At 42.6% G+C, this 237,803-nt stretch overlaps 1 protein-coding gene and 1 long non-coding RNA gene across 5 annotated transcripts; one reads left to right on the forward strand and one right to left on the reverse strand.

Annotated features, from left to right (window-relative positions):
- Nucleotides 1-761: 761 nt before the first annotated feature.
- PDE4B (phosphodiesterase 4B) lies at nucleotides 762-194,260 on the reverse strand. Of its 2 annotated transcripts, XM_075097340.1 has the most exons (16): nucleotides 194,155-194,260; nucleotides 191,614-191,849; nucleotides 62,109-62,303; nucleotides 60,025-60,061; nucleotides 59,860-59,930; nucleotides 55,888-55,937; nucleotides 28,101-28,213; nucleotides 12,636-12,729; nucleotides 9,382-9,560; nucleotides 8,693-8,791; nucleotides 8,390-8,554; nucleotides 7,891-7,990; nucleotides 7,046-7,200; nucleotides 6,827-6,949; nucleotides 5,621-5,803; nucleotides 762-2,829 (listed from the first exon to the last, which is right to left on the reverse strand). In XM_075097340.1, exons 1-16 carry the CDS (start codon nucleotides 194,194-194,196, stop codon nucleotides 2,464-2,466), a joined length of 2,208 nt encoding a protein of 735 aa, XP_074953441.1. In that variant the 5' UTR covers nucleotides 194,197-194,260; the 3' UTR covers nucleotides 762-2,463. The 2 variants fall into 2 exon arrangements, with proteins under 2 accessions (XP_074953441.1, XP_074953439.1); XM_075097338.1 differs by lacking the exons at nucleotides 28,101-28,213; nucleotides 55,888-55,937; nucleotides 59,860-59,930; ... (2 more) ...; nucleotides 191,614-191,849; nucleotides 194,155-194,260 and adding an exon at nucleotides 25,586-25,739.
- LOC142059070 (uncharacterized) lies at nucleotides 25,981-27,709 on the forward strand. 3 transcript variants are annotated; one of them, XR_012661191.1, is made up of 3 exons: nucleotides 25,981-26,187; nucleotides 26,321-27,026; nucleotides 27,493-27,709. It is a non-coding gene; the product is annotated as an uncharacterized LOC142059070 (long non-coding RNA). The 3 variants fall into 3 exon arrangements; XR_012661192.1 differs by having other exon boundaries at nucleotides 25,981-27,026; nucleotides 27,476-27,709; XR_012661190.1 differs by having other exon boundaries at nucleotides 25,981-27,026.
- Nucleotides 194,261-237,803: the final 43,543 nt, after the last annotated feature.

Here is a 237,803-nt window from a genome sequence, read left to right on the forward strand (position 1 = left end):
CCAGTGTTAATGTCAGCTTCCAAGTGCAGGGTCAGCTGAGGTTGAAGCCCCTTCCACGTGGACAGGAGGTGTTTTCATGACAGTGGGTTGGTAATCGCTGCTCCTATGAAGTGCAGCATGGGAAGGCAGACACGGGATGGGGGATCTGTGCTTTCCCGCCACTTCATTTTGGAGCCATGGGGTCTGGGAGACCCACGCGGTGCCACGGCAGCAGCTCCTCCGGCATCACCTGCAGTGAGGGTGGCCCAGGGGGAGACCCCAGTGGTGCAGCGTCCCCGCCGTCCCCTTGCCCCCCCACTGCCTGCCGGCAGGATGTTTTTTTACTGGAAAGTCAGTTGTTTTGGGTCAGGCCGGGACATGAAAGCATCCCGCGAGCTGGCCCCAGTGCCGCCCGCGCCAGGCAAAGGCTGCGCTGCCGGCTGCGGCCATCGCCTTCCTGTCTGCACCGCCTTCCTGTCGCCGCTGCCACCGGCACCAGCCCTGCTCCGCCGCCGGCTGCCGCTCAGGAAGGCAAAGGTCTTGCAGCCGGCATGATGGAGAGGGTGGCCGTGCCCTCTGGCCACAGAAACCCTTATCTTCCTGTTCGTAAGAGAAGGGCTCCACGTGTCCACTGGGTTTCGGCCACAGGAGGGTTCAGTTTTACTGTACCCCTGGTGCCAGCCGTGTCCCAGCCGAGCACAGCGAGTGCAGGTGCCTTTGCTTGCAGCTGAGATACTGCCCACACCAACCTGTTAAAAAAAAGCAGCACGAAGCGCCGCAGGCAGGGTCATGCTTTCATTTATTCACTTCATATAAAAATCTCTTAAGAATGCATCTGAACACAATATATAATACTATAACATACATTGTGTGAAACTTTTGGAAACAATAAAATAACCACCTGGAACAATGCAGTGTTCAACAGACATACAAACCCATTGATCATGCACAACTGTGCTATTTTCATTAACTAGTTAGTCACAAGTTGGACCAAAAGCTTGAAACATATTTTACAAACTGAGATTGACACTGCTCACAATGCCGGACAAGCTTTGTCAGAAGAAGTTTCACAGCACAATTATTACATCAGTTCACATTTTTGTAATAGAAATTCACATTGGGTTGTTCAGAAATTGGAACGTGACATTTAAAAGCCGGCCCATTCGCGGGGGTTTCTTTTTTCGGTCCCCCCCCCCCTAAGTTTTCAGCACTCCCAACTGCTCGCCCGCTGCCCTGGGGTCCGGTCCGTCCCCCCCAGCTTGCCACGAAGACGAACCCCCTGCAGGCGGCTGCCACCTGAATGCCCTTCCTGGGTTGTGTCTGTCTCTTCAGCTATGTTCAGGTTCTTGTATTTTATGCAATACAAAAGGTTAGAAGAAAAGAAGGCAACTCTTATTCCGAGTTTTCTACACAGCTAACATTGCCGCCGACAGGCAATGTTAATTCATATAAATTAATAACTTACAAAACATTACAGTATATACATTATGTAATAAATACACTGTTATAAACAGTAATGGAGGTGTTAGAGCTCAAGGCAGTGCAGGAGGAGGACGGTGGACCTAAACCTAGGAAATGTGAACGACAGGCGCGAGAAACACAAATATCTGAGCGTGCAACTTCCACTGAGCCACGGAGCTGCCGAGGGGGAACGCACGTCACACGCTGCCTTATCACACTTACTTATATATGTACTGCGCTGTGCCATGGAAAAAAACTACCCTCTATCCTGCGCACAACAAAAATAAAACCCTGTTGAGGAAAAAATACTGTTATTCCTAGCAAGCGAACAGAGATGGTGCACGAAGGCATGAAGTGACTTTAAATGGGTCACCTGGGGTATTAAGAAGACGATTAAAGGTGCAGTAATGCAAAACAGAGGGTTTCCCTTCTATTTAGTCTGTAAAAGTGATTAACTGCAATAAAGTGACAGGTATTGCCCACGAAAAAAGGAAGACTGCTTCTTGTAACAGGAAGAATCAAAAAAGTATCTGGCAATTTTGAAACACTTTGTGTCACTTTTTATACTAAACTCCATGTATTTAATTAATAGACTCTTGAAAAGACATGAAAGTGTTTACAAAGAAGGCACACAGGTCTGCAGACAGGTGGTCAGGTGGATAGGTTTTATATGGAGAGTTATTAATCAGTAGTTTCTAGCAGTCTAACTGGTATAAATTCCAAAACTAACAGTATAAAATCTCTCAGTTGTGTGTCATTTACTCTTCAGTCACGACCCAAGCCAGCTCCAGGACAACACGATGCTCTTAGCTGACAAGGCTTAAACCACAATGTAAATCACCTGTTAATTTCCTGAGCAATCATTCACTACATGATCTTTAACCCTGACTCCAATCTCAAGTAGCTGGGAAGATCTTTCAGCCAATGTTAGACACAGGCCTCAGACCCAGGCTGCAAGCTAGTCCGTGAGACTGCTTGCATGCTCATTACGTGTTTAAAATCCACTCACACAGGTACGGCACATTATGTGTCGACAGGAGACGTATCTTCTGTCACAATTTCTATGTTCGCCTCCCTCTGTGAATCCTCTTCCCCTGGGCTGGCCACGCAGAGTGTCTTTGTATTGCTGAAGTAGCCAGTGCTCTCACCATCCTTCTCTGGTCCATCTGAATCCTCCTCCTCCAACGTCAGTTCAAACTGGAACTTCTCCATCAGGCTCTGACAGTCCCTGCCCCGCTCCTCAAGCGGAGGAGACGGGCTCTGAGGTATCATGCTCTGGTACCAGTTCCTGTTGTCCTCCAGCGTGTCCAGGATGTCCTGGGCATCGGGCTGCACCAGGTCAGCCCACGTCTCCCAGAGTGGATGGACAATGTAGTCAATGAATCCCACCTGCGAAACACAGGAGCATACACGCTTAGGGGAAGGGAATGGTGGAGAGCAGATGGGTGTCTAAAAAGCTCAAATGCTGTTAACGCATGATTTTTTACAAGCAAAATATCCACCTCAGAGCAAGCCCCCAAACCAGCACTGTCTACTTGCAGACATAACCATCTGATACTCAAAGCTGCACCCACAACGCCTAGGACTAGGTTGACATCTTGTCCAAAAACAAACCTTGGATGAAAGTTTAACTAAAAGCAGGAGCCACCTGGAAACAAAGCCATGCAGCTGCCAATCCCATCCTTGGCTGCATCCGTGATTTTAAATATCCTTGTAGATGTCTGCTCCTGACTAGCAGCTTGATCCCTGCCCTGCAGAAGGCGGGGTACGCCATCACTCTGAAGACAGAACATCCCACTGAGGGACGCCTCTTACCAGCTGTTAGTGCAGAGAGACATTTTAGCCGATCATTGCCTCTACCCTAAGCAATGAGGAAGTTTGCTCTGTCTCAGATGGGATTCCCTGACGACGGCGGACAAGGCTGGTGCATTTATGGCAATGCTGCCATTACCCCAGGGTATGCACGTGGCTGGCAGCTGTGAAAACGCAGGGCGAGCCGTCCTGATGCCAAATGTCACTGCTTTTATGGACTGAAGTTTGACCTTTAGGTGTATTTTACTATGGTGTGTAGTTTGTACCTATTCTGAACTGTTTCGTGGTCCTGTGTCTTTAAACACTTCAACATTTCTCTTCTACTCTGCCAAAGCAGCCGCTGTGTTTCTCTGTGAAGCAGGCCCTGGTAGAGATTTCCTTTCCTTTCATTTTGTTTTGGAAAGAGCGCAGAAAGCAGGGCAGCTCATCCCAAGAAGTACTGCTCCCGCACAAAGGCGGAGAGACTGCTGTTGCCCGACTCCCATGGAGTGACGTGCCAGCGGTGGAAACAGTGAGCGTTGTGGCTGAGTCTGTCGGTCCTTCCGCCGGTTGGCGCGTAAGGTCTGAGCTAAATCATTTTTCAATTGTCTGACTAAGAGGACGTACGTCCAGGATGGAGAAAACTGAATGGCCATAAAGAGGATTGAAATTCTTCCGTCTTGGCAGATTGTGTCACTTCTCTCCTCGCTCTACTGGACAACACTTCTGTGCAGCAGGAAAATGGCTCTCAAAGGGGCCAGACTCAACGTGCAGATGTTTGCTTTGGAAATCACACATGCCTCCTTCAGACACAACAGGATGTCAATAGAACCATTAACATTCAATTGTAGCATACTGTTGAGGCAGCTTAAACAAAAAGGTGATGAAAATTTCCTGCAGCACATGTTCCGGAGCACTTTTAAAGTGAAAAAAAATTTCTGTATGGCTAGCTGATGGCTTCGCCACCACCCAAAACGCTCAAGGGCTACAGAGCACCAATGGCTAGGGATCTGTCACTTCGTAGCCAGGTCATTGTTTCTTTAAAGAAACATCCTGAATCATGGAATAGCTGGCCAGGTGGCTGAGCACTGATCTTAAAATATTTTGGCGCAAAAAGGTACCATCTAGACCTTTGAAATACTTGCATACTATTTTCCCAGCAGTTCTCTTTGTTTCACTCCAGAACGGACATGCCACCTCCCTGTCTCCTTTGTCACTAGTTGGGATTTCCATGGTAGTGATTTTGTGCAATTCCTGTTCTTTTTACATAGAAAAAATGCCATTTTGAAACCTCTGTGAAGTGCATATGTGAAGCAAAAAATTAATTGGAGCTCACATGCGGAGCACATCAGCATTTTCTGGCCAAGCCTGGCCGAAGGAGTCATTTCTTGTTAGGTTAACAAATAAGACAGATTTTTCCAACAAAATCACCATGCGGTTGAGTGAATAATTTTGAAACCACTTGGCTTAGCCCTAGAGGACATTTGGAAATAATTATCATCAATTTTGTTACTTATTCAAGCTGAAAAACCTTGATGATGACTTGCTTGAGTCATTTAAAAACAACAACCAAGACACCATTATATAAAGATTGGAATATGTTTAGGCAAACATAAATTACCGGCTTCATTACAGACTAACCGGGTGAAATTTTATGGCCTGTGCTACACAGGTCAGGACAAAATCTGACCTTGAAACTGTTTAATCTATGATTCAGAACTGGGGATGAGCCAGTTAATCTCAAAAAACAAGACATATCCAGCTCCTTTTAAGGTTTGTATTGACATAAATGAATATTTCTTTGACTTTGCCTGGCACACAGCAGCTCCATCAGACCTCTAACTTAAGCGGCCAGATCATGCACTGCAAAACTGTTCTGCACGAGGCTGAATAACGACTGACATCCAGACTTTTGCAGTGTCCTGAAGCAGATCTCAGCTGGGAGAAGCTCCTAACCCTGCAGTACAATGGGGTTGGCATTGCTATAAATGTCTAACACGGCGTACAATGTCAGTAGGTTTAGGAAGTGCTAATTAAGGAGGCTGGGGGCGTGAAGGCAGAAGAGACCTGGCAGAAGGGGAGATCAGAATTACACTTTCAAGCCTGGGGAACAAAAGGAAACCAACTCACTCAGGAGACTGGGACGCAAACAGGGCAAGATGAACATGCATTTGGAAATGAGGAGATGCCAAGGGGTACATAAAGGAGTCTGAACAGCCTTGCCAGTCTATATGAGCTTCAGGCACAGCTGGATGTCAGGGTCAATCAGAACCAACCCTCTGAACAGTTGGCTGTTTGCCTAATTGTGCTAGAGAAAGCAGATGAATTTTGTCTATGCTTTTAAAATACAAGCTTAGGCAGTACAAAAATGCAGCTCATGGCCAATTACCTGTGATTTTTCCACTGACGCTGTGTGTTTGTCACACATTGGACTAATTTCCATTCCTCTTTCTCGCTCTTTGTCTCCCTGCTGGAAGAACTCCTCCATGATCCTGTCCGTCCACTGCCGGTACAGTTCCAGAGACTTTGTGGGATTACTCAAGTCCGCACAATGTACCATATTTCGGAGAACCTGCAATTACATTAATCAGAAAACTCATAAAATCAAATGGAAAAAGGACGGTTTCAAGCTGTATCTGCTTGCTTAATTCAGAACATTTAACCACAAGGCTCTTCGATTATGCAACAGCGTATAAAAATACTAACATTGTAACATCTCTGCACATAAGACTAGCTGCTATGGTCCGCTTCAAAAGTAAAACATGCTGTATGTTTTTCAGACAACTTGATGCTTACACAGGGTGCAGTTGTGGCCATGTTCATTACATCATATAGGTTTGGTTTTGAATGCAGGTGCTTTCCACCATTCAAAATTTATTTCCATGCTCTCAGGTGATTAAATGCTCCTACTTTATTAAATGAGTAATATCCCTTCCAAGCACACAAAAAATGTGCCTGAGTAACTGTGGCCACAAGGATTTAGACAGCAACCAAGTGACCTGTTTTAACATCAGCAGTCTTAAGTAAAAATGTAAGAAGAGTGTCCCTATGAATCTGTTCTTAAGAAGTTGGCCATCAAAATGGAGGGAATATCAGGATGTATCTTGTCCTACTAACTACGTAACTCTCTTCCAGTACTGCTTTGTCGTTTCAGTAAATCAAGGATTAGAAAATATAGGGAACAGACTGTACATCACTAATTTCACCCCAGTGTGAGAGTTGCTTTAGGTATGGAGTTACAAATTAAATTCTTGCAATCTCGCAGTGCTATAGCCATCTTGCTATAATGCTATAATAAATAGGAGAAAGCAGCAAGGAAATTCAGCAGCCCTCAAAAGCTCAGCTGTACAGATTAACTTCAGAAGAATGTGCATGTTTGCAGTTCCATGCTCTGAGTGTTGAAAACATAATCCCCTTTACCTAAAAGGTATGGGACCACCTTGTACCTCTTTGTGGTGCAGAAGAAAATGATTGCTGAAAATGTAGGTCAGTAGCTTCTATATATGGTCCATTTAAAAGCCACAGTAAGAACAGGAGCATGGTCTCTTCAATCCTGAACAAAATACTCAAAATCCAGGAAATCTGGCGGACGTACCTGTATTCTGTCTGTGTAGTTGTCCAGAAGGAGGACTCCTGAACTGGTGACTTTCTTAGTTTCCACCATAGTCTTCAGATCAGCTAACAGACTCATATGCTTGGACATATCTGTCGCCAATACCTTTACAGAAGTGAAAACACAATCTCAGTATGGGCAACCATACAAAGAAGCCAGTTTTTTGTTGCAGAAGAGGAGCAGGATGTGCATAGCTCATACCATGTCGATCACCATCTTCCTGAGCGTCTGACGCTGTTTCTTGGTCAGGTTCTGGAAGATGTCACAATGCTCCTCTTGAAGCAGTTTGAAACCCACAGCGAGATGGTGGTTCTCCAAGACGGATTCATCGTTGTACATCAGGGCTAGTTCAGAATCTAGCAAAGCAACATAAATATGTCACTGCAGCATGTGAAATGTGTAATTTCAAACAGCAAACGCTTGTCCTGGGTACTGAAATGTTTATCTGTATGCAATAAATCAGGAAAAGTTTTATTTTTTTGCTTCATGTGTGCCAAGAGCATGCAGTTTTCTAATCTGAGCACACATGTATATAACACAAACAGCCCTTTGCTCAGTTCTAATGAACAAAATAGTACTCGGTTGACTTAGTTACAGGCTTCAGAATCACTGACAACCGAAAGCGTGGACCCTACAAAAGCACTTTCCAAAAAAGAACAATACCCATGTTTTGGAATCAAGATACATGCTTAGCCTGTTGAAACACAATATGAACCACAATATTTAGCTTTATCGTTGTCAATAGCAATAGCATAATTTATCTTATATTAATGATAAAATTTGCACTCAGGACTGGAAGAATTATTATGTGTTAGCAAGTAGTAATATTCACAAGATTCAAGGGCACTGGCAAATTGCACTACAACAGCTTCCTTCTTTAGGAATTTAATTTTTAATTACTGCTTTATTTCAAAGCATATAACTAGTTTACTGCGCAATATTTTGAGAAAGCAATGCAGTTTGAAAGTCTTAATTTGTGACCTTGTTGTAATGGAAAATGCATTTCCATTAGTTTCCATTATTATTGTATTTGAAACAAAACTCACTTGTATTAATAAGAAATTGATTGGAGACCCCGGGGTGATCCACATCATGAATTGCAGCTGCAAAAATCGCAGCAAGGATTTCCAAATCAGTGAAGACAGCCTAGGAAGGAAAAAAGGAATTTGTCAAAGAAGTCCTGATGTTTTTTTTTCTCAACAGTTTGGGAGGCTGATTTAGAGAAACAATTTGTGCTCTTTAAATTAGTTTTCTGACTCAGAAGAAAGGTCTACAAGCAGCATGTGCTCTTTAAGATGAAACAGAGATTACAGGCAAAGCTGCTGCTGAAATTTCTTAATGGTGACTCCCCTGGCAGTAAACTGAGCCCTCCGAAGAGCAGGCAGCACATTGCTTTTTGCAAGTCTGAGTACTACTGGTGATTGACTCAGCTGAAGGTTTTCTCCTGTGTTCACACAGGCAATGTGGTGCTTTTTAGCCTCCATCCCACCTTTAAACATGAGGACTGCCCAGCACAAAGCACTTAGCTCAAACTAGGTAACTCACATCCAGTGCAGGGGTAGAGAGCAGAACATGCGTGGACTGGGCAACATCAGCAGCATGGAGGCTGTTGTGGTAAGCTACGTCCGAATGGTAGTGGTCTTCTAGCGTCATCATGTACGTTACAAAAGTGTCTGATGAGATCTTGAATGTTTTTAGTAGATCTCGCTCCTGTGTAATAAACGGTACAAGCATACATGCATATATCAAATAAGGATGCCATACTGCAGAAGGCAACAAAACAGAGAGCAATTAGAAGTTAAAATAGTGTGGTAGAAGAAGAGCAAATTTGATCAGAAAATCACGAACCTGAAATATAGCGTACATAATGCAGGTGAGCGGCCTGTTGTGGGAATACCTTGCAACATTAAATATGTTGAGACCCCACTTATTCAGATCTTCCAGTTCCTTTTGAAAGGACAGAAAGACAATGGTTACAATATTTTTCAAGACAATTCTGCATTTATCACTTGCACCACATCTTTTTCATTTTCCAAAAGTTTTTAAAGTATGCAAATTCAATCTTCATTATGGTAATTATGTAAGCGCATGAACACGTGTACTTAATAAAGGACACGAACACGGACTAACTGTGAAGGGCTGATGCCAAAGCACTTGTACAAGGAGATGACATTTCTCTGTGTGGCAGGGGAATTATCTGTGATGTGTTTCCAGGTAGCAGGAAGAAATGCCCTGATGGAAACAAAGGCCCCACAGACAGCTTGCTGGACATAGCGTTGTTATATGTTCCTGTGCTTGAGAACTGCTCTCCTCAGTCTTCAACACATTTTAAAAATTATTTTAGGGACATTTTCAAGGAATTTATGAATATAGAATATGCTGTTAGGGCCTGGTACCATTAACTACAGCATTTTTAATGGCCACATCACTTTGGGGGTACCAATTCCTGTTTTACAAGTGGGGCAGTTGGTCCGGCCGGTCCATCCCCAGCTTCCAGATCATAACGATTCTCCCAGAACTGCAAGAATCTGTCATACCTTGGCCAGATGGTCTTCCTTTTCTGTTTTCACACCAAATCGTGAAATGCTGGTGTTATTTAAGCTTGAACTATGCATTAATTTTTTCACTCCACTGATCTGTGTCATGAGCTGCTGTTTTTTCTTCTTCTCTCTGTCTTTCTGAGTGGGAGAAGGAATCTCCACATCATTCTGCTTGTCTGTAACAAATAAAGGTGAAATGACTCAACACCATTTGCAGTGTGAGCACCCATCACACCCCCCAAAATCAACCCTACTGATTAAGTGGCTCTGTACACCAGTTCAAACCCATATGTTTCTCCTGGGGACCTTGTTTAATTTTGGGACCAAACTGAACAAAATCAAAGCAAAACATTCATATAACCTCTGTTTGCCCTCTGCAAGACTGAACCTTCCCACTGAGCCCTGCTGGAACATAAGTGCCAGGCTGCTTTCATCGTAGCCATTTTCAAGCTGCATCATACGGGGACACAGCACATGCCCAGGAGCTAGCTCCCCATGCCTGAAGGGCACCAGGTTCTGCTTATGGCTAGATCTCAATTTTTACTACCTATATTCAGGAACATATGTATTCAAACAACATTTTTTTTCTCAATATAGTACATAAGGACATGTTTTCACATTCACTCTATTGACCCTTATTAGGGCCAAACCCATCTCTATACCCCCTGCTCTTAAACACCAACCCAATAATGAATTGGTGTTGCTGATTTATTAAAGGTTGCCCTTTACAAATGCATATAGAATAACATACAATGCACAGGCCATATTGCTCAGAGATAGTGACAGTATTAGTGCACATTAAGTAGGCACCTAGCTGGGCACAAACTTGGCAGTGGAGATGTGTTTAATAAATAAACCTATCCACGTTTACTACTTACTACCTTTACAACTGATTTATCTGCTGCATTAAAATGGAGCTACAGTGGCTCATTACTTCCATACTAACAATTTTTTTAATGAACTTTTAGAAAAGGTTACTATAATGTCTTTGCACCTTCGCATCTCTGAGGAGCTGTGGAGGGACTAGGCATCTAGGCATTAGTTACTTTTGCCTTGGCTTAATTAAAAATCTCTAAATGAGAACTACCAGTGTGTCTGCAACACTGCAATTAAGGAAGAAGCCATTATTCACAGCAACAGCCAAGCTGACATCAATGGGTGTTTCCCTGGTGTACTTTTGCTGAACAACAGAAGGACTTTCCTCTCTAATCTCCTTAGCAATGACTTACATTAAGGGAACATAAAATGGACATTCTTGAATAGAAATAGCTATAATTTGTTAAAGCATGTCCCCATGGTGACAGCAGCAGCAACACCCCTCACCCCTTAGGAAAGGGCATGTGCTGAAAAGCCATCATGATCTCCCTGTTCCAGTGATGTGGCCAATGATAAAGCCACCATTTTTCATCTTTGTCCTTCGTATGGATCTAAAGCTGGCATGCTTGCTCTCACTGACCAAATGGTGACTCCAGAACTAACCCCTCTGCAGAAGACATCACTTCTTGGTGCCTTCCTCAGTGCATTTAACAAAGTCAAGAGAATGAATGAAGTAATGTGATCTGGTTTTAATATTTACAAGTTATCCCCATCTAACAAAGACTGTTTGGAGATAAATCAATGTCCTATCCATGTATTTATTTTTTGTTTGTTTGTTCAACTTCCTCAGTTGTAGACTCCTGTTGATTTTGTGTGTTCATTTAATTTTAAACCAAATTTTAGCAGGGGGGAAATGTAACAGCATGACTTCCTAAAAAAGCTTTAAGATCCTTTTAAAAGCTTTACTAATTTATTTTTAATATGAGCAATCAAGTTGCAGTTTGGCCCAATCTGGAATGCCTGCACCACTTGGCATTAACACGGTCCTAAGTGATTGAGTGGCCCTCATACTGCCACAAAGCCACTACAGAATATGAAAGAAGAAGCAGAATAGGAATGAACAAGACCATTGTCAAGACCTGCAAAGGGAAACGCAGTTACCTGACCCAGCCTGAATACGGGGAATAATACAGACCCATTAGCACCAGCAGTGCCTTCAGCTAATTAGAGCTTGCTGAGATACAGACTCCACTAACTTGAGTGTATGTGTGGTTTATTAGTTTTATATTAGGTCCACAGTATCAAGCCACATCGGGTATTTCTGCGGCAGCACATCCTGCTCCAGACATATATGCCTACTGGGAAGAGCTGATAAACAACAAACTCCCTGAAAATGCCACGGTGGTCATGATCCCTGGCGCTCTGTGTACGCTCCAGGCTCTCCAGCTGAAGAGGTGGCCTGCTGGCTGGCAGCTAGGCAGTCTTGCTTGTATTCCCTGTATTAATTCATGTTCTGGATGTCATGATTAAGCTGAGTGATAAGACAGGGCCAATGGATTCCCACAAAGCAGCTACAGGCTTACATGGATTATTAATGATGTGATGTGTCCTAAATGCACGCAGTAGTTCCAGTTGCAACCGGCGATTGAAATCACTTTAAAATCCCTTAATGGAAATAATTGTTTGTCATACAGTGAATGTGTTCTGGGCTAATCTTAACCACTAGGCATGTGTCCCCCACGAGCTCCGGCATCCCACATACACTCAGAATTTTAAGTTGTTGGACTCAGAGATGTGTATATGAGGGTCCTGTGCTCAGCTTTATTTTATATGCAAATGGTCACAAATTCTAAGCTGCTTGAAAACACAGAAAATTTTATTTTTCATAACAGATATATTCCATAAACACAGAGGATTAATTCATGTCAGTAGTCCTATGAGCTCCAGCAAAACTAATGAAATGCAAAAGATTCTCTTTATTCCTTATTATGACTTCCAGTGCAAAACAAGCAAAGTAATATATAAAACGTCTGGGCTGAACCTACTTGTCTGAACCCCTGTTTCTGAAGGGTGAAGATGCAGCTGTAAGAGGCAGTAGTTGCAAAGATGGGCAAAATGCAGTTGGGCTTGTGTGACTTTGTCCTTTCCATAAGGTCAACACAAAAATCAAATATTGCATAATGCAGCTACCAATAACTTAATTCAATGTGAACAGAAAAACCTCCTGATTTGCGGAAGGAATTCTTCTGTGGATAGACTTATTCAAACACTGTGTTATTTTCCTCCCCATACCCATTTCAAAGGTGAAAAATCAAAACATTTAGATAATGCTCTGTCCCAAAGGAAAACTCGGCACAAGCATTGACTGGTGGGTCTTAGGCTGCCATTAATTGTTATCTTTGAGTCACCCGAAAGCTTGGGATGCAATGCCTTACCCAGGAAAGTGTTGGAAATGTACTCGGACACCTGGTTGCCAGAGCGGCTCATCTCGGAGAGGTGTGTCAGCTCCCGGTTCAGCATCCTCTTGAACTGGGAGGGGAAGAGCACATACACAAAGACTGCATTTTTCTGGATGCTTTTCCAAATTAATAGAGCTCTAACTGTTTCACAAGCAAGTCCACAAACAAGATGTTAAAAGCAAAATTCTGGAGATATTTGGAACAGAGTCAGTGACATATGGTTTCATTTAGATACTGTTCAGCATCATCATGACTAGATATTTCTTTTCAGTACACTAAACTACAAAATTAATTTCCTCTAAAGATGCATATTAGATTTTACTGTAACAAATGAGAAGATAATGTTTCAGGTGATCTCTCTGAAAGATCAAATTCTTGTATTGGTTTTAAATTCTACACCCTATAACCTTCTTTTGTTCTCAAGTTTATAAGTTTGCTCCATTTTGAATTATGCAAGTAAAAGACAATTGCGTATGTTCAGAACAGAACAGAGGAGAAATATGTCATAAATCTGAAGATCTGCTTGGATCGTTACGGTAAATGTAGATTCAATCATTTGTTCACCCAGATATAGATGCTATGATCCTCCTAATTTTCTAGTCACACATTTTCATTGTTGCATCATTTTACCCCACAACAGTGTATTCCCAAAGGGGGAAAAAAATTTATATACATGTACGCTGCATGCACAGTACACACACGGTTATCTTTTGCCATATAGTACACATAAATAACCATTTTAAAAGCATGTTTTCCTTATAGAGGTTTTATCCATGCAATACAGAACAAAAACCCAGTCATTTATAATCCTTCAGGATTTAAACCCACCTTAATATAACCCCAAGATACAGATAACAAATAGTTTGCTTCAGGCATTTTGGAAAACTCCACACCACCGTCCACAAATCCTCACGGAGAAATCGCCAGTCAGACGGGAGAGCTCCTTGGGCACGCGGACACCCCCCTTCCCCATTCAATAAAAAAATAAATCAGCGTTCATCAAAGCCCGAGATCCCCCAAAGCCCGGCAGTTGCTAATCCCAGACAAAGCCATGCTTGGCACAGCATCTTTGCAGAGGGCTGAACGTGGGTGTATTTGCTCGCAGGAGAGAATAATGAAATCAGGGACTGCACGAAGAAACGAGAACTAATCCAAATGTATTCAGCTGGATGGCTGGAAGCACTTATGAATTATGAATCGTCCTGGTTGCTTAGTTGGCTGAAGGGGGTCCCCACTCCACATTAGCCTTGCTCAGCTGAACTGGATGACAAAAAAATGATGCTGGTTGCTGGGGGGTTGCCAGCTTTAGTAACACAGCCATCTTTTTATGAGGAAGATTAAAATGGAGGAAGCTCTGTGCATATTTAAGTAAGTCAAAAGTAGGCAGTAGTCTCTTCTCCATTTCTGCTTTTTTTAAAATCCCCTTTATTACAGAGACCGAGGATTTTCAAAGCAAGTATTCACATACAGATTTTTAAAAGCATAGTTCTTCACATTTTCAGTGTGATCATGAATTTTTTTCCCCTACATGCTAAAGGCCGAAATGTAGCAATGTAGGAAAATGTACCTTTACAAACTGGAAACATTTTTCAAGGAAAAGGTATAAACTAGCAATAACCTTAAATCTGTAATGTCAGTCTGCAATCACAATATAAGATTTTAATAACTTCTTTCTTACAACAATATATTCACAATCCAAATTTCAAGGTTTAATCATTAATTTTTATTTTAAAATGAAATGCAATCACTTTATTAGGAAGCTGTAGCTGTCCTTTTAGCGTCAAATCAAAAGCAAAGCACATTGTACTGTGCATGCGATACAGATCACAGCAAGGAACCACAGCTGATGGGCAGCAGCACTCATATTCCTTGTGGATGTCCTTGGTGATTGCTGGCTGTAATACACCGCACAAGGGCGGCCAGGATTCCTAAAATAAAAGTGCAATCTTTGGTCTAAAATTATTTTCTCTCTCCGCCTGCCTTGATTAAACACTATCAGCCTCACTTGGCACGATGTCACATGGCTTCCTCGCGTGCTGCGGGATACGCAGGGCAGGGTGGGCAGCCTGTGCTGCATCGCACCCCTGGCCCCCGCTGCAAGTGCTGACAGGCAGGGAGATGCAGAGGCTGCACACCGCCCTTGCAGAGCCCACGCAGAGCTCGCAGCATCCTGCTTGCCCAGACTGCCAGACCAGCCCTGGGAACCATGAAAATCACACCTCACTGGCCAAGCACGGCTCCAGCTGCTGCTCAGCACCATCCAGATAGGACTCTCACTCAGCCTTTCAGCCATAAGAACCACACAGAGCAAATGAAGTTATGAACCCACCTTCTTCTCTCCTTGAATTCATTATTATCAAGAAGTGGAAAGCTGATGTCACCTCCCTTTTACCACATGGCTATCTGCTCGGACTCTGCCACCACCATCTCTGCTGCCTTCCCTTGCAGCAACCTGCTTTGCCCTGCCAGTGTGAATGTCACAGAGCGAGGCCTCACTTTCCGGGTTATTCAACCAGATTAAATACTGTCTGATGGGATACAGGCAGGAGCAGGATGTGAAGAATGCCATCTCATGGGATATGGGCAGCAGCGGGATGTGAAGAATGCCGGCTGCCCAGAAGGGCATCCCACAGCACCAGGGCACAGGCAAGGGCTTCAGCTCATGGGGTCTCCACTAAACTTCATGCCAACCAAGAGGGACAAAAGCCTCTTTGAAACTCCTATGAGAAACCTTAGTGATGGAGAATGAGTGGCAGCAAGAATGAAAACCAAGTAAGAGAAAGCCCGTGGGAGGAGAAGAGAGCTCTGGCCCCATCATTCCTCACAGTGACGTATTTTTGCCAGTCACAAGCACCAGCCACCAACACACGAGCACTCCCACAGACTTACAGTGAAGCACATGCTGAAACATTTCTCTGGATTGAGGCCTTTATCTTTACAAGGAAAACACCATAATCAGATGATCACACAAACAACTTTTAAGCAATGTTGAATCAGTTGGATTTTCTATGGAATCACCCCTTTCAGACAAGTAATCTCAAGTGGTGGACAAACATTTGAAAAAATTGCCTTTACCTCACAACCGGCTGCATAAAGTGCAAAGGGCAGCTGCTACCTTTTCACAGAGGCACAAAGCAATTAAATGGCCTCCACAAGGCTGCCCAAGCCATCTGCAGCAGAGATGAGGACAGATAAAAGACCTTGGGATTCTTATATCTGATCTTTAACCAGAAATCTGTCCCCTTCATCTCCTCCAACAGCCTTAACCTCACTCACTTTTCCAGGCTTTTAATCAGCAACGTTTTATAAATGCAGGCGGCAGTTATTATAGCACTGCTGAAAGGACTGTTGGTGCCAAACCCAGCCGAGACACCCACAGTGCTATGAGGATACCCACATACTTTGCAAAGTTTATTGCAATTTACCATCTGAATGATGCTGGCACCTAAGCAGGATTTACTTAATAACACGATACTCTTTTAAAAACAACACAGTTCAACATGGACTGAGGCATGCTGACGGTGCACTCAGTAATCACAATGTCTTCACTGCTCGTGGTGGGTATTTGGGATTTTTCCTGAGCTTCCCTTGATGTCAGGATGCTCTGGAGTGACATTGCTTCCTCTGAACTGCTTTGCCTTTTGCCTGCAGCGCCTGCGGGGAGAAAGCATGTTGCTGCCTCTCTGCACAGATCAATGACTGATGTCATGTGCAAACCTCTGTAACGATCCCTTCGTTAAATCGATTTGACAGCAAAGGGTAAAACAAACAGATTGCATGCTAGCAATGAGAAATACCAACTGCTCTGCCATAAAGCAAACAGAAGTGTTGCTGCCTTAAAGAGCTCGTGCATGACAGCAGCATGGCCCTCACCTCGGCAATTACGATAATGCCTATCAGCAACACGTGGATGTGTGCTGTTATTTTCATAATTAATAATAAACTTGGTGCCTTTTACAAAGGACATAAGCACTGATAACCTCGCTGTACAGACGGGAACTGAGGCACAAATAAGAACATGTGTGCACACACACGAGGATGTACACGGGAGGGGATGCCCACCCTGACTCAAGTGGGTTTTCCCTTAAAAAGCAGCAAAATCAGGAAACAGGCTTGGGGCTCCCTTGCCTCTATCCCAAGCTCCAATCACAGGACCATGCAATTAACACATTCAACTGATGAAAAGAAAGCAGATAATGTAAATAAGATGAAGCCCCAACTAAAATCTTTAACAACCAAATACACATGGCGGTACAGCTGACCTTCCCAGCAAGTCACAGAGGTCTAAAACCACCTGGAGGTTTGTGTGAGAAAAAGCCATCGCATTGCATAGAGTTTTCCTGTTTTGCATGTTCTGAAGTAACTGCAGAATTCATCTGAACCAAATTAAGTCTCCCAGAAATTGAATCATTCTTTGATTACCAGCAGTGACCCTTTTTCACATATTCTCTGGTAGAGGGAATCACAGCTTCTTTCCAGCTTTCCAGTTGTGCGCGCGTGCGGTAATTTCCTTGATTACCATTTGGAAAGTTCACTCACAGTTCCCCTCTCGGCTGCCCACACCACACCCTTGCTGCTCACGTTTTCTCGGCACTGGCAGCTGCAGCGTGGGGCTGAGCGCTGTCCCCAGCACAAGGCTCTGCAAGGACACAGCCATGGGGACTTCTGTGGGCACGTGGGAGGGTGGTGGGTGGCATCAGCACCAACTGCATGGCACCTCCTTCAACCACTCAACAGCTGGGTCTTCACCCCATCCAAACCAAATGCTCTGCAGGCAAAGTTTGCTTGCCTTCATTTTTGTGCAGCGGAAGAAAATTTGGCCTCGTTTATGATAGGATTTGCCAGGTTTAGGAGTTCAAGCATGCTGGGAGCATACTGGCTCTGGGGCCACCATGTGCAAATACGATGTGGAATCCAGGGCAGCATCCAGCCACCTCCCTGGTGCTTCAGCATGAAAAATCCCACCTCTTTATGAAAGAAACAACTCTCTCCCTTTTCTAGGAAGGTTAGGGAGAGCCACACAGAGGCACACACAGTTCTTGGCCTTTCCAGCCCCACGCCAGCTCCAGCAATAGTTCTGTTGTTATTCCTGTTCCTATTCTCCTTTGGAGTATTGGCATCAGAGGTGTTCCTGGTGCTTTGCACGGAGAATAAAGACAGGAGGATGTATCTGCTGCTGATGTAAATCCTTTGAAGTCGATTTATACCATCTGGGGTTCCCTGAGGCCAAGAGTCCTTATGCAAAGAGGCTGCTTAAAAAAGTTTTAGTCATTTGCAGGAGCTGAGGGCAATTTCAAGATAAAAGAGCTGCTAAGATGCTGCCGGGCTCCAGCCCGGGAGTACCTAGGGAGACTGGGGTCCCACCCTGCACTTTGATGAAGGAATCTCCGCGCAGATCTCCAGCGTGTAAAAATATTTATAAACTCTTTTCCTGGTGACCCACCCTCCTGATGCAAACATTAGATCCCTCACTCTTCCACTGCTCCTAGAAATCCTTAGAACAAAAGGATTTGTGGCACGAGGGTTACTTTTGCCTTTGATTTCCATGCAAAGGCGGCTGGGCTGAACCCTTCTCAGCTTAATTGCCCAGGTAAATCACTTCAGTTTCAGAGGTACAATTAAACTTTGGTGTAACTCCATTCATTTCAACAGCTGTTCTCCTGGGAATAATTGGACGCCCAGCACTGGGAGCTGGGAAGAGCTGACACTCACCTGCTCGTGTGACGGAACGGAAACGAGAGTCCAGCCGGAAATTATTTACATGCAGGAGGGAAATTACTCATCTGTGTATAAGGCAACCAGGTCAAACAGTAAACGTGTGATGATTTTGTCTGGACCTCTGGATGCTTGAAGGGAATGGATGTGACACTCGTGCTACTGCAGACTTTTTAAAAAATCAGATTAATCTCATTGCCTGTGTTTGAGAAGCTAGAAAAAATACTTGTAAATACCTACCTCTCCCTTCCTGACACAGATAACTTGTTCCTGTGTTGCACAGAGACACCTAACCCTTAGGCAAACAAAACTCCCAGAGTTAAGATTTTGCCTGAGCAGAGGCAGACTGAGGCTCACAGGGTGCGAATCTGACTGCCCCAGGACAGTGGTGGGTACCAAACCTGGGCACCCCCCTGCTCACTCCTGAACTCCTGAGACAGGCAGGGAAGCAGATCTCTGGCACATGAGCACTCTCTGAAGGTTAATTTTTCATTACTCTGTTTTATGCCCAAAGTAGATTTGGAAAACCTGCTGATTTTGCAGGGCCGGGGAATTTAATTTGTTGATTTGTTTTAAGTTTACAGGTCAAAAGAATGAAAATTCTTTGATTTATAGGAGCAGTAACCAGATCCTTCATCTGTGCTTTCCTGATGTTACATCACTTACAGAAAGGACTGTGTCAAACAAATTTGCAGCTGTCCTTGTTACTTCATAATTTCTATTGATTTTCCTTTTGAAGCACCAACATGAAGGATGATGGGAAGGTGCATTTAAATGTTTAAAGAAAAAAATGAGCCCATTTCACACTAATCAGTACTAAAGAAGAAATTTTTCAGACATATTTCAGTGCCTGGAGAAAAGTGGAATGGTTGCAGTCAACTATCAGTCATTAAAAAAATCAAATGCTTTTGCAACTCTTTCTAGTTCTTGTTTCCTAAAACAATATAGTTTTTAATGTGCTAGAAACAATTTTTAATGAGATACAAAGTACTATTTGGGTTTTGTTTTTTTTTTTTTTTGTTTTCCCTTCAGCTTATTTTTTAAACCAAAAAGTAAACACACGGTTATGAAATCTCCAATTTCACATCAAAGGAGAGTTGATTTATATATATGTTCAAAGGAAAGACTTTAAAGGAGTAACATCATGACCAACTTGTTGGCCTTATGTTATTAGAATAATTTAAAAATCCACAATGTAAATGTTGATAAATAAATAGCATGCTGCCATAAATCAGCATGTGGCTGCTCATGAAAGCAATAACATGTATCTGATGTAGACAGACCAATATTCAGATTTTACCGGTAAAGTTTAGCATTTCTGAAAGCAGCAGAACCTCCCTTGGGTGGGAGGTATTTACGCAACATAGGGCTTGAAAAGTGATGAAGTGGAACCGGAAGCAGGAGTGTTATCACGGGTACATTTCCAACTCATTTCCAGACAAATGAGACTTGAAATATGCAAATTGCATTAAAACGCCGGAAAGGAAAACTCCCGATAGGATCCTGCCCAAGGAAAGCACTGTGAACTAGCACTGCTTAGAAACATACTGAATTTCCTTATTTAAAAGCAGGCTTGGGGCATGTTACTCACTTGCTGGGAACTGCTAAGGCAGAAGAAAAAGCCCCTTCACCCAATGCTGGGGATTTGGTAAGGTCATGTAGAAACCACCTCGTTTACTTTCCTGAAAATGAATGTGTCATGTGTTTATAAGGTGTGCCACCTGAGTTTTTGTTGGCAAGAAAATGCCTGTATACCCTGCAGAGCCAAATCTGCTTACCACCTCCTTGATTGGGGCAGTCCTCCAGCATCTATTGCCGATGAATTCAAGGCTTGGTGTACCCAATACCATTGTGTTTGGTACCCAACAGCCCTTGGTTCAGACTGACATTTGTTTGGATTGACATAAAATACCAGGACTGAGAGAGTTTAAGATTTCATGCTGCGTGGTGTGACAAAGCACATATGGTGTGTCTCCTGGGGCAGAAAAACTGCGGCAGCAGGGTATGGCCCAAGTCTGCAGCTTGATCTGAAGCTTTTGGTTCCTTTGGAAGAAGCTCAGGTCAGTTTCTGCTTCATCCAAAATGCTCTTCCTATACTTAAGAATAGGTGTCTTCTAGCCAATTAATACATGCAGCTATATCTGGAGTCTACATGTCAGTTTATTGTATTTTGTATTAATTTCCTCACCAGTAAGCAGCAAAAAACACCTGGCACCAAAACCCTTCACCTGTTAAAATGGCACACTGCAAGAGCTCTCAATCAGACAGAAGCTCAGCAGCAGCAGTCCCCAAGGAACTGCTCTCTCTCCATCATTGAAAGGTACATTTTTTTAACATATTTTAACACATGGCACTGGAGGAGAAAAGACCACAAAAACGGCAAGCTACAGGCAAGGGGTAACTCTAACACCAGTGCTCCCAGAGCAGCTGTGTGCAGTGCAGTGAGCATTCATACCAGTTTTTCACCCCAGCGCTGCTTTTATTCTTCACTTGAACAAGAGGCGCGTCAATCAAACCAGAAACAAGCAAAAACACTTGTTCTGCAAAATCGCTTTTATAGAGTTTTACCAGGTGGAAAAATGTTTGTCATGTTAACTGCAAAAGGAATATCAGGAAGAAGAGAGACGATGAGTACCAGCCCAAGCTGAAGGCTAGGAAGCAACAGCAAAATTAAAACCTACAGCAGCTTGTTTGTTGACATAAAGTTGATTAAAGAAAGACCTGATGCAGCTGACAACATCTGTGGCCTCGAGAGCATATAGTGCTCCAGAAGGCTGCAGATCTCAGACCAAAATCTTCTGTCAGTCACACCCATGCAAACCACGCTGATGAAGCCTCGAGTGCCAAAGGAAGCCAAACAGCTACGTAAAGAGAGTCCACAAACCAGAGAGCCTCCCCAGCCGCTCGTCCCTGCCAGGGCTGGCAGGGAGCAGGCAGAGGCATCCCTGCCTCTGTGGGGTTTGGGGGTGAAATGTAAGGATATGCTGGACATTTGGCTGAAATATGCCTGGATTATATTCTCAATCTTCAGGAAAAAAAAATAACCAACAACAACTGGGACGAAAGAGCATTTGTCATTTAACAAGAGAGCAATGCAGTTAAACATGGGATTTTGTTAATCGTATGAAGGAGCAATTTAAATTTAATTTAAATTTGAGTCAGGCTCTGCAGTCATCATTTAGGCAAATCCAGCTGGGGTTTTACCTGAGTAGGAGAACAGGGTTTGGAAAATTCAAATAACTTCGTTCCCTGAGATGACTTTTCCAAGATGCCGGTAATTAGAAAAACTCTGGCAACTTTTAATCAACAGAAGCCTGTTTGCTTCAGAAAATACAGGATAAAGCGTTAAGTCCTGTGTGAAAAAGTCAGTGTAGCTCTACAATACAGTAGAAAAAAAATGTGGCTGTTGGTCCTGCCAAAATGAAAATGAGCCTGATGCAAGCACCAAAACAATATGGAATACACTACTTAATGTAAAAATATTTAAATGAAAAATCCTTCTTACATAGAGATAGGCAAATGATCTGCAGAAGGGTTTTTATGTAGCTTTTGCCCAGCTGTGCTAAACCAGCGGCAAGGTGAGGCACCACTTGTTTGTTTGCTTTAAACACAGAGCGAAGGCTTTAATCAGAGGAATCTCTCCCTCTATGAGCTCTGATGGATAAGCCTTCAAACCAATACATCTCCACAACATGTTCTGGCTTTGATAACACAACATCTTTCAATTAAGTTTCACTTAGTGCAAATATTTTTATCACCAGCTGCCCCACCAAAAGCAGTTGCTCTGCAGCTGGGTTAAAAACAAGGAGTTTGGACCCGGGCTGTGGAAACTGGCCTAGTCCACAAAATCAGGGTCAGGATTAGGATTGCATTAAATTCTTCTTTGAAATCCTTCACAGCCCACTCCCATCCTAAGTGATACTTCTCCTCTGAGATTTCATGTGTCTCCAGTATCCTCACTTCACTTCCAGAGAGGTCACTGCTCCGAACAGTTAGTCACTCTAGTCCTGCCCTCAAATCATGATTCATTTTGAACCTGCCTTTGAGCTATTATTTATTTAAGCCCCACCCTAATGTGCTATAACGTAGAAGTCTGAGAATGCAGAACTTTTAAAGCCCATCACATCCAAGTATAAGCAGAAATGTTTAAAGGACATGCTAGAAGGTCCTGGGCACTGTCGTGTCTCGGGGGATGGCAGCTCTCCGGAAAGATGGATTTGAAGCAAAATTCAAACCCCAAAGTCTTAATCTCTGCTGTGGCTGTCTAGATGTGCACCAGCAGCACGTATGGTGTGTGGCCGTGGGATCGCCCTCGTACAGGCTTTTCCCACCTGTTTACCACAACAGTCTCAGAGAATGAGAAAGCATCGACCACTCAAGGTCACTTTGCTCTAAGAGGATATCTTAAATGGTGGCACTGCTCCTGCTGGCACACCGGCACTTTTCACAGACAATGGTGCACCCTTCCAATATTTCTTTTTTTTAATATTTGAATCAGTTTAACTAAGATACCTGGAAACTGGCAGTCCAGAGGGCTTGCAAGATCAAACTATTAGATTGTTAAATAAGCCCACATATGGCCCCACTATTCCACTCCACTCTTATGACACATTTGATATAGTCAGAATGATTTATTCTAGTGGCGAAAGAGCAAGGGAGGAAGAATAGGATGGATACAGAGACAGCTACCCTCAAAGTCCATTTATGATGGTGATGAGAAATGATACACAGGACATGGCTTGGACCCAGCTCTCCATGTCCTGAACATCTATGTGGAGCTTTCAGGGGTTTCGCTGTCTGGGGCAGAGCCACTGTCCAGAGCTGGCTCCTCCCTACCCAGCAGGCGTCACTAGAACCTCATGTTCACTACTCTCAGGTACCCCTGTTAAAAAACCTGGGTCCCACACCATGCGCAGCTTTGCCTTAAAAAATATGGTGCCCTGTCCTCTAGTGCAAGGACATCCTCAACACAAATAAAATGCCATCAGATAAAACAAAGATGGAGTGAATATTCCCAACCTATAAACATCTCCTACTGCAGTGTTCATCAAGCACTATGATCATTTAGTGTCCTGCTCTGCAGAGAGCAGCTGTACATCTAAGAAACAGTCAACTGCTGTGGAGCCTGCAACCGTGTGTGTCAGGGCTCTGCAGGGACCAGCTCTGCAGGGGCAGCCGCGGAGCAGTTCCAGGGGCTGCTGTGACCAGCCCGCTGCGCTCTGGAGAGCTCTCCCAGGCGCTTAGTCGTGGATCCCTGTTTCCGTAACACGAGTCCCTGGGCGAGGGGAATACCGGCGTGCGGCTGGGGAACCGCGTGCGGAGCTCAGTGATTCATCCTGGCTTGTAAAAACAGGAGACGTGGAAGTCTCTTTGTTTCGCTGGCTGCTGCACAAGTGAACAAGCCTCTCTTTGTGCGGCGCTCAGCTATTTTAAAGCATATTAAACAAAGGAAGTTAAAGCAAAAGCAAGCGAAAGACTAAACAGCTCGGCACCACTTAAGGGAAACATCACGTACGAAGAGGACAAGATTCAGGGCTGATGGACTGGCAGAAGACAGGCGAGTGAGCGTGGAGGCTGTGCAGCCCGGCACATACGCTGCTGGCACTTGGCCCTACGCCGTGCTCGACCTCCACCATGGACCTCAGGAGTTTACATTAGGGTCCAGATGTTTATTTAGCCACTGTCTCCTGAAAGCTAGGTGCGGCCTTGCTCCTCTTTTCTGACCAAAATGCCCTTTGAAATACAAGCAAAATTAAAACAGTTATGTTTATCTTAGTGGCTTCTGGCTCACAAGCAACCAAGATAGGAGTGCAGAGTCCTGCCGTGCTGCTGCCCCGAGCTGCTGGCTGTAAACAGCTTTGGGTGGCAAGATTTGAGTCACATTATTCAGCACTTGGTAGTAACAGAGACACCTTTAAGAGTTGAAATAAGAGAGTTTAAGGATTTACTCTGCAGAATTTGTAGCTGCACTGGCAGCAATGGCAGGGAAGGATCCCCCAGGGAACAGTCCAGGGACAGAAGCGGGTTTCGAAAGTTGCAGGAGCACAAAGCAGGCACCCTGATGACAACACCTCTGTCTACTCAAAATTAGAATATCCCCACAGACCACAAATTACGTTATCTGTCCATTTAATTACTCAATGGACTGAGAAAAGCTCTAAATAAGACTGGTCTAATTTAAGGAGATGGAAAGTTGCTGCTTAGGACCATTCAGACGTACCCATTTTACGCATGATCTGGGCTGTATCCTGCACCGACAGGCAGGTAGCTCTTGAGAAAGAATACATTTTCTCCATCCCTCATTTCTATGATATTATGGCCCCATAAAAACTTGGAGCTGGCAAGACCAGCGTTTCAGCTGGGAAAAATACTTGCTCCTTTTTATGATTTGGGGGATGCACTGAGCACGTCCTCCCCCAGATCCCAAATGCTATATTAGGTAATAGAGCTGACATGGTCCTGTGCTTCTGTCTGCAGGACAAGCGAGGCTGCAGAGAGCTGCCTAATGCCAAACGCAACACTACAGGGTGGCCAAGAGAGAAAATACCCCCTTTTTATCAGCAGGCCCATGACTCACAAATCCTTCTGAGGCACAGCAGTTGCCTGAGCTGGAAGCTGGACAGGGTGACAAATGCAGGAAAAAAAGAATATATATGTTACAATAATGTAAATATGTGTGGTCTGCTTCTGCAGGCAGCACTGAGCGCCTACAGAGCTTTACAGGTAATTCTGTTTCATCGCAAAGCTCCAGTGCCATACTCTGCTCACAGCAAAAGATGAGTGTAATGTCAGGAAAATAAATTCCCTTCATGTTGCTTTCATTCCCTGCAACCAGGTAGTTTTCCAGGTAGCTTTTTCTGTAATTTAGAAAGTTGAGGGCACCATTGCACAGTCAGTGCACAGTTTAGCAGAAACTGGCAGCTGGAGCAGCAAGGGGCACAGGCTGGTTTGCAGGTCAGGCACTGCTCTGGTAATGCGTCAGGACTCACGGACACTGACGACCGCACACCCGGGGAACGGAGTTCCCCTCTTTGCCAGTTTTATGTCCGATCCCTGCACATAGGACTGTAGGGTCCCACTGTGCAAGCAGCAGTGCTCCCTTGGTTCACAGTGATGTCAGTGCAATCAGGCTCGTTAGCTCACAGTAAGATTAGCCACTCATTTCCTCACTTCTCCTGTAATTAACTCACATCTTAAAAAAGTATACGCACATGTTTTAACTGATGTTTTCCAAAAACCATCAGCTTATAGTCAGGATGCTGTCCTGCATGGCGTTTCCCCCCAGCGTTCCTTTCTGGCGCAGGACTTCGGAGAATCACCCTGTGAACACGTATGCCGAGATCCTCCCTCTCTGCCTGCTGTTGTTGCAACTCTGGATTTTCTAAACTACGTCTGTCAGGAAGGAGACAGGAAATTCGAGTCACACTTGCAACAGCTGTGCCATGCCTACTATCAGTCTCAAATGACGTAGTTTGGCTTGGGTGGCGCAGGGCCAGGAACTCGGTGAGAGCGGAGGTCAGGAAGATAGGTCACTGTTTATACTGCTCTTGCACTTGGGAGCATGCTGAGTCTATTTGCTTTCTTCCTATCTATACTGTTTCTCTTTCCGTTTTTCTTTAATAATGTGGATCCCAAGCATCCTGTTTTCAAAACATCTGACTGTTTTGCTATTTACCGGTGACAAATCTAAATGCCCTTGGCTGAAGCAGGCAGTCGAGCTGGACACTTGGCAAACGGGAAAAGCTGACCAATTAAGGGCCCCTGCAGCCCCCTCCTGAAGATGCACCTTTCCGACCCAACGGCTTCTCGCACTGTAAGATCACTCTGCAGATTGTACAGCTGCCACCAAAACCCAAAAACCACAAACCCGCAAACTAATTTGTGTCAATATTTACTGCTGATGAGGAAAGCGAGGTGTGAGGCCATTTTATGCTTTTCTTTTACAGCTGAAAATGATACTGGAAGTTGACCAAAAAGTGCAGACATTTCAGAAACTGGTTATGAAAGAACAAAGTTTCGTGAACCTTTTGCTCGACCCAGCTGCAAGCCATTTGCACACAGAGGGATCACAACTTTTAATTGCTACAATAAGGGATTTAGTTAGTCTTTCACCTTCAAGAGTCCAGATATGGCACTTGGCAAAAAAAAAAATAATCTCAAAATGAAGGGCATCAGCGTCCACATTGGAGGTGCAGCCTTCTTTGCAGCCTAAACCCTTCTCAACTTTCACCCTGGCTTCCCCCAGGACGAACTCAAAAAAACCCGATATTCCTTTCTTGAAAGCTCGGTCTGTAAAAATTTTATTGCTTCCTTTGCCCCTGCACGTCGTGGTAATCACTAGAAGAGGAGGAAGCTGAAATAACACGGGGTTTCTTCGCTCAACTTTTCCCATAAAATCAGTTTGTGATCCCGCGTTTCTGATTTCATTAATTTCCAAATTAGGAAAATAAACCAAAAACATCGGGTTCGTGCAGTACAACTCTGAACTGGGTTTAACCGTGGCAACAGGTCAAAGGCAAGGCTGCAGCGGGCACAGCCCCCATCCCAACGACCGAGCAAGCTCCGTCTGGGACTGTGTGACCTGCTCCATCGGACAACGCACGGCTTCAAACACGGCGCGAACGCCTGGGCGCAGACACCGCTCTTGAGAAGGCAAGGCGCGGGGATGGGGAGCAGCAGGGCTGCCCCGGCGCGGATGGGGAGCAGCAGGGCTGCCCCGGAGGTGCGAAGGCTCCGCTGGCAGCCAAGCGCTGCCCCGGGCAGCGGCTGGGATCAGAGCGGGGAGGTGGCTCCGGCCCCGGGGGAGGGAGCGCCTCCCATCCAGCAGCAGCCACCCCGGCAAATTAAGGGCTGACTTGGGGAGATGCTGAAGCGAAAATCGGCTGATGCTTTGGCTCGGCAGGACGGAGCTGGGGAGCCCGGCTCCAGCACGGGGAGGCGGGGGCAGGAACGTCAACTTGCAGAAGTTGCACAAAGGCGTTCAGACCCCGCATTTCGCGTTCTTTCCTCTCTGCTGTTTCTCAGTATACTCTCGGGACTCTCCGCTCTCCCTCCTGCTTCTCTGACTTTTAGGACAGAGTACTTTTCTTACTTTATTTTAGCACTTTACTCCTCGCAGAAAAACCTGAAGCTCCCCTTTCGTTCACGGCGCGTTAGAAACTGAAGGTCCCGGGAGGCGGGCGAGCAGCTCCTCTCGGAGCTCATTCCCTCTGCACGATCTTTAACTTCGCACCCTCATCATGTGCTGGCAAGCGATGCCGAGCCAGCCCACCACATTAAAAACGAAATTAAACGCTTACCGAAAGACAAAACAGCAATAAAATAATGTACCACAATGTTTAGAGTTTGCCATTATTACGGACAGACAACAATGAAGATAATTGGCTTTTTAAGCGATAATTTGTTAAATGCGGGCGTTTTCACAGTGTTCCTGGTAAGTTCGGTTCCGAAGGGACCGGGGCTAATTGAAACCTCTTTTACTGCTCAGCAATGAGCCAGGCGAGAAGGATCGCTCTCCCCGCGCCGTCCCGCCGTGCCACCGCCAGTGTTTTCTGGCCGTGCCAGTGCGGGGGAAACCCGCACCTCCTTCCCCAGGAGTAACCTGGAGTTGCTGTCGTGCAGAGGCGCAGACGGGCCGGGTATCGCGCTGCCGTGCCCCGCGCCGCTCCGCATCCAACCCCGCTCCCCGTCCACCCCCGCTCCGCATCCCCCCGTCGCCCGGCTTACCTTGTTGGATGCCATCTCGCTGACAGAGCGGTAGGTCTGGATGGTCTCCAGCTGATCCAGGCACCAGTCGAGCTCCTCCAGCGTCTCCATGGCCAACTTCTGGTAGGGCTCCTCTGCGAAGAGGCAGACGGACATATAGTCGGGCTGGCGCGACGGCAGCCTCTCCATGGCGGGGCCGCCCGAGCCGCCGCCAGCGCCGCCGGAGGTGCCGCACCGCTCCCTCATCATGCGGCCGCCGCTGCGCTCCCTTCGCCGCTGGCGAGTAAATCCCCGCCTGCTGGCACCCGGCACAGCCCCGGCCCCGGCCGCCCGCCCCGGCCCGCCCCGGCCCGCCCCGGCCCCGCAGCCCGCCCTGCCCCCGCAGGACGGGGAACCGGGCGCCCCCCGGGCAGGGCCGGGCTGGGCTGGGCTGCGGCTCTGGGAGCGCCGGCCCCCCGCGGCTGCTGCGGGGGCCCGGCCGCCCCCGCCGCTCGGCGGGGATGCTGGTGCGGTGCCAGTCCAGCTCCCCGCCCGGCCGGGCCCCGCAGCCCTGCCGGAGCCTGCTCCCCTGGCCTGGTCCCCAGCCCCAGCAGCCCTGCTCCCCAACCCCGCCAGCCCTGCTCTGTAATCCTGCGTGGTCCTGCTCTCTGCTGACTCCTGTTTCCCAACCCCACCAGCTCCTGCTCCTTGCCAGCCCCTGCTCCCCAACCCCACCATTACCACTCCCCAGCTTCACCTGGCCCTGCTCTCCAACCTCACCAGCGCAGCTCCCCAATCCCACCAGTCCCACTCCCCAACTTCACCTGCCCCTGCTCCCCAACACCATCAGCTCTGTTCCCTCACCCAGCCACCCCTGCTCCCCGTCACCCCGGCTCCCCACTCCTGCTGGCCTTTGCTCCCCACCAGCCTTGACCATCAACTCCACCAGTCCTGCAGCCCGCTGGTCCTGCTCCCCAGTGCCATCCGCTGTGCTCCCCAGCAGGCCCTGCATCCCAGCCTTGCCAGCCCTATTCCCCAACCCCGCCAACCCTGCTCCCTGCTCCCACCAAGCTCTGCTCCTTGACCCTGACAGCAGGACAATGGGCTCCCGAGTGGCTCTTGGTGTAGAAGTTAAGGTTTACATAAGCGGATACACTGAATCATAAAATCTCCCCATGAATGTAACTGCTTTTTATAATACCAGTGACATATGCTTATCCCATAAATCTGTCAAAATTAATGGATTCAGCATTTTTAATGGCACTGGCTGAGCAGGTAACAGTGACATCAGAAGTCAGGATTGCTATGATATAGACTCAGCAAAGTATCTGCTGTATACCACATACCCTGCATGCACATATGCCCCATACATGTGGATGCCACTGCCCTCCCCACCAAAAGCTTGCTGGGACTGCACGGGGTGTGCTCCCCGCAGGGCTGCTGCCCTCTGCGGCCCACCATGTCCTTGGGGGAAGGAGCTGCACCTTGAGCCAGTATCTGCTAAGTACGGTATAGAGGCCGTTTGTTCAACATTTGAAGTTACATGGCAGAAAATAAATGCTGCCAAAGAGTAATTCAGCAATGAACTTGCAGGGAGCACTTGGCACAGACACATTTTAAAGATTCCGTAAATCTGAATATTTGTGGCATTGAAAGTTAATGTTTTCTTCTTTGCTCACAGAGCTCCAAACATGGCAAGTAATCTCATTCTTACATACTTCTGTGATACATATATCAAATAGCAGGTGGAAATAGCCAAAACACACAGAACTTGGGCCTATTTTCCTTTCTAACATGCATATTCTCTATCAACTACTTTATCATGTGAATTTCTTGACCTGGAAAGGCTCAAATTCCTTGTAATAGAAAATGTTTGTATTGATAAGGCTCACACAGGCTAAATCATGGGTTTAGGAATTGGAAAAAAATAATCTCAGACAAATGAAAGAGGAGCTGACCATATGTTTAAATAATGAACTGTACTGTGTTATGGTAATTGTGTTCTCCTGCTCCGAGGCTTCTCAGTAAGCCGGATCATGGCATGCAACCACAGCATGAGCTACATGTGCATTCCTGGAGCAGAAGGAATAGGCTCACCGTGGCACTAGACCCTAATTTAAGCCGTTTGGGGATTTCCAGCCTTGCCCAGGGTCAGGGTTGCAGGACCTGCTGCCCCTATCGCTTCACTTCAAGTCTTCACCTCCAGAACTACCATCAGGCTAATGCAAGACCGAGAACAGAAATCTACACCTGTTATGGAAGGGCCTCCTTTCCCCAGAGCCAAGGAAGGGTCCGCACGACTCCCTTACTTTGTAATCTGAGTTCTGTGTAATAAAAGGGTGAAAAAAAACCCCAAACCATCAAGGAACGATATTAGGTATTACAGAGAACAATTTGAATTATGAAAAAAGGAAACTTCAGGGCTTAGGTATAGAGTGAAAGGGATTGGTACTAGGCTACTGCCAGCTCCAAATTATTAACATTTTTATATTTCATTTTTAGAAGATGAGACAAAAATACAATGACTGTTTTATACATTCTGAATGCTTTTTAGAAGTTTTAGCCCAGTAGATCTGGGCAGTTGCGCAAAATGACCCTTCCTTCCCTCCCAGTGGTGTTTTGCAGCGTGTGAGCTGCCTTTCTGCTTCATTTCAGTGAGGCTACCCGGAGGAAGCTTGTGAACAGTGGGGATCCCTTCAGGCTGAAGCGTGGTTTACTCATGTTAAAATATGAGAATTACCACTTACTTAGGCCTTTTCAACAAAAGCATTTAGAAGACAATAGATTAACGATTTAAATGCAGATGTTTGAAAACTGCCACTTACAATATCTCTAGGCATTTCAATGGCAAAGATATAGTAAAGTGATAGTAAACAGTTCTTGCTAAGTATCCTTTTAAGGAAAAAAAAAGTGAGATCTGCTACTGTTCAAAAGCTGTCTAGTGCCCAGTCTAGAAGTGTATTTCCATATAAAAGCACTATTAATGTTTCTTTCAGAATTTATTTTTCCCAACAGGACAGCCTGCATCTTTCCCCTGGCCTGCCCACAGCTCCATCTGTGTCTTTGGACCCAGGGAAAGATACATCGTCTGCATCCTTGGGCAGCTCTTCTTAAACTCTGAAGTGTCTTTTGGTTTTGACTAATCTAAATATTTTTCCACTCAAATGAGTCTTGTGAAGTGAGGGCCTGATGGCGTGCCTCCCTCCAGGCATCTGCACATCTCTCAGCTTCTCCACCCTCCCTGCCCTTCTTTCTCGGTCATTTCTGAATCTGCTGGTGAGTTTTAGTGCAATTTGCTCAGCCAGTAAGTACGTCAAAGATACTACATTCATACGAGGTTCAGGAAATTAGACAGACAAGTAGAAGAAAAGACACTGTCCTTCTTGACAGAAGACAGACAGCCCAAGCTCAGCCCTTCTTAGAAAGTTGGTAATTGTCTCCTAAGCCACTTTTTAAGTGACCCAGTCTAAGACCAATCAACCTGGAAACCCCAGTTCGTATCAAACCAGCCCTCCTTGGGAACGTGCAACTCTGCTAACTCCCTGTTTGCTAACTTGTGACTATTTACAAATAAATTGTCAAGCACTGGCTATGATTCCACAGATAAAGCTAACTTTGCACCAGGTGTTCTTGAAAAACAGCATGTGAAATTAAAATACATACTCCAAGTCCCTAATGAAACGTAGGATACACAGCTATCCACAAATAAGAGTCAGATTAAAGCCAATTAGAAGTTGCTCTTCTACAAATGTAATAACTGTCTGTGCAAATGATCTTAAAAGGGAATAACACAGATTTTCTGACTTTCTGAATCATTAGTATTCATGGATATATACCACATTAATTGCATACGAATATTTTAAAATTAACAGTACATTTTGATATTGATGAGGGAAAACGTACTTTATAGTAGAACCCAACACAGACCTCCAGGGAAGGAGCAGCCTCTCCCTTCCTGACACGCTGTGCCACCTTCCACCCTGCCCAGTGGTCCTGCAGCATCAGCCCCTGGGATGGCACAGCCAGGGCTGTGTTTGATATAGCACAATATTGGAGAGTACAATGCACTCTGGATAGCCTGTGATGCTTCGGTGCCAGCGCTGCTTGCAGCAGCAGCATTTGCTTCTGCAGAGGTGGCAGTGTGGGGCACAGGACGGGGCTGGAAGCGATGGTAGGGTTAAAATGCAAATGAAAGTATGGAGGAACCCTACAAAAGCAGGGGTAGAAGAAAAAGAATTCTTAGAGGAGAAACACAAAGTGCATCGGGATTCTCTTGCTGCGTGGCATCTAGTGTCACATCACTCCAGGGATTCAAATAAACAGTAAACAGAAGTTTAGATGCTACATGACATGTTCTTTCCCTGAAGCCAAGGTGAGTGTCCCACAGACGTCAGGAGCGCAACACCCTCTGCCAGAAACACTCTTAAACCTTCTCACTCACAGACTTTGATAACCTTCCTGGTATAGCTCATGCACATGGTCACTTACGGAAGCAGTCCTACAATTTCTGGATATGGTCTCCTGGAATACTATATGACGTGCCTTCAACTGTATTATGTTTCAGTTTATATTTGGGTGTTGCATAACCAAGCCCTTACCCGTAAAATTATAACTGGCATTTCCGTCATTTTTGCTAGTGCCCTATGTGAAATCATTTCTGAGACAGAATAAAGAACTAATTAACAAAAGGAGTTCGTTTCAGTTTTCATATATTAAATGGTGTTTGTGCACGACTTTCAATCCCGATGGCAATTTAGCAGGAACTGAGGTGACATTTTGTCACAAGACCTGATTTGCTGCCAGTCCATCAGAGCACAGACTGGCCAAGCCTTCAGAAGCAGCACACCATTTAATATTTTTCCATTGGCCTTTAAAACACTTTAACATGCTTAAATGCAATTCATTTATGTGCCAGTATTTTGCAACAACAACATCTTTGGTACCTTTTGCAACCTATTTCTTCTTCATGTCTGTAAGATGATGGAACATAGGGCAGCTCTCACTAGAGAAGTGACTTAGCAGCCCGTTTTTAGAACTTTTTCCCATTTACTGATTTAGCCATGCTATTGTTTTCTCACAGAGCAAGCAATGAGAGCTGCTAATGAATATGGACTTGAGGTTTTTTCTTCTTGAAATCTTGAAAAGTGAAAGGTTTTGGAGATCATCCTCCTTCCTGGGAGTAGTTCAGCATAAGAACAAATAAGCACTTCGTCAGAAGGCCTATGATGTGTTGCAGGTGAGAATGGGACTTAATATGATGAACTCTTGCCCAACACTCCCCCAGCAGCCCCATCTGCACCATCCTTCTCTGCAGCACAGAGCTACAGCCCCTTGCCCATTGCACAGCTGTGTGTGTAAGCCCCCGCAACCGCCCTTGCCGCTGGCCAGGATATCTCTGAGCACGAAGCCAATGTTATCTGCAGTTGCAGCCGCACAGCCTGGTTCCTCTCTTAACCCACAAACTCACTGTGCCCCATCCTGTTATCCAAACACACCAAGCCCCCTGAGGCAGCAAGGCGGGATGGTGGGGCAGAGACCCTAGTCCCCAGCCTGCAGGAGTGAATGGTAGCTTTGTCCTTGACTTACGCAGGAGATAAACCAAGTTAGGAAACATTTTGAAACTACATCCAAATACCAGAATTCAAAGTGAGTTTTCCTCTATCCTTATTCCCTCACAGTTCTCTCTTGTCACCCTACTCCTTTTTAAATAAACACATTAAGACATAGCATGTCTTGCTTCTGGCCAAAATACCAGCTCACAAACAGGTGAGTTTAAAAAGTTGGAGAGGAGTTGCAGTTCTGCTTTTTGCTCAGCAGAACATTGCAGGTGCCAAATAACTAAGTTTTCCATGATCTAGCAGGCTAATATTACTAACGGATTTCTATCTTGTGAACAGATTGACTGATTTGGCAGGCAAGAAATGACGAATGCAAATATTTGCAGACATCTTTACAAACTCAGCTCTCCTCAGCTCTTAAAGATCAAATTATGGACCAATTGTACTGATAAAAGACTTAATTCCTAATTCCACAAAGAAAAGAAATAGTTACTTTAATGGATTGTAACTTCATGCGTAAACCTTAGGCACGTAGAATTTAAGACTCAACCCCCACCGAATAGTCTCTATCAAAAAGGGCTGCTTTCTGTGCCAAAAAAATTAAAAGAGAAACTCTTACAATGAAGGGTAAAAAACAAGGCGTTGCAGCTTATAGCAGTCTTCCCAGCTTTAATGCAGTGTATCCTATTCCACATGCAAAGGCACTTGTTTACAGCGCCAGTAAGACATCTTCTGGGTTATTTACTTTTAATTGTATCCTGGCTGCAATAAATTGGAGCTATTTATAATTATAAACTTCTTTAACATTTGAGGCCGACCTTCCCAGAAGCACTCTGCACTCAGCTCCAGCCTGCCTTCATAGCAGCAACTCATCTGAGACGTGAAGGACAGCCACTGAGGTCACCAAAGTCCCCATTTTCCAGTGATTCCAGTTGATGTAATAAAAAATATTATCACTCTATCTTACCCTTATCTCAGCAATAATACAGACTCAGGATCAAGTTTGTTCATTTAAAAGTAAAATTAATCAGAGCTGTTGCTCACTTGTGCCTTGGAAAAGCTTTAATACTGGATCTGTTCCCAAATCTGGTACGTACAACGTGGCAATAGGCAGGCACTGAAATGTTCCCTGAATGTTTAACAAACCGATAAAATTCAACAAAACCTGAAGCAGACAAACACTCATAAGAAACAAAAGATTAAAATACAAATATTACAACAGAAAATGCTTCCTAACTCCTGCTAGTAACTCAGGAAACAAACAGTCAATAATCAGTAGATTTGGTGAACTGAGCTCCACTATGGCTCTTAGGTGAGCTGGGGCTTTTGAAGTCCTCATGTCCTTGTATGGGAACATGTAAATGTTTATCCTGGTGCATGAAACCGCTTGCAGGCACTGAAAACTCTGCTTTAGGAAATGTTTGAAAGCACACTCCCAGGCTCCTAGCTTGTAGAAATGCTTGAAAATAACATTAAGGGTGTAATTTTAAAACATACATACTTCTCAGTGTGAATCCATAGGACACAACGCTGGTCCAGAGGTTTGAGGCACATTTGAATGTTTTGTTTATTTACAAATACTTAAAATAATTTATAAAGTAAAAAAAAGAGGAACCACATTCAGATATGGAAATTTCTTTAAAATCATATCTTTGTCGCTTAGAATTAATGAGAGGACTTTATGACAACCCATGTTTAATTATATATAGCATATATTATATATTATTGTAATTGTTGTCATTATTACAGATGACAAAAAAGATTAAGAAGAGAAGGGAAGAAAAGATTAAGAAGGGAGATTCTCTAGTTAATCATGTGAATGACATATTATTTTGTGAGCAGTATAGATATAATTAATGTTTACTGAAGGTTTCATTTATATTTCTTAGTCCTTGACTACTAATGACTAAGCTTATATCTAAGCAAGCTGGCAGAAGTCCTTTCGGTGGGATCCTCACATATGATCTGATCCACAAAAGACTGATCCATCAGCTGAACTCATCTGTGCTTCAGCTGAGACCCATTTGATTTTAAGTCCTGATAAAGGTTAGAGGAGAAGAAAAGAAAGGAGGAGAAGAAAAGGAAAAGGAAACAGAAACAGGAAAGGAAAAGGAAAAGGAGGAAAAGAAGGGAAAAAAGGGAGGGTGGCCTGCGTGATTTAACAAGGTACTCATGTGGTGATGGCTTAGATAAATGTCACATGGATCCAGATCACCAAAGGTGCTCCCTCAGGTTCCCTTCAACAGAAGAATATGGCTATTTTAACTTCAGAAAGCAAGATTCATTATATGCCCTGCAATAATTACCTGCCAGTGTCTAGCATCACTCTAAAACCCGGGAGCATGGAGCATGTTCAGTAAAACAGGTTTATCAACAACCAACATGCCAAAACTTGATAGAACAGGGACTTGTGCAGGCTGTCAGCCATTTACCCTTTGCCTCCCCTAATGTATCTGTGGTTGCTTACAGATTGTGCGGACATGTTTACACATTTATCCCTGACAATGCCGAGTGAATAACTGACACCAAATAATTTATTTGTTTAATGTATCCTGTTAGTGCATTCATGACTACCCATGAGCAGAGAGCTATTTCCTTGAATTAAGCAATTGTTCTAACAGATCCGACAAATATATTTGAGAAAATTGTTCTGTATATGGGTTTGAAAATTCACAGGAAACAAAATCAATGGCACAGATCAAAACTGCAGTGATTCATTTAAAATCCACAATGAAAATGTCCAAATGTGATAGCACCATCTTACAAACTGCAGGCACTGAAAAAAACCCTGCATTCTGTAATTACAAGTTTCTTTTACAGATGCCCTGTGTGTTTTTCAACATCCAGGGAGACTATGGACCAGATTTTCAACTTTTTCTCAAGCACAAAAGCTAGAAATGTACCTAAAAGAAGGCATTATTCAAAAGCAAGATGTACCCAGCAGAACTACCCAATGCCACACGTGCCGGCAACGCTGCCAGCGCATGAACATGTTCCCTCTTGTAGGTTTATGGACACTTGTGCACTCCCAGTCCTCTGGACTGCAGGGCTGGAATTATAGAGTAATCTAAAATCATGGGAAGGACAGACTATTGACATGAACTTCCCCCCCTCCCCAACATTTCATTGTATGCAGTGAAACTAATTATATCTTTTGCAAAGATAAGTGCAGATGTGCTAAGAAAGGCATAAAGCCCCAGCACCTGTGGAACAGGTGGAGCCAGTATGTTCTTGAGCAACTCCCTGAACAAATGGATGATCCTGCCTTTCTCCCCCCTCCCGATTGTATTTTTGGGACTCCAGTTTGACCAGTAACTCTAGCTGCCCCCTCTCACATTTCTCACACCTGCAGCTATACTGCAGTCTCCCTCTGGCACGCAAGGGAGGTGGCAATAAGAGAGAAGGGCTCTTCATTTGCTCCCCAGAACAGTGCAGCCATGCTGATAACCAGGAGAGATGTGGAGAAGGGCCAGTGGGTGCCGGAGCTAAGCTGGAGACAGGCGGGCTGCAGGCGGCGTGGGCACGGGCACTGCATGCAAATGAACGGAGAGCAGCATGTCTCAAAGTAACACTTTTAGAAAAAAGCTATTTTAGAAACATGGGCTTTTCTGTTACCCAGCGCTAATACATGAGATGTAGTATGAGAGGCCAGGGTAGCAAAACCCCTGCAAAGAGAGACGACGGGATTAACTGGAGGAGATCCAGCTGCGGGGGAATGCAGGCAAAATCTTAACACAGGCTCAAAAGCAGCAGAAACAATGGAGTCTGTATTCAGAGATGATAGAGGAAGATAGAGACAAAAAAGTGAAGTGAAAGCTTTCTACTGCTAATTGCGAAAAATGCCAGGAAATGAGTGAGATGCTGCTGCCAGGAATAATGCTTCTGATACTGAAATTGTTGATGAAAGTATTTGACATGCGCTACAACCTCAGGCAAAATAAGGCCAAGATTTGGGGGGGCATTTTTTTTTGTTTTGTGTTGTTTTGTTTTTTTCAAAGCAACAAGGAGCAGAAGAAATGAACTCTTCTGTTACCCTACTGAGGAGTCTGGCATTATAAGTTCACTAATTAAAGACAGGTCCTTTCTGGGACACACCATTTCAGCTGCTCAGAAAGGCTGCTGGGAAAACTCAGCCCCTAGAAAAACGGCTTCAAAATTGCTGAAGACGCCAAGGCAGTGATTAAAAGAGCACCCGCCAAGAACGTCAGAGACGCATCCAGGCTCAAACTGGAGGACTCCAGGGAGCAAGCGGAGATGCCTCACCAAGCAAAGACACAGGGACCGCAGAAAGCAATATGAAAGGGAGAAAGAAAAACCTCCTGCCTGTAGGGAACGACACAAGCCCAAACCGCTTCACGTCCCCTTGCTGCAGCCATCCCAAGAAGGAAGAAGCCACAGCTCATTTAACCACTGAAGCAGAGGTTTCCAGTGACGGGAGGAATGCCTACAGGGTGACTCGGCCACGACGCGAAGCACAGGAGACGTCTGCTAGTCACTCGACTGCCATAGTAGCAGCGATGTTTCTGAGTCAACAGCCAACGCACTCGCTGCCTGATCACTGAGCCAGCTGCAATGTAATTTGAGCAACACCGATAAGCAGTAATATTAGCCTGGAGAAATGTCACTGGGCGGGGGGAGGGGGTACTGGGGGGGCTGGGTGTTCATCTGAGCTATCTTTAGCTGTCTAAAAGTTAATCACCTAAGCTCCCTACACAGGCAGTGGAAAGTGGCTGGGACCTCCAAGGGGTGATCCTGGTCTATTCTCAGCATTACTGATGCGATGGGCTGAATCACCCTCTGGAGGTGCCTGTCCTTCTCCATTAACTGCAGAAGGCACCTCTCTACTGCACAGTTGCAGAAACTGGCTGGAAGGGACGCCTGGAGGTCGTCTGCTCTAGCCTCCCATTCGGAGCAGGACTATCCCCAGCTAATCAACAACATCAGCCTGATGCTCAAGTAGCTGTAGGGCACTGACAGACACCCCACACCCTTCCTGTCATCAGCCACCAACTGGACACGCAGCCTTCATCACCACCCTTAGAGCCTGGTAGTCCAGCAATATCCAGCCCTGTCAACAGTCCGTTTGTCCAGCCAATACCACCTCAGCCTCCACGTGGAAATGCTGTGAGAAACAGTGCCAAAGTGCTCACTGCAGCTGGGTATACCCACCCACAGCAGCCAGGCCACCCCCCTAGTCCTTGGAGAGGAGGTTGGGACTTTGAAGCACAATTCGCCCTTGGCAAATCTGTGTCTAACATTCCCGATTTACTTTCTTGTCCTTCGTGTGTTTGGAAACAGTCTCCAGTGGACACCCTCAGTGACATCTCCAGTGACCAAGAAGAGTCTGACTAGTCCATAATTCCCCATGTCCCTTTCACCTTTCTCAAAGATGGACCTTTTTCCTGTTGTCACAGACCTTCCCAAGCACCACATTTTTTTGTGAAGGACACACAGTGACCTTACAGTCACATCATCCAGCTTTTTCAGCTTGAACCCTGTCTAATGCCACAGACTTGAACACATCCACCTCCTCTAGGTTGCCCCTAACCCACAGCTCCCTCATGGCTCTCCATCCGTCTCCTTTCCAAGCAGGCTGGTGGGCACTGGGGCCTGGGCACAAGGCTCTGTCTGTGAAAACTGAGACACAAAAGGCACTGAGTACTTCAGCCTTTCATGTACCAGGCTACGTCACTAGGCTGTTTCCCCCGTAGATTAACATCTTTTCTGAACTTTCTTCCCCTATTCCATACCCACATTGGAGTCCTCTCACTATCCACAGCTCTATCAGCCTTTGGTCTGTCCAACTTCAACCTCACAAACAGTGCTTTTACATCCGTCCCTTGTTACCAGTCCTTTTCATTCTTCACCTGCTTTTTTTTGTACTTTGACTTGCTGAGAAGCTCCTTGCTTGACCAAGTTGGCTTCTGCTGAAATTCCTGATCTTCCTGCACAACAGGATGGTTTGCTCCCATATTTGCAATACGTTTTCTTCAAAAACCAGCCACTACTTCTACTTAATTGGTCTATAATTTTTAGGTGGCTGAAGTTATGTGAAATTGATCTTATGACAATGACAGAGCCTTGAGACCAAGCAATAAATGGAAGCCCTGAGCAGCAAAACAGAAGAGTTTTTGTAGAGCCCTGGTGCTGGGCGGCCTGTCCCTGCCAGCCTTGCTTTCCTGATTCCTGCAACCTATCCCAAGATGAGTGGCAGGAGATCAGTCATGGGGGATCAGCCACTGTTTTGAGGCAAAAATGAAACATTTCAAGGAAACTCATACCAAGAAGTCAGCCTGGAGCAAGAGCCAAGCCCTGATGAAGCCAGTTAAGTCAGAACTGGACAAACCTGCAAAAGTCCTGATTATACCCACCAGTACTGGTGTGCAGTCTGGTTGGGGTGGATCATCAGCCAGGTCATGTGAATCAGGTCACGGAGGACCTACACAGGCTGGCAACTCACTCAACAGACCACTGACTGTTAGCAGTAACTAGGCAATTGCTTACCAATTAGTCTAGAGTAGGATGATTGCAGTTTATTATCATGGGAGCTGAAGAAGTCACTCAGTTTTGCCAGGCTTTGTGGCAATAACTGCGGGTGCCCTCAAGGAGTACTTATCATTAAAATTAGTTCTCTAATATCAGAGTCCAGTGGCCCCTGCGTTGGGCAGCAGGGTACTGAGAGTACCAAGAGCATCGCTCCTTCTAGGAGAGGATGATGATATGGAAGAGGCAACCAACGGCTGAGACATCCACCTGGGATAATCTCAGCAGTTCAGCCTGGTGTGCTTGGCTGAGCACCAGAAGCTGAAGCTCTGAACTGAAGGAGGAGTCAGTTGGGGGGTACAGATGTAGTTTTTCAGGGACCGCTGATGGAAGAGCCTGTGATATCCCCACAGACTCCTTAAAAACAGACTGCAAAAGAATGAGGAAAATGGGGAGAGGATGCTACTCAAGTATTGCCTTACAAAGAACTGGATTTAACAAAGAGAAGAACCAGAGCTTCAGTGGGCATTGCAGCAGAGTGTAGAAGATGTCTCATCATGAATCTTCATTCCCACAGAATAACTAATACTAGCGTCTCTCTTCAGCTGAGATGAAGCACTGGAAATCACTGGGAAAGGACTAGCTAATAAAAAGTCAAAAAGTGAATTAAACTAAAAAAGTACTCATATTTATTTTGTGTGTTTACGTGTGTCAGATATGCATGTGCTCTAAAACAGCTGCGTAAACCTCAACTTTAAAAATGCTACAGTATAAAGATTAACGATCAAGATTCCCAAAGCTAAGTTAACACTGCACCTTTTGCATGACAATGAGGTGCAAAAATGAGGTGTAAACACCAAGAGCACCTTAAGGTGGCTAAGAGAAGCCTATGAAGCTTCCCAGAGAGGTAATTTCTGATCTGAAGATAAGCCTAAAGGTTTAATCTGAAATGCTAACGAGTGAGGAAAACTGGAGAAGTTCTGAAGAAGGATTTAGATTGGAGATACCATCTTATCATAGGGTGGGATGGAGTGCTTTACCACGAGGCAGTCCCTGTTTCTACTGTGTCTGTCCCCACCCACAGCAGCCACACAGAGCGAGCAATACAGAGTAGCTGCCACAAATCAGAAGGGTAAGTGACAGTGCTTTTATGGTGCCAAATGGAAGTAACAAAATGCAGGAAGCATCTTGTCAGATGTCACTTAGCAGTGATATCACAGGGGAATCTGGGAACGGGATTTGCCTGCATAGTAGGAATTCCTCAGTCCACAAGAGGGAGAAGCAGAAATGGCAAGAGGGGCAGAATCTAATCTTGGCCTGTCGAATGAACGGGAAAGATTGCTCAGTTCCAACTTTATCTCAGGGAGCAAACACACGGTTTGGCACATTATCATTTTACTGACCAGGCTTGATTCCTGGAGGATTCCTGCCTTAATCACAAGACAGGAGGAAAAATACAATGCAAGAGAGTACCTCTTCTACACAGGGTCTAACAAAACAAGCGCAAAAGACTGACGGTGCACTTAAAACAGAAAGCTGCAAGGACAATGCTGAAAATGATTTTTCAGATGATGTTTGTAAGGAAATAAACACATACATCAAACATATTTCTGAAGACAGATCACAATTACCAAGGTCATTACAAATGTTTAAATTAACTGAATCCCTATCACACCTTTACTCAACACGCTCCTCAAAGTGCAGCGAAAGCAGCCCAGAGAGCTGCAGGCTGGGGATGGAAATGACCATCGGTTTCAATGGGCTGCTGAAGGAAGCCTCCAGCCCAGACCTAGAGCTGAGCACGGGGGCTGAAATACCAATTCCTACTTTCTGTAAATCATGGGGTGCCCAGAATGTGTTTTTCTTTCTCTAAACAAGGAAAGGCTGGATCGCAGTAAGATGAAGATTTTATTGTGTGAGTAGAAATGTTTTCTTCCTGAGCACATGGTCTGCATGTGAATGCATAAGTGTGAGAAAGACTCCAAAAAAATCAGGATATGATTATGAGATTACCTAGCTACCCACTTAGGATTTACCCGTGCTGGGCAATGTATTATTTCATTTGATACATGTGGGCTGGCTTGGAGAGGGCTGGTAAGCTTACACGTGCAGGGAAACCAACTTGGATCCTGGAAGCAACATCGTTGTGCTAACAAGGCACTCCACCTAAACTAATTAGACCTGCCTTTCATCAGGCTTAATTAGGTGGGGCACCATCCTGTGCTGTTGTGGCGAGACGGCTTCCGGTTCTGGAGCTGGCTCATCCACAGCCAGTCTGAGGCCTTCTGCACTTCGCTACCTGGTGCCATGCACCGACGACATGTGCATTGGGGCTAGGGCTCTCACCTGAGTCGGCCCACAGCTGAGCCCAGAGGCAGTGCCTCTCCTGAGCTGTTTTTCTGTGCACGTATCTGTGCAAAACCGTGTGCCTGCACCCCTGCTGCTGCATGAGCCGACTTTCACAACAGGCCTAAGACAAGGAAGGAACTATCTAGACAGACCACAGCAACAATTTTAATTCAACAAAGGGAAAAAAAAAAGCCAAAACAGATGAAAGATTTAAGGGACTAACTGTACTCTGTTTCACTAAGAGTTTTGCAAACCACAAACAAAAATGTCTGCATTTGGATCTGCCATAGAATTCAGATATTACTCTCATCCACATACCCATGTGTAGCCATTAAGTCAGTTTTTGAATCAGGTTAACCTGGAGATAATAAAATTTATGGTCTAAATATTCTGTCAAGAGTGAAAGTTCTTTGACTGTGGTGAAACAAATACTGGAGTAGGAAATGGAAGAGGAACCTCAGGAATGAATCCTGGAAGTACAAAGCACAGTGCCAATCTACCTGAAAAGTTCCACTTGGCCACTGGCATTAGATGTAAAGACAAAGTTTATTAGCAATCCTTAGCTCTTCATGAGGAAGATTATGCAGAAATTTTAAATGACGGTCAGAATAAGGGCTCCCCATGTTACTATAGCAATGTAGAACAGGCTATTGATAAAATGTTAGGCCTGTTTAAATCAGTTTCCTGGGCTCCTGAAAAGGTTACAGTTTAACACAGAATTGTCCTCCATTTCCTCTCCATTTAATTTCCTTAAGGTCTTCAATATCAACATTAAGAATGTAGCTCCTGGAAGCACCCCAACCATAATTCACAGGAATTCTTTAAGACACATATCAACCTTAGTGTCCATATGCCTTGCTCTCGGCCTTGGAAAGACTGGGCATACAGTCATCCCTTATGTTTTGAGCCACCACGCCAGCCATTTAAATGATATTAATTATAAAATATAATTAAATGGGCTTTTTTTCATGGCTAAATGTAATTTCTTGGAAGCATTGTCCTTTGGGATGGAAGCTTAAAAAACTGATTTAGTTTGGAATTTTAATCTGTTTTCCTACAATAGATATTTTACATACCCAAAGGGTAATAAAGTCACCCTCACCGATTTAACTTATTTGAACTTTCTGGCCTTATTTAGCCTTTCAAAATAAATGAATATGACTGTCATCCTACAGCTGAAACCCAGAGATATTGCTACTCCGCATTGAGCAGAGCCACTCAAGTATGCAGCAGGTTGCAAAAAATGACCTGTTTTGACATATTTGGTTTTCAAGTGATACTCTGAGTAAGCCCTATCGACTGATCTGTAATTGTACCAAACGACACTGTGGGAAGTCAGAGTATTGCTCACTGCAGCTCGTGGGTCGGTCATGGAGCAGAATCAGCAGAAATAGCTTGAACAATCTGAAAGCACACGCAATTTAAAAAGTTGTTTCTTAATCCACAATCTTCCAGCTTTTGAAAATGCAGAACGTTTTGCACGTCAAGCTATGTGTCCATCAGATAGCTCTCTGGTGGCACCCTGAGACGTAGGCATTCACTTTTTGCATGTCCACACACTGTAACTCTGAACATTCGGAGTGAGCCTCAAGTCACAAAATTAAAAATCTTCAGACCTGCAGTAGCTGACAACAGAGCTAAAATATTCACTGTGCTAATAATCTGTATTAATCTACCCTAGCGAACAATTTCAGCTGTTTGTAGCAGTGACTCAGTGTTCTGTATGTTTACTAAACTGCACGTACAGCCCTTTAGAATAATCTGTTTAAAATCACAGAGTAAGTCCCACGGGTAAAAGGGTGGGGAGGAAGAGGGAGATGTCAGTATCCTACAAACCAGCATCATTTGTTTTGACAGCTTTTACTATTCCGTATTAATCCTTTCACGTGGTGATCTCCACTGTGCCTCTGTGTCACCTTCAAACTGAGGCCATCACACCCTGGTTGCCAGCTTTTTAAAACATGTATTTGGGACACAGGTCAGAACAGGACCATATTTTCCCCAACACTGCGAGGGACACAGCCTCAGATTCATTACGTGGTTATCCATGATCAGAAATAGACCATACAGAATGCCAGATCGTAATTTATTTATGTTTTTGTCTTATAACTGGATCGTTTTAGCCAGAAGGTGATTAAACCCAGAGGTCTGTGTCCTGTATGACTACTTTCCTCAAATCTGGGGTCTCAGTCCTGACCCAAATCAGGCTGTTTACACTAGAGCTAAGCAATCAGAGAGATGCTTTGAAGGGGCAGATGGAGGATGAACTCCAACCCAGCAATGACAGGCAGGCTTGGAAGTGTAAGCACTTGTCAAATCGCTACAGCCAGCACAGGTAAGAACAGCCTTTCACTTTCAAAATACATTTAACTAAGACTCTCAAAATAGATTTATTTAGGCGCATCAAACCAAGTTCAAGGAAACCAAATGTCAGCTATACCAAAGGCACCCTTATTAACAATCTCAGGTAAAGTATCAGATTAAATGGACATGGAAATGGAAATGTTGCCCACTGAAGGTCAAATATGCATTGGCCTCCTGCAGATTATTCCAGTGGTTACTTTTTATGCAGTAAGTTTTATGGTATGTGGCACCTTTCAGAATTTCTCTGATTTAGCAGCATAATAGAGGCACCTCATGTTAGTCTTGGCCAAGGTGTCTGCATTGTCATTCTCTGAAGTAATTAATTCTGTGAAGTAAGTAATTCTGTGAATTAAGTAATTAATTCAGTGAAATTCATACAATTTCTGTAAAACACCTGATTTTAAGCTGCACAAGACTTTCCATTTAGGGCAATTTACAATAAGAGACATTCTAGCAGCACGCTAAATTGACCACATTTGGATGTGTTACAAAGGCAGGCTCAAAACGAGCAGCTGCTGCTGAAAAATGTGGTGTGAGCATCATCTCTTCTTGTGTTTCATTTTTTTGTTCCTGATCTATAAAGTGTGAGTAACAGATATTTGGCTTTTACCTGGGTAGTATGTTCCCACTGTAAATGGATGGAAATATTTAAAAGCTTCATGCAAGAGTTGAAACCCAGGAAGCTGCAAACAGTTTGTGACATTTCAGTAACAGGAATTTCAGGAAATACACTGCCCAAAGAACTTGAATTAAGATGAAGGCCCAGCATACACGTTTGACTAGGCTCTGGATGTGGACCATGTCCCATAAAATATTACTGCTAAAACAGAAAATACTCTAGTTAGACTGGAAACTTGTATCTGGATTTCTCTTCTTCAAGAAGGGTCTTTCGGAAGAAAGAGAGGAAAACATTTCACAAGTGTCAAATGCTAGCAAGATCTATTATTGACAAACACTGTATTTGTGTTTGCTAATGCATCGCCAACTTGTGAATGTTTACCTCTTTGAATTTTTGCTAACAGGATTGGCCCCATACTGCGCTCAGCTCATCACATGACAGTCCCCACAGAGCAGACAGTTATACCATGTCCTCCTGGGCTTTCCCAGACCAGCATGAGCACTCACAGTGCAGATCCAAATGTCCTGCACTCGAGTCAGTAACAGCAGGGCCACAACTTCTTATAAAACTCAGAGAGGGAAGGAGGCAAGGAGGGAGGGAAGGGGAGCAGGAACACAGGCTGGCTTTGCCTCTTCTCAGAATAGCAGGCTGTTTTTCCAGAGAACGCAATGATTGCTATAATGGTGTCCTGCTTTTGTCAACCTAATCCACAGTATTTAAAGAAAAATACATTGTTTGTAAAATGTGACATTTTAGAATCATTTTGATATTAAGTACTAAGTTGTAAAACCTCCCTAAGCACAAGCTTGCAGCACGAAAGGCCAAACTAGATTCAACCCATTTTAAACAAAAACATCGGGTGGCTGGATTGTGGTCTAAGGGCCTTGGCAAGCTGGATCCAAAGCCTTGCTCTATGTGCCTGGAACCTGGAGTCTTCTACACACACTGCAAAAATGTCTGCTGAAGAATTTTTTAAGAGTGTGGAGGTGTTGTAGAGGAGTTTTCATATGCACAGATGTTTAATTTCCTCTTGGAAAGGTATATTTATGACAGCAGGATATTTATACTAGAATATCTACATTAAAAAGCATAGCTCTTTTAAAATTAAATCTAACTGTGTATTTAGTACTGAATAATGGCCACTGGTCAGGGCTGCTAGTAAACAACAAAACACCATGTCTACCCTTGGGTCAAATCCTACTCCTCTTCCAGTTGATGAAAGTCTGTTTGCCACTGGCCTTTGACAGGCACAGCGCTGAATATAAAATCAAAAGACATTAATTGTCAAATCAACACCCTGCTAGATTTTGGGGTTGTTTTTTGTTTGTTTGTTTGCAGGGTTTTTTTTACATTCTGAATCCCTAAAATGATTAAGTTCCTGAATGCACAACAAAGTCAATCAATAATACCTTTAGACATGAAAATATATTCTACAGGGACTGACGTATTTAGCTTTTTTAAAGTCTACTGCTTAAAAATTTAAATCTTTGTAAGCATACATAGTTTTCCAGTGAACTGAATTAACTTAGGGAACCTGGCATATTTTATTAATAACCATAAATAATTAACAGTTATTTTCTTTCTGTCAAGAAGTATTGCAATTATACAACACTTAAGGCTGTCATTTACAGACACTTCTTACAAAGAAAACAATATTACAATAAAATGTTTCATTAACTATTAGCGTAACATTCTTTACCGGTTGCACGATGACATTATGCTTACATTAATAAGCATACCATGCTTAACTATATAAATCTTTTTTAGTCAACCAGAAGATGAAAAGATACTGATAATAAACCCAGAGCATTTCTGGGTGATTTGAACATTGAAAACAGTCCATACGTTCATTGTTCTGTATCACCGTTTATGAAATGGTGAGTCTAAGCCATATCTCAGAATGGATGCAATTCTGTAACTGAATAGAGGGAAAAGTGTGTTAGCAATCCTTTACTCCCTCTTTTAATGCTACCTGGATTATACATTCATTTTAAAATCTCTTAAAGTTCTAATCTTTATATTTGTTATCCTATAACTGTAGAGTTAATGTTGGTGGGCAAAATGTTTACCCTACAGAGGACAATGGGTGAATTAAAATTCTGCCCATCAAGGCCAGCCCTTTACCCTCTGTATACGCTCTACAAACCAAAATCAAACACTGCTCCCTCCACAACTAACAAATATGAAACAGTCAGCGGGAGTTCCTGCCCAACTACGGACTGAACGATTTGGCCACTGACAATCAAAACACAAAGTTAGAAGTACTTACTTTTTAAAACACAACAAGAAAGCAACTTACACTTGGAATCAGATCCTGCAGGAGGACAAAGTTTTGAACATTGGGACTGTCCAAGGACAGGCTGATGGCTCTGGGATTTGTGCGGTGCATTACCCTGGGAATGTCTCCACACAGATACTCAGATGCAGCCCCTCACACTCCCATGGCCAGCTGTGTCCGGGACACAATGCTGCAGCAGTGAGCTCAACCTTGGGGGAGGAAGGAGAAACTTATATATAGCTGCTGTGGGGATGAGCTGATGGGTGCTTTCAGGAGTCCATTTCAGCTCCCACTGGCTGGAAAATGCTGATGACATGGAAGTTGAAGGGGCTCAAATCAGTGGGACAATGAAGAGCCCTATTCATCACTAAGGCATGCACAAACTGTGCCCCGCAACCTAGAAAAAAATAACTTGGCCTGCCAGAAGTTTGGTTTGGGTGCTTTTCTTTGTTTTGGTTTGTGTTTTTTTTTTCTCAGATCGAGTACACATTTCTCAAACTCATATGGAACTGATTCAGTACACTGAAGACTGCAATGTCAAAATCTTACCCACAGCAACTATTATCATTCTATGCAGAAAACAAAAGAAACACAGATTTTATCAACTCTGATATTAGCAATGGTAAAGACTTATTGTCTTCACAGAGGCCTTAAGCAATCCAATACGAATGACAGCTGAGTAAAGCAATATAGGGCTTCCAGGCCTTGACCTGTGCTTAAAGAACAGAGTGAATATGGGGACACAATGAGAGCATGCCACTAGGAAGATCTCTTCTTTGCCACCTTGGGCTCTCGGTTGCCTGGATCATTCAGAAAGAAATCACCCATCAGAGAGAACTCCTTTTAATAACCTGTGACTGGTTTTATGGGTTTATCCTACATAGCCAAGTGTGGTATCATCAGTGAAACGACAACCTCAACAAAAAAACCCAGTGGTTTGGCTCCTCAACTGTTCTTCAAAAACGCACTGCTGCTGATCGTTACAACATACCTGCTTATCTTGGCAAAGGAAAGGTACTGCCTCCACCTGGATGAGGATGCCGTCTATATATATCCTTAGGTTTTCAGCTCGCAGTCCCTTTGGAGCCTCTGTCTGATGGCCAGAGCCAGTCCTGACACTGGGCAAGGAGAACTGCACAACCCGGAGCTACCTTTAGCAACTGGGCAGCTCCGGGAGGTAGGTATCTCCCCAGCCATGGTAATGAAAGGATGTCTCGGCCAGCCCAGAAGAGCCCAGCCTGCCTCAGAAATACAGCAGGATGGTGTGAATGCAGGCAGGGAGTCCCGCTGGCATCTCGGGCCGCTCGCCCCACGGCCACAGATGGCAGCTGGGCCCCAGGGAGTGACAGGCTCCTGATGGCAGCAGCACGTGTAGCATCTTCATGTGACATCCACAGGTGGGGTGGAAGGGAAAACAGTTTTTATCCGTTGCTATGGAGTCATGATTAGCTTGTATGTCTTCAGAGCCTGCCGAGGAGAAATGAAGGCTATTTTCTTATATAGATGTCATGAAATCAATCCCTGCAGAATTTCTGGAGTCAAAGGCTAAACAGGTTTGCCTGAATACCTTCTGTTACTTGATACATAAATGAATCTAGCTGGGAGACCTAAAATGAGTGTCATTTTTCAGCTGGAGCTAATCGCAAAAAATCACTCTTTAGTCTCATTTGGAGTTGTTTATGCGCACAATAACATAACAAAAGTGTGTTAAATAAAATGCAGCAATTATCTTTGCAGAAAATGAGTCTTAGAAAATTAAGAGAAAAAACCCTCCCTTACTGCAAAGCATAGTGACTTCAGAAGAAACTTTTCCCTTATTCTCTCCAAATGCTAAAAGAAAACCTGATGTTCTTCTTTTAAAATGTGTCTGCCTCTAGGTCTTTGGCACAGGTTTACTGATGGGAGGGCCGGCAATCTATTTAATGACTGCATTGACGTCAATAGCATAACTGAAATACTTACTAAGATGCATGAGTCCAACTTTCAGGGGGTGTGTGTTTGCAGGCAGGCGCAACACACGAAACGGACTCCCTGCGGGAATGAACTACCCCAAAAAGAGCAAGAAATGGCCTCTGGACATACCCAGCATGGTCTGGAACTTGGTCAGCTACGCTTGCTTTTTCCACAGGTAGCTTTTAAAGTTCACTTTGAAACACACTTTTAATTTCTCAAGCAGTAAGAGTCAATTCACTTAATTTTACTCAGTCACCTCATTAAGCAGATATCTGATTTCTTTTACAGTTTTGCTTAGTTTCTAAATAATCTGCAACATTATAGCACTGCATCCTTTACAAATAATATTTGTAGGTAATAATATTTATAGGTAAGTCTTCAGCACCACTGAATTTACTGTGCACAATCAGTTACTTTTTAGGTCAGCTATTTGGTTGTATGTGGCTCCTCTTGCACACTTGTTAAAACCCTAAGCCACCACAACTATTTGACTTGTACAATCTGTCTCAAAATCAAAAGGTCAGATCTTCAGCCAAACTCACAGCAGATTTTCAGAATGAATCCTCTATTTCGTATATGCCCAGAGCTACTCTCTGCACGCCAAGCAGAGGAAGTATGGTGCAAGAGCACTAGCTCCACGCTAATTACTTGGGATTTACAGATATTTGTAAGCAAGAACTGACTTTGATGCACTGGGCTTGTTAACTCATACGAAAAGTTGTGCCTCTCATTAGCACAAGCACCAGCATTACCCAGTCTTTTGTTTATGCTTTATACAAATGTTCGTGCACAAGTCTGTGTACATCTTACACCCACATAAAAAATGAAAGAGTACAAGTTCTGAGTTCGTGTAAAGGCATGTGAGAAGTGCAGACAAACGTGCAGGTGTACAGGAAAGCAGAGGCTAAGGCACAAGCAAGAAAAATACCAGTCTTTCACTCCCATCCCCAGAGAGGAATTTTAACAAAGCTTTAATCCCATGAGCCCTGAAAAGCCTGTGTGTGACATATCCCAAAGCACTACACCCCCCCAAGCCTTGTGTTGCAAAGCAAATCAGCTATATTATATTGCTAGGTATATAATTAATTGTGAGGACATACTATAATTATTCAGTGCTGAAAGTATCCAAGGGGCACTTGGTTGCCTGCTCTTCAGAAAAGTTTCTGCAAACGTCTCACAGCTCCAGGAAGCACACAACGCTGTTTGACCCTAACGGTGTGCTTTGCTCCTGCCAGCCATCAGTAACATTTAAATGCAACGACCTATCAAACGAACCACTATGGGAAAATATGCTCCATGTAGGTATCGATCTTTTGGCAGAAACGTGCCACCTCTTCCCTGTCCCCGTCCTCATCTGGAAAAGGCTTCTCACTCCCTGTTGCATCACAACCAGTACAGCGCCTTCTCCACAACCTCTGCGATGGGGTGGGGTTCATTCACGGCAGTGCCCACAGGTAGCGCACAGGCTTTTTCTCATGCACTGCAAAGGCCAGGCGATGGCATGAAAAGCCTAGCTAGTTCAGACAAACATGAAGACTAGGTACAAGACCATTGTCATGCAGTGAGAGTGAGGCCTTGATATTGGGAATCTAAGCAAACAGCACTGATCCTGTGCTGAGCTCAGAGAAAGGCTAGGACAATATGAAAAAGTCCTGGGAAAAATACAAAGGAAGCAAAACAGGTGGAGAAAAGTTTGTACCAAAATGGGTGGAAGAATGAGAGGCTTAGACTGAATGTGGCAGTCAGTGAAAGATGATTTAAATCAGCAGGAATTAGGGCCATTGAAGTAAGTAAAAAAGGAGAAAGGAACAAAACTAAGTAGGAACAGCCAGACTTGTTCCTAGTTAAAGATTTTAATAGCTGAATCAACTGGGTAGGATCTAAAGACTTCTCACTGATGCCAGGCAGGAGAGAGCTGAATCGAGAAGAGAAGGCACTTCACTGAGCCCAAGGTAGCACAAAGGTCAATGAAAAGAACTGTGGCAGAGGTGTACTTAAAAAACAAAAAAAAGGAGAATAGGAGAAAGAAACAGTACAGGTACTTGTGCAACAATGTGTTTATATCATTGTTTCTGTAACTCCAGGGAAGGTAGTTGGGTAGCACCCGTTTATAATGCTGGCCCTGCGCAAATGCACTCTGTAATGCTACACACTGCTTAGGAACCTCATGGTCTGAAGGATTCCCACTATTCTTCCCAGCTGTGAAGTACATGAGCTAATTAAGGATTTATGTACTTTTTGCTACGGCTTCATATTTCCATGTTATGGTTTCTCAGTTAATTAATAAAAGCAATTTTGTTCGTTCCTGTGATCTGCAGCTGTAACAAAATAACAGGAAAAGTCTGCCAGATTTACTTAAGCTGATACTAAGGACAAAACACAGGATGTTCAATACATATTCCTCTTCCTTTTATGGCTCTGGTTATAAGGTTAAGAAAGCTCTGAAATTTACAGTGACATCAGTATCAACTTCAAAAGTACTTTGTCCCATGAAAAACCCAGCCAGAATTTTTCATGCTTTCACGAAAATGAAAGCAAAAAAGAAAGAATTTCATCATTTCAACACAGCTCATTCATTTCACCATGGGCCTGGGTCCTTGGTGATGCAACTCCTTGGGAGTACACTAGCAACAGATTTGGCTCCTCTGTTTGAAACAACTGACAAATCCTGTAATTTTCTAGCTGGAGTAAACAGCTGGCATGTATTACTTCCAGTGCAAATGCTGAATGTAATTTGTCTCCCTCCAGGGTAATTTTATTAATGTACGCTAGTTTGCTTTAAACCCTGAGTTCTGTACTTTTCATAACAGGATATAAATCACTCTACTAATGACAAATAAAAGCAGGCATATACGAGGTGCTCATAGTGATGTCGATTGTAGTAAATCTATGAATCAATGTGTGACATGGGAGAGCTAAAATAAAATTCCGAGCTTTGTAGACTAACCAATCTAGAGAATATAAACACATTTCATTTCAAAACACATTCTTTTATCTAGAGGGATGTAAAGCAGCCTAGTCCCAATGCAAACATTACTGTTTCCTTCTACAAAACTTTCAGGAAAAACACTCTGCATCCTTTCAGGCACAGGAGCTGTTGGCACCTAACTGGAAGTGTTCTGATAGGAAAATCTCTCCTTCCTTTTGTAATTTCCAAATCAGAAGCCATCTAGGGGAAAAAAGCTGCAAACACGGAAGGAAAATCCCCTCAAGATCTTTGTTCTTGCTGCATTTAAATGGAAACTTCCTTAGAAAGTAAATGGCCGTCATTATTTTCTGCTATACTGAAATGAATTACAGTATGTAACAATGGCTATAAATAGGTAAAGGAAGGCAATCGCTAAACTGATTGAGGCAACCTCTGTAGAGAATGACTACAGCCTCCATGAGAAGCAAGCGGGGCTCTACAGGAACCTGGAGCACACTCTGGGCAGCAAAGTGGGGACACCAAATGCGACAAGTAAATAAGGTCAGACATTCTGAGTGGTACTTGCTTACATGCTACAATAGCACAAAATAAGAAAATAAATAACTGCAGGATAGAGTAACACTGGCATTCCTCACTACACCTCTATTTTCAAGTGAGCATGGGGAGAACATGAGCTGAGGGTACACAACCTATCACAGAAGTGAGTAGGTGGGTGTCTGGATGCTGGCCTCACCTGAGAAGAGCGCATCCCCTCTCTCAGCTACGACACTAAGCCTTGTCAACTACCTGGCTATTTGTGAGTGTGGCAGCTCGACTAGGCTGTTTTTCAGAGTCTTCCTTCAATGTGTCCGAGCTGCTGTCCCTTCTCAGCAAGCGCACTCCTGATGCCCTCAGCCAGGGGTGTGACAGTGAGGCAGATACAATGTCTTAGGCTGGCCAGGAAGGGGTTGCTTCAGCCTAGAGACTAGGTCCTGTGAGAGCTGGTAAAATTAATCAACAAAAATAATCTGAAACTGAATTTAAGAACCCCAGGCTTTTTCATTAACAATGTCAACACTGGCTTCTTTCATGTAGGAAATTACACAATTTCCTATCAATCTCATAAATATTTCTTATTCTTACCTACAAACTGTCACAATTCACTTAAGTTGTAAAGATACAACTTACATTTTTTGTTTCATTTGAAGACTTCACCTCAAGTCAGTTAAGTTACATGGTTAAGGACTCATTTACTTGAGGGGCCTCAAATCCAGCCTATACTTCCCTACTTTTTACAAATTCCACAAGCTGCTGAGCTGTAGTTTTCTTCCACAGTCCTTTTGTTACCAAATAAAAACCTGCATACTGAAAACGCATCCAGCATGGCTCATTTCTGCATCTGGACATTTTAGTTTTTCACATCTCAGGTAAGATGCTAGTATAATTTATTTTAGATATATCCACTTACCCACATATAATTGCTAGCACTGAAACATTAAAAACCATGAGTCAGGATCACAAGGTTAAAAATGCCAAAAGTTGGATTCTTCTCAGTTACTTTCTCTTTTTGGGCTTTGCGGGGTAACACAAAACTTGATCTACAATTATGTGTATCAGTCACTTCAATCAAAAAGGAAGCTGAAATTTTCATGTATTCCCAGCATTAGAAGCTTGGGTTAGCTAAAAAGTAACAAATACCCTACGGCTCATGTTGGCAATACTGTAGAAAAATATCCACGAAGTGTTAAAGAGCTGAAAGCAATTGTTTCCACAGAAAGTATTAAGAAAATTAAGCTAAAAATTCCTGGAAGGGAATTCTCTCCTCGTTATTAGATCCTGTGGCCTATATAAACAGATCTATGGAAAGCTTCTGAAAGTTTCCGTGATTTTTTTTTCACACAGGCTACAAAATCAAAGTCTTGCTAGAACAGACATTTAAATAAAGTGACGAGTTGCATTCCTGCTAGCCCTGACTCGACACTGTTCACAGAGAGGGAGTGCGGGAGGCATTTAAGATCGTGATGTCCAATTTTCTTTCTGCATCAGAGGTTTCCATGTCCCATTAACAAGTTTTGAGAAACCTAATCTGGAAGTCTCCAGGACTATACATGTCCCCAGACACTAAATAATACACAGCATGAAAGGAAATTATACTTACCCAGGTTTCACACACTGTAAAAATTAAGCTTTATTAGTCTCTTTAAGCACATAATTATTGGAAAGGCTGAGAGTAAACCCTACAAATGGGCACTCCTCCAAATCTTATCTCCTTCTCTGTGGGAGTAACCTTTAAATTAGAGCAAGAAGGGCCAGCTGTGCTCTTGAGAGGGGTCCCACAAGCCCTCAGCACTGCCTGGCTAAATCCAGGTGTAAAAACAAAGAAACTTGTCATGAGCAAGTTGCCTCTGCTTCCCATCCTCAGTGCTTCATCCTACCTGAGCAGCCCCCTGCTCCCACCACGACTGCTCCCTGCCTCCGCTTGCTGGGCTCACACTGCTGCCTACCCCACCTTGCTTTGGCACCCAGGCAGACACTGCTCCCCCTCGGTGGTCCTTTGCTCGCCTGGGCCCTAATGCAAGCTGTACACAGTGTGCTGACTGGTGCCCTCCATCCAGCGGCTTTGCTCAGTGTTATTCTCCTCCATGACTGTAGTCAAACCTACTTCTGTTTGCTGTGGTCTCTGACCCAAGACAGGGGTGAGGACAAAGGTGACTGATACCATGTGCGGGGGAGGAGCAGACAGGAAAGAAGATGTGATTAACCACACTCACTGACTTCGGCTCTCGTTCGATTGCTAAATGTAGATTTCAAAAGACTGCATGCAAACAACGAGACAAAAAAATGCTGTACCAGGGCAGCCTAGTAAAAGCAGAAGAAATTTCACCTGACAAAGGTTTTTGAGATTGCAATTTTTTACACAGATCACATGGAAACAAACTGAAATAAACAGGATGAAAAAAAATTCAGCTGTGTCTGAGCCTGTTCAAGGCTTGTAGGCTAGGGCTTGTCCAGGCCTGTGCAGCACAGGGACTCAGAAGAAGAGCAGTCACTGTGGCCATGACTATCAAACCAAAATCATGTTCGACCTTTATGCTAACATACAAGGATAAACCCCAAACCCAAACTATTAAAATAACAATATTTTGGTCCTGATGGTTCTTTTGTATTGGTTTTGCACAAGTAACTCAGAAGAGGCTCTATGAGCCCAGAATTGTACCAGGAGGAAGGGGCAGAGAAGCAGCTGTTAACAAAATGATGTGCAATAAGCCTTCATCTGTATTTGACCTTGCAGGTGATTATCAAAGTCACACACATACCTTGCAGGTTAACTCTGGAGACCGGTGGCTGACTTGATGCTGGAGATCTCCTAAGAGGGATAAAGAATACTCTATAAATAGGTATTATTTTATCATTTCAAACCCTGCTGGCAGTTCAAACTGCCAAATCCCACAGTTAAAAGTCCCTTTTCGTACTCATAAAGAAGCTGAAAACACTTTAAAATGATCTGGCAGTTAATGAGCAATATCAATAGATCTGTTAGGAAAACCCAAAGATGTATGCCCCCTGGCTAGGCACAAACACATGCTGGAAAGAAGGTATACCAGGAAAGATGTGCCATCATCCCACACTGCCTTTGCAACTTTCTGCTCAAAATATGCCTGGAAGTCAGCAAGGGCTGGTGTCTGTGGCTGAAAGGGTCAGTGGGTCCCCCAGAACCAAGGCCTTCTCCTGAAAAGCTTTTCCCTACAAGGTCTAGACTACACCTTGAAGTAATGTCAAATGCTATACCAGCATGCAGGCTGCAAGGCAGTGCAGTAGGTAAGGTGAGAAATGTACGGCTTTAAATGCTACAGTTAACAGTTTGAATTGCACCAGGAAGCAAGTAAGAAGACGCTGCAGCCATGTTTCAGTATAAGAACAGAAACAGCTGAAGGAAGTTTTTTGACTAGGAGCAACAATTTCATCAGAAAAGCCTGAATTTCAGAAGGACCAAAAGCTATTTGAAAAATTCGTTCAAGTAAGGCAAACAGGGTCTGACTGGAAAAAGGGTGCAGTATTTCTCCACGTCAAAATATTTCATTGTGAGATTTGCCAAATAAAACTGTTAATTTTTCAAGTTGAAACCATAATTTACTTGGGAAAAAGAGACTTCTCTTTTAAAGAAGTTAAAAAGAGTTGACACCAAAATCAAGTTCCTTCATTTTGGATTGAATGCGGTATTTCAGGCTGACCAAAACCGACACTTTGGGCTTGTGCTTCCCTAAGAAGTTTCTGATACATTTTAACTGAAGCCAGATTTCCCCACACTCTCTTTTAGCCAACCTCCTAACCCCAATTTTTTGAGTCAGCCACTGAACTGAAACAGCCATTATTTGCCAGCTCTCCTTTGAAGCTAAAATCAAAGCAAGTGAGCAGCTCAATTCTGCTGCAATTGTAGCTCCAGGGGGTTCTTCAGAAGAGCTCCAGGAAGGCCTTGCTAACCAGGTAAGATCTGCGTTAGAGTAATGCAGCTACAGCCCTGCTCCAAACTCTCAGCCCCAGACTCCCAATCCGCTGGCAGTGCATGGGCTGCTGGGGCTCTAAAGCCTGCTCCTGAGCAGCAGGCTCCCCTGGGCGCAGCAGCCGCTTGCCAGCTGGGATTTCAAAGACTCAGCTTTTCTGGAGGGAGCTGTGGGACCCAGAATCTTCGAAGGGTTCAGCACAGGGCACACATGCTGGATGCTGACTTCTCTGAAAATCTGCCCTGACCTGCCTCTGCTGAGCCTTTGAAAAGCCAAATCTTGAAATCTCTGAAAAACAGAAACTCCTCAATAGGGCCACCATGCTGCAGCTGCAGCACTTCCAGTATCTGGGGAAACATGCTCCAGGTATCTCCAAACCCTGCACTGAGTTGGACAGACATGTCAGGGGAGGTATGAACCAGTATTCAGCAGGGTATTCCCCAATGCAGAGCCTGAAAAGGGAACAGCACTGCTCCTGGCATCCTTGAATTGCGTCCTGGCCATGCCCATCCTGGTTTCTACGGCAACCAGGGCACAGGCAACAGAGGCCCAGAGATCTGGGTTTTGACAGCACTGTCCCTTCTTAGACACCCCCAGGTTCAAGTGTACACGGCTCCCGCTTCCTGCTCCTTCTCTCTTGCCACTGGGTATGAAGAGGAGTAGGCACCAGATGCTTTCTGACCATGTCCTGGGCCACATCTGCCAAACTTAGGCACTCTGAAACCATTAATCATACTCTCCTCTTTTTCCGATCAGGAAACTGTCTTATAAACCCTGACGTTAAAGTCCAAAAAATATGACTTCTAGTTGTTTGTTTTTTATTCTTTTTTCCTCCAGCCCTTAACATTCATATTTTCCAGCATTTCTGTAAATATGTGGCACAGCATCCTCTTTTTTGTTCTTAGGGTGGGGAGGTGGAGGAGAGTTAAAAAAGGGGAGAGGAGGGACTAAAGAAAAGCTGAGATTCTCATGATCTGCAGAGCAGAAGTTTAAGTAAAATACCACATATCATGAGACATATGATAAAATCATGAGCTGGCAGCACGGCTGTAACCCAGCAGAGCTGTTTGGAAACTGTGCGGGAAGCTCCACAGCGCCTGGAAGCACATTCTGCCACGGACTTGGATGTTTGGTATATAATGGTTTAAACATTTAATGACTTTTTCTTTGGCTGGCCACATGACACTATACCTCAATCAAATCTGGGAATGTTTTCAAAAGGACACTGCAAGATGCCTCTGTGTCCTACAGGTTACACCCTCGCTTCCTTCCGGCCCCATCCAATTTCAGATTCCTCATTAGGAACTGCTGAAATGCTTGAGCTGTTCAAAAAAGCAAAGCTTAAAAAAGGCATCTATTTCAGCCATCTGTTTTTCTATTAACCTCAATCTTGGAATGTGGTGATTCCTTCCTATCAAAATTTGCAAACAGAATTCAACAGGACAAAAACCTTATGCCTGGATAAAATGCTGGGCTTTATGTAAACCAGAAGATTGCATAGGAAGGCAAAAAGCAGAGTCAATGGTGGGCACTCAGGTGATGCCACTCGTGTGCAGCAGTGAAGCAAGCCAATGGCGTCCCACTGGGATGCACTTTTGCACCTCATCCTTTGCTTCAGGAGCCTGCGGGACACTTTCAGCAAGCAGCGCCTGCCAGTCCCAGAGTGGGATGGGTGGGTATATAACCGACATAACCAGGAACGAATTATGCTGGTTTCACGCAAAACAGCTCTCCTGGGGCAAAACAGGCCAGAAAATGACGATGACTGGCTCATTATAAATAGCTAAGGGGAAACGGTGGTTTGGAGGCCAAAGGCGTAAAAAGGCGTTTGTTTGGTTTCTCCTGTTCAGCAGGTATAAACCCCAACATCCTTCCTCCTCTTCAGTTCAGTGCATCACTTTCCCCATTCAGTGCAATTACAGTGTCAAACGAAGCGACGTAGGATCCCTGGCCTGCAGGCAGCACAGGCCCACTCTCTGGGCAGCCCCATGGAGCCGAGCTGCAGGACACTGCTGCCTGCCCTGCCGGGGAAATCCTCACTGTCCCCACAGCCTCGTGCTTGGGGTTTCCCTCCTTGCCATCTACCCTTTGGCTGTGACCACCTCACTTGTGAAACAATGGTGGAAATGCAGGGCAGCACCACAGCTTGACCAAACACCAGCCACGTCTCTGCTCGGAGCTGGGCACCTAATGAAGGCCTGGGACAGCCAGGGTGGCAAAGTGTGGAAAATACCACATCACACACACCCAACTTGCCCAGAAACACATTGCACCCCCTTACCAAGCAGAAACGCATCACTCCCTCCTCAGGCTTGCCATGCTTTTCCAGTTTCTCCAGCCAGGCGCCATGACTGAGCAGTGAGGGCTGCGACACCAGCAAGCCAAGAGCCTCCCTCGGGGCTGAGGGGGCACAGACAAGCGTGAGGAAGGGGAACGGGGTGAGGGGGGTGTGCTCGGCGGGTCGGTGCCCCGGGGAAGCGATGCCCCGGGGAAGCGATGCCCCGGGGAAGCGATGCCCCGGGGAAGCGATGCCCCGGGGAAGCGATGCCCCGGGGAGGCGCCCGCCCGCCCGCCGGCGCTCCCCGAGGTGGGAGACGACGGCGGAGCGCTCTGGCGCCCCCTGGCGTCCCGCGCAAGAGGCGGAGCGGGCCGCGGGCAGCGCGGCGGCAGCCCGGGGCCGGAGGGGCCACAGCACGGGCGGCTGCGGCCGGGTTCCCGTCCCCCGCTCGGACCCCGCCGGCCTCTGCTGAGTGCGAGCCGTAAGGGAACGAAAAAAGACGGGCTTACTTGTTGGAGGTGCCGTGCAAATTGGTAAGGAGCGTGAAGTTGTTCCTCACACTTCGTAGACTTGCCAGCACCTATGGGGGAGGCAAAACCAGAGATGTTATCTTCTCCACCTAAGGTTGGTTTGGTTTTATTTGTATTTGAAAGGCCAACAGGCTGTCAACTCACCTGGGCGAAAGGTGTGACAATCAGGTCATCCCCATGCCTAAGGAGAAACGGAGAAAATTCATAAGTTTACCTCAAACAGGGCATCATTCACCCCAGAGAAAGAGCATTTTACTGAGGTGTTTCCCCAGGCAGAGCCCACAACAAAAAAACATTAACCCATGCAGCGTTTATTTAACACCAGATAAAATCTTTTTTCCTAATGGAAAGGTCTTGCAGTGTATATCCAAAACAACCTGGCTGGAGTGACTGTTCAGATTGGTAACACCAGGCAATAAAAGCCAGGAAATTCAAAAGTTAAGGCAGCACACTTGCACCATGGTGGAAAAAAAACTGTAACAGTCCAGGGAAAGGTCAGCTTTGAATTTCCTGGCTTTTGTTGATCTCTGTCACGGTCTTTAGTGTTATTCAGACTCTGGGTTTTGTCCAGCCATTTTGATCATGGAAGATTTGAGCAGAGGTTCTGAGAAAAATACATTGTCACCATCAATAAGAGGGATTTTTTTTTTCCAATATTATATATAGCACTTGTGCATATATGAAAAATCCAGTATGATTTGCCTAAGTGAGACATGGCAGGGTAGAGCTATTGTTGTGCAGCACAGACCTGACCAGTGGCTGGAAAGCAAGCAATCCGGTGTGGCTGGTGGTGGGCTCCCGACCCTCCAGGTGTTCTATACCATGTGCATGTGATGCACTGAGCAAGGGCAGGAGAGCAGGCATGGCTTCAGGATGCCACAGGCACCTCTAGAGAGGCATCCACCAGTGGTGGACCCCTTCAGAGGGGTATTCTCCCTGGCTGTGCTGCCACAGAGCACATCCACTTGTCCAGACTCAAGTATCAGTGCTGCTAAGTCCACATTTTAATTAAAGTTGTCTCAGCAGTAATGTCAAAACCAGGTCAGTGTGAAGATGCCAGCTCCCCCAAGTGCCACAGGAGCCTTGATGCCTGCAGTAAACAGACACCTCTAACTGCAGGCAGCTATGGAGCTGGGGGAAATGAGGGTGCTGGGGACAGCTGCGTGAGGCTTTCCCCGCCCCAGCACAGCTGTCTCTCCAGCACACGGATGGGAACCCGGGGCAATTGTTAAAATCCACCGTTTACACAAAACATGGTATTTGCATAATTTGGAGTGGTTACTTTGTCTCTGGTAAATATTTACTAAATGTTAACTAACAGGGAGGGATATTCTCTTTCAGGAGAATTCTCCTCATTTATCCTGCTAATATTTATATTACTATTTCATGACAAAACTTGTAGGGCTTTCATAACAGTTAAACTTTTTTTTATGAGCACTTTTTTATAGCTTAATCGTCACCTTAAAACTTTAAACTGTGCCTTTTAAAATAAAGGGCTGCAAATCCAGGACACTCATTTAAGCTCCATGCTCTGTGTTGCATTGATCCTCTCAAGCTCAGCCATCTGTCTCAGCTTTCTGCTGTATTTTCTGCTCAGTTCTAGTGAACAACCATGACAGAAAACAGGATGGGGAAGAGTAATACTGTAAATATAAGTACAGTCATATTTCTATTGTCCAGGCTAATGGAGTGTTACCTACTTAAGAAAAAGCAGAGATGATGTTAACCAGGCTCTGAGAACACACCGTGAAAGTATAATGGAGAAAAGAGTGCGCAGAGAATCACCAAGCAAGCCAAGTGCTGGAGTAACAGGGCTCTCCTGCCGGCAGGCCCAGAGGGCACATGGGCAGCTCGCAGCAGTCTCTGCCCTGAGCACAGCCCAGGCTTTACCCTGCAGTTAGCTGCAGGCAGTTCGCACCCCATATACAAGTTCCCATGTAAAGAACTAGTACCAATAAAGGTAAAATGCAAAAATTCTCTATTATTTCAGGGTATGGATTTGAAAGCTCTTCTGCTAAATTACAGAGAAAAGGGGAATATTTCAAGGATGGGATGGGGAGAGGGAAGTCATGCCTTGGCAGACCATAAAAGCAACCATCTTGGGCACTCAGGCTATGAAATGTGAGTACCACCCATAAGCAGCTCTTAACAGAGCTCTGAGGATTACAGGAGGCCATGTAAAGCTCTTAGTTACTGTAAAAAATGACGTGAGCTGAATTTATGCTTACTGTTCACTCGGGAGAGAAGAGTTCCTGGACATCGTCTTTGGTGATAAGTCATAGTCGCTGTCGGATCTGTACAGGAATGACTCCCTGCGCTGGCTGTGGCCCGGGAACGTCGTGTGCAACACGAGTCCTGACGAGGAGCTGGCCTGCGGGTCCAGCGGGCTGCGACCTGGTGACGGGCCATTTTCCACATCGAAGCTGTGAACAAAACACATACTGTGTGTCATGCGCATCTGCCAAAAGATGTTTTGCCGTGCATGTGTCACGTTTGCATTGCCCACACCGTGTCATTTGCTCAGTACAGGAGATGCAGAGCTAAATTTACTGAAGCCTCTTGCTGGCACATTTCTATTGTATGCAAGCGGGGCTCTGCATTACAATAAAACATTTACCCCTGAGGCTTCTTTCCTGACTACATCTGCCCAGTCTTCCTTCAGCATGAATTTCTCTAAGCTCAGCACAGCTCTTGTCACTCTCAGCATAAACACACAGCAGCCAAACACTGTCCCTAAGCTCTGCAGCTCTCCCCATGCCGACCCCGTGGCCAGAGTGTTTGCACAAGTCAGGGGGTTCGATGTGCCAAACTTCACTCCAAGCCTTACAAGCATAACAGAGACTAAAGAAGCTATGACATGCCACCACCCTCCAGCCAAGCCCTGTCCCCATTGGCTCTGGACGCAAACTTTTGAAATCCTGCGAGACTGGTGAGGACTTGGCAGTTGTGCAAGCTGGATGCCCAGGTCTCTTCTCAGCCACAGTTCACGTCTTAGCCATTTGAGATATTAGTTCAGTGAATTTCAAACAGCTGGGCTGCAAAATGGAGGACTGTTTAAAAAATTTTTAAAAAGCCCCAAACCTGTCACCGTTTCCATTATACACCCACTTTCTTATGGTTTCATAACTTGGCTGCTGCAACTTGTGGCTGAAGTCACCCTGGACACTTTAGCAAGAGACACCCCTCGTAAACCCTGAAAATAAGCAGGTTGGCCTCCTTTCCTTGGGCATTTGGATCTGATATAAATACCATATGTGTGACAATGTCCCAGCTAAGCCAAGTGAAGTACGGGTGCATTCAGGATGAATTTTCTTGCCTTTGGAAATCTGAGGCTTCATCTCACTTGCAGTGGGAGCTGAGTTCTCGTTCTTACCAGGGCATCAAGGCATGTGCCTCTCCCATTCCCAGTTTTCTCCCAATTTATTGTGCCTGATGACGACCTTTAACTGCACCACCCAGCTAGGCATGCACTTGGACCATGGCCACAACGTCAAGCTGTGATCCCTGTATCGTGCTTTAGCCCCAGTCAGCCACCAAGCACCACACAGCTGCTTGCTCACACCCCCTGCAGTGGGATGGGGAGAGAATCAGAAGACTAAAAGTGAGAAAACTCGTGGGGACATTTCTCCATCCCTCCCTGCTGCTGCCTGCCCCCACTTATCATATTAAGTCAAAAGATCCCCAAGTGCAGCAGCAGGGAAGATCCTATCTCTCCCTCCACTCTGCAGAGCACAGCGTGTTATTTACTACTGCAGGAGGAGGTAGATAAAGTACCCAGACCAAAAAAACACCAAAACCTCTGATAGATCTGAAAGTAAGTAACATACAGAATCATTAAAAAAAAAAGGAGTCTGTGTCCAGTTGCAAAGTGTATCTCGGCTTACTCTCCTTCTCTACTGTGAGTACACTACAAAGATTCAATACTTGTTGACTGAGGGATAAATGAGAAGAGGAAAACAAGTACCAAACACTGCAGAAGGGAATCACAGGTAGAGGAAGTCTCAGAGAAAACCACTGATGTGAAGCGAGGTTGCTGAACTTGACCTGCATTATTTAGACACAAGGCCACAGAATAAAAAAGACCAAGCAGTCTCAGAACAAAGGCAGCCTCTCTCGTTTGGACAGTGACCCAACACATCAAAGCATTAAGGCCTTCTATCCCCTGATCAGAAAATCTCATTAGAATCCAAATTTTATGGCATAGACTGCCCATGGTTCTCTGAGTATCATCAGGAAGGACACAGAGCAGGGGACAAACTCTCACCATTCAAAACTTGGGCACCAACTACAGCCTCAGTCTTAGGCTTTGCAGAAGCATTTCAGATTCCTGTATAATAAAACTGAGTGCCCTTCCTGGACAAGCACTGTGCTGTGGTGTGATGCCAAACTGTGTCCAGCGGTGCAGTAGGGGGATGCAGGAACTACCCTGGAAGCAGCAATGACAGTGAACCACAGGCTGCATGCTCTGATGTGGAAGCTCCTGATGCAAGCTGCTTCCTTTTAACTTCACACACCAACTAATTTGCATGAAGAATGACTGATGAATTACAGAACAATTTATCACATATCAGTAATAATATGTTGCATGCGAGGGACTTCATACTTTGCTTGAGCAGTTATAGTTATAACATAAATATTTATTTACAGTTATGTATGTGCTTGGAGGCAGTAGGTGCTCAGACAGTTCTGAAGCCTCCAGAAACTACTCACTGGGGTGGAGCAATAAAAGACTAGGTCTCCTGGCAGTCATTGTGTTCCTCATGGCCACAGGCAGAGGGTAACTACTTTGGTCTCATGCTATTTGGTCCCACATATGGTTCATCAGGAATTAAAAAATGCATGGGAACATGCATTTAGTTAATGCAATTGAAAATGTATAAGCACCAGTGCAAAGATTTTTAGATTCTTTAGAAATCCAAAGGCAGGGCACCAGTATAATACAGTACGTACTGAAGGAGATTCCTACATCTACCATGCCTCAGTGCAGCATTTATTTACCCAGCTGCATAAGTACATCTTGCAACTGGTAATGGCTCAATTAATATTATTTTCTTTTACTCTTTATTATCTGCTCTTTTACCAATGACAGATTGAGTACACTTTATTTGTAGCCAGAAAGTAATCAACAGAAGAAACTCAGCTCTGTAACTATGGCACCTACAAACAACAGCCATCTGACAATTAATCCATACCTATTCAGAAAATTAACTCTGATTACTCAAAATATTTTATTGCAAAACCTTCAATCGAGAACATTTAGTTTACTGACACGAATAGAAATACGGCAATGAGCTAAATCTGAGCATTTAGCTGAGCAGAGCTTCTTGTGGCTCTTTGATCCTGTGCCTGCTGCTTGCTGGTAGACATTAGCAATCAGTTTGGGAGAAAAAGTTAACACACGAGATTTAAGAAGTGTGTAAGAAGTGAAGGGAGGGAGGCAGGAGGCACAGCTGGTAAGGGATCTTTTGCAAAGATGAATACCAGCAGCAAAGGACTATGTTTAATAAGAGGGAAAGTATCCACCAATGATCTGGTTTTGCATGGCTTACTGTAGCACAGCTTCTATGCCTTGAGGTAGGTGCAAGATACTAAATCCCCTCCCTTTCCCTCTTTTAACAGAAAAAAAAGCTCATTGCCAATCTAGGCCTATTCTGAGCCACTCCTGCAGAAATTCCCACCTTGGAGATTTTCAATACCGTTGGGGGTATGTGACCTGGGTAAAGGTGGAGGTTAAACTTTGGCAAAGGCAGAGCTCCCCAGGAGACAGTTTGCCTGGACCATGCAAGTTTTCCAGATTTCTACAGCACTTGCAGCTCTTGCTGGGATGAGCTGGAGACATCCACAATGTTTTAGCAAGAAGCCCAGCACATTTGACACCCAGCTCAGAGTGCCGTGGCTGCTTCCAGCCACCCTGTGTGCACGCAGCCAGCTCCTGGCTGCACGCTGCCCATGCTCCCTGTGCCAGCGCCTGGGACGCTGCAGCATGGATCATGCAGTTAATCCAGCTGGAAAAGCGTTTTTATTTCTTTCCGCAAGTTCAGCTTGCAGCCATGCCGGCCCCCTCATCTGGCTCCCCTTCCTTGGGCCTGATCCAGCACTCAGCCAACCATGTGCTCAGCCATTAAGTTAACAGAAAATTCCCCCCCCCCAAAAAAGTGAAGAGTTTGCGGTTATCTCTAGCGAGTGTGTCCTATTTTGTGCTTGTGAACAGGCACTCGCAGTGGTACGGCTGGGTGGGCAAGGTGTTCACCGGGATGGCCAAAACTCAGGTCTAAGTCTCTGCTGTCGTGTTTTTTTAACAGGTAGAAGTAGTCAAACATGGGAAACTATTTCCCACTGGATGACCCAACATTAGGAGAATGTGGCCTGAGATATGTTGAGCAAGACCTTAAACTTGTGTTTTTCAAATCTCTGCTGCACATTAAGTTCACTGGTTGCTCTTGGTTTGTACCATCTAGAATTGCATCCTGATGCTAAAAACATATCTCAAACATTTGCTGAAATCACTAAGAATTGCAATTAGATTGTAAAGTTGCCCTCTCAGAGCTGCACTTCACCCTGATTTTTTTCACTGGATGTTAACTGATGAGTTCTGCTGGAAAAACTTAATCATCAGAGTGGCACCGTGTTCAGAATACTCTGCAGATTTTGAGTGTCCTCTCCAAAGTCTGTAGCACCCCATAGTCTTTGCCTAAGTGGAAAATAAAGCTGCATTTGTCTAGTTAAAAATAAGGACGACAAAGTACAAAGCACCATTACAACAGGCTGGAGAAAAAAAGCTAAAATTTGCTTTGCAGTTTATCTTCAAGCAACAGCACTTGCAGTCAAGACGCCCTATTTGTGAAACAACGATGGCATAGGAACACCAAAGCAGTGGCAGCAAGCTCCAGAGGTAAAAATTCAGCAAACACTTGATCTGTATTACAGAATCACAGAATCACAGAATGGTAGGGGTTGGAAGGGATCCCTGGAAATCATCTTGTCCAACCCCCTGCTTGAGCAGGGACGTCTAGAGCAGGGGGCACAGGAATGCGTCCAGGAAGGTTCTGAGTGTCTCCAGGGAAGGAGACTCCACAACCTCCCTGGGCAGCCTGTTCTACTGTTCTGTTATTCTACAGTTGCTCCTCACCCCATGTGCGTACCAAGGGATGGTGGATGAAGTATCTTTGGCCCACAGCACAGTGATCCACCATGTTGTGTCTCTTCTTTCCCTTACCCCCCTGTGCCAATCCCAGAGGCTCTTCTGCACAAGAATGTGGATGCCCAGCATGCTCAGGATTAAGTGGGCACTGTTGAGACTTAAAACTGTGTTACCTAAACACATAGGTCACAAACCTGGTATCTGAGTGCCCTATAAATCATTCAAGGTATGTACATAAATACCTGTTCCCTGTAGGAGATCTCTCCAAAAAGCATGCCTTGCTCTATGGGCTTGGGAGCTCCAGCACACTGAGCTGACACTGTTCCCTGCCTGCCTCCAGTGTGTGCTCTCAGGTTTATTCAGGCAACATTTCCAAGTTCTGTGACAGTCTCAGAGGGTGACAGTGCATCTGGATGCCACCAAAGGCTTCTAAGGAGTTAAGCCCACTTGCACAGAGCCAAAAACTGCCTCCACAGGAGGAAAGGTGACAGTGTCTGTATGGGATGGGCATTAGGTAACGACTGACAGCAGTCAGTGGTGCAATCCCTACACCAGAAAATAACTGTAAATTGAAGACTTGACTGACAGACAAAACCAAGTCTCCTGAGGTCCTTCTGTTTTTACTAGTGGATTCATGAATGTTCAGTTCACGAGCATGGGTGAGCAGCACCCCTGTGGTGAGCATACTGTCAGGGTTACTGACCACCAGCAGAAACCCAGCAGCCGATGAAGAAGGGAATCCAGAAAGCCGCAAATCCCAGTGGAGCCAAACAGAACAGCAGACCCACCAAAACCCAACCTGGCAAGCGCACAGCCAGCATGGCAAAGACAAAGCATGTAATGCTAGGGGCCTCGCCAGAGCCCAGCAGGTCTCCCCCTTCAGCACTGCTGAGCTGTGAAGGAAGGTGGCCTGTCCCCTGGCTTTCTCCTGGAGCCAGGCTACAGCTAAACTCAACATCCAGGCTCTCCGCTTACTCAGTTGGATGAGAGGAAAGCTGGGGGTGGTGGAGAGGAGGAGGTGGCAGGGTTGGCAGTGGGAGGAGCAGGGTGGCTGCAGAGCAGCACTCAGCAGGTCAGTGCAAGTGATGGGGCAGCCACAGCTCCATGTCCTTTGTCCCTCTGCATTTTTTAATAAACCAGGGTCTTAATAAAGTGAAGAGCAAATAAGGAGACAGCAGGTGGCAGGAGTTAGCTGTAGCTCACTCAGACAAGCAGCTAAAGGGGCACTTGCTTTGGACCTGTGGAAAGATGTGATTGTAACACGGTAATGAACAGAGGAAATACACAATAGCAAGCCAGGAGAAATCACGCTTTACTGTAAAACACAACGAGGTTTCATGAGTCATTCTGCAAAACAAAGAAAATTAATAAAAGCAACCCCGACTGTCCAAATTCTGCAGTTTTACAGTAATGACTACAATTTCTCTACATTAAAAAATACTTCAGTCCTTATCACAAGGGGAAAGTTCAACCAAGCCTCTGCAGTCAGAGGGATCCCTGCTGAGGGACTCCTCATCACCCTCCAGCTGTCTTTGCCCCTAAACCAGCCCTGCTCCTTCCCACAGCGCAGCACCACCCTCACACAAAAACAGAAGATGCTGCCTTCAGCTTATCCAACAATTCAGTTTTTGAGCTCTTTGATCTACTTCTGCAAGGCGGTCTTGGCACAAAATGTTTTGGTGGAGTAGCAATAAGGAAGAGACAGCATCAGGAATGCATTGTCCCTGGATTAGCATTGCCCGCCAGCAGACTTGGAACATGGAAAGATTTGGCATAAAAACTGAAAAAGAGGATTGCGCCACGATTTTGATGTAATTCAGTCATTTGAATAGTCATTGCAAGTCAAATGGTTACCATGAGAGCTACGCAGCCCCCCAGTTCGTTTCTAGATCTGTAATATAAAATACAAAGACAGACTTAAGTCTACCAAACCAGGCAGGCTTGGGTATTTTTTGTTTATGTTACAAATTTACACTTTTCTTGAGGATGACAGCACTGACTCTACAAGAGGGCTTACCATCTGCTTTGCCTTCCCAGACTCACTCCTGAGGGCATTACTCCGGATCTTCTAACTACAGCACCACTTTTACTACGGTATCAAACATATTTCCAAAATACAGTATTTCAGGAAGTTTGGGGAGACCCTGCTCATTATAAAGATCCTCTTGCAGTCATTAGAGCCTGCTTCTCACCAAGACATTCAGCTGGATTCTTAACACCATTAGCAATGAAAAATGCTGCTTCTTACATCTTCAGATCTGTACAGGCACGACTGCTTCTCACTGCTATCTAATTTTGTGCACCTGTTTCCCATTATCAGAACAGCTTGCTGTTTTTTCTAAATAATCTTTCACGCGGAAAGGTCTGTGCTTGAAACCATCAGCACTTAATGAAACAGGATCGGACACACAGCGGGCATGCCAGAGCTGAGCACACTGACAGCCGATGCAGATGCCCTAGCATGGGCACAAGGCCCCACAAGGCTGACTGCTCTCAGCACCACAGGTATTAGTTCTTTTTTCCCCTCCTGATCTTTTCCCACCAAGGGGAAAATCTTCTTGCTCTCAGGGGCCTCTCAACAGTGTTCAAGTCCCTTTGTCAGGTTTGTCCCTCATGTGACTCCTAACTCTTTTTTATCTCCAGAGCCTAAACACCCATGCCTCCTGAAATATGGCATCCAAACTCCTTGCAGTGCCTCCCCAGCACCATGTATCACAGCTGCCTGGCACACAAAACCCAGCAGCACTTACTTAAGTGTTTGTAATGTAAACTGTTATATGCTGCTAAACGTGTTATTAAGCCACTGTGTGTATCACAAAGCAAAAATATATGTTTATTTGATTTTGTTATCTCTGAATATAGAAGTTCACGCTTCCTAGCAGCTCTCTTGTTCAATGGGTACAACGGAGGCAGAATAACCAGAGCCCCCTGCCACGGCCTGCAGCCTGTCTGCCATTGCTCAGGATGGGGCCAGGAATTAGCTTGCCTTGTGCTTACAGACTGTTTTGAATCACACGCCCTGAGTCCATGGCAGACCGGACAGCTCGTGGCACTCCCTTTGTAGCCCAGGTCCATCTTCAGCATAGTAGAAAGGTAAAAAAAACACATACACACACCCAGAGACCTTACATCTCTCCAGCATAACTCACCAGCAGTACCCTGGTGAGGCTAATGGTTTGCACAGCAGCAAACACCAGTTCAGCTACCAGCTCGGCATGAGCACTGCTGGATTTTGAAGGATGGTACAAAGTGCTCTTTTAGTTTTTTAAAGCCCTTGTCGCTACAAAGAAGCCTATGCTACCTGCTTGTTCAGTGTCTGTGGCAGCTGCAGCCTGAAACTCAGTGTCTTGCACATCAGGTCCTTGAGCTGTTACTTCTGCCCGTTGCCATTCACTCACTGGCACTGGTGAAAGCCACCAGGCTGTGGAGCCACCATGCGTGCCTAAGGACAGCAGGCAGTGCTGTGCTGAGCCTGCTGCAGCCTTGCACTGCGCCCGAACAGTCACCAGGAGATGTTTGGAAAAGTTCAGGAGAGAGGTAAAAGGGGTTTGGGTTTTCTTCTAGCACAAGGGGTTCCAAGAAATCTAATCCTTTTCATGTTTACTACAGATAAGTAGCTTGACATTATCCTGTCACAAGGTAACATCATGTGGTCATTTAAGTCCCCCAGAGAAGAAATCCTGAATTCTAAAAACCAGTTATTATTTTTCCAAATGCACATCCTGGACTACTTTATCATCTTACTATGGTTCACGGCCATAAATCTCTGGAAAATGCAAGGCATAGTCAAACACAGCAGACACCCTCCCCATTTTCACTTCCAGAGCTTGCAATTGCAGACAGGTGTGAGCTTGATCACTCTTAGCACAGGCAGCAATGCCACTTCCTAAGCACTTTTTTCTTTTTCCATCTGAAATATTCTAGCTAGCAAGTGACAGAGCAGCTGCTTTTCTTCCCTACCACTGCTGCCCAAGCCGAGGTATTAACAGGGTATTGCCTTCCCTGTGCAGCACTTACACAGCTCTTCTCCTTGCCTCGTAGGTGTCTCTGCCTAGCACTCTCTACCCACTCACAGCTCATCAGGACCAAATCTGCTCCAGCACATGGGCTGTGCTTTTTGCTGTGCTGAAGGGCCCACCTGGGTCTTGTCGGAGGGACAATTACCATCTTTCCCCTGCAGGAGAAATGCTGGATGGGCAGTCACACTCTGTGGCTGGCAGTACAGGTGGCATAGGGACAGTGCAGTGCTCCTCAGCAGACACTCACCGGATTTTGGCATCACCTGCTCTGCAAAACAGGGCTGTTCTGCAGCACAGATGCTTACATTCAAGTTATGGGACAGTATTTATCCCAATCTGGCCTGGGTGTTATGCTCTGTTCAGTGTCAGTTCAGTTTTTACAGCTGCACCTAAGCACCATAACATTTTACAGACTCATTTTCCCAATACACAGCACATGGATGTTGCCTCCCGTGGAGGAGGCTGCCCACAGTGGCCTGGCTTGTGTGATGGGGCCCTGGTGCTGGGCTGTGGCTTCCCCCGGTGCCTTCTGGCATTTCTGCCTATGGACAAACCCCGCTCACTCCCCAGAGCCAGCTTGGAGTGGGTAATTCCACCCAGCAAGTGTGTACATGGGGTCCAGCCTCACCTTTTCCCCACCGTGGTATTACTAGTAATAAAAGGGGAATTACAGTCATATATTGCATCTTTTACCAATGTATCTTAAAGTACCTCATATACCTATAAAGTACAATCTGCTCCTAACACTCTTCCCAAAGCATATTGTGCACTAATGGCAAATGCAAGACAGCAGCATGAGTCTCAAGGGTCCTGTACAGCAAACGACCTCTGCTTCCAGTATGTAGGAAAGAGTTCCCGTATCTGTACGGAACCAGAGCATCAGGAGGCTGCTGGCCAAAGTCATGGTTTATTTCATCCTGATCTTAAAAAGAGGATCACCTGGCATGACTCCAAGAGGCACTTTTGCCTTTTCAAAGAGGCCAACAAGCTCACAGTGAGCCGCTTTGCTCTGCTGTAACACCGTCTGGCTGTGACAGGCTGCATGGAGGCATCAGCTACAAATCAAATAGCTCTTCTGATCTGCCGTCAAACAGACTGGAGACAGGAATAAAACGACAATAATTTTTAACAAGTTGCAGAGACCACAGATTTTTCCATTTTACCTGGCTAATCTGAACTGGGAGGACAGACAGCCTTTGAGTCAGAAGATTTACAGGTTTTCTGCACTAATAGCTTAAACTACCCTCAGCCCATCTACAACACCCAAAATCCAAAAGCGGATGTGCGGAAAGCTGCTGCACCAAGAAATGCACCAAGCTTTTTCACTTGATTCATAAAATAATTATTTGACTTGGTTTTTGGATTTATCTCCATAATTGGTATCTGTGTTCCCTGCCAGCAAAAGGACAATAAAATGTCCTAAAATGGTATTCAGATTATTAAATCCTTTGGAGACTTGGCCCTCCCAAAAAATAATTAATCTGGTTGGGTACATTTTAGCAAAATTTTACTTGCTTCACATCTTTCAAATGTCTGTACTCTTCATCTTTTATATCAATAGGAAAAGACACTGTACATAGCCAATGGCAAAGCATACTGATGTGATTTCAAGGGCAATCTATTTTATAGCTCTTATTGATCATTTCAGGCCCAGCAGAAGCTTAATGCAAAAGTAGCTTCATCCAAATCACAAGCATCTGCCAAGTGGTACTATTTGAGGACAAAATATTAAGGATGGAAAAATCTGTCCCTTTGGCAGAAAGTTGCATGTTTACTCTAAGTGGTTTGGCACGTGTACTGAACGGACGGTCGGAAATGGCACCCTCTTCCAGGGTACCACAATGACAAACGATACCGATACCCTGTGGTTAATACAACTACAATTGAATATTTGCTGTAACTATTTCACTGCCAACCATGGTATCTCCGTCATCACTGCAGCTAAGCAAAGGCAGAGAAATGGCTCACAGGTTTATTTTTAAATTGCAGCTCCTTACTCTGGTCAATCACAGCCACAGCCATCACCAGGCTCCTCACTGCTCATTTGTTTTATTCCTATTAACATATCAGGGTCTTGCTGGTAAGGCCAGAGGGGCTCAGCTCATTCATCCTGCTGAAATGCCCACTAAGGGATGATGCCCTGCTTCCGCACGTGTACCAGGGGCAAAGGCCAGCAGAGGAGAAAAGATTTTTAAGCTGAAGGACATTGCTGGCACAAGAACAAGTGGGTATAAAATGGACAGGAATTAATTGGGGCTGGAAATCAGAGGAAGTTTTTTTGCCTCAAGAGCAGCCAGATCACTGAACAGCTTTCCTGTAGGAGTGACAGGGGTAAACACCAATTTGATGTTACTACTGGTGGAATTAATGGCATAACTGACTACAACATTGTGGGACAGAGCCTGGTGGTGTAAGAGGCTTATCCCACAGCTGGCACTCAGGCTTTGCCCCCAAAGGGCACAGGAGTGAACCCACATCCCGGCTCACTCGGAGGGAGCTGATTCCTGTGGTGCCCATGTTTTCCCTACACTGTCTGTGAGTCACCCTGGATAAGCTGTATCCCATGAATATCCATCCAGTCTCCAGAAGAACAGTTAATTGGAGGATGTCACGGGGGACACTTGGTAGAAATGAGCTGCCAGGCTTGGAGTCTCTTTGCCCCCTCCCCACCCACCCCGTGCTACGCAGGAAAGGCAGAAAGCCACCTACCAAACCCCTTGTCTCCTGCGCTAAGCTGAAGCCCAGCCGGCACAGCAGGCAGTATGGGGACTCACAAGCAAGACACAAGCAAGGGGCTGGTGTCCAAAGCACATTGCACCATCCCAAATGAGACCCCTCCAGCACTGCCTCTGCCACCGATTCTGTTACCATAGCTCAAGATAAACCCCACACCTCAGCGCTTGTGCAGGTACAGGCAGTAAATACAAAGCGTGCCATCTGCTGGCATACACAATATAGTATTTCCATACATTTGTATTTTTACTAACAATGCTGATGAGCTGCAAAGGATACCTGAGCATACCCACGGCAGTGACCAGCAGTGACACGCTCTGCCTGCCCACACTCCCTCCCTTCCTCCTTGAGCTATTTGAAAACAAAAGTGGGGAAAAGAGGGTGTATTTAAAACACAGATTTTTATTTTCTGCTATTAAATCACACACTCTGAAATGAATCTTAAAAATTCTGGACAGCAAACTGGATTTAGCAGAAAAAAACCTTCTGCAACATGGAGAGAAGACAGAAATGGTGGGCAGCAAGAGCAAAACCTTCTATAGGAGTGACTATGGGCCCAAAAAGCCAGTCAGGGCAAAAGTTTTGCAGCATATTTCATGTTTTATGCCAAATGGTGAGCTCATGCAGTAAAAACAAGGCCCCAGATTTTCCAGGTGTTGCAGAGCTCAGGATGTCAGTCCTTGAAGGCCTGCCAACTATTGATCGCAGAACACTTCAGGAAGGAGGCAAACATTATTACCCGTTATATATGATATCCATTTATCTGGGATTTTTTTCCCTTTAACCTTTCTAGCATCCTTACAGCTTGCTCCTCCATCCAGAAGAAGTCTTCTAAACCACAGTGTGTGCCCACAAAGGCCAGCCCCTCTGAGGGTGCCTTTGCTGCCCAGATCAACATGGTTTTCATACCAGTTCTCTTGCTCTCACCAAGACAGCGCAGGAATCTCTACTCCTGTTCCTGACTCCTACCACCTGACTGAAACCCCCAGCTTGCCACTTCCTTTACACAGTTTCACAACAATCTTGTGACTCCTCTACAGCATGCTTGTGCTTGCAACAGTCTGCGTCTTCTTATTGCCAAATTACCTCCTTTCTCAAGTCCTTCCTCAGCTCATCATCCTGCCATAAAGCCCTTCAGAAAAGCTCCTGCCAGCCTCCTACACTGCCTCCTCATGCCACGGCATTAGACACACTGCATCTCAACCAACTCCTCTGTGTGGAGTTTCTAAAAACCTCTTGGGAAGGAATTATTTCTCTGATGTAAAAGCAGATAGTGCACTGTTGGCACCCAAAATATCACTTAATAACACTGTTATTTTCTCTAGACCTGCAAATCTTCCAAAGACCTGCTTCAGGGCTCATTTTGATCTTACTTAATTAGTGATCCCTTAGAAGCTCTGTTTCATGTTGAAAATCACTTGCTGGAATCACTATTTTGGAGTCACTTACTACAAATCATAAAGCTGCAGTGTTCAAAAGAAATAGAGATGTGGAAGCACGGAGCAAAATACATTGCAGCCCCAAAATATGAATACATTAAATGCAGCTGTAAGTCATCAAGTCCAGTAATAGCAAACAATGCAGCAACACAGCCACAAACACTTGGAGATTAGGAAGAAATATTAGTAGAGTACTTGCTACAATTGATTACCATTTAATAATGCAGAAGGTGAAGTTTTCAGTGTGAATAAGCACAAATGTGTAGGCATGGCACAAAATCATTATATCTGATTGCGGTTTAAGACCCACGTCATCATGGTAAAAGCTTCACTCTTGACCTAATATAATTTAGACATCCTGACTATTTTATTGCATTGATAAAGTTTTGTACTGAGCTAATGAAGAACGGGCAGGCAGAGGTAATCAACATCCAAAATGGCTCCACTTAAAAAATACTGACAAATTGTGTAAAAACATCCAGTGTTGCAAAACCTGAAGACAGTATGCACAGGTGTGTTATTCCAAGGGGGAGAAAGAAATGTTTGATTTCACTGATGAAACACACACGAGAAAACACCTGAAATTAGTGAGGAGCTGTGGAAAGCCCTGGGGGCTGGCTGGCCACTCACTGGCAGCAGGCAGGGCAGGCAAGGCAGGCAGAGCTGCACCAGTGGGTCCAGCACCATGCATGCAACCTGGGCCCCAGCGATGCCAGGGCACTGAGCAAACACCCCAGTGCACACCAACCCTTCCTGTGAGGGCTGAGCCCAGCGGTACATGATTAATACCAGTTTTCAGATCAATAATGCTATAAGCTGTAGATGTGAGCGGGGGTGCTGAACCTTTCTTGCAGAAAAGCTACGTGCGCTAGATCACTGCTAGCCATATCATTTAAATTGGAAAGATGGATTAAAATTAGCCCATTCAAGTTCAGATTAAATCCCAGCAGGAGACTGGAAGGAGACTTAGCACCAGCCCACACTCTCACACCCCAGCTCAGGCAATCTGCCTTTTCCAGCCCAAGCTGAGATAGAGTTTCTGAAACTTTTCCCCTTGCTCTCTGTGCTTTTGCTGAGCCCTGGCTGAAATCTGGCTCCTTCCTTCCTTCAAGCTCTGAGCTTTCAGGTTAGGAAACCTTTCTGCAAATGTATTGATGTACTTGGAACTGGATCATGTCCAAGAAACCAATCAGTCCCAGGGCAAGCAGGACTGCGTGCTATCTGTCTGCCAGCCGCTGGGCGTGCCTGGAAAAGATCAAGATTACAGACCCAGGGTGGGAGACAAACAATGGGTATTCCCTTTATACCGCTCAGCCAGAATAAAATGTGACACGCTATATTAATAACCTGGCGTCACCCAGCAAAACATCTGACCAAGGGGAACATAAAATGCCACGCAGATATCGAGGGCCTGATGGCAAGTCATGTGAAGAGCAAACAAGATAGCTGGGTGGCATGAGATGCAACCAGGGAACAAAACCTAATGTCAAGCCCTTTTGTGCTTAGCAGAGTCAGCCCTAAATGGTTTGTGATTTTTGCTTTCTGCCAAGGTGCTGCTTTAATTGGGCAAGGGAGACAGTTCAGTGTATTCAGTAACATAGAGCGCAGAGGAAAATGGCATGTGCCAGGCTGAGAAGCCATGTAGAATTCACCCTGCTTAAGTGCAAAGATTTATTACTGCTAGGAACACATCTTATTCATTATGGCTTTTAACTTTACTGTTGTAAGAATGTTCTCTATGACTTAATCTAACAACGCAACCTTTTTTCCATGTCCTGTTAACCAGCCACACACGGAAACCAAATTCTGTCTAAATTTATACTTGCAGGCTGTACTAGTCTCAGTAAGCAAAGCCAAAATTAACTCCCATCCCTTTTCATTTCCTTGGGTGAGGTGGGAGCAAAAAGCCACTGACCACTGAGACAGCCCGAGAACATAACCATGGACACAGTGGTGGATCTCACCCCCGCCACGACTTTCCCATGTGCTGGCCCAGTGGCTTGGTGGTGGCACGGAGCCAGCAGTGCCACCTTAACTACACACTGCTCTTACCTGTGCAGCAAGGGCAACTCTTGCAAGGACTGAGGGAGCAAAGCCCTCTCTGGGTGCAGAGGCTGAAACCTACCAGGTCCCTCTAAGACATCAAAAGTTGGCCTAACTCCTACATTATAGTGGCAATCCGTATGGCTTCTCAAGCAAATCTGTGGTGTAGAAAGTGTCAGCTAACATAACTGAGCTGCTTATTGACTTGAATTTAATAGATTAGTTAATAAACTTCATCACAGAAGTAACATCCTGGAAATGTTCCTTCCTAGACTCTTGTAGCACCCCCATAATCATCTGAATAGCATATTTAGTACTTGAACCTCTTCCCAGCATAAAGCCAGTTCAATAGTAGCATTCAAGCCTAGAGTAGCTGGACTGGCTGCACTCTGTCTTCACAAGAGTATGAAATTCTTGCTACAGCCTAAGAAAGAAAAATCACTTAGCACAAGTAAGGTCTTTTTTTAAAACTACTGATTAAACAGATATTCACAAGACAGAGCACAATGGCTTTGATAGAGCCATTGCAACCTATTATATAAATTCTCATTCATGCCCATGAGAGCTCTTCCTTTTCTTTTTTTAATAACAGAAGAGGAAATGCAGCCACGTAAAAGATATTAAATTGCTTAAAAATGTGTGACTGGTAAGTCCATGACTTAAAGCAGCAAAGAGAGAGTTTGGGCTGGAAATCTCGGCTGCCGCTTGGTCCCCAGCTGTGAGCTTGCAGGAGGCATGCTGTGGCCTTGGCTCACCAGTACCAGAGCTCGCTTGCTTGGACTCATCTCTGCAGCACCAGAGCCGCAGAATTACACTTCTTCTGAAGAAGAGGATTTAATTGCAGAGTTTATTTATGGATGCACAGGAGTGCTGACAAGGAAAGCAAAGCGTTATGTGAGGGGGCTGGTCAATACTTAGAAGCTCTGTCCCTTATTCTAGAAATGTTTCTCCTCTGTGTGTATAATGCTACAGTCCCAGCACCTTCCAGCCATGCATTAAGCAATGCAGCTAACATATATTAGCAGCACACTATTTACCCTTCCATATAGTATTGTACTAACATGTCAGACCTGATTGAAGGCAACACTTTTGCTAGAGCTTTGGCAATTTTCTGTGTTTCCTCCCAAGAATGGATTTTTTCATCAGAATTCTCTTCTTACCACATGTAATCTGAAATAAATATATGATATTGCATCAGTCATCAGCTGACCTTATTAGCTGGGCTTGTTCTACTGGAGCTAAAACTGGTCTGGGAAAGCAGCACTAAGTGTAGAGTTTAATAAAATACTTTTTAAAACACTGTATAATTTTATTGCAGTAAAGCAAAAAGGGGTCAGCTTGTTCTTCCAGACTCCACTCCAAACAATTTACTATCTTTATAGATGAAAAAAGATGTAGGCAGCCTTTTGTCATTTGAGTGAAACTAGGACACTCAATATATACCCGCTTCAAAACTTCACTCACAGATGTCTGTTCCTTCAGCTAATATTTATTCTCTAGATTTTCAAGAAAGCCCTTTTATGCACTCTGTATGGCTAGATACAGACTCAGCATCTCCTTAGCTGCCACTTTCCTCCAGTAAATCTCTGTTCTTGTAAGTGTCTCTAACTGCAAATAGATGGAATAAAGCTGCAACCAGGCAGACTCGCCCTCCCCAGAGTTACAGTGTCATACAACACTGCGAGTTCGATGGCCCTACCAAGGTAGTCACAAGGGACTTGACAACTTGGCCCAACTCCAGGACTCAAATCAGAATGCGGTAACCTGGTTGAGACAGCATCAAGAAGCACACTGATCTCAAGAGATCTGTAACTTCAGGAGCAGACAACGTGTAATGAAGATGTTCCTAACACTGTTTTTCTTCTCTTGGCTAGACTTCGGAGCTCTGCAGCCAGGTGGTCCTGTGGGAGGTGGAGAGGCACATGCCAGAGCGACTTGGTGATGCAGGATGGCCAAGCATGATGCTCCCTGGACCTGTGTAACATCCTCTCTGCCTTGCTCCTTGCAAGAGAGGGACCAGTTTCTGCCTGCTATGAGCGGTGGGCATCCTTCCAAATGCTGTGCAGTCTGTACAGGTTCACACAGTGGTTCTTCACAACCAGGCACGACACATCTTCTTCTCTTGAATTCGCTGACCCAAGACATTCCATTGAGACAGGCTGTGGTTCTCATGTCACGCTCACTGGCTGGTGATGTGGACGGCATGCAGAACCAACCACTTCTCTTCTGTTCCACAGGATCAGAATGGGTTAACATGAAAAGTTTGTTTAGGAGACCAACCAGGTCTCAGTCCCCAAACTGGTCGCAGATCACGAGAAAGACAGACACATATTGAACCTCTCTCGGTGCTTAGCTTTTCTCTTCTCTGCTTTGCAAGGCACAACTCAGCTGGCAAAACCAGGAATTTAGTTCACTGGCATCACCCTCCGTGTAAATTCATTCCTTTTCCTCATTATGTCATCCAGCTTCAGTGCCCCCAGGGCTTTAGCTGGAGTCGGGAACTGTTGACATGTGTGGGGATTCTCGCTTTAGCTGAAGTAGAGATGATTTATAAGAAATTCCTGACTGGACTTCCTCCAGCTGTCTTCGATCTCTTTCCCGGGGTGTTTTTATGGTAAAGCTTCTCCAGGGCTCAGCCCGCCCAGGGGTGGCCCTGCGACCCCCACCCTGCTCCCACCCAGCACAAGGTGCACCCGAAGCGAAGCAATGCAAGCTTTCCATGGGTTTATTGAGCTGAGCTGGCCCACAGCAGGGTCACAGGTGAGCAGGTGATACAGAGCCATTGTCCCACAGCTGGACTCCATATGTTGCATAAGGGGCTTGCAGCTGGGATGGCTCCCAAAGACCAAGAGCCGGGAACATGGATCAGGGACTCTGAGGCCATCGGTACTGGGACAGACTGCAGCACTTCAGTGGGAAGTTCACCTCACCCAGTATTTAAATCACTCCCACCTGAGCTGATACCCCGTCCCATGTAACAGCCTGGAAGGAATTAAATGGCAGAGCAAGATTCAGGTCCAGAAATCTGGAAGAAACTTCATGGGTCCCTGCATACAGTCCTCTGCTACTGCAGACTCTACAGTAGACAATCTCCTCCATAAACTTATCAAGCTTTCTCCTGAGTACTTAGTTTCTTCAAATTTCTAGAACTTCTCCCCAGCGGAGATGCCCTGTGGTGCTGCACACCAGTGGGCACTGCTCCACCGCACCGTCTCACCACCAGTATCTCACCTGGACCACAAACACTTGCCAGGGAGACCCCACACCCGCTGCAAAGTCATATGGGGCTCACAGCTTGCAATTATCCTGCAGTCAGTGCACTGTCTTGCCTCCTCAGCTGTGTTCAACTAATGAGTTTCAAGTGTATGGCTGATGCTTTGCTTATTAATCCCCACATACATGATCTTATACTCCGTATTGCTGAACTTCACCAAGGCCATGCAATCCATCCAGTGCTGCACCACAACGTACAACAGCAGACTTACAAAAGATCAAAAGATGGAATCAACACAAACATAGCAATGAAAATATTTCAGAACATCAGATGTAGGATTTATCACTGAGAAACACCATTGCTAACTTCCTCCATCCTCTGAGCTGTCCTTGCCATAGCACCAACTTCAGTGCATTTCCCCTGCAGCTCATTCCTTACCCGCCTTACAGCTCTTGTTACAATCCACATCTCCAGCTTACATCTCACCATGTCATACAGAGCACCACACTAAACACTTTAAGAGAGAAATCTACTGCATTTACTTGATCTGGGAAAAAAACCCCGTTGTCTAATTAGAAACACCCATTAGGACCTAGAATGATGTACCTAAGACAGACCCATTTCACCACTGTCTTTGTATTTTAATTAACCTCTCCCTTCAAACTAATTGCTAAACCATCCTTAAATGTCTATTTCCATGCTAAGGAAGCGATAAAATTTGAACAGAAATGTCAAAATACAGCATATAATAAAGACAAAAACAAAATTATATATGAAGAGTATAAAAATAATAGACTTATGTAAGATAACTGAACAATAAAATCTGAATTAGAGCTTTTCAAGAGCCTTGCTCGCTTTCCCTTCATGTAAGTTTTAAAATACTCAGGCTGTATTGAGTTTATAGTACCATTCTAAGGAATAGATTATAAACAGAGACTGGAGAAATATACATATAAGAATAAATATAAGAAATAAATAGTTTTTTTTTCTCTTTCTAAATAGAGATTAAATCTAAGAAATATTTATCTAACTCCTCAGAAAACCAAAGGAGTTGGGTGCCTCAGGAGTGAGCAGTTTGGCGATGCACACACTGCAGTTTAACAGATCCATATTTCCCTGCTTCAAGCCTTCTAGATGTGAAGGAGCAGGTACATGTTTCTGTTAAGCATCACGGTGGAGGACCTGCCATCCTCATGTGCCGTGGTGCCGGTGCAGCCAACGCTAGCTCATCACCTGCACCAGCAGCCTTCTTCTCTGAGATTAATTATTTTATTATATGTTTATATGAAGATTGCAAACATCTGGGAAATATTAGGCAACTGCTGAAGAGAGAACAGGCTTCTTTAATTATCAGAGAGCTGCATCATGGCTCCTTCCTCCGTTCTGTGAAAGGGGAGTTTTGGGGCCAAATTCTGCACTCATTGACCTGGTGCCCTGTTGGCACCCAGCAGACCTGCCGCCTCTAGCTCCCCACAGCACTTGTGCCAAGATACCACAGGTTTATTTCTTTGTTGCGTTTTTTTTTTCTTTTTAAATCTACAGACTTTAAACCACTGCAAAATATTCAGAACAAAATACACCAACTCTACAGGGAAACTGCTTCATGCTCCATCTTGTCTCCGGTCAGATTATGTCAAAATGCCCCGGATTTGCTTCTGTGGGGACAAAACTGCCAGTAAAATTTTGGTTGGAAAGGTCCCTGTCTACACACTAAAATGTTTTTCTTGGATACTCTGTGGCTCAGCTCACAGTGGGATTTCAACTGGGGACAAACATGAAAGCATCTTCTGTTCCCATAGGTACCAACAAGAACATGGGCTGCTTTGAAGTCTGTTGTAAGGCTTTTTTTACTTTTTTCAGCTCTAGGCAAAGACAAAAAAAATATCTCAATGCTATGGCAACTTGCCATGGACAAACTTGTCACCTACCTACAAATAAACAAGTATACCTCAATGTTTCAGGTGGCTAGAAACAGTGGTGGGAGTATGACAAACTGTGCAGTGATCAGGATCTTTTGACTTTGACACTGTACCCTACGCACCAATGTATAACATCATCCAGACAATTTAACCCAGAATACACACAGAATCATACAGGTTGGAAAAGACCTTTAAGATCATCAAGTCCAACTGTAAACCTAACACTGTCAGTTCACCACTAAACCATGTGCCTGAGCACCACATTCAAACGTCTTTTAAATACTTTTAAAGCTGAGTAGTGACTCAACTACTTTCCTGGGCAGCCTGTTCCAATGTTTCACAAGCCTTTCAGTGAAGTAATATTTCCTAATGTCCATCTAAACCTCCCCTGGTGCAGCTTGAGGCCATTTCCTTTTGTCCTGTCAATAGTTACCTGGGAGAAGAGACCAACCCCAACCTCGCTACAACCTCCTTTCAGGTAGTTGCGGAGAGCAATAAGGTCTCCCCTCAGCCTCCTCCAGACTAAACAACCCAGCTCCCCCAGCCACTCCTCATAAGACTTGTGCCCTAGACCCCTCACCAGCTTTGTTGCTCTTCTTTGCACACACTCCAGCACCTCAACATTTTTCTTGTACTAAGGGGCCCCAAACTGAACACAGTATTTGAGGTGTGGCACACCTGGTATTCGAGAGTCACAAGTCACAAGGATTCAGGCTTAGAAACACATCAGGGAATCAAAATGTTACCCAAGTGAATTCTGATGTCTTGGTTTCCTTTCACCTGAAGTCATTACTAACAGGCTCTGGCCGATGTGACCAGAAACAAGCCAGGTACTCTGTAGAGATATGTCTGGTCCCAGTAGAAGGCACATGGCTCCCCTTGTCCAAAAAGCTAAGAAGGATAGCTGTTCTCTTGATGTTTGTCAGCAATTCCAGATATGTTCCCAAAGAGTGTCACCAGGAAAAAGAAATTCAGACTCGTTGGTGCTGAGGGCTGGAGAGCATCATGAAGCTTCTGGAGCTTTCTGCTGTCTAGAGCTTCCTCCACTGGCACCAGGAGGTCTCAGCAGCCCTCCTGAGCTGCTGAAGCCACCAGGGTGAGGTGGCCCATGCAGAGATGAGTACTGCAGACCCACAGCTAGTGGAGAATGATTAGTCTGAATAAACTACCTGAAATTCTAATTCTGAATATGTTTTGTGTGATGATTTCCTCTGCTGGTGTAAATCATGACATGTGAGGCACTGCTGAATCACGTTTTTGCAGGGGTAAGGGTGAGCACTGTCGGTACAGACCCCAGAAATTCCATAAAGCCATGTTGGCATGTGCAGGTAGGAGATGAAGGAGCCATCTGAAGGGGTATCCTGCACCTAGGATATGGGAATCTCTAATCAAAAAATGCTTTGATGGACTGAGACCTTTAGGAGGTGACCTTCTAGAATAGGTACAGGGCTCCCTGAAAACAAACATTGCATATATCTAAAAAGCAACTGTAGAAACAGGGTGCAAGTTGGTGTAAAACAGCAAGACAAACCAGCATTCACACACTGCTGGAAAGGGGGACACCAGTCTGGGAACACTGCCCAAGAGCTTCAGTCCGGGTCGAAGGGCTGTGTCTGGGGCCAGCAGCGTCCCCAAGCAATCTGTGCCAGGCTCCCACAACACCCAGGACATGCCAGGGGCCTCTGAGAGGGTTTAACTACCGCTTTCCATTCTTTTAGGAAAAAGATTTTGCAAACAACCTGCCTCTCACTTTTGCAGAGTAGCAGTGCTGCTTTTTCTTGGATAAACATGTATGGACCAGCACTTGGTAATGAAGGCTGTTTATGAAAACAAGTACCTGTTGGGGGAGGACTTGGGTAGCAGCACGCGCTCCCTAAAAGCTTGTGGATCTCCTCATCCCTCTCGAGGGAGAGCCGGCAATTAGGAGGCGACGAGGACAACTCCTCCCACAGTTACAGATTCAGCCCTTCTTCCACCCAAGAAATGCCGAGCCATGGACTCCTACATGGAATTTCCCCTCCCACCGGTTTCCAAGACCAGATGATTCTACACCAAATATTTGTTTAGAAATTTAAGAACCACTGAATGATGCGCTAAACACTTTTGCAGAAATAGGTAAAGTTTTTGCAACAACATCTAGAGAGCTATATTATGGATCAAGTAAAATAAAATTAATATAAACAAGGTAAGATTTAATCTCTTAGTTTGTCTCACATTAAGTCATTCTGAGGACTTAATTTTAAAATACAGAAGTGTTCTGAGAATATTTTGTAATTACAAATCAATAAGAAAAAATCATCCAGGAGGAATAATTACATAATTTCTAGATGAACTCACTGCTTAGAAGAACTCACAGCTTAGAAGAGCAGTAATAAATAGATCCTCATATCATTACTGTTGCTGCAGCTGATGACTCACCACTGTTACTGGGATCATATCCCAGAATAGTCATGCTACTCTGTGTACTGCATACAAAATTAGCCATGAGGGACTTACTATTAAATGAAACAGATTTGGGGTTTTAGGATTCATGTGGTCATATCATAAAAACAAAAGCTGTTAAATATTTTACTTGAATGCAGTGAATTTTAGATACCAAACCTGAAGGTACCTGCTCTCCATCAGACAGAATTAGCATCTGCATATACTGACTGCATGGGTTTTCAGGTAACAACTTCCTGCCACACCCTTTTGGTTCTGGCAGCATAGGATAGTCCTCTTAGAGCAGCTAAAACATGCCGTCTCAAGAGAAAAATACACATAGTTTTCTAGAAATATAAGGGAACAAGTTCAGGCATCTGACACAGTTTATAAAAAAGAAAGAGATCATCAAATTAAAGTATATGTGCCTTACCAGCCAGAGCACAATGGTGTATGATTTTGATACAGCTTAATTCAAAATGCATAACAAACTAGAATGAAACATTAGAAGTGTCCTGATACCAGACTACTCTCTTAGCCTCCAAGAAACCTGCTAGAAACACCAACAGTTTCCTCTAATAAATACATATTTAATCACATAACATAGGTGGTGTCTGCACTTATGTGTCTGTCACATCTAAGTGCGGTTTAGGTTTATTTGTGATTGTCAGTGAATACCAGAAGTCTTTGGGGACTGTAGGGCAGGTCCGCAGGTAAGCCATGTACGAGACTGTCAGTATGACAGGACTGAGAAAGGACTTCCCCCACCTGACTTCACAACCTCATTTCCAAACATGTTCTGTTCTTTCATCTTCTGGTATTTATGCACATCTCTAAGTATGTCTGCATGCTTTACCTTCACAACAGGTTTACTGGAAAAAACATTAGGAACATTCAAAGTTTATGTTTTGGCTGCATAAAGCCCTCTCCTTGTGCATTATAAAATGATCTAGTATGTAATACGAGTGAAAACTTTTTTTTTTTTTTCAATCTCCAAGCATTGTCCAGTACTCAGCATACAATAAAACATTGTCAACATGCTACCACCTCAAGGTACTTGCCTCTGTCTTTTTACATGAACTGCACCTTCAGATTTTGCCAGCCACTAATTCTTCAGGCTTTCCTCTTAGGATGTTAGCTATTTTTAGTTTACGTTGGTTTCTTAAGAGAACTCCTATTCTGTTCTCCAAACAAGCACACAAAATTACAGAAAACCTTTACTTGTCTTTTCAGCAATCACGCACCAGTGAGTTAACTGAAGCAGCATCCAGATGCGTAACATTTGCTTTCAAGCAGGGTCCCACTTAAATGTTCTCATGAGCAAGTCCCTCCCCGGTAGGGATGTGTCCCAGTGCTCTCCTCTGACTGCCCCAGAGAAAGGCTCTGCCTGCCCCATGTCCAGCACCGCTTTGGTCATCTCAGTTGCAGCACAAGCTCCTTCCCAAAAAGCTCACAGGTAAAGCAGCTTGCTTGTGTTTTTGGAGCCAGGGTGGAACACACAAATAACCATTGAAATGACATGTCTGGGTTTTTCAAACTAGGTTCAAGGTTCTCTGAGATCAAGAAGTCAGTTGAATCAGTGGGCAGTAACACAAAGCACCTTGTCCATCCATCTCCTGCAGGTCACCCCACAGTCCACTCCACTGCTCCATTGTGCTGAATCTGCCTCATTTTCCGCTTTAAACCCTGAACTTGTAATAACTGCTGTGACTTCCTTGGAAATACGTCAGCTGCTGCCCTGGATACTGAGTGTGGTACGCCAAACGGTCTTTTCCAGACTGCACGGTGACTACCAGCTTATTTCTCGTGTTATTCTCAGCATCTTTTGGTTCATCCTCATTTTGCCTTTCCTGCCAGCCTACCTGGAGGACCACCATGCTGCTGTCCACCCTTCCCAGCTCCCTCTTCTCTTTGAGTACTATGCAGGAACCAAGTATTTATTTGTCATCTTTTCAGCCTTTAGACAACAAGAGTTTTGCTCATTTCTCTGCAGACATTAATTCCTCCAGGCTGGGTAATAAGAGGCTCCCTGAAGCAGCCTGTCCTTGTAGGATCTTACTGATGTTCCCTGGACCGCCCACTCACATCTTGAGCTAACAGCCAGTTTTCTGGCTGTATTATAGCTCTCCCCTTATGAGAGTCAACTTGAATACTCGAAGTTGTATTTCATGCTCTCCTAAAAGCCAAATATATACTGTCTATCAAATTCAGTTCCCCTCCTAATTCTCTTACTTCTAAAAACAAACCAATCACATATGCTGTCTTCTGCTCATGCCTGTGCTTTTGACAGTGGGCCAAACCATTGAAATCAAAAGAGCTTCTGAGCCAGGGTAGGCAATACAATATATGCTTCTTTAAATGTGGCAAATCTGCTTTTAATAGGCTTTTAATGATGACAGATTTTACACTTGTGGAAGCAATTGTCTAGACTATTACCTGTGCATTTTTACAAACACATACTGTATTCGCTTTCTCCAGTCCTATGCTTTTCCTGTATTCCTATCGTAAAACTGTATTACTTAAATCATCAAATGATGTGTTCATTCCAGGAGTTTATATTACCGACTTATCATGTTTTAGCCACAGCTTCTAAAAATATTGTGTAATAGAATCGGGCTCTTTCACTCCACCTATTGCCTTCATCTAAGAAAACATATAAATATGCAGCATGTTCATATGTCCTCTAGCTTTCAGGGACTAGCTCCTAGAGAAAACCTTAGCATCATAATTCTTTCACATTTTAACAGCAAATCTGGGGGCACAGCATGGTGCATTTGATAGAGGGGGCCCCCATTCCATGTTGCAGGTACTGCAAGTGGTTCAGCAGCTCTCTTGAAAGCAAAGGTGGAGGCTGAAGGGAATATTCTTAATACTAAAGTCCATATCTGACACTTGCATTACAAACATGAGTTTCATGCTGATATATAATCCAGGCAAACATATAAGCAGAAAGAAAAAGGAAATATGGGAAGTGTTCCATCAAAAAGAGGAATCATGAGAGTTTTTGTAACGTTTCAGAATTATGATAACCACTATAGAATTCGCTGGTTTGATTTTTTTGGTTGTTAACTGCTTACATTAATTGTAAAACTTTATTTGGAATTAACACTTACACAGAGTATGTGTGAACACCTCAGAGGGAGACACAAAGCAAAAATTGCTTAAAACTTCCTATTGCAAAAAGCTGTGTTCAGTGTGATGCTGCAGCCTCGCCAAACTTGACATGCTCAGGATGAAATTTGCCTGGAAAGTTCCTGCAAAAACTATTGAGCTGTTTTCAAGAATAAGATTATGGAAAACATGTTCTGCCTGCAGTAACAAATGGTCTGTCAGAAGCTGGCTGGAGGTTGCTGGGTTTGATTTTCTTTCTCTTTTCAGGCTATTGCTTTAAAGGTTTAATTTTAAACTTGGCAAGAGTGCCCAGCCAGCGTTAGTCAGGGATCAGCCTTTCCCCAAGACAAACACTCACAGTTGACTCACTGATGGTCTTTTGAAAGCAAGTCTTAGCACACATACACTAACTGGAGCCTTTTTAGTGCTAGTCTGTTAAGCAGTCCCAAAGGCGACAGGCAGAGGAGCCGCTGGTAGGAGCCAGGCAGCTCCTGTGCCTGCAGCACCCAGCCAGTCAGCTGGGGAGTCAGATGCTGCTTCGAAAAGCAAATGAGGTGAGAAACTCACTTAGAAAATAGGTGGCAACATAATGGAGTATCATAGCTCATGCACATGGCGGGGTCTTGACCTTGACCCAGGCTGCTTTGGGTTCTCACTGTGGGAGTATCACTGCAGAGGCGCTGGGCACGTGGGCCACTGCTCCCTGTGCCATGGCACCACACGGCACCGGCGCCAGCAACGGGGAATGCAAAAAATGGGTCTTGGCGCTTCTGAGAAGTTCTGGGGCTTTTTTCACTTTCATATCTCAGCAGGCTTAAGAATGCAGATTCTTGTTTCTAAAGCTTTATCAGGATTTCCTTCATAAACCTCTTTTACAGAGGTTAATAACTGGGATAAAGATTTCTTTTAGCTACAAACCTAGTGGCCCGTAAAGCAATCTCTTGGCAGTTAGCTGTTACAGTGAACAACACAATGAAAAACAGGTTTGAAATCCGCATCCTGCTGAAGGAATGAATGAAATTTTGGGTTCCTACTGACCTGGGTTTTATTATATATGAAGAATTCTAGAAGTTGAGTGAATTTTTTTTCTAAACATACCCTCCCATAGCTTGCGATTTACAGTTCTGCCACCCTGAGAATAGCTCCACATCGCCAATGAACCGGTCCCCTACAATTTATCCCCTTTGCTGATGCGAAAAATGAAAAAGCTATCCCCGGGGCCATGCAACATTATTCTCGAGTTACTTCTGCTCAAGTTGCTTCTGCACAGAATAAAGCCAGGCACACCCTGCATGGGAGCACCCTTACCAACACCATGCCCAGAGCAGAACGGACAGACCTGGGGCTCTGCCCTCTGCTCCCCAGGTCCAAAGCTCAGCCTGAGTTTAACCCCGAGAACTAAACAAATATATTCTCATACACAGTCCTGTCATTGCTTAATCCTGGCCAGCACTGGGTAACACAGATTTGGAATTATAGCCGTGGTATTTATTCCTCATCTAGAAGAGATTCTTCAGAATAACTTTTTAAAGGAAATAAAGTGTGATTAAAAATCTTTCTCCCCACATAGCAAAGCCAAACCTATAATCATTATCTGACTCCTATTTTCACTGGTTCTGTCCCCGGAAACTCTGAATTATGGCAGATTTATGTCAGCATCCAGCTGCTATGAGAGGAGAGCCATCTCGAACCATGCACTGATCACCCTCCGGTTTGCAGTGAGCCATTTTTCCTTCATAATTTTGAGGGCAACCATATACAAAAGAAAGATCCTGAAGCTTATAACGCAGAACACAAAAAGATACCATTCCCTGTAATACAACAATGCCAATAGCATGTTTATTTTTTATGAGTGTTGTAAAATTATGTTCTAAACTGCCTGAACTACAGTAAAAAAAGCTATTCGGTTACCTCCGCAGAACAGAGAGCATCCATCTGAGCAGAGGTGCCAGTATTTCTCAGCAAGGCAATGTTATAATGAGCTATGCTTCATTTCAGCACATCTATCTGACATAGCGGGAGCATCACAAACCTCACAAAACTACAGCTGGTTTGTGCAGACACCGGCAAAATTATTAAAACGCTCCATGATGGCATTATTCATAATAAGTTGTTTCGGGCAGACTAGGCTGTGTGTAGCAGGTAAGCAACAGCAGGTCTTCTCCTGCAGCCACCTCTCCAGCCTCCCCCTTCTCAGCATTTTTATAGTCTTTGTTCAACTTATCACAGATGATCCCCAACACTTATTACAATTGCAGTTTTATTTATTTATTTATTTATTTATATACTAACCAGATAAAGGATGTGAAAATAGAACAAAACAGGAAAGGTGTTCTGAGAGAAAAACCTCATTTTTAATCTTGTGAATTAGCCACCAGTGATGCATTCTTGTAAATCAATGTTGTTGTGGTATGAGAGCTCACACATCCATATTCTCACAGCCCACGTCTGACGCTGGCCTGAGGACACAGCAGGCAGAGACTTCTCGGAAACGTGACTCTTTTACCACAAAGCCCTGGTTTGCATCTTTAGAATCACTTTGTAATGATGCTGCTGCTTTCTTAAAAGCACTTCTCTACACTTAGATACAAAAAGGTTAAAAAAAAAAATAAATTTCTTAAAAAGAGAAGGATTCCTGATGCTCAAAGAAAACCCAGCAGCCTGATCCGCCTATGACTGCTGCACTAGGAATCAGCTCTTCTGGTTTTACATGATTTCATTTATGTGCAAGTTTACTAGACATACTGGGCTGGTTTGAAACCTCCCAGTGACGTCAATGGGCCAGCGAAATTAGAGCTCTGCGAGACAGCGGCACCGCACCCAGCCTGCCCGAGTCTGCTGCTCCTCGCAGGGTGACAGCTCAGACATACGATCAATCACGCGCTCCTGGCACGGCACCAAAGCAGAGCTGCTCCAGCATTTACAAAGGCAAATGCTCCCCATTACTTGGATAATATTTTTTTTTTGTTCAGTACAATTAACAATGAAAATGGTATAGAAAACTGCAGATGGCAAATGTATTAAAGCACTAAAGCTCTCCACTAAATTCTGGAAGTTTACTTTTTTTGGAAGTAAAATTAAAATTCCGAAGTAACAAAATTGTTGCTTAGATTATAGAGAGATTTAATTATAATTTTACAGGATACGTTTCGGGCCCCCCCTTGTGTGGTTCTGTTGCTTTTTTTATGTAGCTCTCACTATGAATTCTAGAAAATAAAATGACTGCAAGCCTTTAGTAGTTTACCTTTTTTAGCTTTGTTTTTTTAAGGAAAGCATATGAAAACGTGTTAATTCTATCAATCTAACTGTTAAACATGAAAACAAGCTCAGTAAGAAATCGACCCAAGATACCGTTTGATCCGAAGAATTACTGCTTTATGCTGGGAAGCCACATGTATTAATTTCACAGCACCTTCGGTTTATCAAGGAATTGTCCCAGTTCGTCTAGTCCTTCTCATCTGAGATATTAAATCTGGCTGCATGAGCACGGTATGGCACAGGACAGCTCTGCACGGCACTTGTCTGAAGAGCCAGACAGCATCTCCTAAGGCACCATGGGGCATGCGATGGGGAGATGCTGGAAGGCACGGGTACCAGTGGTGGAAACATGGTGGTGGGCAGGACGAGGTGTCAGGACATGGCCACAATAGCAGGGAAGTGGGGGGGGAGACCATGAAGCAAGAAATAAAATTATCTTAACTCTCTGTAGCACTATTAAAAATGACCTCTCAAGCTTATATGCACTGGTGATGAGGGAAGTATAAAAATCTGAGACACAGAAGCAGGCTTAGAAGTTGAAAAGCAGGGAAACCAATGAGCAGACTTTGCAAGCCAGTGGAGCACCCAATGGTATCCCCCCTCAGTAGTGAGAAGACCAGTGCCTTCCCCTCTAAGAGCATTCAAGGAGAACCTGGACTCATATGAGAAAGTCAGCATGTCGCTTCCTGGTCATCCCTGGATGCTACCTGAATCTCAGGGTATTCACTGGAGACCTACCAAAGCCAGGCTGGGGAGCAGCATCTACTGAGCTACCAAGGCAGCTCCTCCATCCAGACTCACACCAACCTGTCAATGGGACCAATGTAGCAAGGGGTGTCTGCATCAAGTAAGGACTTAGACCTCTGCGTCTTAGACAAGTGAACAAGGAGGAGGAGGAAAAGATTGGAAAAATGATCTCATGTGCATGACAGATACAGGTATACATGAACTTGGCTAAAAAGAGTTTCCCATCCAAATAAAGTTACATAGATTATTTCACTTGAAATTAAGATAAACAATGTAGATATGATAATGTAAATATGACAAGAGCAGCCTCAAATGTGCTAACTCTTATCCTCTGCCTTGCAAGACCAGTGTAAAAATAAAGCCAGAAACAACCTGAAAAGGTACACATGAAGAGAAGGGAAAGGTCACTAAATACCAAGCACCATCCCTCCACCAGAATCCCTCCGTAACCAGCTTTTCAAAGAGTGAAAGCAATCCCTGCATTGCTCAGACCCAATTAAATCCCCATTATTTTATTGTTAAAAATCCTGTTTCAGCCAGGCATTGTCTTCGCTGCAGACAGATTTCAACAGCATATTCTTTATGCTTCCTACAGCCATTTGTGAGCGCAAGAGAAATATTTGGCTTTCTCTTTCTGAATTGTGCCTACAGACTTCTGAGTTACGTCTCTCAAACCTACCCTCTGCATATAAATCATTTCTTTGTTGAAGATACCACCTATTTATAGAAGGCTACAGAATTAATACATGAAGACAACCAAAATGTTTTAAGTATGTCTAAAGTTACAGCTAAGCCCCACAAAAGTAAGATAACTTCAAGGCAGAGCAGATTTTTAACTATGATACTGGAGAGTGTGTTAACTCCCAGAACATACCTAACTCTTCTTTGAGTTAGGTACTTCAAAAATCAGTTTAAAAATCAGAGTCAGTATATATGGTACCACATTCTGAAAAATACTTCCCGCCTCATATCGGTAACAAGCCAGTAACAACTGCAGCGACCGGTGCCCCACATCATCCACGTGTGGACGGGAGCCACCAGCTCCTCTCTTGATCCTGGTGGGGAGCATGGTGCTCTGAACCTAAAGGGCATCCAGGCTGGCCCCAGGCTGCACCGTTTAAACAGCTTCTCTGAAAGGCATCATTAGCGTCCGGTTTTAACGATCCCTTTGCAGCATAGAGCAGTTGTTTGTTCCCTTGCATACCCACCTGGCAGGGAATGGTTACTTGGTTGATTTGTTTAACTTAATATATTTTGGATAGTTCAGCTTAGTGAACAGTTATGCTTCCACAAATGTCTACGATACTTTTTTTTTGCAGTTTAGTTGAAGAATTTGCTTATGTGTGATGGGACAGATGAAAGAGAAACTTGGAAGAGGACCAAAAATTTATTAAAGAGGAACAAAATGCATGAAGATACAGTGCAAATGGCTAAGAGTCATTATTGAACCTCAGCCATGATATATGCGCTGAACAAGCAACCGGGCAGTTACAATGGTTGTGATTAGCAAGACTCAGTTTGATACTGTAACTAGACCAGCATGGGGCAAAGAATATGCTTTATTTCCACCTGTGCACAGGTTAAGCATGTTTTTATAGGATGCTCTAACCCCTCCTTTGTAAATCAATATACTGATGGGGCTCCCTTTGAGCTGTACAGTTTTAAATTACCTGAATTTCGCTAAATTCGCTGATTGATCAGATCAGCTCGGACGCCCCACTTGACTCCAGGACCCACCTCTGACAACCCTCCCTCTTAGGATTACAGCACTGTCGAGCATTTATTTCAGTTCTACACTTCCTAGAGCTAAAATTACTTACGTTGCTCTTGCAACTACAGAAATGTATTTCTACTTTCTCCGACTGAAACGCTTATTTCCGTAACACCCTCCGCTCTGCACAGGCGTTAGCCCTATCCATAACTAGTGCATACGGTCTCTCTTCTTCCTTGGATTTGTAATGCTGGCAAATCAATTAATGCTTCCCACCCCTTTCCTCCTGATCCGATGTCCCGCTGTCTTAGCTTACTAGGGTTCTTCCTCAAGAGGAACTTCCTAAATCAACCGACAAATCCCCCTGCCAAAATGTCAAGGGGAAGCCATGGTAATAATTTCAAGATAGGTCTAATATGGGCTCTGCTAACACGCAGCAACACCTGCAGGTGCATCAGGTGCAGCCACATGACTCCTCACTTATCGCGGTCCTTCAGATCTGGCACGTCGCTGAGCACTGGCAGCAAAGGCACATCTTTCTTCCTGAGCTCGCCCAGCCTGACCTGCTGGCACTGGACCACTTCCCCCATGGCTGGGTGCCTTCAGAGCTTGCTCGCGTACAAAAACAACTTTGCAGGGTCAACGTTATACACATTTTGATACTCCTGTGGCCAATCCTGCTAGGATCTTCAACCCATCCATGCCTAGATGTCACATCTGAACTCTCCTCTACCACTGCAGATGAATGGGCATGTATGGAGACAGGAAAGCTGAAGTATTTTGGTACAAAGATGATGAATGCTGGTAACGTGCTTGTCTGAAGCTACAAGACTGCGCGACGCGTTGCACAGCAACTGTACATCTGACACCTTGATTACATGGTCCTTATTTCTCTGAAAGCATTACATCTGCTTTGGAGCGAACACAGCAGTCGAACAGAGTGAGCAAGGTAAGGACAGGAGGGCAGGAGAGGTGGCACAGTCGCCAGCACACCCACCCTCACAGCACATGCTGGACCTCTTCGGCTGGGTAGGAAATTGTGCTGCCAACACCCTTTGCCCTGCTGAGCACACAGCAGCCGTGTGAATGGGTTTGTCCTGCAGAAGGGCAGAGGGTATCTGGCAGCACCATGCCACCGCCGTGGCTCCCCTGGGCTGGCGCAGCCAGCAGCAGGAGGGAGAACAACCTCGCCATCCATCCCAACCCACAGCGCAGCAGAGAAAGAGCAATTTTTCCCATCTCAGCTATCAGTTGATTCATCGATGCCTCACTGAGAGCAGAAGATACAGCCCTAATGTTTATGCAATGTAATAACAGATACCGTTGGTTTTTTTAATTAAGAAAACCTCACACCGATGTGAACCAGTCCTTGGGAATGTAGGACACAGGATCTCACATGGAGAACTCAAGCAACTGGCGGAACCCTCCTTCCTTCCCCTTCTTGCTGCGTCCTTGTTTATAGGCCCCCCCGTTTCTTCCTTTCTTAACGTTTGCTTTAACCAGAGGTCTTCCGATAATATAATAATGTGCTTTTCCTTTTCTCCAAATATTTACCTTTCCATTCTCCTGTCCCTGAAACGCCACACACATCTCTTCTTGATGAGCAGACTCTGTGCTCTGGAGAAGGAAAGCTAACTGTGTATCTTTACAGCAGCGTTTAAAGACTCAGAGCCTTGATATCTTTATTAATATACACAAATACTGAGCTATAGGTTCATCTCAGAGCCTAATGCAGCGGGATTCACAGTTAAACGATTATAAGCAATAATAAGATTACATAGAATAAATTCTATATAAGACCAGAATATATACATGTATAGGTAAAATTACAGAATACAGTCTTTCAATATCTGGAATATTAAATTATCTTTATATTTTATATGTTTACAAGATGCTATATAGACCTCATAGAATATCTGCAACTCTAAGAACATATATATCACACTATCCAATGACTTCAGACCTTGACTCCAACAGCAGACCTTTACCTATACAAAGGAAAGTCGTTTCGGTGCAGTCTACGAAACGCAACCTGCAGTACCCGCTGTGCGATGCCTCTGAAGTTTCCCTCACACCTCCCCTTGCCCTAACATGACCAGATTAGAGCAGACGCAGCAGTGGCAGCTCCATCTGCTTATTAAAATGCAACAGTAGTTGACAACAGACTCGAGAAGGTACAGAGGTAACACCATTAAATCACCCAAGTGAAAAGACATTTTAGTGACACTGTTTTTAAAATGAAAATTTATGTTCACACACACCTTATAACAAAAATAATTAAGCACAATACAAAATTTTCCATCCTTTCCTCACCACCCCCCCACCCCGCCCACCCCCAGATACTAGGTGTTGCGAGAGTGCATTGTGAGATCAAAATCTGATCAGGAAAGGTAGAGGAAAAGAAAACACTTAGAAAGCACTGTGGCAATTTTACAGCTTGCGGAACACGTGTCCTTATCAGTGCCTCTGCTTAGTAGCTGCTTTTTGCAAATGTAAAATCACACATTTCAAGCTCTTTTGCCCACCAGAACTGCTCTGTTCCGGACAAAACCAAGTAATACTTACCAAATCCACGAATGACGGCGATTAGGTAAAAAATTAATATTTAACATCTTCCAAGATGATACTTCTCTTCTACTGGTCCGAAAATATTCAGTACATTTTCCACTTATTCCAAATTTCTATCTTTCTGAAGTTGTATCAGTGGCACGTAGATGTTTCCAGGAGTTTTTGTTCTTTGTGATTACATGTCAACTCCCATTGCAGAGTGGATGTCACTTTATATATGAATGCAAATAACTTGGCAGTCAAAATGTGAGGGTGCCTGTAGAACAGCCTCTCTGGACTCCCATATTTCTTCATTTATATCAGAAGGAAAAAAAAAATCTATTTCTGGCAAAGCCCTGACTGCAGTTTCCTGCTCTCATTTGTATAATCTCTTCCAGTGATCCTGAGACAGGGTGGGGAAAAAAGCAAGCCTTTTCCAAACTGAAGAAACATCTCCATTTTATGTTTATCCTTTGCAGGACGTACCCTCATTCACTCACCACCTTCACAGATGAATCAAAGGTTTCTGACACTGCAGAAACTCCAGTCCCAGGTCCCTCCTGCATAACCCGCTCCGCACTGTGGATGCAAGGGATGAGGTTCCCGGGGTGACACAGGTGCAGGCAGCTACAGGGGGACCCAGGTCCCTGTCCAGGTTAGGGGTTACAGACAGGAGGAAGCACGTCTCTACGCCAAAAGGCCTGGCTTATCCAGCCCACCAAACTAGAAGAAACAGCAAAGCTTTCAGAGAGTTGCAAGCTCTCTGTAAGGGGTCATCCTGCACAAACACGGGTGTGCCTTGCGTTACCCCTGTCACTCAGGGACGGGTCTGTGCTTCTGGACAGGATCCCTAGCTGCCTCTCCAGCCCTCCCTGTGCCTGGCTGGAGAGGAGCTCTGCTACAGGAAAATCCTCCAAGCAGGTACATCCGCAGCTGCAACTTCACCCAGAGCCTTTGAGCGAGAGCAGATTTGCGTGTCTCTGCATAAAATGGAATTTTACAAGATTTACATCTAAATCCCGCCGCTCGACATCAAACCCAGCACAGCTCCCTGGTGCATTGAGACGTCAGGGGGTGGGTGGTGGGAAGGCAGCCGCCACGGAGCCGCGCAGGGAGCACCTCCCGAAATAAGGGCTTTCCGCAGCGCACAGCCCGGGGCTTGGCTGCCAGCCCCCCGCCGCGCACCTGCCCCCGCCCCGGGGCCGCCGCCGGCGCTCAGCCGGGCTGCGCCTCCACCGGAGCCGGTGCTGGGGGCGCCGAGCCGGGGAGGGGACCTAGGGACAAAGGGAGGGCTGGTTAAATAGGGGAGAATTGAAAGCGCTTCCAGCAGCAACAGCGCGATGATTTGGGGAGGCTGAAAGGGGATCTGCCCGCGCATCCCTGCCAGGAAGCACCTCTGTCCGCCCGAGCGCAGGGGCAAGGAAGGGGGTTGCGCTAATGAGGCTGAGTGTGTGCTGTGCTTCCTTCTGGTTGGGAAACAAAAAGTTCAATGTCAAGAAATGCGCGGTATGTACGAGCAAATTTTCTGTTTACTGTTTTTTTTCCTCCCAGTGAAGTCTCAAGACGTTTCACCTTGACAACCAAAAGGAAGGGATTTTATCATCAGCTGAAATGAAATGCATATGCAAACATGTATAAATGAGCTTTCTATAGGTGATGTATAAACTGGCTTTACATTTCATCAGTCACAAGTGATGCATAATGTTCCCTGCCCACAGAGAGGAATGTGCCCGGAGCAGCAAGAGGGGACAGCACGGGAGCCCAGCAGCCCGGGGCACTGAGCAGGGGATCGAACAGCACAGCTTGAGGAGTCTGTCCGTAAACTGAGACCTGAAACCTGCCGGGACCACCTCACCCTGCAGTTAAGTTCAAACTGGAAAGGGGAATGAGTGTTTTATTAATTAAGATCTCAAATCCAATTTCAAAATACACAGGAAGGGGTAGACTGGCAACGTCATTACCTACTAAGTCACATCTCAACAGTTTGCACCGACCGGTCAAAGCTAAGAAAAAACCCAGACTGGAAGAACTATGTGCTTCTCTTCTGTAACCGTTAGAAGAAACATTAAACCATATTTTATTCTACTGACATTAAAAAACATTTTATAAAAATGTAGGGGCAACTTAAAATAAAAAAGTGAGTGTGCCTGTAAAGATGGAGTATGGATAATCAATATGCAAACAGTTTGTGCCTCTCATTTGCTTTGCTGCATCTCCCCTTTTGTCAATTTGTTTTGGAAGGAGCGGGTTTTACACGCAGTGGCGAATAATTTTCCTCCAAATCAGTGTAGACCACAGAATTATGCATCTTATATACGAGAAAGGCCCACAACATACATGGATGGGGATAAATATACAGATACATAGACACGTGGACATCTTCAACCCCAGCCTGCAGACTGTACTACTGGTACAACAGATAGTTGTACCAATGGCCATTTTTACATGCAGCCAGCAGAGACATAAATTCTGCTGTTACTGGCTTCAAAAAGGGAATTTACATTTTCAAAAGTTATGTTCATTATGCTGGAAATGCATGTTGGTTTGGACATAGTTGAAGACTCAGCTCGGAAGATCTTTCAGACATTTCTTAATGATGCGGGAATTTCTAGATCACTGTGCCCTCCATTTCTTTTGCGAAGTAGAGCCCAGCCTCACAGGCTTCTTGTATGCGTGCTTGGCACTTACAGTCAGGCTACCAAAACCCAGCATCACAAACCCACTGATATACCTCATATGGTTTTCATAAATGAAAAACACTGTATGTGAGAGTTAAATTAAGCAACACCCCCCATGGCGCAGGCTGAAATGTAATTTGCTGTCAAACAAGAGAAATTCAGCTCACATAATAAGCTCAACCCAAGCCTTCGGGCCATTCCCAATGGACATGCCAACATTGTGGGTTTGGGGACCAACAAACCACTGTCACCCCCAGAAAGCTCCTACCCATCGCTCTGCTGGCTTCTCATCCAATCTGCACCCAACAAGTTGAAAACTCTCACAATCTCATGGGACTCAAAGAGGTTCCTTTTTAATGTCCTCCTCTTGCCCTACATGATTCTGCCCTTTTACCTTTTCCCCAGCTCTCAGGCTGGTACATTAAAATATTACCAGGTTTAAAATGGCTGTGCCCTCCACCCCCCAAGCCTGTGAAAAAATACCAGCGTGTCTCTCTCAAATAGAAAGTCTGCCATGTTGGCCTTCAACATTATTCTCATTCTTCTTCGTGAAAAAGACAAAATTAATTCACTGCTAATTTGGTAACAGATGTTTTCGTGCGCTATTGCTTCTTTTCTATCCTACCACACTGAGATTCTGCATTTTCTCTCCCTGCTCCCATTTGTACGGTATCTCCCTTCACATTTCCAACCTTTCCCTTCATTGAGCATCCTGAACTTGATGTGGATAATTGCAGGGAACATGGCAGTAATCAAACGGTGGCTGGGTGGGAAGGATAATAAGTCATTCTTCTGTTTTTTTCTCCTGTAGCTTCTCAGACAGTTGAATAATTACCCTCCACTAAAGACCCAAATGAAAGACTAGCAATTGCAGTATCAACATGACATACATGAATATAACTTTCAGGGCTATGATCAGAACCCACTTCTACCTCACTTCTGGGTCTAAGCACCACTGAGTGCCCTGCCTCCTACTCCTACACACTTCAAAAAAGCATCAAGTTGTTAATTTTGATCTTTATCTGTTGGGTGCCACACCTATATATTTAGTATGTTTATTAATTAGAGGATAAAATGGCTCTGCAAGCCCTGCTAATGATGAGTCCTAGTCCCATTGGTCCATCCTGGCAGCCCCAAAACCTATGCTCCACCTGGGAAATGTCAAATGTTTTGTGAAAAATTGCACAGACTCTTCAAAATCGTTCCCTAGAAAACCAGCACGTAACATTTTTCCACATCTTTCAGAAAAGTTACATAATGCAGCTATTGCGCAGCTGGCCCGTTATCGTGCTGGCTTGAAACTCTCCAGGCCCTTCAGCACATCGTTACCTTTATTCCCTCAATCAACAGCAGGTTGCTGCGAAGGCTCAGGAATGCTCTCTGTCCTTGGAAGGCGCAGACACAGCAGCCTGAAAAAAATTGGCTGATATTTTGGATATCTTGAGACAAACCAGAAGCGCAGCACATTTGTAAAGATACACACATTTGATGCTATCTCTCAGATTAAAGGCCATATACTAATGCAAGAGCATATTGGGGTTTTCACCCCAGATAAATAAATAAAATTCTAAACATGTTTAGAGGAATATTTTGTCTTTCTCCTAGTTGTTAATAGTTGAATAATCAGGATAATATGCAAACAACCTAGCTTACAATTGAAAAGCACAAAAAACACTCAGAAATGAACTTCTGCTCTAATGGTGCTCCCCAGTATATTAGCTGTTTTGCAGAGCAGTATCGACCCTTTCACAAATGTTTATACTATTGGGTTTTTTTGTCACATGCCACTGCCACAGGCTGCTTCGCAGAGTACAAAGCTATCTATTGATTTGGAAAGGATGCGATTGCTTGTGCGGCAAATCAACTGCTCAGCCACGCAGAAGTATTTCATTCATTCTTTCTTTCTGGCCCACACTGATTCATAATGATGAAATACCGATTTGCAATTCTAATTTCCTTTTTTCTCTTAAATAGATTGCCCAAGGACTGACCCAAGAGCTGCAGAAACATTACCTTATCAACTCTTACGTTAAATACCAGCATTCTGGTGAATGCTCATGTAATACTCTTGTAATACTGAAAAATATACTTAAGAAATGCAATCATAAAACATATACCCATTCAAAATAATTAGCTCATCAAACATAATTTTAAGATAATCTGTTTTTCTTGTATTTTGGAATTCTATTCACCAAATAGTAAGCTATACCTGCTGTAAACTGACTTGGAACCTGCAGGTAATTTGGTGTGCCAGGAAACTACTGGCTCCAAAACCCGACTTGGATCTCACACAGACTCTTCTGAAAATGCATATGCCAAAGACCTTGCAGGAACACAAGTCTAAGATAAGCTGAGCATTGGACTGCAGAAAGTAGCAAGCATAATTGCAGGTATTGTATTCATTAGGGACAGGCTCACTGAAATCTCTTGCCAATGTAGATGATTGTTTAATTGACAACTCAACTATTCAGGGCTCGTTTTGTCCCTGCTCTGCAGCTGATGCAGTCCCCACACCTGTGCGATGGCAATGGGTGTTTAAGAGGTGCTGAATGTGAATGATGGGCTTCCTCTCATTGTCTTACACACATGTTGAACTCGGTCTGCAGAGCTCTGGATAAATACAGGTGGGAGATGGCACAAGCACTTTATGTTTTCCAGAAGTGGTATCACTAAAAATAATTTGGCAGCAGGAAACTTCAGCTTCTGGAGTGATGCTGTCAATATACCCTGAATCTCTTCTCCAGAAACACAAAAACAAAGTGCCCCCCAGGGCAATTCATCTTTTCATAACAGATACATCACCTCCATCTTTCTCACCAACACCTTCCTTCCTCTCTTCCCATAAATAAAATTGTATTTTCAAACAGGTAACGTTCAAGCCAAGCAACTTAACGTGGAAGAGGACTAATCTCAAAGCAAAGCATTCTTACAGTTATTAAGAATGGTTCTTAAGGTTATGAAGTCTTCTTACTCCAGCTCACTGGCTCTTGTCCTACTGGGGGACTTCAACCACCCCAACATCTGCTGGAAAAGAAGCACAGCGAGCTATAGGCAATCCAGGAGGCTCCTGGAATGCATTGAGGATAACTTCTTAAGCCAGGTAATAGACAGAACTACCAGAGGGGATGCACAACTGGGCCTGTTGGTCACCAATGCAAGTGAGCTAATCGGTGACGTCAAGATTGGAGGCAGCCTGGGCTGCAGTGGTCATACACTGGTGGAGTTCGCAGTCCTGAGGGATGTAGGTCAGGCAAAGAGTAAAGTCAGGACCCTGAATTTTAGGAAGCAAACTTCCAGCCCTTAAGGAGTTAGTCAAGAGGACCCCCTGGGAAACTGCCCCCAGGGACAAGGGAGCAGAACAGAGCTGGCAGATCTTTAAGGATGCTCTCCATTGAGCACAAGAGCTCTCCATACCCAGGTGTAAGAAATCTGGAAAGGAAAGCAAGAGACCCCCATGGCTGAGTTGAGATCTGCTGGTCAAACTAAAGGGCAAGGAATAAACGCACAGGCAGTGTAAGCAGGGACAGGCATCCTGGGAAGAGTATAGGGATGCTGCCCAGTTATGTAGGGATGGGGCATGGAACGCCAAGGTGCAGCTGGAGCTGAACTTGGCAAGGGATGCAAAGAATAGGAAGAAGAGCTTCTGCACATATGTCAGCCAGAAAAGGAAGGTCAAAGGAAGCATACCCACCCAATGAGCAAGACTGGCAAACTGGTAACAATGAATGAGGAGAAGGCTAAGGTACTGAACAACTTCTTTGCCTCAGTCTTCACTGGCAACCTCTCTTCCCACACCTCTTGAGTGGATAGACTGCAAGACAGGGACTGGGAGAGCAAAGTCCCTCCCACTGTAAGGGATGATCAGGTTCGTGACCATCTGAGGAACCTGAACATACATAAGCCGATAGGACCTGACGAGATGCATCCCAGAGTGCTGAGGAAATTGGCTGATGTAGTTGCCAAGCCACTCTCCATGATATTTGAAAAGTCGTGGCAGTCAGGCAAAGTCCCTGGGGACTGGAAAAAGGGAAACATTGCACCCATTTTTAAACAGGGTAGAAAGGAGGACCCTGGGAACTACCGTCCTGTCAGCCTCACCCCTGTGCCTGGGAAGATAATGGAACAGATCATCCTAGAAGCTATGCTAAGGCACATGGAGGACAGGGAGGTGATTGGAGACAGCCAGCATGGCTTCACCAAAGGCAAGTCCTGCCTGACCAACCTAGTGGCCTTCTGTGATGGAGTGACTACATCTGCGGACAAGGGAAGACCTATGGATATCATCTATCTGGACTTCTGTGAGACCTTCGGCACAGTCCCTCACATCTTTCTCTCTAAATTGGAGAGATATGGATTTGATGGGTGGACTGCTTGGTGGATGAGGAACTGGTTGGATCGTCACATCCAGAGGGTAGTGGTCAATGGCTCGATGTCCAGATGGAGATTGGTGACAAGTGGTATCCCTCAGGGGTCCATATTGGAACAAGTACTGTTTAATATCCTCATCAATGACATAGATAGTGGGATCAAGTACACCCTCAGCAAGTTAGCAGATGACACCAAGCTGAGTGGTGCAGGACATGATGACATTCAGAGGGATCTGGACAAGATGGAGAGGTGGGCCTGTGTGAACCTCATGAGGTTCAACAGGCCAAGTGCGAAGTCCTGCACCTGGGTCAGGGCAACCCCCAATATCAATACAGGCTGGGGGGTGAAGAAATTGAGAGCAGCCCTGTGGGAAACGTTTTGGGGGTACTGGTGGATGAAAAGCTGGGCACGAGCCAACAATGTGCACTTGCAGCCCAGAAGGCCAACAGTATCCTGCGCTGCATCAAAAGCAGCATGGCCAGCAAGTCAAGGGATGCGATTCTGCCCCTCTACTCTGCTCTGGCGAGACCCCACCTGGAGAGCTGCGTCCAGCTCTGGAGCCCTCAGCACAGGAAAGACATGGAACTGTTGGAGCAGGACCAGAGGAGGCCACAAAAAGGATCAGAGGGATCAAGCACCTCTTCTATGAAGAAAGGCTGAGAGAGTTGGGGTTGTTCAGCCTGGAGAAGAGAAAGCTGTGGGGAGACCTTATTGCAGCCTTCCAGTACTTAAAGGGGGACTATAGAAAAGATGGGGGCAACCTCTTTAGCAAGGCCTGATGTGACAGGACAAGGGGTAATGGTTTTAAACTAGAGGGGAGTAGATTTAGACTGGATATAAGGAAAAAATTTTTTACAATGGGTGTGGTGAGACACTGGCACAGGTTGCCCAGAGACGTGGTAGATGCCCCATCCCTGGAAACATTCAAGGTCAGGTTGGATGGGGCTCTGAGCAACCTGACCTAGTTAAAGATGTCCCTTCTCACTGCAGGGTGGTTGGACTAGATGACCTCTAAAGGTCCCTTCCAACCCAAACCATTTGATGATTCTATGGTTCATACAAAGGGGGCTAAATCCAAGAGACAGTGTTTGCCTTCAGAACAGAGCACAGCCTTTTCCCTTGGAGAAACCCCCAAACCTCTGTCCGCTGCTGCTGACCACTGTGCAGGGTGAAGTGTGCACTGGGTGCAGAGTGATGCACAGGGCATCAACTCCTGTGCTGCAGAGTGTGCATTGACATGCAGGACCCTGCTCTTACATAGTGTCACAGCTCAGAAAAGCAGCATTTACGTAAAAAATGTGTGAGATATCAACTCACTCTGCTCAAAGACAAGTGCAGCATTAAAGCAAGCAGCATGCTATATGGGATCAGACAGGGAAAGGAACAAATGACAGCTCCCATCAAAGCAATACCAAGACTCAGAAGCGCTCAGCTGCCATCATGCTATTGCATGCGTTTGGGATAACTTCATGTGGAAGCCAGCACTTCCCAACTCATCCCAGAGAGTGGTCCCTTGCCCTGCCTCATCTTCCCAGCAGGTTCAAGATGATATGGGAGGCAGAAATCAAAGAGGAGTTGCTGGGGGAAGACGTCAGAGCAGGTGAGCCACTGACAATGTGGCTAAGTGTTACAAAGTGGGTAAGTGGGAGAGAGTCAAAAAAAGCCTCTACAAGAAACAGAGGAAACTAGAAAAAGGAAAAATGCTGATACTCGATCCACCCTGCAACTTCCCAGCGAACGTTTCTGAAAAGTTTCCAACAGAAAATAACATAATGAATCAACAGCAGCAGCTGGTTTGTGAGTACTGAGTGCCACATTCTTCATAACCGTCTCCAAAGGGTCTTAGTACTGACTTAACTTGCAATTAATTAGTGGGAGCGTTTTTATCTATTTTATGTCAACAGCATATATGATGACATCTTTAGAATGCACATTTTTGGTGAGAGCACACCAAAATCTCAAAGCTGGGAATGTGCTGTATACAGAAGAAGTCCATGCACCGAACATGTTTCCATCTGGATTATATTTTGATCTACGATTTTATTGCATCTTTAGGGAGCTTTAATTTTATGTTCCACTTTGGCTACTTCCAACCTCTAAAGCTTTCGCAAACCAGTTTGTGGAAGAGCTGCTGCAGGGGATGTGAGTTCCCACCACAGCATGTGAGGTGACTAAACCGAACCCAAGCATCATTTATCTGATGGAAATAGAAACTACCACAAATTTTTTAAAATGAGCTTTATGCCTAAGGTGGAATTTATTTGCTCTCGATGCTCCACTTCTTTGGAGAAGCAGTTGCTGTATTACCTCGGTTAGGGAAGAAACACTGATGGCTGCTTTCTGGATGAAATTAAATGAAGTAACAGAGGAAAAGTGCTGTAATCCCCTACATATCAGAATAGCATCACCCGTAAGCAGACTAATAGAGATGAGGCATCTCAGAGTAGTTAGGCGGTAACATACCAAGCATCGTGAGGCTTCCCAGGCTTTCCAAGCCATGGCTCTGGGTCCCCACTCCATCGGTGGATCCATCTGGAAAAGCAGATGCTGAATGAATGCTCGACACCGGCACGCTCTTCCATCTTCCCACTCCCTGCTGCAGGCCAGGAAGAAAAGCCCCACACCAGGCTGGACGTCTTCTGGATGAGTAATAAACCCCCATAAACACAGCCCTGGGCTCTGACGTGGCCCTGGTGTTTTCAGACACAAGCATCTAAAAAGGGACCCAAATTTAGGTACCTACGTAAAGGACCGGATTTCTAGACGTGATAAAGCACAAGGACCAGGGTGGCGGGTGGGAAGGCACTTAGCAGCAACGAGCTTTACTGGCTTCCCTAGACCTCATCTACAGCACAGATTTATATGTGAAAAAAACAATTGCCTCTTTAACATAGGTCATAATATTATGACTTATAACCCTCAACACTTTTTTCTTTTTTTTTTTTTTTGGTGTCTTCAACCCTTTAAGCTGTAGTTTTTGAGAGCATTAGCTTTCATATCTCCTTGACTGAAGAAGGGGTATTTTTACATTATGGCATTTTGTGTTAAAACAAGCAGATGACAATTTCGGAGTGCAGTACTTAAGGAGCTATTTCCTGACAGGAGACGAGGGAGAGCAGCAGTTTCCTCAGGCACTCAGATTGCTCCTTTCTGCTCTCTCCCATAATGTTAACTCCCATCATGCCTTCAATTTCCTTTGAGTACAAATCCATCTGCATGAAAATATTTTAAAATATTTTCTGTTACATCTGATTTCATGACAGGGAAGAAGCCCCAGAACAGACAGGAAAATCTAATCACATTCTCCATACGTTTCCTCACTTGCAAGCAAGTGTTCTACATCCACCTCTGGCCATGGCCATGGCGATCCCAAGCAAGCCATGCGAGGAGAGGCTTCCTAATCTTTGCAAGTTAGCCCTTAGCACTTGCTTGGACATGAAATGGCCATCAGGAGCTCCTGAGAGCAGGCTGGTCCCAGCACAGCCTGTCTCCACTGTACCCCATCTCCAGGTGTCACATCCTTACAGCAGTCAAATAGAAAGTGAGAACACGAGTACTGTGTTCCTTGCAGAAACTGAGTGCAACCATTTGGGGCAGGACAGAGAGAAGGCTCTTACCTACAAGTCTAGGAACAAGGCTCTTCGTCTACCTTTAACAAATATTAAAATCCCTGATTTTCACTCTAACGAAGACAAGACAGTATCTTAAAACCTGAAAAGTGGGGAATCTTCAGTTTCTCAGACCCCTTCTGAAAACTAAAAAAAGCTAAAAAAAGCTAAGACAATATTGCAAAAGTTATGAATATTAAGATCTTATTTAATACAACATTTCCTTGGCATGTTGAAACTCCCCTTTCAATGATATATTTATGTAACAAAGAAGTAACTTATATTGACAATAGTTATTTTTTCGTATTGAAATCACTCTCATTTTAACTTCCAGCAGTAGAATAATATGCCTGTCTCTACGCATTCATCCAAGCCAGAAGATTTTGGCATGCTAAAACTGTGAAAAATCGGAACAACAATGATTTTTAAAGAATTTGAAAACAGTGAATGTGCCATCATTATACCAGAAGAGAATATTCCCCAGAGTTAGCCATACAAAATAAGTCATGCTTTGTCATTAAGTGCCTGTCACAGAGCACAGCACACTGTGAAATACGTACAGCACATGGCAATGATTTGCTCTGAACCAGGTCCAAGGCGGATGAGCTCCAGGGTGGCTTAGGCCTGCTGTGGGAACTTCTACCTCATCTCAAGCTCCTGGCACAGCTGGTTTCTGGTTTTAGATCTCCTTCACTTGGGGGCATGAAAGAAATGGTGGTGGTTTGTTCAGTACAGGACATTTTCTCCTTTTTTTGCTATATTGGCTGAGCTACAGTCTCTGTTCCTGTAAAACTGCAGACCCCTAAGCACAGGGAGCACGGAGACCTCACTCAAATCCTTCAGTGGCCAAGCAAGATGAAAACAAGAGAATATTAATGACAGTTTAACGAAGAGGTTAGTGAACATGAAGAAACATACTTGGAAGCTATACCAAGGACATAACAGCTTCATGGTCACAACATTTACTAGTTTTATAGCATCCTCATAATTTACAAATACTTGTGCTATCCCGCGGCCTTTAAACTAATGTATGTATGAGCTAGACAGATATTTAAACATCCATCTGAACACTTTCCATTGGGTTCTCCCTGCAAAGAGATCTCAAATGCAGTGCAGCAGCAACACAGATGAGCTGAAATGGGATGGAATAAAAATTATGCATTCTTTGCAAACCTGCAGTTCCCATGTATTTAGCAACAGATCGTGTCACTCACGTGACTATTACATTTTGTTCTCACTAAACACAGAGAAACATTATTCTCAAGGTACATACATCAAGAATCCATCTCCCTCATCTTCCCATCCGCCCTGGTGGGGAATCAGCTTTGCAAAACAGAAGCCATGGACATAAAGAAATGCAGATCGAAAGGACTTCTTAAAGTCATTATTATTTTTGTATTTTCTAAGTTTATTGTCAGGTTTGAACCTAATTAGAGAACAGGTATACCCAGACAGAATTTGAGGGAATATCTACTTTTCTTCCAGGCAGAGCACTTTCAAAGACAGGATCAGCTTCATATAAGCACATGTACCCATCTGTGATTTAGATGTGCCCTGAAGAGGTTTATATCACGTAGCAGTACAAAAAGTATTTGCCCAGATAACACTCCTTTTCTTGCCATTATTACCAGCAGTGGAAAAGCATCTAATTCCCAGCGTATGGCAGCCTCAGGTGATGCCAGTGTGTGTTAAAGCACCCACACACCTCTCCCGCTGTCATTGGAAGTGCCACTTCTCCCAGGGTATTAGACTCAGGATTTAACAATCCCTAAAGCATCCCTCTCTCTGAACTAAAGGAAATTTCCTAGTTTTGCCAGCAAAGACTTTGCAGGAAACCGGCGATCTCGCTTTTCAAGAGTGCAAGTTCTGCCAAAGCCTCACAGAAAACATACATCTATTTTACTGAAGTTTGGCATTATAACAACATTTTGAAAGAGAAATGACATTGCACATTATTTAATCCATACATATTAATTTCAAGTAGATAAAGCTGATTAATTTAGCTTGACCATGCAGTTCAACACTATAGGTAGAATCGTATAGTTTCTACAGACTCCAGAGCTAAAATGAGGTATTTCAGTCCTACCCAGTCCAGGACCTGGTAAGGACAGATTTGTTCTGCACAAAGTCTGCCCCTCTCGGCAGAGAGGTGTCCCTTAGAAGAGCCTTTCCCACCATCCTCAATAATGTTTTCTATGAACCGCTCTTGTCTGGCTTTCTGGATGACCTATGGTATATGATGAAAAAACACTGTTCCCAGAAGAGATTTCATGAAGAGGTTTAAGTCCTTTGAGAGACTTACTCATGCATCTCAGAATAGTCCACGTTGCAGCACGGCATCATGAGCGTATATATTTAACTGTTACACCTCACCACTTACATTCCTTACCCTCTAAATATCACTATCTCAGGAACAGGGAGAAGGCACTCACTTCCTAAACTTTCCAACTTCTGGGGAAAGAAAAAACCCCACACATAAAAACCCTTTGAACCTTGGTATCTGGACTCTTTCCAATTTGTTTGCCCCCTACTGTAATTTTCAAACTATTTTTTATTGTTCCCATTTCCCTGACAAAACCAAGTTTCATAGAAAAGGGCAAGAAATGGGTAAGCATCTCCCCTCTGCATTCCTCAGCCCAAAGCACATCAGATCTGCAAAAGGTTTTGTAGACCTGACAGTAGCGATACATAAAAAACAACAAAAATACGTCTACCCAAAATACGCTGACTTTCTTTATCTAATATGGAAAATAAAAGCGACATGTAAAAGTAGAGATGTAATATAAAATAGCAGGTGTATTATTTTAACCATAAAGGATGCTCCTGTAGCACCACGTGTTCTTTCAAGAGCACTTATGACACCTGCACAAAAGAAACCCTGCTGAGCTGGGGTGACAAAGCTTGAGACATCAGAATTAGGATGCTGACACTACACCGCTTTTTTCACACACCCAAATAGCGATTTGAGAGATACACTGCCAGTTTCAGGAAAACATGATCCCAGATGTTTTTAGAAAAAGGCTCCGCACAGGGCACCGTTACCTCCCAACACTTCTCTCTCCTGGGAGCCTGGGTATGGCATTTTCTTACAGGAAACATTTGATGCAAGGAAAGTGCAGTGCGTTTGTTTCCTTGGAAACAAACCCCTTCAACCTCCATCGCACACAATCTTAAGCAAAAGAAAACTCTGTAATTAGGCCCAAGGTCTAGCTATTTTGAACCAGCAAGATGTTAAATCACAACTATTTTATTAGCAATGGAACACAATAAAAATGCACTTGTCTCAGTTATTGGAGTAGTAAGTCTTCATATCAACCAAAACAATAAACCCATTGAATTGCGCTAAGAAATATAATTGCTTGCCCATTTAAAAGAATTTGGTAGATTTGGATTTAGCTATACTCTGCAGCCGGATTAAAAGAAAACCTTTAAGTGACAAACAAAACTGAAACAATCAAGAGGTAACATTTATTCATTTAGGAGGCTTTGAAACCTTGAATAACCATCAACGTACTGCTGTTAGTGCCTGTTGTAAATGGCATTTGGGCACAAAGGCTGAAGCACTATCAAGTACCACCACCCGCATATACCTTGTCAGTACTTTACTCAGGCTGTAGTACAAAGCACTATTGTTAGCATCAACTTTTAGCCCAGTGCTGTTTGCTCTACAATAAACTACTGTATAAAACTCAACACAATATTGCTTGATTTATCAGCTTAGCTATAGAGCTTTTGCAGTTAGGAGCAAAATTCTTTCTCACACCCCAGGAAGATGCTGGACCACCAGAGATCCACTCATGCAAGTGTCAGCGAGAGCTGGTACGGTTGCTTCAGGCAGTGGGATCGAGAAACATGCATATCCTGCTCTTCACAACATCTACTTTCCAAATCTTTCTATCCAGAAATATAGAGATATGGCCTCAAGTTGCACCAGGGGAGGTTTAGATTGGATATTAGGAAAAATTTCTTCACTGAAAGGGTTATCAAGCACTGGAACAGGCTGCTCAGGGAAAGGGTTGACTCACCATCCCTGGGATTATTTAGAAGACACGTAGATGTGGTGCTTAGGCATATGGTAGACTTGGCAGTGCTAGGTTGATGGTTGGACTTGATGATCTTAAAGGTCTTTTCCAACCTAATCTAACCTAACCTAACCTACTCTATGATATAACTGACCAGGAGTCAGAATACAGACTGGCCCAAAGAGTAAAATGCTCTGGATCTTCACCAGCACTACTTTTCTCAGCACAACCAAAGGTAAAAGCTTGTACTTGTTACTGCAGTCCCAGTGCTACACTCTTAAAAAACACATCCACAACATGAAAATAGTTCAAGAATCAAAACCCTGTAGTCAGAGAGAGCAGGGAGAATCTTTCACTAGAAACATAAATATGGCTTGAGGAACTTACTTAAAAGGAACTGGATAGTTTAGTTTAAAATATATTGGCCAGTTCTATTCTGCTTATAATTCCTCAGTGTTTTTACTGTAGAAAATCTCTATATTATTTCAATTAGAAAGATGCCAACTGCATTCTACAAAAAAATTATCTGAAAAGATAAATGGAAAAGAATTATCTATTAAATTCTATTGTAAAGTTGGTATTTTTTCTTAAGAAGCTTTAAAGAATTATAGAATTATTCTATAAATCTGTAATTTTATATCATTCTCTTATTCTATTGTTAATTTTTATACTTCTATAAATTATAGGTGTTTTTTGCTATGCACTGAACAGATTATCAAAATATTATTTCTGTTAAATTCTACTACTAGGCTACGTGGGGAAATGGAACATTAAAAACAAGACTTACAAAATTATAACTTCATGTTTCATGCAGCAAAACTGAACCCAGACGTGAAACTGTTTCACAGTCCTTAAATTGTATTTTCTGTTCTCTGGAGATTCCCTCACTTGCTTCTGATAGATTTTCCTTTTCCTTGTACAAATGTTTTAAAATGAGAAAGATTTATTCTATGACCATCACGTCTTTTTAATTAAACATTACACTGCAGGGTTTTTTCCACAATAAATAGAGTGGTTTTCAATAAAAGGAAGCAGCACGACACTTGTAAGTTGAATCAGGTGAACAAATAGACGTAAATCACAGGGAAGGGAATTTGAATGCTTTTATGGATAAAGATTATTGTGCTTAACATTGAATAAGCACTTAAGTTTCTTGCTGAAACAGAGTTTAATCTTTTCATGACCAAAGCACTGCACCAAGAAGAATCACAGCTACTGAGAAGAGTCAATAGACATGAATCTCAACTTGCCTTTTGAAAATTTAAAACTCTGTACTGAAATACTCTTTTCTTATGTGTGTCGATTATACTTTAAAAGGAAATTAATGTGCTGTAACTGGAACATATGCCCTTAAATGGTTCACACAAAATGAGAAGCAGATAGTCTGTTAGACTGGAGGGGACAACCTATGGTAGGGTCAGTTCAGGGGAGAAAGCAGAATATTAAGTAATGGGAGGCAGAAAAGGGAGGAGATGAAAGAGACTTTACGCTAAATCTCACTTCATGTTATCAAACATAAATACATGTGTAAGTAGACACTGCTGCTGAGTCAGCAAAATAAGATTGTTGGGTTTTGAATTTGGGAGGTATGTTTGCCTTCACAAATGACCCCACATATTACCACAAACAGCAGTAAATTGGGTATTTCTGTTAACCAGGAATTAGTTCCGTCATATAATTATGACAATATATAAACAGCCTTTTGGTCAGAAAACATCATTATGAGGAAAAGATGATGATGAACATCCTAATGAAGATCCTACTGTAGTCTACCTAGAAGAGTTATGGAGTGTACTGTTTCTGTAAGTCAGAAACTGTTTCAGATCACAAAAACTACCATAACATACAAGATAACACAGACAGCCTTGAAAGAAATCTGCTCATCTTTCTGATGGAGAGCTGGGAGGCCATCTTCTCTTACTTCTACAGAAGCTCGTGCTATTAGAGACCAGGATTTAGAGTTACATTGACATTACAAATATAATAGGTAGGGCCAGGCTGAGGAAGGTTTCCTACCTTGTGACTGACTGAAATGACTCCCTGCAAGATTGGCATTACTTGCCTTTCTCTTCAAGATGATTTGAGAAGAACACATCCTCCCCCTTCTTCAGTCAGGTGTGCTTTGTGCCTTCCTTCAAAAGAAAGGGCTGAAGGACTCCAACAGAGACTATGCGCAGCCTAATATCTGCTGCATTTTTCAACCTTCTCTATTATTAATACAGCAGCTGAATAACAGTGTATCAATACAGAACTCTTACAAATATACAACCCTGAACTGCAACAAAGCTACGCAGATTTAGCACAGTCTGCAATCATCATAAATAGGAAACGTCCTTCTCCATTCATGTTACAATACTCTTGTATGTACAGTGCGTCAGGACCTTACTGCTTGAAGCAAGCAGTGGTAGTTAACTCAAAAATTATGACCTTTTCAAATGTCAAGGTGTGAGTGGTTGGGAGTTATGCATACACCCCCAGCCCCATGCTTTCAACAGCAGGAAGGATGGCCAGCTGAAATACAAATTATTGCTGCAGTATGCAATATGTTGCTACTTTTCCCCAAAGAGCAGGTTAGATATTAAATTCCCTCTCTATTCAGAAAGCAACTGACACAACAGCAGAAAATTCAGAGATGGATCTAGTCGCCTAAATGAGGCAATTCATGGCTGATAAATGAGACTTCTCTGTCTGCCTAAGAAATGCTTCATTAGAAGTGCAGCTCAACCCCTACTGTTCAGAGAGAAAAGATCCACTTAGAGTTGCGTTGGATCCTAATACCATGCCTCTGTCTCTTCAGCTCCTTCTAAACAATAGCTGTATACAGCTCTACATACTGCAAAGAGACAATCTACCTGCTGAGACAGAAAATTGCCTCAGTTGTCACAGAAAATACATATACCAGGAAGCAGCTGGTGTGAAAACTATCTTGTTTTGAATGATGGGAAGTTGAGCTTCTTAATATTTTTCATTCCTCCAATGTCTAGGGTATATTGGATTCTGTTCTGCAACAGACGACTTAACATTACAGGTGACATAGAAGGTAGGTCATGTTATATGTCAAATAAAGTCATCAATATGCATAAATGTAGCCGAGGGCAGTATGGACCACGGAGCCATCCCTCATTTGGAGCAGAAGCAACAAGACCAGCTTGCATCAAGAAGATTAAGCAACTACAGTTGCCTCTGTTCTTGCATCATATTACAAAGACACTGAGGATACCAGCCAATTTTTCTGTGGTGAATCAAAAACTCCACCAAAATCTCAAACTGAACATCTGAAAACTTCTGAGGTTTCACAGCTCAAAGGAGCATTTCCAGTGGTGAGCGGTATCAGTTGTAAGATATATTTGTTCCTGAACTTTGGAGAATGGAAACCTGGACTGAACCTGATTTTTCTTCAAGTCCCCCATGTAAGAAGCAGATCTGGAAGACATTAGCATCCTATGTTGGTGTGTTGAGACATAAGAATTGGACAAAATGGTTCCTAGGCCAGTGAATATATATTTTTTTTATTTGAAGAGCAACCAAAAAATGTTATGTCTGATATTAGCTGAAACTTGTATCTAGTTAATAGAATCAGAAACAAACAAGCTGAATGTCATTTCTGATAAAGAAAACAGTAACATATGTTACATAATGTTCATCTAATTGTACACGACAGTAATTCTACTGAGGGGGCTTCAAGTGACATTAACAAGGCTGAGCAGGTTATTAATCTCACAGTAGCCCCTCCGTGGGATTTCAGCTTCACATGAATAATTCAGCTTGTTGAAAAAAACCAGCTTAATATGTATTTTATTCCGACTTTTTCATTATTAATTTTCTCCTCCCTGCACTCACTGCTTTCAAAACTGAAAAGAGTAATTTATTGTGCTTCCAGCTATATTCTTCTCACGTCACACCAATTTTTAACTCTTTCTTTATCTGAGGGAAGCCAGTACATCTAATTGCCTTTGACTTCAACATGATCTTGTTAGAATATCTGGAAATCTGTCCCAGAAAGTCTAAAAAATTAGAGACTGATCTATCAGCAACAGTTGGGAGATCTGGCTGAAGGTAACTGCTAGGAAAAACTCATATTTTGCCAACAAATAACTAATCGTAACTGCTTACATGTCTCCGGCACACCAATCAGCACAAATAGGGCACACTGGAGCAATGATAATATTTGTTAATAAAAACCCAGTTCTACTTTTGAAAATTTAACCCAACAAGCTCAGCTTCACCACCACTCACATGAAACAGATCTTTCCATGCACTACATACACTAATTGTTTTAAAGCCCTGTTTCTGCTAATTGTCCTGGTAGCTCATTATGAAGTTCATTATGAATTTCACCATGCTAAAAACTTAGCATAAAATGCGATAATGCTTTAATATTGAAATTTAATATGAATATTAAAAATATGACTAAGAACAGATCCTAAAAAGGATCTAAATTCAGAAGTATCAACTCCAAGAAAATGATCCACACAAATCTGCCAATTTGCAATTTTTCTTTCACCAGTAAGGTTATTCACATGTCTAATATTCTATTTTTGTGCCCATCCAAGAGTCCACCATCTTACTTACCACTGTACCTAGTTCCTAACCCAACCTACTGGGATCCACAAATTAGGCTCCTCCAATCTGGCAGCCCCTCACAGGAAAGCTTAACACACGAATCCCATTGAATTTGGCAGCTACCCACGCTTGGGACAGAGATGCAGTGTCCTAGCAGGGAATCCCAAGCTTGGAGCTGGAGACCGGGCCAGTATGGTCTGGTCAGACCAGGCCAGACCAGGCCATACTGGTCAGGCCAGTATGTCCAAACTGTCCCTTGGGAAAGAGGCCCATAAAGTGCTAGAGGCAGCAAGATGCACTTTCTTCATGGACTACCTGCACCCATCTCACCGTACATGTGGGGAACCAAGGCACAGAGGTCAGCTTGCCCAAGCCACACCACCAGTGATGGCAGGCTTCAAAACAGGGATCAGCTCATTACATCCTAATCAGATAATCCTTGAAAACTAGAAAGATAATTCTCTATAGCCACACTTTAACAACATTAAAAGGTATTTTAAGTTAAATCTTGAAAAAAAAATCTTTAGTCAAACAAATTCAATAATAAACTGTAACCTTTCCTATTTTTTGTTTGTGACAATTTATTGGCATTAACATTCATTATTTTTAACATGAGTAATATAAAAATATGAAAATCACATACTAGGAAGGCATCAAAATGACAGCAGCAGCAAATACATAACTCTCTAAAATTAGACTCTACCTTTTATCATGAAGCAGAGCTCTTTTCCATTGCAGCAAAGTAATATGTAAACTAATAATTTAATGTGAACTGGAAGGTATGAGATAAAACAAGAATTAAACAACACTTTCATACTTACAATAAACTTTACACGATACATGCAAGCATTAACTTAATAGACAGAACATTGGGAACAGCACAAGGATGTGAGTTGATGTAAGGGGTGGAACTGGTTTATCAGTATAAAAATTAACTGTCCTCATGTGTGCTGCATATAAAATCCACTGATTATCTATGAATGAACACAGACAGAACTTATGGCAATCCTATTTAACAACAGCTAAGTAATATATAAGAGTTCATAAGACACTGATATTAGTTAAGACAGTTAAAAAAGAAGTGGTGGGAATTTATTTGACTTAGCCTCACCAAATGAAGTACTTTTCAAATTGACAGGGTACAAAGCTATTCTGTGGTTCTTCACGGGACTTGGCCAACCTTTTGTTTAGCCTTGGCCAGAGGTCAGAGATCAGAGCCATGATATTCAGAAATGCAAAAAATACTTCTGTAAACAAAGGCCGTTTGCCTTTTCTCTCCCTGTTTAGCCCTGCAGCCAGCAGCTGGACCTGAGCTCGGGTTGGATGCTTGAGTTGGGTGGAGGAGCAATCCAGCTGCAGTAACCCAGAGCACAGCCTGAGCTACCAATGCCCTACTGCTTTGCAAGCATAAATTAACAAAAAAAGAAAAAAACTTCCAAAGTAACTTCATTCCTGTAGGGTTCAATGACCAAGCTAGTCACATAAGAGCAATTTTTAAAAAGCACTTTTTCTGAGACAAGGACCTGCCCCAAAGCTGTCCTGCGTATGATCGATCCACTCCTGGCAGGCAGTCATAAAATGTGACCACCAGAAGCTGACCAGATGCAAACTGAAACAAAAAGGTTTGGGCTAGCTCCTCCTGCCCTCTCCCACATCTTTATTTTAAATCTTTACAGCACAAATATACTTATACAGGGAGGGGAAATCTGTTGAATGGTTTACCTTATAGTAACAAAATATTTTCCAGATGAGCACCTAATGACAGTTATGAAAAGAAAAACTAAATACTTTATCAGTGTAGAGTGAAAACCAGCAATCCAGTGATTTTCTGGAAAACCATAAATGTATCCTACTTTAGTGGAAAAGAACAGTAATTCCCAGCATCCTCTTACATATTAAAGTAACATGCATCAACATCCTTAAACCTTCTTGAATGTCCCTGCTGCTCTTGAATTCATGGTAGTGTGTTATTATTCTGAGCAATACACTTACAATAATTCAGAGCTCTTTTACAGTTCATATTTATTTTTCATGAGCATACACAGATCATATAAGTAGAAAGTGCAGACTTGACTTGAGCAAAGATTCAGTACATCGAGCCAATTCAAAAGGGACTCAAATTAAAGCTTACAGACCTCTGAAACAATTTCTTCTGGCTTTGACTGCTGTATTTGATGCCTTATAAGTAAATTCTGAGGTTGGAACACTATCGGACTTTACAAAAGAAGGATTTTCTCTGCAGAACCATATACTTTTCATCTCTGCTACAGCAACAAAAATAAAGGAGTAGGAAACATTGTTAAGAATTGTAAGGCCAGACTGGTGCCTAGACACCCCCAGGTCAAGGAAAAAACCAAACTTGTATTTATATACTCCACTGCTCTTCAGAAAGAAACACAGATCAATGTCCTTAGAAGTTTTATTTTTAAAGACAGTAGTATGGCTAATAATGTTACAAAACGTCTGGTGGTGGTTTCGCAAAAAGAAACAGTGCTGGTCTTCAACAGAGATACATCAAAGGAAGCTCTTGGGAAGAGCATGGGGGAAATAAGAAGTTGTCACAGATGTATACCTCTAAAGGCAATACCGGCACTGCTTGGGAGAAGCAACAGGCAAAGCAGTTGTTGGAAAATCTCTACCTCCCAATTGCCGGGAGAACCACCAGCCCACTGGGACTCTATGGAGAGACCAGAAGTGACGGTGGTGGCACTCACTTTCAGAAAGCCATCAACTGCAGAGGCTCATCTGACAGCTACAGCAGGACAGGGCACGTAAGGGATGTCACATGATGGTCACTGTGCCAGGAAGCCCCATCGAGCTCTGGGCACAGTTCCCACTTGATGGCGATGCCACTGCAGACAACAAACCTATGGATAACAGTCCCCTGATTTTGCTATGGGACTCACCATGAAAGTCATCCTTCATACCAAGTCCCAGGGGCTCTTCCACCTCTTGACCCCTCTGCCAAAGCCACCAACAGAACGAGCGCCAACATTAAACACGTGCGCAGCAACCAGTGTTAGGCCACACAGTTCAGCATCCCCTTTCAAATGAAATTTTATCATATCATCAATGCAATTTAAAATAGATTCATAATTATTAATCTTTGTGGCCCAGCACTAGTCCCGTTAAATTTGGTACATTTGATAGCACTGGTCAGTAGCAAGATAATCAGCTTGTGTGTCCATCACAATCCCTAACGCAGCCACTGAGCACATCCATCCTATGAAAATCACTCAATAAAATCTTTGCACCTTTGTTTACTGCCTCTAAAGTTTTAAAAAAGTGACTGGTACAATCTAATGAGTAGAAACAATGGCTGAAAATGAGCCATTTGCACCCCATCAGTCAAGTAACACATAGTCTAAACATTTTAAATACAGTGTTCACTGAGAAACCCACAGTGACATCTGCGTGGGTGTTTTAATACACTTGGTAAATAAAATGCGTTCAGAAGATCTCTCCAAATGCCTACAACAGAGACTGCTGAACAGGGAATTTGCTGATAGGAAGAGGCTTGTGCAATTCAGTGGGATTCCACCAGGAAACCATAAAACCTGTATTACAGTGCCTACCCCCCACAGCTACCTGCAGAGACAGAGCTCTCAGATAAAAATACACTGTTCAGCAGCGGCAGTGACTACACTTACCCAGGAGTCTCCAGTGAAAATCTGAATTAGTATTTTTTGGTTTGTTTGGGGTTTTTTTGGTTGTTTGTTTGTTTTTTTTTAAGAAATCCTTCAGAGCTGATGTCTGATTTCCCTGATTCAAATCAAAAGAAATGCCAACCAAAATAAGCAACTTGCATGTTTTGGAATTAATAGTCTGGTGATAAACCCACAAGAAATTCAACTGCCAAAATGAGGGCTCTAGCCTCAAGGCACATCAAGGAGCTTCCAGAAGAGATGGTAGAATATGCCTTCATTTTTGTACATAGGTGCTGAATTTACTTTTCCATGAAACTACTGCATTGTCCATGGAAGTGCATTATACAATATGCATAAAATAATGGTTCTCCATAGAATCAAGATACAGTCATGAATCTTTCTGCTAGTCCAAAGCTTAATATGTGCAACATTGAGAAATAAAAACTTGAATTAAAGCAAAACATAAAGACAAAAAAGAAACTTCACTTTCTGCAGCTTACTGCTAAATGCAACTGAGTAAGGCAGAAATATAATCCCTAAAATACTGGAAATATTTGAAAAACTTTAATTCTACTAATCTTTAATTGATATAAATGAAATAGAAGACCTAAAGAGAGAGGACGCAGACAAGTCCCTGGTCTGATCTACGGCTGAGCTTGTAGGACCTCCTCATCATCACACTTGTGCACTTTACCAATCATTTCCTTACAGCCACGGCAAAGACTCCAGGTAAGGCGGACTCTTACATTTCCCTTATATATTGCTGTACAGTCAACAGCTGTGATTGTCAGTGTTCCCTCCTTTGCTAGATTTCCACATTTTATTCACAGCTGTTGAGGTCTCCTCTGCACTGCAGTTAAGCTGGGCACGAATGCACTGGCTGTAGGCAAGCTAGTGCTGCTCGAACCAAGCGCTGCTCAAGCACTAAGCCTAGCAGAAATCACAGATGCCTGGTAAATGCCTTGCCAGTTAGTGCACGCAGCACAAGCAGTACCTAAATTGCCTTTAAATCAGCTCAGCTCAAGTATGTCAACATGGGTGCAGTCACAAAACGGTCTACTTGAGGTGCCAAAATAGGAAGGCCAGGTTGTGGTTTCAGCCCTCTCCCTCCTGCTGCTCGCTGAGCATTTTACTTTGCTGAGCTGCACACAAATAGATATTTTTGTCTTTCAAGTTAATTTTCTACCAGATTGGCTACGGTGTGTCTGACCACGAGGCGGCACTGGGAACACACTACCATCCCTTCTGGCACCGGCGAGATCTTGGCCTGGCTTACCACGAGCATGAACCTGCGCAATTGTCTACATGAAGCAGCCCACAGCTGTGAAAGGAGAGTCAATACACTCTGTTCCTTGCTTTATTCCAAAAGGAAGAGCGCCCATACCAGACTTGTGATGCTTTAAGAGCTTAAAACATTCTCACACCAGCCCTTTTTCTGGTGGAAGAGATGCAAACTAAGCCCCTTACTAGACTGAAACGACTCTGTCCACTGTCATAGCTGCAACATCTATTAAAATGAAGGGCTGCTTTTTCAAATAGCAAGGTGATGACATACTTCTGTAGCAATACCCTCCCATTTTTGTATGCAGCAGGATTTGACAGCAGTTGTTTAATACCCACTAGGATTTTATTTTTCCACTTGACTGCAAATTTTCAAAAACAAGAATTAAATGTATTCAGGGTTCCCCCCCCCAATACATGATAATGCTTATGCTAAAAAATTCTCAGTTCTTATATTTAATTCTTAAACCATGCATAACAGGCAATGTAGCTATGGAAGCATGTCTTTTTCCTTTGTGATGGTTTCAAAGATTTCATATTAATAGTCCAAATCCAGCAAGATTTAGCAATATGTAAGCATGGCAAGGCCAATGACGGTAGTTCTGGACATAAGCATCTATTAAGCTGGCCTTTGAGAGAACACCAGATTACTTAGGTCTGTGTGGGGAAGGAAGATAATGCTCTGGGGGGAGCAAAGAGGAGCATTTTGCCTCCCTCTGCAGTACGGATGTCAATAGTGCAATTGCACTCAGGACCATTACATTTTTAGGAGCTGGTAAGCGTGCCCTCCCGGGAGCCAATGGACGACATCTGGAGCCAGGGAGAAATTCTCCTACCAGCTTAAACTGGCAAGGAGTGTCATGCAGAGGGGAGTTCAATTCTTCTGTACAGTGACCAACCTTAGCATCGTCCAGAAGTTACATGGACAAGTGCTCTGCACCTGCAGAGGGGACACTGATGGCATCTTTAATATCATATCTTCTTTCTTCCTGGAGCAAAATACAGGTGCAGCCTCTGCCCTTTACAGCATGTTTTAAGTTTGTTAAAGGGTGCTGGAAAATGCACTGGTGGTATGTGGGCACTTTTGGATTGTCTCTACAAAGACTAAATGTGATGACTCAAAGTGCACTCTTCTAGATGGCCTGCCGACCAAGACTACATTAGCAAGGCTTCTTGGCTAGGATGGGATTCCTGCTATGCTCTTTGCTACTGTAGCTAATGCAAGAAGGAAAATTACCTGCCTTGAAAGAAGAGGACATGATGCAGCTCCAGCATTAGGTCACTGCAGGATGCACGAAGAACACTGAGTCACTCTCACTGACCTGGTTGCCACACATGCTAATTGAGAGGAGGAGTTGCCATCAGCTAAACACAATGCCAACTCTGAATTAAAAGTTGTTGAGCAAACTACAGACTAGGAACCATTAAAATGCTGTTGCCATGAGCTACAGAAGTTATTTTCACATAGACTGCAGTCCAGGTGGCAGAAAGAAGGCTTTTAAAAGATATTAATTTCTAGGAACCGACATATAAGATTTATTTATAACCCCTTACTAGCAGCAAATCTAATACAAAAGTAAAAAGACAGTGGAAGACATTCTGATACCCTCACTGGCAACTCAGATAACAGCATTAGGTTTCAAGCAAAACAAAATGTTTTACTACTTCTATTACAGTCTGATTTGCTCCAGGTTACACATTAAACACCTAAATTTTGAGGCAATACCATTGTGCCACGTGTGGGAGTCAGCAGATTAAATTGTAAAGCTTCTCTGAAAACAGCCTTCTCATAAAGAACACAAAGAAATTAAAATAACATAAGTTATTAAAGTGAATGGGATTTTTCTATTTTCTGTATTTTTCCAAGATGGTATCAGTTACCACCTGAATAAAGGTGTCTCTGATAGCATTTTTGATTTGGAAAGATCCTCTAAATAATTACATTCTTACATTAAATGGTAATCCTTACATAAAATTTAGCTTCATATGTAGTAGTAGGAATATATTATTCATCTTACTTTTTATGTATAAGTTAAAACTATGAGCATTTACTGTGGTTTGCCTCCCAGATTTAAGGCGGAAGCGAGAGTGAGGATGTGCTATCCCATAGCCCAGGGATTCCCCCAGGCAAGGGGATGCCAGGATACCATTAAATTCCTTGGATGGAAGAAACCCCAGGAAGCCCACCTGAATGTATTAGTATGGAAATTAATCAACTCTTTGGCTAGTTTGTACGAAGATTCCCTCCTTCATTGCCTGCTGAAAACCTTGCACTTGACATATACCCAACTGTTTGCAACAGTGAATAATAATAGAATAATAGAATTATCAAGGATGGAAAAGGCCTCTAGGATCATCAAGTCCAACCACCAACACAACACTACCACCCTTCCTAAACAATGCCCTGAAGAGCCGCATCTACACGTCTTTTAAATACCTCCAGGGATGGTGACTCCACCACCTCTCTGGGCAGCCTGTGCCAATGCCTGACCACTCTTTCAGTGGAGAAATTTTTCCTAATATCCAATCTAAACCTCCCCTGATGCAGCTTGAGGCCATTTCCTCTCGTTCTATCACTAGTAACTTGGGAGAAGAGACCAAAATAACACTGGTTACAGCTGAGATGCAGAATATTAGTGTGCAATACCTGTAAATCATTTATCTCTGCTTTCTGCTTCATCATTGTATGTTCCCCTTTTCTCCTCTATTTTCTCCTCCTCCTTTCACAGTGGTCTTGTAAGATTTTTCCTAGCAGCAATATGCAGGAATTTGCAAGTGTTACAGCTAGTCTTCAGTAAGAAATCAGACTATTCCATAGCTGCAAGGCATCTACATTTTTTCCTGAGATACCTGAGCTGCCCAATATGCAAGAAAGGACTCTAATTCATCTGGACCACAGAAAACACAGGAGGCTCACAGAACAGTTTAGGTTAGAAGGGACCTCTGGAAAAGTCTCATCCAAACCCTGCTGCAAGCAGGTCCAACTAGACCAGGTTGCTCAGGGCCTTGCCTTGCCAAATTTTGAGCATCTCCAAGGCTGGTGATCTCACAGCCTCTCTGGCCACTGACCCACATTTGACCATGCCCCCAGTCAAAACATTTATACCTTACAGCAAGTCAGAATTTCCCACATGAAAATTTTTGCTCTGAGAAAAGGCTCTGTCTTCTCTACACCCTTCCATCACACATCTGGAGGCAGGAATGAGATCTTCCCTCCCTTTCCCTTCTCTCCCGAAGGCTGAACAAACCCAGTTTTCTCAGCCTCTGCTGATACACCATGTCAACCTCCCAGCTACGTTATCAATAACAAAGCCCAGTATGGGCTGGCCTCCCTTGCTCCAAGGGCAGGCTGTTGGATCAAGCTCAACTTGTCAACGAGGACCCCCAACCCTTTTCTGCTAAGCTGCTTTCTCAGCACCCAGCCAGGACTGTCATATGGGGTAAACTGATGTAGCTGTCAGCATTATTACATTCCTCTGTCAGTTAGCCTAGATGTCTTTAATTATTTTCTTCTTCTAGCTATTGATTAAGTTTATGCTATTTTGCCTTTGCCTTGAATTTGGTTTTCATTTCAGAAAACGCTGTTTTTTTTAAAAGTATACTCACCGTTCCCATCAGCTCTTTATGAACAAACAACAGACTTAAAATATTCACTATATCACCAGAATCAATTTGAACTGAAGCAAAGGGATAATTTATGTTATCAAAAGACATGCATTTTTCATGAAGGAAGTATGCATCTTGAAAAACACTGGTTTTTGAAAAATACTAATGGCTTAGTGACCATTCACATTATGGTTATAAAAGATACATACCCTTCAAAAACACAATAGGAAGATTTTGTTTTAAAAATATAATTGACTCTTCTAGTACTGCCACCAGGTATTTCCAAGAAGTATGTATGAATAATGTATCAAGTATGAAGGGAAGAGGCTATTTGCCCCTTGAATATAGCAAATAATCAGGTTGACCTGAAGCATTACATTTACAAGGCTTAGCATGCAACACATCACTTATTGTGTCACTGATAGAGACATACGCTCCATGAGAAACCCCTACACAAGGATTGCCATAGCTGCCCTTAGTTCCACACCTTCCGTATTCTTTGATCACTCACTTTGATACCCGATCATCAGATGAGATCCTGATTTGACAAGCTCAAGTGAATGAATTTGTCTTCATGTACATGACTTGTCCCGTAACCCCAGGTCAATAATATAAAAATTGGGGAAAAGTTGTTCATCCTACTCTTGTAAAGCATGTGGAATTCTACGTGATACAGATAAATACTATATATGTATAAAAAAAGAAAACAGGAGGCATATGTTCTCTCTGTACATACTAGCAATGCACTCAAGTTAGATCTCTAATGCTTTTGGCCTGAATTATTAATCACCCTGAATGCAGGGAACTCAGTTGGCTCCTACCACTGATCTGCTATGCCTGGATAAATTCCTACTTATTATATATTCCGCAGAATTTTTCCTTTCTTCACTTCTCTGGAAAGTAAAGATCCACAGCAATCCTTTTTATAGAAATAAGGAATGGGGACTGAAATCTACTGGTCAATGATCCTGTTTCATTCTGTGGGTGGAGAGTGCAGACGCACGCATAGACAAACACCTGCAGGCATGTAAAAGGGTGGCAGCAGCTGTGGGACCAAAAGGGACACTGGTTCTATCTAAAACTTAGGGCTATTGAACATTTTGGTGACTTAACAGTCTGTTGACTTGCTCTTTAACAGGTGTTGCTGCTCTTCAGAAGAAAATCTGAGGAAGACAGAAGATCCTCTTGAACTTACAAAAATAAGAATTTGTATTTGGAAAACAACTACCAACTAGTGATTGTCTAGAAATATATCTGATTTGATACGTACACAATGAAAACTGTCTTTTTGCATTTACTCTAGTATTTGTTACAAATAAAGAAAATACAGCAAGTACTTTGTTGCAGGAGATGTTTTTGCTTCCCCTGAGTTTAATAAGTTCACATGGGGCAGCAAGAGGGAGGGACTGGCAAACCCAGAATCCAGCAAATCTGCCCTCATTTGTGCATGCAAATGTATATGATTCATGTCTGAACTGATGTCAGAGAAATACATATTTATTAATCTGTTTAGAAGTATGAGCAATGAGTGCTGCTAATGAGACAGGACTAGTGAAGTTTATTGCAGTGCCTTAAGAGGTGGTGGGCAAACATACAAAACTACCCAGAAACCAGGAATGTCCCAGGTATACCTACTAATTAATAAAACAGATAAATAAATTAAGTGACCTTATGCAAAAGTAATATTCTTGAGAGGGGGATTGATTTATTTATTTAGATGTTTAAAAAACTGAATGCTTTTAAACTACAGTTGAAAAAGATGGATTGGAAAGAATGTACTAGCGATGCACATGGGAGTAAACTTTCAGTGTATGAAATTTATTCGCTGTAGATTTAATAAAACAAATTAAAACCTGAAATTCAGATCTCTAATATTACTTCTAAAAAGATGTAATGCATTTCTTCAGGAAAGAGGCATTTTGTTTAGAATAATGAATTAGAATAATACTTTTATAACTCAAAGTTAACATTTTTATTTGTAAGGACTGAACTAAACAGGCTAGGAGAAAATAAAACCTTCAAAGACGTTATTTTTGAAACACATCCTTGGTTCACAAGTATCAGGCACAAACACTTGTCAATATGATTTCTCCCATACACATCAGAGCTCAATAACTCTTATTCATTGCTCCTGGTATTTCCCATCTACAAATCTGTCCCATTTACCACTCGTTTTTTTGACAAGACCATCAGAATATAGTACGTAAAATAGGAATTTCTTCATAAACAGTTTTTTCCTGAATCTGCTGAACACTTCAGATTATGAAGTGTCCCTTGAAAAACTCTGGAAAATGAACATAAAACTAGTCCCTGAGGAACATTACTAATTTTTTTGTCATGTAACCCACGTCAGGCTCCACTTGCAACAAGACCCCATCGCTAGTGTCGATGCTGCCCATCAGGGACGTGTATATACCAGTGGTTTCCTCTAGGCTATTTGCTCTATCAAATTTATAAAATCCATTTAAAAACTTGTATAAACAATCCATTGTTAACAATACTTTATAACATCAGCTGAAAATATTGAGATGATTTACAGGCTGCTGTCAGTTATGACAGGTTTTTTCTTCTTGGAATTCAGAGGCGAATATAAAATCGGTAAGCACACCAGATTTTATTAACAATCTGTATACGCTGTACAGTATCACCCTGTATTTCCTGGGCTTTCTCAATTTACTGTCATAGATGGATAGCATCCTCTAATTTAAAAAATATTATTTCTGAGACAACATAAAAATAACCCCATAACTTCCACTGAGGTGGAAGTAGCAACTGGAACACTTATACATGAAAGTTTTTGCTTTGAATTAAAAAAAAAAACACAACTCCAGAGGGGCGGCTTAGCAGCATGGGGCTTGTGGGGAGAGGGCTGGAATTAAAGCTTATTGACCTGATGGGCTGGTGCGCTATGGAGCCAAGCAGAGATGTCAAGTCTGAAGTTTGCTCTGCAGCTTGCAGGGATATCTAATAACTTCTTTTTCATAAAAGATGAAAGTGTTTCAGCTAGAGATTAAAAACTTCACTGAAGGCCTCAGTAAAAAAAGAGTATCTTTTCTACCTAACGTTTCTAATTGCAGAATTCTGCTAAACCTGATAATGGACAAATTTCATTTTTAAATAGAAAAGGGGTTACTTCTCTAAATTGCATTATTCAACCCAGACTTTTTTCATAACAGAGAGAATGAATATGTTTAACCTTGGGAAAAACTGATTTACTGGGGCAATGCAACCACCATCATGAGAAATACAGTTCTGCTGTACCCTGATTTGATTTAGATAGCATCAAAATTATGTTTATAACATAGACAAAACCCAGAAATTACAACTCAGCTGCAATGCATTGACTTGCTCCTATGGCAAAGCAGCTCCACACATCCCTGAGCACAGTGCATACTGCAAGCAGTCTCCTCTCCCATGATGAGAAGTGGTCCCACCAGCACAGTTCAAGGCACGCCAGCACGAGGCATTAGGAGCCCACCCTGGAACAACTCATTACAGTGACAGTGATCAGATCCCAGCAAACACCCCGCCTACTGATCTGTAAGCTAATGCCCCAGGTTCTCTGAAGCTCCTGTGAGAGGGAGGTAAGGAGAACTACACCCAGCCCTTCTGCAACCAGTAAATGGAGGCAGCAGCTCTACTTGGAGGCATCCCAGTCAAAACAGGACTCAGGCCCCCCAAATGCAAAGCACCAAAAGGGCCAAAGATAAAAAACCCCAAATTAAAAAGAGACTCAGTCATCTGCGCTGGTATAGTCCTAACCAAAAACACTAACATCTTGACCAACAGAACAAACAATTCGTACCAGAACCCAAAACCTTGCACCAGCTGCTACTGGTCCAGCACAAGTTACAAGAAAGAATAATAAATAATAGCAGGACCTGGATGGCTACAGATTCTGTGAAACAATCTTGCCCACAAAATCACCTTCCTGCAATTAAAAAGCACAAAGCTAATTCAGAAGGTCATCCAATACACTACTGGGACAAGAAACAGAACGTGCAGCCACAGGTGTCATCTTTACTTGGGCAGGAGAAATATGGCAACCCGTGGGAAGAGGCTCAGGTGATGGCAAGGCACTATCTGCACCAATTCCAGAGGGGAGTCAGAGAAGATACTTCCCATGGCCACCAAGAATTACAGTAAAAAACCAGAATACAATAAGCAGAAAACATGGATTTGTTAAAACAGAAATACACTGAGAAAGAGCCCTAGCACTGGCCAGTTTTGCTTCTTTTGCATCATGCAAATGTGTACGATGAGTTCGCAGCTCTGGGCTGAGGTGCCCTTACGCCCTACAGGACTGCCTCTCTTGGTTCACTTCAGTGTTAAGTCTGACCAGGCATCAGCCTGGCAAGTTTTGGGGCGGCTCATGTCCTTCTGCACAGGGAAGACCTTCAGACTCTTTACCCTGGAAGGGTTTTCCAAGAGCAGTGCCACAGGGCTTGAGGTTCAGCAGTGCAGATGGCTGACCCCTAGGGCTCTAGCTTACACGAAATTAGGGATACAACTAACGGTATTGAACAGGCTCCCATTACAAATACTGCGTAAATAGATCTTTATGCTTCTTTCACTTTCAAAGGGCTGATTATTTCAGGACCTAATTTTTCTGTGACTCTATTCAGACTTCTTTTAGAATAAACATGAAGGAGAAACATGATGAGAGGATCTGATGTTACTGATAGACCCTTCCCAAGCACCACCAGATTCAACACACAATACTGAAAAGGGTAGTGAGAGTTATAAAATTACTAGTTCACAGCCTGAAGATTTTCTAGTGCTCTTCCTCTTCTCTCCATTTCTTGTGGTGGGCAGAGGTTCAGTTCTTGCTGTCCTTGTTTTGATACCAGAAGGAAGCAAACACATTAATACGGAGCCCATAAGTGGCAGTGTGGGCTGAGCTCGTTATCTGCAGCAACAGCCGCACAAACGAGCAGCGGCAACATCTTGTTTTCTAAAGCTCATGCCTTCACTGACTCAACATGAACTAACTCATCAGCCCAAAGCAATCTTGTATCCCACTACAGAAAATCTTTTGGGTCATTCCCATAAAGGATTTGTATACTTTCTTCTAGAAAGAACATGAAACAGTATTGTTTGACTCTCTATTATTTTCTCTGTTCATCTCCAGGTACTGCACTGCACGTTCTCTGTCCCCATCACAAACTTTCTGATTTTTCCTGCCTGCTGAGTGCCGCTTTTTGCCGCTCCGCCTGCAGAGCTCCAGGGGCAAGCTCTGCTTTCAGCTACACGTAAGCAGATTTTTTGATGCCAACAGTGTACTGAAACAAGAATCTGGGAAGAAAATCTCTACACGAGTCTCATCTCTCAGCTTTAAATACCTGCCTTGTCATCCTGCCACCCCTGCCCCAGATGACAGTGTTCTGTCTCCTACTAATATACATTTACTGGGAGCCCACACACTAACGTATCCTCTGCCTTCTTCTGTGCTCATCTTGGCTTTCATCTGTTATTACACAGTCAGCTTTTTCCTGTATCATACGCTACTCCCTTCCTCTTGCTCTACCAGATCACTCTACTGTGTAATTTCCCTTTGCTTTTCCAATTTCCAAAATTAAACACACAGCCAGAATATTACTGGTTAGATTCTGATGACTGGTGCCGAGCGTCGTGTAAATATGTTAATAGCAACTTTATATTTACAACTAGATTCATCACAATCAGTCTTCATATCACAAGAGTTATGGATGACAGCAAATTTATGGTGCTTTCTCCTCTGAAGCCTCCACCACATACTGTTAAAATGCCACTCAGCCTTCACCAGAGGGTCTTTCTTGTTCCCATGTCAAGGACAGGCAGAAAAAATTTTTGCTCTTGACACCTGCCTCCTGGGAAGAGGTATTACAGAACGAAGCTTAATATTAAGCACAATTTCCCCAGGAGATCTGAGTACAACATCTGGACAAACGTGTATAGACTGATCACTGCATGTGCTGGATGGCAAAAAAATTGTGACACTCACCTGATAGAACAAGACTTCAAGCTAAAGCAGTGATTGACTACACAAATTCGAGTACAAGTAGAAACTTGAGTCGAATGACTCCAAGTTACAAAAAATGAGACTTTATTATATCAGAGTCTAAAAAGCAAAAAAGACACCCTGGGATTAAAAATAAAAAAATAATAAAAAATAATATTTGCTTTGTCTCAACAGCCTATTTCATGACAAAAAGGAGGAGGTTTGTATATTCCTGTTTATGGATGCTGGCAGGGGAATCCCCAGCAAGTTATCATCCTCACTGTGCAGGGAAACGAGCTTAAAAAGAGTGGAAAATAATTACATACAGTCTGGAAGCCCACAATTGTTTTGTAGCTGACAAGGACATTGCATTCTTCCTTAAATGCTGCTTTTCCTACCTTAATGGACTTATTTGCCTTCAGACTGACATTTTTTTGCAGGCTCTCTTAAATTAGTATGAAATCTAATTGATTAAATGTTTAATGTATCATCAAGGTACTTATTTATATAACACTAAATATTTAACATCTCTTGTGTTAATGATGGGAACCAGACCACAAAAAGACACAGTACAGAAAGCAAATGTTTTTGTAACAGTGCACACAGGAATAATATTGTATTTGTGTGTACACTGCTAGAAATAACTGAGATATAAACATAATGAACAAAGCAGAGCAGAAAGGGAAACAGCATCTGTCAGTAAGGTCAGCTCAGGACTAAATTACATTTGATTTTAAAAAGGGAGATAAAAAAGAATCACTATATTCTAAAGTTTGAAAAAATTAATAAAATTGCATAAAAGAAAAAAAAAATAACCTTTTAAGAGTATTTAGCTAAATATAAAAATCAATTCCTATGTAATATTTTCAGTGTGAACTTCAGGCTTTACAATTAAGAGGCACTCATTTAATCAGAGGTGAGCACCATTACTTTATAAGGATACATCTGTCTAAAGCCTGATATATTGAAAGCCACAGACTCAAGTGATGAATGTGAGAACAGCTTACAGATGGCTTCTAAAACAATTATTTTGAAATACTAATGTGGGGAAGCTGTAGTAATAGGGTTACTGCAGGTCATTTGGAAAGCAAACTGAGGTTTTCTATGTACTAGAGGGCGCCTGGTGCCTTTGCCTGGGTACCCTCAGCTCCTAAAAGTCAGGGGATGTGAACAGAATTAGGGTAGTCCCGTTACCCAGTTCCCTTCCCCTGACCAATGGGCCACGACCAGATGCTAAGTAAGCCCTTTTAAAATATGCTGGTGCTGAAGCAAACAGCCATAAAATGGAAGAATCCCCAAAGCTCACCTCCTTTCTAGTCTCTCTGCTAAAACCTGGACAAACCATTTTTGTCTTCCACATTCAGTTTTTTGGGAGCTCTCTGCAGACACAGGAGAGGAAAGGTTCAAACCTTGCTCAAGGTCAAGGGACCCAATGCCTTGACAGCACAAGCAACCAGAACGTGAAAGCCCATTCACCTACCGACGTGCAACTTAAATAAATAAAATTCTTCCATTTTTCAGTTTACATTGTCAGGTCTCAATAATTCATTCTTGTCTGCTGGATTACGTAAGTTTGCTTTCTTAGCTTCAGACCAGTACCTGAGTCAGCACTGAACTCCTGCTCATTCCATAGCAGCCTTGCTTTCTTCTTTTTGTCTAACAAACTTCTTAGTATTTGTTCATATTATCTTCTTGCAATGTTCTAACGCAAAGGCCCTTTTGTCAGTGGTTTTTGTAACGCTACATGTTTGAGTGTACAAAATCTAGCCTGCTTTGGTGATGTTCCCTCTAGGAGAAGGTCCCTTCTAGCACCATAAAGATCTGTAACCGCTGGAATGCCGCATCATTGCTCAGAGGATTCCAGCAGAATCATTTTTGCAACCTGTTACTTGTTTTTTGTTTTTCAGAAGTCTGCATTTTACCAGGTGTCCCCTTAGATTTCACCTCTTGCTTTACGATAACTTACTTATCAAGTTATAAGTAAAACTTTACGCCACTGCAGGAAGAGAGGAGGAGGAGGAGGGATGCAGGCTGGGAGGAGGCAGACCCAGATCCCAGAATTAACTGTCAGATAAAGTGAACACAATTCCACTCATCCATAACATAATGTAAAGCCCACCCCTTGAAATTACCTTCCTTGAAATGATCCTTTTCACATGACCTCACATGGTAGAGGCAAAAAAATATTCCAGTAATAATGAAGCTTGTTTATAATTATAAACGTCTTTAATTTAGTTTATCTGGACAACATACCTTGGTGGTTGGTGACCTCACAAGTTTTTGACAGAGAAGACTCTATATCGCCTGACAAATAATGTTAACTACTAGAATATACATTCAAGTTAGAAAAATGAGCTATTGTTTTGAATAAATTAAAAAAAGAAAATGAAACTAAAGATTATTACATGAATCCAATGTGCCCATCAAAGGGCAACAAATGATTTAATCATACTTTTCCTTGGCTCCAACATCCATGCCTGCACTTCCAATAACCAATGCTGCCTAATAATTTCCAGAATTTCCATGAAACAAATGTTCAAAATGCAGTCTGATTATTTGTAATATAATTTGCACATAAAGTATTTTCTAAAACAGAAATAAACTTTTAAATATTTAGCAGTGCTGATACCATCAGTGCATATTTTCCCCCAGGAAACAGAAAGTGTTGTCCACAGAATTCATTTAATCAAAACCTAATTAGCATTCAATAGTAATGCTTTAAATTCTTAAGCGTGTTTGCATCAACAGCATAACGTCCACATTACAGTAATTTATCAAAGTGATTTTGACAGCCATTGTATATACTAAAAATATTTTCCATGACCAAGAAGAACCTTTGGGATGTCTGGATTTTTGGATTTTGTTTCTGAGTCTAAAATTATAAAAGTTTTCAAAAGTCTAAGAGATGCAATCCAGATAACCCAGGACAAAGACAGGGAAAATCTAATAGCAAAAAGGATTTTTTTTTGCACTTAACTTGTAATAATAATCACTAGCAGCAAAGTATTATGCAGAAAATGTGGAAATTCCGTATCTGAAAGTCCAACACCTCCAGTCCAGCCCTGGTGCATTATACAACCTATCCCGGAGGGCAGGTTCGGGGCAGGAGGCAGCCATGGAGGCAAGGGGCAGTGGTGGGGAAGAGGGTGCAGCTGCAGAGACCCCCACCTCATGTGACGGGGTTCGGCTCTCCTCTCATTTCTCCACTGAGTAAGAGATCATTTTCATCCTACTTATTTTGAGACTAGCTAACAGAAACCTCAGGTGAATATCTTGAAGTAAATTGCAGCCCTGTATTTTTCAAATGTAATGAGACCTTACCTTTTTACATTTCTCGCACACAGCGTTTGTTCCACCGCTGAATCTCGTTATCCAGCAGAAGCCTGCTTTTTTTTTTTATTTCTGCATTTGCATTTGCCCCTTCTCTGTGTTTTACACGAAATATTTTTAGATTGCCATGAAATTCCAGTAATTCACATCTAGATGACACATGGAATTTCTCATGAAGAAAGGTGTTATATATATACTTACATTTTTATTATAAAGCTTAAAATCTCCACTTCCTCTAAGAGAACATAAATAATATTAACATGGCTGTTGAATTTGTAAACCTATACAAACAACTGGAAAAATAAATTCAAGCAATATTTTATGGCAAGGAACATCACAAACCACTTGCGCTACTGAAACCAGCTATTTGTAAAAATTCTGACACAGAACTAAGTATCTTATACTTCTAATTACATCATTTGAAATGAAGGCTCAACTATGTATAAACATAGGATGACACTATTTTTTAAATTATAGCTCTTAGTACACAGAAAAAATGTTTATACTGGAGTACTATCTTTGCATATAAACCCCTTTTCTTGTATTTTATGAATGAATATAGCACTTAGGAGAAAGCAGCACAGTGGAATAGATAAATGATAAGCCTGCACCCTTTGCAGGATTGTCCTAATGCACAGAAAGCCCAAATAGTGGCTGTGTACTACGTAGTACTACTAGTACTACGTACTAGTGCTACGGTAAAGAAAATCCGTGCTCCAAGAAACTTGTACTAATTAGTGATAACAGAAGGTGCAACTCGAGCAAAACCAACCTCCCTGGCACTGGGATCACTAGAGCTGCCCTTGTCCACCTTTATGGCCAGTCAGCCTCTTCTACCTCCTCCTTATCTGGGACAGTCTGACCGAAACAGTTTTGTAGTTGGGAACGTGAAAACCACAGGACGTTACAGTAATAAGGACTTCCATATTTTCTCACTTTAGCACACAGTTTACATTAAATCTCATTACTTGTCCACTAAAAGTTGAGTGAACACTTAGGAAGAATGATGTTTGCATAGCACACTGCTCCACAGCCATTTGGGATTAGCTATCAATTAATACCCTGATGAGGCTCTAAATTCATGTCATGTTGAGAAAAGAACCCCTGACCACGTAACTCAGAGCTGCCTCGATGAGTACACATCCCCTCTGTACCCAATGAAACACGTGTCCCTCAGAGGATGCTGACGCATCTCCAGTTACAATGACACTTTTCCACCCCTCTCAGTGGACCAGGCAATTGACTTCTCATACGAACAGATTTGCTCATTGAAAGTTTTATGTACAGTCAAGTAAAAAAAAAAAACAAAACAAAAAAATCCATTAAAACAGAACAGTCCTCTCCAATTCAGTTAGCAAAGAGAATTTGTAAGTGAGCAATTGTGGATGCTGGTGGGCACCTCTCCCATTGCATTAAGCAGTATGTTCTACAACAAACAGGAGAATGCAGGCAAACAATATGCTTTATATTCCATTTATTAAAGAGCAGTGACTATGACTATTGTATCAACACGTTTAGTAACAGCAACGCTGATCTCTTCATTCAGGGCTGCTTTCCCCATAGGGGAAAGGAAAAGAATAAGATTTCATAATATTTAGGGGGAGAGGGGAACCAACCAAGAATAAAATTACATAATTTGCTTGTTTATCAGATCACCCTTCAATTTGTCCTTTCTGTCTTCCTTTGCCATCTCCACAGTGATAAAACCTATTTCCATAAACTATACTCCAGATTAGGAGAGGAGGTGTATGTAAACCATACTGGATAAGCTGCTACCAAACCCACACCTTTAGCCAAGGCACAGGAAAGGTAAACCTGTATGGGAGCGATCGTTTCACAACAGAAAGTGCCAGAGAGTTACAGCCCTGGCAAAAACTGACTTACAATAAAATTTAAAAAGAAAATACAAGCAGCTAAAGATACATAGAATACAGCTTGATGAAACTCCTCTTTGCTTAAAGAAATAAATATTGCCATTAGAGGTCTGAGCATCAAAACCATTTACAAAACTATTAAGGACCCCATTCTCATTTCATTTCACTAGAGGAATTACTAAAAAAAATCTCCAGCTACTTAAGTGCTGCATATTCTCAGATGAGTAACCATATGTTCTATATTAGAAGGAGAAGTCCAACTTCAGCTCTTTCTAAACAAGACAGTACTTGACAGGAGTGACCACACAGCAAAAATGTTCACATTCATTTTGGTGCCAAACCCGAAACACAAAGAACTGAAGTCACAGCAGCCACTGGGAGGAACACAATCAACTTCTGCCAGAAAAAGAGGAGGGTGTGCTTTTGAGTGATAAAGCATCTGAATTCCATTTTGTATGTGAACTGGATACAAATGCTCACCTGGATCTAACAGCAGGAGCTGGGATGACCAACAACTAATGCGACAAAGCATTACTGAATGCTGAACTCCCTGTGCCACTCAAAATGATGACAGGTTAGTTATTCCTTTGTTAATCCATTAACACAAAACCCTACTAAATGCTAACTTTCAGAAGCAAATGGCCTATTCTGTTGACTTGTTTTTCATTAACAACTAATGATACATTTCAGCTACTTTTTAATATGAAAAAATGCTGTGCAAATGATGCAAGTCCTCTTTTTTTAAAAAAAGGTCGATTTCAGAGATTTTCTTCAGGTAAAAGAAAATGAATAATATCAAAACACAGTATTGATTACATAAGGAATTTTAATTAAAACTACAAAGTGATTTTAAACTGGACTAGAAGCTTGTTCAAGGGGAAGAAACAATAGTTATTTTCTTAAGAAAAAAAATAGCTCTAAATGTCCATGTTTCCATAGAGACAACCTCTATCCTTTTGTGTTTACTAATCTATCCTGGTCGATCAATACTTTATGGTAATTGTTTCCATGGTAATTGCAACTCTAATAATCCCCTTTTTCAGTATAACAGGAATGTATAAAAGCAAAAACAAAACAACTTGGGAAACACAGGCTGTGTCTGCAACAGTGACAGCAGAACACACTCCTTTGTCTTGATGAAAAGAATTTTAAAATTTGTGCTTAATTAACCCAGTTGGAGTTCACAGTTTAGGTGAAGTTTCATAGGGAATCTGAGTATGAGGATGCAAAGTCGGTTCTGCCCAGCGCTGAGCTCAATCTGATGCAGCTGAGTGCAGCAAGCTGAGAAAAATAACCTACAGAGCATTTGGGGCTGACATGGTGTGAAGGAACAGCACGAGGCTCTGGGCATCACTGAAGGGCACCACCCTTCAGCGCTCTTTTCTTACCCTGGCACCCTGCTGATGCGGACAGGGACAAGAACGAGGCAGTGCCAGTCCAGAATATCAGGGACAAAAAACCAGCAAAGAATGAACCATTAGGGACAAAAGAAATAATCACACTGTTGCAGGGGAGGAGGGTTTTATTTCCATACTGGACCCGCATCCAACCTGATTATCCAGGCGACTTGGAGAAATGCTGGGCATCACCCATGGGTCACTGCAGAGAACAGCTCCAAGTCCTTTATCTTAGTCATTAACTTGCAGAAATGATCATTTAAATGTTCATTATCATTCAAATAAAACAAACAATAAAAAGAAGTGGCAATGCAAACTTCATGCTTCACATGGGTCAGTATTTCAGCTCCAATTAACAGTGAAAAGGCCCTCCAACATAGCCACGTAAAGTCAGATCTTCAGTAAAATTATTTTCCAGTTTTAAATTTTTGCAAAGAAAGAGACATTACTTCCAAGGTAGTATTTCCACATAGTTAAATCTCAAAGCAGTAAAGGTAGCATCAGGTAAAACAAATTTCATCAATATAAAGATTAGCAATTAGCAGCTAGCTGAAAAGGAAATTACCTAGAATACTTAAGAAAAATACTCCCCCCAAATTAGGACCAATTTAGCAATTTCTGATAGCTTTCCATGTGAACCAAGGAGAGCAACAGTATAGAAATTAATTATGTTGATTATGTACTTGATTACAGTGGATTAAAAAGCATTATACAAGTGCTGTTCCCATGGCAGTGTGAACTGTGTCAGTGCTCACTTCACAAACCTCTGCCATAAAAACGCAGCAGCTCTGAAACTCTAGGCTGGCTGGATCCGCCACTACAAATGAAGAAACTGGCCAAATTCATTTTCCGGTTAAAACATCTAGAAAGATGGAAGATGTGGCACTGGGCTGAGCTCACTGCTCCAGCAGTACTTCAGGTCAGCTTATTTAAACAAGTGAAACAGGAATATAAAGCCATCACCAGCCAAATTTTATGTTTGTTAGTGTTGGTTGGCTCATCTACATTTGCAGTGCCAACGGCTCTGAAAGAGCTCAGCCCATCACTGTTAGGGAAGGATGGGATAGAATCCTGAGCCTAAAAAGTACATCTTAATTTTTTTTTTTATATCGTAGGAAAAAGAAAAAGAGAAAAGCGTAGTTGGTGGAGAGAAGAGTAGAAAGGATCTATTTGTTTATGTAATATTCTTCATTACACAAAATTCCCTAAACTAGCCCACAGGTTTAAACCCTACGCTAGCCTGAGCTCGAGCCAGGGATCACCTGGTGGCATCACCAGTGGCAGAGGTGGCAGCACCAGCAGCTCTTAGTTGTCCCCTGAGTGCAGAGGAACAACAGAAGGGAGCACTCAGACAGCATGTGCATCCCCTCTGAACCACAAACTGCGCACAGATCACAGGCTGGCTACCTCCGAGTAAAGCACATTAGAAGAAAGTCAGTATCTGTATAAGCTAAACGAGCCTTCAGTGCCACCTCTCCAAGTGTTGGTAGGTAGGTCCGTGGATACGTTTGACCTGATACGTCAAGCAGGGAGCCACTTGCTTTGCATTTTACATCACTTTAAAATGCTGATGTCTGTTTTAAATCAATAGCTAATCTGTAAAAATGTAAAGGCAAGGGGAACTTCAGGGGGAATATCCTTAAGGCACACAAAAGGCTAATTCTGCTTTAACAACAAGTCACCTACTTGAGCAATGAATTTACCAAGGAACCCCTGAAGACAAGGAGCTGCCAGGTCCAATACATCAGCCAGCGCTGTGTTATGGTGTAGCCCGCTGTAAGAGCTGACCCATTTGAACTCTTCCTGCAATGTGCTAAACACAACATTCAGACCAAAAAAAACACGGGCAGAAGGAAAACTGTAGGCCATTTTTGTGACTAGCTTCATGCACATTTTATGAGCCCTTCTCTTGAGACAATGTACTAAAAATGGCACACAACTTGTTTTCTCAATTACTTCTGTGATTGTGAGCCATTTTTCTGAAACTGTTGCAATCTGATTGTGGGGCAGGGTGGAAATATTTGAGTTGTTTTGTTTGCCAGTTCAGTATTTTATATGTTTTATATATATATATACACACACACATATTTGTATGCATATACATAGATATATATACACACACACATATATTTTTATTATACACACACACGCGTATTTATATTAAAAAAGTACCTACCTGCTTATGAGCCTGTAACTCTACTGACTTGTGTGGGAAGGAACTCTTCATCACACAGGCACAAAGAAGGAAACTACCAAGCCCATGGCTGGCAGTTGGAAACTCTTCCATAAATATAGGGAGTTTGTAAAAATGTTAAATATATAAAAGCAAGGAAAACACATATTTCACACATAAAAACACAAAACCTGTATTTAACCAAGTATATTCTAGTACTTGAATTCTTTATGGCAAGCTCTTTTCAAAAGTCGTTTAAATACTCTAAGACTGAGAAAAAACCACTGTGGTTTAGTTCTCTCAGTGCCTACGGGTCACAATACAGAGAGCTTGTGAATCCTTAAAAATAGAGGTTTAAACAGGTTAAATATATAAAAAGCACCATTAAAATACCATGGCAATACCACTGTGGTATTTCCTATATTTGGAATAGATAGTGCACTAAAGAAGTTGAATTTCACCCTTCTAAAGGCCTGATCCTGCTCCCACTGATGTCAAAGGGACCTCTGTCACCATCTTTAATGACAGCAAAATTGTCCCTTAAATGTTTAATAGACCCCTCTGTGCTATTGGGCTAAATAAACATGCAGGTGTCCTTTGTTGGTACCATTGAATTCTAAAATTAAATTCTTTAATTCTGAAGTCTTAAAATCTGAATTAAAATTAACTTTTCTGCATTATTTATTTTTAATGAAAAGTTCATTTTAAAGACTTTAAGGGAACTCAGAACTTTCCACATCAATTCCAGAAAAGGGAAGCAAAAAACTGGAAACTTTTAGATTGCAAACATTACTACTTTGATTAGAAGAATCAGGAGGAGACAGCATGGAGGGGGGGAGATGCAACTTCGCTGTGTGCAGCCTGCCATCCAAAGGGGATGTTTTTTGAAAGGTGGAAGCCAGGGAAAAACTAGAGCTACAAATGACAAATAAAAATACCCAATGGGCCTGTTTTATAACAAAAAAGTTCTTGGTATAGCTGTATGCTTCACTCCACTTCGAAATGCAATAAAAGTAGCACAGTGTTATAGTTTTGAAACCGTGCTGGAAGCCCTCAGTTGTTCCGTTTTTACAAATTTATACAACCATGTTACACTTAAAAAGCCAGCCAAAAAATGGTATGGGTTTTTATCTTTAATTGGTGACTTAAGAGGGAAGATCTCCTGTAAAGCTCCACTTCAGTGACAAAGAATCTACCACAGCAAGCTATTTCAGTAGGCCCTGTTTTATATTAACATTATCTTGTTCAGGTTTGATTAGAGAGATATTCCCTATGCTTTTTTTACTGAGAACCCTATTAGCCCCACTTTGATAGCCTGAAACAATATTAAGAAAAAACCCTAACCAAATTCTGAACTACATGTGCTTGTCTTCCTAAAGTTCTCATTATTAAAGTGCATTTCTCTTCCTCCTCCCCAGGTAGCAGATGGAGTAGTACAAATCACACTTCAGCATATCCTTGGGAAATAATTTGAATAAATATAGCTCATTTTTAAAGCTGTAGTAACCAGAAGTATAAGAAAACTGGCTGAATGCATGTACCATACTGACAGCCATGCAGCAGTGAAAACGTCATTTAAGAATTTATGACAAATGGCATACAGCTGTATATGCATATATAATAGTAATAAATAATTTTCTTATCCCACTGGAAAATCTGCCTTTGTGTGAAAATGGTCAGCCCGATGACAGTGCATCACACAGAGTAAGGTGAAGATTACTGACTTTGCTGCCATGCCTGAAGACATGGGAAATGTTCAACATCCTAAAATACACATTATATTTTAATGAAGAGTTTGTCCTAGCTGAAAACCTAGACTGGAAATATACAACATTGATAGAAAATAAGAGAAAATTCAAACCCAAGATGCTTATCTAAAAGTTAACTATGAAGTACTACCTTTATTAAATACAGTAGCTAATCCAGCTATAACCAGACAATGTAGGCAGCTCAGAAAACTCTTGAGGTTTAGTTTTGCCTCCCATGCTGATGACCAAGAAGTCACTAAGGCACTTCTGCCATTTTATGTCTTACTGTTCAACAGAAGGACCTCAAACACATCTGAGTTGCACTGAGGATGTTCCTTACCCTAACAGCCTCCTGCCGGGTTGCAACAGGACTGGAAGTAATCGCTTTGGACAATAATACAGAATACAAATGCCAAGTTGCATTAGGCCAACCCACAGAACAGGATCAATGTAGATGCCACTTATTTTGCTCTTCAGAAAGTTGCTCAGTGAGCTCATTCCTCCCGTCTTCTCTTCCTGCTTCCTCCTTGTGGTTCACCCTGAACACCACCTTCAGGATTTTGCAGAGTGTGAGGGGGTTGATGGAAAACTCATCAACGATTTCTAGTGAAGATTATTTATGGATAGAGGAAACTTATCTGAGGACACGGAACAAGAGCACTGGCAGTGCCTTTGATGCAGATGATCGACCTTTTTTGGCAATGCTGCCTTGGTGGTGATGTTAATTAAGGGATTTACCTTTCCTCTCAAGTTGAAATGTCTTTTGCCAAATAAAATTTTTGTTCCTTTTATGTCAATTATTTTGTGTTGAATATATTGACTCAAGTTTTTTTGTGGGCGTTGCCAGGAGTGAAAAGTTTTTCTAGATCTCCCTGCTTTGAAGAATGTTTCAATATTATTAGTAAGCTAAAGATGAAGATGAGTCAGACCATCACTCAATGAAGAGGCAGCAAGAAGGACTTTGAACTACTGGGGACGATACGGAAGCCCTCAAGTGCACTGGGAAAAACTTAGCCAAATGCTTCTTTCAGCTGGGAGAATCACATCTGCAGCAGCCTCATGGAACATGGTATATAACTCCTTTACGATTTATTGGATTTTCTCAACATACGTTCAATAGAAGAAAATGCATCTTTAGCTTAAAAGAGAACATGCAAGTCATTGCACAACCCTGAACATTTAATACAAAAGTGATATACAGTTTCTAGAGTTGAAAAGCTCACAGGTATTAAGAAAGATCTTAATTTCTTTAGCATTTCTGCTGACTTTATTCCCTGAAGTCAAGTAAATTTTTCCTCAGCTTCTGAGTAGTGTAAAGAAAAGTCTGAAAATTATTCAAAGCTTGTAGGTCATTTTTAATGAGACAAATATGCTTAACGACAACTTTACTATACGGCAATTTATTTAAAGCAGGAAAGAGCTGTATTAATAATATTTATCTATGAACATAAACACTCATTCTTTTTGAAAGGAGGTCAAATGTCCAAAATAGCAATTAATCTTCCTGTTCATTGATTTTGTTAATTATCAGTAAACTTTCTATTTTCATGGGAAAAAAGCATTCCTTGCAAGAGGGTTGCAGATCCTGCAAATCTCCTGGGAGGTAACATCAGCCTGGAAGCTCACCTGGGATTCCCTTGAAATTATTTACCTTCCTTTCTCATGCCTTGTTGCATATGACCCCATCAAACAACGCCATCTCAAGTGAAGAAGGATTTACTTTTCTAGCATTACAAGTGTGATGATTCCCTTATGATCTTATTCTTTTCTCATACCACTCCAGGGGAACCAAAACAGAATTGACAGGTCTTGGTATAAACAAACACCCCCCCCCCCCCCCCCCCGAAAACTTCAATTTTGAGTGTAACAAAGTCTAATACACCAGCACACTAGCATGCATGAAAGCCCTCAGGTGCAATTGCTGTACTTCCTGTTAGATACTCCCAGGTAGAAAATACCAGAAGCACGGCATGAAGGTTGCCAGGGAAGAAGAGCACAAACATGCCTTTGGCCCTGCTCTGCCTTGACAGGTGAAGGCTGCACCTGCAGAGCGCAATACACCACTTTCTCACGAGCAGAGGGATTTCACATGGATCTCTCTTGCATGGTGTAACTTAGAGAGGACCACACCCTTGGATGCTGTTTCGGAGCTCAGTGCTTCTACCCCCTTCGCACCTTTTAGACACAAAACCTTATAGAAAATCTGCTGCAGTGTAAAACCTTGACGTGATGGGGAAAGAGGAGGTAAATCAGGCCGGCAGCGCCTGAGCCCGGTGCAGGCAGCTGCTGCCGGTGCGGGCGCGTGACGTCAGCCCTGCTGACCCCCTGCCCTGTTTTGTCTCCCTCCTTCCTCGCTCCTCCTCCAGCCTCCATCCCTTTTGTCCTTCCCCTCAACGTGCTTCCCTCTTCACTGGCATTACTTCATCCCTTTCTTCTACTTTTAGGCTGTTTTCACATCTGCTGCCCTCCCTTCCCCAGTGTTCTTATTTACAGGTTCGCTCTGGGTTCAACAGAGCCATAAAAATCACTTTAATAGCATTTCCAGAGCACTAACTTCTACCATTACAGCACAGCCAGCTCTGGCTTTCATCAGTTTTATGCAGGTGAGAGTAGGAACAACTAAATGCAAGGTTGTTCAATCCGCAGAGCTGCCACTTAAAGCAATGCTGAGAAGCAGCCTCCCTCTGTCCCCATCCCACCACCGTCCTCTCCAAGCACCGGGCAGCATCTGAGGAGCCTGCTCATGCCTGTAATTCACAATGCTTCTTGGCAAGTAACAGAATCCCCCTTCTGAAAACTAAAAAGATTCCTCGAGCCTGTGGATTGGTTTGCAATTCCAACCTTAATACTTAGCTTCTTTTTAAAAAGCCAGAAAGTAGCTGAGAGTGGATAGTTAATCTATATGTAAATGAACAGCATGCATATGGTATCATTCTGCTAAGGACCCTCGCACAGAAAAGCGGAGCCGCTTCAGCTTTGTTCCACAAATGTTCCAACTGCTATTTTCACGGGATGACGTCCTTAGTGTCATGGTTACAACAATGCTGCATAAAGCATCGCTCTCGCCTCACCCCGCTGATATAACAGCTCGCTGGGAACAGCTGAGCCGCTGCCACCTCCCTTCCCCCTCTGTGCCCCCCGGGGCTGACCCTCTGCCCGGGGGGCGCACACCCGCATCCAGGCGGCTCAGAGGGATGCTATGAGAAGTGCAGGAGACCAGTTGTTCTTTTAATGGCATAGGCAGGAATTAAAAGTAAATTTGCACCAAACACTGTTGCTCAGTACAGGATTATTTAACAACAGGATGTACTGGTACACAACCCTCATTTCCTCATTATATTTTAATGGTCTTTGTTTATTAAAAAAGTTAGTCAGCACTTGTGAAGGCTCCTTAGCTGACTCTGAGCTATGCTCATTATTCTGTAATTTTTCAAAGTCCCTATTTCATGCAACAAAGAACAAGCAAGCAATATTCCTGGCTGTATGGACACTCAGTAATCTCTGTAAGTTCTAGGAGAGGTCTTTGAACCTTTTTTCCTGAGAGGTGTCATTTAAGCCTGTTCTACATACTATTTTTCCCCATTTACAAATACAAAGCAAATGAGTTTTCATTTTGCCAAAACATTACCAAGCTTAATAACCAAATAATGGATTTTGAGTACAGATAAGTAAACCTTATTCAGGCAGAAATCTCATCAGCTGGGCTTCACAATATTATTTTTTTCTCCACAAAATTTGCTTATATCTCAACTCTGTTATCTGTAATTTTAAATCTTCATTCGAATTTCAAAAAATATCCCCTTTTCTGTTACCTGCTGGTCCTTCCTGAGAAGAAGATTACTCTGGTCAATCTTTTTCTTATTATGCAATTTTCTCATTTTTAACATCATCGAATACTACTGTAATTTCACTGTTACCTGTTTTCAAATCAGAATTGAAGAAGAGGTTGGTTAGGGGTGGGTTGTTTTTTGGGGGTTATTTTTGAGTTAATGACTCCCACCTGTGTCTTTCATGGTAGAAGGCAATAATTAAATTGCAGAATTTCAAACCTTTTCTTGACATAATGGTTGCTTTCCCATTATCAGACTACCATTTTTCCCTCCACAACTGTTCTTAAAATGATGAGAAACTGACAGCAATTAAATGTCAGTGCAGAAAACTGGCAGATCGATGGCGAATGACTTGTGACTGAATATACTTCAGTAAGTCTGGCCACCCCCTGTGACACAGTATCAACATAGTTAAAAGCAATTATTTTTCAAAGAAGTTTGAAAAGGGCAAAACCCACGCCAGTTTGTTTTCTGCTGGTTTTTGCCTTTTCGTCTCTTCATTTGGCTTTTTTTTAGTCAATCACCTGAGTGCTAGGGACATGCCAGTGTTCAAAGATGCTCATTCTTTGGGATGATAGCCCAAAGAAAAACAGTCAAAAAAACCCACAAAACAACTCACAACCTTCAATTTCTGTTAAAATCTGCTTGCATTTCAAGGCTTCAGACAGCCACCAGAATTTGGTATACTTGAAGTACGTCATGAGATGCTTTTAGTCCTACTGAATTACAGGTGCAAGGCGGGCTGGAGGGAGCAGGTTCCAACAACAGCAAGACTGGCTTGCCTGGTCATTGTTGCAACAGTGCTGGGCTTTGCTCCTACCTGCAAATATAATTAATGAAATACACAGGTATATTTACTTGACTTGAAAGTTTTCCAAGATGTTTTAATAACATTTTTTTTTTTATTTCCTCTCATGTTTTCTTTATCAGTAAATCAGTGTACGCATTGAGGAAAGTAAGACTGCCTACTGAAATGAAACAAAGAAAAGTCAGATTCACTGAAGACAAAACATCCTAACATCGCTACAGCATCCACATTCCTCACTCTAAACCTTAGCAGTTACTACAAAAACATATTTTAAGATTCCGGGAGGATCAGATACTATGCAAACAGAATACCTGCCAGAAATTAATGCTGTTAGACTTTAAGTCTTACCACAAGGTACAATCTATTGATTTCTGATGATTAAAGAGGAGTAACTCCTGCTGCTTTCACTGTTTGAATAACTTCCGGCATTTCAAAGTGACTTGAAAGTCCAAGCACGCAAACATATCAGACTGCAAGACAGAATGGAAATCTCCACGTGAAGAAATAGTTTTTTAAAATGTAATTATTTTATTGGTAGGCATTTATGTTCCTTTATTAGCCTCTGCTGATTCCAGTCCCCCAACAAGAAGGATCTTTGGGTTTTTTTTCTGTGTGCACTATCCAGCTTGGGATAGCTCAACAGAGAACGCAGTATTTATTTCTTACAGCATTTGCATCTTAACAGTACCTGGATGCTGGCACCTCATTTCGTATGTGTATAACCACAGAACACAGAAAAGGTGCAGGAATCAAATTTTTAGCATGCCTCTCTGCCTATTTGACCCCACTCCATCTTCTTTCTTATTTTAGCCAAGTTTCAGTACCTTTCCCTTGTAACTTCTCACTAAACTTTCACAGTACCTCAGACTTCTCTGGTTTATCTGTAGCTGTAGACCTCAACACTGCCTGCCTCTGCTGCGATCACGGTTTCCACATTCTCCCTTCACAGTAACAATAGGAGCCTTAATTTCTTGGTCAGGATACGTTTTCATTCAAACGTCTCAGAAAACTATTCTAAAGCCTGAGGGAGGTAAAAAGAAAAGAACGAGGTTTCAATTTAAATATCAAAAAGGCACAAAACGTATATACTTAAAGGTCAAAACTCCCCATGCTCTCTCTTCTAAAGCACTACAAATAACACTAAAAATCCTTTTTTGTGTGTATGTGGTTTTAGGTGTCTCAAGCATTCTCCCTATGCCTAAGGTAAGAATTATTGCTTAATGAAGAAGGGGACATTCAGAAATTGCTTCCAATAGAGAATCCACTTCAAGGAAAAGGAAAAAATCATAATTCCTTCTCCAAAACAAATAAATACCCTGAATTACCTCTCATTATTGCTAACCCAGAGAAATATGCAATAATTTGCTATGGTTCTTGATTTGTTTGCATTAAACCTTACTACACATGCAGACAACAGGATCCCACCAATCTGAAAATTATATAATTTCTTTAAAAATACGGATGTCCATTCACAACCAGCAAAGACATAATGACAGACCACAGCAGAAAGGGTCCCCATTACTGGGACAGCAGTTTGATAGCGCTCAATGACTCTTCGGAGCAAAGCAGAATCTCCTAGGAAGAGGACAGAATTCATGTCATTTATAAATCCGTTAGATCATCTCATCACGAATATGAAATAAGAATGTTAATTGTACTGAAGTACTAGCCTCTGCAGAGGAGATGGATTATCTGACACTCGTTAGTCTGTCCCCTGTGCTGAGCTGACGTACTTATGGAAACCACTGGAGCTGGTATTGATATAAAGGGGCACCTTTGCTTTGGAGAGATGTCTCTCCCTTCCCCTTGACTGCAGGGACCTGGACCCCATGCTAGGCTGCTTTATTAAGAGCACATCCATCAAACACTGCATTGCCAAGGGTAAGCACACTCTCATGGCAACCCCCTCCATCAGGTGGACCTGTAATTAGAAGTTTATACTACACTATACTATATCCGTACAATTGTCCATAATATAAATGACATTTAGAGGCTTGTCAGAAGAGGTGCTGAGAGCTAAAAGAAATAACCTTTGTTTTAGTCCTTGAAAGTGTTAGGTAACTTTCCCAGCGTACTTAATTAATTTTTTAAAAATGCATTTCTTAGTTAAAAATGCATTACTATCTTACTGAACAAAATCTTAGGTGAAGGAACATACAACATGTCACATGAAGCAAAGCAGCTACCAACCTAAGAGTACGCGACAGAAAATAATGTTCATAATTAAATACGTAGAACACAAGTGTCACTGATACAAAAGAAAGATGGCTTGACTGGGGTTCACAGTACAAGTTCTACTAAATTAAAAATAAAATAAGAAATACACTACTGAGGCTGGTACCTAAGTGGTTACATTCATCTAGGCTGCCAATTGCCACGCAAGATGCATTATAAGCAAAATAAAAGCTTATTAAGGATGTAATGTTGCTGTATTTCAAACCCTCAGTAGGTATATCCAATTCTGTCCAGAACAGTTGGCATCAGAGTAAGGGATTATCCGCAAAATTATAATTAACCTTGCATAAAGTGTTCCTGGCTAACATAAAGAGCCGCCTTTTATTCTATTCTGCAAGACAAGAAGATACCCAAGAATTAGATTAACGATACAAAGATTTATACTTTAGTCAGAAAGACAACTATGAAATGAAATCCTGCCCGTGAAAATCCTGGTGGTTTTTGGCATCAGAAGGCTGGACTTCCAGCCCTATTAAGTCCCTAACCAATTGCACGACAACAGTGAAAGAAATAATGAAAAAAATTATCTTCTGGCATGGATGGCAAACAGAATATAAATGCATATTATTCAACTTCTCAATGAGATTATATAGAAACAGCCACTGCACTCTTAACAGTATTGTCGTCTCTACAGTCTGATGCGAATGAGATCTGGGCATACAGGCAATAACTGAAATCACTCACCAGTAACGAAAATAGGTATAAACTCCTGTGGGAGAGTTGTACCTTTCGCCAGTTTCTCAACCCAATTAAAAATGTGTATTTAAATAATAATTATCAGGATTTCACAGAACATAATTTAAATAACTTGAATAAAGCAATTTCATTCCCACTAAGGTGCTAGACAAGGCAGAGTTACCATGGATTTAAGAAAAAAAAAATTCATTCCTGTTACATAAACAACCTGGGGACACAAGACTATAGGGAAGATTTCCTCTTTGGGGGACCTTTTTTGTTTGTTTGTTGTTTAATAATGGTACATACTATGCTCTACATTAACAATAGCATCCCTTTCATGCTTCACCACTCCACGGCTTTTCCTCCTCTATATATGGCTTCTATAGACAAATACAGTGACAAACATTTCCATGTACACGGGCTTCCACCAGAGTCTCTGCTCCTTCTCACCCTTACTGACCCAATTTAAAGGTGGCAGCATCAGCCATGAAATACGGACTATATTGCTTCCACGGTCCCTTGATGAACTGCCATAGTAACCAGGTAGTAGTGGATTTGTAGCTGACTACCTCATCTTGTTTTTATTTCAGTAATTATTCTTGAGGTGAGAGTATAAAGGCAATTCATGACACTAGTTTCCACATTCTGTATCATGCAAAAACCCCTTCATGTTAATTGTAAGCAAGGAAGAAGAAATATGGATGATGGACACCACTGTGCAAGGCACACAGATACTGACTGACCCCATTTAGAGAACAGGTGCCATGTTTTCTACCACTGCTGCTTGAAGAAGAAGATAAATGTGTCTTCTGCTGTAAGAGACCACAGTCAGTGCCCAACAATCGGTGTCGCCAGGTGTGTGCCCACATTCCTGTTCTTGTTCACACTGGAAGCTGACACAGCAGATGATGCACTGTCTTGTTCAAGTATGCCTTTTTTCCTCCTCTCTAAGGATTTACTCTTAAAAAAAAAAATACATCATGGTTTATCTCCTTCCTCTGGAGAGAGGACTTTGGTCTCATCAGGGAGAGGGGATGCACACCTTGGAGGGGCTGCTAATGGAATCCAGCTTTTCTAACAATACAGATGATAAATATTTGGAGAAGGAAGGCAGGAGAGATCACAGCATCACCTCTATGTAAAAAGAGGAAAAACCCCCAACAAATAAAATGAGCCCATTGAAGAGACCTGCAGGATTTGAGATTTGCATGGTGTGCCCTGGTGCTCAGCAAATCTGCCAAGGGAACACTCACACTGAGGATGGGACAGTTATCCTGGTAACATCTCTGACACGTTTAACACCACCACACCCGTGACTGTAGGGGCGACTAAAATGGGATGTGACCTGCACTATCTTACATAACTGCAACCATCAATCTTTCCAGCAATTATTTTCCACTCTGACCTATGGTTCAAAACACCAGATACATACGTAAGGTGACTTACGCCTTCACAGTGAGTACACTTTAATTAGAATTACTAAGAAGCCACTGTGCTATGCACAGGGTAACTGCAAGACCAGCAGTGCATCCAACAGAGGTTTTTGAGGAAAAGAACTTCAGTAAAAGTGGTAATGTGAATGCTACAATCCCCCTTTTCCCTGCATTATATACTCTTGCCAGCTTCTTTTCACTGCAGATACAGCCTTTATACCTTACAGTCATTTGTACCAACATACACCGAACGGGCAAAAGGTGGGAGGCTTAGTACAACAACTTACAGTGGAGAACATCGTTACACAGCAGTAGTCTTATTGGATGTCTCATTTCTCTTGTTTTGATGTAGTTGAATGAGATTTGTACTCACCTACATGCCTGCATATAAAAGGAACTTTAAGCAGATAAATTAATATTTTTTAAGATAAATGTTCTTTTATGTTCACTCCTGTTATTTTACTATACATATTATATTGTCACAGAAGATCTCTTTCAGTGCCGTCAGAGAAGTTTCCTTGAATACCTAACATACCTCTTTTATGAAAAGAAAAGCATTCCTGTGAAGGATTTCAAGAAGTCATCTGCTTTCTTCCCACAGTCCAAAGTAGGTTTAACTAAATCCCAAACTTTCCAGCTGCATTCAACAAACAATTCAGGTCACCCAGCAATGAAGACCTGACAGCTTGCCCAGGCAATGCAGTTCAGTTCTTCACCATGCTTGTTCCCTGATAACCTCCTTTGCTGCAGGACTTGCTAATTGTCTCTTGCCCTATATGCAGCAGTCATGGAAAGAAGACTCCTCCTGAAACTTTTTATGTAACTAAAACAAAAGTCATTGCCTCTAGAGTAAATAACACCAATTTTAAATCTTTCCTGATAGGCAACATTTGCTATTTCTGCCATTTCCTTTCAGATTCTCTCAAACTCCTCCTCCTGAAGTGAGGTCCCTGAACGGGACACAATCCTGCAGCTCTAACATCACTACTTGCAGTAGGGCAGAGTATCCCATAACAGCCTCGTTTTCTCAGAACAGCACTGAGAATTGTGTTCAAAACCTGCAAAAAGCATCAGTTGCTACTCAACTTTCAGTCTGACAATATTGCATTTAGCCATCTCCAGACCACTAGGATGATTGCTAGAAATGCAACACTCTGCTTTGTTGCTATTCTATATATAGATTAAAAACAACCACGAATGCCCATGCCTTTTTGACGAGTATCTTACGTTGCTTCTTTATGTCTACTGCACTTTTTCACAGTAAAATTCTGTAACATCTCATAAAACTAACAGGTGAAAATGCAAGTGATTTGCTTTGAGGATGTTTCCCCAGGCTTTTCTAATGTTATATTTGCTGTTCTGGACAGAGAGATTACAAGCAAAAATATTGCTCAGCCAGCCAAATAGAGATATGTGTTGCAAGAACAAGAAAATTATTATTGTAACAGATTACAATGCTCAAAACAATATGCTTCTAGTGCTGTAGGCAAGAGTATCTATCCACTCTGTTGGCCTAATATCAATAATTCAACATTAAAGTCACTCAGCTTTTCAGCAAAAGTAGAGGCTTTTCTGTGGAAATATTCTTCAAGTGTCATGTCTACCCACAGACCTGACATACAGATCATAACCATGAAATTGGTTTAAAATATTCTAAAATTAATTTAACAATTATAGTTGAGAAGATGCATACAGATTAATGAATTAATATTTGTGTTATGAATATTTTCTCAAGCAAACACGCTGCAACATGAGTACATGCTATTGTGATTGCTTATTCTGTGGCGTTGAAATTCCTACAAGAATGGTACAGTGAATCATCTGAACAGTCATGCAACGGGAAAAAATAATGCATGAATACATTTAAATTGAAAAAAAACCTCTCGTGACTGCTTCCAGAATGCCCCACCTCTTTGAAGTGGGCAATGGAGGCTCATCAGGATTCATAAGTTTCCCCTTCTTTGCTCAGAGAAGGTGACACTGGGTGGCATTGGGTGTTCCACACAATCAGCTTCACCCAGCAGAGAGAGCAGCCAGTTCTGCAGAGCACTGCATCAAGGCAAGTCTTTCCTCACCTGACTGATACCTGCAAATACTGCAGTCCCAAGGCAGCCATGAGGAACAACTGGATGGTCAATCTGCCAAGGAGGGACAAAGAGGAAATCCTCTACACTGGCTATCAGACAGCGGCCAAGACGAGGCAGAAGTCTCTAATACACTGTGCTCATATCCCCTCCCTCTCTTTTCAGTGAATGTACAGTGAATTAATTCACAATGGACCCTGGCGGCAATTGCTAATTGTGGTTATGCCAAAGCGAGCTTCCACCAAATTTTTTCCATGGTTTTGACTGGAGGTCAACAAACTAGGAATACTTGATACCCATAAATCCTGACCACAACATTCACTAAGCCAAGTCATACAGATATGAATAATTTGTATCTGCAATATGTATTGATTCCATTAGTGAAAAAACTACTAACGTTCAGAAAAGAATTTATGGGATGACTATGAACCTCTGCAAGAAAAAAAAACTTACAAATCAAATACTTGATGAAAACTGCATGTTAACTCTCATGCTGTGTTGTGTTAAAAGCATACCAATAGGCACTGCAACAGCCCTAGCAAAACAAGGCCGCAGTTTGGCTAATCCGTGTTGGAAGCAGAAGAAAGAATTGTGGTTTATGGTGCAACCTTCTGTTTTTCAGCCTCATTTTTATCAAAGATCATAAACTGCCCACAATCATACAGCAAGTCAAATTTTGGTCTGGCCAAATTGCCGATTCTTATTTTGACAAGAAAACAGTGTCCATCTGGACACTCCACCTATATTTTCAGCACTTAAAAGTTAATGCATTAACTGAAGGACCACTTATACTGAAAAGCAAATTGTTTTCCAAAACTCATAAAATGCAGCTCCCCAAAATCCAGTGGTGCTCTGACAGAGACTGCAGTTTAAACTGTGGCTGTTTTATACACAGATATTTTGAGAATGGAGAAACAAAGTATACACACTGCACTACTTAACAGCATGATCCACAGGACAACAGATAGCTTATTAAGGGACAAAAGACCAATTAAAAATAGTAGATGAACGTAAACAACAATTGGTGTAACTACTGGATTCAGTCTACTACTGCTTCAGTCACAGCATGGTGACCTGGAATACTGGTCTGCCAATAAAAAAGAAAAAACAAAGCCACAAACAAAACCTGAGATGAATTCAGCTTAAAAAGAAAAAAAAAAAAAAAAAAAAAGAGTAAATTTAATCTCTTCTCATGGATCTGATTTGTACTTTGGGATAATCTCTTGGTGACAGACAAATGAAACCTTCAGTGCAGAGGAAGGGGATGGATGAGGACACAACATGTATTGCTCAGGCACTCCCCAGAGAATGACTTCCTGCTCACCGAAGAGCCACCCCATAACACAGCTTCCTGGGCCCCCTGTCCAACACTCTAGGGCTTAAACATTCCTGGAAAACATATGCAGTGCTGGTGCATCGGGAACAGCAGAGACTTCAATACTGTAAATATATCAACAGACCCTAGAAATGACATGACAGATCTGGAATGATGATGTATGAAGTGATGGAAGATTGGTCAACAGTAAAGTGCCTTGCAAAACATTAGCGTTCTCACGGAGGAAGGATTAAGGCTGATCAGGCAGAAATTACATTTCCTTATGTAGGTGGCAACATATGGGAGTTGTCAAAACACAGGATCCTGCAAATGCACATGTCCCAGAGCAACACTGCCTCTCACATTCTGGGACTTACCCTGGCTGCAGGAGAATTTGTACATTGATAACCTTAAAAATGATGCTGCAGCAGAGTACTTGGGGTCTCTCACGGTGCCTTGCAGAGCCAGCTCACAGCTTCTCAGCAGTGAAGGAAAGCCTGCATTTCATCGCAGCTGGGGCTGATGCAGAGGCAAGGGCAGGAAGGTGGAGGCAGCAGTAGGGAGAAAGGTGTTTCTCACTTCCATCTTCTGTCACAGCCCACACGAGAACCTCCCCTCTTCCAGCACACAGCACAGAGCAGGGCTTTGTCCTGCTCCTGGTGGCAGGGACTGTCCTGCATCTTCAGACCCTGAGCTCTCTGGAGGGTGTAGTGGGGAGGGACAGTCCTGTGCAGCTCCTCTCCAACCCGAGCTGGCAGTACAGCAGGCAAGCTGCTGCCCTCTTCCCACCACCCCTGTGGGCAGCTGCCTGTTTTGTTGGTGCCTTGAGATAGCTCCATGCCTGGTACCCTCACAGCCTCTCCAGCTGACAGGGAGCTCGGTGCTCCAGCAGCCACACACCTCCTTCATGTGGCTGATGACATGCTGCTTCCTCAGACAGACAGACAGATGGCTTGCTTAGGGGCTCCTTCTGGAAAACAGGACTCTTGACACACTGCACAGGAGAGGCTGTCTCACGCTGGAGCAGCAGAAGCAGTGCTGCTTCCAAATTAAAGTAGTAATTGTGACACGTAACTTCTCCCGGCTCTTTCCTCCTGCCATTGGCCTGTCTCCTCTTACCTCTGTCCCTCTACACACAGAGCTTGTCTGCTGCTAGCAACCGTTCAGTAGCATCTAGAGTGACTAAAGGTCTTGTTTCCAGTCTCCAAGGCCCTGAAATTATCCAAACTGCCCCAAGTATCAAAGCATGAAGCTGAGTGATAACTCTGCTCCTCAGACCCAACCATGGTGTTCACCGACCATGCTTCAGACTGTGAGGTGAAGCCCCCCAGGAGCGAAGACCCACTTCCATTCCTGCTGCTCTCCATCAGTGGTGCAGTCCAACACCACCGCTTTCCATTGGGACACCAGGGACAAAACAACACTGCCTTGGCCCGTGCAGGTTGGTGTTCACATGCAATGACTGACTACTGCAAATCAAAAGACCCAGGTGAAGAGTAAGGAGAACCACTACCTGGAGGCTGGTAAGGTACTTTCTGTACAAACAGCAACTCAGAAACATTCAGCAAAGAAAATTCCTCTTGGTCTGTCCTCAGAAGACTTAAACTTAATGACCTGGAGATTAATCTTCTGCATATAACATAAATCCAAGTATAGCAGCAGGAGGCTCACACATGTCACACCAATCAAAATGGCTCAACCCAACCAGTTCAGGAAAGGATTACTGCAGTGCAATTAAAAAAAAATGTTTTAAAAGCTAAATAAGCTAGCCAATATCTTACAAATACTTAAAGACATGAAGATGTCCCCCATGTTCCTAAAAATTAAATGCACGATTAGAAACGTGAAGTCAATGTATTCCACCTCAGCCTGAATGCCGATTCATACCCTCTGTACAAGGAATAAATTGGTAAAAGCATGAACAAAAAATAGATACTAAATGGATGCTTCAGCTGATTAAAACCTCAGCTAAACAAATTGTCTACAGGAAAACGCATTAGCCAGAGAGATGCAAGAACAGCAGGACACTCAAATGAAATTGGATTCTTTAGATCATATGGCTAAAACATTAGAAATTCCCTTGTTTATCAGTAATAATTAGTATGATAGGGATACTCCAGACATAGAAAAACAAACACAATGCTGACACCTGAAATGAGAGTCTGTGCTACAGAGAAAACTAGATAGGTTTGAAAGGAAATAGAAAACAAGCAGAGAAGGCCCCATGGGACTAGTATACAGAAATATTAAAATAAGAAAACAGCCATCTTTTAGGCATGTAATAGCTAATAAAGTTATGCTGATTGTCAACATTTTTTTTCCCAGGTATTAATACAAGGAGGAAAAAACATATCAGAGTGGTGAAAGATAAAAGCATTGCTAGGAATAATGGGATAGAACACAGAATAAAAGCATAGGCTATTAAAAGAAGCTTCTAGACTGCAATATTTACTAAATACAAACAGTCCGTCAAGCAGCTGAATCTCTGACTCTAAGGGCAATTTATTCTAGACCCGTAGGAATACTAATCCGTGCACTCCATAGATAAGCAGGTTATCAGAACACAAAACCGTTGCCTTTCAGGCAGGATCTGTGCTGGATGAGGAGTTCCTCTCACCCTGTAGACTGCAAGCACCAGAGTATGCCGAGTGCATGATCAGAGTATCGTTTAGCTTGTGCAGAATCGAATGCTCAATGGCAAACAGATGATCATCAGGTATATACGAAGTACAATTAAACATGGGCTTGACATTCAAAAACAATAAATAGATGTTATTATGGTAAATCCCTCAATATTTATTCTACTCGTGTTCTGGAAACTAGAGGAATTCCTTATTATTTAGGATTCACAGACTTTGGGTCTGAGTGGAAGGAAGACCTCATTAGTGACATGGCTAAACAAATAACTGAGTTACTTCATAGTCTGTCAATTCTTTTATTTGTACTATATCTATATATTCTATCTAACATAAATACTAAGCTGTAGAAAAGGTTAGTGGATTATTTAAAAAAATAATTTTGTGATCCTGAAAGGATGACTAAAAATGCTTAAAACAGTCTTAAAATTAAAATAGGATCTTGTTCCTATGAGACCTGTGACAATCTCTCAATAAAGAAATTATCTCATGGAAAATATATTTGTAATAGTTCTTGAACAGGAATGATTGCATTAGGTACCTATTATTCATATGTGCTCATACCTTCTTTTGGTCTGTACTGATTCCTTACCAAGACCATGCCAAAATGAATGCCATTTCCAGTAGCACAAAAGACATACTAATATTATTGATGAAAACCTTAAAAATGCATAAAGTTTGATTCCAGTTTGGGGTAGCCAGATGGAAAATGAGAAGCGCCTCAGTATGCAGAACTTTCTCACTTTACTGAAAGTAAAGTCACTGGGAGCTCTGCAGCTCATCAGAATCAAACTCAACCACATACCTACTATAGCAAACACTTCTGAAATTTGAAAAGTCCAAAATCTAACCCATGATGAAACTCCATTTTTAAAATTGTGGCAGTAAGCCAAAACCCCTAAAACCAAATACTGCCCCCTCCACCCCACGACCCCCAGTAAATTTTTCAGATATACAACATTGTTAGTTGAATACCTTAGACACAAGGGTTGACATGAATTAATCAAAAATAAGAAATAGCTGTGAACACTTGCACCCAGTAGGCTTCCTTCTGAACACTGCAGCAAAGGCTTCTCTTCAGTATGCCCCCTTATATCACATTTATACTTATTAAGCACTAAGAATTTTTTAACCTTGGTTATTCCTTTCAGTTGAGTCATTACTAGAATATTTTATTGCCTTCCCAAAATGATTAACAGTAGTGACCTTTTCAAAATTTGGACAGATCTTTTCTGAATGCTAAGTAATACCACAATGGTTTAATTCAACTACAGCACAAAACCAATCTACCTAAATAATCTCTGTCAACAATTAATTTAACATAAAGAAAGCAAAATAAAAATGTGTAGTCAGTAGCAGTTCTGTTTTTAATTCATTTGCCCTTTTTAATATCCTGCTCAAGGCAAGAATTATTGGTGACAAAACCAGTCACAGTTATCACATCAATTTAAGTTCAGTACACGAAGCCAAACTTACTTCAGCAGCAAGAAGCTGCAGAGATCAATTTTCAACATCACAAAATTCTCACTATTATAGTTTCCTTGTTTCTAGATCCTAAGAGACTCAGTAAGCCCTAAGAAAGACCAGACCACCATAAAAAACCAAACATATCGCTATTGCCTCTTATAAATAAACAAATAAATAAAATTGTACCCCCAAACCAGAACTGTACCAGCATATATCAACAAAAAAGTTACTTGAAGGACATGCCTGCCACAAGAAAAGGCTGACTGAAGGGTACTGAAGAGCTCTGAAACTTTAAATGATGATTGCTATTTCTTTTCTCTCAGCTAAAATTACCTGTATTCTTTGTGAGCTTAGAGTGGGCATACCTATTCAATTATTGAAAGCAACAGAACTTCCAACCCAGGGCCTTTATGTCAAATGGGGAATATCGGATAATTGCCTACACTAGGGTCACACCGAAATGAAAAATAAGAAGTTATTTCCCATTGCAAAATACTGCTGGTTTTAGAGATTTCTCTATTACTTTAAGTCCAAAATGCCTTCAAAATGTGTCTGCTTGGAAAGGTGACATATGTTACAATGCACTGTTCTACAAGTCTCTGAAATTCTTTATTTGGCTTTGAAATGCAAAACACAAATTTCTGAAAATGTAGATCAAGAGATCCAGGACGAAAATAGGCCATTTGCAGCTCTGAAAAGCATCTGTGTTAGTGTCTACTGTTCTCAGTGGAGGCAAAATATTCTTGAACATCAACGTGTCTGCTTTAATTCTTCTCCCTATTCGAGATTCACTTTTATCTCTCCTATCTCTTTTTAACCTTTATCAGTGGTAATTGTTTTTGTTAAGTCTTGTTAATTAAGAGTGCAAGCTCATGAGGGAAACATCCTCCCCTTTGTTTTCCAGTTCCATATCATGCCTGGCAGAAGTACAGCATCAAAAATGCATCAGATACTTGGTTCAACAAAACCATTTCACAGAATTAGAGAGTACAGACATGAAGGTCCTGAAGTCCACCTGTGTACTTACATCAAAATGCTTCTGCTCATGTAACTTAGTGTTTTATTAATATAATAAGCTTATTGCTTCTGGCGAGAGATTTTAATATTAACTGTTAAATCCATCAGAATTAAATCATTCCCTCTTTCAGCAAAGAGCTGATGCCCTTCAAAGGTTCAAAGCCTTATCACAGCATCCCCTCCCACCACACTAACTTCCCAGTTTGATCATTGTTTAGCTAAGTGCTGTGTATTTATTCTCTTTGCCTAAGGCCCTGAAAGTTGGCTTTTAGTCTATATGACAGGGTTCATAAATTAGTGACCCTGAATTATTCATTAGATATTTAACCAAATGCTCTACCAAACACCCTAGTTCAGTAAATCTAACAAAAATACATTATATATTCTATTTTTTCTCTATGTAGCACTAAATACTAAATTTTTTTCAAAAGATTCCTTAAGGCATTACTAGCTTTTACCTTAAGTGATACCACAATAAAAGGCAGATTTAATAATCTGTTTCAGTTTCTTATCTTACATTTCCTTGAACCATTAATATAAGTGAACGCAAAAATGTAACTCAGCTTGTTATCTTTGCAAAATCAAATACATTAGACTGGGTAATATTTGCCTCAGGCAATGCTATTTCAAGTTGTACCACTACTGCCCAGGACTATTCAGTTTACAAAGAAAAAAATTTGGATTTGATAATGACTGCTGCCATTCATTTACAATAAGCAATTGCTCTTTCACCAAGAAATCAGTTTCTACCCCAGTACATTTGAATGAACAAACCTGTGGTGTTTATTACATAGGAAATATTTTCCCTAAAGTCTTGAAATAATTTGAATAGGTTTCTCTTTATCTTCATAACACACTAACAAGAGAAATCAGAAATTAACCAAGACCTTTCTTATGAGAGCAATTTTATCTTTTATCAACTTGGAAATTAGATTTTTAACAATGAAATACAGTGTTTGTTTGGATGAGAATCACTAAATAAAAAAAACCAAACAGCTAAATGCTTGGGACTTAAACTTCCAGGTTGACTACTCCGATTGCCACTAGCTTGGGGGCAAGTTGCTCTCCTGTTGACAGCATTTTCAAATGTCTAGTCACTTACCTCAGACAACTTCAAAACTTAATGCTATGCTCCTGGTTTTGCAAATTTTGACCGACATGACCGAAAAATTGCATCACTTGAAGATCTGTGAATATTTGCCTTATATTGTCACAACTTTAAACAAGTTTTAAAAACATCAGCCCTATATATTTTTCAGCTTGCTTCCATACTGATTATTACACAGTTAATAACGCAACCCTCATTATAGTGCTTGACTGTCTCCTGCCATGTTCTCTTGCTTCATCTCCCATCCCTTCAGCATAGAAGCAAGATCATGGTTTCCCAGTTTTAATGTTCTTTTGAGATTTACCTAACAAGTGAGAATAAGTCAAATAACAGAAAGACTGAATAAAAAGCCAGGTCTGATATCTGAGTCTGAATGATGAGAGGTCCAGTGATAGAGGTGATGGTGAGCAAGTGAGTGATCTAGATTAGGATCGACGGGAATACTCTGACACAGAAATGCATTTGTCATCTCAGGTCACACAGAGAATTTGTGATTTCTTCCATACCTATTATTACAGAATAGAGCTATGATCTTAATTTATAATATTTTTCAAATTTCACTTTGTGAATTAACATCAATTTAAGTCCTTTAAATTAGTTCTAAATTATTTTAACCAACTATGAGAACCAAGCCCATTTCTCAAGTCCACCTTGAGGCTATTTTGAGCAAGTACACTATAAAGGCAGTACGCTGTCAAATATTGTTAGCGGTTAATATTATCTGAATCCTAAACAATACAAATATACTCTGAATACAATAAAACAACCTATCAGAAACTATTTCTATCCTACAGAGCAGAGTCCTGACATTTTTTCTTAGCCTTCTATGGAGTCCCAGTTTACAGAATTCCAACCTGAAATATGAAGACTATTCTCAAAAAAAAGTCAGTGCTTTCCAAGCACGATTGAAGAAGATTCACATTCAGTTCACAACAGCTGAACAACTGAAAGCATTTACAACTTGTTACAAGGTTTTTGTTCATTATAAAATAACAACTGACAAGTACAAGACAAACAGTAATAATTGTCTACGGCAGGCATGCAGTGTAACCTCTTGTGAATGCATACAGCAATGCAAGAGCTTCTTTCTGGGATATGCTATAAAAATAGCAAAGCCTGACATTTAAAGATTTTTCTTTTTCCTTATGGAGGCAGGTTTCAAGTACAGTAGTGCAGATTTTCGTCAATGCCTTCTTGAAAACAGGGCAAAGCCTCAGGTCTTGGTGATTTAGGAAGGTGCTTTTGCTGTAGGCAGAGGATGGGAGAACACATTCTTATGTCTATGGAAATGATAGCTTAACACTTCAGTAAGCTAGAAGAAAAGGCAGCAGCTGACTATAGATGCTAGACTTAGAGATTGCCAAGATACTGTACTCCAGAAAAGCCCATTTCAAGATCACGTTTGTACAAAGTATGGGCTTCTCATTACACCAACTTCTCTTTCAGTGTGCATCATCCAGTGTTCCCTTCTCCATCCTGTGCCCTCTTCGCTCTTCTGTTCCATCTTTGCCATTATGCCAAAGTAATCACCTGCATCTCATTACCACTATGATGGGAAAGAGATCCCTCAAGACAATAGGATTGTTCCTCATACATTTTTCTCAACATTTAAGGATATTTGTCTTGCAAATATCAGTTAAATGACAATGGAGTTCTTTGGGGGTTTGGAGGGCGTTGAGGTGTGGAGTTTTTTGTGGTAAGGACATAATTTATCATTTGTTTCCAGCTGTCTTTGAGAGCAAAAATAAATAAATAAAGTCTTAGTGGCTATGATTCAGAAACACATATTTGCAGCTTCCATCTATTTCATCTGGAACTGAAGGAGCTCAGTATCAAATAAAAAGGGCTGTGTTGTAATAATTTATGAATACACTGTGACCTCTTGAGGAGCACTTTTTTACTGAATGTGTACATTGTTTTAATCTAACAGCAAACTGTTGGAAAAGTAAGCAGCAAGCCCAACAAGGTCTGGAGAAAGCCCAGTCTACAAACACCAAAAGGACAATGCAAAAGCCATTTGTTTTTATGTTCCGCCTCTGACTTACAGCAGCTCAACAGAACAGTTTGTTAAGGGGATCCAGTCTGACAATACAGACCTTGACCGGATTTAAGAGGATGCATTCCCTAAGGGTGAAGGGATAGCTTTGGAAAACAGACTGATACTCAGATGTCAAACCCGAAGCATGGCTGTGGCTTGCCATTATTAATTTACAGGGATCATAGTTAAGAGATGTGTAGAATTACTACTTGCTTTGAAAACTTTCCTGCTTAAGTCAACCATTAAAGAAATACATAAATTCAGAGTGCTATCCACTTACTCCGATAACCACGAGCAAACCCAGTTCATCTCCAGAGGACTGCAGTCCACCTATGTAATGGGATAACTCAAAGCCCTCTGCTTCAAACTGGAAGGCACACGTTTCCTGGGCACAATACTCTGTGATCCCACATCCCTCCCTCCCAAAAACAGAACTCAGGCAACTGGGATAGATAAGGACAGAGCCAAATACATGATCACAGAGTAAATTACCACATTAGTAGCAACTGGGGAAGGCAGCATGGCTGGAGAGACACAGCATTCAGATAGCCGCAGCCCCGTCTAATGGCTGGGACACGGGAAAGACACTGATCCCTTAGGCGCTGCATACCATGAAGGATGCACAATAAGGATACTAGGAGCTCTATAGTTGTGACAGCCCTCAGGAAATCAAGCCCTTGTATACACTGTGAAAGTGCTCATGGTTGTAATAACTGAATACTTGTGGAAAATGAGCCTCCCTAGGATTACCTGCCTCATCTGTTTTTTATAGAAATACTCCAATTTCCTACCCATCTAACTTGCTTGAGAGGAGACAGACTAAGGCAAATGGGCTGAGAACCTCTTAAACAAGCATTCACATGTTAATGTACAGGAATTAGGTTCTCAGCTGATCACACACTTGTGTATGAACTCCTACAGTGGGGCTCCCACTCACTCAGCCATTAATAGAAACGGTGTAAATCTCACACTGAGTGCCATGTCATTTATCCACCAGCAGAGAGGTGTCTCCATCTGTGGTGCACAAGAACAGCTTGATTTTATGACAGAGGAAACACTGCTCTAACTCACTTTACTCATATTGATGGTCATTATGCTACTATTTCTGTTTCTGTGAAAGCTACAGTATGAACAGTGTTTGGTAGAAACAGGAACATGTTCCAGGTTGTGAGGTAAGAGAATCCCATAGAAATGTATATGCCCAGATAAGTAAAATCTCCTAATCTAAGCTTATCTGAAGATGCAAGAAGAGATGCCAATATAGGCAGAGATATCTAAGTAAAAAAAAATTGTATTACCTACTCTATACTTTTTGCATATTCCTAGAACACCAGTTATTATGAAATGCATCTACAATAATAAGATCGTGCACCTGGGAAAACATAATCCAGGAGTGCAGCACAGACTAGGACCCACCTGGCTGGAGAGCAGCTCTGTGCAAAGGGACCTGGGGGTCCTGGTGGACAGAAAGCTCAACACGAGCGAACAGTGCACTGCTGCGGCCAAGAAGGCCAACAGGATGCTGGGTTGCATCAAAAAGGGCATCACCAGCAGAGAGAAAGGTCATTACCCCACTCTATTCAGCGCTTGTCAGGCCACACCTGGAGTGCTGTGTACAGTTCTGGTCCCCACTGTACAAAAAGGACGTGGACAGGCTGGAAGGGGTCCAGAGAAGGGTCACCAAGATGATCAAAGGACTGGGACGCCTGCCATATGAGGATAGGCTGGGAGAACTGGGTTTGTTCAGCCTTGAGAAAAGGAGGCTCAGAGGGGATCTCATCACCGTGTACCAGTACTTAAGGGGTAGCTACAAAGAAGACGGAGACTCCCTTTTTACACTGAGTCACATGGAGAGGACAAGGGGAATGGACACAAGTTGCTCTTGGGGAGATTCCAGTTGGACACCAGAGGGAAATGTTTCACAGTGAGGACAGTCAACCGTTGGAATAATCTCCCCAGGGAAGTGGTTGACTCGGCCATGTTGGACACCTTCAAGAGTCGTCTGGACAGGGTGCTGGGCCATCTTGTCTAGACTGCGCTCTTCCTAGAAAGGTTGGACTAGATGATCCCTGAGGTCCCTTCCAACCTGAGATTCTGTGATTCTGTGAATATTGGGCAGAGAAGGAACTCCAAATGCTGGACTAAGCACCTGGGGAGAGCTACAGCACTGAGCCACCAGAGGCAGATGCTTGTATAAGACTCTCCAGTATATCTTCTCAACAATGTGGACCTGTATGTCTTAAGCAAATACTTCTGCCGCAGTATACTACTAAGCCTCTTAAAAGCAAATGCTATTCATCTGAAAATTCATGGGAACTTGATTTTTCAGGAAAAAATTCTAGTTTTTGAAGATAAGTAGGACTAGGAACAGAAGTGTCTCATGCTGTGAACATTGTTTATTTTCCCAGAAGTTTTACTATGTTGTACGAATAGCATCAGCACCTGGATTTACTTGATTTTACTTTTTTAGCAAGGTAAATTAGTCCCCACGTTGCTTTCTGCAACATTTCAACAGTAATAGTCTGCACATATGTTTTCAAGTCTTTGGGAAACACAAATTCAAATCTCTTAAGGATGGTTTAATAAAGATTTGAAAGCTGGCACTGAAGTCTAACTGAAAAGTAGATGGCTGCATTACAAGCCACCTTGAGGATGGCAGTGTATTAATTAGGTATTCACAACTGCTTGCAGATGCAAAGACCCTGGAGGCAATAAGTGTGTAGGTTACTAACATCAGGTTCTCACCCGAGAGAAACAATCTTCCTCCAAAGGCTGAATCCGAAGGGAGTTTCAGAGGTGATAGTCAGATTTGGAAGGCTGAGAAGAACTCCGGGTCAGGTCTTCAAAGCCTGGCCTTTTCCAGTGGCATTGGTCTTTAATCCCAGCAGCTGGCTCTCAGAGCTGTAACTGCCTAAGGACAGTCTGACATGCTAGTGTCAAACAGTGATTGCACCAATTAGAATCAATGCAGAGCCATTGTTTCCCACAGGATTAGTGTGCTGTCCAGCTCCTCCTGCCTAGCCCTTCTTTCCCTCCCAATCTCTTTGCTTTGGCTATGTGGTCCTTGAAAACCTCTTCTTGAGCTTCCACATGTCATATTTGATTGTTTTTCATTCTTTACCCCCATCAGAAAAAAACACAAAATAAAATAATCCATAGACAAGCAAGAGGATTGTTTATCTCAGCAATATAGAATAAGATGCTTTTAACTTGTTTATTTTGATAACTCTTTCCCCCTATCTTGTCTTCTCTGCTTAAAAAAGGAGAAACACTGCAGTACACAGCACCCAGCAAACAGAACTTCAGTCTCAACTGGATGATTAGGTCTATGATAAAAATTAACTTTAAACAATAATAAATAATTTGACTTAGTATACCATTCTAAGGAACAGAGATCTGAAAATACCCTTGAACCTACAAGGACTGAATGTCTTCTGAATGGTGCCAAGTCCCCTTAGACCTCATTTCTGTGGCATAAGCTCCAGAATGCACTGGGCTCAGTACAGGTTCAGACTCTCCAATTATCTTGGTAGTAATGAATCCAATAAAATGGAAGAGCTAATTTTGCATTATTGTTATGAAAGAAAACTTTCCCTCTAACCTAATGAAGTTGTCCATCATTATGCAATTATTACCTGCATATGTACAATGTCAGCAGGGTTCGTTAAAGCTTTTTGAAATGAAGTAGCAGCACAAAACGTTTCTAGTTTTCAGATAGCTCTTTATATAGTTCTTTATATACTGAAAAGGCAGCAAGTAACTGTTTATTTAGAAACTGTATTCTGCACATTTCAAGAACATACCATAAATACTATGATACTATGGTAAAAACTACATGCCAATATCATAAGAGGAAGTAATATCTCAAACATTTTTGTTATACTTGTCCTTCATCAACCTGTATCAGTGTAAAAGCTCTGCCTGAGCTGAGAGAAAAATCAATTGATTTCTGTTTTCTTTTACTGATAAAATGAGATTAATGTCTCCTTATGTTTCCTTTCAGGATGTATGCTTTCAGATGGTACAATGTGCTTGCTTTTCCATGCCAACATCTAGACAGCTTGCTACGTCAGAAATCAATAAAACAGGAATCCAAGAAGTTACTGTACCAAGGCAAATATGCAATGAAATGGAAATTTTTCAGTATATAAATATGTAGGAATCTACCTGCAGTATATTTTTATTCAGAACAAGACTCCTTTTCTGAGGTCTGCATCATGATGCATTATACACTGTACACAAGTGCACAATGAAAAATCATCATCCTAGCAATAACTGAACTACATAATGCTGGACACATAGAGCTATTGGTAGTGCAACAAACACTCTTCCTCCACATGAGTACAGATTGATTCAGGGCAAATTGATGAAATGGTTCCCATTTAATTCCATTAACTGCCATGCAGATGTTTTGCCTTCATAGCATTTAAATCTGTTGTGGAGAAAGCTGTAATAAATTGCTCTATCATGATAAAATGCAACTTGCTGGCTTAGGAAAAAAAAAAAAGACAGAAGGCCTTTAAACAATGTTACATTGAACATATAAAGGTAAATTCAGTTCTAGTGGATGCAGGCACCCTAATTCTACACATAAAAGCTCTCCTTTTCTAGTCCAAACAAGTTCGAGACAGTAGCAAAGTAGGCAGCTTCCCAATGTAGCAGATCATTACGGAGGGGGAAAAAAAAATCCATGTCTCTGCCAATGACAGCATGCCAGCTGGCGGATGCTGCTGCAGAGAGGGAAGCTGCTGAGGTAAAGAGGCTGGTGGATACGCCTGGCAGCAGGGTCAGTCACAGTCCAGCCCCTGCCGTTGTAACCCCCTTGTCTCCCTCTGGCTATCCATCTCCACTCTACCATTTGTGGTAGGGCCCCATCTCTGAAGCAAAAGAAGTCTTTCTGCACCACTGGGAAGCTTTGAAACCGTTCTCCTTCCAACTCTGATATTGCTTGTAATGACAAAAAACACCTCAAACTGTACAGTTTTGGTCCTTCAGCACCGCCCCCTCCTCCTACCTGTATCTCTTTCCTCCCTCTTCATTTAATGGCTGACTTGAATCTACGTACTCTTGTCAGCCTTCTTACTCAAAGTTCTTCTGACATTTTTGTCAATCAGTTTTATTGGAAAATCAAAACTCAAAGCAATCTGGGTCAAACCCAATTCCTACTTAAAGTGCACCATCCTAGCAATGTGGAAAATACGAGTATACTGCAGCATACCACACCACAAGGTCTATATTGATCAGGAGGTACTAGCAGATCAATCAAGTGTTTTGTCCCACACAAAAAAATTAGGGGATTTTTACCATGAGAAAATAAATCAGCTATTATATTGCTTTTTCTCCAGGGTCTTACTCTTTTTTTATTTAGTATCTGCTCTGGCCCCCAGTAATACCCATTTGTAGTGTTGAGAGAACACAAAAATTTGAGAAACTTTAAAAACTTAATATCCATGCTTTAACCTGAACTAATTTTTGACTATTGCAGAATGCCCATACATTATGGAAGAACCTACAAACCTGACTTGTCAAACCACCCCCAAACTCATACCATGTGACAGAGAAACACACTGTCATTGTGGAACCCATGTGAGGTTCTCATATGCTAATGCCAGGTATTACAAGAAAAGCATGGAGAACATTGCTAGCTGTGGTTATTCAGAAAGAAAAAAAGCTGAAAAAATTAAAAAAGAAGGACCAGTGAATGTACAGATCTCCAGTGAAGCTAATCTACACTGCATAAATTACGTGGAAGGCACATTCATAGTTTATCAGTCTGTCCTGGCAACCAACTCAAGCATGTAAGAAGCAAACTGTACCTCCTGGAAATGCAGAGCACATATCTGTAGATGCTATAACAATGGTGAGTTTCACACATCTATATAGCTTTCAACAAAGCTATATTCAACAGTAAAGCTTCCTTAAGAAACCATTTTAGGACAGAAAACATTAACTGAATAATTAAGCTTGTGTATGAGAGTTGAAGGGCATGGATTCTCTAGGCAGCTCCCAGCCACCACAAGTCATGAAAACTCTCCGAATCTATATTCCTCATAGATTAGCACACTGTAAACATTACAAACTTACTCCAACTTAAAGGCACTGTAAATTCCAGAAATAGCATTTATTTCTCTGAGAACAGATCCACTTTCTCTCTCCCTCTCTCAGAGAAATGGCTGAACCTATCAAAATCAAATTATCATTAATATAATAATCTGTTGTAATTTGCTTGAATCTTTAATAGCTGGCAAGTATTTTAACACCATGTTTTCCACATAAGTGGCTGGCAGATGAAAGAAGTTTCTCCTTTCTGTCCTCCGCGGTTGTAGACAGGGTTTAGAGGCAAGATACACAGTCAGAACAGATGTAAAGATTACACAGCTGGTTCTGTGTTTGTTGTGTGTACTTACTTCTTTGTCTGAAGAGCTCTTCCCTCCTCACCTTTATGTCCTTTGGAATCCTTCCTGCCACTCACTGCTAGAGCTCAGGAACCCTCCTCGGCACAGATGGGAGAACATATTCAGCAGAGAGAGGGGGGGACCTTCTTTCCCCCCCCCCCCCCTTCCCTACTCACTTCAGCTTGTTTCTTCTAGGACTTTCAGTAGATAACTGAGCAACACAGTGCATTCAATACCAGTCCCAGTTCAAAAGACAAACTCCAGAAAGGAAGAGAATGATCCTATTTCTCAAAAAAAAAAAAAAAGTAAAACTAAAAAAAAAAAGCATGAAATCATATCAACAGTCAGTGAGAAACACAAACAGATCAGCTCATCACAGTAAAGACATGTTATTCAACACTGGAACTATGGAAATGCATCCTGCTCTATATATAGCAAAGTTGAAACAGGTCCAAAAGCATATCATACAGTACTTTCAGGGAGACAGGCTATGGTGTGAGACACTAGTTTTGCCTCAAAAGCAAAAGTCTGTTCCTCTAGCCCAAGTATTGGACAAAGCTGGCCAGGAGATCTCAGGTCAGGGGCCCTGGTGTATGGGATGCCAGCACAGGGCAGAGGCCACCTCACCACACTTGGATGCGGTAGGGCTTGGTGCTGAAAGGGACTCCAACGGGGAAGAGGTCACACCAGGAGCTCCACTCCACCACATGAGTTCTGTCCTGCGACTTGTACATACCACCGTAACATGACCAAATGACTGGAGAAATTAATGGATCTTAGAAACTTCTATTATCCTCATCAATTTCAACTATATAGAAGGTCCCCAAAAACTGATTTTCTGAAGCACTATTCCAAGTGTGCGTTGCCACTAGTTAAGTCTTTTTTATTTGGTTCTAGAAGCACAATGATCAGAGAGCAAAACAAAACGTGACATCTTTTGATAGCTTGGATATGCCTACAGTACATTGTGCAGCTTCAAGTAATTAAACCTATCACTTGTTATTCACCAGGCTTGGAAAAAGCTCAAATGTTACCCCTCTGACTGGATTGTGCCATACTAGTTAACTTACTAAATTCCACCACTGAAGATTATTGTGTAATGAAAACAAATCATGTTTTCAAAAAATTAAGGCTAGCATATGATTTACATTTTACATTATATTTTAAAAAGCAAATGCATGTCTGTATTCCAATTGCATTGAAGGATAACCAAAAGAAAAAAACATAGCAAAATTTCCTATTATACTATTTCTGTTCTGTATTTTCTTTATAAACCAGATAACAGGTACAAAGAAAAACCAGGCTTAAAACCACTAAAATGATGAAAGCTAAATGTGAACTAATTTCAAAAAAATAAAACAACACAAAAGTCTTAGCTAAGAAAAGACAATAAACATAATATTCTAGAAATCACTTCATTAAAAAGCTAGTGCTCATGACACAGCATAGCCAATGACTGTCTCTACCTTAAGAAACTGAGTAAGTGATCTAGGCTATATAAATACTATTGAAGAACTATTTATAATCTTGAAGATAAATATTGCAAGATAAATAAAATTGTATTATAAGCAGCAAAGTACACTTAGAAAATATCTACTTTCTTCTAGAAGGCATTCAGGATCTTCCAAGACATTTCTGAGAAGGACCTTGCTTTGAATGTAATCCCAACGATATTAACAGAATTACTTGACAAAAAGATGGCAGACCTGTAGAAAATAAAAGCCATTTTGAAAACTATTGCTTTGAAAGTCCTCAGGCTAAGGCCAGGGTAAGGGACAACAGGCTGTGAGTGGTGGAGAGGGAATGTGCTGTTTCTGTGTTAGCGCTGGCTCACACGAAAAAGCACTGTGGACCAAGTGTATCTCCTTGTCTTCTGGAGACGCTGTCCTCCCTCCAGCGACTGCAGACGAGACCCCGCAACTACGGTGCCCTGCATGTTCAAAATTTAGATGGCTACTAACACATATCAAGTCATGTCAACTACTGCCTGCTCTTTTCCTCACAAAACCCCTCAAAATGCAAGTGATACAAGGGGAACTATCAGAAAGGAAGAAATAGGATATGGGCTTTCAGGATCTTCAGGACAAAAAATGATAGATGCAAGAAAAGAAGAATGAGACTTGTGGATGCTGGTGGAGGAAAAAGACTGAAAGCTTAAAAGTTTTTGTACTGTTATTTTATATGAATGAGGCATTTGAAGACTGGACACAGCAACAGCAGCCATGGCAAACTGTTTAAGGGGTTTGGAACAGAAACAGATCAGCTTGATAGATGTTTGAAAGCAACTGTGTTGACATGTTGGTCATGTACTGTCACGAGGACTGGATCCTGAGGAAAAGAAAGATTTGGAGCACAGAAGCATTTGCGTCATAGCCTTACTTTAAAAAAAAACATTAAATTTTGCCTTTCTTTTTCTTTTTGCATAAGATCTGATGAGTGGATATTAGAGAAGACTGGTGATGACAGAGATTTCATCAGCATCATCAGGAGAAAGGAGTTGAAATGTATTCAGTTATAAAAGAAGGAAAATACCTAGAAAAGGCAATGAGTTAAAAAGGAAAGGAGAAGAGCAAGGGAAGACAGAAAACTGAAAATACAGGGCACACAAGAGTGAACAGAAGATTCATCAAGTAACAGCATTAGCAGTGATGATAAAGGTGGTGAAAGCTCATAATTTACCATGCCGCTTACCCTCAAACTGAAGAAGTTTACTGTTTCTGTTCTGTTCTATTTACAAGGCTGTGAAAGTTACAGATTATATGATTATCCAACAGCATGAACTACTTTCCTTGTTTAGTATTGCTGTGTAGTAGATATTTCTTGTACATTTACAGCTGAGGCAATTCCTTTGCTACCCGGATACTACTTCCCAGCTCAACACAAAAGAGCACCTTACATAAGTGGCATTTTTGCTTAGCACAGGTGATGATGTTTTCATGCATTGCACACCAAATTTACGACTAAAAAGCAAATTCAGTTACACAGCTGAAAGTACACCATCTACAACGCACATGCAACAGCTGTACAAACATTCTAATGAAATGTTGTATCACACTTAAATAGTTTAAATTCCTTCCTGTTTTATAACATGCTAAAGCAAATTGAAAATATGTCTGGATTTGCTATATGTTTTGACTGCATTAAACATTTACTTGCATTCACACATTCTGGAAACCTGTCCTTGCAAGGGTGATTTTCTTGATTTCTACAACAGTTTACTTCTTATCTAAGGTTAAAACACTTCTGTGCAGTTCATAACCACCTGATATTAAAAACTTTAAAAGAAACTGAAAGAGTATGAGAACCTTCCTTCATTCCAATAAAAAATTAACCTAGAGTAATCCCACTTCCTTTACAAATTGATTCAAGTAGAGATTATATCTATAAATATGTGTGCATATATATTTTTTTTCACCAAACAATACAGATGCCCTGTGTTGGGTCTCACCACATTCTGCTCTACTAATTCCCAGCAGTACCATCTTTCCACAGTATGCATTTCTCAAAACATGCTAGTGGGGTAAGATGAGCAGCACCCCACTGTTTCAGTGCTGAAGGATATGACAGATGTTCAATGGAATTAATGTGTATAAACCTAAACACTACTGACTACAACCAATTAAAATGCTAGAGGAAGCTAAAGAACACACTCAAACTGTTACAGCATTTAACCAGTTTGGGTGGCCGTTATTACTGCTTGGATTTAAAAAAAAAAGGCAGAAAGTCTACATGATTCTAGAATTCTAATTTGAACTGACTGCTGCTACACCCCAAATGCATTTCAGACTGTGTTTAAAAAAAAATTTAGAAGTCAGTTATCCCAGTTCTGCTCAGTACAATTCCCTGGTAGCAAAGTTTACAGTTTTCCCTCTTATTTTTCTTACTGTTTAACAGCTCAGAACAACTGTAAGAGCTACTGATCCACTCTAACCAAGTAATTAGTAACTCACTTCAGAAGTATATACAGCTCTGAAATATTTCAGCATGACTCAAATAAACCATTTAAAAATAACATTTATTTTAAAAAGTAGCAGACGAGGATTGATATTTCAGATACCCAAAACAACTGGCTCATATGGTTACAAATGGGACAGCCTCATCCTCTCTCCTCTGATTCAGTCTATGGAAGAGGAAGGTAACGGATTTGGCTATGTGTGAGCAGGGTTTAAAAATACTCACATTACTGAAAGTTTTCTGGTTTAATTCCCACAATCAATTAATGCATATGTATAGAGACTTTTGGAATTTAAAAGGTGGACAGTACAAGACCCATATAGAGTAAATTTAGAAAATTAACCAAATGAGATTCTCATAGATTTTCCTGAATTACATATTTTGATTACTGTTTATGGCATGGTTTAACCAGGATAACTGACAGTCAGAGGCAGCTCACAATCAACTGTAATAGCATGCAAATTGACTATTTGGGGTTAGTAATTTGAAGGGAGGGAAAAGATGACTCTTAGCTGGAGTTTCGCTGAAAAAATGGCTGAAAGAAGGGATATTTGTAGTCAGCAAAAACTGTTTAAAAGCCCCTCACAGTGAAGTTAAAGCCCTTTCCATCATTTAACTCCAAAACTACCCTGCCCAAACTGCCCAGTCTGCACTGTACTGTCATCTGCAGTTGGAGATGACGGGGGCAAAGAGAAAAAATATGTTTTGAAGGTTCTGAGATGAATTCATGTGTTCTACCTACAACAAAACAACGCCTGGGAAAGTTACCGGCTGCTGCCTTTGTTCAACAGAGATTAACCATGGCATACATGAATAATGGGCTGGATTTATTCTGGAGAACAGAAGCTGAATGACAATTGTCAAGGCACTGCATTATACATACTTGGGCTGCCTTCTGCTCTATCCATTTAACACTTTCAGGGAGTGCCGTGAATGAATCTCAGCTCATTTTTCCCTGTTAAAACCACAGCTACACACACTGTTTTGTAAACCCACACTGATACCCAGCAGATCTTACCATGTATGTGCCACCGTAAAGCGACGACGCTGACGGATGCTTTTATTCACGAGCAACTTTCTGAAAAAGCACGGAGAGTTCCTCGGTGAACTGCGAGGAGAAATTTTTGGAGACGTAGGTCTGTTCCCAGGCAGCTTGGGAAGCTCGAGCTCTAAATGCATTTGTTCTTTGAAAGTCCTTATGTAAATCTCTGACTCTGGAGTAGCAAGTTCCCTAGAAGAATCTTTTGTTGTCATAGCTTAGACGTTATATGAGCTCTCACCATTCAGAAAACGTAACAAAAACACATCACGCAGGCATCGACGCAGATTAAAAATGCTGATAAATCGGCAGAGCTTACCCCGCTCATTCACAAGGCTGGGCTCCAAACGGAAAGGCTGCCTAAAGCAACGGCAGCATAAATTGAAGGATGATAAGCCGGGGCTGTCAGAAAACCCTTTATCAGCCCAGCTCTCCCTCTGAAAATGCGCCAAAGTGTTTCTGTGTCAGCAGCCTCCGTGTGGATGCGGCTTGCCTGCCAGCTACACACCGACGCGCGCCGGAGCCATTCAGCCCTGCACACCAGCTCATGAAAAATTCATAACAGCCAGCTCCTGATCAATCCCTTTCCTATACAGCTTTTTGGCTTCACACACTGAACAGAAAAATGCTGGATTTTTCAGTGTGCACTAATAAAATCAAGGAATTGCCTAGTCTGTCTCAAGGCCAGTAACCTGATTCATTCAGGCCCAGTATGTTTAATAAAAAGGTCTTCATTCAGAATTAGTTTTACCCATACTGCAGTAGCTCCACCCATGACATGCTTATTGGCTCGATATTATTTTGACAACTGGACTCTGGCTCCGTCTTGTGTGATGAGCGTGTCGGATTCTCATGAAATTTTAACGAGACTGCTAACACCATGACATTTTCCCTGGTCATTGCCAAGCGCACCCCAGGCACACCCGGAGCGACCCCCAGGATCACAGCAGCGCTAGCACTGATAGAGATGTGCACAGCACTCAGGGTGGGCCAGGAAAAAAAGGTCTAGTGTGTGTGGGGGAAATCAAGTAATAATGTTTTGCAGGAACAAAGCATGCAGGAATGCACTCTCCGCAGATGAAGCTGAACACTGCTGAAGCAGGATGCTTTGCTGTCCTGGGATCAACATACGGTCAAGGGGCAAAATCACTGCCAGGCACTGGAGAAGCTAGCACAGGGCAAGCAAATAGAGGGAAACTCTAAAGGGTGGGGGACCTGGCATCTCCCTCCAAAGACAATGTAAATTAATTCAAATTCATTTAAGCAATACATGTTATTTAGAAACACAAAACCTCAAGATCTGTTCTGGACATAAACAACCTGTACGCTTGCAAGGCTAAAAAAGAATAATCCAGGGAAGTTAAAGATTCGATGTTGATAGTAAGAACATAATAAATACTACAGGGAGTGGCAGAACATCTTTTTAACTGGTCAAAAGTAGGTGACCCTTAAATGTAAATACAATAATTCTTTTTAAAGGAGGAGGAGAAAGGAAAGAGTATACCCAGCCAGCCTAAGGTGAAAGTGCTCTGATCCACATGTAAGAGGTTGATCGCACAGTACAGGTATCAATTACACAACAAATCCTCACAAGTCTCCACCCGTTCAGGTCGTCTTTTCACTCATATATCCCAAAACATTAGCATGCCTTCCTCAGCTTCAAGCAAAAGGCTCATGCTATAGAAAGCTTCCCTATAGCAGAGACTATAGAGGAGTTACCAGACATTCTACCTAAGCTGATTCTCTTCAGCATTCACCTTTTTTTTTTTTTTTTTTTTCAACTAGAAAGACCTGTCTGAGCCTAACCTAAAGACACTAGAAAACGCAGTGTTATCTGATACTGAGCGGTTCACTCAGTAGCAGAACAGGAACATTTAATGCTTTAGGAATTATGACGTCTTAGACTGTGATCTGTTATTCAACATCTTGACTGTACTGACAGCCAGTGAAAGACAAAAGGAAGCTTGAGAGCTATGCTGAATGATAAATAAAATCCACACAAATGTTTAGAATCTGGAATTCCAAACAGAAAAAGAGCACTTTCTAACTTACCAGAAAGCAAAATGGGATATTGGAGGGGGGTTGTGAAAATACATCTGATATTAGAGAAACAGTATTTCCATGCCTATTCATAGAGCTATTAAATTGGTAAGAGGAATAAAGGGAAACCCACCTTTTAAAAGCACTCTGCAAAAAAACATGCTGTACAACAGCATACTCCTCATACTGAGTATATACTTTCCTTACCTGAATTCAGAGATGTTTCAGAAGCAGTGTCCATTAAGGGAATGCTTCTCATTATTTGGACACTCATAAATCAGTAACGAGATGTCAGTCGCACAGCCTGTAGAAGATACTGTGGTAAGATGTGCAAAGGCTGTTGATGGAGCAAAGAAATGCAAGAAAGGCTGAACTAGTATGATGGCAAAAGGAGCCTGTGGGGAGAAGCAAGCCTGCACTCCCCCATTGTGAAACCTTAAAGAATGAAAAGACAAAGTGCTACCCACTGCTTTCAGTAGCCAGAATGCAGGTGCTTTTCCAAGCTGCAATCTAGGACACTAGTTGCTTGGTACACAGCCTCAGAGTACTTTGAAAGCTGAGCATTAGCACAGGATATGTCTTCTGTTAAATATCTCCCAGATTGTGGTGGCAATGGGAGTTAATGCTTACCTGGATAAGGCTGTAGATCAGCTCTCTTTCTGTTTCAGCTACCATCGTTCATGTTGCCGACTTGTGATGTTATGCACGCAGAGGACCATGCAGCCAACGTCTATAGAGCCTCTACTGATTTGTAGTATTGGAATTCTGTTAAGACATGCTGCTTTACCCCAGAATAAGCCAAGAAAAGGTGAGAACAAGAACACCTCAAGAGACTTTAGCTAACTGGCATGAAGCTTGGTATCACAATAAACTTGGCAATAATTCTGAAAAAATCAATCTTGCTATACTTGCTGAGGTTACCGTCAGCAAAAGGAAGCAAAGGTAGGTAGAACACCTAGAGTACCAGAACACCTGGAGAGGTTAGCAGGTACAAGGATCAGTTTACTGAAGTTCCCCTAATATACAAGCAAAAATGGTCAACAGGCATCTCGCTCTTTCCTGAACTTCTGTAAAGTCCCAGTAACACAGTGTAATGAAATAAATTGTCTATCATTACAGATTACTGGTGTGCAGTAGGATCACTAGTCCAAGAGTAACAAGTAATTTCAGTTCATCAGAAAAGAGGCCAGTAATACAAAGGAAGAGTTGAGGAGGGAGAAAAGATGATTTAATAAAAGGGCCTGGTAGCGCTGGCAGGAAAATGAAACTGCTTGGAAGAACAAGGACAATTAAGGACATTTTCAAAAGCTTACGTATACCTGGGTGAGTTTTCATTCAAGCCTCCTAGCTTACCAAAGCGTCTAGGATTGCAGAAGGTTTTAATATATCTTATTAGACTAACCAATATAGGTAGAAACCAACATTTTCAAGTATGCAATTCCTCATCGAAGGCTGATCTTCACTGTGTTGAGAGTAATTGCTAAGCAACAAGAATACATACTTTTTCTTTATAGCAGCACTATTATTTACCTGTTTCTAAGTCATAATTGCCAGGATAAAATAAAATGGCAAGACAGAGACAACGGTGAAATGTCCAACGTGATTCAACAGGAAAGGAAGAGTGGTTAGTTGACTTTTCACAGCACTTTCAGACAGTGGCAGAGTAATTGGATAATTCTTCCGTACAGCACACTCTAGAAGCACATTTAGAGAAAAACAGTTAGGAAGGTCCCCTCTGTTACTTAGGTCATTGTTTCATCCATCCACATTATCAAGACATGCCAAAAACATAATGCTAACCTAACAGGAAATTAATTAGAAAAATTATTACAAGGGATTGTGGTTTGCTGGTACTGCTTTTACTTCTTTTTCAAAGGAAGGAAACATATTTTTAATCAAGTACAGGGTCTCCTTTTCAGAAATCCTGGTGTTTAGTATTCTGTCTTTAAAAGCAAAAATAAAGATCTTTTTCAAGCTTTCAAACAATTTGAAAATTAAGACTAACATGTGTGCCAATCATTATAAAACAAAGATCCTCCCTGCATATTTTTAATTGTTGTTCAAGCAATTTGCTGTCTAAATGCACACATGTAATAAGTACTGCTGAAGCAATAAAGAGAGTCTGTTCCTTTGTACTTGTCAGTCCTGGAAGGACTCTGATGGTCTCTCATACATATCAGTGTTTACTTGGTTTATGTCAGGCATCTATGAAAACATGGGATTGTAAAGGTCACTTAGGAGAGATGGCCATCTCTAGAACCTTTATTAATAGTTGAGGATGCAGAAGGGAAGGACTCAATCTGACTTTTAGAAGCCAGTATCTTTCTTTTAGACTGTAATTTGAACACACTGCATGTAAAAAAACCTTATTGGGCCAGCAACATCATGGAATCACACAGCACTGTTACTACTTAACATTTGGATTTCTGCCAAATGTACAGGGTAGAAGATGGGTTGGAAGAGGATCTACGATGGACATCCAGGAAAGAAACTCTAGAAGCCAGTTAGCTCCATTAGCTCAGAGAGAGATGAAAGGGCAATATGATCCTAAGTAGGAGGCAGTGAAATCATTGTCCCCCTCTAACAGGTCAGCTAAATCATATTTCCATTGTAAAAGAAAAGGGTTGATAAAAGTAGGAGTGACCATGCAGGAGACTAGAAACTGGAATTAGAATTGGCTCACTGAAACAAGTCATGAGGTTAGAGGAACAGAGCTGTTGAGGAACATCTGTGTGTGTGAAAGGATAGGCAAACAAGATTTTGAGGAAAAGGGGAAAAGTAAACAAAGGTAAGGGAGAAAAAAAAGCTATAAAATTACAATTTTCTCTTGGACTAAACCAATAAAGACATGCAAGTAGAGAGAAGCTGAGGCAATGAGAAGGTACAAGAGAGTCAAGAATATGGGAAAAGTCACTTGCACTGGAAGAGAGCTCAGACTGCAGTAGAGGAGGGAATAAATTTGTGGTTGAAATGTCACAGGACTGACATGGATGTGATCTTCAGCTCGAGGCCTAAGGCAGAAGATGTAATTGCTGAGATGAGCCAGCACTAGGAATAAATAAGAGCAACCCAGGCAATGGGAGACATGCAAAGATGCAAGGGAGAGGTATGTGAATCAAACAAAAGAGAAATGTCTAGGAGGAAGCTTAGAGCAAGACAAAAGAATATATTAATGAACTGGAAGCTGTAGAAAGGTAAGTGGCCAGGAAAACAAGTGTCAAGAAATAGTGCTTCAATGTGCAAACAGAAGTCACTGTGGATGAAAATGTAAGGATGGGAAATGACAGCCAAGGCTTTAAATCAGAGCAATGGCTGGTGAGAAAGAGCTGGGAAGGCAACAGTGATGTGAAAGAGCTGGCTGCAGCATTGCTAAAACTTGGGAAAGATTCCAAGAAAATAAAAAAATAAGCTGTACAGCCAGTGTTATTACATAAGGGTGTGTTTTCTCATGGAGAACTTAAATCTTTCCAGTGATGGAGTTAGTTCTCTAGACACAACAGAAGTGGAGGAAAAGGGAATAGAGAGGTGAAGAGTATAAGCTTGTAAGCGGAAGAGACTGACATGACAGGAAACAATAAAGTACGTACTTCATGCCTTCTTTATTTCCTTTCTGTCACAACCAAGAGGCACAACATGTCCATTCCACTCATGAGTGATACTGATTACATTAGAGGCAGAATCAGCATTACTTAATTCTACCCCCTCCTGGTCCCAGATTTACTTATTTCCATCAGAGAAGCAGCAAATCTGATGATAGCCTCTAAACATACACCTGTGAGTGACATTTTTAAAACATCATACCAAATTCTCATGCTTTAAAAATAGTAATTTAGCCTGAATAATAAGAATTCACCATTCTAATTTGAGATGCATTTAATCAGCCACATCTTCCTACAATGCAATAAAGGAAAGCCACAACACAGCATAGTGATCAAACTTCCGAAACATGTAGTATGAACCTAGTGCTTAAGCATAATATAAATGTAACAGCAAAGAAATATCGTCTGGAAGCTGTGAAGAGATGCTGATGTAGTAAGCTTCTTCAACCCTCCCTTAATAATGTCTTCTTTAATAGAAGGCCGAGCAAAGCCCAATACCGGAAAGTCTCTTTGGCTCAGAAGTGGGACACTTTTTGTTGTTTGGTTTGTATCTTTTTAGGTAAAAAAAAAAAGCCTGCCTCTGCTTAATTGCAACGTTGGCTGTCTCACAAGCTAGAGCTTCTAAAAGATGGCTCCATCTTTAAATGACATGTTTGAGGATTTTTCTTACACTTTCATGAGAGTTTCCAGAATTGAGATGCTGAATGTGAGGCAGAAATATATCACTAATTACTGGTTTGCATGACAAATTTCCCACATTCAGGAGGCAAAAAAAACCCCAAACCAAAACCCAAACCCAACAACAATTCACTGCAATTTATATTACCATTGGAAGATAAGCTTTTTCTACATTTAATAGTTTAAAATTATACAGTCTGTATCTTAATTCCCACAGATTCAGCAGCCTCTGGAATTTTCTGAAGGGCAGACACCAGTAATTATTGTATAGGCCTTTGAAACTATGCTTTGGAGCGCTACAAATGGTCACAGAAGTCAGAACCCCAGCACCTAGCAACCCTTCGGTTTGCAGTGTAAGAGCTGAACCAACTGCAACAGAAAGAAGCAACTGGAAATGTCCATCTTTATTTTAGAAATTCAGGACACCAGCACAGAGAAATTACCCACATCTATTAGCTTAGCAAAGGTCAAACAGGACCCACCCCATACAAAAGGCAACCTTTTGAGCTCTTCCCATTTCATTAGCATCCCGTTGCTTTTGAACAGGCTATTCCTCATTCACTAAGCAGCTTGTACGCTACTTTTTGGTTTATCACCCAACAATTGCATCCTCTGTATATGATTTCATAAGTTTTTAGGTCTTTAAAACATCCAGTACCTCTAACAAGGTCAAGAAGATCCAGAATACTTTTCAGATTAGTCACAAATAAATGAACTCCGTCTTTAAGAAAGATACCATGAGAGTTTTGAGTGGCTTGGATGCTCATCTGTTCACAGTGAATTATTCATCTATGCCAAACAGGTCATTGTACCATTTGAGTAGTGCACTACAAGGTGTCACAGAAAAATTATTTGCATTCATAACATGGATAAAGAAGCCAGTAGTAACAATAAACCTGATGCCTTTCACCTGCCATTTAGTCCTAAACTGGATTTGGTACATTTCTTTCCCCACAGTATATCACACAATAGAAAGACAGAGACACAGTTTATCCGAGTTCCTTGCACTTAGTAGTATTTAAACAAAAAAAGTACGATTTCTTAACATGGTACAATGCCATTCTTTTCCTACAGGTATTTATGTTGTTATCTCCTAGGAGATACATAGAAGGAAATACATCTATATATGGGCCATGGTGCAAGATACCTTATTCATAATGGTAATTTCCTTAGCAACATTGATTGTGCTTGATTTAGACTATTTCTCCAAGAACATTTAAATGCCTCTACATAATCCATAGTGAGTAATCACATATGTCAGACCAATCTGTATTACTTGTGATTATTTTCTCATTTGAGCTATAGATTAATATTTTACAAATGAATTCAATAAGCCAACTTATTCTTCACAGAGGGAGACCTCTGGGGTGACTCCAAAAAGAGAAGCCAATCCAAAAAGTCTTACAATTTCACACATCCTTTACATCTGATGTGATGAGAAAAGGCTTTATGCTACTACAGAGACATAGTATGAAAGAATGTCTAAAAAGATATTTGCGGGGACAGGCTAGCTCACCTCTCACCAGGCACCTGTTTTATTCATTCTGTGGTGTGTTATCTGAATGTGATAAGCATTAGCTGCACCTGCATTGGCCATGAATTTGCCTGTGACTAAGCACCTCATCTGAAATGAGTCACCAGCATTCAACAGCCAGGATCAGGTCTTTGATCACCACTGTGCAGAGATGCCCCTGCGCCCATGTCTAGATGCCTCAGCAGATGCCTCTGCACCTGGGTCCAGACGCAACTACAGGCACTAAAGCTACTGGCCAGTATCACCCATTGTAATTCAGTCACAGGTAACCTCCTTATTAAATGTGGAGGGCAAACAAATGTTAGTATCTGTAATTTTCATGTAACTAGAATGAAAATGACAGAATACAATGACAAGTATGAAAAAACCCTAACAGGGTAGCCAATTCAGGCACCCACTTTGTCAGGTCATTTATGGATCCTGCCATACATTCCCCTGGAAAACTACGGTTTGGTTTGGTTGACATCTCCACTCACACAGGCAATGGAAAGGGTACAAAAATTAATGCTTAGCCTTGGACAACCCTCCTCCTCCTTACAAAGAAAGGATTTAAATAATTTTTATCAGCAAACATTTCACTGCTATTGGTCTCCCCTGTGATAGCTGAACAGGAACAGAAAACTTCACCATTAACATGAGTCTGCTTCGGTTTTGTACTTTACTCTTGCTCTTCCAGATTCTTAGTTCTGCAGCAGTTGACTGACAAAACATCATTCCAATGTGCATACAAGTTATTTTAATTACTTTGTGTTTGCGATCATCTACACCTTTTCAGCTCCCTCAAATTAAACAGTATCAGGTTTACACTGTGCATTTATTTACAATTATTTTTCCCTAAATAAACCCCAACACAGAGAGGTAAAGCTCACTACCTTTACTGTCCACCAGCACAGCTGTAACCTCCAGCTTTACCAAGTGCCTCATGTTTCGGTGCTGGGAAACAACAGAAAATGCATTGTGCACAATTGTCAGAATTCACATACAGCTTTGTCCATTACAGCTTAATTAAAGGAATAAATTCACAGCCCAAAACCTAGAGAAAAACAGCGTTAAAGAGCGGAGGTGGCTGTGGCCTGTCCAAGTATATAAGAAGTATCATGTTTTTCTTAATGGTAGGAGTATCCAGCAATGGGTAACAAGCCTCCCAGAGCAGCAGTCGATGTGAGAACCTGCAGAACACAACTGAGGCCAGCAGGAGACAATGCTACATTCTTGGTCCCCTAATTCATTCCAGTGACACTCTCAATGTTATCAGGGTGTCTGTTCAAATGACCTAGGAAGGAACTGATACAAAAATAAGTTTAAAAAGATTCCAGGAGGTCGTGACATAGCTACTGAAGGTCTAAAGTCAGTTGACACCCACCAGTGCCAGGTGGATATAGACCACAAGTAATTTGTCAAGACTAGTCAGCACTTGGAGGAGTTGGTTTCCAGTTATCCTGGAGATGTTCTGGCGAACAAAACAAGAATAATCATCCAGGGACAAGTTTCCTACATCCACACACAGAAGTCACAAACACAAGGTGTATCATGCAGGGCTGTTGGGCAGTGACTGCCTCCTCAGACAGAGACGGACATAGACCCAGAGCATGCGGTACAGCTGCAGTCATCGGAGGTGAAGGGCAGCCTGCACTGGCCTGCCTTAGCATCTTGGTCTGGCACTAACCACAACCACTGAAGACAACCCAATGCAAGGACAAAGGGTTTAACACTGGCAGAGTGAATAGGTTTATTCTGTCAGTTGAAGTTATCGTTAGTCACAAGTTTAAAGAGAAAAGAAAGTTGTGTCAAATTATCTTCTGATTCAGCTTGTATATCAACTGTATTTCCATAATCTCCATTTATTTTATATTCTTGGGAGGATAAAGATTGAACATAATATTTCAGAAGCTTCATTGTCTTTTGCTAATGAACAGTGACTCATTTCTTTCCATTCTAGATACATTTCAAGCTGTCTTATTTCATTCTGGATCAAGGTATATAATTATAATTGAATCATTAAAAGCCTTTTTTTGTGTGCCTACAGCTACCTCTGTTTTGAATGACTAGTATCTCCAGGCAAATCTTGCAGCACCAAACTTTAGGATCATCTTTAATAAAATTACTGGGCTCACCTTGCAATTCATTCAAAAAGGGAATGCTGTCATTTTGAGCACATAAGCAGACCAAAATCCAATGAATCAAATGCATGCAAACTAAGGAAAAGATTCTATTGCAACAAGAAAATATAAATTGTGTACAAGATGACATTTCTAAAATAATGACTTTTTAAACTCAAAACCTATAACTAATCCAAATGTTTCTTCTTAAAATTCTTCTATACCAACTACTCCACACATAAATTATAGTTATTCTAATTAGGCCTTCTAGAAAACATAAAAATAAAAAAATATTCCAACTGAGAAGATGATCCAAGAGCTTCAAAGACTGACAGCAACAGACAATGTCTAAATATAGGCAGTCAAAACACTTATCTGTATATTTTTAGCTGAGAAAATAACTTCAGCAATACCTCAGAGATAGCACAAATTATCTCTGCAGCAGTTTCTTTTCAGATATGTTTGTGTTTGTACCGACTATGTATAAAACAAGGAAGCAGTGACCCGTATATATTTGGGTTGCCCATCATTTTTCCCTATTATGAAGGATTCTTGTGAATTATTTTTATAAACAGATCTCCAGGATTTGTTGTGTAATGTCAGATGGGGACAGGGCTCCACCAGTGACCCCCCCCCCCATAAACCAGCCTTCTCGTAGCAGAGCCGGGGGAGCAGGCTAACTGTGAGCGCCGACACAGCATCAAGGTTTACTTTTGTTTCTTTGACTGATCCTTTACTCTACATAGTTCCTGGTCAGGAAGAACCACCATCCCCCCAACCAAGTCAGTGAGGATGGGATATTCTCTGGTGGAAAAGTCTTACTAAGGAAGAAAGCAGCAAAGTTTTAGAGAAGTCATTCCTCTAAATTATCTCACTGTATAAGTTTCCTTCTCCACGGCTTTGTGAGGTGTTAAAATGAAGCTGGAAAGAGCAACAAGGACAAGAAAATAAAGGAATTTTCCTCTTCCCATACTAGGCAAGCAGCCCCTACCTCCCAAACAGATTTAAGCCTTAGTGAACTCCTTTATGTAATTTTTACAATCTACCTGTAGACAACATAAGAACTATCTCACAACAGAACATTTTCAGCTTTTCCAAGACTATCCTGAGGACTCCCCAGCACGCCAAGCTCCTACCAATTCCAGTGTTCAGCACCATGAATTAGCCATCCCTAAAGGTATCAGATAATGTTTCTACCTACTGAAGAACAAACAACAAAATCACTGGGCAGGCAAAATCCTTTAGGACTGTTTCCAGATGTAACACTCTCCAATACTCTCTACATCTTTCATATTGTTAGGAAACTTAGGACAAATCATAGTAAGTTGATTTTCAAAACTAAGTTATCATATACATTTTCCAGAAGCATCACAGCATAATTAAAAACTATTTTCCCCACAGAATATATGAGATGTTATGACGAATACAGTTGACCTCCTTTTTCAAGGTAAGTAAATGCCCCACAGAAATGTGGTACAGGCTTTTGAAATTCAGGAAGCATGCTTGATCAGAATAATTGACCCTGCTTTATTACAACAAAAACTGGTGTAATTTACTTAAATAATAAACATTTTGGACCAGATGATGTCAAGAGGTCCCTTCCAACCTCAAGCATTCTGTGATTTAAATAAATTTAAATATAGGCACAAAAATTAAAATCATATTTTTAAGGTTTTTTTTTCTCCTAGGTTTTTATTTTTCACATCATATGGGAAGCCAGCTCAGCTTTTTTTTTTTGTTCCAAGCTTGCAGCATATTTCTTCAGTTCTTATCTAGTTGAATTTGAAATTATCTGAGAAATAAGACTTCAACTTATTTCACAGGGTAGTATCCCACAGTCTGAAACAACCTTAAAAGAACAAAACACAAAACAAAAAAAACCACAAACAAAAAAAACCCCCACAATTCTCCAAAACAGCATTACTCCTGAACTTCTGGTTTTCATCCCACTGTTCCCACTTAAGCTTTCTGCTACCCTAAGTATTTCCTTTCATAGCATGGGATTTACAGATTTCGAATATGTAAAGGAGGGACTGGGCATATTACCTTCTGCTTAGCTTACTAGCCTGACTACATTTTTATTATCCTTTTTAATCCTCCATGCTGATCTCCATCCCCTTCATCAGTCTAACTTTCCATACCTATCCCTCAATTAGTTACCACCAGCCTGACAGCTTCACAGTGGCTACGAGCCAGCTCTAGCTGAAGCCAGCATTTCTGCTGAAGGTTTGGTCTCAGACTCAGTTGCCCAAAGCTATACTGATTTTTCGTTTTGTTTTGTTTTTAATGTTGCATCTAATTTGCTGCCCATGATCACCATCTGGAGAACACATGCAGTACTACAGCATAGATCTTACACTACATATGCGCGCCAGCCCTCGCCGTGCACACACACTTCAGAATGCAGCAATGCACTCACATGTCCTTCTCTGCATACCCCAACTTCAGTAAGATTTTCAGGTGGGCATGCAAAATAGGATCAATCCCTTAATATTTTATTTTTAGATTCTGACCACTAACGTGCACAATAAGATACTTTCAGAAGAAAACAAGCTGTAGACCTGGTCACTGACAAATGACTAGCAATAATTCACCAAGCTCACAAACACACAAAACATTATAGTTTGCTGGTTAATTACGAATGCTGTGAAAAAAAAATCTTAAAAAGTAAAGACAGACTAATGGTTAATTTTTTTTAGTAAGTGGCAAGATTGTAAGTCAAATAGCAACCATCAGCAGACAACTTCCTTCAAACCTAGTGAGTTCTCATTTCACTCTCGCAGAAGAGCAAGGTAGCTTTTGCATTGAGCAATTAGCAACACCCATACTTCAATACAGCATTTAATACCATAGTCCAAATGTTTAATAGAATCTCTATGTCCCGAAAAAGTGTACTCCTTACTATATTTACTAGTAACCATATCCACTCTTAACAGACTTCTTAAGGCCTTTATTTCCTTACGCTTTAGGACTCATCATACAATTTATTTTTGTTTCAACATAGAAACTTGATGCAAAACTGTCATAATGTCTCCACAGACCTGAGTCAAATGTGTAGAAATGGTGTAAAACAGAAACTAGCTGTCAATCCTAACCCAGGAGCTGGTAAGTATCAAAAAATAAGGTAAGAGAACTATTTCAGATGCTCCAAATGTAGTTACAAATATATTCTTCACACCCTCGTTCTTCCCTCTTGCCTGGATTTATCATCACAAAGCTTAAGTTATAAAATATGGAGCAGGATTATGTAAAACATCTCAACAAGTTTTATGAAAATATGGACAAAATTTGTGCAAAAGAAGCTTAAGACTTCAGATTCATTCTTCATTCATTCTTACAAGACATTCAGATTGCCACTTGAAGATCTATACCTATATACGTCTTCCCTTGAAAGCTATTTTGTATGTGTTCTGCCTTGCCATTTTCACACAAAATACTATTATATCGTAGCTGACTTAGAATTGTTGCTTTGGAGTCAGCCTGCCCATTATTTCTTTGCTGGTTACAGATCTCATCAGAACAGCACTGGTCTCAAGAAAACAGAGTTCTAATAAGAAAAAAGAAAAAAAAACAAACAAACAAAAAAAAACAGACCAAAACAACACAACACAACTCAGGAGCAGCTTTATTTTCCAGGTTCCCATGTATCTTAAGTTAAAATATTTATGTAAGTCATGTCTCACCCTCTCACAGTTCTTAATTTTGTAATACCACTGGAAGTTAAATTTAAGGTGATTTCTGAGAAAAAAGTGGCAGAAAAACTACTTAGAGCAGGGATAGCCTTATTTTCCTCTACCCTGCCCAAATAATATTTGAACTCATTGAACAATTGAATAATTCTGTATTTGAACTCTGTTATTTCTTCAAACCACAGTTACTGCAATCCCAGGAACAGCTAAATTTCTACTATCAGTGCATTCTTAGCACGTAGTCTGTAGCACGGCGCTGATGTTGCAGGTTGAATTTTGTACCATTTCAGTGATGTTAGAACCAATTTTCACCTAACCAATAACAAACAATATTTTTAAAAGGAAACAAGGTACTGAAGCTGCTATAATATAATCTGGCTATGCTCTCCATTGATAGGTAGGGTTTTGCAAAGAGCTTGATAACATACAGAGTTGTTCAAGATGCATGGGTAGCATTGGAAAGCATTGTATTCCACAGATGTGGCATCTCCTAAATTGCTCCTGGAAGAACCACATATATATTATTATACGTAAACACTCTTGAAGGATTTCAGTTTAGGAATCTCACTTGATAACAGAGATATTTGTCATTTGGCATTTTATTCAATACAGAGCACAAACAGCAAAATGCTTTGGAGCAACGGAGATCAGAGCAAGCCTAGATAAATCATCCGAAAGAAAGCAAAACAGTATTCCAGCAAAAGAATAATAAAAGGTTAAATAATAAGCATATAGCAGTGGTTTTGTGCTAACAGGAGATGGAAGAATGGCTCAACAGAATGTGCATCCCAAATACACACAGTGAGAGCTAATCAAGTTAACAGGAGAAAAAAGAAATAACCCCAAAAGAGGCAGGGCTTTTGCACCTTACAGTTCAGAGCAATCCCCTGGTGATCAGGTTTTCATTTATCCCTGCCTTTCCAGAAACTTTGTTATTGTTCTGGTTAAGAAGAAGAATTTCTACAAAGACTACAATGGCTTGCACAAAGGAAACAAAACCCCAAACTGAAGTGACTTCTTTGTTCAGTATGAAAAGTCCATGGAAAGCCTCACTTCCATCATACCTGCCCTAGTAAAAGAGACAATGCTCCTTATAGAAGTTTTGTATGTGTTTCTGAAGATACACTAAATATAACAGTGTAAGGAGGAACTTGTATATCAGCAAGAAAAGTTAACTGTCATCATGGTATCACTAGGAAGCTCCTTCACAATCTTACAGTCATTACAAAAAAAGATAATAGCTACTATGCACAGTAGACAAATGAAATAAAGACATTATTTCTAGGAATTATATTTCAAGTCATAATAATGAAGTGTTTCACATCTGTCTTTGGGGTTTCATATGCACCAAAATAGATTACAGAAAGCTCAGGTAAACCTACACACTTTGGAATGAGTCCTATTGATCTCTTGTAGAAAGTGTCTCCAAGCTACAACTCTATGAAGCCTCAGAAAAAAAAACAAACAAACCACGACACAAAACCAAAAGCATACTATGTGAATATTAAACAACTTGTATTGGACGCAGAAGAGTTATGATGATTTACCTTACAGAAAACCTAAATCTGGACCTTACATTGCTTACGCATTTTAGCTGTGTGCACCCCAAATGTCTTTTAACAACATGACCTAGCCATTTACATTTCAGCGAAGAGTTTCCTTTTGCATGATTCCACTCCACTGCTGCAAGAGTATCAATGAACTATATCAAGTTCATTGTATGAAGTATCAAGTGTTCAAGTATCAAAGAACAAGCTATAGCAAGACTGTCTGCCTTTGGGAACATAAAGAGAGGTCAGGAAACCTCTGCATCCTGAAGCTAAATCCAGGGAAAAAATTTTGTGAATAACTTCCATAGTCCAAATACATCATGTTAGAGGCTTAAAGCAGTGCAACCCAAATATTCAGTGCTGCATTAATGGGGTAGATTTATGGACTAAGGAAGGTACACTCCACACTTCCAAGGAACAGCACACTGCCACTACCTTCCACCAAAACACTGGGAAACACAAGACAACTGGCAGAAGACGAATCAAGAGATTCTGATGTGACCTACAGAGACTTTTTTCTGAGTTGAGGACAGTCACGCAGCAGAACAGGTCACCCAAAAAGGATGTGAAATCTCCATCCTTGGAGGTTTTCAAGATCAGGTTAGACAAAGCCCCCTGAGCCACCTGGTCTGACCTCACTGCAAGCAAGGCGTTGGACTAGAAACCTCCTGATGTCCCTTCCAGCCTGATTTATTCTATAATCCTATGAAACTAACAGTTGGATACTCTTTTCACAAGGAATATCCTTTCCCGTCCCAGTCTGAGTGTTACACTGTTTAATGGCATTAGGCTCCCTACAGGTAAAGCCTTTTTTTCCCCCTGACTGACTAAAACATGCTAATTTTCTGCCTGTGGCCTCAAGCATTTTTATTAAAACTCCAAGGAATTATACCCATAAAGTGAGGTTAAAAAACCCCACAGACTTGTAATATAAGAATGGTCTTACTGGTCAGGCCAATGGTACATCCAGCCCATTATCTTGACTCCCACAAGAGATTAAAAGCACAGAACAGGAAGGAACAGAAAGCAAACATACATATGATACTTCCCCTCAAGTATTTCCCAGTCCTAAACAACTTGCAGTTCAGAAGCTGAACAAGAGACGGGGTTTATGTACTCAGAAGGAAGTCAGAACAGACTAGTCCTCCAAAGATCTGTTAAGCTTTCCCTTGAGCCTGCTCAAACTCCTGGCATCTACAGCATCCTATGGCACAAAGTTCCACAGCGTAAGTGGAAACTGCATAGGGAACCACCTCCTTGCACCTGCTTCACGCCTGCCATACCAATTTGTTTGATGGCCCCTTGTTCTCATATTGGAAGGGAGAATAAGCAATAGATCAACTATGTCCTCATATCACTAGCAAGTTCTCAGTCCTATCCCTTTCCTCAGCTGTCTTTTCCATGCTGAAGAGTTCCAGCTTCCTTGGTCAATCCTAGTGCAGAAGCTGTTCCATATGTGTGATCATCTTAGAGGCCTTTAACTCTTTTTAGCTCTGCTATACTTTTTTTTTTTTGAGAGGAAAGCCTAGAACTGTACATTATATTCAGTATTTGATGAAGTAATGGGTTCCTACCATGGCGTCCTGATGTTCTATATTTTATCCGCTACTCTTTTCCTTCAAATCTCTAACAATTAATTTGCTTTTTCGACCATTAATAAGCACTAAGCTTGCAACTCTATTGGACTTCTATCCTATACCCAGGATCTTCCTCCTGAGTAGTAACATCATTTTGCAGCTACAATTCTTTCATGCTCAAATATGTCACTTTGGTTTCATCTACACTGAAATTTTCCCATCACTTTATTGCCCACTCACTGAGTCTCTTAATGCTCATATCATTCCAAAGCTGTTTCAACACAATGGCACATACCGGGCTTACAAAACTATAACCTGCCTCTGGGATATATTTCACGCAGAACTGAACCACAGTATAGAAGCCCAAACAGCTTAGGGACCACATGCCGCTTGCACTGCTCCTACACAGAAAAATCTCAGTCATGACTGCACTCCCTGAGAGTACAGTATGGTCAGGCTCCAAGTAAGTGGAAATTGCATAGGTAAGGAACTGCCTAGCATCGGGTAGCGAACAGTGCTAACCTATTCAAAAGCCCTTGATGACTAGAACTTAAAGAGAAAATGGGAAAGATTTCTGCCCGGCTGTCAGAGCAGTCAATCTAACTGGTGCTCAAGCCAGAAAGGTGAGTGGGATGCAAAGACGTCTGTGTAACAACATTTTGCAACAGGACTCTCCATCGCAGTCACACTAACCAGCAACTCCCAACTTGCTATATGGCTGTAAACAGATACGACGGATTCAGGCAAAACGGGGAAGTCAGAAGCTATCTGCTCACTTGTAAGAGATTAACAGCAGTAAAGAAATAACAGTAACCTGAATATCAATTATAAGTGTTTTGTCTTTGACTGCTAGACTGTTCAAGAAAAATATACGTTGTGCAAGACAATATGCATACATTGATTCTGCTGTAATGGAAGAGAGGAGCAGCAATGCCCTCTTGTGTTACAAGGGAGACTAATGATAAATCCATTGAAATTCCTTGCATTCTCCTAAATCCTGTATGAAGGTGTGTTCGAAGATCAGAACTAATTCATTCTTAAAGGCACACCTTACGAATATTCTCTCAATCGCCTTGCAGTCAAGAGTACAAATTGCTGCAGATACACAAAAGCGAACGTTAGTAAAATGCTCATAAAGGTAAACCAACCCTTTTATTGTCAAAATTCACAGTTCACCTAAAATTAGATAACTAATTTTGTTAAATTTATCCACAGCAATTAAATGCAAAAATTGCACAAAAGCCCCTGCTAATTTCTCTTTGATTTCTGTATCTCATCTATTCAAGTCCATAATTTTAAAATCCTACTTTCAATAGGAAAACTGTTTTTAAAGAACTCTAACAAATTAATTTAGGATGTCCTCTATAATTGTTCAAATGCAAACTCAGATGCCAGTCAGTGCTCTGTTCATTTCTCAGAAGTCAGGTAACTCTTTCTCACTAAGCCTGGGTCACAGCTCATCAGCCTGAAAAATCCAACGTGTTTCTGGGGTCTTGAGAGTGGTCAGCCCTGAACAGCCACTGCCCCCAGGCCAACAGCGTGGGTGGGACTGGCAGGATCAGGTCTGGAGAAACAGCTGTATTTGTTCCAGACCACGCTGCCTGCTGTGTGTAACACTGTGCTGTGTGACTGCGCTAGCTGGGCTGGTGCCTTCAGCTCACCCCTGCCCGCAGCAGAATCTAAAACCAGATTCAGACTTGGAAGTAATGATGTGAACATGTCTTGCAGCCAGCAAATGAAATTGAGAGTGGAGCATTTAAAAACTAGAATTTAAAGCACACTTGAAATCTAAAGTTGAGAGTACAGATTTTAAGGTTGCATTGCAATGCCATTTCAAGTTTCATATGGCAAGCATACGGACATCTAAACTTTCTTTCCATTAAAATCTACCATTGCAATTCCAAAGCATTCAAGTGCTTTTCCAAGCCTTTCTTCTACCACTTGGACAGGAAACAGCCAGAGAGCTAAAGCCTTTTTCCTCAATTTGTTGTAGAAGACTCCACCACCATCCTGAATTATTCTGTGGGTAGAAAGCTAGTAATACAAACCCTCTGGCTGAGGCTGAAATTTACAACACAAAAAAGTTTCTTGAAGATGCACAAAAAGAGTGAACAAAAGAGGTTTTAACAGAAGTAAAATTTTTAAAAAAGAAAATTACTTTGTCAGATTATGCCCATGACAGACCAACTGATAGACATCAATAATACTGAACGGTATATACAAGATAATTATCTGGTGTCTTCCAAAAAAAAAAAAAAAAAGAAAACCCACCCCAAACCAGAAAATAACAAAAACCCTACAAAAACCCAACACCCAAACACATGAAATTCATAACAAAGGGAAACAACCTACCAGTCTTGGTAAGTGGTGATTGCAATACTTGGAGGTGTCAACAAAGGCAGAGTTGTCGGTCTACAGACAATGTCTCTGTCAGGTGTCCTTGCTTTTTCTGTTTGTCTTTGGGACAGCGGTGGTAACTGCAAATTACCAGAACAACATCTCCTTCCTCTCCAGAGGTCTATGCCCAGAGCATGGCTGGAAGTACTGTAGGACTTACTCAGCCCACACTCCAGGTAATCCAGAGCATTCTGCAAAGACAGAAACGCCACTGAAGTTCTACAAACAAATGTTTCCCCATGAGCATAAAACACAGTTTTTGTTCTACAGTCATAGCTACTCACAAAAGATAATTGTATGACAAAATCTTGGCAGGGCCTGACATTATTTTATGAAGTAATGAATGAACTTGAAAATTCACTTGTAACTTGTCTGAGCTAAAGTCAACATCTAATCCTAATCTAATGGAACACTTCAATAGTCCAGGTCACTTTGGTGATATGTTAAACTTTTGATATCTTGAACTTTCTCAGAGAACATTCCACTCAACATCCACCTTAAGTAACCTTCCTCTCCATGGCAAAAACATACTGGTTTGCCGCTTTTTCTTTTGATGAATCACCAGGCAGAGAAAGGTGGCAAGAATACTGGACTTAAACACCTCCTGAATTATCCAAGAGCTATTCAGTCAGAAGAACTTGCAGCTAGGCTATGCTACCCTATGTCTGGTGTTCCTAATAGAAATAGTCTCAAGAAAAGGTTTTGATCAGTTGAAGCAGTTTTTCCTCTTCTGGTTTCTACAGATTTTTATTTAAGAACAACACCATGATCTCAGAACTGGCAGTCAGTCTTCTCAAACCCAAGCCAGAAGTCTCTGAAAGTGGAACAGCACTGTGAGAGGGTTGTCAGTTTTGGTCTTAGAGAATTTAGCTAGTCAAATATAATTGTCCAATACAAATGAGAATATTTCTTTACTGTGTATGATAAGCTACCAGTAGAAGCTGGAGGGTTACTGTAATAGGTGTATATATATATATCTATGGCAACCTCTCTATGTTTTTCCTCCTCTTTACTTGCTCCTGAATTTTGATCTCTGCCCTGCTCTCTCCACACTTCTCAGACCTTGCTAAGTCCACCTTACAGCCCCACGAAATCCCTGGGTTCACTTTCCCTATGAACAGCTACCACTGGGTCCAGCACTGAGTGTAGAAGGATCTACCCCACCTCAGAGAAACCACGGGTGACAACTGGTACCCCGGTAATACTCTCTGTAGGCATGAGACTATTAAAGTAAACAACTCTGTCATACTCTCTACTCTCTTACCTCTCAGCAAGGACTCTCGACATGGGAAGGAAAGACAAGACTGATGGGAGAATGGCATATTACCAGTTTTCTCAACTTTCCCTACTTGCTTGCTCATCCCACAACCATGTGAAGCATCCAGACAGGAAACAACATGGTCCACGGCTACTTTACACCTTTACTATAGCCTGAAGGTGCTATAAGGCATGCTGGTGCAGATTCATGAAGTTACTAGGTCACCATAATGACCTAGATAGAAGTTTAAAATATTTGGCATGCTATGCTTCCAAAAATATGCTAGAGATCTTCAGTGATCCAAATCCTACTCTTTCATAGCACAAAATCAGGTCAAAAATACTCCTAGGAACCCAGAAAGGAAGGCCTGCCTTCTATATGAGGATCTGACTTAACCTGCCTTTATTAATAATCTTCGTAAGACTGTTTAATTTCTTTTTTGTTATTTAAGAGGCATACAGCAGACTTTTCTAGCTTCCCATTAGATTTCAAATGCTTGCTTTCATTAAAATCACCAAGGACTGAGTGGACCCACCATCATGCTCAGGCAAACTGTGAAGCAGTCCAGCATGTGGTCTAAGAGTGGAAAAGAAACACTTATTTATTGAAGGAGTGCTATATGAATCACTATTAGGTTCCACTCCTCCACTGTATTTTCATATACATTCCATGTGGTTTTCCATCTTTGGCAAGCCCCAGCTGTGACAAACAAGACAGTTAAGGCTGTGGTTATCATGCCATCATTAAAAACCAACACATTTCTCCAGAGAATGGGAACTGGGGTTTAATTACTAGGGGATTATGATGATGATTAGCAAGTGTAGTAATGGATAACACATGCATCATCACATTAGGTGTTCAGCAACTACAGTGAGGGGAAATGTTGAAACACAAGTATACAAGTACAGCACATGCACAAAGATGGGATCCAGAACAAAACTTCCATAAGGTATGGAAATGTTCAGACCCTGCTGACTGCCAGTATTACACAGACCAAAGACCAGTAAAGTACATGCTCTGCATAAGACTCTTCTTATGGTGTGGGGGTTGGTTTATTTGTTCTTAAATGTGCTAGGCTTATTTACTGCTTATTATATGAGCTGCAAACAACTTTAAGGAAATCAATGAGTAACGAAAGTAAAACCAGCAGATACTTACAAAATAAGACGAAACAAACTTTTAATCTCATTTTCATGAAGTTCTGGGAAAAAAAAAACATGCCTTTAGAAGAAACTTACCTCATCTGCAGTTACTGTCATGACACTTCTGCTTTTCTTCATTATCAAGATTGAAGTGCACCCTGTTATAAAAAACTCTTGTTGTTCAATCCAATTTCTCCAGACAGGCAACCTGAAAGAAAAAAAAATATTTTTAATAACAAACTGTTTTGATAATAAACTATGGAGCAAACTGCTAACATCACAGCTGATTTATAACTTACTGTCCATTTTCATAAAAAACTTGGCAGCAGATATTACGCAAGTGTAGCTCTCTATTACTGAAAGGACAATTCAATATTTAGTAAAATCATGTTAAAAGTAAGCAGTATTCACAAGGCTCAGCAATCTAAGCAAGACCTGAAACGTGTCTAGTAATATGGGATCAAAGCTAACAAGTTCTACTTGCAGAGAACTTGTCCTTAAATGAGCCCTTTTCAGAGGTATAGTATAGAAGGTCTCCAAGAACAGCTTGAGCCAGCTCTCATAGAAGAAAAAGAATCGCATTTGTATGCAATTCTAAGGTTTAATCATAACTCCCAAACATTATTATTACACTGGCATGCACACACCACTTCAGCCACTAGATTACAGCCTTCTGTAGGGGGTGACACTGCAGCCAGTTTGAACTATGCAAGAGTGCTATGGGGAATGAAACACTGCCGAGCAACTGAAGCAGCAGGGGAAACCAGCACATGGGAACAAACCCCCTCAGAGTGTTCTCAGGCCCCCTGTTCCTTCTTGCTGTGGATTTAGTGCTTATAAAAAAACTACAGTTGTGATTGTATAAGAGAACACTGAGGGTCACGGGATTTTCTTTCTTTCCCCAAAGAACAGGTAGAGCTGGAGTGCCACTTTTTATGTGTTGACAAATTTTCTCCCCTGCTTGGAAGGATTATCTTTGAGGTAGAAGACTGCTGAAGGGCCACTCTTCATGAACTCCAGTGCCGAAGCCACCATAAAAAGCTGTGCAGCAGTTTCAGGCTTGGCGATGTTAGACTTCTAACATGATGTTCACTGTGAGAAATCAGGAATTTTGAACTGTATTCAGATCACCTGTTCACACAGTGCAAGTTCAGGAAAGCAATAAGCAATTCAGACTGCCTGCAAAAAAGGGCCGTCAGGCCCTGGTGATCTACCCAGCCGATAAGGAGCAGATGTGGCATCAAAATCGGGCACCTAATTCTCTTCCCTGCCAATACCATCAGTCAGCATGCCCGAAAGCAGCCTGCACCACTCACTTTGACTGTGAGGTTTGGAGCCCCAGCAGCAGGTACTGAAAGCCATGTTACACAGCAATTGCTGGTTTTACAAACATGTTCTTCAGTTCCCACACCACAATGGATTCAGAAGTCTGAACTCTCAAGCATGGCAGCTCAGCCTGGCTTACAGCCACCACACAACTGTGCCATCGCGCGTTTATATTCAGTTTAATAACATCATGCTCAGGTTAAATACTATTTAGCTTGTACCTTTATCTACTTAAAATCAAAAAACCTTAACAAAAAAAAGCCACACTAACTCTCAGGCATAGTATCTGAATACAGAGTGGTGCCTCTGATCACAGAAGTCTAAGGACACCACAGTCTCCAGGAGCCAACTGCTCATCGCTCTTCCATGCACCAGATAAATGCTGTAACAAACCTGCTTCCCTCTAAACCAGATCACTCTGGGGAAAAAAGAGAGAGAGAGAAAGAACAAAACAAACTCAAACAAAACACAACGCCAGCACTGTAGTTGAGTCTGCCTGCAGTTCTGGCTGTGGCACAGGCACCTCCAGTTGTTTTCATTTCCTTAGCGCTCATACATCCAACACACATATATCCCTTCATCGCCAGCCAAAGCATTTAGAGCACTCAGATCCATGCCAGACATAACTCGCTGCCATTTCAGCACAAGTGCCAGCACACAGTGCTGTATGCTTCATCTTGTATGAAGCAGCATTGGAAAAGAGCTGAGGGGTTTGTCTTCTAAAGCACCTGAACAGCTTCCCTCCAGAAAAGGATGAACAGGACCATCCAGGAGCAAAGGACAAAAAACAACAAAAAGCATTCCACAACACTTCCCCCCAGACTCACTCTCCTCTCAGTATCCATCGCTGGCTGCCACCAGAGCGAGGCCAGCGGGAAAAACAGATTAATGGCCTGATCAACAACCTTTTCTTATGACAACAGGCCACATGCATGCAGCAGTAAGCAACCAGGGTGGGCTTAGACATTACAGCAGTGGAATGGCTATTAAAAACATGACACTGGGCAGCACAATTCTGTGGCACCATTACTTCTCTCTGCAAACCTTATCTAGCTTTTGATCCATATTACAATTAGATGAACAGGCTGGAAGTCAGAACAGTCACTACCCAATTAGCAGCATAAAAGTCATGCTACAGTATCAGAGTAAAATTCTAGAATAATTTTAACAGTTTTATCGATTTCAACAATTGGGAGAAACTAAAAAGCCCTGTTACGACAAAAATCCAAAACTGACAGCAGACAGCAAATTAGACGATATCAAGCAGGTAAAGAAGACCATAACAGCGGTATGAATCCACAGACTAAGAAGATATGGCATGACTATTCACCGCCAGAAATAAATATATATACCTCTGTAATATGTAGGCAAAATTCACAGAAAGAACAAAAGAAGGACGCAGTGTCATAAGCAGCAGAACTAAGCAGATTTGTGTCTCAGAGGTGGATCCTTTGGTGTTTAATAATGTACAAGTTTGAGATGTCCATGACTGCCCTGCTTTGCAGTTTGTGATGGCCAACACAAACAGCCTCACATTGCGCCACGTCCCACAGCAGGACTAACAAACGCATCTCCCTCCTGAATGTATGTCAGTTCGTGAACTGACATAAATAACTAAGTAAATGCATAATAAAGTAAAAAAATAAACACATAAATAAGTACCCAAGAAAACACCTCTGAAAAAAGTCTAAAAGAATGAGAGCCTAAGTGTGTCTCCTAAATTTTGTTGCGCTGTAGGATCAGAACCACCACTAGGAGATGAGCCATGAAGAGATGGACCAGACTGACTAGCAGATCATTTCTTTGGAAGCCTGAGTCCTCTTATACCACAACTTCCTTTCCTTTATAAATATTTATCAATTTGTCAAAGTAAGTTTAACCAGAACATGAATAATTGAACAAAATATGTAAGTTTTTTATAATGTAGATTGCATTTCTGAAGAGCCTACCAAGAAAATCTAAGACTTCCGTTAGTCATGACTAAATTACTGTTAAAATCTGAGTCATTCTTTCCTTGCGTCTCTATATAAAAGATCTGACACCTGGGATGAACATCTAGGGTAAAAAAAAAAAAAAAAAAAAAAAAGAGGCAAAAAAATCCCAAGAGGCTTACTGGAAAATTTTTCTCATGCACATTTTCCAATTCATGTAATTTTTTGTTACAAGCAACAAGTTTCTCTACACTATGCAAATTCTCCAAAAAGAAACTATATCCCAGCAGGCTGGTTAAGTGTGGGTAACAGGGAATGCCTAAAAGCAGCAAAGCTTTGCATTTCATGTTAGACTACAACGAAAAGCACTCTTTCAGTGCGGCATCTGAGTCTAATCCATTTTGCTGGAATATATCCTAGGTAAGGTATGAGATTTCTTTTTACACTAAGCTAACCTAGTTCTTCCACCTGAACTTTTTTGTGCTTAATGACAGTATTTTTCAAAAATGACAGTAAACGCACCAGCAGTTTCAGAGTGATAAAGCCTTATAGCGAAGGTATGAATTAACAGGGTTCAAAACTGGCAACTTGCAGTGGTGAGGAATAAAACTACATGCATGCGTGTGATAAAGCCTACTTTTCCTACACACTTTTTTAAAAATAGCTATTCAACTCATCTAGTGTGAAATCCACTATTTAAAGAAATTCCTAAAATGCATCTTAATGTGCAAGTTCTGGTACGACTTGAAATACACGACGCACATTTCACCATGTCACTGTTTTCCCACACATTTTGCTTTCTGCATGGGCAGCTTTAAAGCCACAGGGTTCTAGCGACAAGCAGATTAGCCCTCTCACCCCTAAAGATACTCCCCTCCTCGATGAAACACAGACAGGGCAGAGCCAGCAGGATTACATTTTTTGCTGCTCGTGCAGTGATAATTCTTTGGAATGACAAAAGGTTTTGGCAAGCAGAGCTGTTTATCTGGCTGCCTCATACTCCAAATTCATTTCCTCCCCCTTTTCTAGAAGGTGAGACACAAAGATTGAGGAATAGCAAAAAACCAAAACAAAACCCAGTGAAATTCAGATAATAGAGCACATTCTGCAGTACAATACCTGTTTCTTCCCAACTGCCAGCAGCACTGCCCAGGCCATGACACACATTATTGGGGCTGTATTCTTCCTAGCAACAAAATGCTGATCCTTACAGGTTCAGCAGAACCTGAAGATGACCAGAGATAAAAACAGAAACCTGAACAGTGAATCATAGTGAAGCTTTACAAAGGAAAGGGCTGGGATGAAGGAGGTATCTGATCACACAGATAATGACATCATTTGTGAGTTGGGATTCAAAGTTTGATTCTCCTTAAAGATCATCAAAACTTCACAGGGTGAAGTACATACTCAGTCAGGGTGACAGTCACCCCCCCAAAAAAAAAGTGATAATCTCAGGTCTAGCTCTCCCAGACAAAACACATGGGCTCTTACTTCAGGCTCAGAAATTGCACATCGTACCTTGTAAGAAAAATAAACCCTACACGGATTTAACATTGGCCAAAGGCAAGTTGAGGTATAAATAGCAACTGGTACCTGAACAGTGATGGTTTTGTATTTTACCTTAAACAAAATCAGGAAGCTCAAAACGCAAGAGCAATACTTCACCCTCAGATTGCTAAGAAGATCAGCTTGCTTACAAAAAAGGAAATGGAGGTCATGGCCAACTGGTTGCACAGCATGGCAGCAGCACCGCAGGTACTGGAGCTATCCACCTACAGCAGGAGCAAACACGCAGTATGTTTACAAGCTGCACACACAACAAATAAAACTTCAAAGAAATACCAGTCAAATATTTCTGCAGAATTATATTCCCTGAAAAATCAGTTTCAGGAATTTTACCATTTTATTTTTGCATCACGCACACATCTTGAGCCATGGAAGAATTAACTGCACCTTCTTCCCTTTCCCCAATTTAGGTGCTAAGCTATTTTTTCCAGTATTGAGCCCTAAACTTTTAGCTCTGTGACTACCACTATTATGTCAACTACTTGGACACAGTCTCCCAGAAACAGATACATAAAAATTTCCCAAACAGCCCTTTCTACTACTTATTAAGAGAGAAAAAAAGTTGTTTTTTCAGTGGTCTTTTTCCATTTCTTGTCAACAGAAACAACTAAACTGGTCTGCAGAGTTTACAGCAGCTCCAAGAAACTCACTCTTCAGAAAAGTCGATCTATTATAATTTTCATAAAATGCTGAAAAGACTTCATAGCACTCCACAAAATAAAAGCAAGGGCACCTATTAGCACGAATGCCTGTAACCTATGAAAACAGACTCAGAAAAGAAGGATTTGCCTTGAGAGGTAAAAAAAAGCTTTATTTCTTATCACTGCAATTCTCACATAAACTAAGTTTGCTATAGAAGCGCTAAGGATCTACCAATATCACCGAACTATCAAAGTGACTACTTCACTTTTTCCTCTTCCAAGGCTGCTTTAAGCTTTCTCATAATTGCCAACCTGTGAATTACAGGCAGAGTATGCAAACCAAGTCAAAATTAGGTTGCTATTTTTCAGCTATCAGGCATCTTTGTGATGTACTAAAGTTGCAAATTTATCTACCATATAAATGAAACCAAGTCTTTTATTATGAAAAATGAATGCTATATGCAGGATACTCTTTGTACAGATTTTAGAAAGTTCTGTCAAAGTTGTGCAGGGCCAAATAAAAATACTTTAAAATAATTAAAAAAAGAAGAAACCCCACCCCCCTTCCCATGTTACCACTGGGTAAATTATCCTTATTAAAACAATGTCTTAACTTTCATTAGAAGGTTTCTTACTGAGATGTCGCCAAGGTTAAGAGGATTGCAAAGACTCATCTTTTCTCTGGCAACCTAATCATTAAAGCTGAGAATAACCAAGTCAGTCTATTCCAGAAATTCCAGTAACTCTTTGATTTCCAGCAGAGGGTACAGTCAGGTTGTCATTGATCTTCATTTATTTCAGTTATGATAGGAAAATCAATACTAATCTGAACACACTATTACATTGCTTACTGTCATTAGGCTTAACGTGCTCTGCAGAACTCCCGTGAAATACCTGCAATATTTTTTCACTGTTACTGCTGAGAAAATACGACCATATTTTTTTCAGGAAACTTTCTGGCAGATGTAAAAAGCCTTGGCAGAAAAAAGAATCGCAGAAAACACTATTCTATTTTCTTTACTACATTAATGATTTTTAAATCTTGTATTTCTGAAACAGTTTGTCTGCTATTGAGGTCAAATGCAATTAATTTAAAAAGCGGTTCTGACAGCAACAAAGGGTACAGTTTAATAGTGCTACCTACAAGCACATACAGGATTTTCAAGGTAATTACTTAGGAAAGTGAAGCATTACTATTAAAAGATGCAATTTATACCTTTCTTGTTCCATGTGCAAATGACTAGCAGAGCCTCCCACTCCTTGGAGTGGTGCTGAACAGCATTCAGGGAGCAAAGAACAATTATTGACTATGCTTTTAAAAAAACCCATCTCAGCTTAAAAATACAATAAAAACCAGTGCAACAGAAAATGCACACAACGCAAATTTTCTCCCTTTAGATTGGTAGGTTGCTTTTTTAAAAAATAGACTTCATGTTCCCCACGTGTTTTTATTAGGAAAGGAGCATAATGCACTAAGCCTTGCTGGTCTGCATAGATAATGGAAACGCTGCAGATCAGGCAGGATTAGCATGTGCTGGATGAACAGCATGGGGAAACTTACTTACTGTGTCACCGCCAGCTAATGCAGCACTCGCCTCGTGCCATTGATTTATTTCTTACCATCCTAAACTCACCCAGATATTGCTCTAGTCCAGGAGGAAAAGTTCTAAGATCCTCAGATCTCTCATTCCTTTAGAGTTTTTATGGGAAGAGCCAAGTTCAAACAGCTGCAAGAAGGAATTCCCCACCCCCACCCCCTTTTTTTGTTCTTTCAACATACTGGAGCTATGTAGCAAAGCAACACAGTGATCCTAAGCACAGAAGTACACAATCAAGCCTACAAATAAAGACCATCATCAGAACACATCCTCCAGAATTCTTGTAACAGAGGAATATATCTCACCTTGCCAATTTTACCCTTTGAAAAAAACCAAAGAATAGGGGGGAAAGATGAAATGCAAAATCAGAACAGCAAGAGGTCCCTAGAAAACCAAAATAAAGCTAGCTGAGACCTGCAAAGGAGGGGGCCCACAAAAGTAAGAAGAAGTCTTAACTGTACTCCAGCTGCACAGCAAGAGGCTGAAGGAGAAAGTCCAAAGCACCTGCAGCAATGCTAGGAGCCCAGTGAACAGCAGACCCCTCAAATCCTGTGTGTTACACAAGAGACAGGCTTAGCTACTCCATTTTATCACTGCTGCATCTGTACCTTGCACCTGCATCACAGGGCAGAAGCTCATCCCACATCCCAGAGCCGGTGCTATGGCAAGATCTCTGACCCGCTGACCAGCTGTGCCTGGCCGATGAAGGCTGACACAGGTGACAGGAGAAGTCATGGTGCAATGCTGCAGCCAAGGTGGGCTCCTTCTGGTGAGGCCCCATGCAACCAAGAGTCTTGCTATAAGCACTGTTTCCACACTGCTCCAAAAGCCTTTCCCCACCCTGCAACGAGCCAGGCAGCACCTTGGTTCCTTCCCAGCCAGGCACACAGCCCCCTCTTTTTTATCTTTTTTTTAAAATCTTGTACTGTTTGGGCAAGTAAAAATCCCATAAAATTAAAAACACCCTCCCTTCTTGCTGTTCTGTCTTATTTCCAGATGGCTTATAAAGTGGGACATAAGGGGCTGAACAAGCATGACCAGATACCCAGCAGCATCTTCAAACTGGAGAAGGCACTAGTCAACAGCTGGGGACAGAGGTCTCCATGATACATCACGGTGGTTTTCCATACCAGATAGTCACACTTAGGCAGGTCCTGCTCATCTTACAGCCCAGTCTCAAAAACACAACCCTGCAGGCCATGAAACACCACCTAACAAAACAATTTAATTGCCTGAGGCAAAATCTATAACAATTAGAGTAAATGCTTCCTTAGTGATAACAGCAAGATCAGGTAACTATCTTTTCTGACCACAGCCAGACACAAAAACAAAATAAAAAGTAAATACAATGCTCCATGCCAAGGTAAACAGCTGCCGTTGTTTGTCTCCTGCCCCCCTGTGTCCTCTCTTTAACAGGAAGAAGGATTCTGCAGCTGATAAATTGCATTTTCATAAATCATGCATCCTAGACTGCTCATAAAAGACAACCCTGTAAGGAGTCCAAAGGAGAAAGAAGAGTCTGGGAGAAACCTCTCTGTGCTGTTAAATGAGTACAAAATGAGGTTACTTCTCGGGTAACACCATCTAGCCACACACAATATATTGTTTCTAACAACGCTGCCTGTCTGCAGCATCATTTTTGTTAGTGAAATACAAAGGATTTATTTTTTTAGTTCACAGATCTTGTGCCACAGTAGCTGCTATTACTCTATTTTTAAGTACAGTGCTACAGTGCATTGTCTCAAAAATTTCATACAATATACTGGAACATGCGTACCACCTCTCACAAGAAAAACAGCCATATATCAACAGTGAAGCTAACTGTTGTCTCAGCATCTCCTACCTAGGTTTTGGATACATTTAACATCATTTCAACACTTTTCACCCACAGACCTCAAAGCATTTGGCAAGTGTGCTCAGCCCTACAGTAGTGGACACAAATCCACAGGGAAAAATAAGTGACTGACTCAAAATCACACACCAGTCAAAGCAGAGCCAGAAATAAGATGGAGAATCAGCTATGCTTCCCATTGCACAAGATGACCCAGGAAAGAGTACACAAGCTGTTTATGCACCTATTTTTAACTCACGTTCTTTGCCTAACTCTCCTATTTACTATTTACCAAAAAAAACCAAAAAACAGTTACATTCTAGGATTTCAAAAAATAACTAAGGAAATTCTCTAAATGTAGGATTTGAGGCTTATCAGGAGAACTCAAGCCCATTCCAAAATTCAAGCCTAGAAGCATCTGTCATAATGCTCTCACTTTGGAGGATAAGTGGTTCATCAAATGGCTCCACTTTTCAGAAAGCCCCCTCTTCATACAGAAACAGAGAGTAACTAAAAATTAAATTTCATATCTCATCTGCAAAGGCAAAGCATGGCATTAGGAGTAGTAAAGAGGATATGACTGTACTAGCTTAGCATGGAACTACAACCAGATTTATCCCAGTTTTACTTCCATACTAGCAACTTCCAGAATGAAATATCTGTCTTTCCACCCAATTAAAAAAGAAATTAAAAAAAAACAACATTAAGACTAAAGGAAAAGCCTTTGGCATTCTTCAAATGCACAGATGTCTTCTACCAACCGCTAGCTAAGACCACTTCCATTAAAATATATTACTCTATGTTATTTTAAGAAGCATCTATGACAATATCTTTGTATTCTGAAAAACTAATTTATCACCAGAGATTTAGAAAAAGCCTGATTTAGAAGAATATTTAAGCTTTCTTATTCCATGATCTTTCTTTTAGCCAAAGCAGATTATACTGTTTCTTGGTACTACTGCTATTTTGTTTCCTTCAGTATCTGATATTTTGCTTGTTGGGAAAATATTTGCACCATTCTGAATCTCAGGCTGAAATGATCAGCAATTTTTTTTTTTAAAAAAAGACAGAATACTTTAGCTCATACTGCAATTTCCTGAGAAATCAAGTGCTATTATGTTAGGTGAAAGAGATAACGCCAGCATTTTCCTCAAAATTCTCACTGTAATTCTTTTCCTAGTTATTTAAAACTCTTCAAACCTTTAATTATGTGGAGCAATACTTCCAACACTCAGTGTCATACTGCATACTTTAGAAAGTTTTGATCAAATTCAATCACTTCAAAGAGTGCAATTAATGAGGAACGTACTGTTCAGTAACCTTTACTTGCAGCATCCCCGTGCTTCAGAGCACAGGCTTATCATTTCACAGGGATGAGTTTCGTGTCACGGTTCTTCTGTGTGCATCACCATGAAAATTCCGGATAATCTGTCCAAACCATTCAACACTAAAGTTGCAAAGGGAATTGCAAAACTGGAAATGCCAAAACACAGGGATGTATGACAGTCCCAGGTTGTTCAAAGCATGGTCAGAGGAATCTCAACCTGCTTACATCCAGCCTCACTAAGGAAACGTCTACTGCTCTGCAAACAGCTGGTAATTTTGAAGTTATAGCAACTGAAAATTGAGTCGTGATGTCAAAAGTCAACATTTTTATCTATAGATGCAATAACCAATACCATTTCAATAGTCTCTGTCCAATAAAGTAAGAGACCTTCAATCATTGCTAAAGAAAGGGCTGGCAACTGCAATTAATATTGCTCTTCTAATAAGATTTGAAAATCTTGGGGTAAAAGGCAGCTCTTCACCTCTGCAGCAATGAAGCAAAACGATGTATTTGAAAAATCTGAGTTCTTTTTAAAACAGGTAATTTTACTGGCCACAGATGACTATGTACCACCTCAAGTATCTTTTTTCCCAGAAATAAAATATTTAGGTATTATCAATACAGCATTCTTTCAAACTAACCTTATGTTAGGGCAGAAGAACACACTGCTTTCGCTTGTTCCAATGCAAAAAACTCAAAATAACAGCATGATGTAGACACAAAATGACCTTTTTATGCCACAAGACATCAGCCCATAAAATGCTGTAAGTCACAAGAGTGGCCTAACATTTCTGCAAGGTTTCCCATTTTGTTTGCGTGATGTGCTTTATTCAGACAAAAAATGCGCTCCCCTCTCTGGATGGCAAAGCAGACTTTTCTTCTGGGCAGAAGAAATGCCAGCTTTCAAGAAAAAAGATGCCCTGCCCATCCTATAATCTTCTCCCATGAGTATGGTCACACGCTCGAGACTTGACCTTGCTGCCACTGCTGCTCTCAGCAATGAAACTCCCACTGGCAAGGCAGCACTGCCGTGCCGAGCATCTGAGGCTTGTGGAGGCTGCCTGGATCATCCAGTGTCTGTGTGCCAGAACGATGCCTCTGTATGGAGCTGCTACAGTCCTGCTTCAGCCATGCAACAACATGACAGCCACATAACGTGCTCCTCGCTGTACATGCCCTCTAGACTCACCTCTCCAGTACGGAAAAAATCTTGAAACCCACCAACTTTTTATAGCACTGTTAGGCAACCAGGGGCTTTCCGCACCACTCCCAGGTAACAGAATTTTGAGTCAGTTAAGAAAAAAAAACTGACTTAGGGCTACCTGCATGCTCTCTTTTATTTCTATAAATTGCTGTATGAAAATAAAGGTGGATTTTCAAAGATGAATAGCAGATTAAGAGGATATATGACTTACTATGGCCCTACCAAATCATTAAATTACCACCCAGCTACATGAATCCCCAATACATAAACAATACAGAGGAGTTTTAAAACTCTCATCTTTCAGGATTACCTTACTGAAAAGCTAAAGGGCACCTGTATTCCTGTAGTGAAACAGCAGTATTAAATTACTGGACGGATTTTACAGCAGGGATTACTCTCTGTGCAAAATTTAAAGCAGTATATCAACATCTTTCTTACAGTTTGGAGAACATAATGATTAAAAAAAAAAGTATCAACTTTTCACCGGGTTCTCCGCACCACAGTAGAGAGATCAAAGAATCCCACATTACGCAAGTAAGTAACAGAGTATTTCCTTGGGGCCTTTAGTACAACCATATACTCACCTGAAATTTTTGTATAGTTAAATATATGTGCATAATATATGTGCATTTATCTTCTATTAATATCATAAAAATTTCTGTTTACTAAATGGAGCCTGATTACTTTTAACCTTAATTGCTGATAGACAAATGTCAAGTTTGGATCAGCAATTAAATACTTGGATACCATTATATTTCATCAGAAATTAACGTCTACCAACAGCACAGGAATTCCACGTAAACCTGAAGTAACTGCAACACTAGGCCAGCTAATAAATCAGACCAGTGAGACACATACCAAGAAGTCTACACAGGTTGTCCAACACAGTCAGTTTCTTACCTGGGTATTTTTTTTAAATAAATCCAAATTATTATCTAAAAGTGACAAGCCTTTTTACTAGCTTTTTTAACTGAACAAGAAGCAATAAATCTCTATACATTGTCCAGGTATTTTAAGATCACCGTACACCATTACACTACAAAATTACTTCTAGGGTTAGAGCTTGCCATTATGCAATTAATTGCTCAACAAAAACTTCCTTGTTCCTAAGGCAGAAGCTACACACAGTCATGAGAATCACACTATGAAATAGCAAGCCTTTGCTATTTCAAAGGTTTATTATCAATTCTGGATGCAGGATTACATACTAAGAACCAACCAGATTACAACAGCAAAAAACATTTTCTCAGCAGCTGAAAGAAGCATCCCTGATTTCTGTACTCTGTTCTTCAGCCAACCCATGCCATTAGCTGACATTACCACTTGCAGAGAAGCAGGTAAATGTTTATGTACTGTTCTCATAGCAGCTGCATCCTGAGAAAACAGAGTGCAAATAATGAAAGTACATGCATATGCAAATAGAACAATCCTGTCCCACATTCACTCTACACAAGTATTTTTAACAAGGCCAAAGTAATGTACTGCCTTCTATATCTATAACCAGATCACAAGTGAGTTATAGGAAACAAATTCCCTTTTTTGAAACCGCAGTAGATATCCTCTTTCCAGGGGACCTCCAGAAACAAGGCGATGCTACTCTGCAGAACACAAGAACCCACAGATTCCTTATTATCCATTATGAAAGAGCCCCTCAGACAGACATAGCATTGCTACCACTACCACTTATTTTGGGTGAGTTTTGCCAACTTTCTTCAACGATCACCAGACATGCTGCAGAGACAAGCATTAACTGTTACGTAGATATACAACAGTAAAACCACGGGTTTTTTCAGCAGATAGGATGCATAGAATACACTTGTCCTTCCTTGGCAATTTGCTCAGGGTTTGGTAAGAGCCTTAACCATGCAACATGCCTACAGCAGAGCTTCCTGGGGCACGGACAGAGAAGAGACCAGGGAATAGGATGCTGCCAGCTCTCCATATGTGGGCTTTCAGATCCCTTCCCCCGGAGCTGAGTCACTCAGATCATACATTTTAAACCTTAGCTTCCCAGTTACTATAACAACTTAATGGATTTCTTCTTGACATTATTAATTACATTCAGTTTAATCTGTTCATACAGGATTTTGGGAGAGGCACTATATGATAGCTTCTCTTCTCCTTTCAAAAGGCTTTACATTCCTAACTCACTCCAACACTCAGGTGCTCCCCCCAAAAATCTCCTTCCACTGAGATAAGGAAATGCTCATATTCCTTCGAGAACTCAGAATAGAAGGAAATGGTTTTTTCCTGAAACCAAATAAGATGCCCAAAATAAATCTAGGAAAGACATACCCTCAGCTGTTTTTCTACAATAATCATGGTGTGCAGAACAGCATGTAACCTGGCTGAAAGTGGCATTTATAATATATCCCAGAAGAGAAAGACAGAGCACTCTGCAAGCAAAACTACTGAGAGCCCAAGCACAGCAGCAGTCAGAATCTAATTTATTAGGTCTATATTTCACAGCCTCAGGGTATGAACAGGCAGACCTCTGCTGCTGGAAATGTCAGGAAAATGCAAGAAACTTGAGGCAAATCCCAGGGTCCAGTAGCATTGCAGCGTGCAGAATTAGCCCTTGATTTTCATTCGTATCAGCTTTGGAGCCAGAAATCAGAAGTGCCACCTCTACCCAACAGCACAGAAACAGAGGAGAAAAGCAAAGACTTCACTTCCCTTGGCAGCACCATGGGACAGGGAGAACGGGCAAGTTTCCTCAGCCTGGCTGCACAAGGCAGTCAGGGAAGGAGGACACTTGCCTGCTCCATTCATGCAAGGATTAAACAGCACTGACCTCCTGCCACTTCAGATCTATGTAGCGTTTAATTTATGTAGAAATGCTCCAAACACCAAGGTCCTCCCACTTCTGAAAGACAAGGGGACCCTGGCACGCCACAAGGTGACTTCCAGCCACCTTGAGGGCAACAGGCTAGAAAAGACTAGAAGTAAGTCAAGATCTGTAGTGGGGCACTTGCTGCATGTCAGTGTTCAGTATATATTGCTGTATGTCCACCCAGCGGCAGATGTTAGCTGTCAGCTATTTTCCTTCCTCCACAGCTTGGAAAAAGGGGAGCCACCACACTGCATCCGTCCCACAGGCAGAGCCTCACCCAGCTAGGGAGACAACCTGGGTATCCTTACAAATGACTGCAGGTCTCTGATAGAAGTTTTGGCAGATAGACCAATAAATGAAAATTACAATATCTCCTTACACACTTATTTTTGCAAAAATGTCTACTGCTTACTTAAAGAAAAAGAAGTCCTTCCTAAAAAGGGCAAACCATATGTATGGGGACAACCGGGTGCCACGGAGAACCTGAACTTCCTACAGCCTGAACAACTCGGGAATGAAGCATTCCTGCTACTTTCTCCGTTTAGGTTTATCCATTTTAGCTGTGGAACTGCACTCATCTGCTGAACCACAGCCACACAGCGCTCAGGATAATTTTAACCCCACAGACATATGGAGAACATTCCTTTTACCCTCCTCTGCAGAAAAAGCAAAGATGATCTGATCCTACAGACTTCCAACAGGGAAAAAAAAAATCTACTCCAGATATTTTAAATCAAAAAAATTCATGGAATCAATAATAATAATTGTTTATATTTACAGTGTAAAAACATGCACTACATTTTAGTCACCAAGTATGCAGTGATAACTACAAGAACACAGGGAGAACAATTTTATGCTGCTTGCAATTTTTTTTATTTCAAACAACTAATTTCTATGAATTTAATTGCTCTGATTATACAGTTGTTAGACACCTACAAGTACCCTGTTAAAATCTATAATTGTAACGATATTTTTTAAAAGTAATAATGAAAGTTTATGTCTGAAGTAAGAAACAGTGTGAAGCAGCTGTGTGTGCCACATGACGGCACTTCGCAGCATTAATCCAGGTGCAGCTTCTTTGCTCCCAAAGACACAATATCAGTAACAAAAACCAAAAGAGGTTTGGTTTCCTGAAAAGCAAAAGCTTTCTTGAAGAAAACCTGTTTTGTAAAACTACAAAGTAACTGGAACAAATGTAGAAATAGAATGAATGTGCTCTGGATTAGAAGTGCTCTGGCACAATGATGGGAATAATTACCAAATGCACATGTATTTATCCTGAAGTAATGGAGATGGGACTGCCATGGCTCTGGGAAGAAGCAGATAGACCTTAAGATGGTTTTAACTATCACTTGTGCTTTCCCAAATCCACAGCTAATCCCTGCAGTGCTCAGTACACTATAAGGTATCTAACAGAAGTTCAACAGCGCTACAGGTGTGGCAAACCACTGCCTTCAGAACCAGATGATGTACAGACGCCTCCCTGCAGCAATCGCCACTTGCACGGCCATATCAGTCCACTCTTTTTACCTGGCTGGGATCCACCTCTTAAAAAGAGCACTGAAAAACAATTTCAAAGCTCTGCAACTGCCCAGCCTGCTCCATACAAGTGAACTTTAGAAAGCTGAGCTTGGACCCAACAGCACAGCAGCTCTGAAGTAGAGGCTTCCATTTCAGTTCACCATTTCCTTACTGTTTTTACATTGTTATACTGGAAAGCAAGTGCTGGTGCCTACCAATATGCAGGTCTTTGATCCATTAGGCACCCACAAGACCTACCAAATAAAGAAGCAATTAGACAACTCTGCAGAGTGAAATGCAAAAAGCAATAACTACTCCAGGGATTGCACCATATTGAAGTCTAATCATATAGCAAATTATGGGAAAGGGGAAGGGCATTTTTTCTTGGGGCTGGTCGCAAATGCTTTCTCTGATGCATTCAACCCCAGCATAGAAAATAAGTTTCCTAAAAGATGAGTGCTACAGGAGGAACATCACTACCACTACACTAAGATGTAGTGAAAGAAGAGCATGTGCATTTCTGCTGCTGAAGAGGCATGAGGAGGCATAAGCTTTTCCATGGAGAGGAGTTTGGAAGATGTCTCCTGCTTGTTCCTTGTTTTATAAATAAAACAATGGCATCACACACACACAAAAAAAATGCAGCTAGCATCAATTCCTCCTGGTAACAGCAAACTCCACAACAGTGATACCTCAGGTCAAAGAAGAAAAGCAATATTTAACCTAAAAAAATCAAAGATTTCTACTGATGTGCTCAAAGTCAATAGGGCTAAGTTACTATTTTTCATCATAAAGCTTCTCTATTTTTACATGAGTCTAAACAAATACCTTATCTTTTCCTTACCAAGTACTTCCTAACTTTTACTACACATAACTGAATTGAGGAATTAATTTCAATACAACTATGTTACATGACAGGAGTCTTGTACCAGAACACTACTAGTCTTGTAGACTAGTACTCGTACAAAATATTTTTTACACTGATAGTGGAAGATAATGGTTTTCATCCAAAGGTCTGTAAGTTACATATACATATAATTCATTAGGAAAGTGCAGTGAAGAGGTGTTATAATTGAAATTTCTGAATGAATTCTAGAACAGAAATGCAAAATTGAAACAGAATGTCCTGGTTTCAGCTGGGATAGAGTTAAATTTCTTCGTAGTAGCTAGTATGGGGCTGTGTTTTGGATTTTTGCTGGAAACAGTGGTGATAATGTGGAGATGTTTTAGTTGTTGCTTAGTTGCACTTACACTGGTCAAGGACTTTTTCAGCTCCCCGTACCCTGCTGGGTGCACAAGAAGGTGGGAGGGGGCACAGCCAGGACAGCTGACCCCAACTGACCAAAGGGATATTCCATACCATATGACGTCATGCTCAGTATATAAAGCTGGGGAAGAAGGAGGAAGGGGGGGACGTTTGGAGTGGTGGTGTTTGTCTTCCCAAGTAACTGTTACGCGTGATGGAGCCCTGCTTTCCTGGGGATGGCCTGCCGATGGGCAGTAGTGAATGAATTCCTTGTTTTGCTTTGCTTGTGGGCGCAGCTTTTCTTTACCTATTAAACTGTCTTTATCTCAACCCATGAGTTTCCTCACTTTTACTCTTCTGATTCTCTCCCCCATCCCACCGGAAAGGATTGAGAGAGAGGCTGTGTGGGGCTTAGTTGCCCACTGGGGTTAAACCATGATACAGAGAAAAGACAGAAGAAAAAAAACAAAACAAAACAAAAACCCACTGAGGCATACTCACCACTCCCAACCCTGCACACCTGAAAAAAGAACAGTGGGGAAGGATATCCTAAGAAGTATTACAGCAGAATATTAATCATTGTGGTAGCAATAGATGATTTGCCTAGAGCTTCTTGATGAGGTACCTCTTTTGGAGTTGTCTCAAGCAAGAATCTGTCATGAAGTCCCCAGGGTTAGCAGGCAAGGGCGCTGCTACACCTGATCTGACCCTCCAACTCTTTTTTTGTGGGTTTTTTTTTTTTTTGCACTGTACCTCACCACTAATGCTCCCTGGAGAAGCCTCTATAACTTTCAAGGATGACAATGCTGGGACAAGTTTCTTGCTCTCCTTTGAGGATCCCAAAAGATATACCCTAGATACTCTGAGAGTTTCCTCCTGTGGGAAGAGCAGCTCTTCTTGAACAAGCAGCGATCTGAATCCAAGCTCTCAAAATAACACTTAACATCCTGCTTCTAAATGTTCTCTGTCTCCTGCCCAAGAATGGTTAGTGTTATTGTGAACCCAAAACACCACTAGCCACTCTCATATGAAAAATGTAGAATTTTGTGCTATTTCAGTGACAATTTTCCAAGCTGATGCCTACAGCAATTGCAAATGTTATACACGGAAGCCTTTTCTTCAAGTAGAATGACCAAAATAGGCAGTAGTGGGTTTAGCTCTTGCACTACACACAGGCACTGCGAGATTTATGATTAGAATTCCTGAGCACACTGTGCATCCTGAGAATATGATTTTCTTTGAACAGAATCCCATCAAACAGAGCAGCTTCACCCTGAAGGTTTCCATATGTTTTATACTTATTTTCTTCTCAAAAGCTCTTGTGAGGTTGGATCATTTTCTGTGTCTTATTTGGGCTTGTAGTTTCAGAAATGGTTACTACCAAGGATTAATCATTTCGTATTCCTCTCTTCCTGAACTTCCTGTTTTCACTATTTATAAGCACTCTTGAAAGTATCCCTGTTGTAAGGAGCTCTACTCCAGATTTATCTTTCACATTTAACAAGTGCTCTGACAATTTCAGAAGAGTTTTTTGGTACTGTTTTTTCAAGTGGTATGCAGTCTATTGCTTCCTCAAGCAATTACTGAATTAAAAACCCATGAATGAAACAAAAATCAATTGCAAGAATTTCTTTTTCAATCTGAGCATAGTACTGTTCTGTCAACCAGTGCTCTGAAGTAATTCTTCATTTGGTGACCATCCTGCAGGGAAAAAGCATTCAATCCACATCAACCCGCATGACTCTGATGTTAAGCTTTGTTTGGCAACAAGAGGTTAGAGAAGGTTCTCCCCCATCAAGGGAAATTTCTCCCCTTTTTTCTTGACATTTCATAGCTAATTCTTACATGTCAGTGAGAAAACACTGTGGCTCCAACTCCCAGAATTCTTGTATGCTGCAGACAGTTACTTTATTTGGATTAGTTTCCAGAAGAAACACTGTATTCTTGTGTGCATCAGTGGCACCTGAGTTCACTCAGGACTCCAGGCAAAAACAAAAATGAAACTATCATGCTTGTTTATTCTAGCAAAGGAAAGGGTCAACTTCTTGTTTACAAGTTTAGAAACTCTGTTACAAAAGAAAAACATCTAAAAGAATACCAAGGAGAAAATCCTAGCATTAAGCTCTCACTCTAGCTACCTTTTGCAGCTTCCCTGAGGTATCCTTTGTCTGTAAAAAAACCCACATAACAACCTCAGCAGAATATTGTCTCTAAAACATTGCCAACAGGTTGGGTTTCCTTCTGGGTTTAGGACAGCAGAGACAACTTCTCTTCCAGACATGACTTACAAAGCCACTCTATGGCATCAGCTTATCAGCGGCTCCCTACTCTGCTGTGTTTGCCTTGCTCTTTGTAGTCTTCATATTGTTTTCTTGAATTTATTTTAGATGACCTCTCTTTCCCCTTTTCTCTCCTCCTACTTCTTGTAGAACAGATCTGCTCTGTGCATTCTTTCACAACATATGCCTTGAATATCTTGTGCAAAATAATTCTTTCATTGCAAACGTCACACCTACAATCCCCATCCTAGTTCATGCAAGTTGAAAAGTGATAAAAAAGGTATTAGTACCTGCTGCTTGGTTACCCTTTTAGTCAACCTTTTATTACCTGTTACGTATTAACTACAGTCATTCTAGTTCTGCTGCTGGTCACTAACACTTCATGCTTGGAAGGCATACATTTTACCACAAATAGCTGCTGCTCCCTGCAAAATCTGCTGCTTATAATCAGGTCAAAAATACAGTATTATCAGCAGTACTGCAAATAATTAGAGAGCAAATGAGTACCTATTAACTGTTTAACAGCTAAGTCAGGTCAGTTTAATGTTCTAAAGTGTCAACTGTTTGCAAATTAAGTGTATCTCAGCAAATGATATTCAAATATTTCTTGAAAATGCCATCTAGTAGTTTGAGTGCTTGTAGTCTTATTGAAGCATAGCCTAGACCTTTAACATAACACAAAACCACTGAGGTTTTCCACCCTCTCCTAGACATCACTTATAACACTCCAAGAATCAAAGAGAACATCAGTCACCTCAACTTCTCCGATGCATTGCAATGGATCCTGGTGGCTTCCACCGCTTTTCTGTTATCAGAGGCTCATTTAACATACGATAAATCACATCATATATTGAAATACTGGTATGTCATCAAACTACCTACAGCCCACAAGAAAACAGAACTGCTGTAAGATTTCTTGGTGAACCAACAGCAAAATCACAGAGGTTTTCAACCACCCGAGAAGGAAAGGTCCTCTGAATTAACTAGCGTTTCAACTATAAAAAGAAACTTAACAAGACTCAGTCAGCTTAGTACTTTCATTTTCAGCTAATGGAATGTAAAGAGAGGTAAAATACCTCTGAAGAGTAGTAATAAGGATTTAAAGTGTTCAATGATACAAAAATTCATGAAGTTTGCAGCTCTTTTTGATCAAGTTCATCTTCCCTGCAAGTGCCCAGACAGGACATTCCTTGGGCTTTAGCTTCCCCAAGACGGCCTCCATGGCCTGGTTTGAAGGAGGCTCTGGTGTAGAGCACAAAAGGTGCCGACACACTATGTTTAATGTTGGATAGTGAACATCCCATGGGGGTAGGACTGTTCTAGTTAAACCCATGATTTGGGTCTCTGAAAGGAACATCTACATTTATTCCTAAGGCTAAGGCCAGTGAGGCAAGGGACAAATGGTTTGGTTTACTGGCAAGGAAGGGTCAGTAGGGCTACACCAAGGGTTGGATGAAATCCTCCATGCAGTGAAGGATCAAAAAACCTTAGAGCTGACTCCACTTGCTGGGACAGGAAAGCAGCCCCTATATTGCTGCTGGCAAGGGTGACTGCCTAACAGGAAGCATCTAAGCATAATAATGGAAACCTGGATCTTAACTCCAGCTCAGCAAGGTGGCTTATCTTCAGAGCCCATCAAAAGACATTTGCCTACTTGGCTTCAGTCACCACAGTTTAAGTACCATAATTTAGCACCTTTCTTAGTGTGCTAGCTGCTCCCTTTTCCAAATCCAAGCTCAGAAACTCAACCCTAGCCCTATCTGCGGCTTTAACCACCATCTTGTCAAGACTTATTCTTCAAGGCATTTCTCCCTGTTAGTATCAGCCCTTATTGGTGTCACAGAAAGAAAGGGTCATCAATCCACAGCTTGCCAGTCCCTAACCTTAATCTTAGTCACACTACTACATGTAGCATTTCTACATGTGGGGAAAAACATCTAAGCTCATGACAGATCTCATCCGTTTTCCAGTGCCTTTTTATGCCATGGTGCACTGAACTCTCAGCTACTTCCAACCCACCAGAATCTACTGTAACTTCACCTAAGCCAACAGTAACTTCCTATCATCCACCATCATCATCCTGAGCCCAAACGCTAAATCCAATCCAGCCTCATTTCACTGTTCCACAGCCCATCATAAACCATTTGTTTGTGCTAGCACCAACTATTATCTGTGTCTCAACTCTTTAATGATTTAACAGTAAAGATGTTCAGCCCATAGGGTACCAAGCTTTAATTCTACCCCAAATAAGCTACCTTTTTTCTATATAAAATAACTTTATACAATACCTGTGGCCTACACCGTCCCAATTCCCAATGAACATTTTCAGTACCACCAAGATTGTCCTTACTTCTTCCAGGCCCTGAACCTGCACAGACCCCTCCAGATCCTACATCTCAGTTTGTCCCAGTCTGGCTTCATGGCTCCCCTACCACCAATGCGGAAGTGTACTAGCAGTGTCCCACCACATCTGATAACGCCTCCCCCCATAGTGGGACGTCTTCCCTCCCCTCTCCCTGCCTGCTGGCCACTTCTCAGTAGGTGAAAGAGAAGGCATAGGTTGAAGGATGCAGTCAAATGCCATCACGTGCACAAAGCCCATGACATAGCTTTTGGTTCCATTTGCCTCCTCATTCCTCATTGCCAAAAATATATATAACAGTCTTTGCTTTGGCTTCCAAAGAGGGGAGAACATTCAGGAAAGAGAGATGGATGGAGGGGAGGAAAAAAATCCCACAAACCACACACAAAAAACCCACACTGACAGAAAGAAAAAGGAGAAGCAAGGACAACTGCAAGGGAATTTTCTGGATCTTTTTCCCCTGGCTTATTAATAAAACTAACAAAGTGTATTGTTGAGCGCACAAACATGAGAAAGTGCCAAACTCAGAGTGCACATGTGCACTTACAGAATTACAATTTTTAAGCATCTGAATAGCCACAGATCTAATCCATCATCATCCACTAATCTATTTTCTCATCACTGACAGTAACGCCAGATGCTTCGACAGAAAGTGCAAGAAATTCCACTGTAGGCAGACATGGAATAATCTGCTCTCCTAGAAAGTTTCCTCCAAGCCTTATTTCTCAGAGACTTGCTTAAGCGATGAAGGATAAACATGTACATCTTTTCTACAGCTCCCCAAAATTGTGGTTTTAGTATTTGGAAAGTTTTTCATACTTCTGGATACTTCTGTGACTGACAGAAATTATTCTGGATTTAGCCAGGTTCTGCGCTTCAAGAACACTCTTGCAAATAGTCCCTCAGTCTAATTATACATCTAATGAAAGAAAAAATAGTATTGAATTTTTCAATTTCACCACATGCTTGCTTGTTTTTATATTGCATGACCAAGGAAAAGGCTCTTAACTTATCTTCGCTACACCATTCATCATACCCTCTCTAATATGTTAACCTGAATAAGGGATATACTCTTAAACTGTTTGAGAAGTAATGGCATGTAGGGCTTACAGACAAACAGAACCAATGGTATTTTACACTCAGAACAGCACTAACAGAAAAGATAAACAGGTTTTTCATGCATGTTTTTAGCAAGCAATGTGATACTATCAATTTGTACTTTTTTTGTAAAAACAAGTTTTTAAAGCTGAAAAATATTTCCATAATTAATGAAATTCAGCTAAAATGTTTTACCTAAAACAGCTAAACAACCATTCCTCAGCATTGCCTGAAACCAAAACATTGCAGCAGCAAGAATCTGAAAGTGAAGCTGACAAATTATTTTAATTCTCTAAAGTAAGAGAAATATGGGGGGTGGGGAGGTGGGGGGGGCGCGGGAACAGAGCACAAGTAATATCATCAGATTAATATCCTTTTCTTAAGAAGATATATTTAATACATGTAGACACACATTCATTTGCAATAGCCTTCAAGTTTCGGGAGTTCTTTCACATTGTCATTTGTCCTACGCCTTTCTAATATTTTTTTTCCATCTGCCAAGGCTATATTTATCTTACTGCTGTAATTATACAATTTCATTTACTGATGGAACTAATGTAAAGTTCTACACGCTTTATCTTCTGCATAATAGGCATTTAATTTAAATACATAAAGGTATCTCTACACACCATTTTGTCACTGTTTTTCTCAATGCATAAGAACTACCCACATCTATACCGGGGATAGCTTGCACTTCTTGGATCCCTCCAGGGCAGGTTTGTTTGCGTAAAACAAATCATCCCAACCAGCTCAACTTGCCAGTGCTTAACATTGCCATTTCAGGAAGGATTTTACAAATCTATCCATGGCTATCCATTTCAAATATGGAAATTCAAGATAGTTGATTGCAACGACTTTTTAAACAAGCCTACTGTTCACAGAGACGATTAGTCAGCTAATCTGTTATAAGCTTCCTGATAGATAAGTCAGACTCTTAAGTAAGGATTTGAATGCTGAATAAGGAGAGGCCTCCATATGGGTTGGAAAGAGCTGGGAAGTACGTACAGAGGTGGTTGGGGAAGAATAGGAAGGTCTGGAACACAAAGCTGCCAGAGCCAGGCAGAAACAGAGGGGCCAGTGAGAGCCCAGAAAAGCGAGAGGAAAGATGATGAACAAAGCAGCGTAACTCTCTGTAGCGCTTTCATGGTACTTCAGAGCAAGAGAGGAAGCAGCAGAAGGATCCAATGATTACATTCTGCACGGTCAAACCAACAGGTATGGAAAACTGTTTGGATAGCAAGGTTTTCATCAAACATACAAAGGCACATATTGGTACAAAAGTAAACTGCAAACAAGGAAACTGTGGCAACCAGAAGGCACAAAGGTCGATGAAGAGTTTTTGCAGCCTACCTAGGAAGAAGAGAGGCTGTATTTGCAGAAGGTAGCTCCCCATTTACCACCAGAAAATGAGAAAAGGGTCCTACCCACAAATATCAAAATAGTGTGGGATCAGGATTTGGTATACCATTTATTCCCATGACACAGAGTAGGCTTTGCTTGAATTTTTGCACCCAGATGCAAATTCAACCTGAATATGTTTTTGGAAGCAGAGCCAACAAGGCTGAATCTTGTATTTTACTTCAGGTTCACATTTAAGGATTACATTAAAAATGGCTTACTGGAATCTAAAATGTCCAAAGATGAGAATAAAGTAAGATATAGGTGTACCGGGAGTACCTGAGCAGTCACATAGAAACGTATTAAAATAGATTAGATGAAAAGAGAAACAGATAATTACAATGAATAATCTGCTATATGCAGCCAGTGTACTAGAAAAGCAGCCTTGGTACTAAAGAGCTTCAGATTCTAGATGATTTATAAATCAGAGATTTGTTTACAATCTGGCCACCATCTCTGGAGCCGATAGTGAGGGAGACAGCACACAAGCGTCTCTCTCAAAGTGGTATAAAAAGTTGTCTGTTTCACTGGATTTAAAACGTGCAAATGCAATTATTCAGCTTATTCACTGCTGCTTCCTCTGGACGTCAGAATTTCAGACAGGAAAAGAAAAGCACTGTATGAATTCTACTGTTAAGATAACTTAGAAAGCTATCAGGAATTCTCTCTTCAGTGTAGGTGACCTCTTGGGATATTTTCCTACTGCAGCAGATGCTGAGCACCACACAAAACAACTCCTTACCTCCATGGCTACATTGCACCCCAAGAGACCTAGAGTAAATAGCTCGTTGCCTATCCGAGCCCATTTATCACTCCTCAACCTTCACCCAAGGAGGTGAAAGGAGCACCCCTCTCTGCTCTCCCGCACAGCACCCCATGAGCTTGCAGGCAGCTGTTGCCTCAGAGCTGATGCGGAGCCACACAGAGGAAACACTCAACTTCCCGATCCTCTCTAAACTCACAACTCCCACCAGGCACCGAACTGAGAAAAGGAGAATCAGAAAAACAAATTGACTCAAACCACATGTTAGCGAACATGATGCATAGCAGTAAAGCCTAGAAGAGAAACCGTCACAGAGAAACTAACATTGGGAGGGAGGACCCAACAAGAAGTTGTGACAACCCAAGGCTGCTGATCGCTTCAGAGGTACAGCCAACGTCTGACCCATTTCAGGTGGAGGCACGGCATCCCCCAGCCCACCGCCGGTGGTACCACATGGGAAGGCCACGACTCTGGATGCATGTTTAAATGAAACGCAATGTTGCGACAAGACAGCCTTAACAGGTCCAAAATAAAATCAGTAATTCCAAGAGAAATTTGGAAAAAATGCAAGAAAATTTTTAAAAACCCAATAATAGAATTACACGTCCCTCTTTAGAAAATCACAACCCTTTTTTTTTTCTTTTATACTATCAGTTCTTAACGCCATGTGATTCAATATGACAAAACTTACTGAAACCACCGAAACAACCCACAAGTGACTAAGATGTTTTCCTCGCCCAGAGCCGCTGGGCGCAGGTGGCGGCGCGGCGCAGCCTGGCAAGCCCCGGGCACGGAGCAGGTCCCAGCCCGCCGCGCCCCGGCGCCCCCCGCCACCGGCACCCCGGGGCAGGGCGGCCGACGCAGCCCCGGCGGGCGGCGGCCCCCGCCCCATCCCGTCCCTCCGCGCCTGGCGCTGACAGAGCCCCGGCGGCCGAGGCGGGCGGCAGAGCGGCGGCGAGGCACAGGCGGCAGCCCGGCGCCGCTGCCGCCCCGGCCCGCAGCGGCGGGCGGGAAGCCGGGGAACGCTTACCTTCGCCGGCAGCCCGGCGTCCTCTCCGGGAGCTGTGCTGCCCTCCCCGCGGCGGCGCAGGCTTCCCGTCAGCTCCGCTCGCCGCCGCTCCTCAGCGCTCCATGGCTCCGCCGCTCTCCCCGGCCGGCTCCGGCAATGGCAGCGGGGCGCGAGCAGGGAGCGGCGGCGGCGGCTTAGCGCGGCGGAGCTACCAGGGCCGCCGCCTGCCAGGGCTGCGCCGGCGGCTCGGCTCAGCTGGGCTGCGCCCCGCTCCGCTCTCCGCGCTGCCGGGCGGGAGCGGCGCCTTCCCCTGTGGGCGCGGGGCGGGCTCGCCTCAGCGCCCCGCTTCCCGCCTGCCCGCCGGGCGGGGGCGGCCTGAGGGGCGAGCGGCGGCGGGCGGCCCTCAGGTAGGTGGGAGCTGCGGCCGAGCAGACCCGCAGCGGCCGCCGTGAGGGGGGCGGCAGTGGCTGGGGGGGCCCTCCGGAGCCTTCGGCCCGGCCCTGCGTGGGAGCCCAGGCCCAGCACCGCTCGCCGTGGGGGCCATGAGGGCGTCCCCCCTTCAGCCCCGCGGGACGGGCAGCCATCGGCGAGGCGCACCGGCACCCTTCAGGCCTCTGTAGCCGGGCTTGGCCAACAGCCCTGCTGGAAAAAGGTGAGCTTTGAGAGGTCTGCTGCAAATTACCCGAGAATAATGCAAATTTATCTTCACATCCATAGGGACAGAGCAGGGGAGGAGACAGCTCACAGTTGTCCGAGGACTTGCCTTAGGAAACATTCCCTGCAGCACCCAGCAGCTGGGGTGTGGAACAGAGGCCATCCCAGCACAGCCATGGCAGAGGCACCACCAGTTCCCTGGAAGGTATGCACAACGCATGGAAAGCCATGCCAGCATACGTTGGCCAGGCTGGCAGACAAGCAGCTACCTACATTATAGGTGCAATGGCAAAGTGTCTCCCACCTGTATGCCAAAGCCACTGGCTGGTCACACCACCCTCAAACACCCATGATGCAAAAGATACGGATAACTAATTTTATATGGTTTTGTTACAGTAGGAACTTCTGTTTAATCCTGAAAGTGAGGTGAGATCTTTGGGTGTTTGATGTCTTTATCAAAGGCCAAGTTTCTGAAGTAATGATGTGAAGAACTTGGGTCATATTTTAAAAGAGAAAGTTTCTAGTCTTCATGGTTGAGGAGCAGCATTTAAAAGGCTTAAAGAACCTGCTTCAGAATACAAAAATAAAATGAATTCAAAAGGTTTTATAATGAATAAAGAGTTAAACTCGCTATTTGTGGATGACGCATAGACCCTTGATTTGCTCCAGGGATTAATGACTACAGTCTCTGAAAACCAAACAGAAGGCTGCTGTGTTGCAGTTCATGCTCAAGTACCATTCCGTATCCCACAGACCCATAGGAGATACCATACCAGATCTTGATAAACCGGTCTTTATGCAATGCAGTATAAAAGAACAATATTGAATGAAAGTTTTGTACCACATAACCATAAACAGGAAAAAAAGATTGTCTGTGCAGCTATTCAGTTACACTAGTAAAACTAAGAGTTAATTTATCAAGCAATTATTTCTATAATATACAGAAGTTGCTTTTTAGCATACACAAAATATAAAACTAATTCTCAATAAAGTTCAGTTCTCCCCTCCAAACAAGGGCAAACTTATTTCTGTTCATATAGCACAAAAAATGCAAGCCTGCTAACAGTTGTAATTCAAATTATGATTTTTGGATATGTACTATATTTCCTTTATTACTTCATATTGTAAACAAGGGTACAGAAGAAATGCAACCTCCATGAATACATGATGCTGTAGTGCCAGAATTTTTAAAGCAACTGAAAAGCATTTCTCTAGACTGTTTTGCACCATTAGAACTTATCACCTCATCCTTTCCTTTGCCAGTAAATACTGCTATTAGGCATTTACTAGCCTATCAAGTCTGGAGTCCCAGAAAAGGAAGATTTGCACAACTATATTGGACCACTCTTCCCAAGGGAAGATCATGCTTGACCTGATATCCTTCTGTGATGGCATGACTGGCTGAGTTGATGAAGGGAGAGCAGTAGATGTTGTCTATCTTGACTCAGTAAGGCATTTGACGCTCTCCCATAACATGCTCATAGACAACCTAAGGAAGTGTGGGTTGGGTGAGGGGACAGTGAGGTGCACAGAGAATTGGCTCAACAACAGAACTCAAAGGATCATGATCAGCAGAGCAGAATCTGAATGGAGGCCTGTAACTAGTGGTGCTCCCCAGAGGTCTGTGCTGGGTCCAGTCCTGTTTAACCATCAACAACCTGGATGATGGGATAGAGTGTAACCTCAGCAAGTTCGCCAGTGATACCAAGCTGGGAGGAGTGGCTGATACACCATAAGGCTGTGCTGCCATTCAGCGAGACCTGGACAGGCTGGAGAGCTGGGCTGAGGTGAACCTCGTGAAATTCAACAAGAGCAACTGCAGGGTCCTGCCCCTGGGAAGGAACAACCCCATGCACCAGTACAGGCTGGGGGCTGAATTACTGGAAAGCAGCTCTGCTGTGAAGGACCTGGGAGTGCTGGTGGACAGCAGGCTGACCCTGAGCCAGCAATGCGCCCTTGTGGCCAAGAAGGCCAACAATATCCTGGGGTACATTAAAAGGAGTGTGGCCAGCAGGTCAAGGGAGGTTATCCTCCCCCTCTACTCTGCCCTAGTGAGACCACATCTGGAATACTGTGTCCAGTTTTGGGCCCCCCAGTTTAAGAGACATGGAACTGCTTGAACAAGTCCAGCAGAGAGCTACCAAGACAATCAGGGGACTGGAGCATCTCCCATATGAGGAAAGGCTGAGAGAGTTGGGTTTTTTCAGCCTTGTCCAGAGAAGACTGAGGGGGGATTTCATCAATACCTATAAATATCTAAAGGGAAGGGTGCCAGGTCAATGGGACTAGACTCTTTTCAATAGTGCCCAACAATAGGTCAAGGGGCAATAGGTACAAGTTGGAACACAGGAAGTTCCACCTAAACATGAGACAAAACTTCTTTCCTGTGAGGGTGACAGAGCAGTGGAACAGGCTGCCCAGGGAGGTTGTGGGGTCTCCTTCCCTGGAGACATTCAAAACCCGCCTGGATGCATTCCTGTTCCACCTGCTCTAGGTGTACCTACTCAAGCAGGGGGGTTGGCCAAGATGATCTCCAGAGGTCCCTTCCAACCCCTACCATTCTGTGTTTCTGTGATTCCCAATGCCATGGCTGGATGTGGAACTAAGGATCATTATGTTTGGTCACAGGAGCTGAGCTTTGTCGTCTCACAGAAAAGCAAGATTCTAGAGGCTGGAGCAACAGGGAGTCCAGCTGAGTTTTGGCAGAAACAGGAGCTATCACCTTGCAGAGCAGCCAGCTAGACCCTGGCTTCTTTAACTACCTCTCATTCCTGCAGAGGAAGGCCACTTGGTGCCATACCGCTTTACAAAGTGGCTGTCCAGTGATAGTTCACCTCTCCACAGAGCAGCAGCGGCTAAAGCAGCCTATGCGGCAGTGTGTGCAGGAGTCCTGCTTGAGATGGAGCTGAGAGCCTTTGCAAGCTCTGGTCAGGATGACACTGTAGGTTTGAAAGTGCTGGGATGACTTGCAGCCACATACACTGTCCCATATGGATGGACACATAACGATCTGCACCAATACACAGGCTTTCCCTGCCCTAAGCCTCACCCTTAGGTAGAGAACATTTTGTCACGTGAAGACATGGTTTTGGAAAAGAATGAGGCACACAAGTCCCAATGCCTCCAAAAGAGGCAAGCTAGACCAGCACCAGATCTTGTCTGACCTTCTACACTTTATAGGCCATTATATTTCACCAGTTTCCTCCTGCTCAGTATATGTATTTGACTAAAGCTTGTCTCCTAACGTCACACATCCTGGGTCAGAAGATAGGACAGAGAAGTCACCTTTTCTTGAAAAAACCAGAAGTGTGTTCCTCTGGTTGCTCACTGACAACAATAAAATATGTACTTAACACTCCAATTTGAATTTGTTTCACTTAAGCTTTCTAACAGTGGTTCTTATGCTCTTCGCTGCTAAACCAAAAACTTACGGTATTTTACATGCTAATCAAGTCACTCCTTAATGCACTTTTTGATAAGCCAAGTAGATCAAACTCTTCAAATTCATTATACATGGCATTTTCTTCACTCTTCAAACATTTTTACGTATTTCTAGGCCTCTCAAAACAGGCCAATACCTTTTACAAAAATCAGGCTTCAAAACTACTTGTAGCATTTTGATAGCATGCAGGAGCAATGAGTAAGCAGCAAGGTGATTTCCCCCCCCCCCCCGACCCCTCTCCCCCCCCCCCCGGCCCCCCACATGCTGCCATGGTTGGAGAGACATGTAAGAAATCTGATCAAGAGTCTGATGTGCAAGGGTGTTAAACTTTGTGAAACTCTACAGTGAGGTCAGGTTCAGCAAACCTTCCCTAGATTCTAGATTTAATCTCTGTGGTTTAAGTTCCAGCAAATACTTGATTGTTGGGTATGGGATATATAGGAGAGTTGTTTCTTAACTTATATATGTTCGGTGCTTACAGTTATGGCAGGGCACAATATTCTCAAATGGCTAAAAGAAACCCTTATCTTCTAGACTACAAGGCCAGGAAAATTAAAATCCTGCTCTTAGTCCCCAACAGCCTTCAGGCAGCATGTACTATCTTTAAACTCCCTGGCAACCAGAAATATCAGTAATCCTGATTCGGCTGACGATTCATGAACACTGACAAAGTTCCAAAGCCTAATAACAGACAGCAGTGCTTCACCCTGATGGGAGGAGGACCTGGTCATTACCGCTGCATGTTAGCTTGCAGCAGCAGACTGAAATGATCCTACTCTTCACAGCTCTCTGGCTTTCTGACATCCTATTGGAAATTCAAATGCTGATAGCAAAGGATGATAGAGGGAGGATGAAATTAAGAAATGCCTTAGAGCTCATGCTGTGATCGTATCACAGGCTGTGTTATTCTTATCTTCCTCTGCTGAACCTGCAAAGACAACTTCAAGAAGTTGTCCATGGCATTAAGATACTCCACTGACCCTGGGCACTCATAATCTGCATTAGAACTGAATACTGAAAGCTGCAAAGGTTAGTGTTTTTACACTGCTGTACTAATATTTACCAAATCATAGAATCAGAATTGTTAAGGTTGGAAAAGACCCTTAAGATCATCAAGTCCAACTGCTAACCTATCACTGCTCAGTCCACCATTAAACCATATCCTCAAGCACCACATCTACCCTTCTTTTAAATACCTCAACCACCTCCCTGGGCAGCCTATTCCAATGTTTGGCAACCCTTTCGGTGAAGAAGTTTTTCCTAATATCCAACCTAAACTTCCCCTAGCACAGCTTGAGGCCATTTCATCTCATCCTATTGCTTGTCACTAGGGAGAAGAGTCTGACCCCCGCCTCGGTACAACCTCCTTTCAGGTAGTTGTAGGGAGCGATGAGGTCTCCCCTCAGCCTCCTCCAGACTAAACAACACCAGTTCCCTCAACCTTTCCTCATAAGACCTGCTCTCCAGACCCTTCACCAGCTTCATTGCCCTTCTCTGGACACACTCCAGCAACTCAATGTCCCTCTTGTACTGAGAGGCCCAAAACTGAACACAGTATTCCAGGTGCGGCCTCACGAGTGCCAAGTACAGGGCCACTATCACCTCCCTACTCCTGTTCACCACACTTTTCCTGAGACAAGCCAGGACACTGTTGGCCTTCTTGGCCACCTGGGCACACTGCTGGCTCATGTTCAGCCAGCTGTCAGCCAACACCCCCAGGTTCCTCTCTGCCAGGCATCTCTCCAGCCACTCCTCCCCAAGCCCGTATCATTGCATGGGGTTGTTGTGACCGAAGCGCAGGACCCAGCACTTGGCCTTGTTGAATCTCATACAGTTGGCTCTGGCCCATTGATCAGCCTGTCCAGGTCCCTCTGTGCGGCCTTCGTGCCCCCCAGCACATCGACACTTCCACCCAGCTTGGTGCCATCTGCAGACTTACTGAGGGTGCACTCAATCCCCTCATCCAGATCATCAATGAAGATATTGAACAGGACCAGCCCCAACACTGAGACCTGGGGAGCACCACTGGTGACCGGCCACCAACTGGATTTGACTCCATTCACCACCACTCTCTGGGCTCGGCCGTCCAGCCAGTTTTTAACCCAGCGCAGAGTACACCTGTCCAAGCTGTGAGCAGCCAGCTTCTCCAGGAGAATGCTGTGGGAGACGGTGTCAAAGGCCTTACTAAAGTCCAGGTAGACAACACCCACCCACAGCCTTCCCCTCATCCACTAAGCAGGTCACCTTATCATAGGAGACCAGGTTAGTGAGGCAGGACCTCCCTTTCATGAACCCATGCTGGCAGATCCCGATCCCCTGGTCGTCCTGCACATGCCACATAATGGCATTCAAGATGATCTGCTCCATGACCTTTCCTGGCACCAAGTTCAGGCTGACAGGCCTGTAGTTCCCCAGATCCTCCTTCCAACCCTTCCTGTAGAACAGTGTCACATTCACTAGCTTCCAGTCATCTGGGACCTCCCCGGTTGACCAGGACTGCTGATAAATGATGGAGAGTGGCTTGGCGAGCTCCTGTGCCAGCTCCCTCAGTATCCTCAGGTGGATGCCATCCGGCCCCATGGACTTGTGAGCCCAAATTTTTCATTACCAAAGAGCTCTAAACATCCGAAAGGACTCAATACCCATAAATGACTGATACTCTGCCAGCCTTGTGAAAAGATTGTAAGTGACTTACACGGACCAGTACTGTGTGATCAATGCCGTTGTCATTCCCCACAGACCTCTAATTCTCAATCATACAGCAGTCAGGCAAATCCTGAAGATTCCCACTTGTGGCTCATCAGGTTATCCAGCTACTGTTCCCGGCCAAACCTCCCTGTTCCTGTGAGAGTCCACAGAGAAGCTGCCCAAAGGCCACCTCCAAGTATGTCTCTCTCAAGCTAATATTCAGAGCTGAGCACAAATTTAGGTCAAGGCATAGAGATGACACTGTTTTACTGGCAGTGATGAATTGGTCTCCTCCTCTCAGCAGGCAGAGGGAGGCACCTGTTCTTATTCTCCAGAATCGCTTCATGCTTAAACTTTTGGCCCTGGGATGCCACTGCCTTCCATACAGGAATTGGCAGGATACTACGCTACAAGACTTTGAATGCTTTCTGAAGGGGGACATCTATTTTACAGTAATGGAACGGTGTTCCTCCACTGCTGGACCTTTCACTTACATGGTTCCTTAGCAGTCGGTGGACAGACATCTGACAGTAAACACTCATGTGCCAGCAGTGTAGAGATGTTGCACAAGTGGTTAGTTCAGGTGCTAACTCAGGAGTATTTTTGGATGCATTGTTGACACTGAGCTCTCACTTACCAGTCTGAGTAATGCTTTTCTTCATCTCCAGGTGACTTCTTACTATTTCTGTCCCATTCTAGTGTCTCCTTTGACTGCAATTATTCATGCCTTGGTCACCTCTCAGTTGAAGTACAGCAATGTGATACAGCTGGGAAGGAAGCTCACAGTACTTCAGAAACTCCAGCTAGCATACAGGACATTGCAGAACATCACCTCAGCAAGACCAGTAACTATCCTGGACTCTACTCAACTTCCCTTGAAAACAAAATCAAGTGCAGGGTTCGCACCTTCCTAATCCTCCGTGCTGCAAGCCCACTGTAGCCAAAAGCCTGCCTGGTAGGATGAAGAGCATTGCTGTCACCTTCATTACTGCCAGTCGGTGGAGGGATAGTATGGCTTTGTGGCCAGAAAGTAGAACTGCCTCAGGATCAAATTTGAGCCTATGGTATAAGCCAAGAAGTAAATACCATTAACAAATGTGTCACCAATTATTGCTCCATGTGAAGTGTACATTTCTTGGGCTTTCTGTACTCTAAAACAATAGAGCAATGTATATGTAAAAGAAGATGGGGAAAAAATCCCACTTACCAAAATAGGACACTATTGCATCCATTTTTTTTCCTGAGGAGACCGAGAAAGAAATAACCTGGCAGATGTTAGTCATTTTGCTTAATGCACTCAGATACTTTGGTGATAAGTGTGGTAGGAGAGCTTGTACAGAATAGAAAAAACGTCTTCAGTGAGGTACTGTCAAAACAGTAAAAAGATTATATGTTTCCTGTTAAAATAGAAAGGGAGTAAAAACAAATGTGTTTTGAATGAGGATGGCTGGTATTAGCAATGCTAAAAATAAGGAGAAGTGAAGTGGAACACAGCCCTTACTCCACTGCTGAAACAAAAAGGACATTTTTTCTGTATCTAAGATGAAATTACTTCCCTCCCCAATCTCCTCTTTGCTGGTTAGCTAGTTGGGGTTGCACCATGAAAGACATCACTGGCAAAAAGGTTTCCCAGTTCCTGTGGTTCCTACACCCTCCACCACTCCCCCAACAGGCAGTGCAGCCCCAGAAATTCTATTGAGAAGACTGTTCCTGTTTTGTGGTATTTTGCACAATCTTCCAGGTTTGTTCTTGGTTTGTTTCCCACCCCACTACCCCTCCCCAAAACACCTCTTTTCAGAGAGGACCAGGAGGAGATTTCTTGGTACTGCCAACACCAAGCAAACAAGATGGCCAGTACCTCCCCCCACAGTTGTCTTTCCTGCGTTCACAAAACCCAAATGGTTTTGTCATCTCCTCTCCTCTTCCACAACAGCCTTGGTACCAGAAAAAGGAACTCAGGTGAAAACTGATAGGAATCTGCAGACTGCTAGATTAATAGGACAGTATGGAAATAGGGGAAGGAAACATCCTGAATACTGTAAGAGATCAATGAATTAATTCACTGGGCAGAATTAGTGGATGTTTGTGCTCCCATCTCTGTCCTTCCACTGCAGCTGGAATAGCTGAAGAAGCTCATATATATCAAATAGTGGGGAATCAAATGGGGTATAACAGATGCTGTCTGTGCTTAGGCAATGAAATTTACCTTCCACGTTTAATACCAGAAATAGAAGAATTGTTGCACTTTTGCTTTCAAGAGCTGAGAGAAGACAGACTGAGCAAAGAGGGACAAGATATAGGGCAGGGACTCTGTCCCTGCTTAGCTTCCTTTGAGGTATTATTGGAAACTTGTTTGTGAGAAACACATGAAAGCTAGCTGGGCTTGGGAAGGATATACTTCCCAGACCTTCAAAAGTTCACTTGGGAGGCTGTTAATCAGTCTTTTCACTCTCATAAATGGATAACAGTGCTATGGATTCCCAGTTCACGCATGTAAAAGGATAAATACAGCGATCCAGGCAGCCCCAACACACTAGCTTCCCTAGAAAAGATCAATTATTAGCATTCCATATGAAAAGGGCATTAGCTTACTAAACCACTGAAGCTCAACTTATTAATTTAAAAATCCTCTAAAATGCAATGTAGTTTTAAAAAATAGCCTACTTTCTATGCAGCCCTAAAGCAAAGCTGAGGAATGCAACCACAGGAATTTCTCATTTATAAACCATCAGGCAAGTGTAGCTTGCAGTGGTCAAGATGTCAGGTAGTGATAGGAAGCAGTGGTGGCTCTGTTGGTGCTTAGTTGCCAGCTGGGATTAAAACACAGCATGGCATGAAAGGTTATGTAATAGGCTAAAACCAATGAGGATAATTCCATGGATGACTTCTTCTGAAATAGGTTTGAAAACCAAAATATTTTGGTTAAAGGCAACAGCATTTCAGTGCAGAAGTAACATTAATCACTTCTGCAAAGTGATGCTGAGGTGGCTCATAGTCCCATTTTTCTCTGTAGACTGGGCTCTAAGAGGGAGGCTGGGCATCAGGGGAATTCTTAGCCCTGGGGCATCATCTCAGACAGTAGCTGGGAAGCACTGGATGCCCTGTAAAATATATGTAACAGAGCAGAAAACACATCAGCAGTAAGGTGGATTACTTTGTGCCCTGTTTTGGAAAAGCTGGGTGTTCCCATTGATTCAGTTCAATGTTCATAACAGGCCCAAAAGGTACCACCTTAGCCCTGCCCCCAACGGATCAAGTATTGGCTTTAGCAGGGAGGACAGCACAAGACTGTTTCTTTCAGGCAAAATATTGAGAAAGGAAGCAATTTATGTCACTTAACTAGTGTGCTGTAGCTTCTCCACAGCCTTGGTCGTGTACACCGATCAGTACATGCACTTCACTCCTCTTCCTCCCCCTCAGCCGCGCAGTACTAATTGACAAGACTGTCAGACACAGAGCTGATTCATTTGACCCAGCCTTTTTTGAATGTCTAGATCCCTGACAGGGTCAAAGTGGGAAGTGGTGGTCAGGGTCACAGCTGACACTTGCAGAGAAAACTGGTGGTGAATAATTCTAATCCTCGCAGTGAGCACTCACTGGCTGGCAGCCTAAAACCCAAGTGTTGATGCATCCAGCCCAGTTTATAAAACTGTAGGAGGGAGGGTTGGTCTGTCGGCTAGCTGTTAATGAATTCTGTGAAAAAATAGCCACTAACAATATTTTTCAGCTCTTGTCTTGCATAACATCAAAGGCTGGAAGGTCCTTGTAATTTATGAAGGAACCAGCTAATGTGCTATCTAATAAACTGATCTGATCGCAAGTAATACATGTAACAGATACAAGAAATTAAGTCCTGAAATTAGAGCTGGCATTCTTCATCCGTTGGGAAATGTTTCATTTTGTAAAGTGCCAGTAATCCAGCCACTTAATTTAATTAAACATTAATATTTTACATGGAATAGGAAAATAGGCTTACTTTGAAACAAATATTAAAGTCTCCATACTACTATGAAACACAGTTTTAAGATCATTTAACCTTAACAGATAGTTACAACCACAAATTTCAGTTAAATTTCAATCCATTCTCTCAGTGGGCCTTTCTCTTCCCACATCAACTGTGCAAACCTCAAGTGATGATTCTTACACAACCCATTCTCCACAGAAGGAAATGTTTTTGTAAATTATACCTCAGACATGTTCAACTATCAAAACTCAGCCAGACACAGTGTTGAGCAGCCTACCCTAGCTGACCCTGCTTTGAGCAGGGAGTTGTACTAGACAATCTCCAGAGGTGCCTTCCCACCTCCATTATTCCATGATTCTGTTCGTGCTGTAGTTTTTCTGGCAGCATAGTTGCTAATCACCAACCCAAACTGGTTATATGGTCATCCAAATAATCTGATCTGCATACCACTTCCTTACAGCTGCTTAGGAGAAATCATTTTAAGTGATCTAAAAAAACCCCAGCTACTATATTTTATGAGATTTATGTCTATTTTGTTCTAACATGGGCCTCACTAGCTCACCATTCCTCCAGGTAGTCTTCCAAGCATCCATCCCAAGGTTCTGGGGGCAGTGGTGCCCTGGCTGGATCAGGTCCATGGACAGCAACTGGGAGAGACATAGCCCAGTGACTGCTGGGCAGATCCATAGTGATGAGACAGGTCTGAGATGAAGCCAACCCACAGGCTGAGATCAACGGGGTCCATGGCCATATACAGCTATAGTGGAGCTACAAAAGAGCACTTCTCCAAGACAGCCCAGGCAGAAGGAAAGGGCCCAGGGCTGAGCTTAGAGCCCCTGGGCAGTGGATGTGGGTGGAGGCTCCAGGTGAGGCTGGTCAGGGCCCTCCTTTCCATTTCTCACATGTGCCCATGCCTTGCAAAGTGATTTCGTCTCTTTTGCTACCAGGAAAAATGACAAAAGCCACATCAGGGTCACTCTCCATCATAAGCACGAGGCACGAACAGCAGTTTCATCTCATCTTTTGCACTGCTGTGTGTAATGAAACAGGCACTTCTTCCACAGACTGTGGCCTCCTTTTTTATGTCTTGTACTGCAAGTCTGAGTCTAGACAAATGTCTGTAAACTGGCCTGTGACACTTTGTCCATAAAGTGACTAGATGACAGGTTCCGACCACTCATACTTCTTTCCTTCAGCCCTCAGTGTGTTTTGATCAGTCATGAAGAACGGATGGCTCCTAATTGCCTGTTAAGGGCTACAATTAGATTTGTACACTGCAGTGTTTTTCCGGTGATAAATTCAGCAGCAGGATGAACATGCCCCTTTATGATGGCTATTGGCACCATGCCCATACTTCTCGTCCCTTTTTCCAGTTGTTCATCTTGACTGATGACATCATTCTCCTTAGGAATCATAGTCTCTTGATGATTTGAGCCAACCTTCTGCTTTTCCTCTTCCAGGTCACTATACATGATAAATAGGGCACAGACCACTCTCTACTGTAAGCCGTGTCCTCTGGCTTGCTCAGTGCCGGATGCAGACTGCCAGCACCCATTACTATGATCTGATGTTCTTTACAAGGTGTTTTTCTTCACTTCTTTTCTGCAATTCATATCCAACTTGGTCCACAGTACAAGGTTTTGTTGCCATTGCCTGGGCACACAAAGACACAAACTCATAAATCCAGAGTGCAGCCCAGGTAAGATACAACTCATGCACAAACATCTGCGTAAGTCCTCAGTAACCCACAGTCACCAGCAGAAGGACTGTGTGGACACGCAGTATTTGCACAGTGGAATCAGCCATTGTAGCCCAGCCTTCTTCCCTTGGGGGACTGCTATGTGTCATCACAGTAGCAAACCTGAACAAGTTCTCCTGGACTATCAGTAACAATCTGGCTAAAGAAGACAGCTACACGATCTGTAGGGTTAGTCTGGTAAATGCACAGGGAAGTGATTTTTCTCATAGAATCATAGGATAATTAAGGTTGGAAAAGACCTCTAGGATCATCAAGTCCAACTGTCAACCCAACACTACCATGTCTCCTATACCATGTCCTGAAGTGCCGCATCTACATGTCTTTTAAATACCTCCAGGGATGGTGACTCCACCACCTCTCCAGGCAGCCTGTGCCAATGCCTGACCACTCTTTCAGTAAAGAAATTCTTCCTAATATCCAACCTAAACTTCCCCTAGCACAGCTTGAATCCATTTCCTCTCATTCTATCACTAGCAACCTGGGAGAAGAGACCAACACCCACCTCACTACAGCCTCCTTTCAGGTAGTTGTAGAGGGCGATGAGGTCTCCCTCAGCCTCCTCCAGACTAAACAACACCAGTTCCCTCAACCTTTCCTCATACGACCTGCTCTCCAGACCCTTCACCAGCTTCATTGCCCTTCTCTGGACACACTCCAGCAACTCAATGTCCCTCTTGTACTGAGAGGCCCAAAACTGAACACAGTATTCCAGGTGCGGCCTCACGAGTGCCAAGTACAGGGCCACTATCACCTCCCTACTCCTGTTCACCACACTTTTCCTGAGACAAGCCAGGACACTGTTGGCCTTCTTGGCCACCTGGGCACACTGCTGGCTCATGTTCAGCCAGCTGTCAGCCAACACCCCCAGGTCCTTTTCCTCCAGGCATCTCTCCAGCCACTCCTCCCCAAGCCTGTATCATTGCATGGGGTTGTTGTGACCGAAGCGCAGGACCCAGCACTTGGCCTTGTTGAATCTCATACAGTTGGCTCTGGCCCATTGATCAGCCTGTCCAGGTCCCTCTGCAGAGCCTTCCTACCCTCAAGCAGGTCAACACTCCCACCCAATTTGGTGTCATCTGCAAACTTGCTGAGGGCGCACTCAATCCCCTCATCCAGATTGTTGATAAAGATATTAAACAAGACTGGCCCCAACACTGAGCCCTGGGGAACCCCGCTCGTGACCAGACGCCAACTGGATTTAGCTCCGTTCACTGCAGCTCTCTGGGCTTGGCCATCCAGCCAGTTTTTTGCCCATCGAAGAGTACACCTGTCCAAGCCATGGGCTGCCAGCTTCTCCAGGTGGATGCTGTGGGAGGCAGTGTCAAAGGCTTTGCTTAAAGTCCAAGTTAACAGCACCCACAGCCTTTCCCTCATCCACTAGGCAGGTCACCCTGTCATAGAAGAAGATCAGGTTGGTCAGGCAGTACCTGCCTTTCATGAACCCATGCTGACAGCCTGATCCCCTGGTTGTCCTGCACATGCCTGGTGAGCTCACTCAAGATGTATCGCTCCATAATCCTTCCCGGTACCGAGGTCAGGCTGACAGGCTGTAGTTCCCCAGATCCTCCTTCCGGCCCTTCTTGTAGATGGGCATCACATTGGGTAGTTTCCAGTCGTCAGGCCTCCATGTAAGGAGGCTTACAAATATAAGCTCTTATTTAGCATTCTTGTTTGCATCTAGATTTTTCACTAGATTTAGAAAATCATGTCCATAACGTGTCTAATTCAGTCAGGGTACATCTCCGCTAATGTAACCAATTTTACAAAACAATTAAATTTCTAGGCTTAGCTAATTAACATCAGCTCTCTAAAAACATACCAAAGCAGTAGCCATTTAGACTTTAGACCAGTGATTTTTTTTAGACTAACGCTGTGGTTTTTTGGAGTGTGAAAAAGGATCTCAAATTGGCAAGAGAAGTCCCACTGTCTTTCACACACAACATCAAATTTTTAAAACAAGAAAACCTTCTGTGTTTTAGCCTGACAATAACGGATCCAACAAAAAGCAGTTAGAAGACAACAAGATCAGATAAACAACAGCTGTTTAGAGCAATGAGCGTCAGCCGTATCTCTGACCACTTTAATGGCAGGCAAGACAAGATTCAGGTTGTGATCCGAGTGGTCTATATTAAACTAAATTCTAATGACTTGTTTTGTTAACATACATGGCAGCAGTTGAACTATTTCCTCTCTGAAGACCCCTGTATTTTCCTGTAGATTCAACGGTAGCAGAGAGGAGTGCTACAGGGCCAGCTGTTTTACGTCTGCTGGTGATGGGGTAAGCAGGACGGAGGGTTTTAGCAACAGATGCTGAAGGTGCATGGTCAGCTTAGAAAATGTGGGGCAAAATCTGTTCTTCCAAACCCATGCTATCAATATCATCATCAAAGCACAGTTTTTCCTTCCTTTGCTCATTACAGCCAGGCAGGTTGTGAAGAGCTCGTTTCCTGCTGGCATTTGGCCCTTCTCATTTGCCTCAGACGCTGACGCTAGCCTGGCTTGTGTTTCGGGTCGCTGTCAATACTTAATAATTCTGGGCAGCACCGTGAAGGTGTCACAAAGCAGGTCTCGCACTGAAATATATCTTCAGATTTGCTGAATTTAGATCTCTGCACAAGCTAGTGCAGTTTTAACCTTGCAGCAACATAGGAGCAGCTGCTTCAGCTGGATAGCTCCAAGTGGTTTAGAGAGCAATCTATTGAAACCCCAGATAGGAAATTGGATGTTAGTCATCATAGAGTGATAAGGACAGGGCTCCTAATTCAACATCTATTTTCATATCCAACTGATTGGAAAAAGAGTAAAAGGGACCCACAGTTATAAGACAAAATGAAAACAAAAGGTTGTCTGTATATTCAGAGCACAATTCAAGATCCTATGGCTTGAAAACAGAAAGAAACCCAGCAAGCATCCCTCATATTAGATACAGTTGTAGGAGGAAATCTATCTGTAGCCATTTTTCCTCCTGCTCCAGCCAGAGGAATTTGCCAGGGCATGCGGGATGGTGAGCAGTGCAGAGAGGGAGCTCAGGCCTGACCTCTGCAACAGGGCACCCTCCTGGTCCCAGAGCTGAGAAGCAAGTCGGTCCCCACTTAGCAGCAGCAGCTGCACAGCTCTTCAGCTGGTGTTTTCATGACCACACAACTGAAAGCAGAGGGATGGCAAGCTCTTCTGGCAAAACAACATCAGGTCTCTGCAACTCACTTTTGACATTAGGCAGGCAGAAGACTAAATAATAAAGACTAAATAATTATTTCACAGCCAGGCCCTTCTGGCCCGGATCTTTAATCATCATTTGAAGCTTGAAATAAGTCTGAGTGTTTCTTTCCAGCACAAGTTCCAGCCTGTGCTGTGTCTCCTGCCCACCTATGCATAAGTCTCCCAGCACTGCCTCGCCGGCTTTGATTTGGGAGAATTAACAGTGGGTCTGTTCCTTGGCTTTCCCATCACATCCATTCTTCCTCACAAAGTGGCACAGCTGACAAGCTGTTGGTTTCAATATTGAAATTAGTTTCTCTGCTGAGAAGGAGCTTTGTAAAAGTAGCATCAGAAAGTTTTGTGTTTGTTATCTGTCCTTAGTGCTGCGCTCAGCTTTAAAGACATAAATGGATGTTTTCAAAGTAATTTTCAGGGATAGGAAATGAGCTTCATTTGCATTCAGAGAGGACCCATCTAGGACTATGCGAAGAGGTGCTGTGCATTGCTGGTGCTAAGAAAGGCAAGGCGAGATGATCTAATTACAGCTGAAATACACACGGAGGTGTGCACTGCCGTGACCTTTATCATACACAGGCTCCACACAGCCCAGAGACCTCACTGTTCAAGGCTTTTCATCAACATTAAAAAGCCTCCCCAGGATCTCCTTTCCTCCATCTCTCTTCATCATTTGTTTTTGAATTCATTCCCTAACAGCAGGATACTGCATTATTTCATAAGCCATCAACACTGATTTTCAGATCTCCTAGTGAGAGTTTCTCAGTGCCTTTCCCTGCTTTGCTGATGACAGCCTTTGCATAAGAAGCTCCTGATGGGTAGTAATTAATTAGTCTCACATAGACAATTAACTTTTCTTTTGTTTAGTATAATTAGTGAACAGAATGACACCTGCCAAAATCAAGTGGTTTTCCATCCACAAGGGTGCTGCTTATTTCCAGTTTGGTTCTTCTTGAAAGGAAATTTTTTTTTTGTGGGTCCTTTCGGTCCTCCCGGGGCTGCATGCCAGAGGCGCAGCGCTCCCTTGTGAGAGCCACATGCTGCTGCCCTGTCGTTGTGAACCGCAGCATCTGGCCACTGGGTCAAGTGCTGAAATCTCAGTGTTTTAGTGTTGCACATTGGAAAAATCTGTATGCACACCACGGCCTACGGATTTCATTCAAGCCTTGACAAAATGAATTCCTATTTCTTCCCCAGGAAAAGGAAGACTGGAGGAATGGGATCCTTCCCCTTACAGAAGTTCACACCAGAAACTTGTATTTTAGTTACTTTTTCTTCAATAGGGAACACATAAACTGGCATAGCCACAGCAAAATTACAGTCTGGGTAACCGTTGGAAGCATGTATTGCTCACTTCTGTATTTTCAGATCACCTCCCTCGACCCACTGGCAGTGCTCTGAACACAGCCCAGGGTGCCGGGGGACTTCCTTGCCCCAGGAGCACGTGGCTGGCTGATGGTCACCTTGGTGTCCGCCAGTACCCTCAGGTCCTTCTCTACAGAGCTCCTTCCAGCCAGCTGGCCCCCATCTTGTACTGGTGCTTGTCCTGGGGGGTGATTCTTCCCCAGTGCAGGACTTTGCATTATTCTTTTTTGAACTTCATGAGGTTCCTGTCATTTCCGCAGCCCATCTAGGTGTGTCAGGCACGCCTCCATCCCTGAGCGCGCCTGGGGTTGGAGAGCAGGTCATACAGCAGAGCTGCTGAGCTCTTGCAGACAGAGAGAAATGAGATCTCTCCTACCCTGCAGGGATTTGGGGACTGGTAGCTCACTGATGGGCTAAAGGCTCTTGGAGTGTCCTATGAGGCTGGCGGTTTTATTAAATACAAGTAGTTTTGTGTTATTATCATAAAACACTCACTGAGTTGGCACACTGAGATTTAACTGGACAGAACAGATCTCACTGGTACCAACACCAGAAAGTCAGAGCATGTGTCTCAGAGAGATGCAGGGATTGGTGGGGGGGGTGTCTCCTCTGCCCTCAGCCAGCAGCGACCCACGAAAACCAGAGCAAATGGAGTTTGGCCGGGGCAGCAGAGAAGCTGGAGGCAGGCGGGGACGTTTCTTCTCTACTTCCCGATGCCATCTCCCGA

The sequence above is a fragment of the Phalacrocorax aristotelis genome, chromosome 6 (genome assembly GCF_949628215.1).
Source record: "Phalacrocorax aristotelis chromosome 6, bGulAri2.1, whole genome shotgun sequence".
Classification (NCBI taxonomy): domain Eukaryota; kingdom Metazoa; phylum Chordata; class Aves; order Suliformes; family Phalacrocoracidae; genus Phalacrocorax; species Phalacrocorax aristotelis.

What these genes read in the sequence shown, in the direction of transcription:
- PDE4B (XM_075097340.1), bottom strand. Translation starts at nt 194,196, where the DNA reads ATGAAGAAAAGCAGAAGTGTCATGACAGTAACTGCAGATGAG. An exon ending in TCTTCTCTCCCGAGTGAACA is followed by an intron (nt 60,062 to 62,108) that starts GTAAGCATAAAT and finishes GTTTCTCCTTAG; the next exon opens with GCATGGGGATGACCTGATTG. An exon ending in CTCCAGAGTTAACCTGCAAG is followed by an intron (nt 28,214 to 55,887) that starts GTATGTGTGTGA and finishes GCCTCTTCGCAG; the next exon opens with AGGAGCCCTACCAGAAGTTG.